This window comes from Poecile atricapillus, chromosome 5 (genome assembly GCF_030490865.1).
Source record: "Poecile atricapillus isolate bPoeAtr1 chromosome 5, bPoeAtr1.hap1, whole genome shotgun sequence".
NCBI lineage: Eukaryota > Metazoa > Chordata > Aves > Passeriformes > Paridae > Poecile > Poecile atricapillus.
In genome coordinates, this window is record NC_081253.1 from 31165587 (window position 1) to 31453944 (window position 288358).

The 288358-nt window shown below is 37.5% G+C and overlaps 1 protein-coding gene across 4 annotated transcripts; it reads right to left on the reverse strand.

Moving 5' to 3' along the window:
- Positions 1–8302: 8302 nt before the first annotated feature.
- Positions 8303–154311, reverse strand: GULP1 (GULP PTB domain containing engulfment adaptor 1). Of its 4 annotated transcripts, XM_058839713.1 has the most exons (14): positions 154226–154289; positions 152111–152190; positions 134844–134897; positions 85342–85430; positions 72427–72488; positions 49253–49324; positions 39965–40063; positions 37620–37757; positions 36118–36234; positions 35674–35766; positions 26347–26571; positions 23415–23553; positions 17006–17100; positions 8303–10396 (listed from the first exon to the last, which is right to left on the reverse strand). In XM_058839713.1, the coding sequence occupies exons 4-14, from the start codon at positions 85367–85369 to the stop codon at positions 10325–10327; spliced, it is 1140 nt and encodes a 379-aa protein (XP_058695696.1). In that variant the 5' UTR covers positions 85370–85430; positions 134844–134897; positions 152111–152190; positions 154226–154289; the 3' UTR covers positions 8303–10324. The 4 variants fall into 4 exon arrangements, with proteins under 4 accessions (XP_058695696.1, XP_058695695.1, XP_058695698.1 ...); XM_058839712.1 differs by lacking the exon at positions 152111–152190 and having other exon boundaries at positions 154226–154311; XM_058839715.1 differs by lacking the exons at positions 26347–26571; positions 152111–152190 and having other exon boundaries at positions 154226–154311.
- Positions 154312–288358: the final 134047 nt, after the last annotated feature.

Below are 288358 nucleotides of genomic sequence, written 5' to 3' on the forward strand. Positions count from 1 at the left end.
CACAGAATGCGGTTCAGTGCTTCTCTGGCAGCTGCTGAAAACGCTGACACAAGATGGAAAGCGACTGAACAACAGAATTGTACAGCTTTCCCTCCTGCCTTTCCCTGCACTGTCCTCAGCTGCAAGTCTTTCCTGTGCCTCTCCCTATTAATTACACTAACAGGCTGCTAATGTGACAGCTTGTCATTTCTGTCCCCATCCCAACCTTCTCTCCAGCCAGCCTCTGTGCTTGCACTTTGCCCAGCCACACTGTCCAGACACCAGCTCCAGCCACAACTTCCAGGGAGCTGACAAAGCTGTTGGAACGTGAGCTGGCCCGGCTCAAGGCCTGGCAGTCTGTGCAGGGACAGGTGACATCCCTGTGGCACACATGGCCCTTTTCTCCACAGAGACAGCGCTGACTGAAGAGTGTTTTACCCTCAGCAGAGGTCAGGAGAGCCCCTGGGCACACCACAAAGACTCACAAGAAAAGCTGCTTATACCTAATGCAGCTGAAGAGAAAAGAAGATTGTGCAAAGGCCTGGACCACAAAAACCGTCTGAGAACTGCTTGCACGGGATCCTGAGTGACCTGGAGTTACCAGGAATTGCGACTGCCATGACAGAGGCAGTGGCCCATGCAGAAATTAATTCATCAGTCAGTGCTGGGGATTAAACTGGAAGCTTTACAGTCTGCTTGGATGGTGGCCTTACCCTGAGTCAATACATAAATTTGGAGGAGGCACCGCTGTTGGTAATTTTTCTGGAATTCTTAGGACATGGCATATGGGCCTTCAGCAATCCACAGGATTATCAGGAATACTGGTCATGAAGAATTGTGTGGGTGGCAGAGCTGGGATGGTGGAGGCAGCCAAGTCTGTGGGGCAGCAATTCACTTTTCCATGTGTATTCAATTGGCCATAGCCACAGACTGGTCCTGAGACAGCCCTGTGGAAAGCAGGAGTACATTTGGCTCGGCCTCAAGCAGCATCTCCTCAGCAAATGAACTGCTGAGGACCATGATGGCAGCCACACAAAGAAAGTCCTTCCAGACAGACTTTAATGGGAAGCTGGGACTGATTCATTGGAAGTATCTAGTCTGCCTTTCATGAGGTTAAAACTCTCAAACAAGGCTTCAAACAAGTCCTACAGCAATGCTGTTTGGAAACTTGGTTTCCCTCTCAGCAGACACTCCACAGGAACCAATTTAAGCTTGAGGGGGAAAAAAAACCCAACCCAACTAAGGCCTATCAAATGGGATTCAGGACAGGATTTCCTTTAAATCCTTTAAGTTTCCTTTAAATTTCCTTTAAGTCCTGTAAACTCTGTTCAAGAGCCCAGATTAATGAATGTGGCTGTGACTATGTAAATATGATTCTGGTGTGGGCACAGGGACTGCTGGGGTGAGGAAGAGGAGAGCTGAAAGAGAAGAGAGGAATCCAGAGCAGTGGAACAATATAATAAATAACACTATAATAAAAAGATGCAATTTATACATAAAATCTTATTTCTGTCTAAATCTCACTATGAACATAAAGGAATGGCCTGACATCCAATGACACCAAGAGACTGAAAAAGATACGGAAGCATTTTTCTGTTTCTATCTCAACATACCTACTGTGGTACAAAAACTGGGAAATATCCAACATAGCAGTACAACTGGAAGGTAACCAGTTTCCCTTAACAAAACTGCTTTGGAAAGGCAGTTTATAGAAGACAATCTCAGGGCAGCATGCAAGAATTTTAGCAAGAAATTATTTTTATAAAATAAAGATATGGCACTGTTTGCCTGCTTTCTAAATTTGGCAAAGGTTTTCTACCATGTACTTATGCACTAATGGGACAAAAACTGTAACACCAGAATAAAAACAAGTCACTAGCTTGTTGGATAAAAAAGGTAGACTACAGGATTGTACCAACATAACCCTTAAAAAAGTGTTTGAGGCATTACTACATCTTGAATTTTCTCCCCTTTGCTCAGGTCTTAGTATGCACAGAACTTGTTTCCCTGGGTGCCCACAGGAACAAACTCCCCACAAACTCCTGCTGTGCTCTCCTGGCAGTCCTCAAGTGGTGCTTTCCAGGAGTGTAACCTTAGATCAGCTCCAGTCAGAGCTCAAGTCCTGTGATGCTGTTGCATAAGGTGGGGGTGGGAAAAAGCACAGCTGTAAGGAAACAGGGAGCTGTAGATCACAAACTAATCCAGCATTCCTGGAAAACAGCAGGCTTCTTGGGGCCAACCACAGGAGATTTTTTTTTAAAAACTTTTCTTGGAGGCTTATTTGCCCTTTGAAACACCAACATGCAATTTGTGATTCCCAGGAGGAAGGCTGGAGGTTAGGTTTTAAGAAAAAAAACCTTGCCACTATTTCTAAGCAGAAATGGCAGAACGTTGAGATATACACCCACTACATCTTTCACAGCTTTCCAGACAGTTCTCTAGGAAGACTGAAATTGTGGAAAAATAAAAATGAATTCATAAAACCTAAGCAATTATAAGAAAGATAAGTAGTATTCAAACAAATAGAATCTAGAATACTCTATGGGCTTGCAAATAAGAGCTTACATTTATAAAACATAGGGATGATGCATTTTTTTACATTTCATTAAACTCTCTCTTGCTTATTGTTTTGTTGCTTTTTAATCAAATTTGGGGAGTCAGAATGTGTCCCTATTTAATATAAATTCTGCCAGAATGTATTTGAAGGTACCTTTTACCATGGGTTTCCCCTCAGGCTGAGAAAAAGCAAGTTTTAAATGTTCTCTGTTTTGTAACGGCTGAGAGAGGGGCCAATGTCTGGAGCACGTTCAATGTCTGTCTGCACCCATTTGCCTTGTGCTTGAAATCCTGATGGAGATTGACTTGACATCTCCACAAACTCTGTCAGCTCTGTTAATCTGTATTCCTGTTCAGCAGCAGCTGCAGGGTCTGGAGCATGTCCCCACTCAGCCCCCCAAACTGCCCTCTCCTGACTCCAGGGGGACCTTTGGAAGCATCAGCCTCTGCAAGGAAAGCTTGCAGTGTCCCTGTTCTGCATGTGTGCAGCATTCCCACTCCAGTGTGAAGAGATCAATGAGCAAATACCATTTGAAATATTGTAAACAGCTTGTCCACACATTTTATCTGAAAAATGAAAGCCATCTGCAGCACAGTAGTTTTAGGCCCTTGATAGATATTGCTCAGTAGCATTTTCTGCATCAGCTATACATTCACCAATGGTCTAAAAATAGCTTTTCAGAGCAGTTAAGCATCATGTGAATGCTTTCTGTGGTCTGTGTCATGCAAATTCAGGTTTTTCCTGCTGATAAACTCACACTAACTTTCTCATTTTATATATATTTTATATATTTTCTTACTGCTTCCCTGAACCTTTTCTCACTGTAACAGTTTGCTTATGAGCACACAGCAAGATTCAGGATGCCCCCTGCACTGGAATCAAATATTGCTTGTGTGGGATTTTTTCCCCTTTGGCATTCAACCCTTTAGCCAGGGAGGTCTGTGAGAGACTGAATCAGTGGTCCTGAGAAAACAAATTTCTATTTTCCTAAGTTTCAAGTAAATTCATTATGGCTCTATGACTCATGTAGCTTTAATGGCCTTAGTGGTTTATTTATTAGAGTGCCAAGAGGCAATTTATCTTGTTTACTTAGCTCTGTAGTCACATGTTTCAGACATTTAAATAAGATTCCATTCTTTTAAAATACCTACTTTTAAAAGGGCTAATAAATAGTAAAATCTATGAGATTATACTACTCCAAATTTCATACATCAGACCTTTGCCATGTTAGCACAGCATGCAACTGTGATGACACAGATCACAGCCTTGTCCAGCCTTTTTACATCAAATATTACAGCAATCTACAGGTTCTATCAAAATACACACAGTGAGTGCTAAAAATCCTTCACACCCTGGGGGACAGATTTCAGTACAGACTCACTAAAACCCTAGAGATATGAAAACAGACATACAATTTGAAAAGTCAACATTAACACTTTTCATCAGGAGACACTCTGACTCAAAATCTGGAAAGTGTTTTAATTTTTTTTGTTAATTTATTTTTTTTTTCTTCTCAGCAGCAGTATGGCAGATCATCATCTAAGCTACATAAATACAGCCTGACTCATGGGTGCAGTCACACAAGCAATCCCACAGAGCATTTCCATGCTCCTGTACAATCACTCACTCACTCACTCACCTAAAAAACTCTTACCTTTATTGCCAAGTGCAGTTGCTTATTTTGCATCCCAGATTTATCAATCACAAATTATATGAGATCATGTCACTATTTTACAGAGTTGAAGAGTTTTATAAACTTAGATTTATTCTGGCTTTTTCATAACTTATAAGGTTGCAAAAATGGGGGGAACCCATTCTTGCATTATTTACACTGCAGGTGACTTGAATCTGCCATTATGGTGGCTCTCCTACAAAAACAATAGCAAAGTATGGAAATGAGTGATAATGTTCTAACATACTCTAAACATTAATGACAAAGAGAAAAAAATCTCAGATTTTTAATCTATCCAGGCCCCTCAAGTAGGTGCCGCTGCTTCCCCCCCACCAAGAACCATATTACCTTTAGAGCCTTATCCTATTGCAGTGCACAGACTAAGGATCTTCTGTCTTTTCACTGTCAAAGATTGCTTTATTTGAAAACAATGAAGCTCCTTTAAAAAAAACCCAAAATACAAGAACACCAAAATATTTAAAATGGGCAATAATTATCCAAAGCAAACCAGATGCCTAGAGAACTCATTCAGTTCTTTTCAGTGAAACATGCTCTAAATATTTCAATTCTAATATGGTGCAGAAGCTTCAAAAAGCATCTTGTGTTTACTGAATAAAATGCTTACAGAATAAAATAATAAAAGAAATAAAACTTGCCACAATTTAAATGTCACACATGGTAGAACCAGAGGTAGCTTTTAGAAGTACTCAAGTTGAACAGAATTTCTGAGTTTCTTTTTGGTCAGAGAAGCTTGTGTGTAGCATGAAGTTGCAAAGCAAACAGAATGGATAAAAATTCTAAAGGGTCTATTTTTAAACTCCTCTTTTGGGAAAGTTTTCATAAGGAGATTAATTTATATAAAGGTTTCATTAACAGGCATTTAGAAAACATGGATAACTATGATCCCTTCCAATTAATATTAGAATAAAGGCAATTAGCTAAAGAACTTTGTCATGGCTTAGAACAGCTTCCTTCTGGAAGCCTTTGTCAGATTCACAACCAGGTTTTAATAAGGTACAAACTAGCAGAAATTAGGATAATTGCATGGAAACTGGAGCTTGCAGCAGGCAGCATCATGGCCAAGGCTCACTGTGATTACCTACTCTGTGTGAGGCAATATTCATTGCTTCTGGCACACTCCAACAACTCCAAGAGCAGTTCTTGGGGACTGCAGACATGGCAAATCTGCTCTTGGCAGCCCTCGTGCCACCCTGAGATAGGCAGAGAAAGTGATGGGGCATAACGAGGGAAGTTCTCACATCAGTTAAGTTCCACAAAAAACTGCAGCGTGACTGAACTGCCTAATGCTGGCACAAGATGATATTTTGTTCTCTTTTGATTTTCTTCTAGACTTCCTTCCTAATCTGTTTCTGCTACTTCTTAATGTTTATTGTCATGCATCAGCTCTGCTGAAATAAACAGTGGAAAATGTGAGGGCAAAAAAAAAAAAGAAAAAAGGAGTCTAAAGGCTGAAATCTGCTGACTTTGGTTACTGTCATTCATACAAAACTTAAAATAAGTTCAGTCCATTCCAGAATCCACTTTAGGAGACTTAACCTGCAGGGTTTATTATCCCCAACAATATAGAAATTAAATTCTTGGGAAATTTCTTAAAAACAAAAATTAATTACATATTCATATGTTTGGAAAGCTTTACCTCATCATACACATAAATTACATATTCACTCCACAAATTCCACCACGTCTTGTACTTGCAGAAAGTGTTTTGGTCTGATGAATAAATAAATGTGCAGTTTCTTTATGCACCACCACTGGCTGAATGCCAAAGCATCCCAGGAAGGCAGCAGGTATTACAAATATCAGACTTTCCCTCAGACAAAACACTGCCTTACCCTTCTGAAATAACTGAACAAACCCAGATATTTAAAATCCTGGTCTCCATTTCATTTATGACAACTGCTCACCAGTACTTTTCACCAGCTCACAGCGCAACTCATGCCTCAGTCTCTCATTAAGAATTTGTCTAAAAAAGAAAGGGGGGAAAAGCTGGCTAATGAAGTACCAAAGCTCACCTAACACCTAACAGTAGGCATTTTCAGTCGCATTTTAGAACATATGGACAATTATTCTGAGGGTTTTTACGTGTGACTTCTGCATCTTCTAATTTTAAAAAGCAACAAAACCCCACAGTGTGAAAATAAGGAAACTGAGAGCTTGCCTGCAATTCTTAACACATCTCCTGTCTTGAGAGGGTGTCCAAAGGGTGACAATCTCTAGTGACAAATGAGATACAGGGCAGACAGGGGCTCTGTGTGTTTAAGGAGACATTTCTCAGGCAGTGAGAGTCTCCTCCATTGCAGAAGGGACTCTTTTTGTGAAGCAGAGTTGCTTGGTGAGAATGAGACCATACTTAATTCCACAAATTGAAAATTAATCATCATAATGAAGTCTCAGAGGCAGCCCCATTCCTTGGCACACTCAATCACCTCTGGGATTACACAACCACACTTCTGCAAGTGAGAGAATTTCTCCTTCTTTTCTTCCTTTCCGTCTCTGAAGCCAGAATGGAATATAATTCCTTTCACCACATGAAGGATTTGGTCTTTACCAATTTGAGAAATTTGATCAGTTTTATCAGTTTTTTTAAATTTGGTTTTATCAGTTATGTTTAGCACAAATCCCATGTCACATGGAAGGGCAAGAGCCACTTGCAGACCCGTTGGAAGTAAAGATGAGTTAGGCCAAAAACATCCTGTGATGATGCTCAGTGATTTATCAAAGGTTAAAAAATGAAAACATAAACTCACCATATTTCAGCTGTTTGACTTCAAAATTCTAACCTAAGCAGCTCATTTACTCAGGTATACCACAGTAGGCAGCCAGGAAGAAAAACCAGTTCATATCAAAGGAAAAAAAGGAACATAAAGCAAAGAATCCTGCTTCTAGGTGCTAATATAGCTTGGTATGACAGGCCAGGACAGTTGCTGAGCAGCCAAGTGGAACCAGAATCTACTATTAAATGTCCAGAAGTGATAGAGCCACAGTTAGCATGGCCAGCAGAGTGATCACAGATTAAAGAAGAAAAAAACAGGAATGGAAAGAAAAGGCATCCAAAAGAAAGGAAAAAGTGTTGACAAAACAGGGAGCATGAAGCTGCATTGGTATTTTATTTTTGTTGCAAGGCAAATTAACAAGTAAAAAGAAGTCTTATTCCTGACTCATTAACACCATATCTCTAACCCAGTAGATGGTGTGACTTTCTCTCTGTACCAAGACAACTGCTCCAAGCAACAGTGCACAGTGAGCAGCAGCAGCAGCAGCAGCATTACCCCACTCCCTGAGCAGAGGCAGAGCGATTGCTGGGGCTCCTCTGCTGCTCCCCAGCAGTATTCTCAGCTCAGCAGGGTGCAGATGTGGCACAAGGTGGTGTTGCTCTGCCTGTGACAGAACACTGACAGCAGCAGGGAGGGACAGCTCGTGTTTACAGCTCACAGGAGATGATGATGAGTGCTCCTTACCTGCCAGCCCTGCCAGCACCAATTCCCATGGATGTTCAAGCCCCATTCCCACAAATCCAAGTGCTTAGATGAGTTCTGAGCATTAGCTTGGAGAGCAGTTTTACAAGGGAAGAAATTACCAGATGGGTTAAGATCACTTTTCTCAAAAGGACTGATGCCATCTGCAGCAGCCTGTGCCATTAAAACACCTGGGTTATAGAGATTGCTTTCTAAGGCTCAGGAAAACTTCATTTATATCCTTCCCTCCTTAAAAAGTCAGCCAGCAGCCAAGCATAGAGAGCAGAGAAGTATGGGTGGAAAAAAAGGCAGAAAGAAAAGTCAATTAAATCCAGGAAGCACTGCAGAGAGTTACTCCCTAATTGTCAGCATTATACAGCTGCATGTAGAACAAGATTCTTCTCTGCTGATTGTAGATTAGCCCAAATTCAGTAATAAAAGGGATTGGAGTCATTCTACCCATCTGAGATCATCAATCATCTGATCCTTTCCAAAGGTGACTTTTGACCTGTTCCAGCACTAAACCCTCCTTTGTGGCAGATCCAGCCCAATATTTAAGTGTCTCCCCACCCAACCTTCCATCTGGGCATTTCAGTGAATGAACACTGTGTTCTAGGATGCAATTTATTTAAAAACATTTATTTTAGGCAAAATTAAACAGACATTTGAGATTACATAGAAATACAGTTTCCAATTGGATCACATAAAAATTAAAAATGCACTGTTGTGTTGATTGAAGTATTTAAGTATTTTTGTATGTACTGACCAGGTATATAAGATTTAACCATGCCATTTGCAGTCAACTATCATAAAAATCAGTAACGAAAAAGGTTTCTTAAAATGTGCAAATATTATCTTAGTGTTACCATTGATAATAAATGACCACTAAATAGATGCTTATTATGTAAAGCTTTTTAAAGTACAATAAAAATACAAATTCTATTTGTTAAAAAAGGCCATTGCTATGGCTACTAAACATCCTCATTATACAAATTCAAAAATACTATATGACAAACAAAATTATAAAGACTTTTCTTTATGAAACATATACTATTCTATTTGTTAGTGATTTCATATATTTTTATATATATATATTTCTCTATAATACTCTATATGAATGATGAACTCAGAATAAGAGACAGGAAGACAAATGTAATGTAGGATGTTAAGGCCCCAGTTCAGCAAGGTACCTGAGGATGTGTCAAACCCAGCAAAGGAATAGTCCCATTCTTTTCCTGGACTCCAAAAGTACATGCACAAGTACTTTGTTGAACAAGGCATAAAGATATATGTGATAAAATTGAAAAATGTGGTTTTGGTGTAAAGTGTGACTGTTAAGGACAAAACCATAAGTGTCACCAAAAAAAACCTCTCATAAAAAAAAAAATAATCTGAAAATTTTTGGGGTGGGGTTTTTTCCACATTTGTATGTTTTGAAGGGAAAATCCTAGAAGTTTGAAAGTTTTTGAATTGAACTCAAGATAGTAATTTTCTGAGATAGGTTTAAAATGGTGTTTTATTGCTTATGAGAAAGATTAATGAAGAATATGCATAGACATGTCAGCATTCATTTCACCAGCAGCTGAGAATTTTGGTGTGCAGGTATTTCTGTAACATGAACAACCAGTGGGTACAAAGGACTTACTTATAGTCAATTCTTTGCAGAAAGCCTCAAAATTAAAGACATGGAACACTAAAGAAGAGAGTAAAAGAATTATACTCAACAGAGCCTGGTTCTAAACACTCAGGTGTTGAAAGTAATTACAGAACTGAGCCTGCTTATGAACAAAATTACACAAGTTCCTAAGTAAATGCAATACCATAATCTTCCTTTTAAGTTATGGCTAGCATGTAAAGGATTCCAAGGTACTTACTTTACACTTCAGCTATAAAATATCAAAACAAAGAGTAGTTGCCTTGCCATTCTGCAGTTTAGCAGTTCTTCTAGGCTCATTAAGCACTAATTAGCAGACTAACAACTTTGTTAGTTTCAAAAAACATGAATGAAGGACCTAAAATCTGGATTGTATAAACCAATGACAACGTATGTACAGGATAGTAACCACACACAGAGATGGAAATCAATCACACTGCATCCAGATTTACTTTTGAAGCATATAGTTATGGTTAGTATTTTATGCTTTTTTCACTGCAAATTGAAATTTTTGTAGTAGATAATTTTTGTAGTAGATATTAATAATTTTACTGTTTGAATATTAAATAATGTCTTAAAAGCATAATTTCAAAAAGCATAATTTGAAATGCCAGGTAAAATATTATGTAGAATTCATGCCTGGACATTTGCAGAGAGAGACAGAGACAGAGACACAGAGAGGTATGTGTGACCTTGCTGAAGAACTTCTCCAAGCTAATAGTCATAAAGCATAGTAAACTCGGGCCAAAATGTGACAGAAAGAAACACAACAGCGTAATTTAATCCATAATTCATAAACAAATACAACTTTTTACATTTGTACAGGGAAAGACTGGAAGTAAGTTGGATTTTTACAGAAGCAAGCCTCACGAGAGTTTACATGTTCAAAAAAAGCAATTTTTTGGCACATGGATAGTATCTGTGAGTACGTGTTCAGAAATAAAAAAAACCCACTGTGGAGGAACTTCACATTGACTTTCTTGGCATCAGCACCTGCTGTCTAGTGGGTCAAGACAGAATACTGTGCCTTCAAGAGTTAATCCCATTTTGAACCCCTCCTGCAACAAAACAAGACATCATTAGTAAAGAGCCAAGTGAGTTCTGGAGGATTATGCTCCTTGTAAAAACATTTAAATCCAAGCATATTTTTAGTCAGACAAACTGCTTCAGTACTTCAGCCTGAATTCACAAACATTTACATTATTTGGTCAGCCACTTTTTAATAAGTCTTAGTGGTTAACTCAACATACAACAGCATAGCTACAGTGTGCACACAACGTGAAGAAAATACTATAGAATAAAAATATTGAATATTCTTGTACATAGGTCGACAGAAATCCAAACAAGTTTGACTTGCACCATGTTGTCCCGGAGTAAAATTCAAGAACATTCATATTGAAAAATACAGGTATGACATGGACATTGTTACTGATACAAAATGTCTCCAATGTTCTGTGGTGCCTAAGCCTGACAAAATATGCTGACTACCCCACCTCAGGGGGCTGCTCTGAATTCCTCCCAGTACACTTAAATTGACAGGGCTTTACTGCCCACTGCCATCTGAGCTTCATGAAAAAGGCACATAAAATCATACTTGCTCTACTGCAAATGAAAAAACTGTGCATTTTAAAGGCATGTAACTCAGTAAAAAAACAAAACAGAGGGGTATTTTGAAAGTGCAATGAGTTGCTTTAAAAGTTCAGACCACGATTCCTGAGTTTACTCATATTCATTTTATTAGTAGAAACACAAAAAAGATTATAAGCTGGATGCTACCACCTCCTCTATGGAAAAGAAATCCATTCTAGAAATACTTTTTTTTTTGTACGCTTTTATAATGCTTGGCTTGCTAAAGGTGCTTAGTTCACACCTGTCCTAAAGTAACAACTGCACTTTTAATACAGGCAAAATACTCTTATTTTCATTTCTCTTTTTACATTAAGAGAAGCTGAATAATTGTGGCTTTACCACCAAAAGTCATCTTGGAGTCAAGAAAATTTCAGTCTCTTGGGTGAAAGTACTTTGAAGGTTTAAGCAATTGGAAACGGGGCTCTGACTAGAAGTGCTATGACAACATCGACTCCAGTGGCAGCTCTGTTCAGTGAGAGAGTGCTGATTGTGTGCTATGAAATCAATAACAGGTCCTTTCATCAAGAAAATATCTTGTAAACAAGATAAATCTCTTTGTAAAACCATCTGTGTGGGGATTAGACACAACCTCAAGTCTTTCCCTCACATGCAGAGCAGTACCTCAAGAATGCACGTTTTGGTTTAGAAGGTAAATCCTGTGTCAAACCAGCTTAATTCAAACAAATTCAAGTCACACGTTAGCATTTGAAAAGTGTATGAATATCTAATAACCCTGCCAGCTACTGCTATCAGAATAATGTGGAGAAACAGAACAAACCTCCTGGCAATAGCTATTAAATGGGCTGAGAATTTCCAAGTAAAAGCTGTATTTTCCTAAAGGCAGATCCATACCATGATATGCTGAGCAAGTAGCAGCACTGTGGTGGAAACACTCCCCAGCTGAGTTACCCAGTTTGTTCTGACTGGGTGACACAACAAGGCTCACTAGTGTTATTTAAGATTTTTCATTATTTTTTTTTTTAAATCTGCATTTTCCAAAGGATTAAAAGGAAGTACATTCAATGCAGAAGATTGTTCAAGCAAACAGTAGCTGAAATTCCAAGTGAAACTCATCCTGTTACAGACAGTGTTCATTTACCCAAAGGGTAAATTAATTCATGTAACTGCAGTCAGAGGACTGCTTACCCAGAAGGAAAATTCAGAGAAACTAGCTCTAGTGTCTAACCTGTTACATTTTAAACCCTGCAGTTACAGTGTGCCTAGGATGTTCAACTTCTGAAGTATCTGAAGGCTCCTTCCAGTTTTGAGCTTGTAAAGGGATACAGCAACAAAGAATTGCTGTTGGTGCTTCAAGCTGGGGATGCTCCATGAGCTCCAGCAGCAGAACATCACCAACACTGGTTTGACAAGGACAGAGACCTTACATTCAAAGGAATCTAAAATCTAGATTTTTTTTTCTCTTGGATATTTAAGCAGAGGACATGAAGTCCACAGGAGTATAAACAGAGGAATTGTTTTGTCTAAATCAATATTCCTAAAAAATAATTGCAGCCCTCAAAAGGGAAAAAATTAATCAGAATATCTCCATCCAGAAGACTTCCTGGCACAGTGATGAAGGCACAGACTTCAGATCTCCCACAGCTGTCACTATTGCTAAGCCCTCAGGTTCAGCAACATAACTCCAAATTCTTAGTTAATTTTTGGAATCTCCAAAACTATACTTTGGCAAACACATAATTAAAAAACCAAATCCAATCAGCTGCAGTCAAGCAAGCACAGGAAGGCTGTAGGAGCAGATTCTCCTTTCCATGCAGAGCAGAACTGTTGTTGATGCAGGCAGTAGTTCTCCCAGTGGTGCAGAACACTGAGTGCCATGTGTGCTTTTAGGACTGCAGTTCATATCTACACCTGAGCTGCACGGGGCTCCCCAGTGCTCTGCTTCCCAGGGGAAGCTGCTCCCTGATCATTTCACAACAGCACACACCAGCTTTTAACTCCACAGCTGTAATAGTAATGAAATCAGTTGCAATGACACAGATTACAAATTATGATTTTTTTTTCCCCCCTAATAAACTTGACTAATGTGTTAGGCAATTCTTTTTAATGACATATAGAGTCAGCTTCTTGGTAAACATTATAGTTTATATCTATCTATATAAAATACATCACTAATTTTAATATACAGCACTTAAAATATTTTGCCTTGTGAAATTCAGACCCTTCAGCTTTTAATAATGTGTTTTCTTAGCATAACTCTGTCTGTTCATTAAAACCCAGGTGTGCTATGGCTTCCTGTACTTCAAAGGTTCAGGAAACAGAAACTCTTCATGCATTCAGAAAAATCTCTCTGATTTGCTGATTTTCAGGGAATGCTGAAAAAGGCCACCCCATGGCACTGGCCAGGAGAGGGAACAAGAAGGGCTATGAAGTGTGCATCTACATTGTGCCTTGTTTTCCTGTGTTCATAACCTCCTCAAGGAGCTTTTTTACTTTAGAGGCATTTTAACACAAGGACTGAGTGGTTTAGTTACCTATTAAGTAATGGTATTGTACTAAGGGATGTGATTGATGCCTTTAAGAGAGGAGCAAAGCTTGTTTTCACTCAAAACAGCTCAGAAACAATCCCTCTTCCAAAACCAGCCTTTTTTTTTGGTGTCAGGGATAAAAAGATGTGAGCTATTCTGGTTAAAACCAGTAAGCAGTACAGCACAAAGAACTTGCACTTTATCAGGAGATAAATTTGCCAAAGTCAGCCTTATGGCTCAGAAGCTAAATCACTTATCACTTCACAGTGACTTCCCTCAATGAGCTTAAGTCAGCACAAACCCAATGAAGCAATGACAAATTTACATATCTCTGAGAAGAGTATTTAGAGGGCTGAGCATAACTTATTTCAGATGGAAAGATGTCAGCCTACTGACTGCTTCAGGGCATGCAGGGAGAATGGCTTGCAGCTCCTGGAAGCTTTCTGATATTAACTACCTTGAGATTTTAATAAATTATAGCAACTGCTGCTGGTATGATTCATGATCCAGGGAAACTTCTCCTCACTGCAAGATTTCTGGGAAAGTAGACATTCATTTTATTAATGTCTGGATACAGTCAAAATAAAGATGAAAATATGTTTCAGCATAAGGGTGCAGGGAAACAGGAGGTTGGACAGTCATCAGAGAGAGGCCTGAGCTGTAAAAGTCACATCTCAGCACATGTTTGAGTTTTAAGCTCTCCAAAAAGATCAGCAGAGATTGGACTGAGAAATGGAATAGAAAGCTTAACTGTGAAATTTGGATCCTCACTGAAGTTTAAAAATATGAGTGTTCCCCTAGAGGCCAGGGAACTTTATCTGATCTCAGGAAGTTCAGAATGCAGGATGCAAAGGAAAAGCACCCACTACTCAAGAGTTTATTCTCCAGTGCCTCTTCTGTGCTGTGCTCTCCTCTCCCACTTTGTTCCCAAATCACCTCCAGCACAAGGCTAGATCAGGACAGCTTTTCTGCACATGGGGGGTGTGTGCTGAGGCACCTCACATGTTCCACACAAGAAACAGGGTTAGAGAGTCTGGACTGGGCTGCTCCCATCAGGCTGACACAGCTCTGCCTGCCATCCTCACTGCAGGGAGAGCTGGATTCAACAGCCCATGGAGGAAGTTTTTACTTGGAACTATTTGCCAGGTGTCTGCAAAAAACTTACCTTTACAGATTTAATGGAATACATAATTACTGAAACCCGGGCTGTACTTCCATAATGCAAAGATGACAGATTCATTCACTTTGCATTTCAGAAAAGAAGAGAGGCTCACATTTCTCTTCCATGTTTCTCATGGATTGGATTTCCAGAGCATGTTACATGTTCTGTGCTCCCACCTTCCTCACAGGCTGTGTCTAACAGCTGTTGACACTAGCACAGCTGCTTCTGCTCCTTGAAAAGTTTTAAATCATTATGTCCAAACAAAGACTTACTCTCAAATGTGACTGTAATAACACAATCTCTGTACTAAAGGTTTTGCTTAAACCATTTCACTAGTGACAATCTGATAATGACAACTGGAGATTTCACAAGTACACACGGAAAACAAACAGCAGTGAAAACAAAGGCCGAGTATTAGCACCTGGCAAGACAGAGTAAAGAAAATGACCATCAGCTGTTCCTAAATTAGAGATTATAGGCCCCTAAAAATGAAAATGGCTCTGACTCAGAGTACAATAAATAAAACATAAATCCTAAAATATTTAAACATTATCAAATATACATAAAAATAGAAACACAAGACAAACACATGCACATTTCAACTGTAAATGCTTTAAATACCATTAGTAAAATATGAAATACCAACCATCGCTGACGCTGTGCACCCAGGAAAGCACAAGAAGATAAAAGAGACATTAGGAAAAACATGTTTCAATCTGTACTTTGCACCAACCACGCAGAAAAAATCACTGCACACAGTCTTTGCTTTGGCTCAAGTTAAAATATGGGGCTTTTAAAATCCATTCGGGTGTACACTTGTTCTCAGCTGGATCATACATGGCAAGTTTTGTGCCTACATAAAGGCCCACTAATTAATTTTTAGTGAATAGCTGATATGCTAGGGGGGAGTGCCTTTGCAACAGGACACAGGAACACCCTAATGCTTGGAGGTTTTGATTGGTTGTCTCCTTTTTTTTTAGATCAGGAGAGTACAAACGATGGGAGATTTTAATTTCATGACTTCAAACATCTTTGATAAAGACATTTACTATTCCATTCCCTGATGTTCTATGAGTTGACAGCACTCTGTAGTGTACTAGCCAAGCAATTCCAAATATTGTCAGAACATTACCTGTAATAGGAACTCAGTATGTGACATTTAAATATTGACATACCATTATTAGTGGTAACCACAGTTGCTATGATCTAAAACAATGGAAATGCTGGTAATATATCAATGGGAGGTGCTGTAAGATTTGGGGTTTGTGTTCAAGGGCTTGGTAACAACATTACAGCATTCACAAATCGCAAACATGATGTTGGAATTGCAAAGAAGACAGTTTTGGCTTTTAGCTGCTCTTTGAAATTATGTGGGGGACCAGGAAGCTAAATTTCTTCCTACACTGTGAGTAGAGTTTGTCAGTGGAACCATGCTGAACTGGCATGGAAAAGAAAATGTTTCAGGAAAATGAAATGGTATTTAAATCTTTTATAAAGCCATTTTTAAAAGCCTCTGCTGCTCTCTAGGCAGGAGAGAAGGAGCCCCGAGAATGGACTTTGTGGGCTCCTAAGAGACAAGAGAGCTGGAAACCCTGGGAACGCTTTCTGCTGAGGAGCCAGGATCCTAGAAATTCAACTTTCCATTGTTTCCAGCCTTTTCTTTTGCTGGCAGGCTGCTTACAAAACAGTGGAGATAAGCAAGCTTGCAAGGAACTAGAAGTTTTGCAAGTCTGACGGCAGAGCATCATTTGTTCCAAAACTTGAGGACTTTCTCCTAGAATCCTTTCACAATTGGGTCAATAACTGAATGGACAATGTTGAGTGTTTCAGAATCAACAAACATTTTGAAATAAAAACACAACAGTTCATAATTCTTGAATCAGTTCTCAAGAGTTGAATTGCCCCAGGGCTCCAGAGAGCTGTTTTTAAAGGCAACAGAAAATTGCCATGGCCCCAGAAGCACCTAAGTCTGTCTGATGCTGTGAGAAACCAAAGTGATGCCACTGAGGGAAAGAGGAGGGTACACTGGGATGGTGGAGACTGCTGCAGCTCAAGATCAAGGGATCTGGAGGGCTCTTGACTCAGCTCTTTTTTTCAGCTCTCTCAGACCCTTCCCAGGCAATGGTTCCCAAGCCATTTTGGTTACACTGCTGAGAAACCCTCCATTAGTGCAGCCAACTATTGTATTGCATTGGTACCAGGTGGGGCTCTGGAGGCAAACCCAAACTCCAGCTCAGAGATCAGAGATAAACTTACAAAAGGAATGGTCAGAAATAGGGGTTTGTCTGTGCATTAGTGTGTGCATTGTGGAACATGTTTCCAGAATGTGGTAAGAATTTATTTCAAGAAAAGACATGCAGCCATCTAAACCCGCATAAATCAGTAGTTACCTGCATCTCATCTAGTTTGGACTGAATGTCTGGAGGGAAATCTCCTGCTCCACAGCTAAAAGGGTCAAAAGGTTCTGCTCCAAAAAGGTCTCTCTCTGCAACAACAGAAAAGCGAGTCACTGGGAGAACAGATATGGGCTACAACAGCGTTCTGAAAAAGCCACCTTACATCTCCTGAGCTGAGTAACAGCACCACCAGATACACCACTCATGAACCACAACTTTTAACATCCCAGTTTGAAAGCCAAGTCTTGGGCAGTCTTCCAGACTTCAATACTGAAATATTTTTCCAAGAACACCACTGAACTTCTATTTAAGCCTCTCTTTGTGTTCCTTTGATGCTTGTGCCTTCTAGAGATCCGATGAGAAGCTGCTGCTATTTGAAGAGGGCATCATACACTGATGGGTGCTCTGGAGTCTGTGTGCACAAGGAGTTTCAAAAATGAAGAGGAAGCAACTGGACATGAGCTGCCAAATTTCATCTCCACATGATGTCAACAACAAATTACCAACCCACTAATCTCTATGTCCACTGTCTGCAATTCCTCAGGTTAAGGATGTTTTTGTGAGACAAGCAAATACTCAGGCAAGGCAAGGCCTTTGTTTGATACAATTCCTCAATTAGCAGTAATTAAAACTAAAAATCATGTGAGTTTTAAAATCTTGGATAAGACCACAAAATAAAAACAAAAAAACAGGACCATGAATTGCCAGTTACGCTAAAATGTCACTAAATTTGGGTGAATAAATAGGATGATTGCAAATTTCCCTTTCTCAATACCAAAAGTTTCTCAGTTTTTCTTAACTGCAGCATGCATTCCAGAGGTCAAAAGGAGGGGGATGTTTCTTTTTTCATCTGGGCAAGAAGAAACACCTCCAATACAATTAGGTTCTTTTTTCATATTAGACCAGTACAGTTCTTCATATCTGCCTGCACAAATACTTTTTTTATTTTTTTCAGGTTTTGGGTTTTTTTTCCCTCCTTAGTAATGTATTTTTCTTTCCTATGGTTAAAGGTTCCAACTCTAGCCACTTTTCCCATCTCATACTGGATTAAACTACAGAAGTTAAAAAAAGAATTTTGCTAACCCAACCCAACTCCACTGATTGCAGAATTTAAATAATCAAGTTTCTACAGTCTTGTCATTGGTGAAGAAAAAAACCAGAACCATTAGGAGATATCCTCTCTCCTAATTTCCATGTCTGCCTAGCAAGAAACCTGACAAGGATTCTACCTGCCTCAAAATAATTTGAGTTTTAGAGCATGACAATAAGGGAGGGCAATAACCCTGAAGGGATTGAACAGTTAAACACAAAATTCACCCTGAACACCTGAGGTCTGGGTGACAATTAACTGCTGGACCCAACCCTTCCCCATCGCAGTGCTCCCAGTCCCATTATCCTTGGAGCATCACTTGCCTACAGCTGCACAGATGGTTTGATTTTGGCATCCTCAGAGGCAGAATTTTACACCTGTGCTCTCCAGGCTCTTCAACAGTTATTGCATGTATCAGTCTGTCAGGGCTTTGCCCTTATCAATTAGGTGTTATCAGGCTGCACACCAGGCATTTTAAATAACTGGCAACTACCATCATTTGCTCCCATGATAAAGTACAGAAATTCCCATCACAAAGTACAGAAACTTGAGCAGAATTTGATTGATTACATATTTCAAAAACTGTGACTAAACAGCTACAAACTGTCACATGGGACCAGGAGATGGCTTGGAAAAGACAGCCTTATTCCAAGAGCCCACTTGAGCCAAGAAGAAATCCAGTCTTTCCTGGCAGAGGCAGACCACCTGCGTGCAAGAGAGACTTCAACCCGGATAATCTAATGTAAAAATTAGGTTCTCCCTCATCCTTTGCCTCTTTCACAGCCAAAATGGGTCTGCTCCAGTATAACCAGTGTCCTGAAATGCTCTGATGCTCCTAGCAAATAACCTTCAGATGTGTAGCAGCTTTGACTTGCAATCTAAGCTCTACTGGGCAAAAATTGATTCTACTTTGTAACCCTCAACTGTCTATGGTTCTTTATGCAGGTCCATTTTCTTTCTTTTTACATTTAAAAGGAGCTGACAGCTTTCTCTGTGGTCTGACAATTGAAAGCAGACAGTTCCAACACCAAGGCTTAGCAAACATTCTATGAATGTATTTAGGAAAAAAATGGTGAAGGACAAAACTCCTGTGCTTAATTTGTACCGAATTATGACTTATGACTACTTTTAAAAGCAAATATTTTGTACACTATTGTGGCTACTATCTCATTCATGCCTTGTTATTGGGCTTTTATTAATGAAAGCACTTTTGAGCTCGTTAGCAGGAGAACAGCAGAAGTTTTAACTCCTTTAATGCCACTTCTTCCTTTAATGTGAAAGATTTTTGAATTTATACTGTATACAAGGCAGAATTTCAAACCAATCAGTGTGATCTGTTCCAAGTGACAACAACTTGCTTACAAGCCTAGTAAACCCTGCACAGAATCAAACTCAAACTAGAGAAGCATCACCTAGGTGGACCTCTGTGGAAAGCTATTACTTGGGGAACTATCACTATCCTAACTTGCTATCCATTTCAGCTGAACAAATCCACAGAACAGCTGCTTTTCTCCATTTAAAGATTGAGTGTTGTAAGCCAGACTTCACTGCTAAGAGTCAGGGAGGGATAAAGTTCCATGGAATATTTTCAATAGCACTGTCAGTATTTGCCTTGGGAACAAAAGCTGAAGAACATGTGTAAAATGGAGAAATACAAAGATTTTATCCCTGCAGAGCTGCACTATTGCATGGGATATCCGTGAGCTTATCCACCAGTGTTCACCCCACTCATGATGGAGGGGGGGCTCCTTTTTAGCACAGATGGGATAAATTGGTAACTTTTTATTTCAGGCCAGAGTATTTGCATGAAAATTAGCTCTAACCAGAATATCTTGCCTGGTACACTCCCCCAAATTACTGTAGCATAGACAGGCATTTCTTTCTCCAATAGACAGCAACCAGGAAGCCTTTGAAAATGATCCTTTCAAATGGTACAAATAATTTCCTCTCCCTTTCTCATTCCTTTCTGAATGGAAATAAATTCACAGGCTGTAAAGTTGACCCACAAATTCAAAAGCCATGAAATGTTGATGTTTTAGATCCTCAGCTCAAACCACAGGATAACATGAACAAGTAATAAATTCTGGGATCTGACATCCAGGAGAACATACACATAATACTGGAGAATAGCGACCTGCAGTCTATGATCAATTCAAAATTAGCAATTACTAAGCAAAAATACAAATAGTTGGCTTTTCTGCTGCACTTGACATCCCAATCTCTACCTCAGCTCTCATCCAGGCACACAGCTATGCTGACATACACTTTGTCCAGATGGAGCAGCTGTGATGACAAAAATGAATCACACTGAGAGACAAGCACACAAAGAAATGTTTGGAATAAACTGAGAGGGAAATCCAGAAAGCCTTTCCTTTAGCTGCAGGCTACTCCATATTTTTTTCTTTGGAAGCAAATACAGCCATTATTCTGACAAAATACTCTCAAATATCTGTAGAAAAAGAGCACCTTGGAGCAGATTTGTGACCTTGTGACCTTGGATTTTTCATAATGTATTTGTGTGAAATAAATATTGAACAACTCAATAGAGAATAGTCCTCTTCAGTTCTTTTCTGAGATATGAAAATAATGCTGTGCCAACGAGAAACATAAGTAATTCCTCCTTTAATTAAATTAATAATTTAACTCTGACCATTCAGATAGCTTAAATGGCTTGGAAATAGCTGTCTTTCAAAAAAAAAACAACAACAAAAACCAAAAAATACCCCAAACAACAACAACAACAAAACAACCAAAAAAACCCAAGCAGCCACTGTTGCTCTCCTCTAGTATTAAAAAGCTGGGTTTCTTAATCCACATGCCATGAGCTTGGTAAAGCCAGAGATACCATTTATCATCCCCAAATTATTTTCTCTGGCAAATTACCACAGGAAGAACTGGTAAGCAAAATTCTAACTCTGGGCACTGCTCTTTATGGGAAGCTGAACTGTCATCCTGGTGCCAGTAATTACCCATGGAACTCGGTCCTGGAGGAATGCAAAGTGCTTGCTATTGTTGCAGGTTTCCTACAAGTCTCCATGCCTTTCTGGGGCACTGTTATTTTTGGCTGTTTTTTCAAATGTCCAGTGGTCAATTAAGATGAACTTTGGCTTTTAAAAGCACGTTTTGCTTGAGCAGCACAAGCTCCCTGGGTAACAAGCCCCACTAAGGCAAAAGGAATAAATGAGGTGATACTAACAAATATATGGTAAACCCTCAACTTTCTTCTCTACTACTGAATATCAAAAGGGTAAAAGTTACAAAATTACAAAATCCAACAAAATCACCCTGTAATTTCACCAAACCATCTCTGCTTGAGTGAAGCGAAAAAGAAAGTAGAGATAGGAACAGGAGAAGATGATCTCAGAAAATGGAGACTCCAAACTTTGGCTGCTCTTGGTTGCCAGCTGTCTGACTTGTACTGGAGAAAGAAATGCCAGCTTGCTGGTACTGACAGCAGTGACACCACAAAGCAATGCATTATTGCCCATTGATACAGTAATGGGACATTGCACAGCCTTATAGGAGCTGAACCTTCTCATCTGGGACAGTAAGGTCCTTCTCTGATGATAAAATATTCCTCTCCTGTTTCAATGACACTCTGAAATATACCAAAAAGCATTAATAGCTGAATAACACGGTAATTTTTAACACAGAAAGTACCACGACACAGACTGAAAGAGCAGGGATCAAAAGTACAGAGAACATGATGGGCTTTGTAATCTCTCCCTGAAGTGGCATCTCTGAACAGCATCATCTCAACTGAAGGCAAATCAGTGAAGTGCAAAAGCAGTAACAACTTTAAAAAATAAATATCACTGTTAATAACCAGCTCTTTTTTTTTTTTTTAATATTACAAAACCCACCGCCTGAACAATTACAAATCCCATATAGCTGGAATTTTCAAGATCCCTCAAGACTGAGTGCTGACTCCCACAAGATTTCTATTCAACTGAGCCACAATCTCAATGGAACTGAGGTAGGACAATAGGTAAAAAATAAAATCTTGACCTATAATTCAATTCAAATTGCCATTCTTGAAGCTGTATATGCACATTTAGATCTATTTTATGGTATTCCTGTAGTTTCAGAGAAGCAATCTTTCAATTATTTATTACAAAGGCATAAAATCTCTCAATAGAGCAGTTCTCTTCTAATATTCTATTAGAATATTCTAATATTATTTTAAATTATATGAAAATAGTTAATACTGACTATACTTGATAGATGTAAAATTCTGTTAGTATACCTTTTGAGATTCCCACAGAAATTCATTAATTATTCAAAAATATTCTCTTTTAAAAGAACAGGGTTCTTTATTGTATTAGAGTCTCAACATTTACTTTCTCTTTAGAAGGTGACAGACATTCTGAGCAATGGAACCAAACAGTGCATCAGACGTGGGGAGGGAAGACTTTCACTGATTTAAGTTATAAAATGCATTTTTTGTGCACAGCTCCCATTCATAGCTGAAAATTCTACATCCTTTGAGGCATGCCCTGAAACAGCACAATCTCCTCAAATGTGTTCCATGTGGTGGCAGTAATGTTAATGTCCCTTATCCACTCTAAATCAGACATCAGGAACAGAAGATACAAACACAGACTGCTGTTTCCACAACCTCTAACATCACTTGTGAATGCCCCAATCTCCTCTCCCTCAAGGGACTTCCAAAGCTTTTAAAAAGACTTTCTGGACTCCAAAAAGATCTCTAGTGAAGTCAAGAACCTTACCCTATATTCTTTCAAGCCTTTGCAAAATAAAATTGCTGTTGTTAACCTTTTGAAGATCTTTTAGGAGTGGTTGACAGATCTGGAGAGGTTCATCAACGACAGAATTACAAAATTGTGCATGATATGAAAAGCAGTATTGAAAACAGCATTCTAAGTCTCCTTGAGGGGTTTCTTTGGCTCTCCCTTGAGCATCACCATCACCATACTTACTCCACCTGCTGCCTTCCCCAGAAATGCAGGCTCTAGGTGCTAGAACCGTGGGCTTGACAAGGAAAGAACTAACAGGAAGGGAAAGTATTCCTTGAAGTACAGAAAAGAGACTGTAAAAGAAAAGCCAAGTTAAAATCCCCAACCCAACTCCTTCCAAGTGTATATGTCATAGTTTCACAGTAAGTTTGTTTATAATGCAACTTGGCAGCAACATCAAGGACTTTGGGAAGATGGTATAAAGATGAAACGGCATTAGTGAATGTGATTTACCAAAACTGTATTTGGCTTTTCATGCAAAACGTACGTAAAACTTTAAAGATGCTTTATTAAAAAATAATGTAAGCAAAAGTAGGTCAGTTGTTACAAAACTTACTGATCTCTGTAGATCTACTGGGTACTGGAGGAGGCTGTGTACCATTGCGAGTAGGTGTTGATGACTGAGGGGATATGGGAGAAAAGGGAACCATATCAAAGATGTCAGTGGAGGGTGATTTAGGTGTCACACTGCCTGCCTACAATAAGGACAATAAATATTAGGGCAATGTTTCACATGAAAAAGATCACAATACTGAATTCTTCAGCATGCAGATAAGAGTCACATTTTGAAAATAAAGTTAAAAACAACCATCAGCATGCAAACCCCAGCTCCTGACACCAAGCAAATGGCATTTGCAATACAGACTCTTGACACATGCTAACATAACCCAGTACAAAAGCAGCATTGTAATTTTTCCATTTTCAGTCAAAAATGTATCACAGTTACACCTGAGAAAGCTGTGACAAGCAGTTCTCTCTTGCAAAGGTATGAGCACAGACACCTTCATGAGACCCAGCTGAGGTAATATGGCACCAACAATGTGCTCTGCTCTGGAGAGCACAGAACCAAGTTAAAAGATACAATCCCAGGATTTTTGGTTTACTGATTCTTCTTTACATGATCTCTTTTTTGGTAGCTTAGAGAAACTGGTATGATCAAAGCTTTAAATGTGTTTTTCTATAAGCAATAATCTAGACACGTGATATACTGAATGTATCCAAAATAAACCTGTTGTCCTTGAAGGTAAAACTGAAGAGATTTCATTCAGAAGGCCCAGGAATTTGGAAGAGTTCAAAAAAATACTGGGCAAGCAAGAAACCCCAAAACCACCAATTACTCCAGTTCCACAATCATATTTGATTTTGAATGGTTCACTCCTCCTGCCACCAGTCCACTACTCCAGGGCACAAGCGAGGCACAGTCAAGTCAAAATATACTGAACACTAAAGACAGAGGATGAAATAGATTAAAACTGAGACTGAAGAGCTGAAGGCAAAACTAGTTTGCATGTTCATGTTATTGCTGAGACAATACAGAAAGCCCCCCACCCTGTGAATTAGAAAGGCTAGCCAGGCACAGCAAAAGCCTGCAGCTTTGAAAGAAGATTCAGTTTGCCCAAACTATCCACACAGAAATTTTGAAGCACCAGTTAAATTAGTCACATGGATCATTTTATTCAGAATACACAAATATGATGACCTGGCAAGCAGATAGTCCTTAGCACTGCTTGTCCATGAGAGTCCCAAGGGTAAACCCTTCGTTTGGAATGCTGCTTTTTCAGAGCCTGTGCTGCAGACCTGCAGCTGCCCTGGGACAGCTCATGTCACAGATTCCTAAGCCTAGAGGAAGCCCTGAACCACCCCTATTTCTCTCTGGAGGCTCTCTGCAGTGGCTGCTGAGAAGCAATATTGATCCACAGCTTTCCTCTGAATGCACTGTTAAAAGAGGAAAAAACACAAAGCTCTCAAGTCCTACATTTCCTATTTCTTGGAGGTTATGTGATTCTTAGGGGTTTTGAAGTCGTATTTTAAATTTGGATTAATATTTTAAAATTGGATTACGAAAGATCTATCACTCTCTTCACTATCTAAAAGATCCTGGGATGTTTCTTCCCAGATATACAGAAGCATAGCGAATGGAAAAAAATCTACATTTAACATGCTGTTTTATTTTTTCGCCTTTTTTAAAAAATATTCTCTCAGTCATTGCTATTCCCAAGCATGACCATAGATTAATTAACTTCATAGAAGAACCAGTTTTCAAGATTTTAACACATCCAGGGCTCTTACTGTCCTCAACTTGAGTTACTATTGGGATTCCTAAAATAATGTGTTATGAAAAGATTTGAGTGCAGAGTTTAGACACCACAGGCTCCTGTCAGTGTCCATGGACCTTGCATTAACCCTGCAGAGAACCAGGGTAATCTGAGTCTGGCAGATCCCTGGATGTCATCTGCTCCCACTCAAAGCAGGGCAATGGATGTGCTGGACCCAAAATAAACATTATAATAACGAATCACACTCCTTCCTTCATCCTAAACCTGCTCTGATTCTAGACAGGCTTTTATCAGGAAGGTGGGATCAGCTTTAGGGCATAAATAAATGCTTACATCAACACCCATGGATAATCCTAGAATGTCTTGGAGATCATATGTGCTAATGGAGAATCCTATTATTTGCCAAATGTTTATGGCTAACAACTCTTACATTTAGTTATAAATGCGCCTTTTAGGCAAAAAAAGAAACCCCAAACTTTAGACTAATTTCCCAGTTACATTCCATTTTGTTGAATTCCCTTACTGGCCATTTTGATTCTACTGATATTGTTTAATTAAAACTGTAAGTGAATTAAGAAATGTGTATTTTGAATACATGAGAGCACAAAAAGCATTTATATTTAGTGTACACATGCAGAAAGCCAGGATGGTCGCTAAATAAAGCCAAATATTACTTGCAAATGGAAGAAAAGTTGAGAGTATAAGCACATGAATATGAAAAAGCAGGCAATATGCCCATTTCATATTTGAGAATAATTTTCAACCTTCATTTTGCACAGTTTTTATAAAGTATGCTAAAAGTTATTTAATGGTTCATTGCTTTTCTATTAATTCTTAGGGGGAAGAAGCCCTTGAAGTAGGGCCTTTAGAATTGTTTTGAATCGCTGTTCTTCATATAAAAAAAAATTAACAAAAGATTGACAGATAACAGAGATCATTAATTAATAGACTAATTTAAACATGTTGGAAAAATAAGAATTTATGTTTTGGGGATTGCAGAGAAAAAGCTCTGTAGAAATAAGAGTAATTCTTCACAAATTCCATATTTTAAGAGTACCCCTAGAGAACCTAAGATTCATCCACCCTATCCTTTAGCCACTGTACAAAATGCACATTTTTAATACAAGTTAATACACAACAGAGAACAAAAGAAGGCCAAAAAATAAAAAAATAAAAAACAAAACTGGAAAAGCTTTGGCACAGCAAGATTACACGAGGTCTTGGGCAGCTGTATTCACTGGCAGGCTTTGGAAGACCACTTTTGGAAGGTGGTGGTATTAACAATCCAGGTGGTAGTCTAGAGTCAGGAGAACTCCTAGGAGTAAGCGTAATGGAAGAGATATCTAAACAAGGAGGTGAATCCTCATTGTTACACCAGAAAAAAGTAGAGGGTCTTTGAAACATATGTTCATCATTATCACACTTTATGTGCAGCAGCTGAAAAGGAATCACAGAAAGAGAAAACATTTCTGAGGAACAGAACGTGGTAATGTCAGGGAAAGAAGAAAAAAAGAAACACATTTCATATTTCAAAAATGCTTGTCAGCAACTTGCTGTTCAGTGCTATAGTTACAAGATACAGAACTTGAAAATACTTCAAAACAAAATATTAGAATATGCCACGTTAAGACACAACCCTGTACCAACTGGAACAAAGACAACTTGATCCTTGACCATGACACCAAATAAAATGAAGTGAGACATCATTCCAATAGTGTATGTGAGATGCTAAGAAATGTCTAAATCCAACAAGGTACCAGCAATCTCTCACATCTGCACTTGTAAATTAGCATGGAGGCAAAAGTCTGGGGAGAAGAATTACTGTGCTGGTTAATGCACTGGTCAGGCTTTTCTCTAACTAACTGAGGAAAAAACTACCATATCCCATCAATGCTGAAAGAACAGCTCATTATTCAACTAAAATCTTCAGAAGACAGATTAATCTTTGGATCTTAACAGAAAGGATTGCACACTTGTGGAGAAAGTTCTTGGCCACAGCCAAGAGTTCCACACAGAGAAGCAGGAATGGCTGGAGGTGTCCTGCCCAAATCTCTGTGACTGGCCCAGGCTGAGACAGTGGCAGATGAGTGCAACAAGAATTCTGAAGCTTGCTTTTGCTCCCTTTGTAGTGTTACACAATGGATATACCATGATTATTTCATTAGAAGTTTGCATAACTTAGTAGAGCAGGATTCAATCAATTATTTTTAAACCATTTTTTTCAGTGTTATGTAGGAAAACCCCCACATTTCAAATCCTTTTAAAGTGAGTCTCAGCTTCCTCCTTCACTTTACAGATTAACCTGCATAAGGGTACAGTTGACTAAATGTAGTAACAATGCCATACTTGAGAGTATCAAAACAATCCACAAAATTCCCTACTCAAAATTTGCAATTCAGCATTAAAGAAAAAAAAAAAAAAAAAAAAAAAAAAAAAATTTATCCCAATTTCAAAAATTTCCATACTGGAATTGTGAAATGGAGCATTTGGAATGATAATCAATAAAAAAGAAATAAAAAAACCTACAGGAGAGAATTTTGATTATTATTTCAAGAGTATCACCAGACTACAGGTGGAAGAGTTGTGGTGCTACTGTGCATTACTGCCATGGAATCTGTGCTGCTATACATAACTATGGGAAAAAAACAGCCCTCAGAATAATAAATGCTCAAAAAGACTAAATACAGTGTCATTAAGAAAGCCAAATACTCTCCTGAAATGCAAAACAGCAAAGGATAAGTAGTTTTCCTAAGAAGGCGTGGATGTCACATGAAAATGACACAGAAAGCAGCAAAATGCACAAAAGGACACCAAGCAGCAAAGCTATGAGGATGATGAACATGTATCAAATCCAGGCAATGGAAAAATTCAGTACAAAAGCAGAATATACAGCCCTGGTCATCTGAGCCCTGAACTGGAGCAGCCACAGGTCTCACCATTGACACTCACCAGACACAACAAACACCGTGCGAGCTTCTTACAATCGTTTTGGGAATGCACCTGCTCAGGAAACCAATTTTCCCCAGGAATTCTTCATTTGCAGAGCAGCACAGAAGCCATCAGGTGCTGGGAGTGCTGCTCTGCACCTCATGCCATGTCCCAGAAGGACCTGTGAGGCTCATGGGCTTCCTGCTCACAGCCCTCTGGATCCAAGCAGCCCACCACAGGGGCAGCAGGGTGAATAGCAGCAGATGCACAAAGTGCAGGGGGAAAAAGGAACAGACCCTCACTCTAAAGAATAAAACCTGAAAGGGTGTAGCTTCTGAAATTTAATACTCTTACACAAAATTATAAAGGAAGAAAATATAGCAAAAATAATGAAATTGTCATGTCATTTAACAACTGTATTTTGTCTGAGGTTCCCACTCAGACCTGTAGTAACAGTGGCATTGATACAATATGTTCCAATTTGGGCCTCATTCCATCAACATAAGAAAACAAAAAGAATACTTCATGATACTTCATGAAATTATCATACTAGTTTAGTGGATTTGGTCTCTTTTATGATTAGATGTAGCTATGGGCCAGCAGAGGATTTATTTTTGACTCTACTGAGAATGGTGCTGAAGATGCACTCTTGTGCTGCATCATACTAGAAAATGTAATGTGACTGAGGATTTATTAATCAGGAAATCACTTCAAAATTGTTTCTTTTTACAATTCTCTAGACACTGATTGCAGTCTCTGTGTCATACCCACATAGCAATCACCTAAGTGTGAATTAGAATAAATTAGGAAATGGTTTTGTTCCTCAGAACTTTCAAATTGATAATATACAGAACCACCACAGCAGGTAACTGCAGTGATGTTCCAGGGAATGGGGAGAGACCTTCAATGAAAATTATGCATTTAATAAAAGAACCTGCTCATTTCCTGAGATTTGGGACTACTAAGAACACTCACTAATTCATAAAATATTGTATAAATATTAGCAGTTTCATTAATTAACTGCTACATCTTCAGTTCATTTAGTAATTTTTCAGTGACATGAAAAAGCATAAGCAATTTCAAATTAACTTTGTTTAGCATCATAAATGTAACAGAATTTTATACCCTAATGAAGAAGTGCTCAAACAACTGAATACAGAATATTATAAACCTAAAAAAGCTAAAGATAGGCAAAAAAAAAAACCCAGCAAAAATGTGCACTTTCACATTTTGGTGGAAACAGGAAACAAGTGAGATGCATAAAAACATTCCAAAATGGTTTTTGAAATCTGAATACAGTTCCAGTGTCTATCCTGGGGATCTCCCATGAGTGTGGTCACTGGGGCAGGTGGCCTATGCTCCTAGGTCACAACAAAACCTTGGAGGAAAGGTCTGATCAATCAGTATCTTTAATGCTCTGCTTGGAACTGGAGGGGTTTTGCAGCACCTCCATGTAGGAGTATGGACTCCACAATTTTTTGGTAAAACTTATGGTGCATGGAAGAACACTGATCCTTCTGGGGCTGCTTCTCCCAATTCCTCCTCCTGCTGCCCTTCAGTTCTGCTTTGCCCCCATTTCAGTGTTCTCAGGGAAGCCTTCTGGCCAGCACTGGTGATGGAAACAGCAGCAAGTGTGACACGATGTGAAGCCACTCTCCAGGGCTGCACTGAGCCCTGGAGCTGCAGCTACTCACAGCAGCAGCACCCAAAGCCTCCCTGCGCTACAAACTGGAGCAGGGTCCCCACAGGCAAACGAGGAGATGAGAATCCAACAGTCCTCACATAATCAACACCAAATGCAAAAAAGACCAGCGATTAAAGCATTGCCAAACCACTAAAACAGATGAGAAGTAAACAACAGATAGACAAGTCACAGAAACTTCAGCAGTGCATGCAAAGGAGTGAGACAAAGGAAACATTCCATGCCAACATTTCCCATGGCACATGGAAGCACAGCTCCAGAGGCAAACTAAGGAAACACAGTTTGGGGTTGCATGTCCTCGACAGAGCCACTCAGGACACCAAAAAAAATGATAGTTCCTGTTGCATAACACTTCTGCACTGGCAAACACGGTCATCTGAGGGACCAGCTTTTCAAAGTTCTAGGAAAACTGCTCAAAACCATTGACCCAAATGCAGAAAAAATGATCACTAAGCAGTTTATTATTTACTGAATGTCCTGAGCAAATGTAAATCTAATTAGCTACAATATCCTGAGAGAAAAAAACTGAAGATTGATAATTTGATGTTCAACTTTCACAATATATTTTATGCAAAAGTATTTCATTATACAATCCAGTTTTCTCTCTTTTATTTCCAGCTATGATCTCATTGCCTTAATGGTGTCTTTTATAGGTTCAGAAAGAAATTTTATTTTTCCCATAGAGTTTATGAACTGACAGAAAAAGCACCTAAATTAGATTGATGTTGATTTGGCCATATGGCTAGATTTAGAGCAGCTACAGAAAAAATCTTCATAGTGATGCTAATAAGCAAGCAAGGAGAGAATCCTGATGGCAATTGTATCCCTCAAAAGCAGAACTTGATTGCTGTCAATGCTTTTCATCCTTTTACACATTCCAAGAATGCAAAGGGTAGGTAATTGCATTATTCACACATGTATTTTGCACCCATTTCACTGTCAGTGTTATTTTAAAATATGTTGTCAAATAAGCCTTTAGTTGGCCCGCAAAAAAAAACTGCAATACAAGCAAGAATCATCAGAAAAGTAGTTTTAGATTGAATTTCCCTTTGTACATTCCAAAGAAACCTTTAACTTGCACTACTTATGGACTGAGAAAAGTAATCACTAAATTTTTTAATTATTACTACTTTCAATTTGCATATGGAAGTGTATGGGGGTTTTTTGTTGCTTTTTTTTTTTTTTCAATAGAGCAACCAAAGACTCACAATAAACTCCCAAGTACTGCAATTCACTATTATTACTGAAAACATAATTTAATTGAAAAAATTAGTTACAGATATTTCAACTGGAAAAATGTTCTCCTTTATGAAATTACCAACTCAAAGTATTTTTGATTCTGTGCTTGAAATGAAGCTTTAAGCTTACAATTCACTGCTTGCATTTTACTACTCTTAGACCATGCATGGATTTTTGGATAAGTCATCCAAAAATGTACATATTTTAATGTGAAGGATCAGCAAATGAAGGTGTTTTTGTATATGTTTTGCAAAGAAAGTGTTCAACACTACCACCCAAGAATTCAATATGTGAACACAGGGCCAACTCCTTTTAGAGAAGTAAATCTGTCAGCAAAGCCACATATTGCAGTCCAGCCTGGCACATTCACATAGTTTGTGAAACTACAGAAAAAATGTTTTAAAGACATTTTGGAAGTAAGAGAGAATCTGAATTTTAAATCTTGATAGTATTACATGGATCCTGAGCAAATGGTTTTATTTCATATTTAGCTACAAACCTATTTTCAGTGACAATGGGAAGTTAGAAAAGTTTCTTTCAAATGACAGCCTGGATGTATCTACTTAGAACTGAAACATGTTGAAACAATTTTTTATTTTTTTTTAATGTGCAGTGAACCAGATGCTTAAAACCATACACATACTAAGTTATCCATCCAGTTTAAAGATGCTCTCACATTCTATTTTCTTTTGATATTGAAGTGAAAACAGGAAATATAATCTGGTCCTGCTTGTGGGTAAATGATCTGGGAATCAGAAGACTGAGCTGTCAAAGAGAAGAATTGGCTTGTTTTAAAGAAAAAAAACAAAACCAAAAAAACCTCCCAAACCACACAAACAAACAACAAGGGTCAGTGATATAATAAAAAAAAAAACTTGCTGCACTTCAAATTTCCCAAAGAGTTTTCTCCCTTCTTCATTTCATTAAAAACTAACGGGAAGACTAATGTGTCTAGAATGATGAAAGACACCGAAATCAATGCACCTCAGAAACAGGAATAAGGAAATTCTATAGACTGGCACTGCATGCAAAAGGTACTGTGGCTTCCCAGTTACTGCCAGGTGGGAAAGGCATTCTGTGCTGGAATCTTAACATGTAAATCCTGACAGTGACAGTGACTGTGACTGTGTGTCACACTGCAGCTGCAATAAATTCTGAAAGCCCCTGTCTCCTCTCCTGGGGATGGAAAACAGCCTCCCACTGCCAGCCTGACACTCTGCCTGCTCAGACCCCCCTGGCTTCACTGGGATGGGCTTTTAGGAGGGGAGGACACAGCCCAGAGTGATGTCAATGTTCCTGTTTGTGCACTGCCAGCACAGGCTCCTGCAGCACCCCCTGCTCTGGGAAGGAGAGGAAAAAACTCTTCAAAACTGTTGAAACTGTTCAATCAGTTGCTTCTGGGGCTGCTGCAGTCCCACATCAGCTGCTGACTGCAGGCACTGCTGTGGCCATGCACTGATCACAGCAGCAAGGGCTCAGCCAACAGCCTGTACAGCAGGGAAGGCACCTGAGCTCACCTGCAAACGCTGAGAGGGCACAGACAGCACGCAAACAAACAAATAGAAAAAGGAAAGCACAAGGAATGGAAATCCAAGGTAATGGTTAAGCACAAACAACAAAGAAACAACTTTTAAGCATCTGTAGCTGGCTTCTGAAATTGAATATTTCTTTACAAACTGCTGTGATGCCCGTTAAAGGCACATGTTCTCTTATCACATCAGGTGTCAAGGATCAAGGCTTAAACTTTCCATTGACCACTGAACAATCCCTTGCCTAGACCTCAGCACAGGAGCTGGACTGCCAGATAAGGAGCTCCAGCCGTAAAAGATTAAAAAAATATAAATTAATCAGAATTCTTATTATGTCTTAGAAAATCTTATGGAATCTCTGCATAATTCAACAGTGTGATATGAAAAATGCAAGAAAACTTAAAACTTATAGTTCAATAAATCTGTTCTAAATCACAAGAACGATTATCTTACGTTCACAGCATATAATACCAGGACTATCTGCATGGAAGGAAGCTTTCCTCCATCCACCCAAAAGTGCTTAGAAAGGGGCTCAAACAAGGGATTATTTCCCATGTTGGATATTCAGCATCATTCAAACTATTTGATTTCAGAAAATACTATCAGCAGATGTGCAAAGTTTACTCTGACAAAATAATCACCATATAGATCTGTTACTTTAATTTTGAAGGCAGAGCAGCAGCAGTACAGATATTTTTAGTTTAAATTCAGCAAAATCTCCAATTAATTAGTTTAAAACTAAAGTGACATTTTTCATTACAGAAATTATGTGGAAATAGGGGAAATAAATTTTTGCACCACTTCTTTTTTTTTCTGATAGGAATTGAGACTTTGCAGAATCATACTTGAAATTATAGTTTATTTGAATTAAAAATGTAAAAACTTGATTGTAAATGATAGCAGGCAATCAATTGTCTTATGAATTGTTTGTAATTTTGTTCCTGCATACATATTTGTTGCTCACGTAGTGAAAAAGGTGTCATCACATTTAATACTATTCCAGGCACTATTATTGGTTGATAATCCTTTTAATGAACTCAAACTGCCCTAAAAATATTTATGCTTCTTTTTCTGAAGCCACTTGACAACCTCACCAGTCCATTCCTTCATTCATTCTCAGCCCAACACTTGCATTGACATGGAGTTATTCCTGCACCAGCACACTTGAGAGCTCTGATTTCATCTCCACAAGATCTGGTTTAGAAAGGACTGCCTGAAAGCTGCCTCTTGGGAAGGTGCCAAAGTCCATAGTGCTTGGTGGGAACGGCTGTGGGCCTGGAGTTGAGAAAGACATTTTCCTAAAAATGCGCTTGGTGTTGCTTGGTTGGTTTGTTGGTTTTGTTTTGTTTCGATTTTTGGCTGCACAAGTGATGGAAGAATCCTGTAAAAGGAAAGGAGCTTAATCCAAACAGGATCCAATTAGCTGAGGCTGTTGAGGACCATGCTCAGGGATGAGCCAGCATCTCCAAGAGTACAGAGAGCTCCATCCTCTGGGCATCCTGCTCCAACACTCATCCATTTATAGAAATCTTTCGTGTCAGAATGGATGCAGATGTTCAACAGGCTCTAAGGTGGCTCTTACTGTAATTTTAATAATTTGTGACAGGAAATGTTTGGGGGTTTCATTTTAAAGATTAAGGAGTAAATAGGGCAATAAAATAAAAGTGCAAATTAATAGCCAACAGTGATTATTGAAATTAATTAATTAATATCAATAATTATCAATATTCCTTAGTTTTGTTGCACCACAAGTGCTATTTAAGTGATATGCTTATTCACTGTACCAGTAGTAATTAACAACAAAACACCATTTGGGAGAGAGTTTATTGGCAAATTAAAATATTTAGATCTTTACTCTTTAATATGGAAAGCAACATTATTGTCTTAAAAGACACAATAAATCACAAAGTACTGGATATTTTTTGGGCATTATTAATAATTTTCTTCAATTTTTTTGCTTAATGAAGTGACAGAGTTCTTTAATTTAAATGAAAGAAAATTGATTGCAATGGATTTAAGAGCCTAGCATTCAAATATACATTTAGTTATTATATTCATAAATAAATACAAACTGCCATCCCAATTGAGGAAAATAAAAGAACTGACTAACTGGATATTTAATCTAGCATTAAAATTGATTACCTATCACTGAATGCTTCATAAGTGAGAAGATATTAATAATTTAAAATATTCAGTGTGGTGGTTACACAGTATTTATAATTTATGGTGCTCTCTCCTCTAAGTAGATTTCAGTAAGATGAAATGGCAGCCTATCACAGGAACAATCATCTATTCAACACAAAGAGTGTAAAGACACTACTGAGAAACTGTCAGCACCACTGCAAATATGTTTTTATACTGCCCACATTTTTGATCATCCATTTTAGGGGAAATGGTGCACATTCAGAGCAGGAACAAGGCAATCTGAAATCACAGCTGAAAAGCAGTTCCTCTTGTTCTAAGTTTTTGCCAGATATACATTAAGAAATTGGATTTATTTTCACAGCTGCCTAAAGCTGTGCAGATGGGACACACTTGTAAGAAGAGGGGAGTCATTGGGACCAGTCTGCAGTGCAACCTACATTTTTGAAGGTCCTCCCTGGGTGTCAGGAAGTGCCAGCCAGCAATTCAAACAAGCTTCTGTCCTGATCATCTACAGGAACCGCAGAGCAGCTGGAATTTCCAGCGAGGAACCCACCCTTGCTCCTCTTTCCCTAGCACCCAGCATTAGTTCCCAAGACCTAACGAGTCCTTGGCAGGCAGATTGTCGGTCACAGGTGAGCGTGTGCTTGTGACAAAGTTGTGAGGAGCTCCCAGGCAGCATTTAGCAACCAGATCCTTGCAGTGCAGAATGGATTTTCACCCTCAGCTGGCACATTGAGATCTCTGCTCAAGTGAGCATTTACTGTCCTAGGCAGCAACAAATAGGTATGGGAGAGGCAGAACTGGAGAGACTGCAATCTGCACCGCTGCTGGCTCCTCCAGTGTCACTGTTAGCTCAACACTGCCCTTCAACAGACGTGTTACTTGATCACTGCATGTTAATGGCAATCTCTGGGAGCAGCAGGGATGCTCAAAATGATCAAAAAGTGATTAGAAATGCCAGTGACTTCAGACACAAGAGTTATGTCATGTACTTACTGGAGACGCGTGTACTTGTGTTATTCTTAACTGGTTTTCCAAATCTTGAACTTTATTTTTCAGTTCTGCATTTTCAGTTTCTAATTCTTGAATCTACAAAGCAAGTGGTTATTCAACAGCTGTTGGGATAGTCATGGATTTCAACAATAGCATCCACTGAGCATAAGTTTCATCAGAGGTCTGGTGATTTAGAATCAAGGTTTAACTCCTTATCTGACTATAAAACATATTTAAATTTCAGTATCCTTCATATTTTAACCTTGCTTTTTTAGTGTCCTTGCAGAACAGCAAAACATAAAATATTTCTTAACACTTTTTCTTCAGTTTTTTTTTTCTTTTAACCTTAGCAATCTGAGAAATTATGCTTCCATAAAAAGCAGATAATACAAATACAGCGGCACATACTTTTATCTCTTAAAAAGAACAACGTAGTTCAGAACTTACTCTTTTCTGTAAACCTGCAATTTGTTTCCTTGTTTCAACATCTTTTCCTCCGGATTCCAGAAATTTCCTGTAAGCTAAGTCAAATGCTTGACCAATTGTTAAAGTTATCTCTTCCGCCTTTACATAAAACATAAGACCGAAATTAGTAAATTCAGAATATTTGCTGGAGCTCCTTTCATTTCAGAAGATCACAAAATACTTTATACCATGTATCATATCCAAAGGCTTTGCCCCATCCACTATGAAGCCAACACTACAAAGGAGCATGAGGAGCATGAAAAGCACCCCTCAGCAAAATACCTTGGCAAAACGTTATGAAGGAATGCAAAAGTACTTTGGGGTATTTGAAAAAAGTGCCAGGACACTTTTACTTTGGAGTATTGAAAGAAAGGAGATTGGACAGTACAAATTATGTCTTCAACTTCCATAAACACAGATACCATACTGCAGAATGGCTTTTCCTGATGATTTCTGAAGCAAATACAGCCTGTTCAGTCATTAAAGTCTCTTAGATTTAATTTAAATAATGTTTTCATGTCAATGGATATTTTGACCCCTATTGATTTTAAATCTGGATTTCAACACTTATTTTGGTGAGTACTATAAAAGCTCACTCAGAATACTGCAGACAAGTATTTATCTGCCCAATTATTTCCAATTACATACATCCAGAAAAAAAAATCCACAGAAACTGCATTTGTATGTGCAAAGTATACTAATTTACTACTTCTGTGCTGATTTATATCCTACGTTATGATGTGTTTATACAGTCAATGCAGTATATCTGTGTCAAAAATGATAGGGGTAAAATAAATCTACAGGCAGCTGATGGAGGACACCAAGGTTTCAGAAACAAATGATACCAAAGCAGGACCAATAAAAGGTAAACTTATGGGTACACCACTTGCTTAGAACATGAGCAGAGAAAGTAAATACAGTAAGGAATAACTGTTCTGTCTCAGACACCAGAGAATGTCAGTGCTTGGTGCAATGAGTTCTCTGGGAGTGCTTTGTGGTGTTAAACTTCAGAGATGTGAAAGGGGCGGACAAAGAAGGGAGAACCTTGCTGTGATAAAATAGTAAGAAACCCCAAAACAACAAACACACAAAAACCCCAATACTAAAACCAGAGACAGACACATCAGCAGAAAAGCCTGCAAGGGTATCTCAGCCCCAGAACTGCAGTAATCTTTGCAAACAGCTGTGCAAACAGCTCAAGCCTGGTGGGATGGAGCCTGTTCTTCAAGAGTATTTTGCAGATGCTTCCCCAATGATGCTGAGCTCAGCAGTAAGAGAAATTATCCCAGAAAACCACCTCAGATAACTGAAGAGACTCTTTCTCAATTTACTGCATCTAAGTTGCAACACACCATACTGGCATGAAAAATTGAGTCCCAGTTAAAAGGGAGGCTGTCTCTTCTTAACCATTCCCACCTCGTTTCAAGGCTGACCCATCAGCAGCACAGTGACCTCGAGCCCTGCAGAGCGTCCCGTGTACTTACACACTTTTCACTGTCAAACACATAGCACAGGTGCTTATTTGATTCTGAGTCTTTGCATATGAAAGTAAATATTCTCTTGTCAGTTTTGTCATCAGCACAAAAGGATATCCTGTGGAGCTGGCAGTTGTGCTGGACCTCCTGCAAACAAACAGAAAGGTAATTTTTAAGAAATTGCCGCACTCACTTAGGATAAAGATACACAAAGGGAAGCTCTGGATTTCCTTATAAGAGCAGGCAAGCTGCAGTAATGTTTTTGAATGTATCTTATTGTACATGAGAGCACCCAAAAAATGAACCTAAAATGTAACAGAAGTTAGCAAACTCATCTCCTAAAAAAACACTCCTGTTTTTACTGAATGTAAACAGGAAGTTATTATTTGGACAGCATTTATCTGGAAGTGTTTATTTGGACAGTAATTTCTGTTCTAGAAAATTGATTTCTGTTGCCTTGCATCCCTCTGCAATTTATTTAGGGCCTGATTATGTAAAATAATCTGTTCTTTATCCAGGTGAACACATGTTTAAATTTCATCATCTCCCAAGGTTTGTTAAAATGGATTTACTGAAATGAGTCCTTACTTTGCTACATTAAATATAGAGAACAGAAATAAAATGACTTTGCTAACCAAATAAAGAGAAATAAATCTGACATATAAAATGTCATGCAAATACTTGTTTCCTTGAGGTGTCACATAAGCAGCTTCTAAGCATTATTATTTGCATATTTTTGCTACTGTTTAATTTTCCATTAAAAAGCAAGTTCCAGCAATTTACAAAGTTGCAGTGGCAATTCTCTTCAGCTGGGAGAGCTTGACAAGACTGAAATAAACTATCTCAACTATTTTTTTTTTGTTGTTTTTCTTCAAGAAGTCTCTTCTTGGTATTTTATTTTATTTTATTTGGCTTATTACATGGGAAAGCGGTATTTGTTTTAAAGGAAAATATGTCGCTTAGATGTGAACTATTATCTATTAAAAAAGAAAATCTCTGCAGCACTGGGGTTCCCAGCTTGCTGTAAGCCCATAAACAAGGCCATGCACACAACCACATAGCCAAAAAATGCACCCTATGGGCAATCTTTTCCCCTTACCCCAAGTGAGTTCATTTTCTCAGTCTTTACAGCTGTTCTGGGTATTCTGTTTCTCCCATGTCCCAAATCTCTCTCCTGTGGTAGCTCCTTAACACACACAAATAATAACATGTGCTTGCCCTATGAGCACTATGAGGCTTACAGAGCCTTATAATTATTTTATATCATTTAAGGACAGAACCAGTTTTAGTTTTCTATAGCCCTATTTTTGAGTGCCAAGCACAGAATCAGGTCCTGATATATGAGCTGACCTGTTGTTCCTACTGCCATTAATAGTCACTATGTGACTAAAACTCAGTATTCCTCTTTAACATTCTGAAGTGCTTTGTTTCAAAAACACACTGCAAAAAGGACTTTAATTAGTCCTGATAACATGAAATTGAATTTCCTAAAGCATTTATAAACTGTGAGAAAAAGAAGGAAAACTCAATTGAAATTTACATGCAGCTACAAGAACCTAAGTGGGGGAGATAAAAAGACTGCTCACAGATGATTACTACTTGAGTTGTAATAACAACATTGCTAAGAGATTAGAATGTTCCTACTCTCCCAGGAACATATATCCCACAGCTTTCTGTTAATCTCTGCAGGAAGGCTAAGATCCTTTGGCATTTCAATCTGTTATTTTAAAACAGTTTTTGCCAGGATATGGCATTTAGCACCCCCATCTGCCCTACGGCATAAGGAAGATGCAAAAACTCCAATTAAAGCTGACAGGGATATTTCTTGTCCCTTCTGCTTTTGTATGAACTGTTGAGTTCTGGTTGTATAAAGAGTATGATGCAAAAATGGGCTGCAAGCACCTCTAGCTTTGAACTACAGCTACCATTTGAGGAAAGACACTGCTACTGCCTGAATGCATCAATTAATCCACAATTAAGAAGCAGGAACAAAAGAATTTTCCAAATTCAATATTCAACATATATATGGAAAGGTTTTTATCATATGCAGTGTTAACATTTATTTGGATAATTGCTTTCATCTTCCTCCAACTTTAAAAGTCCTGCTGTGAGAGGATTAAAAAAATTGAATACCACATTAGGTACAGTGTGCCTTCAGGACTATCATGTACCTTCCTGGAAAGATGTCACCCAGGTGTTGTAACAAAACATGATATTTTAGAAGATTTTTTTTTCCATCAACAGAATGGATTTTGTTATAATACCTTAAAAAATACAAAACAATGAAAATCTTGAAACCAGTGAAACAAATATTTACTAGCTTAGCATGAAAAAGCCCCATGTATGTCTCTTACCTTTGTCTTTGGATCTAGAATTTTTACACCATAGATTGAGATTTGTAGCTCAACTTTGGGTGTCTTTTGGCCTTCAGATTTCTTGATATGTCTTGCAAACTGAAACATGAAAAACACAACAGCAATCATATTAATAGCAAGTTCATTTATTTTATCAATTCTCATTTTCTCTCAACTCTCTCCACCTGAAGTTGTTTCCTTCCTTCTTCAATAAGCTTCTCATAAACAACATCAAGAGTCAATTCCATTCTTGGACAATTCCAAGAGTCTCAGTTGGGCAAAGACCAGCATTTCTAATTGCACACTACAGAATGTTCTTAAAATTCAGGAAGAAGTATTTTAAAATTACTTATTATGTTCCCCTGAAACTTTTATCTGCTTTCTATGCACTTAATTGAAGCTTTAGCATGAGATTTCTCTGAGAGCAGCAGAATCATGAACACTTTCAGTTTAGCAGCAGCCTGGTTGTTGAGTGGGGAAGATCAGTGTGTTTTCCACACCCCACTGTTTCTAAACTCACATCCACACTCGTGCATGGAGGATACTTCCAGATGTTTAAGATATTCCATATCCTGTTTTAAACAGTTTGGGTTTCAAACAGGGTCAGTTTGAAAGCACTACAGCTGTTAACACCTAAGAAGTACTCAATCTATTTTATTCTCAGCATTCATCTGCCTGCAGCCCACTAGATGATGGCTACACAGCAATTTATATGGCTGGGCTGGGTACTATGTCCTGTCCAATATATTTTCCATCCTTTTCTATCTCCTTTTCTAGACTTACCTCCCTCTCTTTCTCCTCTGAACATTGCCTATGAAATCAGTACAGTATCTCAAATTTGCTCCTTTCAAGACAGTTAAGAAGTGCCCTAAATTTGAGTACCTTTCTTAGCAAATACACGTGATTGCTCCATGTTTTGCTCTATTACCAGAGCAGAATGTTGCCCTTTTACTCTCAAGTCTTTGATAGCCTGCAATGATATTTTCAAATGCTTAAATAAGGATGATGATCCACTGAAGGCCAGAAGTCGAAGCCTCTGCTTCAAAGATCTATGTTTGAACACATTATCCTCAACATTCCCATTCAAGAATGAGCTGGGGCAGTACAAACACTCTGTGTCAGAAGTCAGTGTGGACAGTGGCTTTTAGTGCCATCACTAATCGAGGGTGTCACCAAGGGTGCTGTCCTGTGCAGACCTGGAAGACACGAGCCTGAATTGCCTTGTGATCGTGAAGTGCTCGGCTGTAGTCAACTGACACCTCTCCCACAAATCCTTAAAAATTCTGATTAATTATTCATTTGAGTGATAGTGCAGGGTTTGGATTTTTGCTCTGATCTTTTTCCAACTAGTACTTGGAAAATCTTCTCATAGCACAAGTGATTTACACAATATGACTGTCAATCTCTTTTAGTTGATTTTGCTTATGGGCAGCTTTATTCATGGCAAATGATTAAATCGTCTGGAGATCCTCCCTAAAAACACAGAATGAATCTGGTTTTTTCCTTCCTCCCAATTTTATTCCTCATTTTGAAGGCATACTTATTGGACTTTTAATGGCTAAACATTAATTAATAATTAATCCTATTAATTTCACACGGTAACAGGACTTACCCAGACACTTCATAACTGATTAATGCACCCCAATAGCTGATCAGTATCACACACTTGGTAAAATAAACAGCATCCTCCCACCCCAAAACCCCCAATAACTAACCCCCATCTAAAGCACTCTGTGCCATTCTCAAAAACAACTCCTAAATATAAATACCTATTTTTCATTTCAACATCTAAAACTGCTACTGTCACTGGCCAAATATTTTATAGAGGTTCATACAGGATGATTTACTAGTGAAAACCACCTAGCTGAGAGTCAAGAAAATATAATTTCTAGTTCTGCCTCTTCAGCAGAATTTATATGGCATGTATATGCCTCTTGCAACACATCCTTTTCCCATCTGTCTATTTAACTTCAAGCCCATATCTTGCTATATACACTTTTAATACACATTAATCCTTGTATTTTTATTAAGGTTTGCCATTCCATATGCATTTTTAATTTTTTAAAAAAACATTTTATAGAAAATAAGATTTTAAAAATCACAATTGCTGTTTTACAGCATTTTGGCCAATGACATCTGTTGACTTTAAAAGACAATAGAAATTCATTACAGAGAAAAAAATTTTATTTAATAAAAATCACTCACTAAACCACACAAAAACTGTCCTAAATTTTATACTGCAAATTTAGCCTTCTAAACTTGTGCTTAAAGAGGAAAAATATAGGGCAACCATTGTTTTATCAGCACAGATTATTTTTTTCCAAAATGAATATAAAACTTAAAGTGTCTTTAGATAATTTTTAGATCATGCATTTATTCATTAGCTGCACTCTGCCAGCTTTCCTCTCTGATTTGAAATTTCCTGAGACCCCTTCACTGGGTGGGACTTTGAGGACAAGTGTGATCCCTTTTCTCAGTACTCTGCACTTTGCCAGGTTAAATGGAATGACTACAAAATCCAGAGATCACCCAGACAGTCTGGACATCTCAATTCCCAACATACTCGATGGTGCCCAGAGAGACAGCCATGGAACAGATAACCCCAGGACACAACTCAGCCTGACACAGCCTGGAGCTTGAGCAAATCCTTTTGGAAATGTCCCTTTGCAAACCAGCCATGCACGAGTATTTCTGTGCAGTAGAGAAAGCACAAACAATATTTGATTTTAGTGCATTAAAGTCATGGTATGTGTTGAGAATGATGATGGAATGCTTGATTTTCCAACAGCAATCATCTCAGAGTCTCAAACAACAGTTACAATGTGAAAAAGTTGTAGTTTTTAAAGAAAGTAAGTTTTAAGGAGAAAGGTTTTAAAGTAAGTGATGTGAATAACTTGCACAACTTTTAGAACAGCTGGCCAAAGCTTGCTCCAAGTAGTCAAGACTTACAGCACTGAGGAAGTTCCAGAAGGCAGTTCTGAGCCAATTCTAAAAAAAGGGTGAACAAACTGACCCTACCACGTCGCCACTCTCAAAAAGCAGAAATCCAGTTCAAGAACTAGAGAATTCAAGTGAGATTAAATTAATGATGATCAATATTTTATAAAAAATGCAGCTTGTCTCCAAGTAGACAAAGCATCTGCATTTCGTATGCCATTATATTTAAGAAAGTGAAGCAATAGAAAGAAAGTATGAGTTAAGTTAGTTACATTAGTCTCCAGATGTAGTTATAAACAGGAAATTGTCATTGGGAAGATATGTTTCTAATGTATTCCAGCAGGGTTTATTTCTTAAGCATGACATTATTGAACAATGACCAGGAGAAAAATAATTACTGATAAAATCTGCAGGCAGAAAAAATAAGAGAGGAAAAAAAGGGGAAGAAACTAATGATCTGAAACCTAAAATTGTTACAGAGGAAGCTTGCAGACCACAAAGACTGATGAAGGGGCAAATAACAGAGAGAACCCTCATCAACCCAACAGAGCCCATTGTTTTCCCACAAGCAAGCCTGCGAATCCCACACGTGGTAACAAACTTTGCTTCTTGGGAGACTTCCCTGTGAGGATGGAAGAATGAAGTCTTGATAACCTGGTAGGATTTCCACTAACTGAGGACCTTCTCATGAAACCTAATCTGGGAAGGAATTTCGAAGAGATCCTTGAGATGACAACAATCGCTGCACTGGATCAGCTGCTTGTGAGAAAACACTCAAATGTTATCTGCTGAGGGCTTTAAATGCAGAAGGATGTTGACAAAACGGAGAAAAAATTCACAGGATATTTACCAAAGTTAGCAGAGGGCTGGAAAACCCACTTTAAGAAGCTCCATAAAATCAAAACCAGGCCAATGGTGAAAGAAACCAGTCACAAAAGAGCCCATTCCACACAGACATCCAGACAAATGAGCTTTTCAATCAAAGGTTTTCTGGGTAAAGTGAACTGCACACAAAGATGAATTCAGAAAATCTGTGGCAGTTCCCTTCTTCGCATTTTTCCTGCCCACTGTCCTGTGCAATAACAGATAGCACACAGATACTGATCAGCAATTTTTCTTATATCTGACATTCTCCAGAATGCCACATTCAGCCACCTCCCAAACTTGTGTGGGGTTTGAACAGCACATCCCATCACTGGGTCGGGTATCAGGAATTTTCTCTTTTATTAATTTCTAGTTGTTCCTTCTACCTAAGGGACTATTCTAACCCCAAGGGACCTCTGGACCTGGGAGATGTCAAACATTGTATTTTCCTATCAGCACACATTTGAAACCAAGAAATATTTGTATCTCACACAGTAACAAGATTATTTAAGAGGGTAAAAATCTGCAGCCTCCCATTGGCATCAAAATGGAAAATGATATAAAATTATAATGAATCACAGCATGGCTTGGGAAAAGACACAATGGGCCAAATTCTTAAACTGTTAGTTTATACATATAATGTTCTCAGGCACGAACCTCAGGTTTGGTCCAGCTCAGTGGGATGGGCTAGTTTGTGTTCATCTGCTTGAGAATTAACATTAGATTTTCATGGCATTTTTAGTAAAAGGAGCAGATACAAATAAACCTATTTTCTACAAATTAATTTAGCTTCAAAAATAAAAACAACAAAAAACACCCATATATTTTGTAATTTATCATAGCAGCAGGGGAAATTGCATACTCTAGGAGTCTTATTAAAATTAAATTTGATGTGTTCATGCATCAATTCTTAGCAAACCACAACCAGTAAAGACGCCATGAGGAAAAAAACAATCATGTTTTCAAGACAGCCAGGAACTGGAGCTAAAGAATTAATTGTTAAGACTAATTATCTCTATATATCTATAAATCAATTTAAGCCATACAATCAAAACAAAACTATGTGCTTCTCTTTAATATTTACACCTCCCTGCACAATTCAAGATTTAATTAAAAATACCTGAGACATCAAAAGGGAGATGTTCCTGCAATTTGGGTGCTAAATCTTCATCCCAGGGAAGAGAGGTTCAGCTCTTTCATTTAATACAGGTGATCAATGCCAAATCAGACATTGCACTTTAAAAGAGCCCTGGTTTAGGGCAGGGTCACTGGATAAGTTGGGAAACAGCTTTGTAACCTGTCTTGGAGAAGTTGCTTTTCTCCTTTTTTCCATTAGAACATCCATTATAAGGAAACATTTCTGAAAAAAACCCCAACAGGCCCCATTTTTTTGCAGTGCTTTTGTGTCATCCAATTGGTCGTGTTATGGTCCAAACTCTCATGGAGGTTTGATGTGGGCATAATGAAACCACAGCCTCTGAAAAATACCTGGCAAGAGGAAGAAAAGGGTGAAAAGGCCACTGATATGCAAAATTCAATCTCTCAATAATCATCTGGGCAGGGAAAAAGCCATCCAGAAGTGTGCATCTATGGAACAGGTTGTATTTTATTTTCCAGACACACACTGGACTGAGAGGAAGGATATTATCCACATCTATGACCCACAGTGTAGAAGACTGTGCAGTCTTTTTTTCCATCTCTCACTTCCTGACAGATTTTTTGTGTTTTATTTGGGGGTGGACTGCTTTGTTGTTGCTGTTCTGAGACCTTTTGATTATTTTGTGTGGTGGCATGGAGTTCTGGGTGTTTGTTGGGGTTTTTTGGGGGTTTTTTTTTGTTTTTCCCTGGTTGGTTAGTTGGTTTTGATTGATTTTTTTTTTTGGGGGGGGGGGGGGGGGGCAGGGTTTAATTTTTTTGTTTTTTGAGAGGCAAGATAAACAGATATTTTCTTATTCAGCTCTTCCCATCTGACTTGCTTTGGTCTTCAGGATGTCCTTGACCGGTCCTGAACCACAAATTCCGCTTTCTGCAGTACTTTAAAGAGAACAGTCATGGCTGGAAGGCTTGGCTGCAAACCTCTTTATCCCAATATTAAAAGCTTCTCTGTACTCCACCCTCCTCTGTCCTTTCAACAACAAATGAAACTGAGCTTTAACATGGAAGGGAGCTCAGAAAAATATCCATAATATGGTTATTTAAGGGCAGCAGCAGGACAGCATCTCTGCGTGTGTGAAGTGTGTGAACTGGTGTCTTCACTTTGTGTATCCTTAGAGGTCAAGGACATGATGAAAAATATTTCAAGTGGTTTCAAAGTGATTCATTCTATTAGCATTTTGTCTGGTCATCTCCAGATCTTACAGAGGAAAAGAGGAAGAAGAAAAGGATAATGAACTGAAAGCTGGGTAAGTGAACAGCCATAAGTCTGGCTCTCACAAAAACGTCCCTTGGCAGACTGTGGAAGAAACAGACCAAAATTCAGGTGTTTATTCTGGTTTCTCCCTAACACTCCTCCATGCAGCTTTCTAACCACTGCTCTGGTTATGTTGCTCCTTCCATCTGTCATGCTGCTCTTTCTACCTGTTCCCACCTCTGGAAATCTTTCTAATGCTTGATAAGAAGGATCAAATTCATTCCTACAGTCTGATCAAGAAGTTAAAAACTTCATTAATCAAGGAAAGTAATCATTTCACTTAAAAAATAAAGTGTTATTGACAACATGTAGACAAGTATTTGAGTACTGTAGGCATGTTTGGATACAGCATCTGGGTGCCATGTGCTTTAGTTTTTGTATCATTCTAGAAATAAGTTTGACTAGAAAACTTGAAGGAAAATATGGTTTGTAATAAATTATGATAGTAGTTCACCTTACCTTACAAATAAATAAATGCATTGTAAAACATTAGTGTTCAACTTGCTTCTTTTTTCCTGCAGTACAGCTCCAAGCACTTGGAAAACACAAAGGGAAATGCTACCTAGATAAAGCCACTGGAGAATTCTCTAGAAAAATCAAAAATAGTTGCTTGGAGAAAACTGTCTTCTAATTGCAACTGTCCCAGAAAAATTGTCAAGAAAATATAAGAGACATGTTTGGGATAAAAGTACAATGAAGCATCAGAAAAAAGTTCGTCCAAGATATTTTATGTTTCTGTAGAACATCAGCTCCATCTGCTGGGAAAAATAAGTTTGTGGAACAGCAGCTGCAGTTTCTGTGCTGGGCAACCCAAATTTTTGTGCTGAGTTAAGGGCTTTAGATTTAGAGAAGTAAACAGTTGTATATCAAATCTTGACTCTGACAGTTTGGTGACACAAGGGCTTAAGAAAAATGTTTTCTGGTGGCCGTGTTTCGTGGTCTGGAAACTGGAAGCACGTGACTTCAAAAGCTTATTAGAGTGATGAATGCCACTGCTAAAAATAGTTCTCAACATCAAGAAAGTGTCATTTGTTTTTCTGCTAGGTATTAATTTTAATTTAAAACAAATTATGATTAATCACATCGCAATTAAAAGCAAATCTAGATTAAAAAATATAAATATGGCATCAGAAGCTACATGCCTTCTAAAAACTCTTTTACCCCTAAACCACTTTATATTTCTTCAATATTTCTTTCTATATGACATTAGTTTTTTCAAGCTGTTCTAATTGTTGAAAAATTTTCAATTAGCATTTTCAAAAAACAAACTACAGATGTGTGCTTAATCAAAAAGTCCAGTACCTCTAGGCATCTCTTCAAAGACTACAGATGCATAACCTAAGTCTGTCTTCAAATGAGTATTCAATTAATTGGGGATTGTTTCAAACATAAAAGTCTTTTCATTGCTCTCTGAATTCTGTTCCAAGATTTTTCAAGTCCTTCCAAAAGTCATCTTTATTTACTTGGGAAGTTCTCTAATAAACTGGTGATTATGTAAGATCACATGCAATACTTGGTATCTTAGCTCCAATATTCCAGACTTGAAGAAAGTAATGTGATTCTGGTAGCAATTATTCAGACTTCTATCTCCAAGGTGGTTTACTTAGGGAATGTATGTAGAAAGTTAGAGCAGGTATCTACACACTCCAGTGACACCATAAACATACACACAACACTTCTGAGAACAGTTATTTGAAATCCTTTTTGGACCAGCTCTCAGAGGAAACCATTTCCACATGTGAAATCATAGAATTCAACCCACCCAAAGCCTCCAGTGATCAGGGAGAGCTGAGGCCAGCCTGAGTTTCCACCAGTGAGCCAGAGACACTCAGCATTTGGTTTATTCAGGAGTCCAATAAAACACCATTAAAACAGGTGCAAAGCTGCTGCATAGCAAGAGAGCACTGTGACAGATTTCTGCACAGAACTAACTTTGCTTGGGGTATTGGAATTTTATAAAGACAAACTACACAAGGTGCACACAAACCCACATATTTTGTTTCCACTGACAGAATGCTGCAATGTTTAAAAAAAGGGTCAAACTTAGCCTAAAACACATGAAAACAGCTAGGCAATGACTAACTGCAGCACAATAAAGTCTTTTTGGCACAAAACAGTAAGAATCAACTAAATGAATCTTTAAAGGCAGCTGTACTATTTTGATAGAATGAAAACAACAGCAAAGAATGTGTTTCAATACCTTAATAAGATTACTGATCCATCTTCTAAAGATGGCTTTCTCAAGGGAAAACTGAGCCTTAAAAGCTGAGCTACATGAGTAGTCTCTGTTTCCTTCCTGCATTTTTTTTAGTATGGTAATAACACAATCAATTCTTTCAATATTGACTCCCTGTATTTCCTGCCCATTTCCAAGGAACTTGTTTATATGAATAATAAAAACTCTGGGAAAAAAAAAAAAAGTTATGAAAAATGCAATAGTAGAGAGAAAGATTTCTACATCTAACTAAAGTGAAGGGCCACTAGCTCAGAGCAGCTAAGCATGAAGCAGTGCAATTCCACAGGAACAAGGCAGAGGAGTGGAGTGGAGCAATCAGCATTCCCTGCCCCAGCTCACAGTGTCTGAAGAGCTCTGAGCTCACCAGCTCTCACTCAGCAGTCAAGGTAAAGCCACATTAACTCAAAACAACCCTCAACAAGGCATTGCACTCAGATATTTTTAGTTGTCCACCAACTTGGTGCCCAAGCACACGTAACCAAGAGGAAACTGCAAAAGCCTGATTCTTTCAGCCATAGCTGGGGATGGCAGCTAAAACAAATTCTTGCTACCTCAGCTTGTATTAATGAAGCCCTAAACCAGCCTGAAGAAGAAGCATTACCCATTGAAGTACATTAACTTTTATAAATATTTCTGAATAATTATATAATCTGTAAGACAACTAAATATTGTACACAGCAGAGCACCTGAATATACAGATATAAGGAAGAACACACTAAAGAGATTAATAAAAGCAACTACTTCTAGAGCCAGTAAATTCACCTAGAAAACCTACAAAGTGTCTGAGTTGTGAAAAGAGGTTAAGAGTACATTCCATTTATGTTTCATTCAAAATTCTTACCTTTAATTTTCTAACAGCATCTCTTACAACTTCTGTGCCTTTGGGCTGCTCCACTTCTGTACTGCCTAGAAACTGAAAATATTGTAATTTGTGAGCAGTAAGTTATGCATTTAAAGGCCTAATCAACTTGAGTAATCTCATTTTCTAATTATTTTCTAACAGCATTTTAGAAAGGCAATTGTTTCAGTAGCTGATAAATAAAAAAACTTCACATAGCTATTTTTAATCCAGAAAATATCAAGAATTAAATTTTATATTAATATTAGCATTTTCAAAATTGACTTTAAAAACACATCCTATAGAAATCTGTAAATTAGAGATTCAAGCACTTTTTTCCAGAGGAAAATTACCACTTTGGTAATAACTCTTATTAGAAAATAATGAAAAAATGCAAACCAAATACAGATGGAAGATACCTCCCATGAATCAACACGAGCCAGTCATTTGGACTATGTCACTAAAACATTCATACAAGATGTAAGATAAATTAAAAGAACTGATTTTCCTCTCAGAGCTGCTTGGTATAGTAACTTCACAGATTTACTGGAACTAGGCTCCAGCTTATGTAAAACACGAGTCATAGTCAAATAGTTTCTATTACAATTCATATTTTTACCACGTAAGGTTTTAATGAAAACCAAACACATGTTGTTCCATATATAAAGCATAATATTGCAAAGGGACCTTAATTCTTTATTTGTACTCCGAAATGCTTTTATTTTCTCCACAGTCACACTTGCCTTCTACTGCACTGTTACAAAAGGTATGATAATCCTTCCTGAAACCCACCTATGTAATACACCAATTGATTTTTTACTGCCCAGTTTTCACACTGAAGTACGGTTAAGTCACACCATGTACATGTACGTGCTAAAATAGTGCTAGGGAAAAAACCTCTCCCTTTTTTCCCAAAGTACATTTTTCTGTGTACCATGACACACAGAGGCATGTACAATTTTTAAATACTAGTTATTTTGAAAGGAATTTTAATTTGCTAAGATACAGACAATTTAAACAGAGTAACTCTGAAGTTTTCAGTTCTATTAAACCTTCCAAACATGTTTAGTGTAGTCAGTGTGCTCAAGGTACTCCTGCAAAGAAACTGCAGCTCCACCAATAATGAAGCCTCATTAGACATTTGCTACTGACTCTGAAATACGACGTGCCACCTTGAAAACAATGGTGTGTAAATCAAAACACCATATGCACATCTACTGTCAGTATTCTCAAAGGCTCTGCTATTGATTTGATGTCTTTCACACAACATCTCTGATGACTTTAGACCAAGGGGGTGATCTTGCCTGGAAAAGTGATAGCTGCACAAAATGCATGTAGAGAAGGAAGAATGATTCTTGAACATGATGGATACTGCACGTGGCAGAGACAGAAAAGGAATGATGAGGGAATATTTGTAAGGAAAAAAAAACCCAAACCAGTAGGTAAGATGAGATGAGAGTGTATGAGGAAGGTTGAAACACCAACATAGATATCTGTACATAAGCACACGCCACATGTGGCAGAATACAAGAGGCAGAATTGTTGTAAGTTTGTGAGCAACTCAAGGTATGTGATACACAGAGCAGAAACCCTGCAGAAACACAGGAAACAAGAGCTGCAGGTGTGAACAAGGCTCAGTGAGCAGAGAGCAGGTCACTGCTGCCCATGGAGAAGCTGCCAGCTGAGACAGATGCTTCATCCATGGCTGTTTCCTGATCCTTGTGCTGTTTTCAAACTGGCAGTACCAGCATCAGTGTAAGCAGCCCAGTATTTCTCAATACAGATTTGGGGCCAAGCCTCGGGTGGAACTGGGTCATACACAAAGAGAGATGCCCCACGTTATGATGCCTTGCCTTCAGCTGCTTCTCCAGAAGAGCACAGGGCTGCCCTATATTTTTTATTTACCTACTTCCATCCAGATGACTGAGCTCAGATAAAGCTAAGAAAGAAACAGTCACTTCCCCATAGCTCTCCTCCCAGCTCTCTCCTCTGCTTCACAGTCCAAGAAGGACGAAGGCATTCTTTGCTGTATTCAGTAAATCCCAGCAGCACACCAATCTTTCCACAAACAGTACCTTCCACAAATACAGTTTTCCCAGAGGCTTGTACCTCATGCTAATTCACATTACTGCCTCAGAAAATGTAAGCATCAAATTAAGCTTCTGCCACAGTTGGGGAATCTGTTAAATGTCACTGAATTTTAAAGCTTATAGTAATGTTCCCCAAACCAGAAATTACCATTTATGATCAAGGAGGGGAGGGAGAAGTAGACTTCTAAACAGAAAGATAAACTGCTCAAAGCACTTTAAAAGACTGACAAAACCTGAAGAAAAACTCTTTGTGTTTGCTCAGTAAGTTATGAAAGAAATAAACAACCAAGACTCAGAGAATATAGAAACACCATGAGCGTTATTATCAGCATTTATGGAATATAACCCACCAAAATTCCTTAAGTCATTCACTCTCTTCCAGATAAGTGTTACTTTTGACATTAAGCATCACCACTGAAATTTCTATTGCTCTCAGCAGTTTTGAACTGGATGTGGAATTCAAGCTTGTGCATAATAAACTATTAAGCATAGAAAAATATAGTAAAACATGTTTAAGCCAGATATACAAAGATTTGTAGCTTAAGTGCTAATACCATGAAAAATGACAAGGCTATAGAATGGATTACACTGTTTGTATCTATTTCTAACTCTTTTAATTGCAACTGTACTTTTTTTTTAAATTCAGGTGTGTTCAAATTGCTTACGTATTTCATGCTTGACCTCCCTTCTTAATTTCTTGGTAGGAATACTAAAAAGAAAACCAGCAATTAAGGGGAGATATTCTGAATATTTGCATTAATTGGACTGTTCTGTTTGGGAAAAAATTTAGATGGGATTTCACACCAAGACAGATTTGTAACAAAAGAATGACTATGCAATAAAGGCTTAACAAACAGCTAATGTTTTAATGGGAGGCTTTTTATTGCTTGCTTTTTCATCTGCTCTGTACCTTTTCCATCTCATCTATCATCATTTTCTGTTTAATATTAGGTACCAATTACTGTGGTATTACTCATGATAGTTAAGCTAAGCAAACAGATGTATTTGCAAAGCTGGGGCTTCAGCTGCCAAGGTCACCGTGCCATTTGTACAACCCCTGGCACAGCAGACACACTGGCTTCTAGGGGAAGCCACTAACACCATCCTCATGGAATGGGAAGGGGGCCACTCCATCATGGTCTTTTCAGCAGATTTTCCTCATCAAATCTCGTACAAACACAGAAAATAAATATTTATTATATCAGGAAGTTGGTCCAGCTGTGGCATGAATAATACAATTATTCAGCATTTTGTTGTTTCTGCAACAAAAATTTCAAAGCATAGGGGGTAAATGTGAAACCGCCCATTCAAGCCTAGGCTCCTTTAGAGTGCAGTACTGATCCAGAGTTTTAGATGGGAACTTGGCAAGTCAGTGTTTGTTTTCAGCATTTGAGGTTCCCTTCTGCAACTCAACTCATGCAGAACAGCCAGCATATGAAACCTAAGTGTTTCCTGAGAGCAAACTAACACAGCTCCTACACTTCACTGGATAAGAGGAAACAGAAAATAACAGTTCCCCTTTAGATCATTCACTATTAATCCTAAATCATCCATTAAATGCTTAAGTGTTCTTTACATAAGTAATACGTTCAAATACATAATACAGCTGAAAAATGTTTACATATGACTGCTACATCTATTTACTGTCTGCAACTAGCAAAAGGATTACTCTTGAGGTTGATGTACTCCATGCATAATATGCCTATTCAAACAGACACGATACATAATTTAGGCATGCTGCTAGACTCCAATATTTATGTGTTGTTTAGTATCAAGGATAAGTTCATCATGATCATACTGAATTTTCATTGGATACTTTAAAAGGTTGAAAGAAGATGACATTTAATATTTTGTATAACATAAAGCAAGCTAAGACAATTTTCTTTACCACACATTCTTCACTGCAGTCTGACACTCTTCCAAACATATTTCCTACAAAACTGACCAGCAGTTATTATCCTAATATATTACTAATTCTCATTTCACTTGCAGCTGTCTGCAATCAGAAGTAAGTCTTATGAGACCAACAGATCCTATCAGTCAGAACCATTTAAGTGTTCCTTTAATGTACAGTGATGTTTGCCATGAAGAAAGTGATCTGTTGGCCAGCCACATACAAGACAAACACCTCAGATCAAACTGTTTCTAATCTAATATTAGCAGACAACCAGATGTCCAACACTCCACCACATGCAAAGATTTGCAAGATAATGCAGCTGCAAAGAATTAACAGACACTATTTCAACATATTAAATCAACAGAGGTTTTATCACTGACAGCAACTGAGAGAAAATTCAGCCCTGTAATGGCCAGGAGGGCTGTCTTACACAACAAACAATCAGACAGACCCTTTGTGGGGAATACCTTTGTCAGAATGTAGGTGACATTTCCCTAGTCATTAACATGAACAAGACTTTTTTTGGTCCAATTCCATTGTGAAATTATTAAAAATTGCTTTTAAGTTTTTAACTTTTTTCAAAGTTGTACTTTGGCTGGAGATATTAAAATAAAAGGTAAATAATCTTTTACTTTGCTGGCTCAAGAAAAAGGTACTTCAAATGTAAGACAACTTCAGGTGTCCAGAATCCCTTTCATTTCTGACAAGTCTGCTGCTGTTCTGATATGGCCACCAGGTCTTAGGAAGGCCAGGTGAGTTGTTAAGGTTAGCAGTGTGCTTTTTTTCCATGACATTAGCAGGAAACTCTCCAGTAATTCTCCCCCTGGCAGCTTAGATTTTGACCCTCAACATTTTATTGGCTTTACACACAAAGCAGGTGCTTTTCTTCAAAGGTTGGGGGGGGGGGGGGGGAAATCTACCAATGCTTAGGAAAAGTTAGCTACCAGACTTAAAAAAAAAATAAAATAATAAACTTGAGTCTTGATTAAGAAATAGTTTTAGGTGCACTTCTGAATAGTTAATGTAGACTTCCACTCTTCCAGTAGAGAGCAGTGTAGGATATTTTAATAATAAAACAACATCTGTTTCCCTTTGTCATCACATTTCAATCTTAAAAAAAAAAACAACCCAGTCTTTAACAGGGCCAAATTTATTTTTTACTCTGAAATTCCTGAATATTAAAGGTTCTCTTTTATGCAGACTTAAATACAATTATATGAAAACAGTACTTACTAAACTCATACAATGAAGAAAGGAAAATACAACCGATGCAAAATTACTGGATATCTGCTGCCAGCTTTTGACAAATTAGCTCCTTCAACCTCCTCAGTTCTACAGGGATGCTGATTTACTGATGAAAGGAAGACAAATGGATCCACATGGTGAGAACACCAGAACAATGGTGTATAAAACAAGAAGGAAAGAGAAGTGGGACCAGTTTTGTACAAATGTCTAAGCTGTTAACCACTCCATAAGCCCAGGCAGAGTTTTTGCTCAGCCTTGCACATGTGAGCCTTCTCCATCACTCAAACAGCAGAAGGGCAACAGGGACCATAAAACAAACAATACTTTGTATTTTGGGTTCCTTGTCTTTCCCCACCCCACAGTCCAGTTCCTCATCTGCAGCAGCTTCTTTGGTTTTCTATAAATATATGTTTTTGCCAGAGCACATAAATGTTTGGATTTTTCCCCTTTGGAAAGCACTTTCCTAGTGCCACCTTAAAAACAACTCCCAGCCATGATTGCCACTCAAATGAGAGCAGAAATCCAATTCACCACACAGGAGTATGAAGCAGCAAAGTGGCACAGACATCAGCACATTCCCTGAACATCCCCTGCTTGTCTGACATCTAATGTTCTGCACAAACGGTGGCCCTGACACAGGAAAGAAATTCTAGGTATTTTTGGAGGTAGCGTTCAAGTACTACTGGCAAAGAAGAAAGATGAATGCACAATTAAAAACATCCAAAAAAAAGAAAAGGGTTATCTAATGGAAATAAAATATAACCAGGTATTACATCCATCAATATAAAACATTTACAGTAATTAAGATATGAAGAAAGAAAAATCTATTTTATAAGTCATTGAAATATTTGGGGAGAAGAAAGCAAACCTCACAGAAAGGATCATAAAATAATTAGTTTCAAAAAGCCTCACTGGCTTAATTTGTACTTTCTTCTATTCTCTACAAGTGCAGTAATTAAGATCTCTCCACCATCAAATGTACAAGAAGTTATTTCAGTCTTTCAGTCTGTATCTACTAATCAGTAATAAAGAACATTATTTAATAACTAAAGCTCAACATATCTTTGAACAGCTGACAGACAGAGACCACAGACATTTCCCTGGAGTAGTGCACCTCACTTGGATGTGGCTCCTGCCCAAATGTCTGGAAACAGGAATCCCTAGGAATATTCTGGCAAAGGTACCTGAGAAACTGAGGACTTGTGGCAGCCCAAATCCTGCCCACACCTGTCTTCAAACACATGTTCAGATATAGTGAGAAATTATTGAGCCTCTGACTGGAAGAAATCTGACATGTGGGCCAAGTCAGCTGAATCCAGTTTGGTATAACCTTAAAGGCCAAAGAATAGAATAATTACACAAGGTCACACTCCTCCTCAAGTGCCACTGCAGCCAGAAGGGAAAGTGGCACTCAAAAAGAGGAATACAATCAGAATATACATTTTTTTACAAAACTAGCTTGTTCGTAAGGAGAACTTCAGAAGACTTCAGGACACACTTGGTAAATAATCAAAACTTAAATCTTCTCCGGTGTGGTCACATACTAAAGGGGCTGTCAACAAGGTTAAAATAAAAAACCAAATCAAACTGCAACATAGCTATCAAAGCTCTGCATCTAATTCTAAAGATAAAATAATGCTAATACAGCTAGGACCAATACCAGGGAGATAAGAGCAGGCTGGAATACAGAAATCGAGTAGGAAAGGTAACACAGGTGTCTTGTCAAGACTGTCACTGCAGACAACACCAGTTGTACAAGAGAAAACAGCCAGCATCTCTTCAGCACTTCAGAGGCACTTCTCAAACTGAGCCATGCCCTGAAGGGCTGCCAGACTGAACCTGGAGATTAGAGAGGCACTGGGGGTGGTGTACCCTGACCTCTCATTGCACACACCACCACCACCAGCCACCCTGTGGCTACTCAGACTCCAGGCACAGGCTGAGAGCAGCACAGCCACCCCACACTGACTCCCACCTTAGGCACTGGCAAGGAGAGAACATTTCCTGCCTCTGCTCCACACACTTGTTAGCTGGAGCTGACTGTTCACTCCAGCTCTGAGTGACAAGGCAGCAGCAGGAGGGTGACAGGGATACATCTCAGGGATAGTCCAACTTGGAGTAAAAAAGGCCAGCAAGCTCAAGTCACTTTTAGAACATTCCTTTAAAACTTTAATGTATGGGAAAAGTGCTTAAAAAGGGAACACTTTGCCAGTGCACAAATGGCAGTGATGCTAATACTAGCAGTACATCATGCTGAAGGCCTGTTTTCCTTTTAATCCCATGTGCACTTCCCATAGCTGATAAATAAAAACCAAGGATAACTTTGGCATGTAATAAACAGAGGCAGGAGAAAATGGCAGTGAGGGAAAATTCATCAGTGGAAAACAATTTCTCATCATCCTGGCTATGACTGGGTCACACAGGTTTTTTTTGATAGCATTCTTTCCTCATGTGTGTTGCAGTGTTCTTCAGCCTGCACATGCAACAAACCTGTGCTCAGAGGCTGGACAAAATGAAGGCATAAATTAAAGAATGATGCATTTCCAAAATGTATCTATTTTGCTTAAATTTGGACATACTCTGTATTTCCAGTTTTGGCTTTTTACACATGTGAAAAGGTTATTTTTTTTTAGTAGGAGAAACTGTCAGATCCTTTTACTGCAGCAGCAGATGTCTGTGAGTAACCCAAAGGCACCATCCTCAAGTTATTAGTGCTCTTTTACTTCAATCCACACACTATTGACACACCAAACAACAGAATCAAATCACTGTCTTCTGTTTCTCTGCCTCTACTCATCAACCCTGCAGAGCCTTCTGTAGCACAGCTGGATACTGCCTGAAAGTTTAAGGATAACAACCAGGAGAAAACCCATCAAATGAGCATAGTATTGACTAATGTGATCTAGCTTGACCCCACATGTGGCCTGAATTGTTTCTGACTTGTGTAGAAAATGACTGAGCTATCCAACCACAGATGCTCAATAACATCCTTGCCAGCTCCTGCAACCCTCTCTTGTTACTCTCATATTATTGTAGATTCCATTTAGTTTGTGACCTCCAAGAATTAAGAACTGGCAGCTCTAAACTGACTGGTCAGTCTTAAAATACAGCACATCTTTCGCTCTGTAAGAATTTTCACTGCTGAACCAATATTCAGTGAAGGTGGGCACAAGAACTACTCTGTATCAAGAAAAGACAAACATACCTAATTATCTAACCTAATATTCCTTTAGAAAGGATATTCAAATGTGGAAAGCCTTTGATACTCACTGAAGACTCATCTCACTTCTTGAATGTCTCAATTTAGAAAAAATTATATTCCTGATTGGATTGTTGCCAGTAAAAAAAAATAAAAAAAATATTTAATTTACCTTCACTGAAGAAAGTCACCTAAAATAATTTATGTTCACTATTTTATACATCAAATTCTCAAGTTCAGAAGTAAATAATAACAGTGTGGACAGATTTTTCAGCTTTACAAGTTCATAATTAGACTTAGTTCTGCACCGCAGCAATTCAATTTAACTCAAGCATCATTCCTTCCTGAAAACTGTAAAGTCAAAGTAGGCCCTTAAATGTACTAAAACACTGTTTTTCATTAACTCTTAAATATTTTCAAATATCTTGATGTAACAAATTTGATACCATTTGCTGCTTTTTTCTGTTTCCATGAACCAGATGCCAATGCAGCAATTTAATTTACCTTAAACATAAGACCCAAAAATTGCAACAACTCCAGCACTCATTGTACATATGTGAAATGTAGTGTTAGAAACTTCATAACACAGAGGCCACTTTGCTTCCCTTCCCCCTTAACCTCTGCAGATAGCAGTCACCAACCCTGGCCATTCAGTAGGAACTGCACTGCACTGCTGTATGAGAAAACCTTTGCTACTACTTGTGTAAAGCCACTACTCTACCCAAGCTGACATTAAAGATCATCTTCAGCACTCCCAAATGTGAAAGGACAGATTTCCACATCCACAGGCTCCACAAAAAACACACACCTGTCTGGTAAAATGCTACAATTAAAGGAACAGCAAGATGAAGTGCTGGTATTCTCACAGCAACTCGAACAGCCAGCGTAAGCCATCCAAAGCTGCTGTCCTGCTTTGACAATTTGGCCCTGCTGAATTAACACTCTGGTTTTCATAACCCCACTGTTCCTTTGAATGCAGCACCTACTGGTTGGCTCTGTATTAGCATCCTGAAACTAAGTTTTTTACAAAATACAGCAAGCTGAAGCTTGAACTCTGTTAAGCTCCAGCTGTCCTGCTGACTTTTTTCTTGTTGCACATACTAGGTCTATCTCCCCACAAAAGAGTGGAAACTGAACTGTGAAGAAAAGCCCTTATGAAAAACCAAGATATGTTGTCAAGCATTTGATAACAAAAGCTGTCTTAATTCAGTAAAATGACAAAACCACTCTGCTCTACCAATAAGGTGAAGTTTTCTAGACCTGGGAGCATTTTGATGCACTCAGAAGTTTTGGGGTGCACCTCTGAGCCAGGGGAGCAAACAGGCCATGACGCCACTGAGAGCAGCCGCTCCTTCCAAGAGATGTTTCCCAGATGAGTTCATTGTTAGGAAGGGCTCTGAGCACAGGCTTCAGATTCTTTCTTCCATAACAACACGTACAAGAGCAGCCAGGAGTTTCCATGTGCCAGTTCAAGGTGGGATTGTGCAATCTTGAGCATTCAGCTTGTAGTAACTGAAGCTGGACACAAAATTCTTCCTCTCTTCAATGTAAATAAATTCTACAAGTTCTGGAAGAAATTGTGATGGATTTATATACATATATATATGTGTTAATAAATTCAAATTTAGAAGCATTGAAGTTCTTCTTTTTACCAGAAAACACTAACAATATCTTATAAAAGCACAGATTGAATTCCACAGACATCTCCCATTTTGTGGTTAAAGTTTATTTTGATCTAATTTATAGCTCCCTTGTCCTTGACTAACATAATACTGAACTTGTACTATCACACTTTTGCCATGGCAACATGCAATGACATTATAAACACAGAAACAGGAATTCCCTGTGGGACAAAAAACAGAAGTCACAGTTAGGAACAAAATCCTCATTCCAACACAAATAGCCTCAGTAATAGGAACAAATAACTATTGTCCCTGACTCTGAGTTTATTAAAGACCTTTTCCAGTTTAATGTGAAATAAGAAATGGCCTATTTTAAGGACACTGCATTGCTTCTGAATCAGGACTTTTAATACTGCAAGGCTTTCTGCACCGTAATTAGAATAAATGACTCCTGATTTAATTCTTGATTCAGAGAATCGATGTGCTGTCAAACAGAGGACAAGCAGCACACCAGAAAAGAGCCATTCTGAAGAAAGAGCCATGAATGTGTGCAGCTAATGCTGTAGCAGCTTGGAAGTATAGTACAAATTTTGGTAGGCTTTTCAAGGAACCCAAAGTTTGAACAGAGTCTCAATTTTTTTTTATTTTATTTTTTTTTAAGCTATCACTACCAGAGAAGATCATCTGCTCTTTAAAATCTGCTTTCATAACTACTTTGTGTGTAGTAAATAATTTATACATACATTCTGTGGGCAAGATAATAGACACCATGGGACAAATACAGGTGCTGAGGAGTATTAAAGGATAGGAACACGAAATATGAAATAATTTTGTTGTTTTTGTTGTTTCTTCATTGGTTGGTTGTTTCTTTTCCTAAACTGTGTATTTCCTATACTGAGAACCACTTAATTTGTAAAGAAAGAATAAGCCTAATGCTTTATTAGTAATGTAACTTCAGTGGGAAAATATGTTGAGTCAGTATGCAAAGTGTAATCCACAATCACATGGATGATGAATATGGAAGCAGATGAATAATCTAAATTACATACTGTATTCACAGCAATTAGTATTAGCATTTTGATAAAAGAAAGTGTCTGTGTTCAACTAAAAAGGCATTTTTTTTCTTTGCTCTTAGAAATTAATTCCTAAGCTACCCTACATTTACTTATTTAAAACTGTTGGTAATTTTATAGAAACGACACATATAGACTTCTCTCTCAGTTGCTATATTAAAAGAATACCCTCAGAAATTTTCAGAGAATATTTAACTGGGATAGCCAAGTCAAAATCAAATTAGTTACTTGTGGAAGGAGCTAATTCTACAGAGAGAGAAGGTCCATGCAGCAGATAAATACACAGGGGACAAAGCAGAGCAGTAGCTATGCTCTTAAAATTGCAATGTGTTTGAAGTTCTGACAAAATATCTTTAAGTGGGTATCTTGGAATAAAAGAAAAACGACAGGGCAACCTGCACTGGTTCTGGTTGCTTTGATTATTTGGACTAAACAGGGGCAATAGCAACAAGACAGCACAGCTGGGAGGCAAACTGGAAAAGCAAATGAAGAGCAGGGGCTGCAGAGGAAATGGCTCTTCAACCACAGCAGCTCAACAGCGTTTTCCTCTCCTGTGGGCTCATGACCACAGCACAAGGTAAGCTGTTCAAGGATTTTTTGGGAATTGCATTCAAGATTTTTATGGGAAAACACAAACATGTAGGAAATCTTCCTTTCCAAGGCTGGGAATGTACCCTTAACATACCTCTGTCTTATTGTCTGTGAATGTGCTGCTGCACAGAACACAAACCCTACTCTAAATCCCTCTTCAATTCCTGCACGGATTCTGGAAGGAAGTACAACTCCAGCAATGGGCCTCAACAAGAAAAGCACTTCTTATTGGTTTAGCTGTGCTGGATCTTCCACTTTTCCTCCAGGGAATTGGAGGTGTCTTCTCTGAGATGATTTCTGTTTTATGAGCCTGTCTATATTCTCTCTTGTTCATCTGTTTTTTAGAAAAAAGATTTCCCTTCTTTATACATAATCTCCCATAAAAGACAGCTATAAAATAGATGTGATTACCATAATTCAACGCCTGGCCTTCAGGCACTTGAAGAATATCCATAACAGAGTTTTTTTCAAAATCTGGCTAGGATGAGAGTAATTTATTTTAAAAAAATATCTGGAACAGAAATAACTGTCTCTTTATGTTATCATTTAACAAATGTGCAGAGCACTACTGAAACACAGGAAATATTTTTCCCACTGAACAGTACACATTAGAAAACTGAATTTTCTTACTAGAATGATTATTTTAGCAAAATGCAAAAATATTTCAACCTGACAACATCAGATATGAAATGAAACCACCATTATCATGACCTCAGATACACCAGCAGGTGAGATGAACATCTTGGATGAAGCGTTTAAGAGAACATAACTGAGATGCAAAGTAATCTGTGAATTATTTGACAATGGCAATTAATCCAACAAAAATATTAGCTTTCACTTCTTACTTCATAAAATATGTTTTCCAAAAAAAGACTTCAATCTGGTGTTCAAATGGTGAAATTAATCTAGCCTAGATCATTATAGTGGTACTCATATCATTCTGTATTTAAAAATCCTTCACATAAGGATTTGGAGTCTTCCCTAAATAGCAACCTAATCCTTTCCACTAAGAGAGCATGTATTGAGAAGACATTTAATCTTGAGCTCAAGGCATGAAAGCAGGGTTCAAAATTTGGGGTCTGATTTGAGAACAGAGATTTGGGGCAGATATGTGGAAAACCTTCAGTATTACCTCAGTTCCTTATCTTTAAGCTGAGGATAATAAGTCACCCATTTTTTATCTGCATTATCATTTAATGATCCCAAGTGAGAAGAAAGCTCATGAGAGAAGTCCAAGGTCCTCTGTTGCCTTCTTATTTTGAGCTTTGATCTATGACTATTTGCATCAAGGTAGCACCTACAGCCTATCTCTCATTATTCTAGAGGCTGTACAAACATCAAAAAGATAGCCTTTAGCTTCAAAGAATTTATGATCTAATGAACTGTGATAAATTGCAGTAACCCCTTGGAAATGCACAGCACAGTTTCAGTTTGTACCTCTGAGTGTTATTGATGAATCAATATTAAACATCGACCCTATTCTTCCTCTTAGACATCAAACAGCAAACACTAACACAAATAAAAAAGCTATAACCACTAGAAAATTAACAGTTATACAGCAGACAGAGTGCTTCAGCAGATTTCAAAGATAAAAAAAAGCATGTGAAGATGTCCCACCTTCCCACCTGCCTCTCTTCAAAATCCAAAATTTAATCCCCAAACCCACACCTAGTTTTAAAGATTTGAAATCTTAATTTAAGATTCAAGCATTAAGTATGCACATGCAATTTTGGGGAATGCTTTTTCATTTTGAGAATGTGTTTGCCTTTAAGAGCTTCAGGTCCTCAATGCCTCATAAAGTGCAAGTTGGGATATGGCCTCTAAATTCTGACTTAACAAGACCTATACATTCCTGATTTGAATGCATTTTTCCACAATAAACCTGTACTCATGAGCAAACTAGATTTCCATCCCATCCAATCTTTTAACTCTAATTAACATGATTTGTTGAGTTACTTATCTGTCCTCCTAGTTTCTCCCTACTCAGAAGCATCGGGAGCTACAGCATTAGTACAAGACAGGGTTTAAGAACCTTTCTAGCTCATGCTTCATGTTATCTTTTCCTTCAAACACAACCCTTGGTTCCACACAATTCAAAGATTTAATGGATGTCCTTGTTTCTACATTTTCCCTATTTTCAGTAATACTACAGCAACACACTGAAAAATAACTTCTAAAACAATAGGACCTGCCCTGTTTTGATTTTATTTCAAGATTCAGAATGAAGAGAATATTAGTTATGAAAACACAGAAGAAAAAAAATGAAAGTTTAGACCAAGGTAACCCATTATTCCCTTTTAGTGGCACATAATAATTCCAAGTGAAAATGCAAAACATTTCAACAAAGTTTACAAACTACTTAATGCAAATATTTTTCCTCTGCTATGTTCCAAACCAGAAATTATTAGTTCCTCTATTAAGTTACACCTATCATTCTCATATTCAAAGTTCAAAATGCTTTTTAAAACAGGCCAAGATTGGTTTTACTCTTTCTGAACCAGACTAATCTGAAGGAGGTATTTCTGAGAGAAATATTCATTGCAGTCCAGGATCCACAGCTGACTAGTGTACATTACTATTTTATTAAAGTTAATAAAATCAGAGACTGCAGCTGGTGGTTTGTCTGAAGGTTTGTTGAGGATGAATCCTCATGGAGATCAGCATATGTGAAACTTTTTCTGAATGGTGAACAGCCTGGCTGTTGGACAGACTCCTGTAGTCTTGGTTTCGTTTTTAAAATGGTATCTCCTTATAGAATTTTCTGTCAAAAATCTTGTACCATTCCCTTATTTTCTATAAACCAGCTCTGTTTCCAGTCTATATAAGACTGAAATTAAATATAATCTCAGGGAAATAAGAAAGAGTAATTCATCTGCAAGCTGATTTAATTTAAAGCAAACCAATCTATAAAGAGCTGTGGGCCACCTAGCCCACGAGGACAATAATCCAGATGTTTGAACCCTACAGCCTATTAAATTCCAGTGTCAGGCATGCAACTCACTTGCTACTTGACAGTGCAGAGGCTGAAAGGGCTTCTTACAGAAACCTCACATTCCCACAGCTGACAGCTCTCATGGAAATAGAGCTGCACAGGGAATCCCGGAGGATATGCTAATGAGGCTAATTGGCAGTTTCAAGCAGACTTAGGGAGAGGCAAGGGAATAAATATGAGCAACAGAGAAGGAACAGAGAGGGATGTGGAGGGCTGAGTACATCTTTGTTGACCCTGAGGTCTTTGCACACTCTTTTTTGCTTTGTTAATTCTGACTGGACAGACCTCTGAGCTTTATTCGTTTGTCTTGAGCAGGCAAATCACACACTGCTCCTTAGTGAGTGCCTGCTCTCATCCAGGGCTGAGGAACTCATGACTGAATATCACACACTAGAAGACGTTCACAGACAGAAGATTAAAACCCAAATACTGACTTGGTCTTTCTCTGAAGAATAGGAAAATGACATTGTAAAAGCTGCTATGAAGCTTCTAATGATTTTGTGACTTTTGTCTCGACAATCCCATTGCTCGCCTCTTTTGAGACAATACCAGGGAAGGCCAGTGATGCAACAGTTCAAAACACACTTTTAAACTTACAGTTCTGGGTATCTTTAGAAATAGGCTTCAGATGCTGCATTCAATACTAACTCATAGAATCATTTAGGTTGAAAAGGGCCTCTAAGATCATTACATGCAACTGCTAACCCAGCACTACCAAACTCACTGCTAAACCATGTCCTAACTGCTACATCCACATGTGTTTTGAACATTTTCAGGGCTGCTGATTCCACCACTTCCCTGGACAGCCTGTTCCAGTGCCTGACCACCCTTTCAGTGAAGAAAGCTTCCCTAATATCTACTGTAAACTTCCCCTGGCACAACTTCAGGACAATTCCCCTTGTCCTGTCACTTGTTACCTTAGAAAAGACAGCAACCCCCGCCTGTCTACAACCTGTAGAGAGCAATCAGGTCTTCCCTCAACCTCATTTTGTCCAGGTTAAAATCTGGGGAGCATCTGGGGCTCCCTCAGCAGCTCCTCATAGGACTCGTGCTCTAAATGCAACATTATGAAGAATTGCTGTTGAGAGTTGCTATTACTACCATAGAAAAACCTCCACTTGCCTTTTCTATAAAAACAAATATATTCTACTTTCAGAACTTTTTGGATTGATACTTGAATACATGGCTGTTCATTCCAACAAACAGTTCTTCTACACAGAGAATCACAATTTAGAAGAATATTCTACTAATCATGATCTACATAAAGAATAATAATTTATACAACAAAAATAATCTAAAGAATGGACCTAGTACAGGTTGGGTCTCAGGTGCTATGTTGTTCACCGATGTACTCAGTTAACCCCACCATCCACATAAATCTTCCATGCCAGAGAAATCAACACCACAGAATCCCCTGATGTGGATATTCAAACTCAACCAAAACAATACACATATTTAGGAAACCAAATATTGTAGTAAAAGGTTGCAAAAAGCTTTGAGCCAGGAAGAAGTTTACCATGCATGTATAAATTATGTGACCCATAATCCAGAAGTCATATAAATTCCAGGAGTTTCATGCCCCAGCCCTTCTGTAGCTAAGACAAAATAGAACAATAATTTCAGTAAAATAAAACACGAGGCTTAAAATTACACCTAGGCTAAATTCTTCCCCATATCTAAGCAAAGTAAGAAACATGGCAATACCTATGCTCCAGAAACTTGAGAATCCTAGTTCCTAATGCTGAGCACAGCCCTCTGTCACCAAGAGACCAGCTCTGTATAAGCAGCAACATTCAGCAGCTCCCTGTACAGGCACCCCAACAGGGAAACTCTTCAGGCCCTGCAGGGTGAATAAGGCCTTGTAGTTTAATTGTTTCCCTTGAGCTGCAATCACACTTGGAAGCTTGAAGTAAACCTGACTTCCATGTGGAAGGCTGCAAGACCAACTGCTATGGTAGTTGAAGCTTCTTAGTAAGACACCAACATCATCTTTCCTCTTAAAGCCAGGGCCAAGCAGTTAGACTGCAGAATTCCCAAAAGCATTCCTGCCTCCCTGAACAGCATCCAGCTACAGCTGGCAGAGATACAGAAGGAGGGTGTGGAAGTGGGACATGGGACAGGCAACAGAGGAGGAATACAGATATATTTTCCAGGCATGCAGGGATGAATTTAGAAAAGCCAAACCTCAGCTGGGGTTGAAAGTGGTGAGGAATGTGATGGAGAAGATGATGGTCAGGAAAAATGGAGCTGCATTTGTTCAGCCTGAAGCTGATGAGTCTGGAGTACACACATGGATTTGTAAGCATGGCTTAGAGTCACAAGCTGCAAAAAATTACAACTAGAAATAAGGAAAAAGAAGTCAGAATGGCAGGGAATATGTCCTGGAACTGGCTGCTGAGAAGCTCTGAATCTCTGCCCTTAATGGCATTTAAGGCTCAATTGCATAAGGCTCTGTTTTGTACCACCTGGCTTTGAAATAATTTCTCAGATGGGAATCAACTGGATCATCTCCAGAGGTCTGTTCCAACCTATATTACACTGGATTCTTCCATTTCAATTCCCAAAGCAAATCCTAATCCAAATGCAGGACAGCCAAGGGACAACTCCAACATTCAAGGATACATAGGACATTCCATCTTCCTAAAACTGAGGTGCTTCAAAGTCCAACAATGAGCTAAATCTTTTGCAGGTGTGTCATTTCATTCCAGATTATAGTTGTTAGAAATTACATCAATGTGCAAAATAACTGATTTTAGAACTTTCTACCAAAAGACATTATCTAAAGCTCTTAAGCTGTTTAAAAATAATTTTTCCCTGATGAGAGAAGTGAAAATTAGACTGCTCAGAGATGATGAAAAAGACCATAATTAAGCAGCCAGGGTCCTAAATAAATGGATGTGATGGTAATTTATGTGAGAGAAACAAACTGTTCAGACACAAAGCTCAGGATAGGAAATATTTTAGGGCTGTGGTAGATTCCACATCAGCTTCAATGTAGACAAGGAGCTTTGTCTCCATCTTGCTTTATGACATTTTTAACATCTTACTGCATTACTGAGAGAAGGCCTCCAATTACTCCTCAGATCCTGTGCTGAATGCCATTAATAGGTATGAACTATTTGTTATTCCTGACAAAAAACTCCAGCTCCCATAACTTACTTGTGTTGCAAATATTTCACAGTTGGACTGAAGCAACGTCACACAGGACTCAGAAATTTCAAGGAAAATGGAGCTTATGAAAAGCCCAAAGGATGACAAGCAGAGCCTTAAAGAAGATGACAGCCCTGGAGATCAAGAACTACTGATTTGTCCTTCAGCTGGACTTTATAAAGTATTGACAAACATGACCACTGCTTTTTATCTCACTTCCTCAGTTAAATTAACTCTTGTAATTTTTTTTGTTTTTAACTGGGACCTACCACTAATATTTCACTGAAACACACAGGCCCTATTGGTTCCTTTTCCAGAAAAAGGAAAGAAATGAAACATTATCCATTATACTAAACTGCCTTGCATTACTATACACAAATGGATTTTAAGGAAGAAACACTGGAATTGCTCATAAATTTGATTCATTTCTTGAAGGAGATCCTCTTCTGGAGGGTAAGAACAATCAAACCAAGTCTGTTGAGAGTACCTGTTGCAGACTTTATATATTTTATATTTCATTTACATGTTTATTGATCTTTGGTATAATGAGCCCCAAACTTAATGACTGTAATGTATCAGAAATAACTAAGAAGTTCAAATTTGCATTCCCTTGTAAAATTACAATTTTCTGCTTTCCTATCTCATTTGGGTATTTCCACAATACTAATTTTTCCTGTGCTTAAACACTAAATTAATTATGATCACATGCAAGACATTTTGGTACTCTAAAGAAAATTAATTGGTATTAAGTCGTTAATCCTAATTATAATAAATTTAAAGTACGAAAATTCATTATTTCTCATAATTTCTCTTCTACTGCAGTAGTTTCTAATTTTCAACATTTTTGTGCTCTGTTTAAAATATCTTGCTATATCTAACTTCACCGTATATCTTAAATATACTTTTTAATAGCGTGCCTTGTAACTGTGCTGACTTGGGAAAGCTACGTATAATTTGCCATTTGACATTTTTTCATTACTTTTAATGACACAGTCATGATCATTCTGCTGTAATGCTGACTGGATAAAAAAAAAAAAGAATTTCTATAGCAACAGCAAAAAAAAAATAAATTGTAGTACAAGTGCAGTTTACGCCACAAAAATGTGGCTTTGATAGTACTGTACAATAATGATAGCAAAATGCAGATATTCCAAAGGCAGAACTGCACCAAGAGCCCTGCTACCGTAGTGATATCATTTGACCTATGTCCAAAATGCCTGCTCCACAAGAGTATTATTTGCCACTCCTTGATGATAAAAAATACATGGAATAAGAAATGATGTATAGTTGAGAATCTTAAACTGTACATCTTCCTACAGTGATGACTAATTAATAGTTTTGGGTACAGCCAAGGGAGGTCTTTTATTACAGACTCACAGAATCATTTGGGTTGGAAAAGACCTCGCAGATCATAAAGTGTGACCATTATTAAATTCCTTTTTTTGCATTGCTCATTTAACTCTAAGCTTTCAAATTGAAATTGCATCAAGAATCAAATCTGCAGCTGACAATATAAAAACTTTGAAAGTGAGTGTGATGCAAGCATTAGGCCAGGGGCTGTGTGAGCACCAGGGAGCCGTGACATCTCTTGGTGACACATCCTCCCAAGGGTTTAACATGCCATCACCTGGCATGGAAAAGAGCAGCCCCTCTGCCTCGTCACCTTAAGGTCAGAGCCACTGACCCTCTGCCTTGCCAGCAGCCAACATAAACACCACACTGGCAAAGCACAACCTCTCGTTCACAAACTGGAAAGCTGCGCATGTGGAAGTTTGGTGTAAGCCAAAAAATAAGCAAGTGACTCTAAAGGGGATTGCAGACACAGTTGCTGCAGAGACACAGTAAACATCCTTGGTTGGGGCAGCTTTTGATCAGCAAAAAAAGGCACCACTCAGATGATTACAACCACCAGGCCTTTTTTATAGGCTGCAGTCTTATTCCATTATAAAGTCAGATTTTGATCACTTCTGCAGAAAGGAAGCTGGTCTCAAATCAAGAGAATTACCTTAAGGGCAAAAGAGAGCTTTTTTCTTTACAGTACAGAAAATAACACAAACATCTCTTAATTAAGGACCATTGAGAAAAAATTGACAGAGAAGATATTTGGAGTTGCCTTAGAATTTTATATCTGGGTGATATCAAAACTGCCATGCCACCAAATCAAACTGAGTCTCCATATTTGATACTGTATTATAAAAATTCTAAGATATCTTTCTGGGAGGGAAAAAAGTGCGTGACCAATATACTTTCTTTTGTAGTGACACAGTTAAAAAAAAATATAGGACCATGAACTGATGTCAAAATTCTGGCTTCATTAAACCAAGGTTGCATATCCAGAGTATGCTGAAGTGTGAGGAATCTTTATCAGTGCCTTCTGGTAGACCAAGACATCAGTAAGAAAAGAAAAACAAAAAAAGGACCCAAGAAAAAACACTAAACAAACACAAAAAAAGGACAGTTCATTGGTTTACACTGTGCAAACCACGTCAAAATCAGCAAATTTCAAAACAGCAAAGCAGGAGCGGGTTTGTTGGAAAGGAGAGAGAAATTCAGGATACCTTTATAGTTAAGGGCTTCCTTAGCAGACTCATGGCTCCTGGATTTTACTTCCAGAAGAAACAACTCAGCTCATGTTATCTTGCAAAGAGGATTACAGCCATAATATACCCTGAGGGTGCATGTTCTAAGAGATAACACATTACTAATTCTCTGTTAAAAAGTCCTCTCCAATTGGCAGAGAAAAAAGGCCAGTTGTCCATATTGCAGCGTTCTTTTAATCTCCAGTTAACTTTGCTAGCATTTTTGTTTTAATAACAGTCAACTCATGAACTGCTTTTTATCAACAAGCTGTCTTAGGAATCAACAAAATCTCATCTTTCCCAGTAAACTCTTCCCGTGTTCTGATCATCTCAAATTAGTGTCAGAGAAATTATCTTTGTGACTTATAAAGAACAGAAGCCACTTTTCCATCCACAGTAATCTGCATCCAAAAAACTATGGAGTAGAATACAGCTCACTTGTTCATGGACAAATAACCTCTCTGGTATTACTTTCCATCAGACTGGTTTGATTTTCTGAACATGTCATTCTTCACTCATGTGATTACTTTTTGAAATAAATCAGATCAAGTGTTGTCTTTTCTTCCCAACAAACATGGAAGATACATGAACTGACTGTTAGAGAATTGGAGGTGGAACAATGTGGGCAAAAATCAATGAGTCTTGTTCAATACTTGTGTTATGAAGGTTTTCTGAAGCTTTTAATCATTATTTCACAACATAGTTACAAGTTATGAATTCAGTGAGACATTTCACTTAGAAACAAAAATGCTGCAAACCCCAAATAGGGTAGATAGATACATACTTTCCTCTTAAAGAGGAAAATACTGCAAAACTTAGTAAGAATGATATTTGAGAACTGAGGCAGAAATATCATCATCTAGATTTATTAATGTTATGCCTGCATATGCCAGCTAACTTCATAAAAGCTGTGCAAATTTATTCCAGGTGTCAACAAACAAACAGGGTAGGGAATCCCAAACCCTTTACACTCCAGTTACAGAGCAGAGCAATTTTTTGCTTGCTTTGAATCAAATAACTGATAGTTCTAAATAAGAATTTTCTAATGAGATCCAAATGAAAAAAAGGGGTTAACATTCTTTAAAAAAACTGCAAAAAAACAAAAAAACAAAACCAAAAGAAACCCCCAACATATGTGGTATTTAAATTTCAGTCTCTGCAAATGTTCTGACAGACCTTAGAGGCCACCAGCACAAAGGTGGAGGAGGCCCTGGAATAAACAACAAACAGGAGTAAAACTGGAGAAGATACTTAGGCACGTATCAGCCTAAATAAGTGGAAGGACATTTTGGACCAAGAGTCTTCTTAACAAGGCTGAGAGCAGACTTCCTTTAGATTGGAATTCTCCATTCTTTTCTCCTGCTCTAGAAGTGGCTGATGCTGTTGGTTCTACAGTTACCAGCACCTTAGCACCATTTTCTGTATTCTAATTCTTTTTCTGCGCAGCTGCACTGACACCTACTCACCAGATCTGCCCTTAAGCAAGACAATGAAACGTGAAAGATGAAGGAGATTTCTTTTTTCTCTCAAATACCAGAAATGAACAGCCATTGTTCAGTGCTTTGAAAAAACTCAGCTTCAGCTTGCTCTTAAAACAGATGGCACAGTCACCAAGGCAAGTAATCCTCCCTCTCAAGAAGTGTAACATAAAGCCAAGGTGTCTGGCAAGGCTATTCAGTTAAATGGGAATACATCCTTTGGACAAGAATTCAGTTGGAGAACACACACAATAAAAACACATTCAAAACCTGGCAAGTGTTAGAACGAGACTCCACTTCCCACTACAAACACTTGCTCACTGTGTGGCAACACTGAGCAAAAGAAAATTGCAAATACAAATGCAGGGAACACTCATATAGGAACCTGAGTCCTGGCCTGTGAAACAAATATTTTTATCTAGATCTATAATAAGAAATATAATTTTTTATATTAATAATTTTCACACTGATGTTTTATTAAGACTATTTTAAGGAAGTTTTTTATATTAAGAAATACCAATCATGAGAGAATGTTATCCAGAACATCCCACAATAGAATTTTATTGAATTATACTCTCAGTTTGAGCAAGTAATTGCAGATTACTCAGTTTACTGTGAGTTATGCTGATGGCTGCATATTCTCTCCTCCTTTTAGCAAACTATCTTCTAAGCTGGTATTTAGCTAAGTATTTAGGAACCTTTAGGTTCTCAGGTACTTAGGCAAGATGCATTTCCTGTCAAGGGAAGTCATTAGACAAATTGAAGCATTAGTTATATAAACTTATCTCACTGTAATTGGGATAAGAAAATAAAAACAAGGACTTTGGCTTTACTGTGCAAAAATGCCATTATTGCTCCACCACATTTCCTGAGTATTTGACATTTCAATATATCCAGTAGAAAGGGTTGTTATTCATTGCCTTTGATATCCTTCAAAAGAAGTTTGTGCCATTAATTTTAATAATATTGTAAGCATGCAGCCTGATGTTAAATTCCCTTGCACTCAGAATTTCCATCCATTTAAAAAACCATCATCAAGCAGAGAAGGAACACTAGCTTGCTTTCTAGTAAACCATAGTTCAGAGCAAGAATCTACTGGCCATTAAAAACAGAACATTTTCACCTGCAAAACAGACATTTACTAAGCTTGTCTTCGTTATTTCATCTGGCAAATCTGTCTCTGCTGTTTCCAAGCTAAAAACGAGATAGAATGTGCTGTGTTCTAAAGGTATGAGGAGAAAATAACTTCAGATGTTCTTACCTTTGCATTATAGGGAATATAATGCTTTGATAAGGCTTCAGGAGTGTGCATCCATGTTTTGTCTACAGAAAAGCAAAATAAAAGAAGCACTGAATAGGTTATTCCAAGCACTGAATATTCAGTTGTTAAGTATAACAGTATCTCTGTGGAAAAGTTCAACAATCATCCTCTTACTCAAAAAATTAGCTATCTGAAGTAGATAGAGGGGCTGGAGGGAAATATCTCACACCTTCCCAAACACTTGGAAGAAAGAACCTGCTTCATTCTGTTGGGCACAATTTCTGTTTTAACCAATTTGGGTTTCCCATAAGAACTACAACTCCTCCCCCCAAATGTATTAATTGGTCTGAGGTTGTTTGCTGTTTCTGCCCCAGATCAGTATTTTCTGCATCCTGCTGTTAAAAGCATCTCGTGCATCTAATGATGTTTTTTGTTGAATTATGTGCTTTTCCTGATGAATTATCAAGACATTAAAGGGACAAACAAAAAATTATCCAAGCTATAACTGACAGAAGAAAGCCCTTATCTTTATTAAAGAAAAAGGATATGCATTAGATTCCTAAGTTTTAGATCTGATTTATAAGTTCAGACCACCTGTAATTTTTCCATCCATATGCTAGACAAATTTGCATATTCACCTTTAACTTTCCCATTACAAGACTGTCTTGTTCTCTTACTTTTCCTGCTGCATAAACATAATTCTGTAATTATTTGTCAAATACATCTTCTCATATTTTAATGGTCTTTTAAAACGTTCTACACAATTTAAGATGCAATTCAAAATGTTAAGAAAAAGCTTCTTTTTATTACAATCTTAGAAACAAATTTTCAAAGTTTACTCATTTGAGAGCATTTAAGAAAACAAAAATGTTCCAAAATACTAATCTGCATTACCACACATTTGAAAGAGTTTGTAGCTATAATTATTATTTTATATGACATATATTGAACATTTAGCAGTATTTTCTAACTTGAGACTATCCTGGTTTAAATGAGCATGAATTAAAGTCACAAATCTGTAACTTTATTGAGTTAAGTAACAGAAAAACAGCTTAAAGCTAAATTCTACCCTTGGATATTCACAATTCCCTTTGCCTTTTATGGGAAGTTGCAGTTACAGTAATTACTAACTTTTTTGTTAGTTACACTTAAGAACAATAAAATTCTGTTCACTCAAACTGTTGAAGAGCAAAAGCTGTGACATTGATTGACACTAAAGCAGTAATTAAATATTTTAGATTATGCAGAAGCAAGAAAACCGTTAAACAAGATATTCACCAGTCACCACAGTAACAGGATCAGAACTACAAAGATGGGAGAATTCTTTTTTCCCTAAGTAAATTTCATTCTAGATGGCAGTAATGTTCAGCTCCATTACTGAAGAGTGATATTATCACTTCTTAATTAAGGAAGAATGATTTTTCCATTCAGCAGCCCCCAGGGGGATGATTAAAGTGGCTCTTCCTTTTAACTGTGGCTTGTGATTGGACTGCTGAAACCAAGAAATCATTTCCCAGAATATTTTAACACCTGAAACCTGATCTCTAACATAAAATCAAAGGCTGATGTTATCCAAAAATGCAAAATAACCATCCCAGTGAACTTTTAGGCCTGGTAGAATAGGGGCTGTCAGCCCAGGAGATAACCTGAGGTCCAGCCCAGCAGCTGTCACTGGGCTGGCTGGCAAGGCAAGGCACGGGGGAGCTGGCACTCAGGACAGGACTGCTCAGTGCCCCAGCCTGCTCTGTGAGCACCTGCACAGGGCCAATTTCAGCTCCTCCAGGTGCAGCCACATTATTCAGACCAGGGCTTAATTTACCCATTTTCTTCATATCACCTTTTACTAGCTTCATCTTTATACATTAAATATAGACAATATTTTAGTATTATATATTTATAATATATATAATTATTATACCTTATAAAATAAATCATACACATTATATAATATATAAATATTATCTATTCATAATATATAATTATGTAAAATATTATATATTTGTATTAAATATATACAATACTGTCATATTTATACATTTATAAAGGAAAATCTAGTAAAAACAGAACATTGAACCTCTTAAGGAAATTGCAGTAGTTCTCCACGTACTTTATGCCTAGTACCACCACAAACAGGTGACAGAGCTGCAGCTTCTAAACCAATTTTACAAGCAGACATGTGGCTAGACAGGTACCATCAAAACTAACTATTCCTTGCAAATGTTTCTTCCTCCCTTCTACCCATCAGGGCAAATTCAAATCTGAAAAAAGTGTTTGAGAGTCAAGTGTGAAATTCAGCATCAGGTCATCTTTCCAATTTTATTATCGTGTACGAAGCTTTACTTAAAATGTTTTTGTGAAATCATCAAGTTGCCTACCAGCCTCCAACAGTAATGAAGCAGAGATTCCAGCAAGGAATAACACTGCTAGGCAAGTGTTGCTCTAACTGTTGGTACCCCAAATTGGGAGGGATATTGGGAAATATGGGCAGGTGATCTCAGCTCCAAGCGAATTTTTCCTCCTGTGAAATCAGGAACTTAGTGGGGTACCAAAAGACACCTGATCCCAGGAGTCTTGTGCTGTTGGTTAAAATAATCCAACATTCAGATGTAGATCCACAGACACTGTGCCACAGCTACTGAAGATTTCCACTGATGATGGAAGTCCATTTCTCAGAGGCAAGGAATAATTACAGAGTGGTGGTACTTTGGAAAGACCTCTTAATGCTAAACTAAATCAATACAAGGCAAACTCAGGCTAAGAGCAAAGACGTGCAAAAAATCATGCATTTGGGGTAGGTTTTTTACCAGCATCTCCCTCTGAATTGTAAGGTCTGATTTTGAACTTACACCACCCTCAGAGGCTGTTTGAAATACTGCTTAGAATTTGTTTGATTTCACAGCAGTTGAGAAAGGCCAAATTTCAGACATTTTTCATGCAATAAACCACAAAAACACGAGAAAAGGAAACCTATAAAAGAAGTAGTAGTCAAATATCTGATGTAGATATGTCTTGTGGTTTGCATGATCCCTCACCTAATTTAATTTTTAAAGATTTTTCACAGCTTAAAGCTTAATTATTCATTCTGAAGCAACAGGCAAAATAGGAAGCCCTCCAGTGAAAATCACAGTTTGTATTATTTTATTAGTTACACAGCAGCAAGAATTCTGGACAATTCCCAGCTAAATAAAACAGTAGGTTCTAAAGAAAGGACCAAAAGCCCAGATAAAACCAAACTTGACAACCACATGCATCTAATGTTAACAGTAATAAAAAATGAAAGGACTCATGCTGTCACACTGGGTGAAAACCACAGTTATTTTAGATAATTATTACAATCTAGATTGCCTTAGAGTTTATATAAAGTTAAAAAAAACACTCAGTTGTTTTTTTCAGAATTATGAGGTTTCAGGAATTCGGATTTTGAGCCATTCAGAACCCAATAAAACCTATGCTTAACTGAGGTACAAGAAATTCAAAGAAGCCTGGGTATGTGGTGGTTTTGCCACACTCACTGGTACTGTGTGGAAGAAGAGGTGCAAAAAGGGTCACAACTGTGATTTCAAGGGCACAGGGTAAACCACAGCCGTGATTAACCAGATTGGCAATCCTGTGTGGAGCCTCTCTGTCGCCCTGAAAACTCAGCTTTTGAGCTTGCTAACATAGTTTTCTAAAGACTTTCCCAGGGCAGTAACTGTAAACATAGATATGTGTACATTCTTTCTGTTACACGTCTTGTGATGGGCATCTCTCACGGCCAGTGCAGTGAGAAAGTGTTATTCTGACCATCCAATCCCTGGCTGTGGTCAGAAGCCTATAAATCCTGGGAGGAAAAATAAACTCTCTTCTTTTCACCACACCTCAACCTGTGTCCGTGTGATCTGTTCATCTTCAGTGGTAACACCTCTCCACCCCACCTCAGCACGTGAACAGTGTGCTCAGTGTGTGGCACAGGCACAGAGAGCCCCTGGAGCAGCAGCACTGCAGCCTATCCAGTTTTTCAGGGAATTTGACTTGGTTGAGAGTGACTCTGGTTTTGTTCCCTGCCAGCACACACCAGTCTGTTAAGAGAAAATTGCATCAAGTTACCACTGGGAGACCCAAGGGTCTGATTTGCAAAGGTGGAGGTGGGAGCTGGGATTCCATGGGCAGAGGATTAATGCTGCTCAGAATTGCACCTTCTCTCCTTTCTAACCCGCCTGAACCACACCAGCCCCTTCCATTAAAAAGGGGAGGTGGATTTCCAATGTGCATTTCCCAGCTGGGTCCCACGTGTGAGCCACGGCAGAGCCGGGCCAGAGGGACAAATGTGTGCTGACAAATCACACAGCGAAGGCAATCGACTCTGGGACTTCATCAAGGACCCTGAACAACTGTGCTGCACTCAGGGGAAGATGACATTGGGTTAGATAACAGCACAGCTGACCATTTATCTACCGAAAAGGAAAGAGCTAACAGTGCCAAGAAATTGTTCTCCCTTTGAGATTAATTTCCCTGTGTATTACTGCCCAAAGAGATTGTGGAATGGCTTATTCACAGTGCAGCTTTAGTTAACTGCCTCCCTAAACCCCACTGTCATTATTAATTCATTAACATTAAGTAACATTAATTAACTAATGTTTCTAAAGTGTTTATCAAAGCATACTAGACCTAGTGGCCATTCATTTAATATGATGAACAGAGAAAGACTCTGATTTTAACTTTTTATTTTCTAGTGCTACAGTGGAAATACAGTAATTTCTAAAAGGTAGGAACTAAAGCCTTTATTTTTTATTAGATCAATATTGTTTCACATCGATGGGTGCTTTTATTGCTAACAGAAGAAATCCTGGAACTGTCTTTTCTTCTTGTTTTACAAAACTTTGTATGAAAAAAATATTTTTTGTGACAAGCAGCCTAATAAGAGTCTCCTGAAAAAGATATCATCCTAAGAGATCCATAATACATCTAGGTATTACTGCTTCAGGAACAGCTTACTTGCTTCAGTGTATGTACATAAGTACTCTCATTATTCCTAGATTACCTATTTTTCTGTAAAGAATGAAAACCTTCACAACAGAACACGAAAGAACTGTCACCTTGTTAAATAATTTCCTTTTTTCTGACTGCAGTAGAAAGCTGGCAGGTGCTCACAAAGCCTCCCTTATGCTGGTCAGACAGCAAGGTAGAAACTGTCTCCTTGACCACTGCAGGTAACACATGAATAGATAAGCTGAGGCCTGAGACTAAATGCTTGGCACCAGATTTTTTATAAGAATGTAATATTGAAATATTACTAACAAAAAATGTACCTATATTATTGCATTGTTCAGCTGCAGCGTTTGTTCCAGTCACCTTCTAGAGCAATGACTGAGTAAAGTCTGGGTGTCTGACAGTAATTTATTGAAGTTATTAACAGGTTGCTATGACTAAGAAAATGAAATTATGAGTCAGAGCCTTCCCTAGAAACATATAGAGAAAAATTCCCATCTTACACATAGCTCAAAAACAGTTACTTTTGCTATATTTTCTTTTTTTTTCTCCCCCAAACATAAGATATGCTTTGGATGCATATTTAGTCTTTGCCAAGAGAAGAGCCGTATCTCCCTAGAACAGAGTGAGCTTGGCAGAATGCTTTGCCTGTGTCCTTCTCCCCTAATATTTAGGACCTTGTAAATGGTTTTAAACAGCTGATTGCTATAATTGCAAAATGGTGTCATGGAATGATGGGTTGGCACAGTTACAAAATGAAAATAAGCCTAATATTTGCATTTCCTTCAACAATAACATCTGCTGCATAGCCTACACATTTTATACTATTTTTTTGAGGTATGGATACTAAAATGTGAGTTTTGACAATAAAGGAAAATAGGATGAAAGTTTTAGTGCAACTGACCAATGATTAGCAAATCTGGGCTTTTGCATTTTTGATTTGTTGATGTTAAGAACTTTTTAAAAGTTCATATTCCTAAACCAAAGGGGAAAAAACCAAGAAAAAGAAATCTGTTAACCCATACCTCATACGTCTTCTACTTACAACAAGAGCTCCACTGTCCTTGATAAAAGCTTCTATTTGAAGTCAAAAAAGAGATTACTGGCATAGCAACTCCATATTTCACTTTTGTAGTCTTGTTGTAAAAGAGTTCAGTGAACAATTCCAGTATTACTATAAATAAATTTGGAGGAGTATCAATTAAACTTGTGAAAAATGTTTGAAAAGCAAGCTTTTGAAGAATTTCTTGCTGTTAAAGAACATTATGTAAATAGGTCAAAACAAAGAAAAAGAAGCATAAATTACAATCTTAATATACAATTAAAATAGAATTTTAATTTTCTGATTCCAGAACACTGAAATAATATGATATAGAGCTTCCTTTAAAATTCAGACTGGAAGAAGAAAGTAGTTTGAGCAATCAATGAGAGCAACTAAAATATGCACATCTATAGCTTCCTCTTGCTTATGTACCTAAGGTACATCCTTTTATGTGCCAGAAGGATTTGTTTTCACAAAGTGAGTGATCTATTTTGGATGCTCCCTGCAATTCTCCAACAGTTTTATAGAACAAATTCTTATAAAATCAAGTAGCCATTGTGATTCCTATCAAGGTCTGGTTGTTTTATTTAATTTATTTCACACAGGAAAAGATATTTCGCCTTTAACTAGATACTCATCCAGTTATGTCAGAGTCTACCTGTGTAAGTCAAGCATTTAGGCTGTGGCTGTGTAAATTTTAATAGGGTAGAAGCCAAAAAGCTTCAGCCTCCTTCCATGCTGTTCCCATTGCAAATTTAGTATTTGTGCCTATGGTTCAGCAGCATACATGCCTTCTGGAAAGGAGCTCCTGAGGCTTTGGAGAAGTAACAAATAGTTATTGTTGTAAATGTCACTGTTAACCTGCCTAGAATATTCCTTACAGCAGGCAAGAGATAAGATCAGTTCTGCAATACCTTTCTGAAGATAAGGCAGATAAAATAAGCAACAGGAAATTATCCTCCTATTCTTATGGGACCAGAAAGAAAAGAAAAATCAGGCTTAACTGCACAGAGCCAAGAATCCATCAGAGAAGTTTCCAAAGCACATCCTCATCCGTATATGCCTCCTCTGAAGACATACTGTAACCTTTCTTTTCCCTAAACAATTAGAGCTGTCCCTTCTGCTTTCAGAACGTGATATAATACCATAAATATGTGTCTAGGTGCATACATGTGTCTACAAACACACACAAAGTGTCAGACTAAGCATGTTCCTGTCCCAGCAAGGGAAGACCACTGGGTCTTTGCCAAATGAAGGTGGAAAACCTGCAGGTCTCCTTGCTGGTGCTCCCATAGCCTAAGAAGAATCATAATACAAACAATACTTCAAAAAACAGAGCCAGAAATCAATATAAAAAAGGGACTTGGCCACTGAATATTTGTTTTCCACATGACCTAACATTTAGAAAGACAAGGAACAGTAATTGGAATACATCTCTTCCTTATGGAGGTGTTATAAAACTATTAAATTATTTTTTGTGTCAAGACAAGCTGAATACAGAAATATTTGTTATAACAAAAAAAAGCACACTCTTTTCCTCCCACCCTTCACTCCTGAAAAAAATTTTGTTCAAGAAAATCTTACAAACATCAAGCAGCAGCTTTTTTTGCTGTAGTAGGGCAGAAGTGGAAATTTAGACCTAGGTTTGGTATGTTGGGTTGTTGGGTTTTGGGTTTTTTTTCTTTCTCCCCTGTAAGGTGAATGCTTTCATGAAATAACAAAGTGCAACCACAAGAATATCTGAAGACCACAGTGGGGGAGCCTGTGGCTACTTATATTCTTTTAAAACTATGTGAGTATATCCTCTTTATGTTTTTTACCATACTCTTCATGTGGAAATCCAGCACACAATAGGCCATTTGTTTAAAATCAGTGATGTGAAATAGACTCTGACAGAAGGAAAGTATTTACTACAGGATTACACTTATCCCCAACACTCTTTTGGGCCTTCACCTACTGTCTTCTCATCATGAAATAAAATATAAAACAAAATATTTTTCATCTCTGGAATGCAGCATGTGTTTATAATAAAAATAAAGATCATATTATAGCCAGTCCATTCACATAAAAAAGCATCCTAAAACTTTTGATTGCAGTTTTTTATATGTCAGCCCCTGCCCACTAAATGCACTTTCATAAATAAGACTCATAAAAAGCCATTACACAGAAATGTTATTGCTGAAACTTATGATTTAAAACAGGTCATTACTTCAATATATTCTATTTAGCATTCTAAAGACCATCTACATCTAAGGAGCTGGTAACTGGCAGCAATTATCCACCTTATTAACTGCTATCATATGGAAAAAAACCTCAGAAAATTTAGATTTCCACATACATTGAACTTCATGTCATAAGAAAACTAAGGCTGACATTCTTGATGGGATGAAGGAGAACCATTGGGGAACAATAAAGAAAAAAATTAATTCAACTGCTACAACCTGCCCACCCTCACCCATTTCAGCTGCTGTAATTCAATAGACATATATCTCTACATTTTTTAGCACTATTTTGTCACTCAAACAGCTTCAATCTTTTGCTCACAGTGGATTTGAATTACAGTCATTCCTTATTTAAATATGTCTCAGTCTCACATTTCTGATGAGGGAAAAGCCAGAAAATACTAGTTATTTTTGCCTATTTATATGTGCAAGTTCTTACACTAATATCTTTTAATAGAAGGATGCAGTAAAATGTGCCAAATTCATTTATATGAGGCAAATCCATTCACTAAAAAAAAATGAACAAAACAAAGCCCCCATGGTTAATATTTTCTATTTTGTTTATGTGAATAAATACCATGACAAAATAAAGTCTAAGAACAAGTAAGTAATTTAGTTTAGATACAAACATACTAAGAATGAGAAAAATTTACATAACAATATAGCATTTAGAGAGATCTCTTACAGGAGAATTACATTAATATCCCTAAGCTACTTAAAAGAGGGACTGAATTTATCAAGATGCAAACATATTTCAAATTGAACAGACTTCCATCTGCACTACAGAATTTTTGCACTACAGCATTTCAAAGTGAGCATGCTACCATGTGTGACTTTAAAGGAATTTTTTAAAGGAAAAATTGAAAATTAAGAGTAAAGAAGACTCTTCAAAACCCCTTCCCCAAAACTGGATTACATACAAAAGCAAGCTTCCTATAGTGTGATAGATATGAAAACATTTTCCCAAGTTTTGTCATAACAACAAAACAGCAAGAACATACATATTGTTCATCAATTTGGTTTTGTAGGAGAAGGAAAGAGATCTTTAAAGAAAATATAATTATCTTTTCACCATAATTTACTGCAGTCATTGATCAGCGAATGGAAAACAGAATGCTTGCTTTTCTACAGCTTGCAGAGTCATATAGTGTTTCTGCAAATGAGAATTTTCTCCGGAACACAGCTATTTGTTAGTCCAACCAAACTACTGAAGTCAAGAGAGACACTATGTTGCTTTGAATGGCTTTTTTTTTTCCATATTTAAACACACAACTTGAAACACCAAGTGCTGATATCAGCTTTAAGCCCAAAATGATCCTTTTAGTCAACATTAGTGCCTACTGTTTGTTTCCCTGTTATACAAGCTCATGAGTAACAGAAGAGAACAGATACCACAACCTGGACTGCTGAAATATTCCATTTATTTATCTTTACCGGTGTAAGTACTTTCTGAAAGAAACTGAATTTGTTTAAAATTCACATTTTCTTGTATTTTTCATTGTTACTGTTAGGATGAAAGATGAACAGCTCATTTTTTTTCAATTTGAAATTTAAGCATATCAATTAAGCCTTCAACCAAAATGACTATCAGACAAGTACAAATAATTCCAACTGAAAATACAAGCAATCTCACCAGTTCTGGTTTGTACTAAATCTTGGGCAGTCAGACAGGCAATGGCTGTACCACCTTTTTAAGGCCAGAGCACTCAGCATAACTTGTCAGCTGAAGTGGCTATTTCATGTCTAAACCATGACCCTCAAAAATAGACTTACACTGAGTATTGGCTGCAGATATGATACCTGTAGTAAAATACTGTGCCTTAAAATGAAGTACTGGTAATGCTGAAAGTGGAGATGTGTGCTCTCAAGAGCACTGCTCTGATTTATGCCAAAGCTGATGTTCCCATAACATATTGCCTCCATAAACACTCATGCCACACATCTTATCTGTGGGAAACTTTTGCCTGTAAAGGATCAGGATTAATTTTTGAAAGTGCTCACTTTCTGTCTTAGCAACTCACGTTTCATGGCAATTTATTTGCAAAAGGACAGGTTGTTATCCAGCCTCCAACAGAAGAAAAAGGGTGGGGAAAAGTAAAGAAAGCTTGCTTTTAGTGCTTCTTTTCTTGCTTTGTGTACCAATATCTGCAAATTAAATGATTTCATGAACATTTAGAAGAAAAATTTTGTTGCTTGAATCAGGTGATGGCATGAGAACAGAGCTGATCAGCACAAAGAGCAGACCCAGCCATTCTAGTGCCCAGTTTGCCCAGTTCAAAAAGATGGGAGCTATGGCATGAGCAGCCACCTGCTCTATATGCATCCTGTTAAAGGACTCAGAGAGGCTGATCATCACAATGAACATTAGGGAATGTTTATTCTGGAAATCTGCCCAATTCAGATATAATCTCTGGCTATTATCAAAGTATCACCTACACTTATTTAAATTCCCCTCAATCCTATGGATTTAAGGCTATTGTTTTTGTAGCTTCAAGGTAACAGATGGTGCAAACTTGTAATTCACAGAAATCCTACCAGCACAGCCAGCTGGAAACTGGTTTGGGTTTAGGAAGAACTGCTTGGGAAGCCACAGAAGTCACACAGGTAATGCTTCAAACTATCTACACTCTTATGGAGAGAAGAAACCCACAAATAACCCATCAAGAACTGGAAGTAACTGTATGTATGAGACCTGTGGGAGAAAAATCAAATAGTATAAAGGAAATTCAACAACTGAAGCCATTTTAAATTCAGTTATTATGCATGAACACCGATAGAGCCGAGTTCTTCTGAACTTCAATTTGCATTAAAAATATGTAATTTTCACTTAATCTTGACAATTGCTTAACTGAAACTTGGTTTTTTTCAAAGGGTATGAGAATGGAAATGTCACGAGTGTTATTGTGAGTAAAATAAATGAATAACAGCATTGAATTCCTCTGTCTCCTCAGGTTCTGAATCATTATTAGGAATCCACAGGAATTGCACTTCATTGTGCCTGACAGCTTTTATAGGATACTTTTTTCTTGTTGAGGTAAAATTAACTGAAAAACAAAGCAAATGTCTTTGAATACAATGGAATTCCAATAATTTAAGTAATGACTTAGTAATAAATTAGTAAGAATTTTTTTATGAAGAAATGAAAACAGAGAGAAGTTAATTGAGACCCCTCAAATGAGCCAGGAAACTGAGGATACAACTTCACAATGTGATGATAAAGGCAAGATGCAGAAACTGCCAAGGGCAATATGAAATAGTGACAGAGTATTTTAGCACTCTGAGTTCAAGTCAAAACTCTGAGAAAATATGCAATAAAACACAACTGGTCTGTTTCTGAAACATGGCAGGCTGAGCTTCAAACATTATCAGGAGTCATTAGGAAAAAAAAAAAAAAGGAGAATAATTACATGGTCTCCTAGACAAAACAATCTACAATCCGCAAGTTTCCTTCTCAGTTGTGATAAATCAATCCCCAATTAAAGAATAATGAAATTGTTTCTCAAATGATCTGGAAGAAGCCTGGCAACACTATCAAGCATCTGGAAGGTACAGACCTGTTGACAGCAATGTTACAATTACCTACAAGAGGAAATATGGAAGTTCTAAAGAAGAGCACATGCTTTGGGTTTAAGCTTATTTCCTCCTGCTGTCGGGGTATTAAAAGATCTTTCATCCTATTTTGCAGCCTTTATAAGTGTGATTCCTTTTGTGATCACTTGCTGATATTCTGGACTGCTTCTCTTACCTTGATTCATCTGGCTTTAACCAACAAATGCACTGGACACACAAAGATGCAATGATGCTGTCATTTCATCTTGGCCTGAGTACTCAGATTCCTTTTATTTCCAGGTTCAATATTAATACCAAAGCAGAATTTTTTCTTATAAAAACCAAATATTAACCCCATTAACCTCAGTCCCACTGAGGTTACGCCTACTTATTCATGCAATAACTGCACGTGCCACACTTAAGGACCCTTAGAAGAAAACATGGAAAATAAAGAAATGAGATCTACTTTGAGATTTTCTGCCTTACAAACAAATGGGGGAAACAGCAACAAAGCTGTCAGGAAAAGAAGCTTCATCCCTAATGCTCCTTCTGAAGACTTATGTTTAAACAGTCCATGAAAAGAGAATAAGCAAGCCACAGGAGCAACATATATAACTCTGAATATTTAGAGCTTTGATATCCTTTTGGAAAGCACACCATTTCAGATTGCTACAAATCCAGAATAGCTTCAGCTAGAAATACCCTGCTGCATGAGATATTTCAAGTATATTAAACACAATTTGAAAAAACAGCTTCTCCAAGAATAAGACCCCAATATATATAAAGAAAAGCCACTGACTCTTTGAAGATCTAAAACCCTCCAGCACCTCCTTTGGTGTGTGCAGGCAAAAAAAGAAAACAGAATGTGTATTTTATGTTTATGTATTTATATGTGTGCATGTACACACATCCTGCAATAAAAAATATATGAAATTCAACTTCAGCCTTAGAATGCAGAAGCTCTGTAACTACCAATCAAGAATGCTTTGCTCTGTACATCTCCTAGAAGGCTGCTCATTTTTATCAAGATAATTCAGTGCAATGATTAAGTGTTTCCTTGTAAATTTCTTAATATGCTAAAGAATTTTTACAGGGCATATATGGAGACAAAGAAATAGAAGCTAAATTGCTTACCTTTCTTCCTGCTAAAAGCACGATTCATCTTGAAAAACCTACCCAGTCAATGATGCTTCTGGGTTTGTTTTTGTCCTCCCCACTTTAACCTGCAGAACACATATAAGAAAACAGAAAATTCCATTATTATAGTTGAAGTTCCAATTATCTTCATATTGAGGACACTGCAAATGACCTTAAGAATTCTGAAATAATTCTGAGAAAACAGGGATGTGCTTTGCTGAGGAAAAAAAATCAGCATTGAGAAGACCTATGTTCAAAACACCCATTGGTGCTTCATACCAAAAGACATTTTAAGGTTCCTTTCAGCTGTTCTCCTGAAGAGTTCAGAGGCACGGAGCAGGTGGCATTAATATACATGAAGACAAATACCGCAAACAAATAAGTTGGAAAGCAAGCTTTAAAATGAATGCTGACTACAAGACTCCATAAAAACACTCAGTTCACATTTGCACTGCCTTGTTTTGTGTCATTTAGGCTGTCAGATTATTTCAAGCTAGGCTTTCATCTTCACATGAGCTTGACACTGGGGAAAGAAAGTAAAAATCACAATATAGAGACTCTTCTTCACTCAGCGTCTCAATACAGATAAAATTGCTTTCTATCAATGCTACCACATCATTATTCCATTTTCTTCAGATCGTAATTTCTGTATTTTCTTCCCTTGAAAACATGGATCCACTCTTAAATTCTTATTTAATTTTTGATTCACAATACTATTCTTTAATTTTATTATTTACCAACATTAAAAAACCCAATAAAATCCACTACACCCAAAGCTATTCACCACCATCCCATTCTGCACTACAGAGCTTCTAGAAACACACGTAAAGATATTCCCATTACTACTTTTCATTCTGTTCAGACCTTCCAAACAAAAGTTGCATCAGACCTTTCTCTTTCTCTTTCTCCGCTCTCCACACAGTCCAGTCAAAGGAAAAGAAAAAAAAAGAGGGGTAGTAAAAAAAGAAAATCAAAACACTTTGCTATCAGATGATTTTTTTAATCAACTAGAACAGTATTTTTGCTTTGAATAAAAACAAAACTTATGCCAGTACTTCAAATGTCAGCTTTAAGATGAGAAATTCATTTATGATACTTTATGCAGCTCATGAATGCTTCCTGTGGTGCTTACCTTTCTTTTTCAAGTAAGTTCAATACCAATTAAAGCAAATTGGATTGAAGCATTATCCAAATTTCCATGTAAATATTGGGTATTTTTCAGGTTGGGACACATGGGAGATTACAGCTAGGGGAAAAAAAAGACCCACTAAAAAAAACCCAAACAAAACAACAAAACCTCAGTTTTATTTTCCACTAATCACTGATGCAAAGGACTTCACACAGTCCTTTGAGAATGAAGGAGCAATCTCTGTTTAATGGTTTAAATAAACTTACACAGCACCATGGACATAAAAACAACATTTGTTCCTTAAAGCACAGGTACCAGATCACTGTTTTACAGATTTTACTGAGCATTTAAGGAGGGAGGGCACAGCACAATAAGCACAGACAGGAATTATCCATGTATTTCCATGCCATGATTTCGATACAAAGCCCAGAGAGTGCATTTGGTGCCCAGCAGTTCAGCAAGGCTGGGGAAACCTCACCCACCCCCAGAGCATCCCCTGCCCGCACTATCAGCAGCACCACACGGAAAGCTGGGCATGTACAGTGGGCAGGGAAACCAAAAAACACCCAAGAGGATGCTCAAGTTCTAGGAATGGTTTCAGCAGCATCCCTGGAAAATGCAGTGACATTAATGGGGGAATTCCAACACTCATCAGTGTCCCCAAAAGCTGAGAATGCACAAGCAGCTCTCCTGGCAGGGCAGGCACCTTGTGGGGCTTTCACCAGTGTAAGTGAGGACAATCAACTCAGTTGAAATAAAGTAATAAGGAGGAATATTAGAATTTCATCTTTTTAAACAACTGCAAGTGTGTTTAACTTACAGGTTTAACATAGAAACCTATTAGATATGTTTAGGATATATAAGCAATAGCACAACTTTGTTCAGGATGTTCATCCTCAAGAATTATCACAGTCAGTTTTGAGTAAAAAACTTCCCTTCCCCTCTAAGATATCTCTGGCACACAGCACCAGACCAAACACTTTAGTTCTCCTCCATGATGGGACCATAACAAGTCCTTTTCAGAATGCCTTTTGTGTATTGTTGTCCTCATCCAAGAGACTGCTAAGGAACATATTTGAGATGGTTACTGCATAAAGCATCTTCTAAATAGAAGCTCTGCAGGCACATCACAGGGCAGCTGGCTGGCCACATTTCTAGAGATCACCATTCAAGTATTTTGTTTAAAACACAGGGTAACTAAGTGTATGTTTCTTTCTCATGAGCAAGGATATATTACCACTGATGTAACCTATGATAATAAAAGCCAAAATTTATTGACTACTTAGCTAAAAATGGGCAGTATTTCCAAAACTATGTTCATAATTTCAGTTCCAACAAAACATTAGAAGAACAAAACACAGATGTGGTTTAGGCAACAAACAATATCAAAACACTTAATCAGTGTACTTCCACTTCACACAGAAAATGTTATTAAACAGGCAAACAGAATTAGCTACATACAACCACATTTACAATTCCCTCAAACTGATATGAACATCATCAACCTCTCAGACACTCAAGAAGCAGATGATTAAATGCTACATAAAATTCTGCTATTTACAAAAGACCAAGCCAAACAGCACAAGGTTAATTTCAATCTCCTCAGTGGGGCTTGGGGCACAAGGGTAATTATCAGACTGTTGTACACAGCGCTGCTAAGTTTTCAATCAGAAAAGCAAAGTTATGTTTAGACATATCCTGCAATATCTTTGTTCATAATATTCCAATGACAAAGAATAAAACTCTTAGGAGCAAGGAAGCTGTTCTCTGGTAATGGAAGGTACACAGGTTTTTGGCAAAAAACAATTGAGTTTCTGACAAATCTCATTATACAAAACCACAGGAACAGAGCAGTCTTTAAAAGTTTTGTAAAGAGCCCAAAGGAAGGCAAGTAAAAGAATCCCTTTCTGATGCAGGGACCCCTGTGCACAAAGGCAGAGTCCTCCCTAAAAACCACTTGACTTTCTAGGGTAAAGCTGTTGTTAACAATCAGAGGCATTAGGGAATAGGAATGTAGACCAAGCCATTCCATTACTCATCACTCAGGAAGACACACCTAGGTAAAAAATGTTTCTCCACCTTACTCCAAAGAAGAGTTTTCTTCAGCTTTGTCCAGAAACCAAACCCTACTGGGAAATAGAAAACCTACACAGGATTTCACAAAACAGTTAACTGAAAAAGTGTGGAGTTCTGACAGGTACAAACTACAGAAAATCTGGGTAATATCAGGTTATTTCCTTCAGGACAGAGATAAAAGAAACAAAAAGAAAAGAAAGAGAGAAAGGGCTTAGAAAATAATTTTATTGCACTAAAATTTTTCAGTGACAGATGAACACCCTGAGCAGGAGACGTGACACCCACAGTTTGAACACTGACATGGGCATATGTCGTGGGCAGGTGAGTGTTTAAACTGTCATATCAAATTTTAAGCAGTCACAGAGAAAGCAAACACCATTTCCTTTTTTCTCCACTGCCATTAACCCCTTGGTTTGCATGGTGAGGTCTTGTCACAGCAAGGAGGAAAGTGCAGAATGGCAAGGGGTGCATGGAAACAAGTGGCCTTGGCGACCGTGGTGCTGGCAGGTATTTGGACTGGGGAATGCAAGGGTGACAGAGATTACTGAGTAATTCCTTTTTAACACTGACACTCATGTTGGTGACTGTCTCCTGCCTTATGCAGCAAAGGCAGTGAACAATGAAGTGGAGTGGCAGACTTCCAGCTGCCAGCACAAGCAGCCCTCGCTGCCTGCTGAAACAACACTGAACTTCCACACAGGCGCCTTCACACGCCTGCAGGCTCCTGCAGAATGCTGGGGTTTGATATGTTTTCTAAATTTAGAGCTGTCTCAGACAAGCCAAGAGAACACACTTAGGAAGGGAAAGAAACAAGCCATGAATGTAACTCATCTCCTTTGTCTCTTATTTCCTCTTAGAAATATTCCTGAGGACTTATTTGGAGTTTCCCTCCCAGTCAGTCCCTGTGAATGGCACGGTTTATAACAACTACGTAGTCTGAATCTTTGATTTTATACCTCTTTTTCATTCCACAAAAAATTACAACAAAACCTCCCTAAAAAGTTCAACTTCTACCCATCCACTCCCCATAATAAAAAATACAAGTCCAATCTGTCCCTTCCCTTGCACACACATACAGTTTCCCTACAAAGGCAAATTTCGCTCCGGAACACATGCAGATTCGTCTCTTCCCCATCTCAGATCCCAGCCTTTAAAGCAAATTGGGTAACATTCCTTAAAGAATGAAGCACAAAATGTCTTAAAGCCTGTTTCAAAAGGGCTGCAGCAGACAGGAATGTGTGATTCATTGACTTGAAATGAAACTTAAGCTTATAAAGTTATTTCTGAAGGAAAGATGAGAAACTGGAATATAATAACAGCTTTGTAAATATTTTTCTGATTTAGACCAAAACTCCATGAAAATATTGCCTTAGTATGGCATGGGGCATAAGAGAGAAAAAAATTATGATAATAAATACAAGACTGCCTTAGGTAATACACAAACCCAAGTAAACATCTTAATATTAGGAGGCACTTTGCCTTCCTTTTGTATGAAGGTAACTACAACACTAACTTGCCAAAACCTTTTTTCCTCTGAAATAGTAAAATAATTTAAAAATGACACCTCAATGAACATATTTAGGTGCCAACCCAAACATGCACTGTCATGCTAGGAAAGCAGCACATTCAATCATGGTTATGAAAACACATATGCTTTTTATGTTTATAAACATAATACAACAGTCTGTAGGACTGTAAGCCACAAGAGCATTTAAATAGAATTTAGCACTACAAAAACATTCAGGAAAAATAACTCAAAACTAACACAGCTCCATGGGCTTCACCAAAATTGAAAATCTTTCTGTCAACTGAAGTTCTTAGCCTATGCTTGTGCTTTACAATTCACAGAAGCACAAATGGAGTATAAAGGAAAACATTCAGTCACTGGAAAACTTTATTTTTATGGTTTTATTCATCACCACATTTTCAAAAACATTCATTAGCCAGAGCCATACTTTCCTCCTGAAGGTGAATCTGTAGAAATACAAAATTACTTCTTGCAGTTTTTCAACTTTGCAGAGGATGGGGCAGGGCAAACACGTAAAGAGCTGGTCTTCCATCTAGAATTCCCATCTTGCCACCAAAGCAGGCACTGCTGCTGAGATGACAGTATTCCCAAAGGGACAGAGCCCAAACCTGCACATCCTCAGGCCTGCAGCCAGGGCACCAGGTGAGTGAAGAGCCCAGAGGTGGCACTGCAGCTCACCTGGTGTCAGTGAAGAGAAGACAGAAATGAACTGGGCAAACACCAAAACAGCTGGAAGCCACAGCCCTAAAAAAAAGACTTCACCTTCCAATACACTGCTTTTCCTTCTGTGAATGGAATGGGCAGGAACATCCCAATCTGAAGGCTAAAGACCTTCCTGTGGTCTGACAGATCACCCTGCTCTCCCCAAGCTCTTGAAACCACCAGGAAGGCACAAGAGTCACACATGCCCTGTATTTTTCTTCCCCTCTCTCAAGCAGTATAAGCCTAGTACTGTTGTGACAAGTGCTTTCCAGCCCACAGCAACAAGTTTTTCAGACTACAGGTAAAGCATTCTCATACAGTAGATCTGCCAAGAAGTATTTGCAGGAACCAAGGACAAGCAGACAGTAGTGTTTTGCTATAAATATCAATATCAAAGAGGCCAGGAAGCAGAAAATCTATATGAAACTCATGCATTTCATAGCAGTTTTCACAAACTTTTCTAGGTGATTTTTTACTTCTCCATTTCCTAAAATAATCTGTGCCTTTCAATAGGAAAAAAATGAAAATAGAGATGGGTAAACAGGTGACTAGGGGATATCACTCAGACAGCTGACAGCAAAAACAATTCCTTGGGCAAGGTTATCACTAACTTTTGTTTTACAGCAAGAAGAAATATAAACACCAATAAGTATAACAAGAATAAACCACAGTACTGAAATAGAACAATGAAGAAAATGTGTTTAAAATTGTTCCAAGCACCAATAAATCCTCAGACAAGTTGATAATGGAACAACCTTCAAAAACCACAGGCAAACAGAAAATGTACTTGTTCCACAAAAATAGTTCTCTAGATGTCGTTTAAAGTATTAGGAACAATGTAATTTAAAAAAAAAATATTGCACTTCTCAGCATATTTACTTGTAAGCAATTATTTTTTATTATGTTTAATTATGCTGATACATATTAGTGGATTACATGACTCATTGAACAAACTGAAGTTTATACTGTCCAAACAAAAGGAGTCGTTTCAAGCACAAGAGCATCCTCTTCTGCAGAAACTGGTTCTATTATTTGCTTCATTATGACAAAATAATCACAAGATATGAGGAGCTTTCTTTTTCCAGTCCACAAGCACCAGTGAGTCAAACATTAATGATTTCAGTCTTGTCAGCCTAATTCTTACTCCACTGTACAAGAACTTACAAATGTCAGATGCTCAGAGCTAGTAGAAAGGTTTTATGTTCTCTCCCAAAGAGCTCAGACACGTTCATCTGCTTCCAAAGGACAGACAGATGGCAAACATCCTGCAGACAAGAGTATTCTGTATTTCACATCCCATTAGCCATTTGATCAACTAGATAGAATCAAAACAAGATTTCTGCCTGTCCCACTACCTTTAGATGGATGATGGAGCACCTGGGGAGCTTGGTGAATATTCTGTTTTTAACAGCAACAGAGTTCATCGCTGGGGTTTTCCAAAGACAGGTTAAACACAGAACAGCTCTTAGCAATAAACCAGTTCTGGTGGAAGGGATAACTGGACACCTGAGCTTTTCATTTACAGGAGGAGCAATTTTTCAGAATTTCACACACAGTCCTTTCTTGAATAGATAGATACAGTCAAAATAAGGTATTTTCTGACATGGAGTGTGGTTACTTCTATGCTGGCATCACTGTTTCTCCTCTGGAAGAGTGGATTGCCCTACAGCAATCTGGAGAACTTATTTAATTAATTACTGTCAGATGATTTTCAAATCCTCCCTTGTATTTTCTTTAAGGGGGAGGGAATGTATTTGAAACTTTCAGGTCTCAAAACAGCAGCAAATTTTTGTTAACCTTCTGAATTTTTTCCAGTTACATTTACTGCATTCATTGCATTTTCATAATCACATTGTAAAAAGTGCCGCTGACAGAAAAGGCAGAGACCAAAAGACTCATTAGGTATTCTGAAGGTAAATCTCCAAACAAAGCACATCAATTTTAGAAATAGGTTTAGATCCACTTAAGAGTAAAACCTCATCATATTTAGCAGATATGTTATGGAGATTTTAACAAAAGGCATAATTTTTCTCCTCTACCAAAGTATACTTGGCCAATCCTGAAAAGTGCATCAGACATAGCATTGTGCACATATGCTCAACAGGTCCCAGAAGACCACTTCATGTGCTTCCCTCAATGTGCATTAACCTTAATTGAAGTTCAAAGGCTGATTACTGATGCTCCAAAGACGATTAAGAAGAAATGAAAACCCCAGATATCTATTTAGACAAAAGCAACCAATAAAATTCTGGGTAGCTACTAGGGAACAAGCTGCAAGAGAAGAATGCTCCCTACACATGCTCCTGTATTTTCATTACTCCTGTACAGCACAAACTAGATATATTTTTTGCTACAGTCCCTCTCAAAGCTCAGTCCAATTTATTATAAATGCAAAATGAAAAATGTAATCAACTTTTCCTCAAGGGATCTGAACTATGACATTCCAAATGGTTTCCTAAGTCTCTGAAATCAGTTTGGGTTTTTTCTTCTAATTGTAAAAGCTTTTGGCCTTTTGTTTTTATTGGGGTATGTTTTTTAAAGTAAAAGATCGATACAAAATTAGCAAAGATCATCCTCTTATGGAAATGCAGGACTTAGAGTCCAAACGAGTTTATACTTTAATTTGGGGTCCCTTGTCCCATAGCTGTCTCTCAAAGGAGAACCAGAAGCTTGTATAAACTCTAAGCATACAGATTGCTATGCAGGCTATATATGTTGGCTTTCTTGTCTCTTACAGTCCAATTCCTACCAGCATTTAGCTCCAATGCTAATGGTTATATGGAAAAAATCACTATCATAAAAATTTCCAATAATTTATTTTCTCATAATCAATTTATTCACATATTACATACTTCTGAAGCAATGACATACAAAAGTGTCATTCACTTAACAAAGACTTAAAATCCGTGATCCTGAACACAATCCCTTAATATTAAAATCAATAGATTTCTCATTAATATTAATGCATTCAGATTCCTTGCTTTAACTGGCCAGCCTCAAGAACAGTATTAAGTTTTATTTATATAGATCAGTTGGACTTTATTAAGTGATTTCAACAATTTTCAAAATTGAGAAAAGTTGGCAATATCCACTTTCTCACTTGTACTAAATGAATCTCAGAGGGAGTATCTTGAAAACAAGATTATATTGGGTTTTAGGCTTTATCATGTTACATTCCCTTAGCTTATCTGAACAGTTTGAAGAATCCAGCCATTTTGGTAAGGTTGTGGTATGAAGTTAAAAGCACAGATATGGAAAGTGACATAAAATCATGGGAACCAAAATCATATTTATGACAAATTAATCTCCTCATCTATGTCTTTCAAATCCAGTGTATATTCAGATAGTTCATTATCGTGTCTATTCAGGAGAAACATTCAGGTTTTGCACACCATTACAGTCACTACTAATCTTATTTCAAGATTTTGGCAAGTGATCCATCCTAGAGGAAGTTATTGGAAAGTACTGAAATACAGACTAACACATAAGAGAGTTTCTAAGCTAACAAGTGCTAGCTGTACCTTCTATTACAGTTGGGACTAAAGAGAACATGCAAGTTATTAAAAACATGAGAGATCACCAGCTTGAAACACTGATCACATCACACACACAATGGTACTGGCTGCTGTGGACTGGGACAGTTCCAGCGTAGTTGGAACATGCTGCAAGCCATGTTCACAGTTTTTTCATCTTCACATAGTTTAAAACCCTCAGTGAGGCAACTTCAATATTTGGTAATGAAAGACTGCCTTGTCCCACCCTGCACAAGCATATTAAACCACTACACACAGCAACTCTGTCCTCAGGCAGGCACCAGTCTGGGCTGAACCTCCAGAACCAGAGGAGAGAAGGAAATAGAGAATCATCCTCCAAAGTATTGGGAGATAATTTAGTCAACTAGTAATATACCATTATGTTATATTCCATAACTTAATGACTAGATGTAAAAGAAGAGGGATATGAAAAGTAGGCACTAACACCTGTCATGTTGTCAAAGAAATTTTTAAGCTATCCTCTTGAAACCTGGGGGGAGTGGGAACACAAGGAGAAAAGGGGAAAAAAAAACCAAAACAACACAAAACAAAATCACAAAACACCAAACTTCAAAGTTTGGAAGTACAACGTTTAAAAAAATGGAAATGGACCCTTGCCACAGTTTCATATTGAACAGCTTAAATGCCTGTGCCAGGCATTTCTTTTCGCTTTTTTTTTGTCTACAGTTCTGAGATACCAATTCTGGTCTATGGCTCTGGGTACAGTGACTAGATTTGCAAACACTGAAGCAAAACTATTATCATTTCACAGCATCTCAGTCCTCGAATAAACTTAAACTTCACTACCAAGGTTTCAAGAACTCAGCGTATGAATTCACAGTGTATCAAACGTGACCCCTTTTGAGTGAGATTTTGAAATCTATTTGTGCAGGTGAAGACTGCAGGCTAACTGAACTCAAACTCTGTTCATTCTTCTTTAACATCTGTCCCTACCAGTCAGCACGAGGCACCTGAGCACCCAGAGGTGCCTGACTGCCTTGGAAAGCACAGCTCGCAGTGCCGACAGCTGCTCTCCTGCATGAACAGACAGCTCCACCAGCACTCACTGACTCCTGATACCCCTGGAACACACAGCAGCAGGACCTTCTCCTACAGTTATCAACACTCTGTTCCAGGGGGCAAACCACAGAACACAAAGTGCACTCATGCACTTGAGAAAATGCTTTTTCCAAAAGCCAGACAAAGGAATCAGCTGTTAAAACAAAAGTAGGAACATCAGTGTGAAACTACAGCCTGTATCCCACAATTACACTAAACCAAACACTCATCTGCCCTGCTCCTTCCCCAACAACATACTGATTTTATGAGCAGCATTGCTGATTTTAGGAATCATAAATAACTGTTCAGATCCCTTAAGTTAGTTCCAGGACAATCACATGCAAATACTACTGGCAGTCGCCAAAGAAAATTAAATTACTTGATGTTTTGGATTCATATACAAACACACCTTCATGAACATTGCGTCAATACTGCTTTTCCAAGAGTCTGTAACGTTGCTATACAGTCAGAGAACGACAATTCAAGAGAGCAAACTGTGCATTTCTACTGGTGTTTACATAATTCACAGTTCATTTAAAAAGAAATAGCTAGGACTACTGAAAAAAACTAAGCTTGTGTGAAATTACCATCCTAAACAGCTTGCTTCTACTTCAGTTGCAAATTTTTTTTTTGTAAAAAATGAGCACAAAGCAAATTACTGAGAAATGCAGAAACATATGAAGATTTCTTTAACAGGGAATAGTCATTACTAGCCAGTGTTATAATTATCCTGCTCAAACACATTGCAACTTTAGCTTTAGTTTTCCACATCCATCTAAAACCCATTCTGTTTTAATAGAAAATGTATGCAAGAAAACTCAAGCAAAGTTCATTCTTCTTTCAAAATTGCTTTACTGCATAGACACATAAATAGATGTGCACACTCCACTGTCTCCTGCAGGTGGACAAAAAGGACTGCTACTGAATTCTTACATCTTGGACTCTGTTCATAAAAGAAAAAAAAGGAGGCAGCCAAAGAACAGCAGCATCGAGACCACCTGAGAAAAACCTTTCTTGAAGAAACAATGTAAATGCCGATGTGGACTGCAACACAGATTTCTACATATAAAGAAAAAAACATGAAGAAGAAATATGGGGAGGGAAAAGATGAAAATTACAGTGACTAATTAGCAGTTTCCTTGCAAACTGAAAGCATAAAGCATTATTTAAGCTAGGAGAGAAAATTACATGTGAAAATACATGCCTTGATAAACTGAAAAGAAACTGAAGAGGAAGCAATGTTGGAAGCTGGGAGTACTGGAGCCATGAAGTACTACAGTGTATTTGTGGACAGAAATTCCCCATCTCTCTGCCAAACCTCTGCTACTTTTTTGTCACTTTGTTTACCACTATGACTTGCTGTGCCTTCCTTAACAGAAGCAAGTATTCCATCTTTCAAATGGTCCTAGCTTACCATCAGAGATGAAATTAATCTGTTGGATATTGAGGGCAGCTCATATTCCCTCATGTTGTTCTGTGACCAAGGGATAGGTCACTCATGCAAGGTCCTGGACAAATTATACTCTTATTTTTCATTTAAGAAATTTGAAACCCAGAGATTGTCCTCCAAATGCCTGGAATAAAAGGAGGAACAATTCACCACTATACCTTTGGTTCTGTGTGTTGTTAATGCTGTCATTGGTGTTTGTTTGCTTTATTACACATACTAGTAAAGAACTGTCACTCCTATCCCCATATCTTTGCCTGAGAGTCCCTTAATTTCAAAATGATAATAGTATGGAAGGGAGGGTGTCTGTATTTTCCATTCCAAGGGAGGATCCTGCCTTTCTTAGCAGATACTTGTCTTTCAAACTAAGACAGGGGGCTTGGGGGTCTTTTTTGTACATAGCTGTAATTCCAGGACTGTGTCCAAGGTTTCCAGCACTGAATATTCATTCACATGAAAGCAAATCTTTGCTTTGTTCAGGGTCATGAACAACCTCACTTGTGACATTTACATCTATTGATCTGCCTGTTTCTTACTTACAATACTTACTTACAATACTCCCTTACAATATGTTGATCAAAATCATAAATTGATATTTCATTGCATTAGAAGATCTGTATTTTTCATCTCCAAGTCAAAATATTTTGGTATTTTTACTTATACAAACAGTCATCCTTTGATACTTGTTTTTACTTATCTGTATTGAGATAGTTTCAAATTGGTACATTTTCAAAGCTCAAAAAGTCAGTAACCAAATCCTATAGAATTTCCTTGATGATAAATGGGAAGTTGCTGGTAGACATTGCTACCTCCCCTTATGGAAAAAGTTAATTTTGAGAACTATCTTTATTCAATAGACTGCTAACCAGAGATCTGTGCCTCTTCATCAGCAAGAGTTAATAAGCTGCATTTCTGCTGTTGAAAAGATACCTACCCAGCAGCATGGAAATGTGAGCACAAAGGATGACCGTGAGTACAGTCCAAGGTGTATAAGAAGAGTTTGGTGATATTGGCAAATAAAAAGTCAGTCTTACCATGTTATCAGTCAGGGATATTTTTACAAGCAATGTGATCCACTCTCCAAAGCAAAGAAATAAAAAAATATAGACTTGCCTTTAAATTTGTAACAAATTACCACTTTGACTCAAGGTTAAAATTCTATGTTTTATCTTGTACCTGTCAATAAGCCATTATCTGTGCAATTAAGATGGCTTATCTGAATAACAGAAATTCTCTAAATTGCAGTAAATCATTTCTGTAAGGTGAATAGCAATTGACTTACTAGAAAATCACCTGGCTTAGCTATCAGTTCTTAAATATCCATAGAGCTGCCATTATCACAATATTTGACACCTTCTTTAATCACATAATAAAGGCTTGCCACCTTCATAGCTCACTTTCTTTTTATAGATGGGAGGGCAGAGACACAGAGAATGATGTTCAGGAGAAGACATTTCTGCCTCCATTTAGCACTCAAGGATAAAACACTGGAGAGACCATATTTATACATATATATGTATATATATATATACATGCATGTATAAAAATGCAGAAGCAGGTGCTGGGAAGCCAACACCTGGAAACACACTCTGGGTTTTGAGTGAATGTCCACAAAGTAAAACAATCAAGATGTGTAGAAGAATATCCAGAGGCATGTTTTAATTTTTATCTCGTCAGTGGAGGGGAGGAATAAATGGAGTTTTAAGACTGGCAGTTTTAGATGAACACTTGTTCAGGGATCTCTTGGAACGTTGTGTGAATAACAATTCAAACACACAGTGCCTTAGTGAGGGAAAATTGCAAAAGCACTGAGCCATGCCATTTATTTAAAGGTGGCAGAGAACTCTTCAGAGATCTCTGTAACAGAACAGCCACCCTTTGGGCTGTCACCTCACCCCCAGCTGCTGCCACCACTGCCAGAGCCACAGGAGCACTCTGGCACAAATGCTTTTCAAAAGAGTCTTGCATATTCATGTCCAGTATGGCTGAGCAAACACGTGATAATGGACATGCCAGAGAGTTACTGTCAGAGCAATAAGTCTGCAAAAAGCACTAAATTCACCCAGGAAAACAAAACCTTCTCAAAGAACAAGGGATGCAGGCAGACTGAGGAAGAGGGCCTGTGACAGAATCCCTGCTTGCCACCACAGAGCCACGAACCTCACAGCAGAAGCTAAAAGTTTAAAATTAAATACCACTAGTCTTAATGTTGCTAAGTTTTAAATATTTTTTTTTTCAAAATGCTTTTATTATAGGTGTGACAAACTTCAGAGAGACACTTCAATATTTTTTCCAAAAAATGCCCTAGTGTAAAAAACAGTAACACAGGAAGCCTTTATTTTTTGTTATTCTGCATCATTGAAACATGACTTATTTGGGTATTCAGGTCTGATACCCTTTAATTTTTAAATTTTTTTCTTTTAACAGACCAAAACTTTAATGTTCCTGCCAAAGTAGATTTTTGGTTAAATTTAGAAATATTAAAATTACATTAATTTAGATTTCTCCTTTGGTAGGGTTTTTCATCTTCATCTCAAATCCCATAATTACTTAAAAATGCAAAATATAGATGTTTTAAAGAGTATATATGCTTAGAGAGTCAATTAAGTAAATTTTTATTCACCTCTAAATCATTTATCAGGTTTTCAAGTTGTCAAAGTAGAGTTACTCTCAAAACACCAACAAAACATGTTAGATCACACTGTTTTCCAAACATTTGCAAGGCTAGCTGGCCTTTGTATTTCCACTCCAGGAGCAGGTGAAAGTATCCCAAATACCAAAAAAGTTACTAAAAATCAGAAAATAAGGTTGCAGAACATTGGAAACATCAGTCCTGATAGATCTTGGCCTTTGATTATGCTTTGAGGAGCTCCAGTCCTGCCACTCCTGCAGTACAAAAATGTTAAAGCTGAGCATGAAGCAGCAACTTCCTACAAAAAGGAAGTAACCCAAAGGAGAGCAAGGGCACTTTACTGCTTCAGTGCTTATCTTAATAGAAACCTTTTTTAAATTTAGTTAGGATACTCCTGTCTGTAAAAGAATAAAACAGCCTTGAACCTTTATTGACATAATAAATGTGTAAATTTCTCAGTTCTGGGAGTAAATTACATGTAGTGATTTATAAATACAAAACCAAATACATAAACAATGGGAGAATAAATAAAAGATTAATTACAAGACAGTACCTTCAGCAAGACAAATTACAAGAATATTATGTGTTTTCATACCAAACAGAGATATGAAATGTAATTATTTCCCTCTCTGAAGAGCAGCAAAAAAAAGACTGCAGTTCATCTTTTTCTCCTGAAGGACAGGAAAAAATACAACCTCTTCTATACTTGTTATGAATCTTAACTGTGGGGAGAGAGATCTTAAAAATAAAGTAATTTAAAAATGAAAAGAACAAGTGGCAACAGATTTCATTTGGAAGTTGAGAATGAATTTTTCAATTTCACATATCATTTAACCAGTGTCAGACAAAAAAAAAAAAAAAAAAAAGACCTGATAAATTGTATCTGCAGAGCAAAGCCACTGAGCTGCTGACCACAGGTGGATTGGCTTGGACATGATTCAGAAATATGGACGAGACTTGCAGTTAAAAGCCAGATTGAGGGTTAGCTAGAGGGCAGCTGTGTAACTTCTCTGTCTACATCTCTACTACAAAAAGTAACACACACTACAGAGCTGTCTCACAAACCCATTGGAGGTGGCCTCTGGTACTTTGATTCATCTGTTCACTCCTAGAGAAAAGCAGAGCTCTATAAATGCAGAAAGTGAAAGCCACTGTGTATTTCTAAGGAGCAAAGAATAAAACAAGTAGTTTTGAGGAGCAGTACCAATAGCAGAATGGAATTAACCCAAGAAAGCACTGAAAGAGAGACCAGGCACATGATGGCATTTCTTCCAAATACCCTTCCAACAGTATTTGTGGTTTGGGGAGGGCAGCTGGGAAGAAAGACAAATACAGGAACAGAATCCATCAGATTTTTATTTGTTTGCTTTTTTAATCACCGATTTCCTGTGTTCAGGCTATTGACAACCTTTTTTGGCAACCACTTCAGACACACTTACCTCCACCTGGAATTGGTCATGGCTGGGACATCATTTCATTCCTTGTGTCCTGTGAAACACCAACTGGGCTATTCTGCCCAGTAATTATTCTGCTGTAATTTGATTACAGTAAATTGTAAAGATGCAGCAGGACATCCAAAAACTTTATCAACTGCAGCATGGAGTTTCCCTGGCTGCTGAAACTTCTGGATTACCAAGGACATCCAGATATTGATGAAGCCCTTTCTTCCATAGGAGACGCCTCTGTTCTTATGATTATTTAAGTTAAAAGGGATAGTTAGAATTATATCTCCAATGTACCTTAAACTAAAGGGTAGTTATACTTTGACCTTACATATTATGCCAAAAGGCACTGCAATCCACACATTTATTTTAATAATACACCAAAAAGTTGGAGATAAAAATATTTTAAAATGATATAACTGCTTAACTTGAAGAGATGCTAAAGCCTAATGAACTAAAAATAGCAATAATGCAACCTAGACGCAGGTTAAAAAAAAATATATATATATATAATTGCCTATAAAGAAGAAATTAATTAGAGATGTGGCAGAATCTTCACCCCACCCCCAAAACTTGCTAAAGTTTAATGGCTCTGTGGAATGGAGTGACTCTCCCAAACAGCAGGATGCCTGTACAAAAGGTGACAGTGAGAAGCTCAAGGTAAAGCACTGAAGCAGACCTGGAAGACATTTTACATTCTGAATCATTTGGCTGCAGCCTTGCCTGGCTCCTTGCCCACACCACAGGCAATAAAGGAACCAAGACAAAGCAGTGCTAAAACCAGTCTGGCGGTTGGGGAGGCAGAGATCCAGCAGCACACAGACAGCAGGGATGGGGGCAGCTCAGCACACACTGCAAAGCAGAGGAACAGAGCTTTCCACAAGCAGGTCAAGGTTAACAGGATGGAGCACACAGGTTTTTACAGGTGCACTGAAATTCCTGTCCCCTAGAAACAGAATCCACTTTTGAATCAAAAACATCACACACAACAAAAACAGAAGGCCAAAATCCAGTCATGCAAACACCTTGCAGTTAAGACTGGATTTCACAATGGTTTTTGTAGGCTTAAAGATCTACAGGAAAGACTTTCAGAATCCAGACTGTGTAAATAACAACTCTGCCCACCTACTTAAACATCATCTTCATATATTTTGCTTAAACTCAGAACACTGTTCACATTCCCTACACAAATGTTTTTAAGTGCTTTAAAGGAAAAATATCTTTTGAATGTACATACTTACTAGTTATATGCTTAGTTATGCTTATTACTGCTTATTCAAACATACTACTTCATGTTTTTCCTGAGTTGTAAGAAGCCCACAGGGATCATTTAGTCCAGCTTCTGGCCCTGCATGGAACAGCCCCAAGAATTTCACCATGCATCTCAGATAATTGTCCAAAAACACTTCTGGAACTCATGCTTGGTGCTGTGACTGCTTCCCTGATGAGCCTGTTCCAGTGCCCAAGTACCCTCTGGGGGAAAACCATATCCAACCATGACCTGTAATTTTAGTTATCACCCTATGAGAGGGAAAGTTTTGTACAGTTTTGACTCAATCACATTAAAGTACAGCTACTTAAAAATCCCAACAATCTAGATTATAGCTTCTGTTTCTTTAAAAACTTTGCTAATGCACTTAAATTACTCACCACCTCAGAGGCTGAAAACCATTTTGCAGAGCCACAGCCATTCAAACACTGCAGATCTGATGTTACTCTACCATTAGTCACGTAAATAGTTTCACATTTGATTTAACACACTCTTGGAGCAGTTGTGCTCCTCGCTGCCTTCTGTCCAAACATTTACTCCTACTCATACTGCCCCTCTGCACTGACACAAACAGTTCCTGTATGAAAACTGTGCAGGAAAAAAAGCAAAAAAAGCCCTGAAAAAAACTCTGTTGAAGTTTTCTCCAATCATATGCTACAAAAAGTAAGGTCTGACTGTAATCCCTGAAAAGCAGCAGGGCAGTCTCTGCCACCTTCTGCCCTGCCGTGTGCTGAGATACTGAACTGGAAATCCCAGCCTCTGTGTACATCAGAAATCTTGCAGTAAATAACCATCTCTTCTTGGGTGTGATGACAGTCACACTTCAGTCCACAGACAGGTTGTGCCAAAACAGTCAGAAAAGACACGAATTCAACTCATTTATGCTCAATTTGCTGCCTCTAGAGGCATTGTGAGACATCAGCTCTGCTCGACAAAGCCATTTAGATGCTATAGCAGAGACAAATTCCCTGTACCTTAAAAACTGTTTAAAGTAACTGAAGGCAGTTCTGCACTGAACTTACACAAAATGTAGAACACCAGTATGTGCAAAAGTCAATTCATTAGCTTGCTCTAATGAAGATATTTTTATTACACCCATTATTATTGGAATAGGCCATTAAAACAAATCCAAATACGGAGTCTGGGCAAACAAATATTACAACAACTCTTATTAAACAAAACTTTCCCAATGAAACGTTAAAAGGCAGTTTTGCTCTAAGTGAAACTGCTTTCTTAATCTTCTTTGAACTTTTAACTTCACTTGCCTGTTGAAAAAAAAACGCAAGGGGCATTACATGTTCCACTGGCCTCTCCTGCAGGTCTCTAGAGTGCTTAACACAAACAGTAATTTATGGTATTACACTCTTGGACTACAAGTACCTCAAATTCCACTTCAGGGTATTAGGCCAACTGCTGTTTAAATTATGTGTAAACTAGCTGAATCATGACCCTCCACTGGAAAAGTCTGCCTTATAGATCATGTCCTTAGGGAGTTGAATGCTGTAATGACAAGTTACCACTGTGCTAATCAAGGATCAGAAAACAAAGTTACAATTAACTAAAGAGAGGCGCTGAAAAAACAAATCAATAGTGCTACCCAGCTGAACCAGGTCATGCATGCCAGAACCTCCTACTGTTTACTACTGCAGTACATGACTCCTACAGTAAAAATAAACTCTAACCCTCTGCAAAATCACAGTTATTGAAAGATGTCTTTTTATTCCACTACAGTGAATTCAGAACTTGTTCATAATTTTGAATTTTTTAGATCCCATCACTGTCAACACCTGATTTTGAAAATGTCAGTGATTAACCTTGGCCATAAAGGTTTCTGTAGTGTTGGTCTGTGCATTTTTATGTAATTTCTGCTCTAACTTTACTTTGATACATGCTTTATTCACTCAATAAATGATGGACACCAGAAGTACATACACCTTTAAAAGCCCAAGGACTCAATTTTTTAGAAATAAAGCCTTTATTCATAACACCAGATTGTCTTTAAAATCCAGAATTCCACACGCTACATAAGCCTGCTGCAAATCAACAGAAGAATTTGTATCTAAGAATCTTATACAAATCTGTTTCAAATAAGTCTATATTTACAAAATTATTCTCTGTGCTTTGGACTGGTAATGAGTCCTATCAACAACAGTTTCTGCAAATGGGTCAGGCTTTGCCCCTCCCTGTGGAAAGACAGACCCATCAGGAAATCCTGAGTGCAGAGCTAGAAGGCAAATCCAGAACATCCATGGGAAAGATGTTGAGTTGCTGTTGTCAGAAAGAATGAACAACCAAGTGATAAACATACACACTGACTTCCTGAAAACCAGCAGTACCTGAAGCCATTCTACAAGATAATGCCACAGCAATAATTCCGAATCCAAGGAACTTTTACTCGAAATACAGCATTTGCACACCCTCTGCACCATGGTGCACCAGAGGTCAGGAAGGAGCTGCACCTGAGTGATCTGTTGGGAGGAGCAGAGAAGTCAGGGGAGTGCTGTGCAGAGGCTGAAATATCACTGCCAGAGCCATCCTGGGGCCTGACAAAGACAACCTTTGGGAAAGCCAGCAGCATTCACAGAATCAGCCTCAGCCAACCTCAGCTCTACACTTTCTCCCAGGAACTTCAATGGGGTTGGGAAGTTATAGTCAAATTAATCACTTGCTCTAGAGCACGTTGCAGCAGCTGAAAGAAGCCAGCCAAAAGAGTTTTTGTTAACCACTAGACTGCTCAACAAATGCTTTTGCTTATCCCTGCTCAAGATCAGTAAAAGTTTGATACATTGTTTAACTCATCTTCCTTTCGCAAAGCTCAACAAACATTCCATTTTCCATGGGCTCCTATTCCCTACCCACACTTAGAAATCTTTTAAAGCATTTAAAGTTTTTCACATCTGTATTACAACAGGTTTTATAAATGAACTCTTATACACCATAATGCTGTAGAACCCCGAGTTTTGCTGGTTTTTTTTCCCAGTAAATCAATGGAAACTCCCAGCTGCTGCCTGGTCTTTCCCTAGGCAAGGCTTTCACTCTAAACTGCAGAGGAGCGAAGCAAGGAGACTGCAGCTCCAGTGGGCTGCAGCAGTGTCTGCAGTCTAAGCCCTGAGCTGTGGACAAGGGAGGGACATAAAAAAAAGAGGGGGAAAAGGAAAAGCCAGTTTGTAAGTGTCCTGCCTGCAAACATTATTCTCTCATTCAGCAGTAGGGTTACTGAAACACAGATGCTTAGACTGGGAGAGCTTTGGGTCAACAACTCAGTTCTGATATAGACTCAGTGGGCCTCGTGTCAGGGGTGCTGTTTAGTAGGGGAAAAACCAAGAGCATCACTCTAACCCCTGAAGTATATAAACCTTTGGCTTTCTTACAGGCACTCCATATGGAAAAGAAAACAAAAAGTCTAGCTTGAGTCATTCACTCCCATCTTAAAAAACCTCAATGACAAAAAAATTAAAATATTTGCTTAATCCTTTTCTGCAAAACACTGCAGAGCAACAGTTTCACCAGCTTACCCTTCTGCATTCCAATTTCTTGCCAAGGTACAGAGCAGACACTAATTCTCATGTGGAATAGATCACTCATTTGCCAACATTTTGGAACCTTTGTTACTGCTGCTTTATAGTTTCTGATATAGCAGAAGAAAAAGAAGTAATGACAGATATAAGCTCTGAACTGGAGTATTATCAAAGCACAGTAATTGTTTTCTCATTTTAAGAAATGTAATGCCAACAGCTCAATGGAAATATATTTCATGTAATTTAATACAGTTCTGCTGGAAAGGTGTAAATCAAACTAAAGTGCTGTGAGCAACAGATCTGTATTTTCAAATAGGAATTCTGATACATATATTCCACCATAATTTCCTCATCCACATCTGCCCTATACCAACAAAATAACCACTTAACACATAGAGCAGTGGCCTGGTCACTTTTTAAATTAATTCCACTAAATATGAAGCGCACAAGACATGCAGAATTAGACAAGAACTCTTGGTCCTTTATGGAAAACTGATTGGCAGTCTCATAATTATTAAAAGGGAAAAATAAAAAATAGAATACTGCACTCCCACAGATTGTAAGAAATGTGTCTGTAGAAATGATACCACATCTTGTTTCAGTATAAGGAAGTTCAATCCCCTCTAGTGCAGAACTAAGAACTTCAAAATACGCTCTTTACTTAATGTTTGAATAAGCCATCCTAGTTTGAATCTTGATATTTTTGTTGATTCAGTCTGAGCTATTTAGTTGTAATATTTCCCTCAATTCTCTTAGATCTCTTAACTTTCAAGTATCGAGACATCAAGACCTAGAACTTTACCTAATCAGCAAGGGAATATTATTTCCCTTATCCATGAAATGAATGAATGACTATATCCTCTATATAATCTTTTGCTGCCTTAGTGTAAAAACTATTTTTGTGAGGAATATGAATTTATCCTATTTATTTTCCTTCACTTCTTATTTCTCTACTTCATTCTTCTTCCCCTGACATGGCTGCTTTTTTTCCCCCTTCACCTTAAGAAAAACACCAGAAAACTAAATTATGCAGTCCTTCCCCACCTTGTACTATTTTCTCTATTAATCACCACAGGGTTTTTTTCATTAGTTCTGAACTGAGTTTCACCAAAATCAATGCAATTAATTATGTTTTCCCTTTTTCCTGTATCATTAGTCAAGCTGGCAAGTAAAACCAGGTGACACCAATGCCTCTAGCACATTATTTAACAATTTCCTACAATATGATAGACCTTTTTTTCTTTTTTTGCAGTCAGTTTTTACTAAGAAGACAAAGTTGATGCATTCAAGGATTTCCAAATATTTTTTTAACCACAAATTGGAGAAGCATGAATATCCAAAGCTTTCCAGCTACAGCACAGAGCCCACCAAAAATAATACAACCTGATACCTACACCAGTACAATGGATGAACAGGTGATAAAATTTGAAAGTACCCAATTCTTTATCAAACGTGCAATTCTTGCCATTAGATCATCTTTTCATCTTCACAGAAACACAAGAAGAAATAGATATAAACTTATGTTTTATAACATAAGTAACAAACCTTATAGTCTGAACTATAATTTTATTTTAATTTTGGCATCTTTAAGACTTTATCATCACACATGCACTTGGTATCTATGAAAGGGAAATTCTGGTTTTCATTGTGGTCTTAATTCAGTAAGAGAGTAAAGACAATGGTAAACTTTAACCTCTGAAGCCTCATGATCAGATATTACTCAAATCTAGACCTATGCTCTTACCTCAAGTTTATCTGAGGCAAAGGCACTTTTTGTTGATTCAAGAAGCAGAAGAGCATTGGAGGCAAAAAGGCTTCAGGATATTGCACCAGGTGCTTCATTATTCCATTTATGCTACCAGGGACAAAAGTCAGAGCTACCAAACACAATTTACTATCTTTGAATCCTAATATCCCAAATAATTTCACCTAGCAAGTTGCTGATAGTCCCAGTTATCTGGGCACTTGCCTCACCAAACCAGTGGTCAAGACCCCAAAAGTATAGCTGATAATACAGTTTACTATCAGAACATAAACCAAGTGCTGAAACATCAGAAAGCTTCCCTAACAGGCTCTACACTGCCCCACAATGTTGTAATTTCACTGCCTTGTTATTCTGCCAAACAAAACATGTGTCAGTTTTAGTAATTACACAATGCATTACACTTGCCTATTTCACTTGCTTTCTATCATGCCTTCATTGGGATACCAAGATAATAAATGCTGAAGGTCATTTGTCTAAGAGAATGTGTTCTGGAGCTACAAGATACTTTTTCCCTTGATGTGAAATGTATCCTGTACCATTTCATCATCATGACAGCACTGAACTCAGCACACAAATGCTGCATTCTCATTCTGATATTCTAACACTCAAATTTTTCTACTAAAAAAGGCGCAAAAGACAGAGAAGAGTGGCAATTTCATTCAGCTTTTTCATTAATGTATTTTTGTTTCTAAGCTATATCTGTCTTTTTAAGAGTTCTGTATTCCAGGCAGAAGATAAAATCATTAACTATTCCACACATAATGACTTTGTGACTCTACTTGAGACTACAGCTGAGGACCTCCTGGTCCCCTGAAGACAGCAGAAGCTCTAAATTCTCAGCCTCCCCCTCTGCAAATTTGGGTTTTACAGACAGCATCCGCTCTAACATTTTCTTGTCAACTGACACAGGATCTGACCCAGAAGACAAGTCTGAAACACATATTTAAGTGTCATTCACACCTAGATTGACACCTCACTCATGAGATTCAAAGGCTGTTTAATTGAAAAAAAAGGGTAAACATTTTTACTTGGTTCTCCCAGGTTGGTTTTTTTTTGTTGTTGTTGTTTGTTTTTTTTTGTAACTATATGGTAACAGCATTCCAACTGTGCTTTTCATATTAAAGCAGAACAAGAGAAAAGGTCATAGGATGCTCTGGAAGGCAACACTCATTAATGCAGCGTTCAAGGTTAGATCAAAAGGAGCAGTGGAACTGGGATTACACTGACTCAAATGGCTCTACTCCTTTTTGCTTATTTGCTGTTCACCCCATAGTGCCTGAAGCTGTTGACACAGCTGCCTGCCAGCAAAATGTATTTAAAAACTCCTTCATATTGTACTGTTCACAGTCACTGTAACCAATATTTCAGGAATTGTATTTATAGAGCAGCTGTCAGCAAAAGGACTTGGATGTGCAGCAGAAAGTTACAGCAATTCACTGTTTATATTCAAGGCACAGACATTGCAGAAACCATACACAGAGAGGTTCTTCAACTGAATTATCAGAGAAAGACAGGGAAGCACCTTGGCTGTGTTTTGTTCTCATACGGTTGCCAAAAAGCTGTCTTTATCAAAACCAGTATTTTCTCACTTATAGATATCCAAAGCAATCCTGCACAGGTTCAGTAATACCCACATCATAAAATAACAAGAAACTCAGCTTTCAGAATACATTTCAAACTGTACAAGTCCAGGATGTAATGTAACTTCTTCCTGAATGCTCCATTTTTCCTCTTCCTTAAAGAGGGGGAGGATGACTCTTTATAATTATAGCTTCATAGAAGCTATGGCAGTTTTAGAAGACAACAAACAGCATTTACAGAAGGCTATAAAATCTGTGAGGTACAGTATGCTTGACATCATCTCAGAGCACAATGTTCCAGATCATTTCAACTTGTCTTTTTGAAAACTCTGGTTGAATAACTACACTTGTCCTAGCGGACTTACACAGCACATCTGGGGCAAATACACTTCATTTGATTATGCCATTAAAAAAAAAATATAAAAATTCCAAACCATAAATCCACAGGAAAGTTTCCACAGTCCTCCACAGCCACAGCTAAGCAAGCAGTTTTTCCTAAACTCCCTTTTCCAAATTTATTTACCCCATCCTTGTCTATCTTCTTCAGTTCATAGATGAATTCCCTATTGAAATCTTACAGAATTTAAATGTGATTAATAATCTCCTCTTTGTTCTGCAAAGTATTTAACCTTCTTCTTTTGCAAGGTGATAAAAATAATTGTTATAAATACTCTGGTTCAACAGACCTAAGAGACCCTGCTTTTCTACAGATGAGAATAAAAGCCTTGTACATCTCAGGAACGTGGTATCTATGTATTTCACATTACAACTGGATTTACTTACATACCCACAGAGTAATGCTGACAACACAGTTTCAAAAAAAAAAATTAAAAATTGGACTTGCAGTGTAATGTGAAAAAATCCTGGAAAATTAAAAATAAAGCTAATATGTAAAGGCCTAAAGAAAATTCTACAACTGGTGATAGAAGAGAGAAAGCAAAGCTGTACTCAAAGGAATTAAACCACTCTGCAATATAAATGATAGAGTAGCCCCATAAAACAATGAGCTAGAGCAGATTATGGAAGGAAGCAGCCAGAATATCAATTAGATGTCAGAAACTGTATCCAAGTCAAAAAGAAATCTCATGACAAGTCTGAGGGTTGTCTAAACAACTTGTTGCCCACACAATCTTTAAATACTGTATGCAACGTGGTGGCAAGAGCTTTCAGTGAAATAAAAGACAGTAGACCAACTGGTGAAAAAAAACAACCAAACAAAATCCACTAAGACAAACTATTTTCTTAAGGTTAATTCAGGGAGCAGGAAGTTAGAGTGCTTCTCAAGGGAAACTAGCTATGACTTCTTACAGCTCAAAACTACATTGTCCTCTATACAAAGACTATGGGGGAAAGAAAATAAAGTTCCCAAATTAGACATAGTAATTTCTCACACTTTAGGTAATAAAGTATTTGCAAAGCTGAGACTAAAGATGCAGTCACTCTTACACAGGGAAGCAACATCCAAATAGAATATTGCTGAATTCCTCTGCATAAGAGACATTTCTGCCAGGGATATTCTGAAGGTCTCCAGGACTAGAGAAACAAACAATACACACAGGCCTATCCCAGGATGCTGGCACTCCATTTTATTCTGACAGTTACACAGATTTTGGGTTTCTCCCCAGGTATTCAGGCAGTGCATCACCACTGGCAGGTCAGCAGCTGTGGGACTCCAGAGATCATTCCTTTGTACTCCCCTGCTGATACTGGGAAGGAGCACAGGGCACTTTAGTCAGCTTGCAAAAGTCACTGGCTAATGTGAATTACTCTGCTCACACAGACAGGACAGCTCTGTGTGACTGACGAGCCTCCACTGCCGTGACCAGGGTTGAATTAACTTCCACAATGAACAAAACACTCAGTGAACCCATCTTACTCTCAGACAATTCATTTCATATTTTATTTCTCTTGGTAACATCATTAAAATTTTTTCTGCTCGTTCTATTCTGACTCTCACTAAAAAATAACAATGTAGAGAAATTACATGCTGCAAGAGTTCTGGACAGCAGAATTTTTCATAAAAACATGAAAGAACAGCAAAGTGTAAAATGCAGATTTGAGAGTTAAGATAAAGTACTACACTTCTTATGTGAACATTACATGTCATCTGTGCTTGAGACATGAAGAATGGAAAGGGTATGAGCATATCAAGCTTAAATAAGCAAAACTCTCCTGGAAATATTGGAAAGAGACTCAAAGGAGTTTTCAGCTACTGGTAGTTGGTATTTAATTAAAAGCACAAATTAAATAGGGAAACTGACAAACTGGATTATGTTCAGCTGTAAGTACTATGTACAAATACAAATCTTTCATTACTATACCTCATTTATTAAATTTCTTGAGAAATGTTTACAAGGAATTGAATCAAACAAGAACTCTGTGCAGAGTTCTGCCAGAACAACCAACACACACCTCCTGGCCTTACAATGGACAGCAAGCTCAGAGCTCATTATCTAAGAAATGATCAAGAAGGAAAGTTCTTCCTCCACAGCCAGTCTTTGCACACATACAGAGCCCTTATTCTCATGTAAACCAATCTGCAGATATACATCTATTTGAGACAGCTGTTTACAAACAAAGGCAAAAGCTTGTCTCAGTGCATTTTAATGGGTATTACAAAAGATGCCACAGAACCAAGAAAAATCCCCTGGCCAGATAATATTTATATTCTGCTAGAAAACAGCAGGATGTGAAATTTTAAAATGTCTATGGTATCTGTAAAACAAAACAAAATTGTGGACTGTTGGATCATTTTTATCCATGAGGAGGTTTTAAAAAAGCTTTTTTGATCCATGCCCACCCACATGCCAGCTCCAAAACATCTGTGAGATGAAATAATTTCAAGCAGATCATGACAGCCTTGTGAGATTGAAAGAACAGCGATAAATCTGCACTCTAAAAAAACACAGAAGGCAGTGAATTACTTTATGTCTTTAGGAATGGAGTGTGTGCACATGCAAACACACATTCCTGTGTGTATACATGCAGAGTGTACACAATTACTCTGTGTTGTGTACTTCAGGCTGGATCTTGGCAGTACTGTTTCCAGGAGAGCCACAAAAGCAGGCAAGCAATCTTTCCTTGAGCTAGTCTATTTCCTGACTCCCAGTTGGAGAGGGACTGCGACAGGGGGAACAATGCGAGGCTCAGAAGCAGTTGTTATGCAGTCAAGAAACACAAACTTCTCAATTTAGAAGCTGGGATTCAGAACTCCTTCCTCAGTAGAATTTATAACATAATTACAGTATTGCTTGCAGCTCCAAATGACTCATGCAGGACCATTTTGGAAAAATACCTCTGTCTCCCAGAGCAGCTTTTCCCCCTAAAACTGCTGTGCACTGTGCTGAATTTATTCCCACAGGGCACCTCCTCATTGTAAAAAAAACGTTTTCATTGCGAGCCTGGGCACTGCAGGATTTACCATTTGGCAAGGATGGTTTCCTCATACAGCTGCTGTAGCCTGGCAAGTTCCTGGCACTGTTTGCATTCCCCTGAAGTATTCCTCCTGCACATGGACTGCAGAATTCATGCAGGCAGCTGAAGTCAGCCCAGAATGTGCCACATTCACCATGCAAAACAGCAGCCCAGTCCCTGCAGCAGGAAACACCAGTGGCGCCATGAGGAGACACTATAAATCCATCCCTCTGACCAGGAAATTTGGTGTAGTGATAGGAAAGTTGCGTAAGTATAAACCAGGAGTCAAACTTTTAAGAGGAGCTATTACATATTTAATGGGAAGTTTCATGAAACACCACAAACAAATTTCATTTGGAGATGAAAATCACAAAAAAGCCTCAAACACCACTCTAGTTGTACCAAGAGAGATTTCAGTGTGTACTCCAGACATTATTTGTTACATCAGTAAATAAAGAAGACAGCGATTATAAACATTGTCTGAAGACACATGTAGAGCTGGAAATGGAGCTAGTGGAGACAGGGCAGGAGAAGAGTAGACACAAATCATGCAGGAAGTGTGTGGGGAGGGAATGTCAAGTACATGACTTTACTAAATTGATTCCTTCCTACTCCACAAAGCACTAGGAAACATTCTTTTAGATTTCAAAAAGGACAGTTTAGTGCTTGGTATCTTAAGTAAACAAAGCTGAGAGTTAAGTGAAGAACATCCAAAAATTACCAGCTTGCTCAACTGTCATGCAAATAGAAATACAAAGCTGTGGCTGGACTCAACTACTTAACTCTCACACTAATTACTCACTCCTCCATGGTTTTCAGGCTTTACTGAAGCCTAAATCACTGTACATAAATTACAACTGTTTTAAAATAGCAAACACAAGCGTCATCATGTACCTAATTTCTTTTTTATTTGACTTCAAAACATCTGCACCTTGGAGGCAATCTTATGTCCAATCTCACAGCCCTCCTCAGGCCTAAAAACATATTTCAAGGCATCACACAGACTACACCTGAACATTTCAGGAAGCATAAACTTTGTTCTATGACTTACGACACTTTCATTATTTAAAGCCCTTGAAAAGCTAGGGAAGGGATTGATCCCTGCTCCTCACTCCCAGGGGAACAGCTACATGACTGTATTTAAGCAACTGGACACACTAATTTTTCAGTGCAGGTTCTCTAAATGTAGTATTCCCATGAAACCAAACCTGGAATTCGAGCCTCTCTTTGTAAGCCTGCCACCTGCTTGCCTTGAGTTGATTTAAGGAAGCACAGCGTTTTTTCCTCCTGTTGAGATGGCAATTTTGATTTAAACGTTCTGACAGGTTACGCATTCGGGGCCAGTTTTAAAGAAAAACATTGTTTTTATCTGGTGATAAAAGTTTGATTATGTTTGTGCTTCTAAGAAATTATTTTAAAAAGGCCAAGGTGCAGATGACAGTCTGCCTACATCCTACAGCCCACAGCTGCATAAAACAGAGTAACTTCAGCATCACAGTCTTTGAAACATGATTAATGATGATTTAATCTTTCCACAAATGGCTATAGAAAAAAAAAAACCAAAAAACAAACAGAACCATTATGCCTGGAAAATAAATTGTCCAACAAAAATACTGTAGCCTAAGTCATTTTCTAAATGGACATATTACTTCCCAGCAATAAAATACACTTGCTCTATATCCAGACAGAAAATAGTAAGCAAATGCATTTAGCATCAAAATATAATTTTGTTTAACTTTTCAGTCCTGGGTTTACTTAGGAAAAGAACCCAAACAATCTGAAGTTTTCCAATCAATAAATAAAAGATTAAGATCTCTAAATTATACATAACTCAACCCCAGCTAACTGATATCTCTTATCACAATATTGATAGTGAACCTGTATTGATTCACAGTTGCATTTGGAGCAGCTGATAGTGCCATCACTTCATTTGAGAAAATACATTCAATACAGAAATCATCCCAAGGATAAAAACGGATAAAATTTATCTTTTATGATGCATTAGATGTTGCTACTTTAATTGGTGCTATCAAACCTCATGAATAAAAGTGATGTCAACACTCAGTAACAGTCATGATTATAGATCAAAAATGCCTTGTTAAAACTAGAAAATTTTGCACGTTGACACTCAACCAACTGCAAAGGACTGGCAGGGTTCAGAGATGAGCCCCTGCCATCTGCACATGAATATGTATCAAGGCTTCATCTGATCAGTAACAAACAACTTACAGTCATTACAACAACCATAAAGAGCAGCACGTAAAGAAAGACTAAGGGAGTTATTTCAGTCTACAGGATTCCTGTATGAGATACAGTGACACCTTCAGAATGTGCAGGCACTCCAGCAGCACATCACTTCTAATCAAGCCTTTGAACAAATAAATTCTAATCAGGATGGACAGGTTGAGACAAGCAGCTGCCAACATGAAAGATTAACAATAGTGCATATGTCTGAAGGTAAAAAACCCATCTAAAGTTGTAATCTGATCTATTATCTTTTCCTAAAATCTGAATTTTTTCATGATTCAAACTGGAGAACGATTCTCTTGGTAATTTGAGATCATATAGTGAACATCAGTGCCAGGTACTCCTCATAGAAAGCCTTCACCTGAGTTTTCAGAATGTCTCATGCAGTAAGTTCTTCCCATGGCCGAGTCTCTGCTGTAATATTCTATCCCTTTAGATTTTACTGAAACACTAGGTTTATTGCTATTTCCCTATACTTGAAAACACTGTTGGTTATATTACTTTTGCCATCCTGTAAGGGTCTAAAGCACACCTTTGCACAGCTCTTTAGCCACAGCCTAAATTTCCCTAATACTTTAGAGAACCTCAGCTGAGATTGGAATCACACAGAACCCCTCTCCCACAATTCTGAACTGCTCCTGTAGATCAAGGCACAGTGGGCAGCATCTAATTTCCCAACCTCTATTATATTACTCCATGTTATGTCCATGTAATAACACAAAATTGATAGGTAAGAGAAGGAAAAAATTCACAAGTAACTAAGTGGAATCACAAAGAAAATGAAACTCAAGTAAACGGGCAAAAAGCATCAGGTATCTAGTAAATAATAAATTACTCTGGAAAACAATGGTGTTTTCTCTACAACGATCAAGGCTTTTAAAGACTCTCAGTTGCTCCTCTCTTGGCTCCACTTCACGTGTAGACACAATATTATTATTATATACCCTTGGCTCTATCCTCACTGCCCTTGATTTCAAGCATGGAAGACCCAACTAAGAGCAGGACATGAACCACAATTGCCCTTGCAGATGGAAGCAATGCAAGGAATGAGGGTCATGGGCTTCACTTAAAATCTCAGGGTTATGCCAATATCACAAAAAAATCACAGAGAATTCGATGCCCATCTTAAGGAAGTTTGCTTTGGTCAAGGCATGAATAAGTAAGACTTCACCACCCAGCCTCATCCTGGGTATTTCATCCCGTTTTTCAGAATAGTCCAGAAAAGAAAAGAGCAAAAGTGCAAAACTACAAGTTTCACAGCACAATGCATGGAACACTGTAGCTGCAACATTTCTGGCATGCATGGCAGCTCCTCAAATTGCCCTGGCCATAGAGACGTTCTCTTTTATGAAAAACCCTAATTGCCATTAGACACAGGTGGTGAATTACAGTTACCTGACAAACAATGAAACACCTGCTGTTTCAACTAAGAAACATTTTGGCATTCATTTGTATGAGGTAGTATGGGAGAGAAGGTTATCTATAGAAAATGAAATTTCTATCTTGAATTATGTTCTAAATGTCAGTAAGAATTGACAAAGAGGTGAAGGAGGCAATACAAAAACCAACACTACCAAACTACAAACCTACAATTAATGATCAATCACTAAAATACACTATATGGAAATAATGTGTGCTTCACTGAATATTTTAAACTAAAACAAAGGTATTTCCTAGATACTTACAGAATGGAAAAAGTCCTTTACAAAGAATTTAAAACAATTATCTTTTTAGGAGTATTTTGGATGGGTTTCTCAACCATATCATCAGATAGAGATTTTTAACAAGCTTAATATATCTAACGTGGGTAAGTTCAGTTTTCATCTAAATTTTTAAAAGCTCTCTCAGATTTTTATTTGCCAAATGCATTCCCACCACAAGACCAGTAATCAGTGACCTAAAAGCCAGATATTCTCCAACTTTGTTTTGCAAATCACATTACATAAAGCAAAGATAAGCCTTAGTCATAGTGAAAAAATGTATTAGATGGATAAAACACTTTCAGATAAGAGGCTCAAAAATTATCCCTGAACCAAAGCTATTAATAGGATTAACTTTAAACATCTCCCACAAACAAAAGTTTCAAGCAAAGTCAAGTCTAGATGCTACACACAGGAAGTTCTATATAACATTCTTTCAATGTTGAACACATTTAAGTAAGGATGCTGTGGGCAATCTGAGTGCAGATACTTGGCAATGCAGACTAAAGGAGAGTTTCACTACATGCCATGCATCACTCTTATACAAGGACTCACCACGAGAGTAAGCAACCCCCATGAGTTCCTGTGGAGGAAGAGGCATCCTGTAGTATTTGTGTGTATCTGGGAGGCTGTTTTCAGATACCACGAAGATTACATGAAAATGCTTCTCTCCTCTTCTTGAACTCCTCCACTGCAGTAATGACCTGTAAGAAAGCAGCACAGCTCTCCTGCCACCACAGCTGCATTGCACATGGACATTCTCTATTTTGCATGAACCCACCTGCACTGAAGTGAGCCATCTCCAGTCAGGCACAGGAGTACACTTTATCTTACCCTAGTTCCAAATGAATACCTAATATATCCTGTTGAAACACAATATTTGGCTTTGCCACAATTTAGATGCAGTGATCCCTGCAATGGCCAAGGTCATTCATCACTGTAAATGCATTCAGCCTCACCTGGCCTAGAAGCAGGAATATGCACACTAAGTTAATTAGGAGAGAAAATAAAGTACACATTAAACATCTCCCTTCCACACTAAAGCTTGTTTTGATCTTTTAAAATGTATGAGTATTATCTTCACAGAAATTAAGAGTTCTTACTGTTTATATTCTTCAGTAAATTTATCTGCCTGAAATATCATCCTGGTTCTAGAGCTCATTTTATGGCCAGTAACTGATCTCCTACTCCCTTCCTACTCAAAACTATTTTAATCACCTGTAACATTTCCATCCTTTGTTTGCCTGGTTAAAACCTCTGTCTGTTGAGATAGCAGCAATCAGCTTGTACTGACTGGGTGATGGGAAATCAATACATACAACAATCCACAGGTTCTGGAGTGAACCTTGCAGTATGTGCTCTGCACCAGACTGCCATTGCTGGCTTTGGAGAGCATATTATTCCAGATGAATACCACTACAGTGGAGCTCTGGTGAGGTTATGCTTGGCTAACACTTAACTGAATTAAGGAATATTACTTCTAAATGCTGTCCAAACACAATTCTGTTATAAAAAAGGTCCAAATTTTGTACTGGCTGTACAGGGGGACAAATAGACTCAAAAGCTGCATTGTGACTCCATAGCCTTCTGTGGAATAATGTTAATAATAACTTCAGCCCATCAACTTCTTCTTGCCAGGTTAGGGTTTGAATCGATCCCTTCTTTCCCAATGAGATGAAGTTTATCAAAAAAAGAGTTAACGGACATTCCTCTTCACGTGCACGTTACAGGGGTGTCTACTTCAAAAACAGGTTCAACCCTGTAACCGTTCACTTTCCCATAAATATTACAGAACAGTGAAATTTGGGCAGTTCCATTTTGCTTTTCTTAAGTCTGTTGCTAGATATTCCTTTATATTCTTTCAGATGTGCATTGCTTTTTCATGCCTAGAGGCAAAATGTAATAGTACACATCACAAAAAAAAAAAGAAAAACTGATACAGTGATAACTCAGGTTGTGTTACAGAACTGTAGCCTTGCTAACATTTCCTAAATTTCAGTTAGACAAAATATTGAATTCACTTTCACAAAGACTGGTATTTCACACACATAACAAGCAAAAGCACAACTGCCAAGTGGGAAAATCCCATCTTGAGTTCTGAAGCTTCCTGAAAGCACGTGTACACCAAGTAATATACTCCAAACCAGGAGCAGATGGAGCTCCTCTACTTTTCAGACATTAGTTTGAATCCCCAAGATCCAGGTGTTCCAACCCTAGCACTCTGAGCACAGGGAGGGCTGGTGAGGTGATGGTCATACAGGCACTGGAATCAAACAGTGAAGCCCCATACGAGCCCAGCTCCAGGGCATAACAAGCAAACCAGTTCCAGACCCAGCACAAGTTCCCTCCAATATGCCTGCAAAAATTCCATCTGATCTCAATTCTATCTTCTCTGGCTGTGTGCAGTTCTGCAGGAAATAACCACATAAAAACAAACAAACAAACAAACAAAAAAAACCCAAAAACCAGCAAATCCTATATTTTCCCATTTCAAATTAGAAGCAACCTACACCTTCAGTGGACAGAGCAAATGTTTCCATGTTCAAAACTTCCAGGAATAAAACTATAATTTATTCTTGCCACAGAGAGGAAAAACATGGATAGCATGTTTTAATATGTTGTGAGGTGATTGCATGTATTCACATAGTCTGACAGTAAACAGATGTTTCTCTGCAGAAGCCTGGACTACAAGTGTATGAAAAACCAAAAATGCTGAAAGAATGCAGCTGACCTTCTCTTAGGGCACAGTAATGACCACACAGTCACATCCAAGAAAAACGTAGCCCAACTGCAGAAACATTAAGATACACTTGGGGAAAAACCAGGATACGAGATACTTAGTAAAGACTAGCAAAATATGGAAACAGCATTCTATAACAGTGAAGTCTTTGATGAAGAAAACTTCAGAGTCCAATAGTACATTTTTCATTTGTTTTACTTTACTGGCTATTAAGTCACACTTCCCACAGTAGGGAAGAGGGTATGCCAGCAGAAACAGAACTGCAAAAACTACAGAAGGCGTACCTAAACATTCATGAGACTGATATGGGACCCTAAATAAGGCTCCCCTGCCCTCATTTCCCCAGGCTGCTTTCTATAATGTAGCTTTTAAAATTTAAAAGCATAAACACCCACACCCAAGCCTGTTACAACCAAGATAACTTCCTACAGAGCTCCTAACAAAGAACAAGCCCTTAGCAAGGCTGTTGGGTGAACAAAGGAATGACTCTGATGTACTACAGTAAGGTGGAACTAGACATGAAAACCTCTTGCCAGCTCCTCAAAGCCTCTGCAGGCTATCAGTTTCCCTAAGTGAGAAATGCCCTAGATGTCATCTGAAATCATTAAAAAACACAGTTTTAAGCTCCCCTGACAGGTAACTGGGGTGTGGGAGGAAGATGATAGAAGCCTTTCCCTCTAGCCAAGTATAATCTGAATCCTGCTTCTAATGCACTGCAGCCCAAGAGATAATTTTTTTCCTATTAACAACTCTCAAGGTGACTGACATATACATGTCGATAATCATTAAAAAGTTATCTTAATTTGAAAAACACTTTTCATTCGGTATATCTGTAGGATGAAATGATCACAGCTTTACCAATTAGAGGCCGCATGTCAAAATGGGTTTTCTATAACCAGAGTTGTAAAGAGAGCAGAATCCCAAGGATACCCTTGTGTATCAAATCTATACCACTACCACAAATAATCGTAATAAAATAGGCTTTGTTGACTATGAAAACATTAAAAAACATGAACAGATTTATGGCAAGAAACATTGACTTTGTGATCCAATGAACTTACAAGGAGATGTGAGAACTGCTGTTGCTGTGAACATTCAATTTCCATAAGGGATACCAGTTAGATCAAGCATTGACTTTTATTGTGCTGGAAAAGCTGGAATTTTAGCACAAAGCTGTTCTGCATGGCAAGCTTCTGAAGGCAATCTTCCTGTATTATACATGAAGTTCTTTTTCAGTACAGCCATTCTGAGCAGGGTTTTGAAGATCAAGGGGTTTTTAGTTAGCTCCTTTCTTCTACTGCCCATGTGATCAAACTGCCTCTCCCTTCCCATGGCTGCTACAGCAACTGTGAAAAAAAGATGTAGCAATAACATAAAGTCCCTAAATATATTTTTTTTGCCTTCTTTCTCGACACCTGCCAGGACTGCAACATCTAATCTTGGCATTTACAATACAGTATTTTCCAAGCTTCCCTTTTTGGTAAGGTATTTGCTATCTAAGCCTTCTAGACATCCTGGCTCACATATCAAAAAACTTCTAAAACTGCTACAATCCCATTTCTCTCCTCTCCTATTTTTGCAAAAATATCCCTGTACAAACCAGAAAAACCCAAGTTTTGGAGTTTTTCCTGGAGCTCGCATACTTTATCTTTTTAGAGTGATAGAATTTTTGGAGCCTCATTTGAAAGATAATTAAATTGACTGAAAATGACAAGCCAAGTGGTAAATAAATCAAATAAATTCCAGTGTATTTCAAAAGTTAAGTCAGGTATGACCCTCTCAATTTTGTATCAGCAAAACCTCTGAATTCAGACAGGTTCAGTTCAAACTTACACTTACATAAAATATGGGACACTAATAGGTATCACATGATTTCTAGTAACTATTTGTTTCAAAAATCCCACTAAGTTTCCGAGTCAATTCTAAGACGTTGCATACTTCCCCCTGCATTGTCCTACAGAGACACGGTATGTATTTCACAAATCAAGTACAAACTGTTCATTTTTCACAGTGCATAGAACTGGAAAAAAATATATGACTTCTTTGATTTTTAATTAAAAGCTGAACAGCCACTACAGTACCACTGTTCTCTCACAATTCAGCTATTCACTAGATTTCCTACCCAATGGAATTACATTCAATTTGCATTATTGTGCTCAATTTCCTTTAGAAAAGTTCTTTTCCTATATCAGCCTCTCATTTCTCTAGAAGCAACACACCATTTAACTATGTATGTAACCAGCAAAACTTCAGAGCCACTTCCCCTGTTCTACATCAATAATTTAACAGGAACAAAAAAAAATAAAAAAAATCATATTATGCCTTGGAATAAAAAGACATTTTTTTTTTCCAAAGTTAGCACTATACAACATACAGCTAGGACATCTATTAACCAATTATTTCAACTGTGTGCTAGAATGTTGAACAGATGTCCACTAACCCCTTAAGCAGTCAATTTAAATCTCTTTGCCAAATCAAACAGTACTGATGTTTGGCAACTGTATCAATACCATTACAATAACAATTCCCCCTATGTATTCAATATGCATGCATACAGACTTTCCAACTTGGACACTGATAAAAACTCAGGGTTTTTCCATGTTCCAAATTTTCAATCATTCAAAAAAGTGTCTGAATAAATATATAGGGGTGAAATGTCCATCAAGTTTCCTTAAGGACAGAATAAATCTTTGATCCAAGTTGTCCTTGGCTTACACATCACTAAGAAAGTAACTCTGTGTTCTACTTCATTCTTACCTTCTCCCTCAGTAAAGAATAAAGGAGAAAATTAGTCCACACACAGGACATTCCAAAGAATACGGATCTGATTAAATTCTTAAAATTTCTAACTCTTGACATGGGTGTATTCCACGATAACTACAGCCTTTGTTGTCCAAATCCTCCAGCACTTGAGTCCACTGCTCCTACTTAAATGCTGTGTGATGCTCTCCTAGAACTCCAAGCTGGGCTGGGCTGGAACTGAATTTGTTGTACAAGTTACCAAAAACAATTCAGGGATTGCTAAACCTAAAAATCTAAGTTTCATCAAAGCATGTGTTAGAATAAGTCAGCTGAGAAAAGAGAATCCACTGTGAGTGATCCAAAAAAAGAGCTTTTTTCCTGCACACTGGTTCTCTGCCAGTGAATCCTTTTGGGCTCAGCAGGTTTGTCAGTCTGTAGACTAATTTAGCTGCTTCTCGTCCTTATGGAGTGTGGAGTCACTGGGGCTTTTCTCTTCACTACTCCTTCTGTCACTTCATGGGAGCTGTGCCTTTCTGCAGCACTTGCCAGGTGTCCTGTTGTGTCTGGGAACTCCTCTCCAAAAGCAGACTCCTGTGCCCCAAGAAAAGGAGCTGCCTCCCTTCTCCCACTTGGTACCTGTGATCCACACTCTCTTGACAAGGATTGCAGGCAAAGTGAAACAATAATGTAAAATGGAGAGAAAGTAGTCTGTCAAGTCTGCAGCCACTATGCCAGCCTTCTCAGTTCTGCTGTTAAATCCCAACTACAGGGATTTAAACACTACCTCTGATACTACATCAAAATCCACACAGTGGTGAATGAAACGGACCACTACACAAAAAACTGATGGGATATTCTATCCCCTCAATCTCCTAGGTCCTTTTTAAAGATCATAACTGAGTTGTCAACCTTACAATAATGAGAAGAGTCCACAACATGTTGAATTCAGTGCTACGGAGCGTTGTGCTAGGAGTCCAACTCAATGCATTGGTGAAGGCACCAAAATATTTCTGAGTACAGCTTGAAACCATAAATAATAAATAGATAAACTATCAGTAAGTTAAAGGCCAAACCTTGTTTCTAATATGGCTTATTACAACAAGCAAAAGGAAAACTGAATCTGTCACAAGCCTAAGAAATGGCTCTTTTCTAAAACACTACCACAGGAGGTTACTGAGTTTTGAACAACATGAAAAATCAAGAAGCACAAATCAATGAGAAGCTGCCTATTAAAGATATTTCCTAAGAAGGAAGAAGCTTCTGCAATGCCAATAAGTGACCAGTGTTCTGGGAGCTTATCTCTGGACCCTTAGATCAAAACCACACCTTAAAAAAAAACAGTAAGTGAAGGAGACTGTTCTAGATGGAACAGCCAGCAACACATCAGAATGCTAAGCTAGGAAGCAAGAGCATTTCTAAATTTCATGACAAAAATTACCTGATGCACCTGTCACAGGCCATTAAATTTCATCTAGGAAGGATTTCTACCTTTGAAAAGCTATAGCAAAAATTTACATTTTCAATTTCAATGTCTCAATGGATGGCTACAATGTTTTCCCAAATGGTAGCTTGTCCAAAAGATGAATCATCTTCATTGTCAAAAACATATGCCTTACCTCCAAAGTCAGTTATTAAGCATCTGTTTTAGTGATTGATGCTTGTTATGTGTCTCCTTCCAAATGAACACAAGCATTGCTACCTGCTGGTTTCCTATATACTAAAGGCATCTGTAAGTGCTCTTTCTGAAAATCATTAAGTCTCTAATTGCCAATCTTCTACACATTTTTATGGCTCTTTTTTACAGTCATACAACTGTATGGTCTCAAGAACTTTTGTAAACAGACATCATGGTCATGGCTGTATTTTAAAATCAAACTTGGTTAAGATGGAGACAAAGCAAAGATCACCTGCTCCATTTCCCCTCATTTTTTCTCCCATCCTTCACCATCTCTCGCTAACACAGAACAACGATGCACCTCCAGCTGAAACTCACAGGTGTCACAGAGGGCAGTCTCCTTACAGATCCATTATTTCAGACATCAGTGACTGACAAGACCTCAAAACTGAAATTCAGAGAGATACGAGCATACCCAGAACACATCAGAGTACCTCACGTTCATTTATGTGGACTTGAAAAAGCCCCAGATCATCTGATGGACAGAAAACAACACAATTGCTCACAAACACAGGTTAAGAAATAGTTGGCCTGAGACTTCTGGAACAGGAACAGGTATCTTCTGCATGTCATCACAGTCAGGGGTACCATCTGCTGTAACTCACCTGTTTCATTTAACACCTCTTACGTCAGGCTGACAGAAACAGAAACTGTATTTTGAGAGAAACAAGCTGTGCATTAAATATGTAAAGTTCATTGGCTTCCAATGTTGTCAAACATGCCATAATATGCTGTCAGACACAAAGTGGCTGTAGTACCTGCTTAAGAGAAAATCCTCATTCCTTTTATATCAGAAAACCACTTCCACTTCTCTGGTTAAAAAACAAGAAGAACATTTTGGAATACATACTTCCTTTTTTACATATTTTTTTGGCAGAACACAAAGATCTTGCAACTAAACAGCATGAAACATACCACCTAGGAGACTACAAATAAAAATTTCCTTAATGGAAGCAGTTGCCAGGATTCATTCACCTGGATGATGCTGGACCCTATTAAACTTCCTTCAAGCAAATCACAGAAGATCATGTATCTTATCAAATCAAAACCACACATACTGTGACTGCAACCTTCAGGCTGCTACTTTCTTTGAACAGCAGGGATAGTGCTAATCCTAATGAACCATGGAAGTGCATTAAGCCTATAGCAGCACTCCTTTGCTTCTCCTCTCCTTCCACTATTCCCAGTTCTTTCCCAGAACATCTTGAAAGAGATAAAAGCTCCTAGGTTTGGAAGCACAAAGATTATCAGATTGTAAAAGCCTCAGAAGAGTATTTCCATGGCTGTTATTAAAGTCTTAGTGTACATCAAGGGGAAGAATGAGAAGAATGGGAAGATGAGCCTGAAAAATTGTGATACAGGGATCTTGAAATAAACTTTGTGCCACATGGAGCTGTTCCACTTTGCATTGACACCCTGTATGTTTTCAGCTCCAACTTGGCCTCTAGCAACTCTAACCACACGAAACAACCTTTTGACTAAACCTTTAACCTGTGAAAAAATTCAAGAAGAGACAAACTGGATTTGTGCCTTTTTTTTTTTTTTCTTTTTTTACTTTACTACCACCTCTGCAATTTCATGTTTCATAATGAATGAAGTTTTTATGATGCTGAGTACACAGCCTTGAGAAAGAAAGGAACTGCTTTACATGTGTCCCCTTAATTGTTTCTAATAGGAGTATTTCCCAATACAGCAGCATGGGGTTTCTAAGTGCATGTTGGGCAAGCCCTTTTTGTACTATTAAGTTCCTGACAAACCACGTCTACAAAATTTATATAATAAGGTACCCTTGAAATTTTAATTCTGCCTTCTCTTTATTACAATGAAAAGAAAAAGCTTGTCCTTTATTTCCGTAAGTTTGATTATCTCCATCAGCTGTGAAAGGGAAGACAAGAAGTTTGGGAGACTCAGATGTCAAATTTAAATGCCCTTAACTACTGCAGTTACAGCAAGACTTATTTAGCAATTACTCTGATAAGAGAAGATCAGTAAAATAAACAGATTCATTCATGTTCCTGCTATCATTCCTACTACTACATGAGGAGAGATGTATGATAAGGAACAGAAATAAAGCACTAAGTGCTGTCTCCTCCAGGTGTAGCCAACCCCCAGAAAACACATCAGCAATATAATATACATACCAAGTTAGCATGGTTATTTGGAAGATTAATATTTTTTCAGCTTCTCCTGAGTCTTCTTTATACACTTGGAAGGAAAACAAAACAAGCCACCTTTTTTAATGCCATCCTTAGCAAAATTGTTCCAGGCATCACTGTGTGTGGGTGATCAGGATCCATGCTGTGCAGCAGCAGTCTCCTGTTCCCTTGCCTTGCCCAAGTCTGCAACTTTTCTACCTGGGATAGATTGGAACCCTGTCAGAAATTAACTTTTTTTTCCATAGAAGTAGAAATAATGGGGGATTCCTGTTCAGAAAAAGTCAGAATAAAGCACTATATTGCCTTTTTATGTTGCATGTCAGTATGTTTTTACCACTCTACTTATTGTACAGCAGGACAAGTGTCCCTCTCCACAATAGGCAAGGATGACCAATCACCCACTCTCTGTTAGCAAGGCAACTTTTTAAAGTCTCAAAAAAGAAATCTGTAAAAAGCCATCCTATTCTTTCCTTACAACCATCCAGGAAGATTCACAATGAAGACTGGTTAAAAAAATTGGCACTTTACCATGAAAAAAAACAGCTTGGGGCTGTCACATTCTGAATGCAGACACACAGTCACATCCAGGAAAAATGCCAGCCATACCAAGACACCACAGAAGATGACTAAGAAGTATTTCCAAACAATATTCATGCTTCTTACTTGAGTCAGATCTAATATCTAAAGCAACAGAAACATCTGCAGAAAGCATCAGGTACAAACAAAGGCAAAATGAAAGAGTTATTTTCATAATCCTTAGCTAATTTTTGGCTAAGTCACTACTTGGTAGATATTAGTAGCCAGCATTCCCTGAATGTATAAAAATGAGGAAGTATTGGTAAAGCAAAGCACACTAAACAATGGTATGGCAATGCTATGTGCACTAGCAAACTGTGTGCCCTATGCCACTCCATTGCTTCATTGGGTAATAAAATGTTGTGTTAACTGCTTGATTAAAAATATTATCACAATATTAGCACAAAGTCAGTCAAAGTCTGGAGCATCAATCTACCAAAAGGTATAGTTATGAAAATACTGTGGGGACATTCCATATTCCTCTCTCCATGCATTGGGTTTGCTACCTCTTCAAAAATCGGAGAGAAATTCGAAAGTGTCTTGTAAACTGAAATCAAGCAGAAATTATGTATCCCATCATCCATCTGTTGCTCTAGCTCTCACTTACAATTTAACAGTATGACTATGTCTTCCACACAAGGAAAGAAAGAAGCAAGATTTTGCCAGAAGTCACCCTAAACTGGATGGATAAATTTCAGCTAATACATCACCCTGAACATTTTAGATTTCTACTTTTTAAATTTTAAGAGAGAACACAATAGTTTGCATATAAAACACTCATATATTCATTATTTCTACAGCCTGAGGGATCTGACATCCATATTGCAAGCAATCAATTTGTTTGTTCCACAATTTATTTCCCATAAATCAAAAGTTTAGAGTTGATAACCTCACACCACAGGCACACCAGATTTACCACAAAATGCATTTCATACCCACATTATATTTCTGATCTCCCCAAAAAGACTGCTTATTTAGTTACTTTAAAATTTCTAATATGTCCTTCTGTTCAACATATTTCTAATGTGAACAACAACCAAGGCCCCAGTAAATAAGGCTGCCAGTTCCCAATTAGGAGTACATGGTTTTAGCATTCTTTCAATTAAATCACACCAGAGTATTCCATCATTAACTGGATGTCCTGACAAACTGTACGGGCAACACCTTACACTGGCACTGTGTTAAACAGGCCCTTGGAGGTTGAGTGGTGCTCTCCAAAGTCTGCTGATCACAACTATTTGAGAAGGGAAAAACCCCTTCTGGATGCAAACAGCCTGGTCTTACACAGGCTTTTATCAGGCCACAATTACAACAGGATACAATTACCTTGCAACCAGGTTTTAGCTGCTCTCATAACATTAAGATACAGAGCATGAAAAGAAGCAGGAATGCATCTGCAAATTCAGAACAGGATCTAAAAAACCCCTTCTTCCTAGGACCATAGAAGTATTTAACTCCTAAACTCAAATACTTTATAAAGTGGAACAAGGAATTTGAGGCAGATTCCCACCCTGTACTGAACTAATGGACAACAAGTTAAGAACCATATTCAGTTTCTTTGAATTCAAACTGTAAGGGAAGTTCATTCTACAAGAATACAATTCACCTTCCTGGCTGGTCTGGAAGTCTAAATGAGGTTCACCTACTTCACCTGAATACTTTATTAAGCCACTGCTAAGCTGAAAACATTCTTAGGAAAACTGCACAGAGTGCACATGTCTATCAAGATATGAAAATCTATGTTGTGAAAAATATGTTTTCAAATACTGGATAATAAAACTTTTATTACAGTAAAGATAAAAACTTTAGATTTATAATTACTGTGTCAATACAGTCCTGTAAAACGGAACTACAGCTTTGTGATTAACAAATCAATTCAAGCATCAGAGACGATAATTGGTAAACACAAGGAGTTTCAGACACGCTAAAAGTACTTATTGTCAAGATGCTGCTGCTTAGTGAATACTATCTCACAAAACCTATTTGTGAAGTCTATTGAATAATGCACTATTTGGTTGTAGAGAGAAGTTATCAAAACCTAACCTAACCCTTTAAATAGAAGTAAGTACAGCACTTAACAAGCAGTTCAAAGATTAGAACCGCTGTATTCACAGAGCAACACATAACCAGTGCTAGTGAGTGAATCTCACAGGCCTATCTCTTAGGGGAAAAATCCACATTTTACAATGGTTTAGGACTTTGTTGCACATGTAGATACTTTATCATTATTAGACTTTCCATATAAAAATTCTGTCATTCATCTTCTCAAACTCCAGCATCAGACAAAAGCAGCTGTTCAAAGTTCAGATCTCTTTGAGAACCAGCTCTGAAATTTGCAGGGGTAAATTCAGTATTTGGATATTTCCCAGGAAGCCTTTCCTCCAGCAGTACTCCAGACATCATTCTTCTTTTACCAAATCAGCAGTAAATATGACAACATAAGCTCTCCAAGAGCTATAAATGTTGCATACCAAATTAGACATGTGTCTTTTCCAGCTATTATCCTATATGAATCTACTTTCACTCCACTATGGATTGTCCTCTCAAATCTCACCTCCACAACTCCTTGACCATTTCTTTGGGAGACACATGATTCTCTGTCCCAGGTAGCTGTCAATTTGCTCTGCAGAAAAGTGGGAGGCCAATATTTTAACACCTGCTCAGCTGAAATGTGTTTTTTTACCCTATATTCTTAACTGCATGTGCAGCAGTTAAATAGAGATAATTTTTTAGATATTAGAGAAATGTACTATATTTGAGTATGAAAATGTATTTCATTATTAACTGTGTTTTAAGATATTTCTGAACTGAGAAAGAGATGATAATATTAGAAAAATATTAGAATTACTAAATATGACAACTACGAAAAAGTTACTAAACCCCACCCACTAGAGAACTAAAAGCAAATCACTTGCTGCTTGTCAGGCATAACCTGCCAAGCTATTAGCTCTCATTTTGAAGGCTTGCTTTTGCTCAATGGCTGACCTGCACATTGCAGAGCCTTAGCATAAGAAATGGCTTTTAGGCTCAGCTGCTTTCTAAGTGCAATCCATCATCAGAAAAAAGAGATTATTCCCTTTATAGTCGGCTACTTTGCCAAATTCTTCTGGCTCTGTTCCTTCAGTCACACCCACGGCACCCTGGGGAAAAGCAAACCCTAGCTCTCTATCACTCTGTTCTTGCTGAAGTGTGGAATGAAAAGCAATTAGCGTTTGATGCCATTTATGAGGAAACTGAGGCGGAAAGACAGCTCTATCATTTACCAGCCCCGCTCCCTGCACCAGCCAGCAGCTCACAGGGGCACACACAGGCAGGCTGGGAATTTAGACTGGAGAGGGGGGTGGAGCTGGGAATATCCCATGGTTTGCATAACAGAGCCATAAACAAACCCACATGCAGCAAGGGGCCCTTTCGAGGCCCTTCTAAAAATACATGTACACACACATTGTCACTGATGCAAAACACCGTAAGAGTCATCACTTATTGAAGCAGAAGATGGTCCAGGAAGGTTTCCAGTAAGGCATCCTCCCCACAGTTTGTTTATACTCAAGAATTATAAACAAGATTCCCTTTCAAATCAAAACATCCTCTCCTTCATTCACAGTACAATGAATACATTGCAGAACAGATTTATCTGCAATGCAAAACAAACCCCAGATGCCTCCAAAGGTGGCCTTTGCCTGCCCATTATGCCCAAAAGACTCTGCAAAGGGGTGTGCCAGGTTAAGCTTTCACCCACAGTGTCCTGTGAGCACAGTTCACTGCAGAGCTACAAAATCACCAACACAGCACGTTTTTGCACCCCAGTCAACAGGCATTAAAACATAGATGCACCCCAAGGGTTCTAGTTCCTATCCCTCCAAGAAAAAGGGAGAACAAGAAAGAGGTCAGGACTATCAGCCTATTATTCAAATCCAGGCCAGAAAATTGGACTTTCAGAATAGCCTTTGCCTTTCCTAACTGGACATGTAAGAGGGTGAGGAGGAAGATTACAATCATCACTTCTCTGTTCATGGTCTATGTACAAAAGAGTGCAGTCACCTTCTGAGGAAATGCACAGACAGCTGGGCTTAGTTCTTCTCTCCTTCCTTTGAATTCCAACTTCCTTCTTGTAGCCACCAGCATGGAAACACTTTCACAGTAAATTAAGGATGACAAGATCTCTTTGGGTCTCTGCCGTTTCACTGCAATCTGAGTAATACACACCATTAACCTGTTTAGTGAAAACCCAGCAAGAGAAACTTGAAAATATTACCCATAAACTGAACAATCTTTCAAAATGGTCTATCACTGGAAACACAAATCTGAACTTCTGTTTCTCTGCTGAAAAATATATGCCCAAACCACATTCCAAAGACATTTCCAACTTAAAATGTTACTACTCTTTCCTGCCACATTTAAACCTACTGTGGCAGCAGAAAGGATTCTCAAGACCCTGACAAAACACGCTTTGAAACCTAAAGCTGTCACTAAAAATGCGATGTCCTCTACTTCACAGTCAAATAGCAAAAAGCAACTAAAGCAGCGCTGTGGGTTTGGGTTTTTTGAGGGAGGAAAAGATGGCACTTCATCCCTCCTAATACCCTAAGTAAGGTGTTTTAAGCACCAAATATCTTATCTGAAAGTCAGGCATTGGACAAGAAATCAGCTGGTATACATCCTAGCATGGCCCATCAGCCTCCCCTGCTCACTGATAAATGAGAGGGAACACCCCAAGCTCCACCAGCCCTAAACCAGCAGCTGTCACTACCAAGGCTGGGCTTGCACTTGCAGGAGGAGCTCAAGGCACTGAAGAACTCCTGTGCAGCTGCTCTGAGAGCCACTTTTCTCCAAGCAGCAGGCACAATCAGCACCAAAAAGCTGCAGCCAGGGCAAACAAGCAGCACTGGACTGTCCCTTTCAGACAAGAGTCCCCAGATTTGACCCCAAACCTTCACCTTGTCTACAACTAGGGCCACTTTGTGACCAATAATGTCCTCTTTTCCACTGCACAAAGGATGGTAGCACCAGATCACTACATCCTGGGTTCCTTAATTCCTATCCTTTCTTACAATGAGAAGTTCATCAGCTCCCACACAAAGTGGACCTTCCTTTGCCCAGTGCCTTCCTGACACCTGTGTGGCTCCACCAGCAGTGGCCTTGTGTTTTCCTCCTTTAGCCATGGTGCAACATTGACTGGAACACCACAAAGAGCTTTCTCCTCCCCACAACAGGGGATGTCCTGTGCATCTTGTGAATCCTGACTCAAATCAGAGTGAGGAAAATTACTCCATCTCCTCCTTAATCCCGGGCAAACTGCTTCCCTGGTATCTGTGCTGCAGTTTTTGGCAATTCCAGGTAGTAAAGAGGAAGTAAACAAGCTGAGGGGAAGCAAATCTCAAATGTAATAAAGGAGGGGATGTTGTCTTATCTGCCTGGTTGTTGCTAACTAGGAACCAATGTTCAATCCAGCCAGTTTTGACATTTTTTTTTTCCTATCAGGAGGAGCTATTTCATTTAGAGAAAACTAGCTGTCTTTGCATTGATGACAAACTGCAAGAATAAAGTTATGTTAAATTAAGAAGTTTGTACACAGAGATGACATTAACATTTTTGACAAAAATTCCTATATTCAAACCCTTCTCCAAGCTGACCAGACTCTATGTTAATTTAATTGTTTTCAAATAATTAAATTCCACATTAAGTGTGGCTAATCTATGCTGTTTCAGCCTAATTACTATATCGGTTCTAAAAGTTGGTGGCTTTTTTCCCCCCAAAAGAGATTAAAATGGAATTTACTGTTTAACATTTTGAGTCTCTAGTTGTCTGTTAGGTCTACTGAATGAAACCTTGTAGCACAGTAATATGGATACAGCAGAAAATTCAAGGCTGTCAGTCCTGCTCTTCCTGCATTTATTCTGCATTTTGTTTGTTATGCTAATTGAGGCTGTTAGCTAATGGCTTCAGTACACTGCTAGTAATTTGTGGTTTTCCTTTGTAAAAACGAAACTACATTGGTTTTCCTTTGTAAAAATGAAATTAAATTGCCCCTAAATCTAAAGGAAGGACATCCATATAAACAGAGGTTTATCAATACTCATCTTCCCTGTGCTAAGAAATACTGCTTACTCCAAACAATTCAAAAATCATCAGGAGCTGGCATTCTTTAAGCTAGTCAGAGGTTGTCCTTAAAGATGCTTTAGTACATGTAGACATCCCAAAGGATGAACATAACTCATGCAAAACTACATCGGTTACAGTGAAGGCTTCTCTTATGGTGAGAACATCTGGATCTGTAGAAGGGACTGGAAACTTCCTTTTTCATCCCATATAGGCTCCACTGTTTTTTTCTCTCACCTTAGATAAGTGCAAGCACCACTTTGTAAAAGGAAAAAATAAAAATCACAGAGCTTGCCTTTTTATAAACTTAAGTAACAGATTTTTTTCCTTTTCAATTTCAACCTAATAAGCATCCAGTATTGCTGTGTAAATTAACAGTAAAGACAGATGGGTAGCAGGGAAGACAACGAAGTCTTGCATTAATCCCACAGGTGAGGTTAAAGATGGCAAGACAGAGCTCCAGATTAATGCCACATACAGTACATTAGCCTACCCCTATGGAACCATAAGATCACATCAGCACACCAGGCTTTGTTCAAGAAATAAATAAATAAACCAACAATTCACAAGGCAGTTTTTCATTAGATATTTGGCATGCTAATAAGAGTAATCAGGGAATATAGATATAAACAATAGCTTTCTATTCATTCTGTCCCAATAAATAAGACCCTGGAAGAGTGCTCACTGTAACTAAATGTATCTAACAATTTTCACAGTGCAAGTACTAAAATTTGAGGCTTTATTCCTAGGCAGAAAGGCAAAAGCCAGAAAAAAAAGGCAAGTAAGTGAAGCTTACACAGACTCTTACACAAAGAGTGACTGTCCCATGTGACAAGCACCAGCAGAAAGAGCCCATTTATATTTCTCTGTCTCCAACAATCACAGCTGAAATGTATCTTTAGGAGCCTGATCTCAAGTTTAGAAGACTTCCAGTATATTGCTGATTCTGCAGAATTCATATTTCTGGATTCTTTCTCATGTCTCCCAATTTATGCCACAGAGCAACATAATCTGATGCCTGGGAACACCAGGGCAAGGGCTGAAGACACACCAAATTCTTCCTTGAAACACCACCTCTTTATTTACAAGATTTATCTATGTTAAAAATAAGCCCCCAAAAAAGGGAAAAAAACCAACAAAACACTAAAATCCCAAATAAATCCAAAACAACTTGCAAAACCCCAGCAACCTGTTTCCATAGATCTTTCATTAAGCTAAGAGGCCACAGCTCACAGTTTGTGGCAGAAAATCAGACCATCTAGCTATTTCTGATCTATTTCAGAAATATTTTAATCAAGAAACTTCAGCATCAGCTATGATGTTTTACAGGTGCCAGAACATTATCACTTGTTACACAGTGTAACTCCCCACTCTGAGAGAACAGTCCATGCTGTTTAATACTGCCCATGACAGGGTATGTGAGTACCTCATCCTCTCACCCCACACTCCTTAATTTAATCCCATGCCCTGGATCAAAAATGCAATTATATTCTTCTAACATAAACCATATATATCATAATTCTGCTTCCTCTTAAGAGAAAATAATTAAAAATGTTTGTAAGGAAGTCAGATAATAAAAATATCACAGTTTTACGGTAAGTCTTGCTATGACTTCAGGAACAAATCCCTACCTAGCTTCTTGGCTATCTTCAGCACAAACTTGTTTGTCAAGTTCTAAAAGGGATTACCCCTTTCCAACTCACCAGAACACAGCCTGCAATTTACATCAGTAAGCCAAATCCTACAGCAAATCTTAACCCCAGAGTCCTACTAATTTCAAAATCCATCTGACCTGGTCAGTGATACTGGCTCCTAGTACCAGAATGCAACAACTTAAATGGAAATTAAATGAACAGAACAAATTCAACAGAAGGTCACGAGTGCAACGTTTAAATGACTACACTTCCCCAATAAAGTGACCCAGTGAAAAAGCAGATTGGTGTTCTCTCAAAGCAATGATGACAACCTCACTCTGAAGACACGTCACCTAAAGCACTGACAACTACATCTGCACGTTCTGTGATCTAACCCAGTGGAGCATTGAAATAAAAGTAAAGCAACAGATAAAATAATCAGCCTGTGGAAGTGAGATAAATAATGGTCAAGAAAAGGCACATCAAGGAACCATGAATTAGTAATAAAAGTTGACATAGGTCTGAAGATATGTGCTAGATAGAAAGATTTTAACCACACTCATCTAGTGTTAGCTTTCACTATTCCATAATTATTATTGTTTCATGTACCCTGCAGTGACAACATTCAGATGGCAAAAGGACTATAGATGTTTACAGATTTTCCCCTGTGTAAACAGCACACTAAAATCTGTGATATTTCTGTTCCAACAACAAATAGAAATTAACTCTATTTATATCAGATCACCACTATAAAGGATTTGCTGTTTGTGTTAGTAAGCACATTTATGTGATCAAATGTAGATATAGAGTAAACCAAAAAAGGTTATTACTGAACCTGATCTAGTGGTTCCCTCCTCTCCACGTGTCTTGCATCTCACCTCAAAGGAATCTGTCAGAAAATTCAGAAATCACAATCATTAGATCAAACTCTTAGTACTCATAAAATGATTTTATATCTTCAATCTATACTTGCATATATTGCTAATACTTTGGACATCAAGTTTACCTGGTCTAATAATTTTTCAGACATGAACCAAGAGATGATTTGAGATACAGATGAACCTTTTTAAACACACAGAGGAAAAATTTGACAGTGCCAAGGACTAATCAACTCCCAAAGGTTGAACACATGTAAGAATTTTGGGGACACGTGTTCTCTGGGATACATATCCACTACAACTGTCCCAACAATTTCCAAAGCTCCTATGAGCTCTTATGACAAATCACTTAAGTGCATTTGCGTAATTTTACCATGTCTAGTACAGAGGCTTTCTGTATAAAAAAGGCACAAAGCTTTGAATAATCTCATCAACTGCACTTCTCCCCAAATATTAAAGATTAAAATATAACTTTTCATAAGTAGATGCATTTCCTCTGAAATTATCAAATGTGGAGAAATAAAAGAGAAAAGACAATTTTCAGTGTCTGGGAGAGGTCCATGTTTAAAAAAATGTAGCAACATCCCCAGAGAAACTAAAAGCTTTCCAGTGCAAAAAGTGATGTGTTCATCACAGCACTGTGGGCACAGAAAAGCTCAGCAGTCCTTGCCCTACAGGCTCATGCACCTGGGATAAGGTCCACAGGTCATTTTTCACCCTTGTCACAGGAATTTGTACTCTGCCACCTGAACTCAACATCCAAGAGAAACCCTTGATCTTTTTCACCACTAGGAAAAATCAGTATTTCTGGGATCCAGCCAATGAAGTCATGCAAAGGCATAACAGTGACAGTTAATTACTTGCTAATCATGCTTTGGCTTCAGAATGAATGCCACCAGAAGTACTTCATTTAGTCTTTTCATTGATATTAGACAATTACAAAAATGTAATGCAAACAATTCCAGACAGAAGACTGAGACTGTCTCTGACAAATACTTGAAAAAAAGCTTTTTTTTTTTTTGTCTGCAGCTTGCAGGGATCATTCCACAAACCCCACACTGTTCAGATCTGATGTGCAACTGAAAAAGAAATACGGAATTTGAGAGAAGCCATATGGCAAAAGTTAAATATTTTGGTGTCAAAATACCCATCATAGCTTAATTCAAACTTATCACTTTTGAGACATGAGATCCAGAGACTGGTCAGAACTGTACAATTTTTCCACCAATTTTTATCACCAAGGGTCAATGAATTATTTCTCCTTGACAAGCGTGTGACATTTTGAAGTTTCCTTTCACCACAGAGCTCTCTGTAGTTTCAGAAGAGACAAAGAGACTGCATATTGCCTTTATACACATAGTTAGGCAATCAGAAAACATTCCAAATCATTTCAGAATTAATAAGACAAGCTTTATGTAAGCATCAGCATAATTTTATCTCCAGACTCACTTATGCTTAAAGAGTTCGAATATACTCAATATAAAACATGAAACATTTAAATCCCAGTTGACAACGACCTTGTGTTAAATTATTAAGGACCAGCAGAATAGCTGGTGTCCAGGAGCAGGGGTTAGAACTGGATATGCTACCAAACACATGTGGATGGATCATTACTGTGCCATAAGTAATGATCACTGCCGTACACTGGGCCTCCACAACACTGCCTGTCATCAATATCTATTAGCACAAGGCTGCAATATAAACATTTATAAAGCAGACACAATACACCAGCTAAACCACTAATGCATGTAATTGCTAACACAGAGCCATATGCTGAAAATTCATCTCTCTTTACATTTAACCTGGGCAAATCAGACAACTGTCTAGCCCACAGTCTTCCAAAATTGCTTATTGAATAGAAAATTGTAATCAGCTGCCAGTTCAGTTGTTTTTACAATATTCTACATAAAACAAATGAGGTCTGTTGCCCTGACTTGTGAAAGAGCTCTAATAAATGCCAATTATAAGAGCAATTAGGGGATCAAATCTGACATCACAGGTTTCTCTATAAGATATTAGCTCAATGACTTTTTTATAAGCTGATTAGTCATGGACTCTGAACAAGAAACAGATGATCCAAAAACAATGATTCTGCAAAAGTGTGTGTTGTCAAACCCTTAAGGGCAATAACCCCAGTTTTCCAATGGGAATTGTATCTGTGACTGTAAACTCCTTCAACTAAATATAGTATAAATATATAACAATAACAATCTAAATTATGAACAAGAACACATGAAGTATTCCAAGCATGATCAGCTTCTCTAAAGTTCTTACAAACCCTGAATTTACCAATATTTCCTTTGGCACAAGCCATGCTGTTAATCAAATATGAGATAAATCTGCAGGAATTGCACAACAGGAAGAAAGAAGGAATTCCACCATAATATAGTGAACTTGCCTTTTCCTAAAGGAACAGAGGACATAGCAGGAAGTGGGTGCTTCAGTTGAACATTCCTGTCACAAAAAGGTAAGCCCAGCCACCAGCACAGTCCAGGACAAGAAAAGTAATTTGATTTTCTGAAAACCTAAGTCCTCTGTTGTAAAACAGCAAAATGTTGCCTATATGATCATAATTGGGATTCCTTTACATGTGTAAATAATGACAGTATGTGATTGTGCAATGACACTTTTTCTGTGGGCTTTTGCCTTGTTCAGTACACGAAACAGATGCACTTCACCAAATGAACATCTTTTCTGACAGTCCTCAGCAAAGCCTGGTGCATTATTTGCCAAAAACTCCTCAAGGTGCAGCCTGAAGCCAGAGGACACCCAAGAGACAGCTCTCAGGCAGCTCTCACCAGAGCACTTTATGGTCCACAAACTTGAGTGTACCTCAAAAATCATGTTGTCCTTATTTTAGATCTAGTCAGTGTGGCTACTTAATACAACAGAATTGGGAGTTCCAATCTGAAATGATCAGCAAGCATTTTGCTGGCTCTTCTAGTGAGAGGCTTAAACTCAGCTATGCTCAAACTGATTTGCTGCAGGTGAAGTAAAACCTGGCAGAAACTACAGAAACAACCTGCTAAGGAAACATGTGCAAGTCCTCAGGTGTTATTTCCTAAAGAGCTATAAAATGTGGAGTATTTTATGATCAAAGCAGGCTGCCCTTGATTTCAGATATGAGAGTCAGCACTTGCTCAAATCACAGCCAAGAGCTAGAAGCAGTTATTCCTAATATCAGCAAAAAGCTTCCTACAGCACCTTGACCACTATCAATTAGGAAAAACAGGGTGGGGTTGGGAATCACATTCCCCAGAATGATATTTGACTGGTTAAGTTCCATTTCAGGGTCTGGAGAGGGAAATAAGTTTTCAAGGAAGAAGTTCTGTCTTTCTATCATATGCAAGATAAACCTTTTGTGTTTATGTCTGGGAGCACACTGACCTACACATGTACACAGACCTTGGAAAAAGACACCACCCCGCAAAGCAGCCACAGCAAATCTTTACTCAAAAAAAAAAACTCCTCAAACAGGGGCAGCCTAAAGCAAACCAGGCAACACAAGTTTTACATCAAGTCACAGCTTTCCTCAGCCAAACATACAGGCATAACCCTTTTTCCTCATTAAAATTACAACCTAGTTGATATGAAAATTAACCTAAAGGTCTCTCTCAACATGCTTCTCCAAATAATTTATGACTAAGTTACTCCACATATCTAACAACACAACAAATATGCTATGACACAAGTGCTAGAAAATCGAATAAAACTCTAGCAAATAACACTGTCAAGAAGCTACAAAAAGATTCTGACCACGCTCATGTACTAACAACCGATGTACAGATGGCCACATACTGCCCAGAAATACACATGGAATGAGCAGAGAGGCAGCAATGTATGGGCACAGCATGGAAACTGGATATTTCCATGGGTTGCCTTTCAACACCCCATTTGGGACTGATGCCATGAAACACACATGACCTCTGAAACCTCACACTGTTTACAGCCATGTCTCAAACACCCTCGCACTCCTGAACTGCCTCAAGACTGAAGCATGCTGACATGACTCTGGAGGTAAACACAGCATTTCTGGAATGGAGCTGCTCCTGCTTTGCTTAAACCAGAAGCTGATGTGTTCAGTTCTGTCTGCGCTCTGGTGTGCAAGTTCATAAGCTCAAGTATGGGACTGGACATTTTTTCTTCATTTAGAAGACTCTTCATAGATTCACAAAAATTGTCACTGTATGCCATTTTTATTTTTCCCCATTTCTTTACTCCTGTTGAAGTAAAGGAGTATGTTGGTAACCATATGATACTGCTGCACTGTCAGAGTTCAACAAACAGAACCAGACATAAGCACATAAAAAGAAGCACTGTATGCTCTATTGAAAAATCTTGCAGGGACTTACAGATACTAATTTCATCAGAAGACTTTTGCAGAGTGTAACTATATATTCACCAACAACTAATTCAAGAAACAATAAAAAAAACCCAAATTACATTGGCTTTGCTACTTCACAAACCAAAATCTTCATTAGACACACCCATGCACAGCTACATTTACAAAACTACCAACTGCTCAGATTTATCTTAATGAAGGCAGCTCCTTAAATGAATCACAACCACTTCATGACCTGTCAGTCTGTGATTGTGACTGGACGTAGTGACATACTTGCTAGGTTGCATGGAATTATATTTCTGTTACACCTGGATCATATAGAATAGGACTGCAAATTCCATATCTATTAAAACCAAGGCTGCTTTTTGGGGACTGAATGTTTTTACTGAAGTTTACAAATATGACAAGTAAAATAGACTATTTATTATAACTAACAAATAATTTTTTTAAGTAACTGGGATCAAGTATTCTGACAATATCAAGTAGAAATACTGAAATGTAAGTAAGAATAGACATTTTACATAAATTTTTGACTTTAATACACAATTCAGCTAGGCACACCGATAAAAGTTAGCTAGAGCCCAAACACTAAACTATGTGCTCATGTAGGATATAATATGCAGAGAGACTTAAGAATATTTTCTGTTTTCAAGCAATAAATATAAATTCAAGCTGTGTCAACAATATAACCAATGGACTAAACAGATGTAGATAGGCGAAGCTTAAAGCAAAAACCTTTACTTCTCTGCCACAAATATTCCAGTTTGCATCATGAGAACATCTAATTTGTTCACTTGTGCAGTTTGAGCCAGGAGCTGTCTTTAAATCCTTGTTTCACCACAAGGAAATTTTCTACCATATTCTTTGCATTTTCATTCCAGTGCTCTGTACAAGCCCATATATTCTCCTTTCACAGATATCACCACATTCAGTGTACATTTTAGGGGTGGAAAAGGACATTGATGACACTATTATTTCAAAGTCCAGGACATCAACCAACCAACAAAAACCTCCCCCAAAACTATAATTATTGCTATGACAGTAGTGACAGATTGCTTTGGGTTTTTGGTTTTTTTTGTGTTGGATGGTTGTTTCCTCTTTCTACTTGAAAAATGGAGAAAAACATATTTTAAGCATATTGGCCCTAATAGTTACCATAAATCTCCAAAAAGACTTGCTGAAACTTGAGATATCATCACTTCACATCCAAGAGTCCTACTTGGTCTTTAGATCAGCAATGTATTTCAGCTAAAATGATACATAGCGTTTCCTTCAGGACATTTGTGTTTCTCATCACAGAAGAGAACAATAATAGGAAAAGCCTCCTTTGTAAAACATATTAAGTATCAAAAAAAATCACAAGAGGCTAAAAATGTCCCATCCATGACATCATTGCAATGCAGCAGATGAAAGGAAAACAATTTTGAACAGGACTCTTCATCCAGAGAAGAACACCAGATCATATTTAAAGCCAGGACGTCTTGGTACATCTTTATCACCTATCATTTACATCATAAATGGAAATCTGAGTATGTGGAGAATCACAACATGGGCAGAGGAAAAGAGTATTTGTGAAACACCACAGAGATGGAAATTGCATCCTCAGGGTCTGAGTCAGACCTATCCCCTGTTTTCTTCTGAGCAATTCCCGATGGGAATCAGGCACAAAGAACAAATGTGGAGATACACTTTCAGACTTCCAACCCTTGCTTTCATCAATTAAGTTACCACTAACTTCTGTGAATGAACTGGGAGATGCAGATAGACACACACACATTCAGTTTCAAAAATGTGGTGGAGAAACAGGGGTATAAAAGGAATAAGGGAGAATATACATTAAAAAAAAAAAACCAAAACAGCTGAAACAGGTAATTGAAAAACACAAGAAATCAAAATATAATGTTTTAAATTTTTATCCAATTAAAATGAATCATAAGAAAAAAAAATCTCTGCAAGCATGGACAAAATTCACAAACATCAAACAAAAAGCAGCAGAATTACTGCATAGAAAAGGTACCAATCAAATAAGCACAGCTGATGAAGCAACCCAGTGAACAACAAGATCCTAAAATTCTTTCATGTAATAAGAGTAACCTTCAAAGCCTCTAGATAGACCTTACTACATAGCTGCTTGCAAAAGGAGAACAGAGAGAGGCAGCACACAAGATTTTCTCCTTTAGTTTTTGGTTTCATTTGAGAGCACCAAAGCATGCCAAGCCATAAAAACCCCCAAAAATAAATACAAAAAAAAACCCTAGCAAGTCTGAATCTTGTGCAGATAGAGGAAGAGGTCATTTAGAATATTGCTGAACCAAGAATATTGAAATGACATCTGAACACAACCAAACTATGCAGTTTCAAAGCTGTCCAGACTTCTGAAGGAATATTTGTAAGACGAAAAATTGGCTGCAGATCTTGGGAGCATATGGAATGCATAGAGACCACCTACAGCAAACCGAGAATTCCATAGAAAAACACGTGAGCTATTTGATTGATAGCCTATTCCCAAAAAACCTGGAACACTGAAGAGACATGGGCAAAACAAGGAAATTTATGTATACTGTACATATATTGGAAGTGACATGCCAATTCTGCTGAAACACTACTGAGTAAAGGAGTGTCTCCTGAAAAAGCAGACTGAAGGGGGCTAAAACAAAAGTTTCAAGAAAATAGAATGTGATAAAATGTGATAGAAATAGAAGATAAATAAAAGAGATGACTGAACTGCATATGTATGATAAAGAATTCACAATAAAATTCAATGTATAGGTGCAATGTTGTGCACCTATAAGGTCACTCTAAAAGTGCTGGAAAGGTTGCATCCATTGTAAAAGGGCTTAATGGATTAATCTTCATGACCAAGGGGAAAAAAAAATATCAGAGGTTTTATTACAGGTAACTGTCACTAAAACTCAGCAGATTTAGGTGATTGAGCAAGAATTCACTGTTTCAACCACATCATCCTCCAGTCAGCTGCATGTATCCTACAGGGACAGTGACATCAATTTCTCTTTTCAAACAATTCATGAGATTTTGTGAAATGCATGAAAATTTTATTGGAGGACTCCAACAAGTTCCAAAATCATTGCCAGGGGGAGAGGCAAAAGGAAAAATGGGACCATTGTGCTGCAGCCCAGTTCCACCAGAGACTAGCTCAAAAAAACACCAGCTGAAATGGTCTGCCTTCTTTTTGAAGATCAGTCCCTTTAACACCTGAATCCTCCTCTCTTCCAGCACCAGCAGCATCATTAACTGTAAAAAGACCTTCCAAAAGGCAATTAAGTTCTGGATGTTGTTCCACACTATGATAAACCTTACGAAAGTGGAGATTCAAAGGCAAAATTCTATCTTCAGCAATAGCATATTTTAAATGGTGGTGAGCATGGGACAACAGCCACTGGACAAGACAGAGCTGCCACACTGTTTGCTGCAACTTCTGCTTCTTTTCTGTTATTAATTAATAGATAAGCTGAGCTCTGGTGTGTTCAAAAGTCAATACATTTCCTCATTTTTAAAGAGAGGTGAGAACCAAAAAAAAAGCTTTTCTGGTTTGTTTGGTTTGGGTTTTTTTGCTAGATCTCAAAAGAAACAAAACAAACCTTCCTAATACATGTACATAGAAACCTGAATTCAGGACAAAGCTAAATAAACTGGATATACATGGGTTTAGTAAGAACAATCTTTCTGCACTACAGCGCTGTCGATCCTCATTTATTAAAGTGGGGTTCCTTGAAGAGCATAAAAGTACATGAGTGAAGGCCAGATAGAGACTATGTCCACATGGATAAATCTGTTCTGGTCAGATCAGCAATGAACTACTCTGCAAGCACTGAGGAAACCAGAGTATGATGAACCAATGCCTGGGTTTTATATCTGCTTGGAAAAGCAACTGTGTGCTCCACACACAGTCAGACTGAACATGTCTAAATTAACTTGTTCCTCCCGCTTCCCAGAGTTCTTGGTCATACTTGATCCAGTTCCCAATGTCTTACCAAAAATACCTGAGCCAGTACCCCATGAAAAGTGCACTAGACAGGAAAAGGGTGGTGACATATGGAGAAATGCTTCAACCACCATCTCAGGAGCATCATTTCACTAAAATGACTTCCAGAACTACAGGGTGAACATCTAAACACCCTGAGAAGTCAAACAGACATGAGCAGGATTCCTACCTCCATACAAAACAGAACTAATAACCATATAATCTCTATCATTCACAATGCAATTTTTCACATTTCAACTCTCACACTAGCCAGTACTTCACCATGTATACCAGTTTTCCTAATACCCACATGTCAGGGCAGACTCAAATAATTGACACATTTCCAGACAAGTGACAAGATAGGAGGGAGCAGAAAACACTCTTCCCACCCTTCACCCTTCCCCAGCGTCAGAAGCTCAGAGTAGAGTTAATAAGTTGCTTTCTCCAGACATGCTACAAATGTATTTGAGCTGCAACATCTCTTTGAAGATCTTAGGCTGTAAAATGTTCCCAGCTATATTGTGAAACACGAATTTCAGAAATCTGTCAAGATATGTCAAGATTACACCAAGTTTGTCAGCTAAGAAGAAATACACTTGATTCTACCTTAGACAAACACTGCCTGGGACTTATATTTGTGTCATGTTTTCCAAAAAGCAGCTGTAATAATACAAAATTGAATAATGCTGTCTGGGGGGAAAAGAAGTATTTAGACCATAAACAAACAGGATCAAATTACCCAGAAGTACACATGCCTTGCAGCACAAGAAACACCAGAGCAAATAACATACATAAATATTCTTCAAAAGCATCTGGTAAATTCACCATAATGAATTCAAAATATTCAAGCAATTATTTCCAGCCAATCACTTATTTCTTTCAGAACTGAGATCTTTAGCATTTTATTATGTTCTTTACTGTCAAGGCATATTTATTCCGCAGTTTGACTATTTTTTTCCTTCTACCATTTGGCTAAGCAACCAAGTAACTTATTCAGTAACTTCCAGACCACCTTGCAAATGGAATTGATTTGAATTAAATAGCTACAGATTATTTCAGTGGTTAAGTAGTCACGGGTATGGCAGCAACATAACACATCTCAAATATAGTCCACTAATCCGATCAAGTATGCTTTTACTTATCTTTCACTAAACATCTATTTTATGGTCCATTTCTTCATACCTTCTAATCACAGCTCAGTTACAATGTCAAAAAACCTGAAATCCCAAACTGAAAAGCACACAGAGTCACAACAAAGATAATTTTATGAGTAAGAGGTACATAAGGGACTGCTGTGGAATCATTAGTGTTTACAACTATAAGCATATTTACTGCTTTCCATCCTTTACAGGACAGATTTGTTACAGTTGAAAGCTTTCCCTTCAGGGCCTTTTAGAGAAGCACATATATCCCACAGATATGCCATAACCCATAAAGTCATCTCAGTAAGGCACAACACAACTGTTCTCCTGGGGTTTGTTGAGAGTACAAGGGCAAGATGAGAAAAGGGACAAGAAAAAAGGAAGGAAAAGGTGTGCATGCAGGAGAGGGAAACTATACCTCTAGTTTAGAGCTGAAAGGATTTACATTCATCTAAACCAGAAGTCTTTCCCATTCCCCACCTTTTGCTTGCTCAGATTTTGTTTATTTTTCTGACTCATTACTCAAAAATTTCCTAGATCCTAATCAAGTCTAACAATGCTTCAGAGGAAACACAACTCCAAAATGGGAAGGGGGAGAAAGTTTTATTTAGGAATCCTTCATAAGCCATTAAATTATAAAAACTCAGGATATCCTCCAGGAATGGTAAGAAAAATGCTACATAATAAAGTACAATATCCTTAAGTCATCAAAACATGACTTGGCTCTGAATTCTGGATGTCAAAAGTTTAGATGATGATTGTTCATTCTTGTATGGCACTTCTGTTTGAAGATTCTTCCAGGAGGAGAGTTTGAAATGAATTTAAGATTCAAGCCAAAAGTATCACAGATGAGGAAATCCTGAAACATATCAGTGGTCAGCAAAGATATCTGGACACACAAAGTATATGAATCACACAGAGTCTCCCCAAAAAGCCTCTGTTGTCAGAAAGCCTCCAGAAGAAGCACCTTTCTACTCCATTTTAAATTATCACCTTGGCTGACACCAGGCTACACATGATGCACTTCATCAAGAGCCTCACCTATGAGCACTTGAAAATTATTCACTTTACCCACACAATACCACCTCTCATTTGTATTAGCTCTACTTCATTTTCTTATCTGGCTTTGAATAAAAAACAAATTGCAATACAAGCAAGTGATGTTGCATCTGTATTTATAGGGACTACATTTCCTTCTGTCTTTGGAGATTTAAAAGTAAAGACTAAGTCATTGCTTTATTTATGAAATCTGAGAGTTTAAAAGACACACTAGACTAACATAATAAAGAAATTCAGATAAAGAAAGATATTTTGTAAATGCATTCTAGCTCAACAAAGTAACATTTGCTCTTAAGATATCCTTTATCCTATTAGATTCGACCTTGGGAAAAAGAAGGCTAAGTAAGACTGCAAACTGTTCACTAAAGCATGTCAGTCTTTTCTGAGTCTGAGGCTGGGTTTAGAATTCATGGTGCAAATTGTACATTTTGAAAACAAAGACTGAAAGCTATCAGTTATACAGGAAACAAGTTAAATATGTGTATTAGCATGTACATGTGAGGCTTGCCATCTAATACTAAATGCCCATGTAGAATAATCTTATTTCTTAATTATCTATTTTAATTAGATAGCTACATGAAGCAGGGTGCCATGACATTATATTATGGCTAAGTACTCACACCCTCTCCTCAGAAAAACCAACAACAGAAGCGAAAATCTAAGCAGAGTGACAATTTTACATCTACTGCTGTGGATAGTGACCAGCATTTCCACTTTTGTGCAAGACTGGAGAAATAAACACCATACAGAACAGCAGGCATTAAAGCAGTTCCTCAAAAGTACAGCACGCTATCCTTGCCTACCTTGACACAAATCCTTCCTTGCAGCAGCACTGTCACTTGTGCAGTTAAATCATTTTTGCATTGCCAATCAGTACCAAAGCCAAGCAAACACCTGCTTGTTTCTAAGAGAACTAATCAACAGTGCTGTCAACTGCACTTCAGTTTCCTGACAGATCATTGCAACACCCACATAGGCTCTGCTCTCTCTGAGCTTTCCACACTGGCAGATTCACAGTGGCCGTAGCCACCAGCTGTCTCATGCCATCCCAGTCAAAACCAGTAAAAAAAGAGCCATGTAGCTGTCCTGACAGCTGGGGATATTACCCATGCAAGAACATCATTCAGTGCAGCATGGCTGAAATGCCAGCTAATGATTTGGATTCAGGAATTACCCTTCATATCAGAGAAAATTACTAATACAAAACCAGTCTAACAGCTTAATAGCTACATTCAATACCCTCGGCCATAAAACATGGGGATTGGAACCAAGACCACTGGGAGATGTACTTAACTTTGAAAGAAAAACAATAAATAGCTCATATGCTCTTCTAGATTATCACATTTGCTGTTAATGGCAGAGTGCTTGTGACAAACACATGGGATTGCTAGTCAGGATGGCCAGGTTAAAGCACAGCTTGCAGATTCTGCTGTCTCAGTGCAAAAGCAATAGGCCCTGAGAGAACTAAGGCTGGGAACTGAAGTTCCCAAGTGCCCTCTCCAAGACCGGCTGGTTTCTAAAGTACAATTTCAAACCCTTAGGGACTAAACAGAGTCACAGAATGGGATGGGAGGGAAGATGGAGAATCATTTTTACAAGCTGGATTGTTTCTAGGTAAGTTCCTTTGGTCTCCAAAGAAACCTAATATGCTTTTAAAAGAATAAAAAGTAGAATTAGCAGTGGGGAGCCCCACTGAAGTAGAAGGACCAAAAGCAATTTAACAAGAATTTTAACCACTAGCATATTAACAATTTTAACTGGCTGTGTAAGAAAATGTTACTTTACATGTCCCTTTCCCAGCCAGGGGCATTGGCCCAGCCCCTCTCTTACCTTACCACCCACTTGCACAAAAACATGTGCAAAGACAAAACCAACCCATCACCAGGAAAAAACAGCTACCAACTCTGATTACAAGAAAATGTACAAAGCACTGCATTGGTAGCTACACATGAGCTGTTTCATCCAGTTTCTCTCTTTCAAGAATATTAACATTATACACACTGATGGACCTGTTCAGATGTGTTGACATACTGCATTTCACACCATAAAACACAGCAAAAGCAAACAATTAAGTGCAATTACTATATGACACAGAAAGATTAGGGAATTAGTACCAGCTCCAGCTGCACAATTTGTTGGAAAAGTATTTCTTCCATCCTAAACCCATTTGCGCAACATGATAAATTGAATATTAATGCAACATGTAACTTACAAAATTAGTAATGTAATTTTTAGGCTGCTTGAATCAAGAAAAAGACTGTCCTTATCTCAGACATTAAAGACCTTTGTGTTTACAAATCCACAGTAGGCTCTGCTTTAGAGCTTACACATGTGAAACAGATTAAGGGGCACCATGGTGGGGGTTAATGTCTCAAACTTGCTGCTGGCTACGTCGTCAGTCCCCTGCTGCTATTTTCCATCCCAAGTAAAGATTCAGCATCATTTAACATATACACTTCAGCTCTCACTTTTTGCTTTGTTTTAACAACTCTTCACGCATTAATCTTAACTACAGTTATTCTAAAACAGGTATTGACATGGGCATACAATATCCTGTAACATGAAATCACTGTTTAGCTTTAAACCCAAGCATCCACTGCTTTGGAAATGATGGTTCTGCACTTTATCAATTAGGAAGCAGACAAAAGAGAAAAGCTATCAGCTACCATTTTCAGCTGTGGGGCAAGTATCACAAGAGACTTTTTCTTGAAGACCCAAGTCCTAAAATTTGGAGTTTGTGTGAAAAAAGAAGTTTTCAATACAAAATAAAGATCTATATACCTGTATAAAGAAAAAGCTTTAAAGAAGGAAAACAATACTAAATGCTCACAAGGAGCCTACAGTATTTTAAATCTCATTATTTTTATGATTTTTTTTTAGGGAACCTGAGTCATGATCTCTGAATGCACTCAGCTGCCAGCACAGCGTGTAGGAAGAAAGCATTAGAGACTGCACATATCTGCACAGCAAGGCACTTGGAAGGATGGCCTGGACAAACGTTAAAAAATAGGTTTGAGGACATAAAAAACTTTCTTAAACAACTCCTAGTGTAACTGGCATGCAAAGATGATTGCTGTTCCAAACAACATTTTGAGATGGGACAGCAGGAAAAATAATCTATTTTACTGGGAACAGAGTTCTTTATCTAGGCTCATTACCTCACTTCAGTAATATGTTCCAGAAGATTTCACAACAGATTAAGAACAAAATGCTGCTGTTTCAAGAGATACCTTCTTTAAAAGATGTACAAACACAGATACACACCCTAAAAAAAGGCTCTTAATCTGACAAAAGAGAAAATATATTCATTAATATCAGGACTACCTTTGTACACAGGAAAACCAATAATTACGTTGGGCAGCAGATATCAATTGCCAGCACTAGCACAGAAGAGACCTTCCAAAGCTGTGCCAGCCCAGTCTGCAGCCGGGAAGAAACCAGCTCTCCCCTGCCACAAGGAGAATTGCAAGACCAAAGGGAGAATGGGAAACCACCTCCCTTCCAGACATCTTTCCCCACAGCAGGAGCAACCTCATCCCAGCCTTTTGCCTAGTGGAAAACAATTATGACTTTCCCTAGACTGCTGAGATCTCTGAAGAAGCCTTTAAGGGCTGCAGGGATTTAGAGAAGATCACTTGGAAAGTTTAAGCACAATGTTTAAGTGCCTAACGTCCCATTCTGCCTAGGAGGACCTGAAGGTCTGACATTTGCATGTGAAAGAACAAAAATGGAAACAGAATAGAGTATTAAATTTCACAACAGGTACTAGTCAGGATTCTGCTTTGCACACTGTGGTACTGCTGCATTTTGCCTTTGGTCAAGAATTTTCCCCATTAAAACTGGGAGGGATGGAGAGAGCAGAGGAAGAATTGAAAAAAAAAAAAAAAAAAATCACATTAAAGATCTTTAAATGTTCCAGAGAACTCAACAATCCTCAAAAAACTATTCCATTCTATCTGAGAAGAATGAGGAGGAATTTGCATGCAGTTTTACTGCTTTTATGGTATTTTGGGAATTGTGAGAAGATTGAAGAGATTAGGCTTCTGTATCCATATCTATTCCCAAGTACTGGAGTACCCACATACCCCTCTCCACAAAGCAATAAAGCAAGCTAGAAACAGCCATCACAACACTTTTGAATGCCAAAAGATTTGCCTTAGAAGTACCATATTTTTTAACATAAAATGTTATTTACTTGCTTTGCTCAGGATATCTCTACAGCATAGGAATAACCAGATTACCTAAACAATTTCCATAGATTATCGTTCCAATTTCTGGTGACCAAAAAAAATAAAACCCTCACCTGAGTTCTATCAACAGAGCCAGCTGCAGTCTCCTATCAGTGCATTATTAAGAGACTTGTTTATCAAGTTATATTTGTACACACCATTGCTAGGCAAGGGTGTTGATCAGGTATTGCTGACAGAATACACAGAAAAACATCTGGCTGCACAAATGTTGCTGAATCAAGTCCAAGTTATATAGTAAATGGAGAAAACACAGCTCAGTTCTCAGAAAAAAAACAGAATATGCAAGCTTAGGGTGCAACATAAAATAAATGCAGTAGTAACCAAGTGGTTATATTAATAAGATTAATATCTTCAGACTCTGGAATTAAAATGACAGAATTTCTTAATGGCTGCCCTTCAAAACAGAAAAGAATAATGCAGAAATTAAAGAAATCCAGTGCCTTAATCTAAGAGGCTTTCCAATACTTTTTGCCAAATTATCAATTATCTGTGTGAAACTGTAGGTGTTACAGCCTGAGTTCTGCTTCTTGCCTCAGTGAAAAGTACTTAGATGGCTGTCAGAAACCCAGGTGATGTCTGTTCTACAAATATACTTGTTTCCTTCAGTTACAAAATTCCACATTCTCTGTCTTTGCCTGATATGTAATTACATATCAGAAATGTAAGTCACTTCAGCCTGATGAAACAATCATATTTCAATTTGGAGCGCCCTCTTAGCGTGGTGATAAGAACATCTGCTTAAACTGGCAGAGGAGAGGAGGAATGAAAGTGGAATTTCTTTCCTGGGAATTCATGATGTGTTTTCAGCTGGATAAATTCTCTACTGGAATCCTGGATAAAATCCGTGGTAACATCACTTTGGACTCTTGATGTTCAGTTTAGTGTAACAAACGTTCTTTGAAACCATACAGCAAGAGGGGGCCTTAAGGGAGGACCGTCTGATTATTATGTGCAGTGGAGCTGCAGCCTAGGTTTAAAGACGCATTTTAAATGCATTAAAATGCTTAAGATAAAACATTTTTAAGACTTAAGAGCTACAACCAACCATTCCCACAGTCGTTCAGGTGCCCCTGGGCAAACAGAGTTGCACAAACAAAGTCCACAGCTACAAATCAGACTGAAAGGGTGGGCAGTGATGCCACTACAGCATTCAGGTCTGTGCCCAGAGGACAGACCACAAAATGAAGATAATTGAGTAAACTTACCTCCTTCTTCCTCCCAGCCCTAACCAACACAGGCCATGACTGTAAAACCCAGATCAAGGCTACCCATTCTGTGGTAATAGCTGGCCATCCCACTACAGCAAATGCCCAGAACAGCTTGATGAAGCATGTAAAGTCACAGGGAATGTTCAGTGGAGCACTGGCAGTGAGGTAGAAAATCTATCTGCATGAACAAAGCCAACAATCTGATCTCAGGGATTCAGGAGATACTAGGAGGGAAATTACTTCCCAAGATATTGACAGATATATCTGCATGCATAGTTACATTTTGAAGGTAAGAGAAGCAAAGAGAACATTGTTATTAGCTATGCAGAGGCACTGTGTGTTCTAACAGGGGCGGTATTGTTTGCTCTTTTCTGGATTACAACCTGAGTCTCTAAAGGAGCTTATCCCTTCAAAAATCAGATTACAGTAAGGCAAAAAAGGCGATGGGGAAAATGTTTATTTGTGCCCAATTAGCATATTCTTATGCAACAACTCTATTAAGTCATGAACTAGTGATTTTTTTGCCTCATCTCAAGCGCTGCTGTATTTGTAACTGTACTTGGAACACAGGCTCATCTTCTGCCATGCATTCCACCATTGATAATAACTGAAAATTCTAAGGGACCTGCAGTTCCTTCAAACAGAAACTGGTGGACTTTTCAGCTCTCGGTGTTTTACTTGTTCTCTTGAAAAAAAATGACAGAATTAGAATCCTGACACAAGCCACACTAGGTATGACCAAAATTAAGTGAAAATGTAGCTTCCTTCTGTTCTCTTTCAAGCTGTGTCAGTTCTCCAGTTCAAACTGAAGCTAACCTTTAATAATTCAGCTGGTAGTTCTAATTATGTTCTTATGACATGTTTAAGCAATACACTCTTGAGGGACTATCTCAAGAGAAAAATTAATTCTGTAACTGTAATACAAATTCCATTTTTTTGTGTTTGACCTCTCAAGTGCTTCATGTTAGTCTCCTGATTATGACTTTCAGAGCATCCAGCAATGTTTACAAACATCGTACATTACAAACAATGTTTACAGACTAATATTGAACCACAAAATGTAACCTTGTCTACAGGCAATAGACTAGCAAATTATAATGAGCTTTGAAAGGAAATTCTGAAATGCCACTGAATGGCATCTGAAATTGGGTGAGTGTTTTGCAGAACAGTACACTGAACTCTAGAAAAACCCTCAGAAATGGTAAAAAGTTGTTTCCAAAGACTAAGGAGGCAGAACAAACCAGTAGTTTGCATATCTCCTCTCGCTTTCCACTGCTGTTACATCTTCTCCCTTGCTGGTCCTCCAGTAGCAGGAGATTTCCTATGAGATTTAAAATGCTTCACAGTTCACTGTTGCAATAATTTTAATTTCTGTACTCATCACTCACAAGACACACCCAATCACGTCATCCTAACCTCTCAGGCAACAAGAGTTGTACTTGTTTCTGCTTATTTACAGTTCCCTTTTGTTGATATTTCTTTGAATATCAATTCCTTTCCCCCCTGTTGATATTCAGGCACTGTAGCTCTGCTGGAAGTATAAACCAAAGTTCTCCCTTGCATCCTTCAACACCGTGCCATAACACCAGGCTTTTAATCCCTAAATCACTCTCTTTATTCAAGCCATTCATGTAAACATATGCCTTTAATGAGATCTATAATCACTAACGCGTTCATACACTTAAAATGAGACCCAGAAAAGTGTATGGCTAATAATCATGAAATTATTTCCCTCCTGTTTTGTCATTTCTTTCTCTAAGTTCATGTGGATAATCTCCAAATACTTTAAGTTGTACCTGACATACTACTGCCAAGTATGACAAATCAGCCAAGTAAACCCATAACTATGAGGCAAAACTTACTGTTCATTATGAAATGACCATAAAAATAGAAACTTGACCTTCAAAAAGATGTATTGTTTTCCTTTCTGATGATTTGTTTTGTCTTATCTTGACTGACATCCTAAGTAGCTCTGAAGTACTGCTTATCCTACAACAACTGAAAGGTACCACTCATGTTACGTGTTCATCTAACATAAAGGGGAAGAAAATCACAGAAAATAATTTCTAAAAGGAGAGGTATTTTTATAATACACAAACAAAGATGCTTATTTATATTTACACTGAATAAACCAAATAAATTGCTGTAATATTTTATGTGAATCTCTGCACATTCAAAGCACCTTCATAATCACCTTCATTTATGCCTTGCTTTCCAGATCATTAGGGGGGATCTTTTTAGTTACGATAACTTTTTCTTTCCATAAAGATGACTTTTTAAGAACTTGCAACTGCAATGGAACTGTAGGAATGGAAAAGTTTAAAAGTTACATTCTATTCAAATTAGAAATCTAATAAGTGTCTTAAATTCAAAAAAAGACCCCAGAAATCAATTTCTTCGGCAGGGTGTCAATTCCTTTGTATGAAGAATACAATTAACCTTTATGTGCCTTAGATTGACTCTAGGTGCCCCCTAATAAATGAGAAGGACAGCAAAATTAAATAAACAACATACTTTTGCACGTTCCTCCGACAGTCATACAACTTTTAGACCCTCTTCAACTGAGAATTTCTCCCTCAATCTCCTTCCCTGACTCCAAGAACCTGCAGTTCTTGTTCAGATTTCTCTCTGTTCGCATGATGATCCACTAAACTCTTCCAGCACTCCACCCTCCCGACACACGCGGAGTTAAAATTAACTTGGTGGTTTGGGTTTGGTTACGAGCCGAAGATCCTCCCTTGTACAACTGAGCGCTCAGCAGCCCCAGCGGCGAGCTCGGCTGCCGCCCAGCACCGCCGGGCTGCCACGGCGGAGCCTCACGAGGAAAACAAAACCTCGTCTCGGATAAAGGCTTTACTGTACTTACAACGGGCAAAAAACCCAACCCCGAATGAAAGGCATCTCATTATTCGCAGCTGTTTGAAATTGAAAAAGCCCTGCCCGGGTGTCCGAGACGGGGTCCGTGCGGGTGCCGGAGCAGCCGCTGTCCCCGGTGCGGGGAGCGCGGATCCCCCGGGAGCGGCGCGGCCGCGCAGGTGAGGCGGGACCCGCGGGAGGGAGCGAGGAGCTGCCCCGGCGCCAGCCCCGCTCCGCTCGCCCCGCCGAAGAACCGCGCTCCCCGCGCCGAGCTCCGCCCGCCCCTGCCAAGTTGCCCGCCGACGGCAGAGCGGGGCGGCCGAGCCCGGGGCAGCGCTGCCGCCGCGGCGATCAACAGGCGCTCAGACCCCCGTCCCTCCGTCCCTCCCTCCCTCCGTGCCCCGGCCGCCCCTCTGCGCCGCGGGGCAGGCGCTGCCGCGGGACAGGGGCTGTCCCGGCGCGGGGCCCCGCGGTGCCGCCGGGCGCGGAGCGCCGCGTACCTGCCGGGGATGGAGCAGCCCGTCCCGCCGCCTCTCCGCGCCGCTCCCGGCGCCCGCTCCGGCCACGGCCGCCCCGAAAGTTTCCTGACGTCAGCGCGGGCGGGCGGGCGCGGACCCCGCCTGCTGCCGGGCTCGCCGCCGCCGGGCCGGGCCGGGCCGCCGCCGCTGCTCCCGGGCTCCCCCTGCCTCCCGCCGGCACAGCCAGGGCTGCGAGACGCAACAGCCAGCGGGGAGAGAAGGCGTGAAGAGTAGGCAGCAGTCGAGAAAGTGAGGAACGAAATTCAGTCGCTCTGCGTTCCTCAAGGAAGCGTCTCCTAAGGAAAAGATAGTAAACACACATGCATTGGTCTCGGTTAAAGCTGCGATTAATTTTGTAGGGTGCAACATCACGCTGACTTCGGAGAATGTCTGTGGCATGCGCTCCCCATTAAAATGTGCTTTAGAAACACCAGAACGCTGTAACCAATACATGACAGTCATGGTACGTGCAAATTACGGACAAAGCATTTCCCGTTGAAAGGCAAGGAATTCGTCTCTCACATATTTCTTTTATTCCTGGTGGGCTTCTGCCACGATAGTGCCAATAATAGGGCATGTAGTGTCTGTGGAAAGGCAGGAAACTCATCTATTACTCCTCCCTCATTATTTTTTCTTAACAGCACATGAAAGATGCATTTGGTGTTAATCAGTAGACAAACCTCGAGAATGGCCATTTAGAGAGCGGAATAAAACATGTCACTGAAGTCAAAGCAAAGGTGCTTTGTCTGCAGCAGGTGTATTCTTGTTTTAAAGACAAGATGGAAAACGTTTCACAGTGGCAATTGATGGTCCAGAGTGGAAAAATCATGACAGAAAAAAAGGGTAGAAGACAGGAGCAGGCAGCTTTTTAAATCAGTAAGCTCTAGATAATTGCATAAATATGAAATAAGTAAAAATTTAATTAGCGTGGCTGCCTTTTCCATTCATGACTAAAACAAAAACCAAAACCAATCAAACTCCAAAACAGATATCCAAAACCCCAGTAAATTAGTAGTTTGTCTGCTCTAGACATCAAAACTTTCCATTAGTTTAGTCTCTCAAACTGATGAAAACTGTCTCAAAACTGAAATTTTCCATCAGTTTAGTCTCTCAAGTAAAGGAAACAAATGCTAACTTTTCACATGGTTTCAGAGTTATTTGTAAACTTTACTATGAAACTAACAAGCTAAATTCCAAAATATAAATAGAAAAGGAATTCTGAGAAAGAAGGAAAATGGAAAACACTTGGGGAAATTTAATGAACTTTATATTCTAAATAACATCAAATCCAGGAATTGTTTTCAGCTACTGTTTTCATCTAATAAATCTTAAATACATTAGGTGGAGGGGAAAAAAACAAACAAGAAAATGATACCCCTACTAAACCTGTCTACTGCAACATTAAGACTGTTGAAGGAAAATCTGAGGAATCTCAGCAAAACACATTTCATTCACAGATGACGCATGATTAGCCAACAAAAATAAACTTTTTTGTGACTGTTGTTGTTACTGACAGCTATTCCCACACACCTTTCCGCAGCATCTTGTTGGAGCTGACAGCTGCATTGCATGCATCTCCTCAGCCATTTGTCCCTGTCAAAAACAGTGACAGGGAGGATGGGAAGAGAGATAATCTAGGAATTGTATGAAATCATTGAAGAAAAGCAGAAGTAAACTACTATCCAGAACCTGATTTTTTTTTGAGTTTCTGAAAGGTACAGACACTAACTCATCTAGCACAAGTTTCAAGCTTAAAATTGTGATGAAACACTTAGGCTTCAATTGCTTGTTTTTCATGTTTGTGTGGCTGTTTTTTAAAGCATCAAGGCCCTTCATGTAGTGCTTCCTTAAGCAAAACTGCAGCTCATTTCAGTGTCAGGAAGCATCTTTATCTATTTGGCATTCCATAACATACTTCCCAAGTTGGTCTTTGGTTCAGATCATAAACAAGTGCTCAGCCTTGTTCAGTAAGTGTACCAATTTTAGTTTGATTAGACAAGCTCAGCTGTCATCTGCAAAGCAGAGCATACTCTAGACAGAGAGAAAACATTTTGCCTATTGAAATACATGCTATTAGTTTTTCAAAGGTGATGCAGAAAGCAAGTAAAATTAAGGGAACTTTAATTTTTTTTCTGCTACCATAGCAGACTATACACTGGAGGAAGTTAAAAATAAATTCTTATGCAGGAATTTTTTTTTTTTTACTTACTGAGTATTCTGAAGTAAAGTATGTTTGATGAAGTCAGGGTAGATTTTTTCTAAAATAAAGTTATACCATTTTAAATGCAATAAAATTACATGTATAGAATACATTCGTCAGGAAAGGACATTTTTCAAAATCCCTTCTGCATGATTTTTTTTTTAAAGAAAGTGAGACATTTTATAACACAAGAGAAAAATACTCAGTACATAGGAAGCTTTCTAGTTCTTCTGTGATATATTTTTGACATAATCTGTACTGAAATGCTTAAATAAAAGGAATGTAGAGCAAGCCTATTTTCAACTTAAATTTGCTGCATAGTATTTGAAGGGAAGAGAAGAAAATGTGACATCTTTCTTCTATGGTCAGTTTTTTTTCCCATCAACAGTGGTAACCTCAGGGTGGAATGAGGACATTATTTGAGAGGAAAAGTAGAGCAAAAAATATTTGAACTCTCTCATCAATACCTATTGCTCTTAGTTTTTAATTTGTGTGGTCCATCAAGCAAAGATCTGAGAGCAGAAAGAACCAAATCCTGCCTTGGTCAGTAGATCCCCCACAATCCAAGCAGGCAAATTCAGGTCATTACCAAGACTATCATACTTGTATGTTGCAGAGAAGTTGAGCAAAGAACTGGGCACACAAGAAATGAAAATAGGATACTCAGGGAGAAAAAAATGTCTTACAGAAACACACGGAACAGTCTGGGTTGGAAAGGACTCTAAAGATCATCCAGTTCCAATCCCCTGCCATGAGCAGAGACCTTACGCTCGGCCAGTGTGCTCAAAGCCCCATCCAGACCAGCCTTGGACACTTTCAGGGCTGCAGCACCCACAGTTTCTCTGGGTAATCTATTCCAGTCCCTCAGAATTTCCTCCCAGTATCTTGTCAACACCTGCCCCTTTCAGCTGGGAGCCATACTCCTGTGTCCTGTCACTACATGCCCTTATGAAATGTCCCTCTCCACTTTCAGGCTTGCACCCTGGCTCCTACAGGAATGGTCTGGGTTTGTTGTTCTCCTGAGGCTGTAAATGTCAGTCATGTAAGCAGATGGTGATGGCTGGGTGGAGATCATAGAGGACAAGCAAAAACAATAGAATCACAAGTCTTTTAGACCTGTAGCTATCTGATATCAAAGAGTAAATACCAGTCACTTAGTCTGATTTGTTGGAAAATAGTTACTAGAGATAACAGAGATTAAAGAATTGCATCAATTACAAAGCCTGAGAAGTTTCCCACTCGTCTGAGTACTGTCTCACCTCTCACAGACCAACAACTACATAACATTACTCTGCAAGGACCTGAAACAAGAAACCAAAACAAGCCTAGTTCCATCCTTCTTATGAAGGAACAATGCCACAGAAATTATTCCCCATTTTCTATTTAATGTATAGCTCCTTTAACGTTGTTATGGTAGTACAATGTACATCTCCATTTAAAATTTTCCTCACCTTGCCAGAAGAACTGTAAATTGCCATATTGTAAACAGATATTAAAAACCAAAACTGATCTTAATGATCTTAGACTATAACAACAACAAGCTTCTGTATTTCAGCAAGGGGAAAGGCATCATTAGCACTGTGATCATTATGGGCATCACAGATGGCAAAGGCCAGAAGGACCTGAGTAGCCTGCCAATTATTTGCCTTATCTATAGACTTAACCAAGCACATAACAAGGCTACTCTTGGTCAGATCATCAGAGCAGATGCTAGTCTCTTTAAGGCATCTGTACAGCATCATATTACCTGAATCTTCACTTTGGTTTGAAAAAAATAAAACCTCTTTTGGGAGAGGTTTTATGACAGAGGTTTATATACATTAGAAGGTATGACATGGAGACAGGAAAGAGGGAAAAACATGAGTAGATGTCTAGTCTAGCTTTATATCTGGGAATGTAATCATGTTTCAAAGATGTGATGAGTTATTCACTCAAAACCACAATATTTCTCATGGTTCTCTTATGTTCCCATTTATTAAAAGATTCTTGCCAGATATTTGATAGTTTTTTTCTGCTTGTTTTGCTGTTACTCTTTTTTCCCATATTTGTAAAGCTTCAAGAGCAGAAAGATCTATTACATTACTTTGATTTGGTAGGTGCCATAGGCTACACAATTTTAACCAGATGTCTCAGCCATTGAGTTGTTAGAGTCCATTCAGGGCCTGAGGAAACCAGTACTAAATGGATGAGAAAAACAAGCTGCTGACAGTGCTCTAGTGTGGGTGGTGGTGACTGATTTACTGTTGCTCATTGCAAACCTGAGCTGGTTATCACTGTGTAATAACAAGATATATAAAAAAGGTCCTTTATGTCATAGCTGCCAGAGTTTTCATCCCAAAGGCTGTCAGACTATCCCTGAAGCTTTTTCTGGGAGTATGTGACATTAAAACTATTGTAGTCACCCCTACAAAATATTCCCAAAATAGAAAAGCAATATTCTGTGTAGAATTTCTTACAGACTAATGCTGCTTATAAACCTCCCATCAAAAAGCTGAGAGAAACAGAGACATTGGGCACTTCATTCTAAAGTTTTGAGAAAAAAAGAAGCAATTGACAATTTTCATTAGAAACTAAAAGCTAACATATAGTATTCCTTGCAGAGAACAAGAGTAGGAAATGCTTATTTTGTTTGGGTTTTTTCCTGAGCCAGTCATCTTCTGAAGTGTGGTAGAAAATCTGCTTCTGAAAATATCTGAGTGGTCTAAGTTGCTTAGTCTATGACAAAAGCCTAGAACACTAAGAAGGCCTAAGAAACTAACCTTGCCACTAGCTTATGACAGAAACAATCAAAGAAACCATTTTCACATGTACCTAAGTTTTTTAAAAATATTTATAGTATTTGAAAAAATATTGCAACAAAAATTTACTCAATGGTGTGCAAAACCAAGAAAAAATTCAAGTTTCTTCCCACAGAACTCACAAGGATTTTTTCCTGTGGACTTAAAAGGGAGTAATATATTAATAAAATATCCATACAAGAGTGAAACCTCAAAATAGAATGCTTTTGCTTTCAGGCCTTCTAATTGACAGAATGTCGGAAGGAGATCTGGAAGACTCTCTATAAGCCCCTGACATAAACACTACAGCATCTACCAACAGGTAAATTGGGAAAGGAAATCTTCAAAGTTTAGTAAAATAGCCTAGGCCAGGCCGTACAAAACATAAACATTATTTGTGGTTTTTAATCAAGACCAAATCAATATTTTATATATGCATGTGATAATCCAAAATCCCTTTCTTTTCCTTATGTAATGCTTCATTCTACTTTACTGAAGACTGGATATGGATATGGAGGCGTATGAAGTTAAGGCTGAGTTTATTTATTCAAATTAGATACAAATCACAGCCTTGGTGATGGACAATAGAAGTGCTGCATGCATTTAATATGCACATTAAAAACCTTTGGATTATTTTTCATGTAGACCTGAAAAGTTAGAAGAAACAAAATTAGGTAATACTTTTAAAAGGCTGGGGGAAGTATATGAAAGCTGAACCTAACACTGCCAGAAGAAATAAAGCCCTGATATATATCGTGTTTTTGTGGTCTGTAGGAGAAAGAATAAACATCCAATTAGAGCTACCTTGTAGCTGACAGTTTGGAGTGTAATGAATTATCAGCATTATTTATGTGCTGCAGAAATGAACCTGCTTCCTTTGTAGTCAGCTGTACCATCATTTTTAAGCCCACTGCTCTCATCATTTGTCATAAGTACTAGCCAAAATCATGATGTTTCCTGCTTACTTATTTTTCACAGAAAACACATTAGTCACAAAAGTTTAGCACTGTAAATATTTTTATGTATGCTCTCTGTTCTGGAATATATCTGTCTAGAAAGAGAGACTGCCTCTAGTCTCTTCCAGTGAGTGTCATCTAAGAATCCTCAGTAAATTTCAGACAATGAATTTGTCTTTTTAGGTAAAACAACATAAGAAAGCATCACTTTGGAGTTTGGGATTGCTAACTGCCAGATTCTGGTATAGACTTCCCAGCATAAACAGGTACCTTCAAGCAAGGAGAACAGAACATCAAACCTTTTAGTGGAAAGTAACCCCTCTGAGCTAGCATCTGCAAATAGAGACTTGGAACAGGCATGCTCAGATATTTGAATCAACTTCATGTTCTCCTCTAGGCTGCTTAGGTACTCTTCCTGAATTCCTGGAGTGAGCAATGAACAGAATCATTCCTTAGTTTCTAACTGATACATGTGATTTACGAACGCATTCATAAGCCTTGTTTGCTTTCACCAGGCATAAATTCACGTTTCCATAACTATCAGACCATGAAAGCTTTGTGCTATTCTCTGCTAAACATTTCAAACCCATACTTTCTTTCAATTTTCTTGGTAGGTATCTCACATAATTTTTCCTGTGTTTGTCCTTTAATAGTAATCCTTCTTTTTTATGCTTTAAATAAAAAGTATCTGAGCCTCTAGACAGCTTGTAAATGGACTTTAATATTGCAAGCAAAATTCAGCTCTTGTCTAAAAGGTAATAGAGCATTCTATAAAACAGAGTAAAGGGTGTGAAGAGCTTGTGCAATCCAGAAAACACTAAAACATACTTGCAAAACAATCTCTGACTTGTACTAAGCTGAACTCTCTCTGTATTGTTTGTCTTGGAATTTTTATTCTTGCAGAACTACACTGTGGTATTTCTTGCCCCTGCCTTCAGTAATGGACAAGGCAATCCCTCGGTCATTACCATCCATGTGCCACAAGTGGAGGTTAAAAAATGCCTTCCCTTTACCAGATGCAGTTAGCATTTAATTCGAGGTCTGCTGATGACAATGATCTTCAGATGCTTTTAATTAAAACAAAGAATGATAATTTAAAGGAGTAAACACTTCCCAGAATTGGGCCGTATGTGAGACTATATCTGAAAGGTCTATTGCTTAAAACTAATCTGAAATTGTTCAGGCAAAAAGGCCAGCTGAGCTTTCAAAAGAAATGCCAAGGAGAGTATATTTAAGTTTATATTACACTGAGTGCAATATTTTCAGGTAAAGTTCAAAAATTGCTGTTGATGAAGGAGCATTTTAATGCTGTGATAAAAACTTGTTCAAGATGAACCCAAACTCCATCCAGAACTCCTATGTCCCCCTAGTGACTATTTAACATTCAGCACGCCTCAGAGTGGAGTCTAAGCATCCCTTTGAAAGCAGTAACTGTCCTAATTTTTAAAGGTTTATGTTATTATTGTGTTACTTTTAAAAAAGTCATGGGTGCTTATCTGTTGAATAAAGAGCAGAGGGCTCACAGAGCTACAGAAGTGCAACATGTGGCTGGGCAAAAAAAGAGCTGTCTATTATAACCATCCAAAAACCAACAGGGATGTACTGTTCTTGGTGCTGCACCTTGTAGCTGCCCTTCACCTAAGGAAATGAAGGGAAAAAAAAACCTGTCTTTGATTTTATAATGACATTAGTAATCAGTCATTAGGCTTCTGCAATAAGTTATTTTTCCAACCACCCACTTCTTGCTAGGTAAAGCACAGGGAATAAATTAATTTTTGCACGCTAATGGTTCCCACTATCAGCTCAGCAACTGATCCTTAGAGCTGGGTAACAAACATGTGCTTTCACACTCCCACACAGGTGGGTAGAGTGGCTCTCTACTCTTCACTGCTCATTTCAATACCTGCCTCTGGGTAGCCAATCCCACCCATGTCAATAAGCAAGTAAACAACATATTTGTTCCACCAAACAAAAGATAGACTCAGTAACAAAACTAGGAATAAAGTTCATAAAGAGAACAGCAAAATGTCCATCAACCTCCTTTCCTATCTTTCACTCATTCTTTTCTAAAGAATGTCTTTGCTGTAGAAACAAAGCAGACAATTCAGCATATTTTATCTTACTTTGCTCTCTTTTCAGAGTCTTTCAGCTCTTGATATTCAAGAAAAACTAATGTACCCATATGGCAAGTAATTTTAGGTTAGGATGCAGCCAATATTAGCAACACAAAGCAGCAATGCCCCTGAAAAACCTCCTACCATCCCACTACAATCTCTTCTCTACCTTAACAAAGCCAAAGGATGTCTGCTAGGACAATACAATCCTGCTCACAAATGCCATCAGACAAAATAAACAGCCCTGAAAGTGTATTTTCTCCTAGCTTCCTCTAATCATTGATCTCTCTGCTTCTGCCTCTAACTTATTCCAAATAATTCCTGTTGTATCAATGCTTCTAAGTTTTTTTTTCCTTTTTTGTTTTTTTTTTCCTGTTTTTTTTTTTCTTTTCATATCCTAGTTTTGCTTATTGTTCAGCTGAAACCAGTGCTGGTTATTTCCACTTCAGTTTTTTTCCTGGCATAAGTTTTTTCTTACTTATTTTTCTTTTATTGTCCTATTACAAATCATTAAATGTTGACCTTTGGTTAGTGCTTTCTGATACCTTGTTTGCTTGGGGATCCCCTCTGTCTTGTGTTTGCACAACAACCCAACCCAACTTCTCAGCATCTGACACTGACTAGATCTGAGCTCTGAGAGGAGATCACAGCACCAGAGCATCTCATGTGTGGTCAGATGACAATAAGTGATCAGACCAATTGTTGATTGTTCCCCAGGACCTCTTTATTCCAAGCAGAGACATGTGCACCTGCTTCTCTGTTTGCTGGAGAAGCCTAACACTTGCTCAACATCATTAAAGTGTCAATAAGAACAGCTCAGCTGGTTCTGAAGTTAAATTTGCCAGCTCACTCATGCCATTTTACAGGTGTCCAAATTCCTGCTGAGTTTCTACCTCTGGATATCAGACCTCGTGTTCTCTGCTAAAAGCATGAAACACTGATCTGTTTTTCTTTTCTTTCTGTCTGAAGGGCACAAGATTTTGAGGGAGTTTTAGACTGAATATTAGTGAAAGGCTCTTCCCTGAGACAGTGGTTGGGCACTGGACAGGTTTCCCAGGGAAGTGGTCACAGCCCCACACTTGACAGAGTTCCAGAAACTTTTGGGCAACGTTCTCAGGTAAATGGTGGCATTATTGAAGCATCCTGTACAGGGAGAGAAGCTGGATTTTGGTGATCCTTTGTGTCTGTTCCAAGCCAGGATATTCTATGATTCTGCAATTCCAAGATGGAGGCCTCTTTTAAAATTTAAACTACAACAGAAGAGAGCTGCAACCACTTGGCAACCAACATACCAAGTAGTAAACATACAGCACAGATTAAATATTGCTATGAGATGAATGCCAAATGCATGGTTTCAGCAAACATCTGCCTTTAATCTATATTGCCCATTAGCTGGAAGTATTGCATGCTTGGGATTAGTTATTGTAAATAATACTGAAACACATTCAACATGGATACGTTTCCTCGGTATTAATGTGAGAACTGAAAGGAAACAAAAACCAGAAAAACTCCCCCATTAAAAGCTGCTTGGCTGAAATTTAAGATTTGCACAGAGGATCGAAGAAAACTATTCAATTCCTAGGATAATTCCTGATTGCAAAAAGTATTTTATAGTTATTCACCCTTAAAAACTTGCTTTCTCTCCTTTTCTTCTGCTGAGCTATTTGTGTGGCCTCTTTACAAGTTTAGATACACATTTTGTAGGTTAAAAGGAGCACCTTAGAAGTACGAGGGCTCATTTTTTCTTTTTCAACTTACCTATTTAAGAGCAGGGTCTTAAAAATGACTGATTGGGACAACTAGAGAGAGCAAACTAGGAGAGAGAGGAAAGAGATTAAGATTTCAGGAGCTGTTTAAATCAGCTGTAGGTTGACAGAAGTCATATGTTGCAATCACACTGTACGGTGGAATATTTATTTACCTCTTCCATGTAAATCAAATTACTCCAGTTTTAGCTTTGCCCTTGATCTGATATCACCCTTTGTTTAAACAGATGCCTAAGGAATGCAGGGTTGGCTTCTCTATATGAAATGCAAATGAACAAATTTCTTGATATTAGCTGCAAAGTCAAGGATGGAAGTTATCCATTCAAATGAGGGGGACAAGGGGTTTTTAAGTTATTATTTTTAGGTTTAAAACCATAAATTCAGCTACGAACAAATCACTTTCTACCACTTTCTGCCTTTGTTCTTTTCAAACAAAGATCTTTTCTAATCATTAATGTGACATTTCGGAGGATTTAATTAGATCTTTTCTCCTTAGAAATACTGTTTCTCAATATACACCCACAGTCAGTCATACTTATTTTAGAGAACTCATAGCATATAAATTATATTTTTAAAGCAAATTTTAGCATTCTTTATTATCTTCTTTGAAATCTAGCAAGCATACATTTACTTCAGAAGAATGATTCAGCATCTCCAAAGAGATAAAGTTCCAAAGAAAATTTTTGGACTTCAATAGTAAATCTCTTTCTCATATTGAATGCAAATTGAGATAAGAATTAATAGCATTTTGTGTATATAACTTTTCAGTTCTGCAGAAGTACAGCAAGAGTTAACTAGCCAGTTAACCAGACAGATTAATCCAAGGGTTAACTCATGTAGGTATTTGAGATTTTTAAACTCAAACTGAAACTGAAAAAATACATCCAGAACTGAGGAAGCAGTAAACAAAACAGCAACAAAAATCAAAATCCTTGCTCTTGCTGAAATTGGAGCAGAAATATCCTTTTCTTTTAGCTACTTGTTGCCATGTCTGGTTGTGCTCTTGCAGTCTGAAATCTGGTTGTGCCATATGGCAGCAACTCGGGTAAAGGAAGCCTCTTGCACAGCTGACAGCAAAAGACTGAAATAACACTGCCAGCAATAAATGGAGTCTAGCAAACACACATATCCATGAGCTTAGGGTGTAGAGAAAGGAATTTTAGGAAAATCTGTATATAAAAATAGAGAGTAGAGGGGACTCTGAAAAAAGAGTTAAGAGGAAACAATGAGAACAGAAGTAACAGATGAGCCAAAGAGAAAAGACAAAACAGATTGGATTTACAAGGACACACTTTACCTATGGTTTATACATTGATTGCTATCAGAGATCACTAGAGGAAAGATCTCAACATCAGCAGCAAAATAAGTTGATGTTTGCCTCCCTGACAATTTTAACCCATCTCATTGAAAGGAGTGGTGTATTTGAGATGAGGGTACCAGTATCAGTCTACCTTCACTATTTTCCATGTACTAGTCTTGCCTTTTATGCCATACCCAACCCTGTCCTAAGCCAACTTCTGGAACTGGGTAGTGAAGACCACTTAACATTTACCCTTCAATTTCATCATTGCTTCCCATTCTTGTTTCTCATACATTACGCAGTATGACTTTTTGAAATCACTACCTAAAAATATAATAAAGGAGAGCAAGAGAAGAAATATTGTAGGTTAGTGTGATTTTCATAATAAAAATAAAAAATCATAGCAGTGTTTGTGAACTTGAATTTAGGAACTATCACGTATCACTGCATCTGTCTCTTGGACATCATGGATCTTGTTACACCACACAATGCCAAAGAAGATGCAATTGTTCAAAGATTATGCATTTAAAATGTACATCCATAAAGGCACAGCTATTTTTGCCATCTTATTGCAGTTTTATTGTTTTGGGGACATCTTCTGTGTCAATACAACTGGGAGGGTTCTTGTGCCATTTTATTAAAGAGGATGGTTGATGAGTGTCTCCTTTTTGAAATCAACACCAGCTGGATTTCATGTCCTACTTGCAATGCATAAAGACTATGTGTTCAGCATTTGAGTAGAAGGACACAGAGGTTCTGTTGTCTATTTATTTTTCTAATGTGGCAAAGAGAAAAAACATTATAAAAAAAATAACAGGAGAAAAAGGGAACATGAGAAACAGAGGAGCTTTAAAGTTTCAAGTTTGAACAAAGTAACATCAACAGCAGTCAAAAATACTGCTTAAATCTGTGTATTCATTTCCAAAAAAATCTTTCCACATTTAACTGAAGTCTAGCAAAACAGACACAAAGTGTCCAGAATCACAAGTTTAAACAGCTGTTTTCAGAAAGAGGAGATTTACTTTACTGCAAAAATATTTTTGTTTTAGGAAAGGAAAAATTTCAGACTAAAAAAGACCACAGTTGCAAGTCAGCAGTTTAAGTTACAATTACTTTGATGTCCTTGGTTAGGAAACATTAATAAAAATATCTAGAAGGAAATAAGTAGCTTGTATGGATACCCATGGGTGGATATCTTTCCAAAGATCTTTCCAAACTACCTTGTTCTGTCAAACAAAGCCAATCTTTCAGTCAGCTCTATTGAAAGGACATGATGAGAACCAAAGTAGGAGCATAAAAAAATGCCCCAAAATCTCAGATTTGTGTTAGAAACAGGAGCCTGAAAAAATATCTATTTCATCCCCGAATTGTAAGGTGTACATTTAGAACAGAAAATAAGAGATATCTCTAAATTATTTTATGAAAACAAATTATCACTGTTTTATTTTTCCCTTTATATCTTTGCTTGCATTAAACCATCAGACCTAGCAATGTGTTATCATCTATGCAAGGATATTCCTGGTCAGGAAAAACTTCCAATGGCAAGAAGGCATTATTTTCCCCTTCTTTAATTCTTAATACATACAAAAGCAGAGGAAAGGGAGTAAGAGACACTTGGTAGAAGAAATAAAAACTCAGGTTTCATATAATTAGAATAATTTGAAATGATTGGAGGTTGATTGGCTCAGTTGCATTAGGTTTTTAATTAAACTTGCTGCGTAATACTAATTACCTCTAAGAGTTGGGAGAGTTTAGTGCTGTAGAAAGCTGACCTTTCAGACCAAATCTGATTTAAGAGTACAGGTTGCAGTAAATTGACTAATATTTTATCACATTATGTTAGGAATTTGTTATTGACTAGGACAAAGTGTACTCCTGGATGTGTATTTTCACCACAACTCTGAGTTTGATTTTGTGTTATGTAATAAATTTTAAATAATGAGACTGTCATTCAGAGCAATGTCCAATAGTGGGGCAGCAGAACAAACTGGAAAGGAAAAAAATAATTAGGAAAATCAAATGTGGGCACACTGAGGAGTAAAGTTCTTTGGATCTTCAGTTGTATGTATTGAAAGCACTACAGATTAGATAAGGGCAAGCTAAAAACATCTGGCAGTTATCTCTGAACATGTGTGGGATTGTCCACAGGAAAAATCAAAAAAACCTTTTTTGCATTTCATTTAAGATTACAGCTAAAAGAGTCCAGTGACATTTCAAATAATATTAAAAAACCAGGTATATCAGTGGAATAAAATGATGAATTTTACTTCTTTATAAAATCTAGTGATCAATATATGCTAATGGAAAAAGGGGTTTTTGGCACTTAAAAAACCATCAAGAAAGCAGCATTAAAAAAAAAATACATAAATTATACCCAGTTCAAATACTGCAAGATTAGGTTAATGCATAAGAACTTTGGCCCTTAATTTTGTTGGCAGCAGTACTGAATACTAAAATTAATATTTTTAAGATACTGATTGGACTTCATTCCTCATTCTAGATGTGTCTGCAGACTGAAAACACAACATCCCTGCTCTCCAGTCCTGTGAAAGGTAAAGAATATAAATAACACTATTTAAAAAACATTTAGGACTAAATATAACCTCAAGTAAACACTCTAGACTGTTTACAGAGAGATTCACCTATTACATAGTAAACAATTTTTTGTGAAAATAAAAAATCTCATCAGTATTTCCACAACACAGCTGATCATTTTGTGATATTTTATTATTAAAGGTTCCTTAAACTACACTTTTCTCTTTACATGGTTGTATTTGAGTGGCTTGACTATTAAAACAGATAAATTGTGTTACAAAATTCAAATCAGGCAAAAATGTGCTTTAAGGTTGGTCCATGGGGAAAATATGTCCCCAGAAAAGTCTCTCTGTCCTGGGAACAGGTGAAAATCAGTGCCTTTACTCATACTGAATTCTACTGTATCAGCTCAGAGTGCAAAAAGCCTTAAAACACATCAAAATCCCAAAGCACAGATGAGGTTGTGACCCTTTTCATTACATGATTGCAGAACAGCCTGGATATTCCTTGCAAGCCAATTGCACCGTGTATAAACTCTAATTTGAATTACACTTCCACCACTGTGAAACTGATTAAAGTCACATTTAACTTGAAGAGAGCTGTGTGCTGTGATTTTACACACAAACTGCATTCACTAGTAGGAATTCCTTAGATGCCTTCCTAAGTTCCCCAAATTCCATGCAATAAAAATTCTATGCATTAATTTTAGATCATCGTTGCACTGGTTGCAAAACATATCTTAATATTTCATTGTTTGAATTATTCACTTCCTATTGTCTTAGTCTTAAAATAGATTACTTTCCTACAGCTCAAATTACATTCACCAGTCACATTTGTATAGCTTCCAAACAACAAGAAATAAGGAATGAGAAGGAAAGTTTGCACATTCCAATATTCAGCAAAAAGATTGAGTATTTTTCAGAAATGCAGAATTACACACTACTTTTACCACGGAAAAATATGTCCCACATTAATCTTAATGTGATGATGCCCAATGAGTCAGACAATTTTTGATAATTTCTTAGATCAACATCTGTCAACCAAATGAACGCCAAAAAGTCGAAGTCCTACTACCAGTCACTTCCCAAATGTACACAGAAAATGTTATCAGGAGTTAAAATACTGAGTCCTCTCTTATCTGAACCCTTTCCAAGCCCATGTAGCATATTTTGAAGCTAGGGGCAGTTGTTACAGCACTTTCACTACAGGAAATCCTCAGAGAAAGTCAAGTACAGTGAGGTTCAGATGAACTCCAGCAGCAGTTCAGAGGGATGATGGGGTGGTACAAAGCAAGTAGAAAATAAGGAAATTGGATTATGTGCTCGGTGAACCTGCCTGTAGATATACTTCACAGCCTTCGCTGAGCTGTTTGATGAGCCTTCAGCAGGCAAAGTTCAGATTCTCTTTTGTGCTGGCAATCTCCCTCAAGCCTGCAGGATCACAGTTACTCTAGAAAACCACTTGATTAAATGAAACACATTGACATGGTTGTTCAAGGAGGTACCATCTCTCAGCTGCTAATCAATTAAAAGTTGGCACAATTCTTTCATTACAAATTCACAGCAAAGAAGTAACAGGGATTTTTAAAGTAATTGCTAAGTTACAGTTGTACCTTGCTGTGCATTAACCTCATTATCCTCTTAGGAGTAGTTTTAGGCACATGACACCACAAGAGAGTTCCCCTGCCTCTTTAATTTATCTCCCCACATCTCTAATCTGATAATAGCAAAATAACCTCCATCAATCAGGCATGATACAGCAGTAAGTAACTGGTGTCTGGCTAATGTGATTTTTCTACATCACTAAGTCCTAAATGGGGAGAAAAATTTTCTGCCAGCCCACAAGTGGAGAAAAAAGGATATGGTAGTTCAATACAGGGACTGATTCTACGCATTTTAAAACAATTTATCAATTGATGTATGTTGTACTGTCATGGAATAACCTAAATTATGTTAGTTATTCATGGTTGGAACTATTGCTTATAATACTGCATCCTGTTGTTGCAAACAAGATTTGGAGCCAGTAAAATTATTTTTCCCCTCAAATATTGTGGACTTGTCCCTTTTGAAACAAGTATTACACTTGTTCAGATCTCTGTTCTGTACACTTGTTCTGTACCCAGTAAAAGAGGAAAGCAAATGTCCAACAGCAAAGGAAAAGAAAGCAAACAAGAAATGTCTTTTCTGAAGAAATTTGCTGGAAAAAGCAGCATGATTTATTGATTTTTGTAAAGACATTCCGAGAAAATATTCATGCCCTATAGCATTCCCTGATATATCAAATTGTGATTTGATTTCTTCCCCCTACTTTGTTTGGCATATTTGGCTAAATTTGACTTCAAAAAGTAGAGGCTACTAGAGAGCAGAGATAGAATAGCTCTGCTTCAGTGCAAAACCAAACTAAATACAGACAATTCTTTCTGGGTACGGGCAAGAGCCCTGCTCAGATTTCTGAAATTGATTCTTTATAACATGAAAAAAACCAGAGATGGGAGTAATTATTTTTAGATTTTTAAATGAGTTATGCAAAGTATCTAGGAATATGCCAATATTTTTTATTATTGTCTTATTATTAAACTTGCAAAAATCCAATCCCAAACTCTTCTGCTCTCCAGGTTATTTTCTTGACAGGAATAATCCAAATCAAGACAATCAAGAGACGAGAGGAAAGTACTAAGAGAACTGGGCAACGTTAGTCAAACTGCCTTTGTGTTGTGCTTCTAACAGAATCTTGTGATTTTTCAGGGTATCAGAGTACATCAAAATATCACATAAGCAACACACAGATCAGGAGAATCTAATGGACTGGGGGAAGGAAAGAAAGTACAGCAAATGATGGAGAGAATAACGTATCTTCCCTAATGCAGATTTTTTCTTACAGAAATAATCACTTTTCCTTTTGTTTCTTGAAAAAATTCATACATATGATATGAATAAAGCACACCTGTCTTTGATAACTCTTTGTTGGAAGGAAATGACAGAATTTCAATAATAGAAAAGATCTGCTACCAGCACCATAATGGATTCAGAAATTTCTAAATTCACTTTAGCCCAAATTTTTCAGGCCATGAAATATTCTAGTTATTCCAGTCAAAAAAGACAGTTTAGTTGCATGGTTGCAGGGTCCTCCTGGGACACTTTATTACATGGATATCTTTTTTAGCAGAAAAGTGTGGGAGAATTTGGAAATTGGTGTTGTCCTTCCTGAAGCAAAATGTCTCTTCAAAGAGCTTATTCCTTTTCCTTTAGAATCCAGATGATAAACATCACTCATGTTTGCTCTTCTGGATTATTCCCTAGCATCCACTCCTTGTTATCACTGGCAAAGGTCTCAAAAACTTCTATAAAAAATGGTTTCTAATAAGTCTGGTCATGCAAACACTTTAAAGCAGCATCTCTATAAACCTGCAGAATGTAGCCCTATAGAAATTACTTCTAGTGTGGTAATTTAATCATGTACAGCATAAAGCACTGGTATTTTACAGTGGTAAAAATCCATTCAAGATGTAAGGTAAAGCCTTGAGAAGATTGATCAAACTGCCATGTAAAAACTGTGCCATTATGTGGGACTGACATTTTTATATACACAGGGAGAAAAGTCACATTCATTCATATATTTTGCAAATATTTCATATTGATTCATATTTATTTCAATATATTAGCCCCAGAATGAATTTTATAAACCAAATCTTTTAGCTTAATATGTCAGGCTGCACTTACAATTTCTATGTGCCTTGGCCCTGTGGTTTTGTTTTTTAGAAAACTGAAAAATCTACAAAGTTCTGTTGCATTTATCCTATACTAGGAAAAAAAAGACAACCTTTGAGCAAGTAACCAAAAAATGAAACCACCAAATCTCATTGAGGGGCTGTTTTTTTTTGCTAGTCTTACTCTGAAAATTAAAATGTTACAGGATTTTTATTTGTAGAATATCATACCCTTCCTAAATGTCTCAGATGAGAAGAAACTTCTGGAGAAACATAAAAGACAAATCAATAAATACCTGCTCTCCTGGTTAGCGTGGATGGCAATCCTTTGTCATAGACTATCCAGCTACAGATTCTACCTGATGCCAGGAAAAAAAGTGAAGCATCCTTTTCCTTCTTACAACACACGCTTATTATAATAGGCAATAGGTGTTAGAGGATATCTGCATTAAAATTGTTTCTTGCCAGTTCCAAATGCATTAGAAGAATTATTTATAATTAACAATCAGAAGGAGGCAAATATTAGAAAATTGAGAAAGCTGAAATTAAAACCTTCAGTCCTAGAAGTCAATAGACCTTGCATTCAGTCCTCAGGGAGATGTATGACAAAGATGCATAAACATTTGTGGATTAGAACAATTTGCAAGCTATTTGGACTATTTTGTCTTTCTGTATAGAAATGTTTTTCTTTAGACCTATATCAGAAACTGAAAAAAAAAGTTTTTTTCATCTGAAGTTTAATTAATGATCAGAGTAGCTGGAATAGCAATTAGCACTGTTGAGAGGGAGACAAAGCATGAGAAATACAGAGCAGTGCCTTTCTACAAAGCAATAAGAAAAGTTTTTCAGAACCTCAGGTCTATCCAATTCTCGAACTTCTAAACTACAATGTCCTCCATTCCATTATTTTTCACCTGTATATGCAGCTCTTACATGGAAGTAAGAATACAAAGCTCTTTCCTATATTTGTTTTGTTCCTACAAAAGTGAAAATCCCTTTTCCTTCTTAAACTGTTACCATATTTTGTTTCAGGGTAAAAGTATAAATTTTCCATCTTTCTTGTTAAAAGGCCATAGAATTCACCCCAAACTGGGGAAAAAACCCAAATCCTCAAAACATTCTCTAATACTTCCATAAAAGATATAAATCTACACCATTTTAAATGCAAAATATTAACTGCATGGCAGCTTCTCTACATTTCAGTTTTCAATTAGTTTTTTTTATTAGCTTAGTGCAAGGTTGTACTACAAGCCCATTACAAAAGTAAAATCCTTTTCCACTTCAATCTGCTTTGTTGACTGCTACAGATCATTGCAAAGAAGCCAAGGAATGCAAAGCAATTAAGTTAATTTTTCTATTTAAATTAGCTTTAGAAAACAGCTTTGGATATAATTACCTTATTGTTTTACCTTAAGTTTTTAAGGCATAAAACCCTAGGCTTTTAAAGAGGAAAAAGCCTTGTAAGCAAAAGTGCTTAAATAGCATTTTGAATGCCATATCATGAAGTCAAGGAAATTCAAATGGAAAGATTCAGATTTTTAAACCATGAACACCCAATATGAACACCTCAGCAGACTTTTTACTAGAAGAATGACCATCTCCAAAGATCCCCAGACTACAGGGTAACACTGCTAAATGCAAAATATTCCACTCCACAGAGATATCTAGTAAGACAAGGTCTGTCCTGAGAGAGTAATTTCTTGCTCTTGCAAGCTCAATATAACATTCGTGGCATTTTGTCTCATTCCTTTTGTTCATGTCAGATGAAATAGCCATCAGAACAACAGATATTCATAACACAAAAATACCATAGACTAACTGAGGAAACATTACTTACACTGCCTGAGACACTGTGAGGGCCACGCTACTTCTCTTTGAGTATCTGAAATGCTGGACTGTAGTTCTGTATAGCCAAGAATAATTAACTTGCTAAGTAGAAAAACATTTCATCATCTCCAGAAGATAGCTAGAAATACGAATAAACAAAGGACCCTTTTCAGCCATTGTCTTTCCAGTGTAGCTCCTTGCTTCCAGCTTTTGTTTCAATTAACTGACTGAGCTGCAAACACCAGCTAAGTGCCCTCAGGTTCATCCTGTTTTTTAGAGTCCTGCCCAGCAGTTGATCCTCTGCCTGAGCTGCAGCTCACCAGTCAAACCCTGCTTTCAGCCTTTCTACCCCAACACCGCCTCAGGGCTTCTCTCCTAACACACTTCACACCACTCCTGTGCCAGGGATTTACCTGAGAGCACACACAGCTATTTTCATCAATCACAACAGTGTAAAATCAGCTGTTAGAGATGTTCTTGTGGGGATATGGGTGCTATAGGAAGAGTACTGTTGCTACTATTAGCACTACAAAATTATCAAGCATTGTAACATCTTTCTGATACAAGCTTTGAAAAGTAAATATGTGAGGTGTTACTTGGCAAAGAAATATCATTGAAATCTTAGTGTACATTCATGTTGTGATACCTGACCAGACTGAAAATGGGGTAATAGAATCCACTTAGGGCTTGCCTGACAGAGGCTATGCAACTCCTGAACTTGCTGCTGCAGCATCTGCAGGGGAATTGGAGAGGTACTGCAGGCTCAAGGTAGAAAGACACAGCACTTCCAGAATGAGCCACCCACAAGAAGGGCACATCATCAAAGCAGATTTTATCATTAAATACTGTATCAAAATACTTCATTTGTCACAGTTCCTTTACTGTCTTTAACTAGGCCTTACAGTAGCGCTTTAATTTCTGTATTTCTGAAAAGAGAAGGTCCTATTAAGGCCTTAAAGTTAAGTAAAAAAAAGTAAGACCAAATTTCCTAGCTCAAAATGAAATTGAAAACAAAACAAAACAAAAAATCTATCCAAAAACATGGATGATGTTTTCTTTTAACAAACCCCTTGAAAAAAATAATGTCCTGTAACCTGCTAATTTTCATATGAAATCAATATTTGAAGACAGAGCTGTGACAAATAATGCATCAGCTATTATCTATCTGTCACTATTTAACAAAAATTATCAATTTTGCATATTTCTAGTCTAAAAAGCTTCCTTCATGTACCATCAAAAGTATTTCTAACAGGAAGGTTAGATTCCACAGTCAATAATCAACAGCTCATTGTGGTTTCCCTGATCCACCTGTGAGGTTGCATGGGCATGACATGCTTGAAGCTTTATCAAACAGAAGTATCAAAGAACTAGTCTGATTTTTAATGTCAGGAGTGTCTCAGAATATAAAGTTAAAAAAATAACCCACAGCTCCCCTCCTGCTATCATTTAGCATTCAGAAGAGTACCTGAAGTTCCTACAGTAGTGAATCTTTTGCAGAAAAACTGGCTTCATCAAGTAGCTATGGAAAAGAAGACAATAAACATGTATTTGAGATTCAAGCTGGGCCAATGAAGTAAGTTGTCCCTTTTTTATCCTGAGAGGCAATTAGATAAGAACTACATGTATCAAAGTTCTTTATTGTAACCTATCCTTCAATGAGTATAAGCTTTAGTACATATCAGGTAAGACTATTTTAATTTCAATGCTTTCCAGAGCATAAGAACACATTTCAGTATCTTGTAAAGGAAGTAAAAGCTGCACTGAGTCCCCTCATCAAAAGTGGTTTGTTAGTCCTTAAAAACTGCTTGTCCCATGGGCACATTCCCTCTGCCTAACAACCCACAACAAAGAACAGGAAAACTTACCTTCCATAAATTACATTTAACTTTATTGCAAATATTACTGTCTTTTCTATCCATATTATATTATTTTTCCATCTCTTCCAGGAGATATCTAAAGCCTCACCTTTTGCAGTCTAGATTTTCCAATGGAAAGCTGTCATAACCTCTGTCTGTACCTGTGGACTTGATGTGGGGAAAATAACCTGCTAGTGAAAGGCAGTAATTGCTTTTTCCACACGGTTTGTGGAGCCTTTAGATACCAGGTCAAAAAATCTGTTCCCCACATGTGTTTATTTAGAAATACCAAGATAAAATGTTGTTTATACATAAAAAATTATTAAGCGAGGGGTAAGAACGAGAGTGCTCCCTCAGGAAGGGCAAGGCGACCCCTGAGGGAAAACTAAGCATGGGTGTCCACCTCAGCTGCCATGGCCATTTCCCACAGTGGGCAGGGGAGGAAAGAAGATCTCACCAGCCATCAGGGGTCCCTGGGGCTGCAATGCGGCCAAAAGCAGCGCCAAGGGCAGCACCCAGCCAGGGACATCACCAGGACCATGACCCAGGCCCTCAGAAACAGGATAGACCCTGTCCCCAGCCAGGGACATCACAGGGACCATGACCCAGGCCCTCAGAAACAGGATAGACCCTGTCCCCAGCCAGGGACATCACCAGGACCATGACCCAGGCCCTCAGAAACAGGATAGACCCTGTCCCCAGCCAGGGACATCACAGGGACCATGACCCAGGCCCTCAGAAGAAGGGTAGGTCCTGTCCCCAGCCAGGGACATCACAGGGACCATGACCCAGGCCCTCAGAAGAAGGGTAGGTCCTGTCCTCAGCCAGGGACATCACAAGGACCATGACCCAGGCCCTCAGAAGAAGGGTAGGTCCTGTCCTCAGCCAGGGACATCACAAGGACCATGACCCAGGCCCTCAGAAACAGGATAGACCCTGTTCCCAGCCAGGGACATCACAGGGACAATGACCCAGGCCCTCAGAAACAGGATACACCCTGTCCCCAGCCAGGGATATCACCAGGACCATGACCCAGGCCCTCAGAAGAAGGGTAGGCCCTGTCCCCATCCTTGGTTTAAACTGAGCTGTGTGCAGAAGGCCCTGGTGAGGCTCCTCAGGGTCCTCAACATGCTCTGCTCCAGCCTTTGGAATTCCTTCCCAAGCCTCTATTCCCTTCCCAAGTGCCCTGTGTTTATTCCATTGCATCGTGCCTGTGGGTACTTTGCTGGAAATGCTGCTGCACCCCTTCAGCGTGCGGGCAGTCAAGTCTTTGTAGACATGAGTGGCTTTAGAATGGGGTGGTTCTTTTTCTGTAAGCTGCTTTGTTGTCTACTCTTTCTTTGAATATATTTTTGCAATGTGCTTTATTGTTATGAGTATCACAGTATTTTCAGTACATCAGTCCATAGTTCTATGGGTATGTGAAAAGTACTTGTAAAAGTATAACTTTGAGTTTGTTTTTGCAGTGCCTTAAGTACGTGTGATTGTTTCCACATGAGGTGCTAGCTTTGTTCTCCCAACACAGGTAAATTTCCTGCTATTAAACATGCTTTATGGCAACTGAAATACACCAGCTTTTTAGTTTTTCTGCGTTTTGAACAACTTAAGGTTTATATTTGCTATTTGATCTTATTTTCAGTTAAAGTTAATTCATGTTTTTTTGAAACAAGAGGGAGGATTTTTTTTGGGGTTTTGTTTTGTTTCATCTTTTTTTGCCTTTGGATTTTTTGTGGTATTGGTTTGTTTATTTGTGGGTTTTGTTTGGATTTGTTTGTGGGTTTTTTTTATTTTTTCTTACCATTTAATTTCTGTAGAGGAATTTGGTCATTGGAATATATTGTTTCACTTCTGATGAGGCTACTGCTATCACTAGGAAATTGACAGTTGATTATAATAAAAACAGAAGAACCTTTTTCTAGTTTATAAAATAATCACAAAAATTCACCAGCAGATTATATATAATACCATATATATGGTCTTTGAAGTAAGATACCTACGTTGCTTTTGTAGCTGGAAAATCTCATTAAAGCCTATGTCTAATATTTAATAAATGTATTCACCTGCTCTATTAGACAAATGGTATGTTCCTTCTTTTCAATGGCTTTGAAAGCTGAATTATCAAAAATGTTGAAGAAGCAATGACAAAGACTGTTGTTTTTGTGCCTCTAGGAGTAAAGCCACATGGAACTTTCAGGTTTAATTCCTGATTAAGGTTCAGAAACAGATTGGAGCACTAAAACACTTTGAACAGGACTTAGACACAAGCACATACAAAGCTTTTTTAGGCTATATCCAAGTAAGAACATAATGCAACAGTATGATTTAACTCTGGCATTTCTGTGCTGACTGCTGGGAACTATAACCACATCTCTACCCACAGCTGTGACCACAGAGTTTGAGCTGGATTAGCAGCTAAAATACTTACCAGGTGACTCACTGGAACTGCTGCAGAGCTGCCCTACAGCTGATGTTTAATTCCTTCAGCAATATCTAGGGGTTTAGTGCTATTTGAATATTCGTGCAAATGTGCTCACATGTGCTGTAGTTACGCTTCATTTGGCTGTGCAGATACATCTCTTTGGAGGGGCATGCTCCTCTCAGAGCAGGAGGGAAAGGCAGATGTTCCTGTTGTGGTGATCTGAGATGGAGCATTGTTACAAATCTGCCTGACATAGCTTTGTGTCTTGGTTTTGTCAAATCTGCCTTGAATCAAAGGCCTCACTAACAGAGTCCCGTTGGGAAAGATATGGGGCATAGTCCAAAGCTCCCTGTCAAAAGTCCTGCAGCCTTGTACTTCAGGTGATTTTCACAGGCCTAAACCTAATCTTGTTCTGAACAGACACAAAGACAGCTTGGCTCCTCTCAAACTCTTAGCTTAAGCTACATAGTGTTTGCTTTGAGCAGTTCTCCGACTAAACCTGGATTTATCAAATCCAGTGGGAAATACCAGTGCAGAAAGCATAAAATATGTCACCACTGACAAATCACTCCCAGTTTATCCACTGAGGAGTTTGTCAAAATCCCTTGGAGAAAGCCTTTCAAAATGTACTTATATTCTTGCTAGCTAGAGAAAATGTGGTGATAGCTACACTGAAGTAATTAGTGCCTTCAGGTAAGACATTATCTAGCTGTGCCAAAATGTGCAGGTTAGCTAGTTATTCACAGCTGCAAGGAATCATATCAACTTGAACTAAGAGGGCTGGAGGCTGGGGTGGTGGATGCAGGTCTTGGGTATAGCAGCAGTGAAATAATAGAATAATTTATGAATGGCTGAGGTGATGGTGTTAAAACCATGGGAAATACTGGTGAAAAAGAGGTAGAATTTGCACTTTATAAAAATGGTGAATATCTTCTTCTGCCTCTTACGTTATTAATGGGAAAGCTTCATGTCCTGATTATACTATCATTTCTTCTGTGTTTGACAAGGAAGAAAATTAAATATTTCTTATAATTAAAGTTTTAACTCAGGAAAAAACACATTTCTTGGTGTTACATGACCTAAGCAAATGCCTGAGAATGAAGTTGTAACTGTGAACAGCTCCTTTCTAAGGAGGCAAAAGGCACAGGAAAATGCATGACTTTAACAATATTTATTTAATTACTAGATTTATGACAAACTTTTAGACCTTTCGAGACTTCTTGTGCTACCTAAATAATTGTTCTCACTGTCTAAATATAATAAAGGTATATGGTGCAGGAAGAGTTCTACCTGGTATAATGATTCTACAACTTAATTAGCCTTACCCAAATACAAGTAGATTATTCATTAGTCTTTCCATGTCTTTCTGTATTAACTGCACAGTCTTTTCCCCAAAAATCCCCTACATACCCATGTAAAGTATTATTACCTTGTTAAAAAGTAAAATAGAGCTACAAAGTATACAATGTAACTTTTTATTGATTATTACAGTAGAATTAAAGGTTTGGTCAGGAACACAATCCCTCACATGAACAAAAAAGTCTGCCTGCTGTTAAATATCTAAAATCTCAAAAACTATATGTATAAACTGGTGGAATTGCTGAGTATTTTAAGATGTGTGCAGATAAGGATCCAGTGAGCAGACTCATGCATTGATTTGCTTCATTAAGGAGTTTTAAAACTAATTGAGGATTCTCCAGCCTTACCATGCAAAAGCTTGCTGGTATATCTTGGTTATTCATCTTTGAACTAAAATTACTTAAACTTTGCTGTGGTTGGATTATAAATGAGAATACTTGAAATCCTAGAAGCTCCTGAGAGTTGCATTAAATAATTTCATTTGACTTCTTTTAGGTTAAATTGGTAGCCTTGTAGCTAAAGAAAAGTCAGATAATTAGAAAGAAAATAATAAAAAAAAAACCAACCATATTTATTTTCCATGCTGACAGTTCAAATTCCAACTTGGGGATCACATTTCCTTGCTGTTACACTTTTCAAAGGAGCTAGACATAATAGTGCCCCTTGCCAATCTTTCTTAGTTTGCTCTTTCCTTGTGCAAGGTCTCGCCTCATGAATTTGTGATTGGAAAATTGGTCTCTTTCCATTATTACTGTTCTCTGGGTTGCTGCTAATGCTGCTGACCAAACACATTTTTTTAACTTCTACATTATCTACAATAATCCTTCCTTTCATAACTTGTAATACCTTATGGTTTTAGCTGTCAGTTTTATCTGTTTGTAGCTTTAAACTTTCTCATCCCAAGAAATTCTGCTTATTCATTATTTATCTGTACATATAACTTTCATAAAGTAGCTGTGGAGTGCTGAAGTATCAACCTTGATGGGGACAGAGCTGGTGCTCTGAGGATGTCTGCAGGAAGAGGAGGGTTTGAGTGATTAGCTGTCCTCTTTGGCCTCCTATGAAGCAGCTGTAAATTTTCAAATTTCTGTGGAGCATGCTGTAGTAGCTGTTGATTTGTGCATTAATAACAAACATTTAAAATAGGGAAAGAAAGGATGGTCTTAGATTTTTGTGTATTTTTGTGATTTCTAAACCGTCTGTTTATACTTTCAGACTTAGCTTTGAGTCCTACTTCTCCTATACACCTTATTTTAAAATTCTGTATAGACAAAAATTATTTGGAGAATTGAGTATTCTTAGTACCATACTTCTAGATTTTGTTTATAAGTATCCTGAAGCAAACTGTGTTGCAAAAGAAATAAATTGTACAAGAAGAAAATCATAATTCTGATTGATCCTGGACCATTTGGGTGATCTGTGGTGTTTCCATTTGTGTTTCATTTTAAGATTGAGTCATTAGTGAAGGCTGACCTGGCTGAAGAAATGCAGCCAAAAAAGGCATGAAGGCTAAGGCAATAGTGTAAAACACTTTTTTCATGCAAACACAGGCATTACAGAGTAATACAAAGAGTAAAGCTTGCATTGGTCTCCTTCTCTCTGAATTATTTTGTATTATAATTTCATATTGCTTTCAGAGGTAATTGTTTCTGGTTTATGTACATCTGAATTTTACTTGAGAGCCAAAGTGTTATAGCCTAGGCATGTGTATAGATATTTCTAGTACCTAGGCCTGGCTTTTGACAGGAAGGTGGCATTCAAATTAATAAAGGAAGTCTAGCTGTGAAATGTGAAAAATGAAAGACTTATACAAAAGTGTTTTTTTAAAGTTATAAAATATATAAATGAAAGATGTCTGTGATGGGGAGTCTTGGATCTCAAATGACCCATTTATCCCAATCTTAATGAATTATGTAAATTACAAGAAGAGATTCAGCAATATATCTCAGTTGGTAAAACTGAGCAAGATCAGAGCTCCTGCACTTACCCAGGGTTTGGTAGTTAAAAGAATAGTCACAACTCTGAAACAACGGGGACTGATGGCAGACTGGATGTAATTGCACTTAACCATAGCTAAGAGTTTTATACACTATCATACAAAAGACTCATCTGTGGGGTTAATCAATACTGCACAGGGTACAATGAATAAAGTATTAATGAGAACACCAAAGACAAATGATACTTATGTGATGTGGAAACAATTTGAGAGGGATATTAAACTTGTGATACTTCTAGTATTGTTGATGAAAACATTCGTAACAATATCTTAACCCACTGATTGCTTAGGGGTTTGTCATTGGAATTGTACTATCAAAAAATAATTATCTGTAGGGTAATTATTTTTTTTAAATTAATAGTCTTGCACATGAATATGTTTGATAAGGGTGAAGGGATTGTCATTTTTGTTTAATTTTGGTTCAGGACAGAAGACTACAGCTGTATCCTATTTCTGTTCATGGTGAACATGTTTTTTACTGCTGTAGAAGAAATCTGTAAATAATTATGAAGGAAAATATCTTGTAGTTTGGGTAAAGATTTTTTTAAACCCTTTTGGTACTATTTCAATGTGAAAATCTTTTTTCACATTGAAATGCAGAAATGCAACTTACTGGAGTGTCAAAAGTAGTCATTATTGCTTGTTGATTGTGTTAAAATTAACAGAGGAATAATCAGTTCAGTCACAAGAAATATCTATTTTCAGATATTCATGGTTGTGCTTTCTTACAATATTTTCTAGCTCAGACCAATAAGAAGAATGAGGTGTTTTCAAGTAGAAATTCAGCCTCCCGTTGAGGGAAACTCTCGGGCTGTATTTGGGTTTTATTGGGTGCTGCATGTTTTGCAGGGAAATGTAACTTAAAACACAAGTTAGGAACACGTCCATTTTTGTGAGCAGTCCTTGTGGGCTGCTAGTCCACAGGCAGTATTGCCAACATGTAAGGGTCTGGAGATTGTTTAATGCTTTATTTTTCCAAATGGAAGTCAAAATGAATTATGATGAGCCTCTGGTCTAATGTCTGCATTTCATGGGTTCAGTGCATGTAGATAATGTTTTCCTCTGGGGGAACACAATGGAAATTATGGTAGAGTACGGTAAATTTTTAAAGAGTCAAAGATGCATGTCGAGCTCTAAAAAATTTTTTTAAAAAGGCCTTAGCAATGGAGAGACTCTAATTGTGGGAGGGGTAGATGTTGCAGCTGTGTTATGGAGCATTTGATAATGTCTGGAAGAAAAGCAAAACTAAATTTTGTTCAAATTAAATTTACATGCACATAAGGTTTGTCTTAAAGTCTGCTTTGTTATGGGTAGAAAGAAATCTGCTAAGGCTCTTTTATAAAGTGGTATGGATAGCAAGTAGGAATATACCAAAGAATTGGCTCTGTATTTTGCTGAATAATCTGTGCTGGTTCAAAAGAATTTGTGATCATCAGCAGAGGCAGAGTTTCTGACACATTGTGGAGGACAGGTAAGGGAATGGTGGTGATTGGATGACAAAATGAGAGTCATGGACTATTATGTATAGGCCTTATATGAAGAAAATAGTTCATCAATAACCCTGTTATACAGCACCCCCAACATCCTTTCTTTGCTTCTTGTGGTTTTTCTTGCTTCCCTGAAATTGCTTTGCTAGGTGTTCTAATCAAAGCAGGTACAATTGTTTTTGTGCCGAATACTGAATGATTACTGGAGCATAAAGGTTCAGGGGCATGAAGCTGTGAAGGGGGTGTGTATATGGCTGCTAATACTCAATTTTGCCATATTCTAATTCGGGGAGGGGGCACAGGTGGGGAAGTAGGTGCAAGCAGAAGAGTTTGGTTCTTGCTTCAGCAGAATTACTGAATTATTAAATTAAACAATTAATATCCTGGAAGACCAGGTACTGTCTTGCTAGTAATTTGCCCAGAAGGGAAACAGAATTTTCAGCTAGAGCTTTGTTTAAATGGGCTCAGATTCTGTGCTTGTTGACACTTATTTCCATGTGGCTGAAACAATATGTACCTTTTTAGTTATGCTCACAGGGGACAGCTGAGTTCATTGTCCTGTAAAGGCTGAGTGACACACGAGCACTGCAGGGACAACTAGTCAGTCTTTCTTACCTGTCATATGCAGCAGGGTCTGTAATGGTGAGAGTGAAGCCTCTAAAACTCAGTAGCTGAGCACACTGGAAGCGAATCCAATTGGTTCATTTGAGCTTCAGGACAGACAGATGGGGAGCAGGAGCTTGTCCTCTCTTACAGAGCAAGAGGGAATTGCTGATAATGGAAGGTAAAATAGTGTGAGGATGAAGGATGTTGGGTAAAAACTTGCAATCTGAACAGTCTTGAACAGAAGACCCTTGTTTTGTGCGCATGGGACCAAAAAATTAAGCCATGAAAAAAATTCAGCTTGGAAGCTCTTGACAGAACAGTCCTTGCACACTGAGCTACAGAAATAGCATGGAAGGGCTTAGAAGCTGTTAGAGAAGCTGTTAGAGTAGCTCTGTGTTGGTGTTATTCTGAGCTTTAAAAACAAATCTGCTTAATGCTTGTTTTGCTTCAACTGAAATTGGAGGAAAGACCTGTGGAGCAGGGTCTGTGTGACTCACGGAGCTTTCAGCTGGAAATTTAGTCACAATAAATTAATTTCACAATTAAGTGTGATGTTAACTACTGTAACTCGTGCTAGCTGGCAACAAAGGTTCAGTGCTTTCAAGAAAGCCAAGGATTATTATGCAAGGTGAAAACTCTGAGTCTGGAAGAAAGCTACTAGTAAGGTCTGTCTGAAAGCTTAATCACCGGATTTAATATATAGCCACATGCTTCAAAATTATTTCAGTGAACTGCCTGGTCAGTTTTGAAGAAATATCTTCTTGTAGAACTGCAAATTAAGGGATGTCTTAATCTTTTACTCAAATTATGAGTGCAGCAGATGAGCGAAAGTGTTCTTTTGAACTTTTGCATTAATTATTATGCTGAATGATAGATAAGATATTCACTAGAAGATGTAGACTCCTGCCAGTTCCAGGTTTGTGAAAATGGAAACTTAATGACAGGGAATTGGGTTTTAAGTAACATACATTAAGGTCATTAACTTCTCCGGGCACGCACAGAAATGTAATCAGACATATCCTTGCCTTCAAATTCAAGGCTGCAAGCCTAGAAACTATTTATCCCTCTATTCTGCCCCAAATATAGCAACAAGTTTAAAATTTGTCACTTCTTAATGCAGAAATGAGATGAAATGGAGCCGGTTGTCCAGTTAGATGATACATTTTTGAGACTGATAGGAATAGTGCCACTGAAATGCTGAATCTGTGGAACTCTGGTATACAAACATTTAGACCCAGCAAATATTCCTATGGGCTCGATTAACTGCATAAAGAATCTGAGTGAAATGTGACCTTGAGATGACTCAAAGTACTTATTAAATGGCATAATTTTACTCAAACGGGTTCAGATAACAATTACTTGTCGTCTGACTTTTAAAGGTAAGTTTGTACTTACTGGACTTTGCAGACAGAGTCATAGAAGACAGAACTAAGAATAGGGAAAAAATGAAATGTGGTGCTGGGAGCTGTTAAATGAGCTCCAAAGTGAAATCTCCTAATAGGTTCTGTTATTTTGAGAGACTAAACAAATTATGTAGAAACTCACATCAGACATGATTCTATTGTAAATGTATATGTTAAGCTTCAGGGATCCTCAAAAATCCGTTTAGTCTGAAACTGATTCCACCATTTCCAAAGTAATTCTGCCCAATTTCCATGGATTTTTTCCAACAGAAAAGTGGAATATAAACTAGATATGTATTCTTGTTATTTCAATAGCCTTGGCCATTTTTTTCCTTTTATACCCACTGCTTTTTCCTTGAAATTGGATCTTCATAGCAGAGTAAAGTAAAATCTAACAGTAATATCTAATTTGATATGGACTACTACAGTGTTTTTAAGTTCAGATATGTCTACAAGATTTCAGTGAGCCCTGAGTTTACCTGCTTGATTGTCCTAAGGTTAGTACTAGGTTAAGTTCATTTTCCAAGGCCTTGTTTCTTCATTTTCAACATTAAAATCTTTCATATTACACTGGGAATCAGAGTAATGTGGTTTTTCCTGTTCCTTGCCTCTGGGCTTGCTGGATAGAACAGTCCAGATAGGGGTGAATTGTACCCTGGAGTTCGTCCATCAAGAGTTAAGGGCTCTCTGGCAACTTCAGGATAGGAGTAGGCAGAAACAATTTGTCTGTCTCTTTCTGCCCTCCAAGGAAGGGGGAGGGAAACTTTCTGGCATCCAGGTTTTCTCTCTGCAGCAGACTTGGCACATCATTTATTTGCCCTCAGTTGATGTTTGAAAGGTTTCCTTTGCAGAATGGGTCTGGAAGCTTTTCTTCCCTTCAAAGCTTAGACTTTATAAATGCTAATGATTCTTATGTGAGAGAAGGGGTTACTATGTCCTGCTCCTTCTCCTTCCCAATGTGCCAGTGAGAAAGTAAGCCACTTATTATTCTTTGAATTCGCTTCCTGAAGATTTGCTTGATAAGGATTTTCCAATCTTAACTCATTTGATTAGCTGCAATAAGTTCAGCTCCCCATTCTTTTCCTTTCCTGGAGCAGTCACAAAGGAATACAAGCAGTGTGTTGTGGGAAAAGTACACTTTTTCTTTAAAAAAGCCCTACATACAAAGCTACCTTTTCATGTGATTAGAGAAACTCATTCTTAGCTCATTTATTGCACCAATTGACATGATTAGTTCACAAAAAATTTGTGCATGGTCAAGATGAATATTATGAATTTAGTGCTCAAAAACATTCAGAAGAACCAAAGGTCTGCAGAGATCCTGAAAATTCAGGAAAAAAAAAGCTTTTCGAGTTAAATGCATCTGAATAATATTCTATTGGAATAATACCTTTGGGATGGCTTATTATACAGCTGTAGTTGATAGCTCACATTTTTAGAGTTTAGACTGTACTTTTGCTCAATGAAAAACTTAATTTTATTCTTTTTATTTTGCATCCAATTTACAAAGTTAGAGACTTTCAGACTATTGCATAGAATATGGTAAAATAGATCCAAAAGCCTTCCATTCTCAAAAAAAACACAGGCTGAAGCTAGCAATTACTACAAATGCTTTGAAGTTGATGCTCAGTGCTTTGTTCTTGTTGTAAGAAACAATACTGTGCAAGATATGGATGAATATTAAAGGTAATGGGTGAAAAGTAATAAAAAATGCGAAAGTAATGAATTTGATTCAACAAATGAGTGTTTGTAAGTGGCCTTTGATCAGTCCCACATGGCCTGAGTGCCAGGTAGGCATCTGACACAGTGAGAACCTTGAAGCAGTTCCAAAGAAATGCTCTGGCAGTGGGTTGGGCATGAGGAGGCTCTGTTGGGGAGTTTGGAGAAGGGTATTTCAAACCCTCTGAGTGTATTTAATCTTGTACCTTTTAACACAAGCTGAACTGATGGTGAAGAGCAGTATATAGGTCAGTATTAATTCCAGGTCAGCCCTCTGGAATTGGTATTTTAGTTGTTCAGGTTAAGAAGTGGGCAATGAGTGCCAACTTTTAACATCTTGGAAAGTGAAACAGCATTTTAAGCTGTGGGGTTTTCCTCTCTCTTAAAAGGGAGAATAAAACAATGTTTCCCAGTAGTGTGTTTCCCATAGAGATATGGAATCTATAGTAAATGCAGAGGTAGACATTTAGTAAAACTTCATGGGATCTGAACTTGGCTCAGTTTGTTTGGTTTCATGTTTCCTCAAACTGATTTATGAACTAATGGCACAGGGTGTATTAAGATTTTGTTTTACCAAATTGGTATCTCCATTGCACAGTTGGTAAAATGCAGAATGATCATGAAGAGCCCTCTATTTTCAATTCCATACTTAGAGCAAACACTCAAAATGTAGTCATTTTTTCACTGTAAAATGAGAGGGTGTTTTTACGATCTAGTTCAAACATCTAGTATAATAATTTCAATTTTACCTTCATGTTTGTTTGTTTCTTTAAAGAAAGCTTTCACTGATATTTTGGACAGCCAGTGCTGCCAGCAGAATTGCTTGCTAACATATTTAAGAAAATTATGTCAAGAGTGGTGAGAAATTCATGCCACACTTACATAAGATGTGTTAGCATAAGTGATGTAGAATTTGCTAGTAATAAAAACCTTGAATAAACCCACTTATTTACAGTATGTTTGTAATCTTGTTTCACACTATTTACTCTTCCCAGAAGTGGAATATTAAGCCAGTTAAGCCTTACCAGAAGAAGATGTCATAACTTCAAAACAGAACAAGCACCAAATTTTTGGTGAAAGTTATTGTTTTATATATATTCAAAATAAACACTCTGTAACAGTGCAGTAAATCGGTGAACACTTGCCAGTTCCTTCCTGCCTGAAAATTGGAAAGCAAAAATCTCACACAATAGGGAGAAATTTTGTTTTTACATACCGAAATGTTACAGAATCTCTGGAACCAAGTATTGTAAAAGTAGAAGCAGCTATGTGTGAGCACTCAAAGCAAGTAGAGTTAGAACTTAAATGTGGGGCTATTGATTCTGAGTCCTGAGAGGTTTGTTCCATTCTTAATTATTTATCTGCATGCATATCTAAAGAGTAGGTATAAATTAGAAAATCCCATTTGTGTAAGGGGGGCTGGATTGGGGTGTTTTTGTTGTGGTTTTATTTTTATTTAATTCCATGGTGGTAAATGGAAGAAAAGGGGTGTGCAATTTTCTGATTTTTTATTTTTTCTTTTTCCCTTTCTTTTTATTTCCTTTTTTTTTTTTTTTTTTTTTTTTTTTTCTGGTGAATAATCTGATCTAGAAAATAAGATGTCCGAACACTTGATATCGTTTGCTCAATCTCCTGCTTTCTTCTCATGCCATCTTTTCAGATTATGATGCTCATAAAATTAGGAAAACCATATTTAATCTGTGGAACAGGGAACAAAGCCTCATAAGCAAAAATAGTCTAATTACAGACTGAGATTAGCTTTTGATTGCTTAATGTGTGATTTATTTCTTTATTTTGCAATTCAGACGGTGATGGAACATTCTTGTGATATCAGTGGAAATATGAGTTCTTCTGTATTATAATATTTGTGATATCTTGAACGTCTCAGAGGTACTTGTTTTAGAAGACTTCAAATTAATTTTCTTTTATCAAAATCAAGACAACAGTTTTAAACTTAAAACCTGAACCCTTTCAGCAGTAGCTTTTGTTTTCTTTACTCTCCATCAATGTTCATAACCAGGTCTGACTATTGGGTACCTTCTGGAATGAATGAAAATGGGTTGGGTTCAGATTTCTTAAACAAGTTAGTTTCTGCAGAGAGGCTCATTACCGTCTGAATTAAAATATGGATTTCTATTTCAAGGTGTGTTTTAGGAATCTCCTGGATTGCTTTAGCAGGAATGCCAGTCTTGTGGCAGAGATTGCTTTGGAGAAAGGCTTGGCTCTTGTATCAATTCCAACAGGTAGCTAAGCTACTCTGATCCTGTTTCCTGCCTGCAGAGAGATGATAATTCTTCCTTTCCTCCCTGTCTACAGTCAGCTCTTTGAAGAAAAGAACAGGAGAGCATTATGTGAAGGGAATAGTGTGGAAGATAAGAGTGTTTGTAATACAGATGCTACACAAATTTTGCTTGTGGTGTACTTTCACATAGCAATAAGTTGTAATCACTTTCATGTGCAAAAAAGGAAGCCTTGCAGCATGAAAGAAATGAAATATTATGCATTCTCATAGTCCCAAACTCATTTTACAGCTGTGTTCTGGAGGCTTACCTTATAGAGATCACATTTTGCAACAAGTTAATTATTTAAATACTATGTAGAAAATGATTATTTAAGACTTAAGGCTCTAAAATAAAGTACTTTAGATTGCTTAAAAATCAGTCAGATCTTCAATTGTGATTTATAGCTTCTTAAATAACTTGTTCAAATCTCATTAAGATGAACAAGTACAAAAGAAGCAGTCTTGGGGAAAAAAAATATACATGATTTTAAGGGAATATATTGAGTGAAAATTTCCTTCTAGGTTTAAGCCTAGAGACTAGAGAGTCAGAAATTGCTTTTCAGTGTAAATAACTCTTGTAAATGAAACTAAATTTTTTATTAGGATTGACGCAATAGTCATCCTGATGAAAACAGGATTACACTCATGGTATTAGTAAGAAAAAACTTTACACTGTGTATGGGGAAAAATATTTTAATTTTGAAGAGCTATCTTTGGGCATCAGATGCTGGCCCACATTTATGGCAGGTAACATTAGCTGTTGTCATGGGCTGTTGGTTGTTAAGGATGGAGGAGTGGCTTGAGTCAGACAAAAAGCACTGGTGAGGATAAAAAAGAGAACAATTTTCAAAAGAGAAGCAGAAAGGTTACCTTTTTTCACATCTTTTTTCTCCTCCCTTGCATTGTTCATCAGAAGGAATAGCTGCCTCAACTCAAACAGAACAGCAAAGCACCAGACCCTGAAATAAATCCCTTGTCATCTATGATGATTAATTTCTTTAAATGCAACTGTAAAATACATTGCTTGATTTCCTAAAAGCTGTAGTGTCTTAACAATAGTTACATGTGCAGTATCTTTATTTCTTTAGCAATAAGAGACATCATGGAAATAAATCTGCTCCTGCTGCTGAAGAGAGCAGAGAACCCACTTGCTTGTTCCTTGAATTATCCCAGTTCTAGAGAGACTTGGACACTGCTGGCTGGTTTTGTTCTAACCTCTTATTTAATGGCTCGATCCATAAAAGAACTTTTAGATGCTTCATGATCCAGTAGGTCACATTATCTAGTCAGTCTTTCTCTGGTTATATCAAAATTTTATCTTAGAATTTTTTCATTTGTTTGTGGGGGTTTAGTAGTTTTCTTCTTAGACAGGAATACTTGAAAACTCAGAATCTGATATTTTGTATAAGAAATGCACTGTCTTTATAAATTCCATATCTCTCTTTCAAAAATTAAACTATAAATAAGCCTTTATTTTTTCTAGATTGGTTCTGATTAGAAGTTATCAAACACTGCTCATTTTGAGCTTGTTGCTTCCTAAGTTATCACAGTAAGTGACTTTGATTACATCATGATGATTATAAAGAATTCTCTGTGAAGTAATTTCTGTTTAATTGTAGATTCTTTGCAATCAGGATTGGTTTAGATTTCCTTACTGGAATGAGAAGGACAATGAATTTGACCCCAATTTCCTGTTCGGTTGGCATCATGCTGTTCAAGGAGAAAATGCTTATCACTTAATCAGAACGGTTTCATAAACCTAGCAGTTTTGTGATATTGCAAAAATTGTCTTAAAAGGTGTTGTAAATTCTCCTTCAAGCATATTCTTTCCAGAGTAAATAATTAAAATGTAAATTATGTATCCTTTTTGAACAGAAACCTATTACCTTCTGTAATGACAATTTTTGTGTGTTATGGAATCACACCTTTAACAAAAGACAATCTCAGTCTGACTGGAGATCAGAAGTAACCTTGTAATCAAGAATTCTCAGAAGATGCAATTCATTCATTAAATCTGTGCTCTATGGCAGGTCACCAGAGTGGGTAGTGTCCCCTAGCTTACTGAAATATTAAATCAGTAGCTGAACTTTTGACCCATCTCTGCAATTAAGTATACTAATAACGTTTTACAATAAAATTCTGGTGTAGATGTGATTCTTGGATGGAGTGCATGTCAGTTCAAATTTTATTTCTTCAGAAACATAATTTGTGATACAGACCGAACCCTCTGAGTGACAACAGAGTGACCAGTGCTCAAATAACTATTTTCTTAATATTTTAGATGAAAAATTGCAAAATGCTCTCTGTCCTGACCAACAGCCTATTTCTAGGTCCCTCCTTATTACAAGACCAAACTAAGTGAGAGAGACAGAAAATTTCTGATCTCTAAGTTTAGATACAGGTTTCTGAAAGTCTTGTGGATCCCTCCCAGCTATTAAAAAGAAAAAAAAATATAAATTATTACTGCCCCCCCCAAATTTAGGATTGTAGTTGTATCACTTTTCCAGAATAATAAGATTTGAAGTTATAATGTGCACATGAGTAGTATAGGCTCAAAATGCTGTTACAGCAGTCTTTCAGCGGTTTTTTTTTGTGCTCAGGCACTTCAAAATTGGTTTCAAGAGAGCCCTGTGGAAATGAAATTACTTTCTTGTTTCATTCTATGTATCCTGCTGTGGTGCTGATAGTTGCAGTCAAGCACCATGATTTTAAATATCATGGATCATTGAAACATAACTTTTTCTCATTTTAATTATATATAATAAACATATTATATTGATGGTAACCCACTTCTCAGGTTGGTTATGATATTTATTCATGAGACAGGAGCAGTAACGGCTGCCTTGTTTGTCACAAGTGATGCACTGTTTGTCATGCAACAGCTCTGCCTTTAACAACTGAACACCAGCCTTCCTAGAGAATTTGATAGAGTAATTATAAATTGCAGGGGGAAGGAGTCAAAACTAATTTCTGACTGTTTGGCTTTGTTTATTTAGTGTTAATGTGATATTGCTGCATTTCAGTTGATCTTGGTGCATGTACATTTTGGATACTAGAGGTAAACTTAGGAAAGGCACTCTCATGAAACCTTTTTTCATGCAAAATTTTCAATATTTATAAGGAAGAATAGGAAATCCAAGCATTCAGTGCTTGTTTTCAGTTGAGACATGCTTTGAGGATACTAGTTTGTATTCACAAAGGAAATTTTTTTATTGTGTGCATCACAGAGCAAGTTTGTTTTAGTCTGCTCTTGACAAATTAATGTTTGTTTTAAAGGAAAGATTCTTGCAGGAAGTTAGTGGCTCTACCAGTAATGAATCTGGAAACAAATGAAACCTCTCTAGACTTGAGGTCTTATTGGATTTTTACTGACTCAAAGAGAGGAAGGAATGTCTAGGAAACATAACCTTTCCTTGACTTTGAAAGAGGCTAAATAATTGTCTACCATTATGTGTAATTCAAAAGCTGTTCAGTAGTTTCATATTACATTTAAATCATAGCCTGACATCAGAAATTTCAAAAACTACATGAATTACTATTACCTTAAGTTTTTTCCAAAACTTTTAAGCCCTGAATTTTAGTTCATTATTTAATAACATAAATTTTTTGGATTTAATAAAACATCTAACTTCATCCCTTGGTAATCTAGTAATCAGAAAAGGACCTTTGGTTATGCTTAATTTAGGACTTCACTTGGTGAGATTAAAATTAATTAACAGAGCTTAAAATTAAAGAATTCAGTAAAACTGTTCTTTTCAAGTAAAATAATGACTCCTTTGGTTGGTTTTAGGGACTTATTCTTCCTCCTACTACAGCTTTGATACATATATATATATTTTCCATATGATGTAACATCTTCTATATGTTATAGATACTTATTTTACTTTAAGACTTATACAAATAATGCAATGCAGATAAAGCTGTGTAACTGGTTTCCAGTACTTCAATCTGTATTAGAATTTACTAATGACTTTCCAAAATTTATTTACTGACTACACTGTGTTTTTGTGTATAGTGATGGTAAAACATGATCATTCATACATTTTTATCCTGCTGTGGGTAGGATATATATTAAATCAACAGATGTTCAGTAGAAAGATTTTTCAAAGAAACAAAGGAAGTACTGGAAATAATGGATCTGTCTAAATCTGATAAGGCTTTTTGTAGGTTGTGGTGGGTTTGGGGGTTTTTTGTGTTTGCTTGTTTAGGGCTTTTTGTCACTTTTCTTTAAAAAATAACCCATTTGAACAACAGTGAGTTTTTCCAGTTATATGTTCAAATTCTTGTATGCAAGTCTGTGCCTTTAGGGTAATGAGCAAGGCATGACTAATTTCTAGCAATTTGGTCTCTGGACCATGTCCTGGAGGACCAAAATAGTCACATGAAAATGTTGATTTTAATCAGCCTCTCCATTGCCTGATGTTTCAATTACAGCAAGTCTTAGCTTAGCACTCTGACTCCTGTCAGACTTCATCTGTATTATTTTTGTAAGCTTGCCAACAATTTCCAATTCTGCTCTTTCTTAAAAACTTCAACCCACAGATGCATGGCCCCAAACACAAGCCTTCCTGCAAAGCCAGTGAAGAACTAATTACAGCTGACTCTTTGTTCATTGCTATTCAGTGTGATTGGGCACAAGAAGTAACCTCTGTGGGCATCACTGAAGCCTGTACATGTGAGCATGCTGAAACTGGGTGACTTCTGTCACTCTGCATGTATCACATATTGTACTACTTCCTCAAGCCAAACTCAGTGGCTGTGGAGCAGAAGTATGAAACTAGCTTAATTTATGTGTGGGGGGAGGAAGTTGTTGTTTTTTATTAATATCTATTTAAATTATGTTACATTGAATTTTCAAATATATGACCTACAGAGAATTAGAAACTCCATTGTGGACAGTTTCCTGGAATTTGCTAGATTGAAAGCCCTTGTGTATTGACAGACTTTGCCTGAAATACATCTTGTCAAGAGGAAGGATTTCACTGTGGTGCTTACTGTGAAGTGATTTCCAGATGACTTAGCCAGAAGCTCTGGGCTTTTCAGCTCCATGTAGGAGGTCTGTGTGCAAAGGAAAGGAAAAAAATAATGGCCATTTTTGATAAGGTTTGACAAAGCTGTTCTGAAACGTTAGTTCAGAACTTGATGCCGTAAACATCCATATCTATCCCCACCTGTGTCCTCTGAAATAACATCAACATGATGGCTGGGGTTGTCCAATGCAGTTTTAAAGAAATCACTTTTTACAGTGCTGGGTTAACAGTGATATATGAAAGCTGTAAAAAGTGTGAGAAACCAAGGTAAAACAGCATCATAGAAATATCAATGGTACAACAAACAGATCATGCCCCTTGGCTGAGTGACCTCGGTCAGATATTGTTCATTATTTACCGATAATGCCAGTTGCTGTTATGTCTGAAGGAACAGTTTGGAAAGTGCATCTCTTTGGTGGCAATTGTGTCAGAATTTCTAGAAGAGACCTAAAACCTCTCAAGTAATTGAGTTGCTCAGACTTTTTCCTATCTGCTATGTGATAGTAAGCGACAGCTCATTGCTTGGCATTTTTTTGTTCCATCTTAAAGTATTCTAAGTCATCGCACATTGTTAGTTTTCCTCTTAAATATTTTCTTGTATCTCTATAGATATAGATGAACACAGACAATAATTTGTAATCTATTTATCTTGGTATCTTGTCTGCATATTAACAAGGTAATCTTCAGTTGTCCTTACTTTAATTTAGTCTTACTTGTTTGGCTCTGTTCCTTCAGAAATACATCTCATGATATTGCATTCAAATATGAGAATGATGAATGGTTTTGATGCCAGGTGACTTGGTTAGGTTACCCAGTTCTGGGTAGTCAGAAAACAGGGTGACAATAACCAAGTCAAGTGGCCAGGATGAGATGACAGTAGCGTGACGATAGAGGGTCCCCATGTTGCGAAATCTCTTGGCACTGACAGCTGGATGAAAATATCATAACTGTTTGGCACTTCTGCAGACTGTCCTGTGGTGACTTCTTCAATTCATAGCTTTATCAGGGTTCTCCTCTCCTTAAATATCTGTTTAAACTAATTTTCTAGCTCCAGCTTGTACTTATGTGATCTGGATTTTAGATTTAGAGGTTTTGAGTATCTGCAACGATTTGATTTCTAATGCTGGGCTTGTAAAGTGTCTATGATTATTTATGTTTTTATAATTATTCTCTAACTCCCAAACATATATTTAGACTATACTTCAGAGTACACTGACAGTTTTATATATCTGCATTTAAGATAAACAGATGTTTTCCTTGCTAGTACTTGAGGCTGTAATGAAAAAACCAACTTCACAAATGGGAGTAGAGCTTCTTTTTCTGCACTGTCAGAGTCTGCATGCAGACCTAGGGATGGTACACGGACCAGAAAACAGGGTTCTATTGAGGTTCTTCTGAGATTTCTCCCTGGTTACACATGACTGAAAGGACTCCCACCCACCTGTTCATGACATTTAACATCTCCAGATGAATCCTTCACCATTGTTGTGATGGAGGGAGCAGCCTTATGGAAGGAAACAAAAATCAGAGATTTGGGGACATGTGGTGCATCTCCCTCTCCAACATTCTTTTTATGTTCTTTGCTGTCCCTTTGGTTTTTGCCATTTTTTCTCACTTTCTCCCAATATTTTAACCTCCTCTCCAAAGACAGGAATGGAAGCTTTATCATTCTCAGAGGAGAAAGTGAACTAATGAGTCATTAAAAGAAAAAATTTGCTTTCTGCCCAACTTCAGGTGCAGTTGTCTCCCACAGATGGCTCTCAAAGTAAATTGTTCTTAATGCTGGAAGACAGATGGCTTTCTGAATCATCCAAAAGAAATCTTATATCTGGAATTATTTTTTCTTCTTCCTAGGTCTTTAGTTTTTCATCCCCTGCCAGTGAAAACATTTAGGATAATGATTATTGTTATAATGTCATACAAAACTAAGTAGGCCTATGCTCTCATTATGTCTTTCAGAATGGAGAGGGAAAAGGCAAAGAAATGAGCTTCCCCCTTGATGAGTTTTCTTTCATGTTACTGTTTTGTGTATCAGCTATACTTGATACCTCATTCTAGCATCAAATTCTGTCTCATGTCAATATGGTGTTGTACAATCTGCCAGTTCAGATAATTGATCCAGGTCTGTCAAGGAGTATTCTCTTCAAATACATTGTTTAAATGTTGCACAGACAGAATAAACTTCTCTTGGCTTTGGAAAGGGTAGTAAGCAGTCTTCAAGTTAAAAGTCACCATGTGGATTTATGGAGCAGAGTATTTACAAAATGAGTTTTCTACCATATGCCATACTGCAATTCTTATGTGTTAATTTATTTCTGCTACTGGAAGCATTTTCTTTTTCAGATTTTCCCCCCCCCCCCTCAAAAACTTATGGAAGATTGAGTAAACTGGTTTTGAAGACATTAATCCCTTGAATAAAGCTTGGTTTGGTCAAAATTTCACCAGAAGTTGAAAACTTGCAAAAGATGCAGGGGAGGAGGAGAATGTGGTCTGAACACCAAGCGTTCTTGTAAAAGAGCTGTTCGAGGTAGTAGGTAGTTGGTACACAGTTATTTAATGAGCTCTGTTTTGACGTCCTCATTGCTCTGTTAGAATAACTAACATTTTTCTCTCCAACAGTTTCATAATTTTACATAGAATCTGCATGCTGAAGTTTTTTATTATGAATCAAGTTTAGTACTGAAAAATCAAAAGAACTGTGATGAAACGTGATAAAATGTGGACTAGGTTTTTAGCATGACAATTACACCTGTTACACCTAGATTTAGGAAAATACCCACAAAACACTGTGACTTAGCTGTTTTTTCTTTAGTCTTGCCACCTGCAACATATTATTTCCAGTCCTGCCTGAAGCACTTTGAGATTGCTTTATTTGTTAAAAACTGGCAATGTGCTAAAGCAGTCCTTTCTGTTAAGTGTGCCATTAATTACTAACTTACATTAATTAAAGTAAATGCAATCATGAGGGCAAGCTGGCAGTGTTAAAGTTAATGACCCAAGACATTATTACTTAGCACAACTTTGAAGTTCATTCAAGCGATTTCAAACTGTAGGAATTAGATTGAGCTATGCGGTCATAAAATTCTAGAAGCCATGATTTTAGCCTTTGTGTGAGACTTCTGATGGATCTCTTGTCAGCTTGAATAGTTTAAGGGTGGAGAAAATTGCCCAATACTGGTGTTTTTGCAAAGACTTGAATATGAAAGAATGTACATGCTCAGAATTTATATAAACATGCAAAGTTTGTGCTCTGATGAAGGCAAAAGCCCAAAATCCACTGAACCCATTATGTAAAGTGCTGCATCACCTCTAGGAAGCCACTGTTCTCACCTGAGATGTCAGCAGCAAACTTAATATGAAACAAAGGCTGTGAGTTAATACCAAAAAGAGGACAGAGAAGAAATAAAGTTGCGGTTGTAGAGCGTGTAGGCCTGAATTAAAGATTATTTGAAATAATGTCTTCTCAACCTCCATTTACTTCAGGCTTTGGAACTCCACTCAGTTATACCAGTCTGAGTTCCACTGTGACATCTGAATTCACATTTTCTATGGTGTTTGACAATTTATTGCAGATGACTTTAGATTATTGGAACACAACTCTTTGAAACAGTGGAGTTGTGCAATGGAGACTGGAGAATCTGTCTGGTTCATTTATGAGCATGTTTTGTGATTTAAATGGCTATTCACTGATATCCTATCCAGGTGGGGTTTTTTGGGCTGCTTCTAAGGATTTTGGTCTTAAACTGTTCTTGATGCATTTAAATAAGTGCTAAAGGTGCGATTATAAGGAGACCTATTAAAGGATCTGTTTAGCAGCCTCTTCTGAAGCTTCTGTTTGTTTTGGGCACTATGGCTCATATTTGAAATTAACAGCATAAACAAGACAGTACTGACTGAAGTCATAACAGCAAGAAATGGTAACAAAGTAATTACTAATAAAGTTATGCAAACAAGATAGAGTTGCTGGGACTAGAACAGACTCTTGAATCAGGAGTGGTGTTTCTCTGGCTGTGGGTGAATACAGTCAGTCCCCTGAGCTGGTGGATGAGGTCCTGCTCACTTTGATGTCTCAGCTCACTTTCCTCAGTGAAAAGTACTGAATTTGATCTTTGTTAGTAAAACAATCTTGAAAAAAATCTATACTTTCACCTTTTGTACTTAATGTTTAAATTACATAAATGAGGGAGATAAAAAGGCTTATGCTGACAGAGGTGTGTAAGGATTAATTTTCATTGCTCTAATGTGTTACAAATTCTGCTATTATTAAAGAGAAGGAAAGTAATTGTGAGCATTTATTTATGAAGGGAGGAATGGGGAATTGAACTAATAGATTGTAAGAATTTCTATGCTTATACTAATATGCAATATTGCAGTGCTTTCTGTAGTCTAAATCTTGGCTCAAAACTGCTCAATCTGAGTCTGATTTCCTTTGTCCTTAATAAATTATTAAGGATTAAAAGGAGAACCAACAACATGACTATCCTATGGAAAGGAAGTGAGCAGAACCTTATATCTGATGTTTTTATGGAAAACCATTGCTGTCCCAACCCTAGAAAATGTTAGACACTACACCCTTTCCTGTAAGAGCAGCACACTTAAACCCTGTGTTGTAGGAACATGACAGCACCCGTGGTGAGAATTCTGAAGAATTATAAAGGAATCTTCTGTGGTAGCTGGTACTGGAAAGCAACTTTGGAGGGGGACAAAATTGCCCTTTTCTACAAAAATACTGCCAGATATCTCTTTCATGACTATTCTGGGTATGTTTACAGTGTTGCCACAAAACTTGCCTGGGCTTTTAGTGTGCCTTCTTTAGGCTGTAATTCTTTTTCGAGGCTGCTTTCCTCCAAGGATCTATTACTTTCAAACTGTCTATCTTGGCTTAAACATTTCTTTTAAGGTTCAAATATCTATCAGAGAGCAGAATAACTCAATGTGACACATTTGCCCAAAGCACTCAGTAAGAAATCCTGTAAATGATTATACATGTCTTGCCACTTCTTCAGGAAGCAATGAGGGAAATAAGTGCATCCTTGCTGAGGACACATTGCTCAGACTTCCTGCCAGCAGATGAAAAATCTGACGTATGCAGCGCATAAAGCAGCGCTGAAATGACAGCGATCTGATGAGCTGCAGTGTGGTAAATAGCTACCCCATCAGAGATACTGGAGGGAGAAGGCAACAAGAACGCCAAAATATACTTATTTACAGCAAGAATGGGCAAAGGAAGGAGAGAAGTGGTGAAAAGAAATGGAGCTGTGTTGTCAGAGCATGAACTAGACAAAGCTTTGGTGGTCCTTGGCCTGTATTCCTATGCAACTGCAACCCTGCAGTAAAACACTTCTGCAATTCAGGGGCCTAAATATAGACATGTTCATGGTGAGATTGATTTCACAGGACACTGCAGATGTCTAAACAAAGCATATGGGAGACTGAAGCCATTCTGAAGGATTTTGTTCTTTCTACTGGCAAGTGCACAAGGCAAGGAATGTGAAGAACCAGAACTTTGTTCTGATAGATGTGCCAATAAAGAACGGATTTTCACTGCTGCTCTGTAGATTAAAAGACATTTCCTTAAAGTTCAGAAATTTCTGTCATGCTTTGGGAAGGGATGAATGCCAGGGAGTGTTCTTACATTTCTATGTTCCCTGCTGTTTTTCCCAGAAAATAGAATAATGTGACCAATACAGTCTTGTTATCTCAGTTAAAAAAACAACAACATTAAAAAAAAAAACAAAACAAAAACAAACCAAATAAAAAACCCCCCAAAAAACCCCAAAACAAAACAAAACAAAAAAACCCAAACAAAACCAATAAAACCCCAACCAAAAAAAAAAAAAAACAAACAAAAAACCAAAAACCCCTAAACCCAAACCCACAAAATATTAAGAAATAGCTCAAATATAATGATTTATTAGTGTAACAATCCCATTTGTTTTTGATACTTGGTAGTCTTACAGACACAAGATGTATTTTTTCCAACATGTATATCAATGACCTTTGGGTGGACTTATGTATCTCCTCAGAAGCAATGATGATGTAGTACCACAAGTACTGAAATCTGTGCCTGTTCTGAAGCCTCACTGGTTAATACTAACCAGCATCTCAGAAAGTAAATAGAATTTCAGAAATACCACTATTTGCTGTGACTGTGTCTGGTTATTTGAGTGCAGTGGTATCTGTGTTGCAGCTGTGTTTGTAGCACAAACTGCTTCAATGAGAAACAGAAATCTGCTGCGTCTATTTCTGCTTCATGTGTTCCAGCCATAGCTACAGAGCTGCTCATTCTACATGGCAGAAGGACTTGCTGTGATACTCTAAACACAGCCTGCAAGAATTAGGGAGATGTAGGTGTGGAGTCTGTTTTTTTTCTTAATCTTGTCATTTATTTCTTTTACTTTGTAGCGTGTGTGTGTCTGTAATACAGAAATAGATGACTGTTATCCAGAAAGGAAGAAATCAAGCACTTGGCTTTGTATTTAAGTTGTTTGAGGCATGTCTCCTTTTATTTCTGTTTATGCCTTTCTAGTCATAGAGATTCCAGAGTTAGTAGGTTTTATGAAAGCTGTGTGGAGTTTGTTTCAAGCAATGTGATTAACTGAAATGTCTGGGGGCATCAAACCATTATGTGGAAGAACTGGTGTAAGTTCTTAGTAAAGTGTGTAAGTGCAGAAGTTTAGTTGTATTTTTAAACAACTTTCTAGTTTTCTCCTTTCCACACTGAGGACCCTGTCTGTCTGTCTCTCTCTCCTACTCTGTATTTGAATTCTTAATGTTCAAGGCAAATTCTCAAATTTCCTCTGGAGGGGAATGTTATACCAGTGTTAAAAAAACCCCAGAAATCTAAGCAATAAACCAATCACAACCTACCCATGCCAAGAAACCTTAGAGTGGACAATAATAATGTGGTGGTGCTCTAAGGGAAAGAAAAAAGAAAAAGAAATGAAGTGCACCAAACTAAAAGAAAAACAACAAACAAAACAAAATCCACCAAAACTCAAACAAGACCCAACGAAAGACGTTGGAATGTTTAATTTCTGTGTTGGCCATTACATTGTTATTTTACAATGTTTAATGAATTTAAACCTTCCTACCCTCTGGAATTTAACCAGGTGCTTTAGGGATACTGTCGCTGTTCAGAATGTAATGGGAGCCTGTATTTGGGACTTAAAAGTCAATGATGCTGGTTGAAGATACACAGCTAATTTTGCGTTGACATTCAGGACCAGATTTGTTGGCCCAAATCTGCATCTGTTCAGATGAATCCCCTAACCAAACTAAAATACCAGGGTAGCATGGCAGGAAATTACTGTGTGCATGAATATTTTATCTTTAACATTTTAACAGCTTTGTTCTTATGACTATATTACTCATGACTTTTACACTAATAGAACAGTAGGAAGACTTATGCTGCAAGTTAAGACTGTATATATAATGTGGAATTTATTGTGTTGCGTGTATTTTTTAAGAAAGAAAATGTGCTGCACTTCTCTTGCTTCCCTCTATGAACTAATATGTATCTAAATATAGGATTATGCTGGGGTCTTCTGTGTGAGAAGAGAGCACCAAAATCTCCATGCAAAACAGCATTTTAATGAGTACTTCAAGTTCTAATAGGAAGTGATATTGCTCTAAAGATAATTACCCAGGTATTTGGGAGTTAAAGACCTCTTAGGTCTTAAGACCTAAGAAAGGTATATAATTCAAATCACTCACTATTCAATTATTAAAGGAGGCAAACACTGGTGGCTAGAGTTTGGAATGATATCTCTTCTAAATTGCTGAGGAATTCCTTAGCCAAGTAAAAGAATAAATTAATTTGTTCTTCTGCTGATTTGTTAAATTGAAAAATAGGGAAATTCATTATTGTTCTAACTAATGTTGGCCTTTTTTAATGTGATAAGTAGGCAAGCATCACATAGACTTAGATCTAGTTGGTAATAACACTGTTAAATCTTGGTCCTGCTTTTCAGTTTTTTGCTAAACTTCTCATCACTGGTTACATTTCTTGATCCTTTCTGAGTAGGGGAGCATTCTTTTCAAAGCAACTGAGCCAGTTTCTGCTCCGCTCAGCTCTGTCACAAGGATTCTGACAGTAAATTAGGAGACAGTCCTTTTTATTGGGACAAATATTCAAGCAATGGCTAAATCAGTTTTGTTAATAATGAAGCACTGTAAACTCTACCTGAAGATCTCTAAGTTCATGTATTATTTTTGTATTCATAGAGGGAAAGATATCCAATACTAGCCCTATTTAATCAGTGCTTTCAAGGCTATGTGTGAGTAAACCTGATTCTTGATTCTCTAGAGTTTTGTCAAGAATCTTTCAGGGGAATTGACTATAACTCCACAAGTAGGTTGTACCCTGTCTTTTTCAAAGACTGCAGGTGGGTTTAAAGTGACAGTTCTTGTCTTCACAGGTTAACATATATTTGAAGATGAAAGAGTTGACTTGCAAAATCCTTGTTGCAAATTTAGAAAGATGTTGAGAATTAAATGGATTATGATATTGTATTAATATTTATAAGCAGTTTTAGAAGTCAAAAACTTCAGTTGTGTAGGAGGCTTTTCTACAACATGGTATGTCATGTTTAAATATACAGGTTTTTGTATCAAGAAACCCGTTGCTTGTTTCTATCTGTGCTGTGGTTTGAGCTGCTTTAACAGATCAGAACAGGGCTAGTAGCTTTACAGACTTTGATATTATCTTAATTATCAGCTTTTAATATGCAATCTACTCCTTTAATTAGCTCAGCATACAGAAAAATTTGATGAGTTCTGTTTTGTTTTATGCTGCCCCGGAAAATAGGTGGTAGTGGCTGGGTGGGTGATGTAAGGTTTCTGCTCCTTTTCAAAAAAGTTGGCTGGAGAAGCCAAGTTAGCTCTTTGAGAAATCTACTTGAATGACTTTATTCTTGTAAGGCGTGCAGGATTTCCAGTTTAAGCATAGGTGAAGGTCTGCTGAATTATGCTGTCTTTGCTCCATGTAACCCTATATTATGATTTCTAAGGGAGTGCTAAGGTAATTTATGAAGAACTTAGGAACTGAGCTGAATCACTCCCTGTGTGCTTTTATTGAATAGCCTATAGCATTCTTTTTGCTGCAGCTCTACAGAATAATTTCCAGTGCTTTTTAAACTCTTCTGATTTTTTCTCTTGTCTGTTCCTTGGGCATTTAATGTCCTCTAATTGACTCTCAAAAAAATCACAGCTTCTTTCCTATTTTGAAACACTTTTATCTGTAATTCTTTTACTTATCTAAGTGTTCATAATTTTCAGAGGAAAGAGTTCCTGAATTGCTTCTCATGGAATGACTTAGTCAAAATTGTTAATTAAATTCTTAATTCACTAGAGACTAATGTTAAGAAAAGATGAGTTGCTGTGTCTTCAGGTCGAGTATGCACTCCAAACTCTGTAACTTCCCTTTATTTCATTACTGCAGCTATAGATACAGATATCTCTGCAGGAACAGAAAACCCTCTCTGGGAGGAGGTGACATAGATTTAGTCTGACCCACACTGTCTTTTCTTTCTGAAGTACTGCTTGAAGGTCACTGTGAGGTAGTCAATAATTAATAACAGCAGTGTGCTGGGCAACTAGACCTGATTACCCTTGATATACCTTCTACATCAATGTTCCTGACTCCCAGGATATGCTCCCGTGTGGGTCTTGGACAGGAGTGGGGAGGGAAGGAGCTGTTCTCTGACTACTTTTTTCTTGTTTGATTTTTGAGAATTTCCAGAATCTGCACTTCACTAGCAGCCCTGTATTGAAATTATGCTGCTTAGGAGACCAGAGAGGAAGAGATCAAAGGCTCCACCTCAGATTTTTGACTACTGCTTTCTCTCAGTTTCTCTCCAAAAATTCTTGTCAATCCTATAAAGCAATCTGAATATTAATTTCCATGAAACTACAAATTAAACTCTTAGTCCCAAAATTTTTAGTATTTCTGGAGATATCCACTAAGAATGAATACCAAGATTTGATGGACCTCAAGTAAAAATGTGTGGGGGAAACTACAAAGGACTGTGAATTAGTGTATACAAAACTGTGTAGCACAGTTTGTGTCTATTTATACACTATTTCATAAAACAAGCAAATAAATTGAGGGGATAATTAGATGCTATACAGATTGAATGTAATTGCTTAACTTCTAAAACATTTCTAGTAACCCCTGCTACTTCACAACTGTATATTCTCATTTTAACTCGGATATAAACTTATTTGTAAACCACCTCCTCAGAATATTTGGAAGAAAACAATCAGATTTCTCATGAATTTGAAGTCTTTATCAAACTTCAGAATTTTCAGATTACCTTGCAATGGCAGCAAGTGACAGACAAGCAGAGAGTTCTTAAGTATCCATGTTTTACCATAAACTTTTCATACTTGCATCTGCATGTTTTTGTACAATGTCCTCATCAAATATGAGACTTTAAAAAGTTAATAGGTGTTGTGTCTTAAAAGCTAATCAATCTAATAGATGTGGAATATAAATGTGTCTAAATATTCTGCACTTGCATTCTTGGGAAATTGCCACTTCTTTTCTTTCATAGAGAATATGTCACTCTCAGTTCTCTCTCTCTCAGTTTATTTCTACTCCCACCCACAAACATTTTTGTTCTCTACAGTCAAGAACAATGTGAATTAGTACACAAGAACAAAACCCTGAAAAACATTTTTTAATGTTGTTCTTGTACTGTATTCCTGTACTTCTAAGCTCTTTAATTCAACAGGGGAGGGTGTTTCAAAGCATGCTTTTTCATATCATCCCTAACTTTTATACTTCTTTCTGTGACTGTTGGAGTATGAATTAAGATTTTTTGCTTGCAATATGGTAACAGAGAAATTCTGAGTCAAATATTTATAAGTTTATTGCTCAGTATTGCAGAGCCTACATCTAAATACAATGTCACATAAATAGCAGAATCCTGGCCTGGGTGCTTGAAAGATTGAAAAATGTTGGGAAGATTTCTTTATGAATTTCTTTCTCATCAGGAATATTTTTTTTTATTTTTTTTATTTTTAGCATCCTGGGGGCTGCCAAAAAGCCATATTTCTTTTACTTTCTGATTGTGTACCTTCAAGAATAGACACGAGTCAAGCTTTAGCTTCTGTTGCTAAGTGTTCTTTCCATGGTCCAAGGTGTCCTAGGCTGACACTGAGTCCACTGACACCTCCTGAAGTGAACACCTAACTCCTGAAATTACAAGAGGCCTTCTGGAATGCTTCTGAGTAGAGGGTGAACAGACATTTGAACTTGAGTTCAATTTTGAATCAACTCTATAAATTAGGCTACAAGAGTGCCACTTCTCAGATGTAGTTGTAGCCATTCCTCTGAGTCTAGCTTCTCCTTCCTCTGAGGTTTGCTAGAAAACCAAGGTAATACTGAAAATTTTATTCATTTGTTTTAGTTTCTGGAATATTTACTATTATCAAACATTAGAGAAAAGCTTAGATCTCTCACTGTGAGATTTCTGATATGATATTCAGCCTTCCTGGCTTGAATATTGCATGTCTGCTTAATGTTGGCACTGCCTTGAAAGTGGCTGCACGAATCAGTAGAGAGCTGAGTGATTGTTTTCACTCCTGAAGTGTCACATTTTGTGTTACTGTTCAGTAGCATGCTTTACCTTACTGCAGGTTTATACATTTAAAGAGAAACTTGTCAACATGATCTATGTCCCGTTGGTGTGTAGGCAGCGAAGCAAGTGCAGGTGGGTGGCTGCTGTATGAGAAACCTTGTCCACCCTAATTCAACAAGCCCTGGATAGCCAAAATACCTTCTGGATTCATGTTCTGCAAATTTCTTTTTCCTCAGTTCTAAAGTGACTAAATTCATAAAACAGTAACAAGTGTAATCTAGTGACTAATATATTTCTGTAAAATATAAATCAAGAAACTGTTTTTTTCTGAAGCTCGAATAAAAAGCAGTGGACTTTTTGGAGGCAAAAGCCCCTCATTTTCAGGAAAACCAAATTTCCTTGGATTGTCTGCTGTTATTTACTATCTGGGTTTGGAAAGTGAATCTTTTAGGAATGTGAATCACAGGAATTGTTCTGACATGGTACTCTGTTTCTTTCTCTACCTTCCATGTTTAATACATTACTGACTCTGACCATGAATAACTTTTTCCTGAGGAGAGATGAAAAATTTGAAGCAAAACTTAAATTTCCAGAAAAGTAAACTGTATTCTATTTTGTCTCTTAAGTATAATTTTGTTCCATAACTTATATCTGCACACAAGACTGGAACACACTGTCTATCGCCCACTTCTAAAGTTCTTAAATTGGTTCTTGTTGTCCTGAAAAAAGTTCTTGCTACTTTCTATCATGTTATTTTTTAATTTTTCCACCATATTATTTTTTATTTTTCCCACCATGTTTTTTTTTTTTTAGTTTTCCCCTCGAGTTTTATATTATTTATTATTTTATATTTTATATTTATTTTATTATCAACCTTGCCTTCAAGACATTCACAAAGACTGACACCTGTGATCTTTCCTGTTATATCTTTGTGCTACACTTTGTTCAATACATTACAGAGTCTCTACAAGAGTGCTGAATACCCTTTGGAGCTGGAACACATACCTGAAGAATTTATTTGCCATAAATGCTTTCTGAAAGCTTTTAACCTAACAATTCAGTGAGAATCAATGTGATGCAGAAATATAAGCATCCTCTGTTAAAGAAAATTCAAGTATTATTTCCAAGTCCACAGTCTAATTCTTTTACAGAGTTCTGTGCTATGATGCCCTCATAAAGCAATGAACATGTTAGCCTATGTGTCTCTATTGGACACTGAGGGTTTTCTGACAGGCATCAGTCACTTCAAATATCATCTATTCACAAATACAGGATATTGCTTTGGCAATGTGTTCAAAGTGCTATAGATTCATTATTTTATCAGTGCCATAATAGATTCTTTTGCTGTGAATTAACTTCAAAATACTTGGATTCTTCTTCACGTTTGGACTGGGATTATAGATCAGGCAGAAGGAATAATAAATTCCTTCTACAGCTAACAGATATTAAGCACCTCACAAGCAACAAAGTTTACTTGAGGCACTCAAGAACTCATGGAATTAACCTTAAATCCCCTGTTTGATGTATATCATAATATACTCTTCCAATAACTGATAATATTCCATTAATTATTTAAACATAAAGTCTTACTGCTGGTTACACACTGTCAATCTGTCTCCCAAACTGTAATTCCTGCCATGGTAATGTTATTTCTGTGTAATTCAGATTAAAAACTTGGTGCATATAGCAAAAACTGAGTAATTCACAACTGGGGAGGCTTTAACAGAACAGGCAGTTTTTGTGCCACTGGTGGTATGGTACCTTGGGGTACTGTGCCAATTAGAATGGAAAAATATAATTGAAAAAGAGTTTGAAAATCTGTTGTAACTGCTTTGTCAGTTCTGCTTAAACTTTCTCTGGGAAGCATTAAATTGCATTACAAGACTGCCTGTGCAGTCACATTCCTCTAATCTGGCTCTTGGATGCAATCTCTCCACTTCATTAATAGCTCCCTACCAATTTTGCAGCCTGTGAGCCATGAGTAGCTGTACACTGCTGATGTTCAACAAACTCAATGTATGAATACTTTAAACTAATTTGGCACACTTATGAACAATTTAAATAAGTGCTATTAAATAAACTACCAGAATGCCTCCGTTTAGAGTTTCAGAATACCTTTATTATTGCTGTGCAATGACTTTTTTGGAATACCAGAACAATTTTTCTACAGCCTGTTATTTTTTTAGCTTAATATTTCTCATGTAGAACATACACAGCCTGAGTTGTTCAAATCAAAAACCTCCTCTGAGGCTGACTTTAAGGTTTACTAAATCAAATAAATAAAATTTGGTGTGTGTGTAATAAAAGAAAATTTAGTAAAAAAGCTTTTGGCTTCCTGCTTTAAGATGTAGCTCCTCTTGCCAACATTTTCCAGACTCAGGAAATTCTTCTCTGCATTACTCTGATTCCTAATTGACTTCAGGGCTTGCACATCAGACCAATACACACTTGGAGAACTGAGATCCAGCATTGCTTTCTAAAGCTGCCTATTGCTCAACCTCCTGCATAGTGCATGCTTCAGTAAGAACACTTCCAAAATGTGTTTGTAGTTAAGAATGTCCTTACAGGATTGGGAATTTCCTATCTGTCCAGCTGGAAGCTTTGCCAGCAGCTAATATCTTAAAGATATGAAAAGGTTATAAAATATTACTGAAATTTGCTGAAAGGATCTTACTCATCCATTAGGCACGTTAAGGCAAATAATGGATTTAATTTTTCAAGTGAACAAATTATAGCAAAGTAATGCTAGTGCTGAGACCTGCACTAATTGAAGCAACTAGTTTATCTTGGTGCCTTCATAACCTTGATGTTGCAAGGTAATTCAAAGGTCTTTGGAATGTTTTTTAGGAGAAAAGGGTACATTGTTGCTGGTGGCTGGCAGAAGGTTTATGTAAAAGATTAGAACAACCTCTCATCTTTTCTGTTTGTAGCTGAGTTGTTATTTATACTTTATAATATTTACTACAAAATTTAAAAAACCCTTGAATTTTAATTGTATGCTTGCACATATCATGATTTTTTTTCCTCCTTTAAAAATTTGTTTGTTCTGTATGTGAAGCAGAATTATTTTCTGACTGACCATGTGCTCGTGTGACAGCAGCGCCCATCTGTGGGATGCCCTTGTGAGGAGCTGCCCAAATTGAGATCCCTGGGCAAGGACGTTGCTGCCTGGCACCAGCTGAACTGCAGAACTCCAGGATCAAGTACTGAAGCACCAAGCACACTTCTGCCATGCTGCCATGGGGAAGGCAGGGAAGGGCTGGCACAGGGATGGAGCAGATCCAGAAGGGTTTGCTGTGCTGCAGCTGTGGCAGCACAAAGGGAAGCCCTTGCATGTGCAAACTCCTGTGCTCCTCCCAGCAGCACTGCTGGCTGGCATCTGCTTCAATAATGCATCTTTCCTCTTGCTGGGGTCACCCCTGAGGATTTGTGACTGGACTGAAACTGAAAAAGGAAAGGGAATGGCAGAGTTTCCCTTGCTCCCAAATCCTCCAACATGGGCAGAGGAAAAAAATACTTTATGTTTTACCCCTAAATTATTTGCTTGATTATTTATTGTCTGGAATTGTTTTATTTTTCCTCTAAGATCTACTTGCTTTCCTTTTCTCTTTTTCTTTCTGTTTTCCTCACCCCAACAGAAACAGCAAACAATTATCCCTTTTCCCACTGCTATGTGAGTGTGGCAAAAATGAGAGGTAACTTCCTGGCTACCCTATTTTCAGGGTTTCAGGCTGAGAACTACAGAGTGAGGTAATTTGAGGATTAAATGTAGGAAGAGTCTGCCGTGAAGTTAACACCATCCAAGGTGGCACTAAAAGTGAAACATGGCCTAGATTTCCTGGGGACTAAAATCGATATGATGTATCTTTGCAGCTGGATGCCAGAGGAGGCTGCTTTTCATGCTCAGCCTATTTCACAGACGACAGTGTGTTACTTTTCTTCCATAAAGATGGACTTAATGTGAGCTAACTTGTGCCTTTTCTAGCAAAACAAAGTAAAACATTTATGCTACCACAAGAATGTTCTGGCAGGAAAACATTAGCACAAATAAGGTACATTTTTTCAACTTAAAATCCTGGATATTTTGCAAAGTACCAAGTGGAGCTTTCAGAGGCAGCTTGGATAGGAGCAGCCAAGCCTCTTGCCATTTTTAGCACTTATTTAGATATATTTTACCAGAGTTCAAGCCCTTATTACTCATATGTGAGTCCATTCTATCTTAACTAGAGGATAAGTAAAATTGCTTTATATGGCATTGATGTTCTAGCAGCTTTTCTCTGTTTAAGTCTTCATATAATATCAGCTAATACTGAACCTCAGCTTCTGTTTCTCTTCGGGGGCTGCTGATTATGACATTTATTTGAATGAATTTATTCCTGATTAAATAAATTACATTTTTGCTTCAAGACTTCATAAATTTCTGTGATCACAGTTAAAATGGCCCAAGCCCTGATTTATCTGTCAGACATTTTATAAGTGAGTTAAATTTTTGGCACTGTATTACATCCCAAATTGCTGTTGCTGCCTAAACTGACATTACAGCAAGAGTTACAACAGGTTTTCTACTTACTGTTTTACTCCATTTAGCAGTAGAGAAACATCAATGTAGACAATTGTCTTCTTTTATTTCTGTGGTTTTTCCTTTCTTTTTCCTGTGCTGCTTTGTGGAGTAGTCAGAAATCCTTCTCAATATTTACCTTCAGAACCTTTCTTAGGACTTGATCCTCTTGTGGTGCCTAGAGATACCATGTAATGTTATACATGTTAGAATAATCCAGCAAACTTGGGATTTTTTAACAGTTGTGGGCTTACTGAGAATGTTACAAACCCCTTAACCTTTACAGATTCTGAAGAACTAATTCTATCAGATTTGAAACAAAACAACAACAAAAGCCCTGTTGTTCTGATGACAAGAGTCTGCCTTTTGACTAGCAAATATACAGCTCCAAGTACAAGAAGCAAATTTGATGGGGGAAAAAATAGTAAAAAAGCTGTCAACACTGCTTTTGTGGCTACTGTGAGCAACTTAACTCAGGGACCTTTGTCTTCTTCCCTGTTAGTGTTGATCATGTAAAATATTAGTGTCACAAAGTGTGCAGAAGAGGTGAGTGTACAGATTTTACAACATTAACACTGGCACAATCCGTGCTTAAGAGGCTTTGTTAGGAATGGGAAAGCTGTACACTTCTCTTTGAGTTTCTGGGAGATTTAAGCTAATTCCTCTGGACCAGTTGTAAGCACCATATGGGGCTGAAGGAGTTAAGGCTTAGGGCTATTTTTAGGCAATTACAATTAAAAGGGATTAAGCAGTTGCCTAAAGAAGAGCCCTCAATTTTCTTTGCATGTCTATATGATTTTATTCTTTGTTTTTTTGTTTGTTTTTTAAAAATAATGACAATATTAAGAGCCAAGTCCACCTTCTGTCACCTATGGATTCTAATATAAGTAAGATCAGAGAAAGTGGATTTAATTGGAAAATACTTCCATGCTGCTAACTGTGCTATAAATGACAGCAGAAGGTTGATGTTAGGAATAGTTTTGTGCTGTAGATAAAAGGAATTACCGATTACTGGATAAGCAGATAACAATGAAGGCTGGTTCAGACACATAATGCTTAATCTTCTGTCACATTGACAATTTTCAGACCAACTACTGCTTTGCTTAGCAAAGCATACATTTACAGTGGTAGATATTCCAAATGAGGAATGTGATGGTTACTGGGGGGGAAGAAAAAGGCTGCTTTTCTCTTTAAATTATCTTTTTAGCCGATTAAAATAACCCTCTGATCTCTAGTTTGATATTTAATTTTTTGAAGTCTGTGAAAGTATTCACCACCTGATGTACCCATCTAAACACATTATTTCTTTATTGCTGCCAACTGTGGCAATCATAGTTTAGAGAAATAAGGACACTGACAGAGTTTGTTCTCTCCCGTTAACTCTTAAATAATTAACTTTATAATTGTGTTCACTTAAGAATCACAGGAAAATGCCCTAAAATGTAGTGCATTTCAGAACATTGTCTCCATCAATGATGGCTGTGTCTATCAAAGCAGATACACAGCAGTGATAGGAGTTGGTCAGGGGCTTGGTGTGACCTGACCGGGGTTACAGTCACCAGAGATGCTATGGGGAATTATCTGAGGAGGAAATAGTCATTTATACCTAGATGGTATCAGCCTCCACAGCCATCCTGCAGCTCCTCTCTGACCTGCAGGGACACAACAACAAGCACACAGCTGCCATCTAAGCCATCTCCAAGCCAGACAAAAGAGTGACAGGGGCTGGCACTGTACAGATGGTAATAACTTCTATTTACAGAGACGTCTGCAGTAAACAATGAATTTCCATGGATTCTGGGAAACATTTTTTTCTTAAATGAGAAATATATTTCACTGAACATACTATGAGTCTGTTTTCTCCTGCTTTCAATCTACTTGGTGGATAAACATCAAATAGCCTCCTAAAGTATTTGAAAACATGCCTGAAGCAGGTTCAGATCTTATCATGTCTCTAATGGTTGCATTTTATTGGAAGCTTTGTGGACAGTCAGATAAGGGAAGCTTATGAATGTGAATTTCCATGGTATCACAGTACAAAATACCCCATAATATAGAAAAATTGGAGTGAATATTTTAACTCTAGTTTAACAACTCCATGTTTTGTTTAATTTGGACAGGTTTTCATATGGCTACTAACCTGTAGGACCTGTGAATTTTAGCATTTGTTGTGTCTAACACTAATTATTTGCTGCTTGTGAAAAACTTTTTAGCTAAGTTTTCCTACTTAGATCACTACTTACAGTAGTACTATTAGATGCATAGCAAAGCCATATTAAATACAAGGTATATATTTGTAAAACATCATAGTGAAGAATAAAAGTCTTACTACCTGCAAAGTAAAAAATTATATTAGCAATTCAAACTTATCACCTCAGCATGTTTTACTCTAATACAAACCCATTAAAACATTGAACCCAGTGAGATCACTGCTGGTCTAAATATACTTTGAGTTAATCCTTATTCATTTCAGTGAAACTAGGTATTTTATCTAGTACTTATTTAACTGAAAGTAATTTTCCTTGTCTTTCCAATATTATTGAAAAGACTTTTTGAAGTATGATCCCATTTAAAGAAGAAAAATTCAAGGCTATTTTTAATAGAGAATGTGAAAGCAAGCTGTCAGGTGTATTCAGTGGTATAGAGAGAGCTGATGCTTTCTGTGTATGGGGCAAATATGCCTCAGGTCTGACCAAAATGAATAAATTATCAAGCCAAAATGCTATCTTCCTGTGAAATTAACATAAGACATTTATTTGTCATTATTATTTTTTACTTTTCTTACATTGTGTGTCACTCAGCAATTAAAAGGTGTTGTTGAAAAGTAGAAGAATCTTGCTGACTCAACAGAAACTTTTCCACTTTTTCCATTTTCCCCAAGAGTGGGTCACAGCTGGAGTTGTACCTGTAATAACTTCTGAATCAAACAGTTCAGCCAGTTAAATCTCAGTAGAAACTTCAAATTTTGCACTGGTATTCCAGATTTTCTCATTGGCAATTATAGTAAAATAGGACTTGGGCAAAAAAAAAATTGTAAATCCTATGACATGGTTCTAGGTGAATGATAAATTGTCATGAACACTCTTTGGATCCTATTATATGTAAACCATGAGAAAGTCCTAAATGCTCCAGAAAGGACAGGTCTCTAAATCAGGTTTGAGCACAATAATTCTCATTTCTTTCAATGCAACTTCCTGCACACTCAGGTGCTTATTGTCCTGTTTTAGAGATTAAAGTCATTGCCTCTGATTTCAGGATTAAAAAACCCCTAACAAACAGAAGGTTTAAATAAATCCTTAGAATAAGTCTATAGCACTGCAACTAAAGTCTTAGCTGCCTGGTGTTCTAATTTGGTCAGGATATAGCAGACAGCATTGACATCTTTGGTGTGTGCACAGGATGTGTGAATTGCTTTGGGGTTAATCTGTAGTTCATGACCAGCCTTGTTTCAACTCTGCTTCACAACTTCAACAAAAAGCTTTAGCCACGTATGATTCAGACCCTTGTCACCCTTATGGCCAATGCCGTGTTGTAAAAATTAAGGTCTTTAGAAAGCCAGGGGTAAGTTAACTGAGAGGTTATTTTTGCTGTAGATTTGGTATTTTTCTTGTTCAGCTGAGGGGAGATGCAGTTTCAAACTACAATCTTCAATTTTGGAGTTGCCTTAATATAGGTCATCTATTGTTTGAATTTAAAAATGGGACCATACACAAAGTACCACTAAATTGTGTATTGTTGCAAAACATAATGTTTCCCTTATTGATGAGGCTTGTCTTCAACCCTGAGGTAGCTTTGTTGTGTTGCTGAGTAGCCCTGGAATTGCCATGCTCAGCTTGGGAAGCATGGGGAGGGAATAAACCATGTAATCTGTGTGCTACACTACAGTTTTGATTGGAATGGGATGTAAATTCCTGCAGTATCTTGGATGTGTCCCTGTGTTAAGGACTGTATATGCATCTTTGCACTGCTTTGGAGGCATGTCTGGTGAAACTCCTCTCTCTGATGCTGTATTGAAGAAAATCATGTCTGAAGCTTGTGGTCAGAGGAATTAATTTCTAAGTACTGCTGGCTAGAGAGAGAAATAGTATAAGCATTTATTTTTCCATTTGTATTTGACAATTATAGCCCTGTTGTTACCTCAAATTGCTGCTTATTCTTTCTTTTTCTTAGTTATCTGAGAAGGACACTTAAAACTTGGAATCCCCTACAACTTTTGTGTGAATATTGAAATGGAAGTAATTAAACTGCACTTATGAGTGCACTTGACCCTGATGTGTTCAAAAAACCCTGTAAAAGTTAAGTGGGAAATCGAATATAGCTACTGTGTTAATTTCTGCAGTTTGTAGGAATTGAATGGCATAATAGAAATTATTCTTCATTTTTGCTCCATGGAAAGATTTCATCTAACAGACATCCTGTCAAAATACCCACTGGAAAAGAAAATTCCTGAGAATGCTGAATCTCTTGGAGAGATCAAACCTTTTTCTGTCTTCTCACAAGCATTTCCAGGAATTGAATAATGCTGCGTAACACAGGCTGATCTATTCCTCTTACCTAGAGATCACGATACTTTTAAATACTTTTTCTGACCTGGTGGCCCACAAAGTGTCTGTGCTTTCTTCACTGTTAATAGAATTAGCCAATATAAAGAGGTGTTGAGATTATTTTGTTGGGTTTTTTTTTTTCGGTCAGTAGGGGAGATGAATAAAAAAAGCAAGATTTTATTTTGGTCTAAAATTGATGTACATCAGGAATGCATTTTTAAATGCTAGTTTTACTGTTGTGCAGTTAATTAAAAAAGACCAGAAAGTTGTTTTCAGCATAGATGACTATTGTGAAATCTGGAAGAATTTAGATGTCTCTTGCTAGCATTCAATTTTTTTGTTTTGACAAATTTCGTAGTGTCTAAACCATAAACTTTCACGTGTATGTTATGGTTACATGGTGTTTTCTTTTTCCTAACCCATCTCTGCTCTTGATCAGAAATTCAAACTGTTTCAAATATAATATCAGTTTGTATAATCAATAAATAAAAAGCATTATTTAGGACTAGATTGATATGGTGTAGCCAAAAGGTCATTGACAGATTTGCAGGAGCTTAAAAAAGCTGAATTATAGTCTCAACTGAAGTGGTTGAAGTAGGAATGGTTATGCTAGGAAATGAATGTTATAGTTTTTTTGTGTGCTATGGGATATACTTATGTCTATATATTCCCTGCAATTTAAATAAAGAGAGGGAAATATGAAGCTGCGTTTCCAGCAGTCCTGGGTGAAATTTTGATCTCTGACACCTTGCAGGGAAGTGCCTTTGTAGTAGGGTACTCCTCAGGTAGCAGAAGGGTGAAGTAAGAGACTTTGAGGATGAAAACTTCCACAAATATTTGGACAAAGATTGCACTAAAGATCAAACCATTATCTAGCAAGCCTCTTTACATGTGAGCTTTTGTAGGGAGCTTTTTCTAACTGTGATCTCACTTCCCCAAAGCAAAACCATTTGCTAATTCCGTTTACCTCCATGCCTATTTTATTTCAAAGACAGTCCCTCAAAGATTTTCTCACAGCTGGTCTTAAAGGAAACATAGTATTATTTATGTTTTTTACTGAGAAGAAAATAGTTATGTTGCATACATGGTTCAATGTGTGAATAATTTCTCAGGGAAAGTGCATATTTTTCTGATCAAAGACTTGAGTCTTCTGTAAATAATCAAAGAAGTTTTATGGAAGTGTTTTCATCATTGATGTTTGACATTCTACCTAAATGTTTCACACAGATTGTACTATTTATGTTGGAGTTTTTGATTTATGCTCTGACATAAGAACAGGGATTTCAGTTTCCTATATTTTAATCATTTACATGAATATGCATTTGTCCATTTACAGTACATTAATAAAGATGCTTAAGGCTCCTGTGTGAATATATCTAGCAGAAAAAGTAAGGCAGAGAAATTGTGGACAGGTATATTAGGATGGTTAAATCACAAGTACTGGCATACTGTTATGCATAATACTGTTATGCAGAATGGTTGATCTTGTGAGATGTGATCTGCAAATTTCACTAAGATTGATTTTCTGAGCAAAAATTGCCTTATGTAAGACCAATGGCCTTAAGTCTGGTTAGCAGTAAATATCATATATATGAATATTAGTTATGACTGCTTGATGAAATCTAGTTAGATTGGTGGATTCCTAACAGAAAAATGTATGTCAGTACAAAACCACAAGCACAATTGGAAAAGAAAGACCATGTCCTTGATTGTTTTGATGTTAACAATACCCTCTGCACATGGCATATTGGGACATCAGCACAGGATGTAATTCTGCCTCAGTGAAGTGTGGTTTGTGTACACATTTCTGTGATGGTTTTTCTCTGTTTGCTTTACAATTCCTTATTCAGTGGAATTAGAATAAAGTTTATTCTTTATGCAATAATTCATCCTTTTAGGTGACCAACATGAACAGAGGGCCTGTGGGATAAAATGAAAGGGAAGCACGGTGTTGTGAAGATGTGTATACTGTTGACTTAGATTTGTTAGGCTCCAAGAGCATGTAGTAGTTTTCTGCTAGAGAAACCTCCTTGATTAATGCTGTTTGAGGCTCTTGAAGTGTAACCTTTGCTGGGTTCCAAAAACAGACCTTGAAAGGTAGACTTCATAGCGTATAGGTGTGGATGTTTTGATGCCAAAAAAGCAGCTTAATACATATTGTCTCTTTATGTATTTATTTTAAAAAACTGCCTATACCTTACTGGACAAAGATATATATATATATAAACTGATATTGACCGTACATTTTAACTTTTAATATTTTTTTATTTTCCCTTTTCCTCCTCTCCTCAGTCTGTGTGTGATCATTGCCAATGACTGCTGAAATATAACATCTCTGTGATGAATAAACTAAAAGAACCTAACCTGATGTTGAGGTAACTGACTGGATTAGCAAGAGTTTAAAAAAACTCAAAACCCTAAAAGTTATATTGCAGGTGTATCTTATCAAGCTGCTCCTTTTTAGCTGTTTCCCTTTCAGGGCATTAAATGAGTTTTGGGCAGTGTTTTTTAAAGTTTATCTCCTGTTTTGACTTTCTGATGCCTTTTTCCACAGACTTGACCCAGCTGTGTTTGAAGTGTTTGGGATTGTTGGACTGCTGTTCTTCAGGCAGAAGCAGACCTACAACAATTGTATTTCCAGGTGCTGGTATGAAATAAATGAAGCTGGGTTGCTACCCCAGTCTCAGCAAAGAGATTTGAATACCTCATGACAGTGACTGATGGAACTTTGCAATCCTAGTTAATTTTTGAACAAAATAGTAAATAAAAATGTCTTCCAGAATAATGCTGGGTTCCCAAAATCCTAGTTTAGGAATTTTGGAGAATAAATAGGATTTCTTTAGCTTAAAACCTATACAATTTTTATTGCAAACCTGCTTCCTTGAAAATATTTGGGAAATCTTAACTTAATATACAGGAATATTGAAGTTTCTGTGTAAATGAAATATGAAGCCTTTTAATTTATTACTCATAAAACCACTGTGGCAATGACAGTAAAATCTGTAGTTTGGAGCTAGGATCAAACAGAAGAGAGGAAGAACAGATATTAATGCACCAAAAAATTAGTTCCCTGTGATTCTATTCCCTGAGTGGTTAATATGAAGCTGAGGAAGATGAAGTACAATAGGAATGACTTGACTGCCACTTTCAAAGCAATATATAAATACATGAAAGAAAGGAGGTTGTTTCTGTTTGTGCTTGAGCACATTTCCCTGTAGGGAGATATGTCAGATGTTATGGAAATAAAAAGCAGTTTCTTTGGCATGTTGTATATTGATTGCTCTGGATGGACAGTGATCTCTGAATTGATCTGATGTTCTGTCACACTTCATGCCCTGTCTTTTGCCTTAATGCAGTTGTGATAAGTGGAAATATTACTTGAAATATTTTATATCTCAGATAGTAAGAAAAAATGTTTAATCAGACTAGTTGTCAGTCAGTGCTTTTAGTGCAAGCTCACACAGGCAGTGTGAATGTGCTAATTTAAGCATTAGGGAACTTCTGTCTGATCATACTGTATGTGTCTAGGCCATGTGTTTTTACTGTGAGGTATAAAAAACATAATACTCACTCTGTCTAAACTTCTGTGCTTAGCTGAATTTGTAGTCTGTCTCAAGTTTTCTTCAATGAATAGAAATACATTCAATTTCATATTTCCCAATATCTACTCTATGTAAAAAAAGATTAATTAGAAACACCATAAAAAAAAAAAAAGTCAGATGAAAATATTTTCATTTTTGTTTCTGCAATGATTTCAGGACATTTTCATTGAGTAGTTTGATTTCTTTTACTTATTTCAGTTAAAAAACAGTGATGGGCTTATAGGTCCAGGACTATATTCCTGTGTGATGTGTTCTGTAGCTCTGTGGAATGTTTTCCTGCCTTCATATCACTGACTCTACTTCAAATGCCTTTTCTTCTTACAAAAGAAAGGACAGAAGTCTTTCTTTTACCAAACATGCTTAGAAATTCTAGAAAAACCATACTGGAAAGACAAAATTAACTTGGAAAGGTTATTTTCCAGTTGATGGTGAAGCCTAACACTAAACAGTGGGTAGTAGCTATGTAGGTGCTGGAACACAGACTGCACTGTACAAAGTGTTGGCAGATGCTGCTTTCAGAATATTTGGTGGTTTTCCTTAAACACAAAATGCACTACCTGCCAATTCTTTGGAGCAGACTGTATGTTTATTGCAAAATGCCTCGTTATCTCATGGAAAAACTGTAATCTGGTTTTCTGTAAAGTAAGGGGAATCCAGTTGCAAGAAGTTCTTATATGAAGAGTTAATTTCACATGATTTTGATATTATGGCAAGAGTGCAACTCAGTTGGAAATAGTCTGTGTAACACCCGGTCTCTTGGAAGCTCTCCCATCTTTGGGGAGCGAAGGCATGTTTGATTTCATGGAAGAAAATATTTTCCTCCTTCCATCTCTTGAACTTAAGCAGGCATTTAACATTTTTTCCTGCTGACCTGTTTATATCAATGACTGGTTTGTTCAAAAAATGCAAAAGAAAGCTTCTAATGATTACTTCAGGATGTACCTTGTAAATGCAAAATGGATCACTCATTTCCTCTCCTTGGAATGCTGTTCAGTCTCTGGTGTGTTCTGGGTTTATTGCAGGCCATTTTCTTTTCAGATAAAATTTTTCCCAAGGCAGTTAAGAACCATAACTTATATTAGTTGTTATGTTTCTTCCTTTCTTTTGGGAAGAAGGTTGTTAGAGGCTCAGCAGCTACAAAAATACTCCAACATTCCAGCTTCTTTTATTTCTTAATTTAAAGAAAAACTTGTAGGCTTTTGAAGAAAGATCTTTATATCTTCCATTCTTTATGATGACAGGGATTGGGATTTCTTTCCCCTGCACCAGAGCCTCTCTCCTGTCACACCAATCGCAAACAACAAATGTGAGTGGTGCAAGGAGCACCAGCTTGAAGAAATATCCAATACTGCTTTCTCAGAACTTGTAAAATCTAACCAAATTTCCATTTTGCACACAATTTTCTAGTCTTTCAATGATGTCTTATGTTGTGTCAGATTTCTCTATAAAAATTTAAGTTTGATTTTTTCACTGAATTTAGGTATTTGACAGAGGTTTTATTTTGCATCATTTCGCAAAAAAACACAAAAAATTTCAACTGTCAAAATCTAAGTTGATGCTTAAATATTTTTGGTTATCTTCTGCAATGCAAAACATATATTATAGTCTGTCACTAGAATTTCTTTGGGTTTTTCTTTAATGTTGTTTATCGAGTCAGGCTATGCCTCTCTTTTGCAGCTATAAATCAGAATAGTAAATGGAAGAGAATGGGATCCAGGACCTCTGAATCCCAATCTGATAGTTCTGGCCTTAGGCAAGTCAAAGTCACTTAAATTGTGTCTCAGATTCCCATAAAATGAGATAACATGTATCTTGCTCATCAGAGTATTGTATGAATCGATTTGCACTTCTAAGATTTTGCAGAACGCTTCACGTTGCGGCATTTCACTCAACCTCCCGCTGCACTCCCCACCCCCTGCTAATTTCTGGTTTTGCACTGGCCAAAAGAGACACGATGAAGAGAAAGAAGTAATTCTAATTAATAATCAGAAAGATCAAAGTAAAAATGAATATAAAGTTTCCACTTAGAGCAATATTGTCACGGGAATACAAATCCACAAGTCAAGAAAATTGCCTGGGGTCATTTTTATCCTATGGTCCCTTGTCAGGAATCTGCCAGGGAAAGGAGATGTGTGTTGGAATCTAGCAGACATTGTGGAAGGTGTGAGAGCAGCAGGCTCGCTGTGCCCTGTGCTGTACCAACTGCGTAACACTCGTGTCCTTTTTGAGCCAGTAGATGTTGTGGCTCCTAAAGGTTAATTTTATCCCTTTTCTGCAATATGTCCTCTGCTATAGGAGTTGTGTTTGCACAACCCTGTTTGTGCTACTGAAAGGGCAGCTGGAGTGTGTTGAAGACACAGTGCAGGGAATCTGCTGGCTCCAATGGCAGGTTTTGAATGATGCCATAGCACTTTCACTGCATTTTTCTTAAATTTAAATTGTCTGGCTCTATGTTTACCTGTCTGGAACTCAGCACAAATTCTAGATGATTTGGGAAGGACTCATGAATCATTTAATTATCTTTTGTGAGCCAGACCAATGAGGAGCACAGGCTGGACCATCTTATGTAGGCAACTATGGCTGCAGATGCAATTGGAGCCAAACCCTGTTATCCCTCTAGTGTAGATGGAGCAAATGCCATCAGAACATCCCAAATACTAATCAGGCAAAATAACACTTCTGTAGGGAAATTGTCTATATCAGAAATTCTGATGAAGTCGAAACCTGCTGAGCAGTATATGTGATTTGAATTGAACAGGTGCAGCTTCATCAGTGAAACTTGGAAATGCAGACCAAGACAAAGCCTTAATCTGACTATCAGTTTTCAGAAAATACTCCCTGTGTGTATATTTTAAATGCTAATTTTAATCAGTGTAAGAGACATCTAAACTAGTCATGGAACTGCAGTCCTCTTGAGAGCAATAGGATTTACAGTGTAGCCTGTTGTCTGATGAGCCTCGTCATATTAAGAAATGTTTAAATGGGAAAGTATTGTATTTTGGCAGCTTGTGACATTGAAAAATATTGCCAGCTGTTTCTCTGGATTTAAAATACTAAAAACTGTAAGTTTCTTTACATTTGGACATTTGCTGCTAGTGAAACCCTTGTTTGCATGTGACACTCTATGTTCAGGGCACTAATGCAACTCCTGCTCAGATAAAGGTAAGAAAATCTGGGAGTGGGAATAGGACAGGAGTGTAAGGAAAGCAACAGAACAGTTGTGTGCCATTATACCATATATATATTATATTATACCATATGGGAGACAGCAGTGTGCTACAGGAGAACAGCAAATGGCATTGTTTCCTGTGATGTGTGTGAAGAAAGCTTCCTCTTTATGTGCCATCATTTTTATCTGCCTGTAATTGTTGTCAGCTGTCCACATGGATTTATTTATTACCTTAGAAAATATCACTCTGATCTGAATGATATTGCTGGTTTTTTGTGTGGTTGATTTTTTTGTTGTTGTTTTGTTGTTTTTTGTATTCTCAAACAGGTAAATTGTAAGAGTGCCCAGAAATACAATATACAAAGTGGTGCTGTTTATTCTTTCTTCCAATCCATAAAATGTCTCTTAAATTAGCATTACAAAATGATGTTAGAATCTATAGTCATGGACAAATTAATTCTGAGCAAACCCCTGCAGGCCTTGATAGCAGTGTCACTGCACTATTCTTATGCTATAGAAGTGATACAGTTCAGAGCTCCAAAGCCTCCCAGAGATGGTTCTGTGTCGTCAGCTCTTTGAGTGATGGATATATAACACTCTGTGGTTTTTCTGGTAAGGGCTGTGTGGTTTAAATATCCAACAATCTTCTGAGATTTGATCAGGAAAAGCTGTTTTGAAAATGTTTGTTAGGAATAGGGACAGCTGAAAAACAAAAAAATTAAAAAGTGAGAAAAGGTGAATAAATTTAGGAAGGATAGAATGATTGAAAATGAAGACCTGTTTGACAATTTTAAAAGTCCTCTGTGACTGAAGAAACTCTGGAGATAATATAATTCAATTGAGCAAGAAATCATCATGAAATCATGCCAACACTTAATTAGTGGTGAGATCAGTGTCTCTTCTAAGGGAAATCAGACAAAAATTGAATAGTGATAGTTAAGGAGACATTTTGACTAGTTTTTGTTTTGAACTTAGATTTTATGTATGTGAAAATACACTGCATTGGCAGAAAAAGGCATCAAAAGCAAAAATATTTTCATTTTAAAAATGAAATTTGTCTTTCACAACTTTGGTTATGTGTGGAAGTTTAAAATGAAATCAAAATTAATATTAAAGAAGTGCAGAAAAAGCAAGCTGAATGATAAATAACATTACAAGAGTCCTACTGGATCTATTTTGCTCAATATCCATTCTCTGACAAGGACCAGCAACAGAAGTTTGGAGATGAGGTGGGAGGAGAAAAACATAAAATAATTTCCAGTTTTTCTGGAGGGAACTTTTGTAGATTTCAAAGATTTGTGGTTCAAGAACTTCCTGCTTTGGAGTTAGTCACTGCTTTATAGGAGAGTAATAGCTAGATGCTCTGGAATCTGAGTTTGTACATTACTGTAAATTGGTTCAGATGGGTTTTGTTAGATCAATTCCTGACTAGTAAAGGCTCAGTGCACAAGCATATGTGTGAATTAACCTTTCCATTTGCAAAATGGCACACTCTTAGAGAGAAAAACAGGAGAGAGAGAGAGAGAATTTTAATTGCTTTTTTGCCCCCAGAACTAACACTCCTTTCAAAATTCCTTGAGACAAAAGTATTCCTTACAGGAATGAGTAATAGCTTACCAGATGAACATGGTCTGTATTTACTGCTTAGAAAGATGATGTTTGATAGACTTGATTTCATTTGTTTGAAAACTTAAACTTTATTCAGTCTTGGTGTAGATTAACCAAATGATCAGGAAATATTAAATATTTAAATTGAGAACATTATAAGATCATCGTGGGAAATTATCCAGGAATAAAATAATGGAGGGGAAGCTTGAACACAATTAAAAACTAGTAGAATCCAAGAGGTTTTCTTCATTAAAAAGCATTCCTCAGTCAACATTTTGTAATCTTTTCAACATCTTTTTGCAGAGCAGAGTGTGCTGGGGAAGTTCAGTGGTGCTGGGGATATTGGGATGCTTAGCAGATGGTGTTTAGTATAGTGTTCTTATTAGCTAGGTCTTAGTATTGAAACTGTTTCCATTTTAAGTAATGCAAAGAAATAGTATAAAAGGTATAACAATTAGTAATTCCAAATATTGAATTCATAATTCCATATAATAATTGTCTGAAAAAGGGAACTATATGTATATTTGCATGTTTTATGAAAAAGTTACACATTGGAGAAGAAATAATTTTATTGATTTTGTAACAAACAACTTCTGAGGATATTTTTCTAGGTCTCATACTGTATTTCTTAAAAAGAACCCAAACGGTGTGATCAGTCCCAAGGATAGTTACTAACACTATTGTTTCTTTGTTAAGTTTATTTATCTGTTGTGATTGCCCTGTGCCTTAATATTTTGTATGCCAGACTGCTGCTCTGCACTCTTGGATGTACGTGAAAGAGGGGAGTACATGCTGAGTACATTTCTTAATAATTCTGAATAATTGGTGCTCATTTATTAAGCAGGCACTGCCACAATTGATACCCAAGGGATGAGGAATGAGCTTCATGGGTGATGGGTGAATGCTTAGTACTGCGAAATGAAAATGTTTAATTCATGTCTATTACTTTTCCATTTACTTACATGAGAACCAGCATAAAATAGAGCTGAAAAGTTACTCAGTTTGGATTGCCTATGAACAGCTTTATTCTGGGATTAATTACCTCAATTGCCTGCAGTTTTCCCTTCCCAATTTTATTGACACTGACTGGAGAATACTGTGATTTGGTTTCAGTTATATACAGGAGTTAATCAGCACAAGTGCTCTTAAGATCAGGCACTTTGTCTCGATGTAGGATACATGATTATTCACTTTGATGTGATGTTAATCTTCATCTCATCTTTGCCCCTTCCGAAAATAGTATGCAGGAGGATGCACTTTTTTCAGTGAGATGTTTGCTGTACTTTTGTTTTCCTTTTCCTGTTCTAGTTTTGTCCTTCCTTCTCAGGTTCTAGGCCATTTCCTAGGTACTTTTTTTTCTGCAACATCTAGAAAATTTGGATAACTTGTCACATAGTCAAAATTTCATCATTATGTCTTTTGGGTTCTGTGTTCTATGGCATAGCTTTGTGTTCGGCCTAAGAGAACAATTCTTTTTTTCAAGTTTCATTTTTACTATCAGTTTTTTTCTAGAAACACAGGGTGCTTTGCCTTTATCACTCTGATATTGATTATTCCATGAGCTTTAATGATATACTTAGTAATGCATTATGTGCTCTAAAGTACTGAACGTGTGTCAAGAATATAAAATAAAACTGATTCTTATTAGTTACTCAGCTTTTCCATCCCAAATAAGCGTGGAAATTTCTTGTAATTTCTTCAAATGCACAAATAGCTTAAAGTTATAGGTCTTTTTCTGAAGTTATGGGCAAATAAAGCCTCCTAAATCATACATGTGTCTTCTATGGCATTAAGACTGTATTCTGGGTAAATTTCATTTGTGCTGGCTGACTTCAATAAGCATTCTTTTAATTTGAAAAAGCTGAGTAAAACATTGAGGAACACCTTGAAACATGAAGTACATCAGCACTGCTTCAAAGAATTTCACCATGTGCTTGTATTTTTGGCTTCTGCAAGGGTTAATAGCAGTAATTGTTTGTAGGTTCTCTGGGTTGTTCTCTGATTGATCCCCATAATGGGGTTGCTGATTTATGTAATATCTGTACTGAGAAGCATTTTATTGACTTATTTTCGATGTAACCTAACACTTTCCCAGCTACCTTCATGAAATCACACCTGCAGCACAAGAGTTGTGTGCCTCATTGCCAGCACAGCACGTGTGGATCAGCAGGTACCAGTGCTGGACCCATTCCCATTACTACAGAAAGTCTGCTGTGATCAAGCTGTCATCCTCACACTCAATGAAACTTGCTCTAGAGTCACTATCACTGCATCATTTCTAATCCTTATGGTTTCAGCACTGCAGCACGATCATGTGGCAGGTAAACAAAGGCTTGGAGCAAGTACAGAGACACAGGAGATACCTGGCTCTGTCATAATTCTTTCATGTTGCAACACCTATTGTCAAAATGTTAATAAAAAGGTTACTTCAGGTATATTCACATGTATTTATCTTGTTCCTTAACAATTTGGCGTATTTTAGGTTTTTTTACAGAAAAAAAATCAACTTCGAATGTACCAGCAGTAATGTTGCTTTACAAATTACCTCCTTCAGCCACGACTTCATTTTATTCCTGGTTTAGTTTCACCTCATGTGGAAAAATTGGATTTAAACTCTGAAAATGCTGCTGTCATTTTCTCACTTCTCAGTCACATTCAGATTGATGTTTTCAGGTTGATGTGACTGGAATGGGCCTGTTGAAAGTGGCTTGTTTTGTGTCATCTTAACTCCATTTCAGCCTTCATCTGTGTGATTCCCCAATTTTTGAAACTGTTCATGCCATTTTCATAATGCTTCCACCTTTTTTCACTTAACAATGAGAACCTTGACATAAAAAGAAGGTTGATCATCTGTAATGGCTGAAAATGTGATTGTTTTTTTCCTTTGTAGAAACTAAAAAAAAAAAAAAGAAAAAAAAAAGACAGAGTTTTTAAGCAGTTGTTTAACTCATTGTATTGAAAGGTACTAATATTGGCTCCTGCATTTCTACTGAGGGAAGAACAGGGGGGCTGTACATAAATATCTCAAACAATTTTGGGGCAGGAACTCAGCTTTTAGACCCTACAGTTTTGATTGCAACAGCAGGAGTGGTTTCATCACATACTGAGAACTGTTAAGTGCCATGGTTTGGATGAACCTTTGCCTGTTGCTGCTTGTGCCTGCTTTTGGCTGTCTGTCTCTTCCCATCCCTTCAGCATTGCTGCAGTTCTCAAATCTTTAATTACAGCAAATATTCATCCTCTTAAAGCTGCCTGGAAAGTATGAAAGAGGAATTACTTAGTGAATTTTCTCTTTTCCCAGGAGGTGTGGTACCAGCAGGTCTATTTTGTTTGCAGTGACAGAGTTGGTGCAGCTCCCCTTGAGCTGTTCTCCATCAGCAGAGGCAGGCAGTCCTTGGGACCTGAGCTTGCAGGGAGAGAGTTTTACCAGTTGGTTGGAGTCTGGAATTTTTATTGGTTGGAACAGGTTGTGTTGAGCTGCCTCTAATTCAACTGCTGCAACTCAGAGGTCTAAACATTTAAAACATTTTCTAAAGAAGCTGTACGTTTTAAGAATATAGGAAAATCCATAAGGAAGAACCTCTAGTCAGAGAAGTTTGAAGATAAAATGGGAAGAAATTGAATGTGGACCTTTAACACTCATGAGAAATACAGGAAATGCATCATTAAACTATAAAGAGATGAGCTGTGCAAAGATGAAAGCCATAAAAACACTCTGTGGCAAGAGAAACAACAGAAAAGTAATAGGTGCATGGTCTGACTGTCAGAGGTGCTCAGCACTTCCATCAGTCACTGTCAGAAAGCTCTGCAGCTCCTTGGCACATCCAAAGCTTCCAGAGGCATTAAAAGATGGACACAATTTTGGTCCTAATTTAAAAAAAAAAATAAATGTGCAAAAATAGTACCAAGTCAGGTGTCTTGCTGTCTGCTGCATATAAAATGCCTGGCACGTTGCAACATGAAGTCTGCAACATGTGTACCTCCAGTGCGTACAGATTTAAGAGAACAATTTGTTCCTTTGACAAGTTTACCACATAAAACATCATTGTTTGGGAATGAGCATCATCAGACTTCTCATAAAGACAGGAAAAGCAAAATCAGAAACAGGTTTAAGCAAAGAAAAAAAATGAAAGAATTTCCCTCAGTTTACAGGGCTGAAGGAGGAAAGATGGGGTCAGCAAACAGCACAGGCATATTGGTAGATTTTTCTTACTTATAAAAAAAGTTGTTTTTCACTGCAAAAACAACTTTTCAGGGCATCAGTAATAAAACTGAGAAATGCAGTGAAAGTAAAATATTTTATATCATTGAAGAATAAAAAAGCTATTAAGAAATGTATGTGCAAGGAAGATATTAATTTTACCACTAGTACCTCAAGACAGATTATTCCATTTTCTCCCATTTCTGGGAACAGTACAAAAAAAGAAAGACACAGGACTTCTTTGATGTAAATGAAAAATGAGTTAAGAAGATGAATAAAATAAGTTGTAATTCATATAACTGCTGTAGACTATTCAATATAGCATTTGTATCAGAAGTGCAGCAAATAGCTGTGTGGAATTTTGTTACTCATTTCAGCTGTATAAGTCAAAATATTATTTAAACCTTACTTCTGTGAGAAGCTTAATGTCTTTCTCCAATATATAGAATGTCTTTGGAGACATTGTACAACTTGAACTGAGCTCAGAATGACTAAGAGGTTAGTATTCAAATAAATAGAGGAGTCATTCATCAGTAGAATCCATTATCTAAGATCTCATAAACTGGAGGAAGAGAAAAGTATCAGGACTGATCATAGGGATCAGACTTTAGAAATATCCTTGTCCAGCTTCATGCAGAGCAGCTCTGGCAGCTGCAGGGCTCAGGCTCTGGGAGCCTCAGGTATCTTTTTCCAGAAGATGATCAGAGCTATCTAACAAGGGAAAGAATGGAAATGAAGGGAAATACCTTCATGTCTGCATGCCCTGATCTGCAGATAAACACTGAAATCTCTGGGTTACAGAAAAAGTGTTTATAGGAAGACAATGGAATACACTGAAGTAGAAAATAGGCATTATGAAGGCATTTATTTTTTCAGTCAGCTTGAGCTGATAATGGAAATGTTCATGTAATATTAATCAGGATATTAGATTCTGCTATTACACTAGAAATGCACATTTGAGGAATGAGTTTATTTTCTTAAATGTAACTGTCATTGATGAATAACTAAAGGTCTTTTTTAAATAGAAGAAAAAACCCATTAAATCCATTACTTTTGAAAATAGATATTTTTTCACTGCCTTTCCATGATAGCTTTTAAGTTTCTACAGTAACTTAATAGGAAAATTTGGCTTTTAAAGATGTGACAAATCAGAATGGGATTTCATGCTTGTTCTATTGCTGGTAGTTATTGTTCCAGTACAGCAATTTCAGCACTCATTTTAATCATTGTAGACATATGGAAAAAAAAAAATTAGAGGAAATGGATAGGGTTGCATGTCATCCATGTTTTAATTCTCACGTCTGCAGGTCCAGATTTGCACTTAAAATTTTATTTGAATGAAATTGTTTCCAATTGTTCTAATGTATTCAGCTGTTTTTCCGTGGTCATAAGGTTACTGATGTGATGTTTTATAATGATATGTTGTACTTGTCTACCAAAATTAGGATTAGAAAGGCTGAGTAGTTCCCTTCTATTCAAATCAGTTTGGTTTGACAGGTCCATAATTACTGTCTGTTTACAAACAGTTGAAACTTTACCTAATGAAGTTAAATTTTCTAGTTTTTATGACTGGAACAGTCAGTGCATGTTAAGTCTTTGGAAGGCAACGTTAGACAAAATGAGGTTGGTTATGACTGAATTTATTTTCAAGTCTTGTTTATCCAGCTGAAATGTTCTTTTTAGCTGATGTCATAGCACAATCTCAGGTACAGAACAAAAGCTAGCCTGTCAGAAATTTTGATATGAAACTGCTTAGGCCTAGCTTAGTGAATCTTCCCAAAGTTCATACTATTTACTAATACACATTCCATATTTTATATAGTATTTTGCTTAAGGACCGTTTTCAGCAAAAATTAGCCTCATGTGTATGTATACCCTGCACAATCAATTGGTTGCAAGTGTGATTGCCCATGAAAAAGAAATGCAGTCAATATTTGCAAAATGTTTGAATTTAAGTCGATTTAGACTTAACCACCTGCAATTTCCCAGCTATACTGCCTTCCTCTGAAAAGGAGGTAAGCTGTGTGCTTAAAGTCAACTTGCATTTCTTGGAAATGCTTAATGCTGTTAGTAAATCTCATCATGTAAATGCTTTGCTGTCTTGAGAATATTTTGGCTGCTGGTGTCTCTCTAGAGCTGGGTACTACTGCATATATTTATCCTAGTATTTAACCTGCTGCATATTTGTTTTCTAGGCTAAATCTCCTTCCCCTGTGAGCACATGCACTCTACCAACAGCAGTGTCAGTGGGAGAACACGCCTTGCTCCTGTTTTAGCAGGCAGTCCCCTGTAGAAGGCTGCTAACCTAGATCTGCCAGCTTGGACTCTTCATCTCCTTCCTCCAGGCAAAAGAACCCAGTTTAAAGTCAACCTAGTTTTAAGTTGTAAACAGCAGGTCTTTGCTCCCATTTCACCTTGACTGAATCACTTTTAGGATGCTATTAGTGATGCTTGCACATAGAGAGATTTCCCTTTGAGCTTTAGAAATTACTTTCTTCAGAGCAAGTGGGAGCAAGCACTACCTGTTTTAAGTCTTTCAGTGAATGTCTTGCAGGAAAAGGAAATTTAGGTAAGGCTGTGACACAATCTCATGTCTGTCATGTTTTAACTACTCCCTACTGACACCAATGGGAAGCTCTTCCCAGACCTTAATGTCATAATCTTGCTTTAAAACAAACACACAGTCCCTGAGTCCAAGCACACATTAAATGTTAATATGCTGATAAATAGGAGCCTATGATTATCTTGCTAAAAGCTATTCATAGACAAATAAGATGTGTTAAAAACATCACAGTTTTATTGCACTCAGATGACTAGAACAGCTCCTAATAGTGTTTCTGCAGAGATAAAACACAAAACAGAATTATTATACCTTATGTGTCCATAAATTTGTATGACAAAAATTGTCCCCAACAGCAGGTATAATGAAAAAAACATTCTTCTTTACATCCAGAAGAATGTAAAGACTATTTATTACTTCAGCAGACTAAGCATAGATTTTGATGTGGCTTATTACCATTTGTTTTATATTGGTGAAGACAGTGCAAGGGGGCTCAGGAGAGCAGTATAAATAATGTGTGATGGCCTGGGAAGATGAAATGGAGAAGAAATACTTTACAGCATAGCTTTGTCTATAGGGGAGTTTGGACAAATACCATTGATTACAAAATTATATTGAATGGCTTTTGAAAATGCATAAAATTGGACAAGTCTGAAAGAATTTTGAGTTGCTGGTGGAGGTTTTGCATGTTTAACTTACAGTTTTTGTCACAAGCATATCTGTCATTTGTCCCATTGACAGGAGTCAATTATTCGAAACCAGAAGATTTATAGCCATGAACAAAAAATTAATTACACACTTTATAACTCATGTGCATCACTATTGACTGAGCTGGCTTTCCTGTAGCCTGATAAAATTAGATGATGAAGTGGGTTTTCATGGTGTGTAGCACTGTGATTCACCTAATTACCAGTGTTGTTCTAGTGGACAATAAACATGCAGCTCTCTTCCTCAAACACTGTACCAGGGAGTAGTTAGTTGGCTTTATTGCTAGGGTCAGCCTGTGTGATGGAGAGCTGATTTGTGCAACATTCTAACTTTTCCATTGAATTTTACTGCCCAAAACCCAGGGCTGTGACTTTCACTGAAGACATAGAAGAGGTGGGTGGAAAATTAATCCACAGAAATCCCTCCATAGAACCATGCTGTATTATGTATTCAAACGCTACTTGAATAGGATTTTATTCATGTTGTATCACTTGGAATAAAGCTCTTTGGACAGACAACTGTGTATTTATAGCATGCATGAATTTAAATCAGTTTTGCTTTATCTTGCCCATAGTATCATGGGTATGAAGTTTGAAACATGGAAAAGCAGTAAAGCTCATAATGGTGAAGCAGCCCTGCCAGCCGTTCTTGTTTCTTATACAAAGAAAGCAAAAATACTATTGTCACTTGGTAATTTCAGTCTGGGGTAACTGCAAGCAGATGCTAATTTAAATGACACTGATATAATCACAAGACCCAATAAAATTGGATTCTGACATTGTAATTGAAGTAGATAAGGCACTGAGAGCTCTATGCAGTGGAAGAGAATTATGATATGAAGCACAGGAGGGGATCTTTCTCTTACTATAAAGACCCATAATACAATAATTTTTTGCTGTGCAACTACAAACCTGAGTCAGGGTAGACTTGGCCTCTCTATAAACAAAAATGCTGCAGGAATGTGATAACCTTGCAGAATATCATAATAATAGGGATCTAGATGTGTGTGTGTATAAAGAATTTTAAGTGGTTAATATTTTTTTCTTTGCTATTTAAACACATATAGAAGTCAGTTTAACCAGTGAAAAAAGCTGCTGAAAAGCATTGCTATCTTTTTCCTAGGCTTCTGTTGCAAGTATAAATTGCAGTATAAAGATCTGAAGGCTGGTGTTGCAATACCAAATCTGACATTTCTTCTAAACAAAGATCACCTTACACTTCTGGGCCACTATAAATTCCACAACAGAAGGAAAGAAAAGACACTTAACTGTGAAGCTCAGTACTTATGTTTTCATCAATAATGCCATTTTGATTACATAAAATACCAGAATTGTTGCTTAGGTTTTGGACAGGTGCCATCCATGCTGCTTGTCAACACTGGCAAAACTACTCAGGCAGAGCTGGGGCTGGTAAAGAGCTTTTAAAGCACTTTAAATCAAAAGTTCAATTTTGCAGTATTTCAGATGCTCTGATTTTAATATATATATATATTTAAGCTCTGATTTAAATATATTTATATGTCCTTACCCAAATATATTACAAGTTACAAATGCAAGCAAATAGCTGGTATTATTTCAGTAGCTGCCAACCCACAACTGTTTTCTCAATTTTCATTGAGAAAATTTGGATTGAAATGAAATCAAGGTCATACCATATACTGTTAATGTTTACAAACAGAGCCTATTTTGACCCTTTTTTTCAATCTATTGGAAGATTTTTTGTTTCATTAGTTAAACCAAACTTTGCAGAGTTCTGTCTGTAGATTTTATGTTCAGGTTCTGCCAATAATTATTTGTTAATCTATGCAGAGATACTGAAGTTATGACACACATGTATCAGGATGACAAAAATTCATTAGCCTTTATTATAGCCAAAGCTGAACCTCTGAAGTGATAATTTAAACTGTTGTTTAAAATGCTACCAAAATTGAGATTATGCCTGAGGAGAATTCCAATACAGCCTGCTTTTTTTGTTCACTGCTAGTAATTTACAGACTCCTGAGATTCCCTTTCTCTGTTTCCCTTTATGTATGATTTGCAGCTATACTTGAAACAGAAGCCTAATATTTATAATGTACATATATATAATATTATATAATATCATAATTTATACTTGCAACAGAAGCTTAGTATTCTCCAATGTCAAATTTTAAGGTGAGGAGACTGGAAAAGGTAATTTTTATGCAACTCATCTATATCTGCCCCCTGTGTTCCTGGCCTTTTTGCACCAAGTTGTTTTAAATTTTTTCTTCTCTGTTTATTTCCTGCTGTATATGTGACTGTACTAAATCTTATGGTGATGAACTTGCATAATACAACATCTGTTCTAAAGTAATAAGAATTCTGAAAAATAATCTTAATTTATTAATAGGAATTTCAATCAAAATATATTTGGTTAAGCGTGCTCTAAAAAAAAAAGCTGGAATATAATTTTATATTTTCTTTCCTGTACAAATATTTAAATTATATATGTTTGCTTGTGTATTGATGTTTGTGCTATGATTTAAATAATGTAAAGTGGTTGCCTAACTAAAGCTTTCTCTAGCTGTCATCATGAGAATTCTCCCTAAAATGAGCTAATGCCTCTTGTGACGGTAATTTGAGGCAATATTTATTAAAAAATGAAAATAATTTTAAAATTATGTCAGTTAAAACCTCCAAATAATGGAATTATGTGTCCTTCTATCATCACTCATCCTCTTCTATTCCACAGTCCCACTGCAGTACAGGTGTAATACTCTGCCACCGGCCCTATCTTGAAAGGAAACATTGAACATCTGTTTGAAAGGTGATCTGTTGAGAATGAAACCCCACCAACCAAAAAAAAAAAACCCTAAACAATTTCCCTTACCCTCATCTCCACTGCATGGAACCACTCTGTGCTCTGAAGAGACCTGGTTTCCACGCTGTGACATCCTGATGCCATCAGTTTTCATTGAGGGTTTCTTAATGCAATTGGGGTTTCTTAAATTGCAGTGGCTGGGAGAGTAACCCGTGCCAGTTTAGAAATGGTTGTTAAATGCCATTTTACAGTTCCTGTTCTCAACATTTTGCAAAATCCCACTGAGATTAATTAGTGCGAGGGATAAGGAAGGGCAGAGAAGATTTACAAAGCTTCCAGCACTGCATTCAGTATTAATGGCTAAAAGTATTGTGTTCCCCACAAGGGGAATTGATGTGATTTGTCTGAACATTCGGTGTTTGTAACGTTTCTGGGTTGTTTTCTGCAGGAATTAGGCTCTTGCTTGAACAGACAGTAAATACCTGATGCAAGTGTCAGGGTGGGTTTGTCAGCTTAGAGTTGTTAATATAAGTGTGTAAGTAATCCAGCACCCTACAGAATCATTCCTCTCCGGTTCTTTCCCTCAGCTGCAGTTCTCCTTCAGGTACTGTGATCTTTAGGAGGAAAAAAGTCCTTTTTCCTCTCCTTTCAGAGACCAATGCAGGTATATGATTAATCCTACTCCTGGAAGGTACCTTGCATGGTTTAAAAGTACAAGACAATACAAATAGAATATCTAATTATTCTGGTATGACAAACTCAGTATATGTTATTCCAGCAGATGGGTTCTTATCCTTCGTTTTAACGTGTAGTTAGTGATGCAGGTTAAGAGCTCTGGCATATTGGCAGTGGAGGCCATCAGTATTTTGGGTGTTTTTTAAAAAGATCAGTAGATTTTTCCACACTGAGCTTCAAGACTGTTGGAGCCCTAGGTCTGTGCCATGGAAGCTCTTGCATCACTTGTGAACATTGCTGCACTCTTCATTAATGAGGTTAATTTCTGGGATTCTGCCTGAAGTTCAGCATGTGTTGAAATGTGTCACCAAAGCCTTTTGCTGTTACATTGACCCCTCAAAGTTTCTGCAGAACTCAAACCACCACCAGGCTTGAGAGGAACAGTTAAGCTTTTGTTGGTATTGTCACTGAATAATATTGGAATTTAGAACAAAAGCTTTCATTTTTTTAACCTGATTTCCATGGCATGAGCTGTGCCATGACACAGCCTTTTCACCAGCTGGGGGTTTCGGGGCCAGTATTTATTCTTTTGTAGTTACTAATTGCCCTATTATTAACTAGACATTGTGTGCACCTTTGTTCCACTGGCCCTCTTTTGATCAATAAATGTGTTCTGTTGCTTTTTCTTGCTCATCTAAAGACTTTCTGAATCTGTTCTTTGCGCGGCTTTGACTACAGCAGCCAGGATGATTTGTTTGTTTCTTCATTTTTGAAATTGGAAAGACTTCTTGTAACTCAGAGGTAGAGGGAAAACAAAAAAAAAGCCAAACCAGTGCCCAAAAAGTCATTGATTATATGCTGGATTTTGAAAGCAGTGCTTTTTGTTGATACACTTCTATTTTTCTCTCAAAGATCACAAAGGGTGTCCATTTGGTTTCTTGAAGCTGGGTAGGTTGTCTTCCTTTCCATGCCTTTGCTCATACAAATAAGATGTCTGGTGTAAGTAGAATAAAATATTCACTCTTAACTAAAGTTTTTACCTACAGTTTGGGCTATACAATACAATAGTCTTGATTATATGTCATTATGTCCTTGCTTTATGCTTATGTATTAATGGTGATCTGTGTTAATTTCTTGAACTTTAACATGAGAATTTTGAATTTTGATTCCAGTTTGTTTGTTTGTTTGTTTGTTCACTTTTCCTTGTACTGCCCTGCCCTTGTAATATCCCATAGGGACAAGGTAAAAATGTCAAATGAATTCTGTTCTTGCTGCTAACGTATCATGAGGCGTATAATCGCATTCCAGGTGCTGTTTAAAATCTGACAGGGATAAATTTAAGTTGGTGGTACAGTATAATAACAACAGAACTAGACAGATGTTAAACAAATACAGTGAAGAAAGTTTCAGAGACTGCTCTGAATAGCAGCAAGGTTTTGCCAGTTTCCTTTATTGTACTCCTTACTATGTTTCTAGCATTCATTTGAAACTTTCCGAGTTTGGGCCCAGTGAGACTCAGCCACACAAGGCATGAGCATGAGACTGTCCCCAGCACCTAAACTCAGCCAGTGAACACAGCCTGCACACGGAACTCACTGACAGAGCTGCTCTGTGGATGCTGATACGGCAACATCTGTGCACTTTGCTTTCACAGCACCTCCAACAAAGCCTGTGCTGATGTGTCCTTTATGTCCATCCTCTGCCTTTAGTCATTCAGCTGGCATTGCTACTGATGACTGGGCCATTAAAGTGAATTATTGGTGTAGATTCAGCATAAAGCAAATGTTTTAATAATTTTGCAATTAAGTGTTTCATGTCAGTTTTGTCATGCTTTCACCAGATAAATGTTATGCTTTAACATTGTGGTCTACTATGATCTACAAATTTTTGCAAACTATCCAGAATAAATATCTGCTTCAGATGTTAAGACTTGTTTTATGTAAGGAGAAATACTGAAATTCTTGAAAGTAAGCAGAACCTGAACAAAATAGACAAGAGCTTTCCTTAAATTTAAATACTTCTAAAAGTTAAAATGCAGTTCTTGAAAGTAAGCAGAACCTGAACAAAATAGACAAGAGCTTTCCTTAAATTTTAATACTTCTAAAAGTGAAAATGCTTTGTTATGGCTTTAATGTGAAAGATTTGGTTTAAAACATAGTTATGATACAAGGGTGCTGTGAATAGAGACTGTAAATACAAAGAGAGTATTTGGTTGGGAGCACAGACCTGTGACCTTCAGCAAGAGCTGAAAATGATTTGTTCTCTGCCTCAGAAAGGGCTCCTGTGCCACACCTCAGTGTCTGGCTGGACAACACCAGGGACCCCCTGCACTGTTTGCTATTTCTGTCTAATAAGATGATATTAAGAGCTATAAAACGAGATATTTCATGGTGACTTGCTCCAGGCAGTACACTGGGTGACAATTAAAATTCCCTGGCAGAAGGCAGGGACTGTGGTGTGTGGTCAGTCACCACAGAGGGAAGTACTGAGTTAAGAGTGTTACCAGTTCTTTTCTTGCTCATTTGAGGGGTTATAACAGAAACTGTTTCCCCTCTGAGATGTTTTTCTGGCTTTTTCCGAAGAAAAAGGCATCTCCCCTCCTCGTCCCCCCCCCAAATCTTGCTTTAGATTTAATTGTAAATTTTACTGCTAGGGTACTCCAGCCATTTTAACACTCTCAACCTCAATCTCAATGTGTCACAGCAGCACCAAATTATTTTGTCAGTTTGTATTTTAATGAGAGCTAGGATATAGCTGAAATTGGAATTAGCTGCTGTAGTTCATGGCATTCAATTTTCCTAGTCCCTGCCTCATCAAAATATTCACCAAGCTGCTTCTTTCAAACTTGCACTTTACTACTTAGAGCATTTATATGAATAGCACTGTAGCTATTTCAGGGATGAACAGAATTTATAACTTCTGTGGAGGAGGATGCTTCATCACTCATTTTAAATTCACTTAGGGACAGCAGCACCATGAAGTTCTTTCTGTCCTCTATTGTGAAACAAAGTGGAACTTGTAGCCACCTGATTTGATTGAACAGCTCATTTTTCTTTCTCCCATGCTCTTACTACCACTACTGTATTTCTCCCTCCTCCTCATTCCTGTTTTGCTAATTCTGTTACTTTTTTCTTTGTGTTTTTCTGCCCTGGAGCCTTGAGCTACCCTGCAGAGCTGGTTCAAAAGCTGTCAATTCAGCAAAGCAAAAAAGCACAAGGCAAGCTAGATCCAGTTGTTAATTACAGGATGAGTTGTCAGGATTTGTGAACTCCAGCAGATGATGAAAGAGAAAATCATACTTAAAATCGAGGTAGAAGCTAGAATATTCCAAGTAAATGTTCTGTATTTAAGAAACAGGAGTCCAGAAATAGATACCAAAACAAGTTGGGAGACTCCATGTTCCACATTTTTCTTTGTTTCCTTTATTCTCAAAGCCTGAAATCCCTGCTCTGTAGAGTTAGCTGATAGTTATCTATACACGCAGGATTTCTTTCTGAATCACTGGACATGCACAAACAATGGGGTTTTTCAAATATCCAAAATGTTTTTTTTTACTCTGAAGTTTATTTCATTAACATTGATGATATTACATTGTTAAACAGATATTTAAGAGTGTATTTATAGAAAAAAATAAATGTATTATAATATTGAATCTTCATTACATTTAATACTTAATTTTATGAACCATCTTAGGTATGATCTATAGAATGAACTGCATCAGAACAATATAAAATTATTCATTTTTTAAATAAATCAATCAATCTTTTTTAAATTTTATTTTTTTTGCATGTAATGGTTGGAAAATTTTGAGTTGGTGGTTTTTTCAGTATTTGGGAAATTTAAAGGTGTGACACTGGCTCAGAAGGTGTTTTTCAATTTCACAGTGATAAAATAAGAGGAATCTTCTCGCTGAATGGCTACTGGTAAATCACAGCAACCTTTGCATAGAAATCTGCTTTCTTCTGAGACATTTTTCTAATCTTTGGTAATGTCCTCCCTTGGGATAATATGTTGCTACTTCAGTAGTTCCACAGAAGTATAAGCCATGGCAAATAGAGTTCTGTGATTATTTTATGTGCTTGTGGGTTAGCTTACAGCAGTGCAATCCATTCTGGGAAAAGGACAGTGTGCAACTATAAATCGAGACTGAATTAATCCACAGCTCTTTTCTGTTGTGCTTTATTTTCTGAGTAAATAGTGAAACAAGTGAAAACCAGATTGTTTTCATCATAACTGTGAAATAGATTTGCTTTATGGTCAAAATCGCTTTAGTCTGAATTTTTCTTTTCCATTTTGCGTTGGATGAGGCAGAAAAGAAGCAGCTGTGGCCTGTTTGGGACAGGGGTCCCAGCCACGTGTAAACTGTGTACATAGAGGCACACAGAGCCAGCACTGGCGTGTGTCTGGCATGTCACACTTGAAATGTGTCTGTGCATTGCAAACAACCATGTGTGTGGAAGATGGGGCAAAAGGGATCACTGGGGTTCTGAGAATATCCAGGTACCTGGTACAGCTGCATCTTTTTTGGGGGTTGCTCTGCTGTGTGGAGCCCAGGTCAGCCCCCAAGCCAAGTCAGAGTTCCAAAGTGCTATGTCAGTCTTTCCCTTTGAGCTGGGGAGGTGATATCCTGTGATAGGCTATCTAGCAGCTATAATAGACTGCTTTAAAACATCTGTCACAGCAGTCTTATTTGGAAAAATAAAAATTTCCTGTGTGTAAGACCGTCGCAAGATTACAATAGAAGTCTCTTTTTTTTTTGTGTACTGCACGCTTTGCAATTTGCAAAAAAAGCTTCCTATTAAGTGTCTGTGAACAGCATGCCATTAACAAAAATGAAGCTTATAATTAAATAGAATGGTTAAGCCTTTTCTTCTCCGAGTCTCTGAGACTGGGTGTAATGGCACAGTGCTGCCTTTCAAAAGTTGCAGCGCCTCTTACTAAAGAATAAACTGATTTGCTGTGCTGATTTTGGCTGAAATTGAGTTATTTTTCTTCACAGTAGTCGGTGTGGGGCTGTGGCTTGCAGTTGTGCTGGCAGCAGTTTAGATGATGCAGTGATGTTTCAGTTATTGCTGAGCAGGGATTGCACAGTCAAGGCCCTTTCTGCTCTTCACCCCATGCTTCCAGAAGGCTGGAAGTGCACATGGAGCTGAGAGGGGACACAGCTGGACAGCTGTCCCAGCTGACCCAAGGGATATCCCAGCCCAGATGGCTTCATGCCCAGTGTGTAACATGGGGGAGGTCAGTGGGGAACGTGGGCTGATGCCTGGGGACTGGCTGAGCATCACTCAGCTGGCGCTGAGCATTCGCTTTTATTTGCATCCCTTGCCTTTCTTGGATTTTATTTCTGTCTTAGTGTTTTTTTTTTTTTCCTTTTCATTATAATTCATTGTTTTAGGGTTTTGGGTTTTTTTTTTCTTACTTATTGTTTAAATTATTAAACTGTTCTTATCTCAGCCCTTGAGTTTTCTTGCTTTTACCCATTTAATTCTTTCCCCAACCCTGCCAGGACAGTGAGTGAGCAGCTGTGTGGGGCTTGGTTGCTGGCTGGGGGTAAACCATGACACTTGGAATTAGTGATTCTACCTTAGATTTGTCATACTTGATCCTTTGACTGTAGGCAAATTTTCAAACCAGCTTCTAACTGAGGTAATTAGAATGATTACAGTTCACTGAACTGCAACTGCAATTTTATATAAGGATACAGCTATAAAAATTTCCCTAGAATAATTTTATTAATGATAATTTGATATCTATATAAAACTTCCTTTCTTATAAAGAAGGAAGTAAAATAGACTGCGGTGCTTTCACCAAATAAATCAATATAACTGTAGTTATAAATAATGACAGTTAATCTATTAAGTGTTAATTCATTACCTGTGCTTGAATTTAAGTTTGTGAAAATGTTTGTGATTGTACATTTGCAATTACAGACTAAACCTAAGGTACTGCCTTTATAAAAAGAGAAATCCATTGTTTCTTAAAATTCTGCCTGCTGTAGAAATTTTTTTAATTTGGCCATGGCAGCTGAGAAATGAACGTCTCCTTCAGAAAGAAACAATGTTCAGCAAATGACCTTCATCATTAGTCATCCATATCTGTTTGGCACTGTCGATTGCCAAAAGATAAATAATTTCCTGAGTGAAAAGATGGGTAAAATGAGATTAACATTTGCCCCTTCTCAAGTCACTTAATGTGAGCTGCCTCCTCCACAAACTGAAAAGTGTCTGGGAACCCAGTGAACATTTGATTCCAGAAAACCTGGAGCTTCTGTGCTGTGAAGTTCCTATCTGCAATTCAGTCCTTTGGGTTTCCAAATGAGCATCAACAACAATCAATTCTTCTGAAGATCATTATGATGAGCCCTGCAAAATGCTGTTTGAAAAGGGAATATGTGCTGCTAAGAGTTATCATCTGGTTTCAGTGCAAACTGTCACTTCCAGATTTTCTTTCCCTTGATTTTGTAAGGCATAGAAGATCTGTCACCTTCAGAATCAGGGGAGGAGTGATACTATTGAAGCCTTAGAACTCTTTACCAGTGACAACAAAATCTTACACATTTAGAACAAAACACTCTAATGTTTTCTGAGGTGAAATTAAATACCTTTTTCTTATTCCTATTCAGAGTAAAATAGAAACAATAACTGCACAATACACAGAAATTACCTGGGATGCTCTATGAGAAGTCACACAAGTAGCTGGGTTTCTTTGCTGCCTTCTAGGCATTTCTAGAAGGAGTGGAAGTATCAGAGGAATAAGTTATTTTTATAGCTGTTTGCCTGTGGGAGACTGAATCCTGTGAGGTCATGAGGTAAAAGACTTGGAAAGTAATAAATAACTTTAAAAGTTATTTTGCATCCTGGTCAAAAATTAGGGAAATCTATTTCCTTTAAATTTCATAATATGTAGTAAAAAACACAAAACAAATTATCCTGATGTTAGGAGGAGAGATTTGTGCTTGTTTTTTGTTTTTTTTTTAATGAGTAAAGTTATTGGGGTTTTTTTTTTAGGGACTGTGTCCTGGACTGTGGCTTTCAATATTAGGCCACAGTACTTCTCTTTGCTTAAAATTCCTGTGCAATTCATAGAGGTTTTTTTAGTGCCTTCTGTTATAATAGATTTGATTCAAAACTCACTGGAATTACTTTTCATTGATGTAATTTGTTTAACTATGGAGTCAGAATTACTTAGGCTAGAAGTCAAAGTAATGAATGAGCCTAAATCTTTTTCAATCTTTCTGAATGTTGCTGAATTCTATGGAGGAAGAATTTTAAATGGCTTATTGTCTTTACAGTAAAGTTCATGTTTTATGCCTTTATCTGGCTGGAATTCTGATTTTTGTTCAATAAATCACTTTCAATAAAAAATATTTTTAGCTTGAACCAATTTGGACTACAAATAAAAAGAACATTTCTCTGTTTTAAGAGTAGGGGAAACGGCCTTTGCTTGATAAACTAACTTGATAAACACACTTAAGGAAACGTGTGGATCTCTCTATAACCTTCAGATGTCTAGTGGCAGAACTCCAGTACGTCTGTAGATTATGCCCAGCCCCAAAATCTTCCATTCATTCACCTTCATGCAGAAGGTAGAAGACATGAGGCAAAAGGAAGCATAACTGTACAGGACAAACAGCCTTTTTTTTTTAACTGGAGCCCCAAAATGCCATTCAATAACACAAAATTCAGTTGGAACCATCCTGAACTGTGCCCCATTGCAGTTGTGATGCATCCAGTGCCAGCTTTTCCACTCCAGCCCAGCTGAGTACACACTGGAAGATGAAAAAGCCCAAAGTTTACCCAGGAAAAGAAATATGTAGAACTGCTTTCTATTTTACACCTTTAGAGTAAAGATGAAATGGGGCAGAAAAGACAGGTACTCTACCACAACCTGAAAGCAAAACAGTGAGAGGTGATCCAGAGGAAACTGGCATATGAAACATGGTTTCATTTATTGCACTTTCTGATCCAAGTCTTAGTTTCTCCTTATTTGTAGCCCTATGAAAGCTTCAACCCAGGTAACAGAATGGAGACATAATGCTGAATTTCCACCTGCTGCCTGTGCACTGTCAGTGGTGGTTAGAAATAGCTGCAGCCCTGCAAGGTGTGAGTGCTTTCTCTGCCCACAGAGCCCAAGGTGGCTGGCACAGATGGCAGAGAGCCTGACAGGACAGTCCCCACCGTGGCAGATCAGCTGTGAGAGCCTTGGTTTCATTTACACCATGTAATTACTTTTGATTCATGCAGGTACTGATTTGCATGTATTATGCAGGCTGATAGAAAGTCAGGGTCTCTCCATTGCCTGAAGCAGGCTCCCAGTGCACGTTGCTGCACTTTGCACCAAAAGGAAAACCAGCAGCAGGAGGGATGGTCCATGGGGACAAGGCTGGGAAGCCTCAGTGTTGCTCCTGGCACAGAAAGGTGACTCCAGCCTCACTGACACTGCTGAAGTGTCTCTAGCCTGACTGGAGTCTGGATCAGCAGCACTCTGGGGCTGCTGTGCTCTTCTACAGAGTGCAGGGCACATGAGTGAACATTTTAGTGATGAAAACTCCAACCCTTTCTTTCCTTAGCCAATTTTGATAGAACAAGGTGTCTGGGCTTCATTTCCCCCTTATGAGGCAGAGGTTCAACACCCAACTCGTCCTTTCCTTTATTTAGTGTACTTTTTCCTTTCATGACTTGGACTGCCCTTTGGGATATGCAGATGCTGGCAGAAAAATCAATTATACAGATCAGTGGTGTTCTACTTAAAACTTATATTTGTCTTTGTAAGATCTGCTGACTTCTGCTTTTGTGATGCTTTCAGAATCTTCCTTTTCTCTCTGTGGCTGCTCCAAATCAATGGTGAAATGGGCAGAGTACGGGTTTATAGTCCTATTGACTTTGTTCTTTTACAAGATATCTTTACTCTGAATGCAAACTCTTGCTCCTACAATATAATTTGGATCATGAAATCCTTTCAATTTTTTTCTTGTTCTTGAGCCAGCAGTCATTTTCTTGGGTACTCTCTTTGAAAGTTTTCCTGAATGGAAAGTCACAGACTCTCAGTGGGAGACACATTTTAAAGGTAATGCAAAGCAAGTGCAATGCTGACTTTACCAGTAAGTAACCTCAGAAAAATATATTCCTTAGGTTTGCCATTGAATTTGGCCATTGAATAAATGGCAAAGAATAGTATTAGCTCTCCAGCACTGACAAATTTAGTCTTTCCAGATTAGAAAGTTATTCTGAAGGATTTGTAGTCATATTTTTTCTTATTCTGATAATATATATTTTCTATTTTCTTGCTTCATTAATTTATTCCAATTTATCCCCTCCTAAGGCACTTTCTGTAATCTTCTCCTAATATAGATTTACATGCTGCAGGTTTTATGGATAGCTATCAAGTCACAGTTTTGCTGTCACATAAACAAACAATATTATTTCAGTTAAGACCTTAATTAGCCTCTCCCTAATTTTCTTTGTTTTATTATCCAAGTCCAGTTTGCCTCTGTCCTTCTTTCAGTGGTGTGCAGGGATTACAAAACAGTCTAAGAGTTGGAAGCTCACACAAGCTGCAGATGTTTCCCCAGATTTATTTTGACTGGGTCTGATCTGTGTCCTGAGTGTTGCTCAAGTGGCAAAGAGATATTCAGCTTTGAAAAGAAGTTTGAGATTCCTTTTTGATCACTTCCATGGTACATGAATGCACATGGAATTTTTATATTTTATAAATATATAAAATTATATGCTATTAAAATATGGCAAATCCTGGAGATGAGAAAATGCTGACCTGCTCACTCATAAAAATAATTATAAAAACATATTTCTAGCCATTAATGTATTCTCTAACTTTTCTCTGTACTTCTAGGTAAAAGATTTTGCCTGTAAATATACTCCATAGATGCTATTCTGCTTTTAGAAAAGACAGCTATCATGCTTATGCATGGTGTAGGACCAGCTGAAACATAAACAACATCATTATCTCATTATCAATATCATTATTGGACATTAATTATGAGTCAAGAATTATGTTTAACTGAACTTCAATTCACTCAACACAAAATTACAAAATGAGAGGTGTACAGACTTCATCTCACTCACATGTTAGAAACCATTGGATAGCTCGATATTGTCATGTAGGGTGAAAAGATTTCTTAACAGAAGTGAAAACTCATCAGAATAACAATAAAAAAGTTGATTTATCAGTTTGACATCTGGCCCATGTTTTGTTTTATGATGCACTTAATTAGATCTCCTATTGCTGTAAATCTTCCTTGTAACAATATGTGTAATTTGTTCAAAGTAGTTCACAAATTTATTAATGTGTCCTGTTCAGCTGCCTCTCTGGATCAGTCATAGCAGAGAAATCTGTGACTTTGTCTAAAGTAATTATTTAGCTTAAAATCAATTTCACTGAACAAGCTGGGAATATAATTGCAAAGAGAAATACTTATAAATGATCTGTCAGCAGAGGACTTGGAGTGGTGCTGTACGAGTCCCAGAGATGAAGAAGCAGCCTCCTGAGCCCGAGCCAGTTCTGCCCTCAGCCTCCTGACTCCAGCCTAAAACAATTATTGATGGACCTTGACTGCATTTCACATTGGGAAAGGAAATTTAATTGAGGCAAAGGTGAAACCTGTCCAAATGGACAGTTATGCTCGAGGTAGATAATATTTCTAAATGAAGGGTTCTAAAGACTCCTTTTCATAAGCAGCTTGTGATCTCTTGGTGTTTATGTATAAACAGCAATGTTGGTGTGCTGAATCACTTTATTTCTATCTAGCATTAATCAGCAAGAAAAATCCAATAAAATTAATTGTCTTGACCTTTCCTATTGCTCCTAAAATTTCTTCTTGACACATTTTACAATTAGGACTGCCTTCAACATTTGTTTATTGAGGATATTTCAAGGTCTCTGTACCTATGATTAGTGCATTAATTTTGATTTTAAACATTATGAGACAATCTTGTTTGGACCATAGGTGAGCTCCCTCCAATTGTTGCTGTATTTTGTGACTAATGACATTACAATGATACTGTCAGAAATAAACTCTACAGATCTTTTGAATAAAAAGACAAGAGGAACTTTTGTATAAGTTTAAGCACTTTATACTCTTTCAGTTTAATTGCTGCCTGAAGAGCTAACTTGGTGTTTGAAATTTCTCTTGCAGAAATAAGTAGCAAAAATTGGCCAAAGATTTGGGATCCATCTGTGGATTTCACATAAGAGAAACAGAGTATCTCTGGGTCTAATAAACCCCTACTCTGTGATTAGGAAAATACAGAAATCTTACAATATGTAGAGGGTGTGGGAAGAGTGTTTTCACTTTTTAACAGAAAATCTGAATAAATCTGAGAATTCTTAGCTTGCAGCTTGGAAGAAGGCTTCACATGCCCTGAAAACAGAAGACTAAACTGATGACAATCTCAGGAAATAAAGAGGGAAAGGCAGATTTTTCTGGTAAAAATGAGAAAATTAAATTAATTTGGTAAAAATATTACCATTTACCTGCAGCAGAAATTCAACAGCAGTGACATTTTCCAAAAAAAAAGCATATATTCAAAGAGCTTCTCAGAGTTCAGAGGAGGTGACAGTAATTTTCTGGGGGAGGGAAAAAGAGACTATTGATTAGACTTTGATTTTTTTTAAAACTAATTTAATTTCAAACATTTCTTTGTCACAGTTTCTCACCTTTCTGTAAAGAGAAGTTGGCATGAAATACTTTATTGCAGTAAATCTTCTTACCAAAGAAGTGCTAGATTGTCATATTAGCTTACTGGAAATGTTCCTGTTTGGATTCTAGAAAAAAATATATTATCATTTATACATTATATATTAATATAAAATTTTAAAAAAATTGAGTTTATTTTAGGACTTAACTGCCAATACTAAATATTATATCATGCTATAATAAGAGGGTAAAGGTCAAGTTTTTGAAATAACTTGAACATGCATTGCTCAAATTAAACAAGAACTTTGTGTTCAGCAGGACGAAGTGGAACAAGCAAACCCCTCTTGATGTGTGCTCGGGGTCTCTGCTGGTCACTTGCTACTGAATTCAGACTCTGTGCACTTCTGCATGGAATTCTTTCCTACTGAAAGCTAAATTCCACCCAAACCAGCAAATGTGCTGTCCATATGCTCAAAGATGATTTGATGCTGAAAGGAGAAAAGCCCAACAAATAAAAAGATTCTGTGATGAATCTTGTGAGAGCAGGAGATTTTCTAAGGCATTTCCACAGATCAGTTGTAACACTTCAATAACAATCCAACTTGGAGTCACACTGGTTACCATGAAACCTCTCATGTTCTCAGTAAACAAAGGGAACAAGATAAATCCTCTTAATTAACAACACACAGTCCACATACAGTCAGGATTTCCAAGAGTGAGTAAGGACTTGAAGTCTTTTATAGTGGATGAGAAATAAATTAAACAGTTATTTATCAATAATCAGATTTTTTTTTTCACATTTCTCAGGTCGCATATTGAAAATTAAACATGCCCCATTTTATTCCTGGTTAATGAAAATGTTGAACTGCTAATTCCTTGCAGCTTACTGTATCTACTCCTCTCAAACTGCATAACACCAACACAAGCCTATTCTGTTAATTAAATTTTTTTTGCCATGTAATGGATCTGTTAAACTTAATTTGTCAGCTAGATCTTTGAAATATCTCCTTAGATCCAATTCAATGTACACCAGTTTTTGGACTACTAAAAAAAAAAAAAAAACAACACTCCAAACCAAAAAACCTGAACATAACCATTTTGCTTTATTCTACTAAAATTCTCTTGGTGAATTAGTGATTGTCAAACATGCCTGTGTCCAAAATTCTTTGCAAATTGATGCACTTGGAAGTGCAAATATTTACTTATAAAGGAGTGGGGGGTTTGAATATTGTTCTAAATCAGACATTGCCCACTTACTGAAAATTCCCACTCTATTCATGGAAGTGTAACATAAGCAGGAAGAGGAGAATTCCATCCACCTTCCTGCTCTGAGATAATTTTCCTCAATATTGTCTCTAGAAAAACTAATATTATGAATTCTGTAGAAGTGAGGAATTTCTGTTTTCTCTAGAGAGCAGTAAATTATGTACATGTCATAATTAGCAGCATTAGGATGTTGCATTATTTATAAGGATAGAAACACTTCCAGCAACTTGACATCCAGGTGTTATATGTGGTGCTATGGATAAGCATAGTTATGTAATTGTTAAATCCCCAAGGGAAGGCGTGACTCACATTGTCTGAGTCAGTCTGGAGGGGTAAATTGCTACAAATATTTGCCAGTTAAAGGAAAATGTTAAATCAGAAGATAATTCATAATTAAAATAACATTTTTATGAGGAAATATTAGAAGAAAGATAGGAAAAACCTAGTTATCAACCCACTGCAAAGATGTCTTGATAAACACACATGCTTTGAAAATCAGCCTTGCATTAGATTCTGCTTGTAGACTGGAGTGTTGGGTACTCATTCAGGAGGATGATTTTCATTTCTGTGGATGACTGAGATTTCCAGCAGACCTGGTTAGCTTAGATATTTGACTAACTTGAAGTTGATCTGAGAGATGAGTTTTCAGTCAAACCCCAGCTGGTGTGGGGAATGGGATACCAGGAAAATCTTCAGAGTGTGCGTTTGTATATATATATATATATCTATACACACATATATATATATATATATATATATATACACACCTCCCCCACATATATAATTAATTAAAGTTGAGGTAGGAATTTGAACAAAGACCACCTGCTGACATTCACAAAGTAGCAGCATGCTTGCTCATTATTTTCCCTTAATATGACTGTGTTACCTTTCAGTATTGAAAAATACAGTTCAGTTTTGAAGATGCACTTTCAAATTGGTGTTACTTGAAGTGTAAGTAAATGCTTGTAAAACAAAATGGGAGAATTATATTTTGCCACAGCTTGTACAGGCTGCTCTAAGCCATGAAATAATTGTTAATTAAAAGTTACTACTTTAGAGTAAAGAGTATAATCTTTCCAATCAGATTCTTGTGATACCTACAAACATAAAGCATTTTTTATAAGCTGAGTCTTTTTGCTACTAAGACTCTCTTTGCAGGAATTTAATTTTGAGTTGCAAAGTTTAACTTCTGCTTGGAGGAGGTTCGCCCTTTCCCCATTGCTCAGCAAAATGAACAAGCAAATTCCTTCACTTGGTTTTGAATTTAGTCAGGGAGACAGAGCAAAGCAGTATTGGAACAAGATACCCAGATGTTGAGTAGCATCATCATCACATTATTACCCAATAGGAAAACATGAGGCAAAGGGAAGGAGAGAGGTTGGGTACAAATGCATTCATTAATTGGGGACTATCATATCCCATTAATATGGGACTAATCATACTTGTTTATCCATAGCACTGTAGACTACAAATTATTTTTTCTAGGGCATGTGGCAGGCAATTTTAAAATCAATAAAAGAATACAAAGACTTCTGCAGCTGAAACTGCAACCATACCTTGGGTTACTGCTGTAGGCAAGCAATATTTCAGTCTAAAGAGCCAAAGTTATTTATAACATTTCACACCCCTAGCACTGTTTTAATATCTTCTTTGTTGTCCCTGAGGTATTTAAGCTCCTCTGTTAGGGAGTTGCTCTGTGTTCTATTATTTCAAGACTATTTGCATCCAGGATTCATGAGTGCAGTGATAATTATGGTTGGCACTGGGAGGTATTACACTGGGAACTAAGGTGCTTAGCTCAGCCTCACTTTAGCCAAAATGTTTACCAGGGATAACCCAGCTGTCCTTTATAGCAGCCTCCTGAACCTTTGAGTAGTCAGACCTGAAGATTGAGTTTAATTCTTAGTGGTTTCAGTATCCTGAAGTGCTGACACCTGGAGCTCCCTTCTCTTTATTCATTCTGCAAGGCTGAGTTCTCACAATGTTTTTAGGAGCCCTCGCTATGGAACAGAATGAGATGGCATAATTTTTACAGCTGTGAAGTCAACAGTTCAGTGGACCCTCTCAAATGAAATCAGAATCTGTTTTGACATTTTTTCCTTAATAATGCTGGCCTTTTAGCTGAACTATCTAATCTCTCTACTACCATAGGAGTAAAATAGCTCAGCTTGTGTTGTTTACTGAAATGCAGAAATAAATAGATTGAGGGGGAGCATCGATGGATATTTATCTGCAGATATGTGAAACCCTGCTAGTTAACAGAGAGAAGAAACCACTTGGAAACAGGCATTTTCAAGGGTAGGACAACCAAATAAAATCTGTTAATTGTGGCTGTTAGGCTGAGATTTTAGTGACTCATGTCATCTCCCAAATCTGTGCTTTGTGCTTTCCAATGCTGATGCCTCTGGTGGATGGCTGAGATTTTATTTAGGGCCATCAGTTTTTGTTTGGACAGAGAATTGGTACATGCCATTTCTGAGCTCAGAAATCAGAATTTACTATGCTTTCAGTTTTATATAGTAGAGTGAGATGGGAAAAATAGAGCACCTGTAATGTTTCTTTGGTTCTTGAGCCACTGACCTAGATTATGTGACTGAAGCAGACAAATATGTTCAGTTTCTTGCCAGGCAGCCCACAGTGCATGAAATATCAGATTAGCTGGTTCACTGAAATGAAAAAGTCTTGAAGAAAAAAAGGGGAGAAGTCTGGCCACAAAACTCAAATTAACAAAGATTTGAATATTAAACAAAAAAAAAAAAGTATAATTAGAGCAATTTAAGTTTTACCTGTCAAAGATATCTATTGATGCTTTTTAGAAGATCCTATTTTTATTTTTATTGATGGTTTTGTTCAGAAGATCCTGTTTATGCCATCTATATGCCTAAAATAGGCATTATTCATGTATTTTCAGATTATGATCTCTACACATGATTTCTTGCAATTTTTTTTTTTATCCTGAATTATTTGACTTTTATGTCTCTTTGGTCATTCTTTATCTCCCACTTGTCTAAAGTATTTTTTTTTTTCACAGTTTTGTTGAGTCTGTAAAAGTTTTCCACAGATTCCATTGAAATACAGCTGAACTTTGCAGGCAGTTGAGGCTTAGAGACACCAATAAGATTGTTGAAGAAATCTTGTCTGGTTGCCACATTTTACATCTAAATTCATTATTGTTGTGATGTAACTTATTTAGAAACAATCTGTACAGGTCATGGACTGCCCTATAAATACCAGTGACAGCTGAAAAGCCCTTGGTGTAACAAAATTTCTGTTTTCTACTCTCAGGTGAATGTAAATTCTAAAGTCTTTGTATTTTCTCAAAGTTCACACAGAAAACATCCATGTCACTAAACTGTCAAGCTGTGCATTCCATCATGGCTATGTGCAGGCTACATTTCACTGACTGTGGTTGTTATTAAGGTGTCATAGTCTAAAGCAGTTAATCAGGTGCAGAAGTTGATGCAGCCCATTGAAAATGATGATAGAAAGGTGTGCACACAGCAGTGCTGGGCAGGTTTCCCTATGGAAAAACACTTTGAAATAAAACACCTCTCCAAAGATTCCTCTTTGCCTTCCTAGGAATGGAAATGAAGATGTGAAAGCTGCTGGGCTCCACTCTGTACAAGGTGCATTCGTGGAAAAAATAGGATGTCTAGCAAGAAATGGAGTACATTTATAATTGCCAGGCTATTAGTCCAGCAAAGAGCAAACTTCCCTCTGCCTCTTGTGATTGACTTATGGCTGGGAGAGCAGAGGCTCTGCTCTGGGTGTTTATCTGCAGTAATAAGCAGTGGAATTAGTTCTCTGGGTTGGCTGAAGTCCTGCTGTCTTCTCAGCAGCTGGCAAACACAGTGAAATCAATCTTGCATCTTTCACAACTTCTGGATTCAATTTAGGAAATAAATACAAAAAATGATCAGCATTTTTCTAGCAGATGAAGACTGAAATATACAGTTATCATTAAGCAACTTCAATAAGAAACAAGGGTAAAGCCAGGGCAAATAGATCACAAATTTATGCATGCCAGTCTTTGCATCAAAAGCAGAGTTAGCCTGAAGGTTCTATTTGTTCATCCTTTTTAAATCTTCAATGCAGAAGGGCTTCCTCCAAGAGATCCCTGTATCTATTTCATTTGGGCTCTAAATAGTCTGCTTATAGAGTTTGCACCACTCCAAGTCTTATCTTGGCCCCTACTGATTTTGGAGTTTCAGGAGAGAGTAACTCTTTGAGTGATGGGCCTATGAAGCTGCTGCATTTTGGTAGCTCTGAGGGGTAGGCTGGGAAGTTGGGTTTTCACCTCTCTGCACTACCATTATTTTATTTTGCAGAACTATTTGCTTCTTCTTGCACAGAGAGACTGATATCTACCAATTCTTCTGGCCCAGGCTGGAGCTCACTATAAAGACGATTTCATGAGACTGGGCATGGATTTGGGTTATTGGCAGACAGAGTAATCCAACCTGTTAACTTTTACATTTTCTACGGTGATATTTCCCAGTTTCTTTCACATCACCTCTCTACTGGCACAGAGCAGTGCTGCACCCCTGGGACTGCCTGCCAGGACCTCCTTTCTGAACCATATCTCCGGCTGCTGCTGGAAATTTTTATTTCACAAAATATTTCTCTATGCTCTAGCTAATTCTTTTCAAGGTCAAACATCTTATTGCCCAATTTAGGGTGTATAGAATAGCTATGGTATTGGTCTGAGGGCAGAAACATTCTAAGTGGTGTTTTTGTTATCTCTCTCCTCTGATTCTGTGTCCTTTTATTGCCCTTCTGTGGTCTGAGCACATTATGTTCCATCTTATTTGTAGCAGGTGGATGTGATTTTGTTTTTCCAATTAAACAAAACTTTAATGAGTATAGTACATTTATCTAAATAGAAATAAAAATCTATAGCTCCTACTCAGCTTTTAAAAAGTTTTGTCAAACTAATCTGACTAAAAGTGCTTTCACACCAAGTCCTTTATGTGGATTAGAGATTATTGATGTTTTGTTTCTTGTGTGCAGTACATGTAATGTGATATTCTGTCAGTGAGGTTTAGGTGGTCTTTGTACAATGTACCTTTTTATGTCCTTGAGCTTTATCAAGTTTCTTCTCTTGAGTATCTAATGTGACAGGCAATTCAAGGGACTCATGCAGTTTGTGCCTCAATTTCCTGTACTGCTGTTTTAATTACATTACCAATAGCACAGGCTATTCTTTGAAATTTCCCAGATTTTGGTTCTCTTGCTCTGTTTGCCTGGGTGTGCCTAAACAGCAACACCTGGGTCACAACCACATCTGCTCCTTCCCAAGTCAACAAATTTTTCATCTGTACTCAGTGATGCTGTGTTTTCCAAATAGCCTGATTCACTCCTAAGGCAACCAGGACACTCTGCAGGGAAGCACAAGAAGTTTTTCAGGGAGGTTAAATAGTGCTGTTTGTCCTTGTGGCCTCATTTGAATCCACAGTAGCAGTGCCTTTGTCATTAGTGCAGAAAGGAGCAAAGCAATCCTGTCCCGTTATTAAACACGCCAGGAAGTCAATGTGCCAGGTACTGCCTGTGCAGGAATGTCACCACGAGGAGAAGGAGCCAGAGCTCCTGGGTGCCACTGCAGAATACCAATGTTTTCCCCTGTCCCACTTAGGGCCTTATGGGACAGTCTTTTAAGTTACTTAAGTAATTGTTAACACGGTTGCTAGGAGATAAAATGTGTTAGATCACTCCAAGAAATGTTTTTAATTAAATCCAAAGAGGCTATGGGATAACCCTTATGTTACCAGAGACTTTTTATCAAGGGGAATTGGCAAAAATTTAACCCAGTCCTGTATGATCAGTGAAAAGTATTGGTTCCTGTTAAAGACCATGGATGTTATGGAGGTTCCAGAATAAACAGTGTTAGTGTTACAGTCTACACTGATCAATTTATTCTGCTTTTGACTTTGGCCAGAATAAATTTATTACCTAATTTTACAGTGGAACTTACTGCTTTTGTAAAATATTCTTGTATTTAGGTGTGTAAAAAGTAGTAAAGATGCAGTTGAACCTGGTTATTCCTTTGTTAGCTTTGTGCTGCCTGGGGACTTCATCAGTTGAGTGCAAAGCATTTTATGAAGAACTCTGGCTCACTGACCTCAGTGAGGAAGGAGTTTTATCCCCTGCCTTTAGAGGAAGTCTCTCTTTGATGAGAGTGAGGAACAAGGATCAAATCCAAGCAGAGTGAGTAGTTTTCTATGCTCTCTCTGTTAGACAAATAGAAACCTTTTGTTTTTCTCTACATTGTGTGTTTTGCACCAGTTGGAGTCTATAATTAATCTTAATTAAACTGTAAATTTAGGGAGTTCCACTGAGATCAGTTGTCATTGAGAAAGAAATATGAATTGAAGCTTCAATTTTGACTAAATTTTAATAAGGGTTTACATTTCTTTAAATGTTTAATTAATAGCAATTATCAGACTTCTCCAAGAAGCATTTTAAACCAATAAAGGACAATGTTATAGTAGAGCTGAATTTGAATCATGTTGTAAAGCATGAAAATGTACAAGATTCCCCATTTTAAAAGACTTTTCAAACATGACTATTGTGCAATTAGCTTGTAAATGTTTCACTATTTATGGTTCCAAACTGAACTTCAGTGATTTCTATTAAAAGGCTAGTTCTGTCAAACACATGCTGAATTAGATTTCTTTTGATATTTCAAAAAGCTCATTGTCTTTAGGGTGATAGATTCTAGTGCTATTTATTAATCTATTCTATAAATTTCTATATTTTTGGAATCAAACCTAAGAGTTTAGCTATCAAAATTCTTTTTAAAATATTTGATTTATGCTAAGGTATAGCATTAGGGGGTGATTGTTTGGGTTTCTTTGCTGTTATGCCACCAACTTTTCTTTTTTCAAAAGATCTGTCAAGGCTGGAAACAGCGGTTTCGGTTTCCATGCAGATTATTTATCTCAGCTGCAAGCCCAAAGTGCAAGAAAGGAAAGTTTCCAGATTCGAACAGGAAGAATTGCCTATTCTCAGCTGTGTGAATTTGTATAACAACTGCTCTTTTGCTTAGCACCTTGAGGGAGAATATATTGAGTTCTGATTCTGCTTTCTATATCAAGCCTGTGCTTTGATGATTAAATAGATTAGGTAAGATACTCATTTAATTATACACTGTCCATATGTACAGCATCAGTATGTAATTCCTGGGTGAATGAAGCAGCTCTTTCAATCTAATACTTTGGTTTTAAGGTTATAAATGTCATTGTCTCACTAAGTTTTCTCCCAGCTATAAGGCTGCTGTGCAAAGGATACCATTGATATATGTCACCCTGAAAACTCAGCTTTTGAGCTTGCTGACATGGTTTTCTAAAGACTTTCCCAGGACAGTAACTGTAAACATAGATATGTGTACATTCTTTCTGTTACACGTCCTGTGATGGGCATCTCTCATGGCCAGTGCAGTGAGAAAGTGTTATCCTGACCACCCAATCCCTGTCTGTGGTCAGAAGCCTATAAATCCTGGGAGGAAAAATAAACTCTGCTCTTCTTTTCACCACACCTCGAGCTGTGTCTGTGTGATCTATTCATCTTCAGCAGTAGCAGATATATGATACTCTTAATTTACCAGTAGGATTGCTCCTTATAGTAGGCACTGAAAAGAAGTTATGGAAAGTGCTGTGAGGAGTATTAAATGGTGCAAAATAGCCTAATGAGGGTAAGGCTGTGTACAGAACACAGAGCAATGGTTCCCTCCTCGGGAGCCAGACAGGGCCTGGAAAAGCCCTGCTGGAGGGCAGTTAGGGATGGGCAAGAGAGCACTTGCATTTGGGGAAGGGCTGGGGGCAGCATGAGCCCTGAGCCAGCCCATCCACAGCTGCTCCTCTGCAGGGCTGCCAGGGCTGGGGGCGATGCTGCCTCGCTGCCTGCTCTGACATTTGCAGCCTTATCTCAGCTCTGCAGCTGAATGAAAGCCCCGTGAAACCATTGATCTGCTTCTTTTGAATTCAGTGGACCCCAGATTGGGATCATAAGGAGAGAAGATGAAAGAATGAAAATAATGAAAAATTTCTATACATTTCTATACATTTTATATTTCTAAATGAAATAATTCTATACATTAGAATCTTTGGCTGCTGGATTATGAGGAATGGGATGAATTGATGGGGAAACTCCCACTGACTCAGTGCACATTATTTTTCATCTTGCTTCAAAGATAGAATGTATTTGCTACCTATAAATTCAATATCTGACATTATGAAATCCAGTTAGTTGACTGTATTTAAAAGCAGGTTTGGATGTAAATCTCTTTTTTTAAAGTCTGTTGTTGTGACTAGATCAAGTATTTCAAATTTTGTTTCAGTTTTTGAGTCTGCAAAGTGAGAAAGTACTTTGCTGGCATGTTCTTGTTGTGGTTACCTAAGAAACTTTCATAGAGTTGGAAGCCTGGAACCTTTTTCTGAGTGCCAGGGGCCCCCAGGAGTATCAGTCAGCAGCTTTCAGAGTCAGTGGTCAGCCTGAGCAGTCCATCACTGCAGAGGAGAACACACTGCTGAGAAAACAATGATAGGTAAAATGAGAGACTCCATCTGGGCCAAACTGAATACCAAATGAAAAATTTTCCAATTAGACTGTTTCAAGTAATAGAAATAAATTAGAAAATCAAAGAACAGAATTTTCCATAATTCCTAAAATAATTTAAAACTACAAGCACAGTCTATGATGGGTATGATTAGAAAGAAAAAAATATGAAATGTCTGTTTACAGAATTCACTAGGTCTAAATGTCTGAAATGGAAAATATCACATGGAAAACTTAAAAATATATTGCAAGTCAGCTCTGCAGCTTGAACTAAAAATGAGTTCTTTGCTTAGAAAGAAATATTTTTCCCCCTCTAACTATGTGGGGAATTGAAAGAAAATGGATCTCCCCTTATGGGGAAAAACCCCCAAGGTTACTTTCTTTAATTGCAAGTCAACAGGTGAAGGAAATTAATGCCCATGGACCAAAAATATGCTTTTCAATGCATTGGGTTCTTTTTACCAGGTTTGCTGACTTTTTAATATAGAGCATAGCAGGAAGTTCACACTTGTTCCTATCCTGAACATTCTCGTAGAGAAACTGATATCAGACTAGGAGGAGAACTCTGGATATCTGGCTTGATTACCACACAAACTTTTTCTAAAATGGTTAACAAGCACTTGATGGAAAATATCTGACTTTTATTCTTTCCTATGAACAGTTAATAGCCTATCATGATGTTGGTTGTTGCTTCTGATAAGAATCCTTAGTTTTCAGCTAGTGTTGAAAGAAACTCTCCCACATTTCCTTCACTTGGAGCCCTAATGTGGGTCACAGCTGTTTGAGATAAAGGCACAGCAGATAACAATGCTGTGACAGGATTTGGAACTATTGAAATGTAGTGACTGAATCTAAAACTGTAAAACTGAACTGCAAAGTCTTCTTTATTATTGTCACTTTGTCCTGTGCTTTCTAGGTGAAGAACTTGCATGGCTTCTTGTGTCCTGTAGAGTTGCACAAGATTTAGTGGCAATACTTCAGTCTCATCTTTTCATCAAGTTCACCTTTCCATTTATATGTTATTTTCTAAAAGTTTTTGTGTTTGAAGGTTTACTAAAGCCAGTATAAAGCATAGTGATGTGTGCTACATAAAGCATATTTTAATAAGAAAGGGAAAAAAAAATTTCGTGTTTTCCAGTGGCTGTCATGCAGTCAATTCTCATCTTTTTCATTTAGTCTGACATATTTACATATGTACTATAATCTCCCAAGAAATAGAAATATAGAATAGATTAAATCAAATGCAAATAATTATATTTATTTTAATTAACCTAATTAATTAATTCTATTTATATTAACTGCCTATGTTGAGAATGGCAATAACTGAGGTTCCTGGCAAAGGATCTTTGGAAGTTCATGTCTGGGTGAAGAAAGTGAAATTAAATTCTCAAATAGTACATATAAATTTATACATATAAATATGCATGTATATATAAGATATTAGTAAGGTGCCTATACCAATATTTGACAGCATTCTGGGAGGAAAATCTGATAATAAATCTCATTAAATGATGTGATATACCTGTAATATAATAGGATAGTTTAAATTCTCCTGGTATCAGTTCTTTTAAGTACATTTCTTTTAAATACAGTATTTCTGTGCCATGCAAGTAGTTTTCCTTTAGAACACAAATTGGAATACTCTCTGCTGTTCAAATTAATTGTCATATTAGTATCAATAATATTAGATTGAGCTTCCATAACTCTTTCAAACTGAAGAATTTCAGTCTCATTGCTGTCTTATTCCCCAGACTTAGTCACACTCCTAAACCTTTGAAGAAATATGAAAATAACATTGACTCCAAGAAGTTAGAAGAAATTGGTTGGTAAGCTGATAGATTTTCAATTATCTTTCATTAGAAGGTCTTAAAACTAGCATATTTTTAGTAGAACAAGAGAAAGTTTCAGAATTCTGAAATGCAAGTCTTTTTATTTGTCATTGGCAATAAAGGGTAAATAAATCCTGCTCCAAATGTCTGCCTTAAACAGAGACTCCTAAAGCCTGTCTTCACTGCCTAATGTCCCAAAATACCATTATCTGTCTCTAGCCCCACAATTTAGTGAGGTAAAGCTGCTTAAGGGGTGTTACATCTGGAGATTTTTGTTGCATGTCTTTTGCATCAAAAGTTTAAAGGATTTGCAGAAGCTGCATATTGAGCCCCTTGTCTCCTCTTGTGACCAGCTGCCCTGAAGTGCTCATGAAACATGAGTGAGTCTGCAGCTGGATCTTAGCAGTTACAAGATGATCTCTAGCAACACAAATAAAATGATATTTTATGGTTACTCCAGGCGTGAACCTGAAGAACATAATTGGCATATACAAATGATTTCTGCACGTTCAAATGCTTTCAGAGAAAATGTTACAGCTATTTTAGTAGAAAAGCATTATTTTGCCATTGTGACTGCTTAATAATTAACATCAGGATTGTATTAAACAGTTACTAATGCTTTGAGGTTTTTGAGTTCAGATATGTTCGTGTGTTAGGGGACTGCTGTGTGTTTGCCATCTCTCAGGGATCCATCTGAATAGATGACATGACCAATCCATTGAAAGCTTGGTTTCAAAGCCCTGTGTAAAACCTCTGTCAGGGCTGTCAAACAATGATGAGGAAGAAAGAGCAATTTCAGCAGTATCTAAAGCTTTAAATGATAGGCTTTTGTCCAGTTACAAATGTTGGCAGTGGTCTGTGGTTCTAGTCAGTATGTCTAAAAGGAGATGAATATACCCTCAAGGGCAACCTTGTAAATACCTGTTATTTAGAAGTAGATTAAATTGGAATCTCCCCCTGTCTTATTGCTCATATTTCCCCATCCCACAAGTAATTTGCAGCTATTCATACACACTCAGAGTCTAGGCTGGTGCTAGAATTTGGTGTTGCATGATTAAAGTGACAAAGTAACAGTGGGAATCAGAACAATGTTTTTTAGAGTGTCATCTCTCTGAATTAGGGTGGTGTTTTTGTGTAGCCTGAAGGGGTGTGGAGAGGCAGGGCTGGAGCGTGGGAGAGAATAGGGTTTCTTAAAAGCACTGCATACTGCAGATACCAAATTGTATCTTAGCAGCAGTGATATCTTAGAAAAAGGCTTTTTTCTGTTTCTATACATGCTGCATGCACATGACTGTACTTGCATATTAATTTTGTTTTAATTTAATTTGGGGATAATTTTATTTCATTCTAAGCACAGGTGAATTGAAAACACCATTAAGCTATGTTTATTTCAGCTTATGATTATTTTTTTTTTAAATACTTTGGGGAGAAAAAGCCTGTATATTAAAATTGGAACAAAGTTATGTATGTAAAGGTTTTATACAAATAACCAATTTCTGAAAGAGATGGAATTTGTTAAGTATAAATTTTACATCCAAATCATTAATAATTTCTAAATTTTTAAACCTTAATCAGATAACAGAGAAAACAGTCAAATACTGAATTATGAGAGAGAGCTGCCAAAAAATACCAGAAATCTAGTTCAGCACAGAAACAACAAAAAATATTCAGAGTGATTTTATTATACCTATTTACCACAGACTCTTTCTACTGCAGACTTTCAAGCAGTTAACCTTGAATTTATCCTTTAATGTGATCATACAATTAAATCTATCTCACAAATGTGTTGCCCTATAGATCATTTCTGATCTAGCAATGCTGTTTCTGCTTTCATGATGATAAATTGAGTGAAATAGTAAGGCTTTTATTCATTAATTCTTTGTCTTGTTCTGTATTGATATGATTTTGGACAAATGAGTGTTATCTGCACATCACTGCAGAAAATACTCAAATGTCAAATATAAACAATGTGTAATAGTCTAAACGTTTTATTTCAAATAATATCCAAGCTAACCCTATGGAATCTTATTCAGTTTATAGACTGTCTTGGAATTTCCAGTAATATTTTCTGCTATTTTTTCCCTGACTTTCCCCATCATATACTCATTTATGAATGCAAGGTTGGAGTGTTTTAAGCTACGGATGGCTGGTGTATGGCTAACAGTGTTTAATAACACTTGTGAGAATGACTAAACATTGGCTGAAAATATTTCTCTGCACTGTAACTGCAGTGAAATTGCTGTGCTGAGAAAATTGCTGTTGAATCAGAATGCTGTTCAAGTAAATAGAATAATTTGTTTCATTCATTAGGGTCACTAGACAAATTAGCTGCAGCTTTTCCTACAGACTAACACTACTCCATTAAATGAGGAAGAGTGGCAAATGCAGAGAAGTGTTGATGGAACAAGGAAATGATTTGAAATATTAATTCTGTGGAAGCCTCTGTCAATATTCTTTGCAGATGAAATTATCCTAGCACCATGATAAATTCTCAGCTGTAACAAATACAACCAGTCTCTTATGTCCATCTGCACATTTTTATCTTCCCTGAGTCCTTCCAATTCTTATGAAAATCAGCAAGGAGCTAAAATATAACAATTTCTTAACTAAACAATTTTAAAGATGGGTGCTTAAATCTGACATTTAGCTGCTGGGTGACCTTGTTGCCACAGATTGCTGCAGGACAGACAGGAGCCTGCACTCCGAGTGTGTCACCACTGGAAGCTGTAACACCTGCAGAAGCTCCTGCCAGGAGCCATCAGATGATTGCAAGAACTTTCAGTGGTCATGGTCCAAGGCTAGAACAAAAGCCTTTCACCCCTAAACTGCCTAACTTGAGAAGTACTTGAGAAAGACTGCTAAACTAGCTTCTGTTTCTCTTATTTAAATAAAGATATTGTGTATCTTTATTTATTTATTGATCATCCTGATCACATTAGTAGAGTTGATAATTTTACTTGTTCATTAGTCTTATGAATCATCATATACAATCCTTTTTTTCTGCTTTCTTTATCTCAAAACCATTTTGTTCTATTTGGATGATCTATAGATGTGCTATTGATTATTAAATATGACCTACCCCCAGCCCTCTCAATTTTCCTCTTTTATGGTTTTAGGTACAGATTTCACAGCCATGATTTGCTATGGTGGCTTATGAAAAATGAAATAAAGTCTTAACCCCCTTCCCATGTTTAAATGCTGAAATGTATTTCTGGTGAGAAATCATCCCCTCCAGATGAGCAGATATGTCAGACTGGTGGAACAATGTCCTCATGGGATAATTTCTGCATGGAAGTTTTCAGAAAGCACTGTGAGAATACTCCTTTTTCTTATAGTTCTTGAGGATGTTTCTTAGTTCTTTTATTCTGTTAGAAGGCTATAAACTAGATGTGATCAGAATATTTATTGATGTAAACATTTAATTCTAATTCTAAGTCCATCCATATTTAAGTCAGCAGGCTGAAGCATCAGCATTTTGATGCTTTTCACAGGTGAGAGCAAACATATCCAACAGCTGTCTCTCTATAACTAATATTCTTTAATAGCCAAGCACCCAGACATCTGTTTTAGGTGGTGGCAGGCTTTGTATAAACCTATCCAGTTCACATTGTTTTGTCTGGGGGCACAAAACTGCTCACAGGACAGAGAAGCACAGGGTGAACTCCTTCCCAAATGTGTCCCTGGCATTCTGCAAATGACAGCCCTCCCCAGCCTGCCCCCTAAAAGTGTCTTTCTTTAAGTCCTAGGGAGATTTTACTACTATCAAGAGATTTACTACTATATTTCTCCTCATATTCTAAAGCCACAATGTTTTAAGAACAAGTTTAAAATTCAGTATATTTACCCAATAAAAATAATTTGTTTTAGTTTTAAATACCCTGGAAAACTATGAGCACTGAGTTTTTCTCCACACCTCTTTTACATTAGCATTCAGAGTTAATGTTTTTGTCTAACACTCCTGAAGTGTAACTGCATAACTGCAGTGTACCAGTAATGAACTTTACCTACCTGAACTGTGAGTGTTTAACTTTCAACTTTCCCTTTTATGTACAGATGATGAAAACTTTTTTCAGTGACAGCTGTTACAACTTGCCAGGGATGCATTAGTTTACATAATAATTCTATGCATTTTGAAACACTGATAACACACAGAATTTTATCTGCTGGACATATTCACTTGGCATTTTCCTGCTTTTCCTGCAGTCAGACTTGAGGCCTGACTGTTTTATTGACTATTTTACCAGGTCTAGTGTTTTATCCACTTCTGCCTCTGTTTAATCCTGGCACTGGAGCAGCTCAGTTTTGTAAGATAGACACAATTCAGCTAAGGAAGATGTCATTGCCCAAAGACAATGAATTTTTTTTTATCTGAAACGTAAATTTGTGGTGAAGTATTTTGGTACAAGAAATAGGGCTGGCTTTTTCTGATACATGATTAAATTTGGCAATATATACTGCATTCAGTAGTGTCTCTAAGTAGGTACAGCTGAGCACTTCAGGGTTTTCTGTTCTCTATGTAATGCAAAGAGCAAAAAATGGAGGCAAGGAGCCCCTCAGCCTCTGAAACTTTAGAAATCAGGTTTGGTCCCTTGAAACTAAACTATATTGTTGGTTATGTTTTGATTGCAGAAGTGGGGTAGAAAAGAATTCATCAGGAATGTTTCCTGTGATGGAAACATCTTAACAGCATGGTACCCTATTTTTGATTTCCCTTTTCTTGTTGTATTTGGTAGTGGACAGAGAAAGTGGTCTGAGTCAACATCTGAAGACAGACACAGTTAGCAAAATAAATCAGAATTACTCTAATGAGGTGTTGAAATGAAATGCTGGAATGTGCTGCTGTTATCAAGTTTAATAAAGGTGTCAGAAGCAAAATTCACATATTAAGCCATAAATCCCAAGATAATTCTGTTCACTTCAGTTTAGATTCCACAAGAAAATACAACAGGAACCCCTAAAGCAATGCACCTTTATCAGTCTGTATCATGTTTTTATTTCCAGATTGTCTTTGTTCCAAAGGGAGGTATTTTTTGAAACAAGCATGGTGGACAGAAATAAAGCATGAATGGCTCTGGGGATTCATAACTGAGCAGTCAATAAAGATTTTGGTGCTACTTCATTGAAATGAATGTATCTTTGCTAGGGGGTGCAGACAGAGTGATTTTCTTGCTTGATTTCACACCTGTGATGAGGAATGGAAACCCCTCAGTGCTGAGTCCTGCAAGTTACTATTTAAGAATAATATAAAATGAAGGATTTCAGCTCTGATTCTCTTGGACTAAAGGCAGAGTTCTACACAGGTTTGCATCTCAAAAAGAGCTTTTAAACTACTCAGACACTTTTTTCAGGGGAAAAAGAAGTAATTGTTACCCTTGCTGATAATTTTTAAAACCCAACCCTGGTTTTCTGTTTACACCTAAAACAGTTCAGAGAAAGTATTTTCAGGCTCTTTCAGTTCTCTGTAATTGTTATTCACTCTCTAATCTCTTTAGTACCCTGGAGCACAGTCTGCTTTCTATTTGTTCCAAAAGGTGAATATCTTCATCCTCAAACTGTTCCATTGTTAGAAGTGGAACTGTGTGGAATCAATTCATTTCAATGTGACTAATGAATCACACTGGGTTCCTGTCCTATGAGCTGCAGTTATTTTACTCTAAACTAAGCAATAGTTTCCTGAATTCACCTGGCATCTTTCATCAGAGAAAGTCATACTATCAGTTGGTAACTAACATCTCTTTTTTAACTTTAGGCTTGGTTAGTCTAATCTAGACAACTATTTTTTTTATATATATTATACATATTTAACTATTTATTATTATATATTATTTATGTAATATATATATATAGTGCTATTTAGCTATTTATGCTTCAGGTAATATTTGCTGGATTTCGGTGAAAATGTTCAAGTTCCTTCAGGACACAATCCTGGTAACTCAAATTGGGATTCCTGAAACTGGTAGACAGTTTGGAAAGTATTCATTCAGTTCTCATCTAACTGATTTCCTCAGTGAAGGGGAAATATTAAACCATACTTAAGTTCTGTGCCTAAATATGTTTCATAATCTTCTATCAGAAAGTAATTAAAATTCAATTCCCTTAAACAGTCAGGCCACTTAAGGAAATGTATTCAATCATGGAATCGACAGCACAGTTTTTTTGGATAATAAATGTGCTAAATGGGCACTTGGCATCTCTACTATTCTTCAGTCATAAATGAATTTTATACTGTCATTGCTTCAGCAGCAATTTAGGATTGAACTGTTGCCATGCAGTCTATATTATGATATTTATTGAATCAAAACACACTGAGTCACTGGAGTTGTCCTTAACACCTCAGTGAGTGAGACCAGAATTTAGAAATATTTGAGTCTGATACAAATCTTGCTTTATCTATTCTGCTGATACATGTCAGCCAGACGAGAAGGAACCCTTACAGAATTCAGCAGGGTGAGTAATCTTTGATTAGATAAGGGCTGATATCAGAGTATCAAGATAGCTGAGTTTTTAATGCTTTTACATATGACTGCAGACTTTGATTAGCTTTCTAGCCAATCAGTGCCACAGGACATCCTGTCCCTATTACCATAGCACACAAATGTTTATTATTAATCTCTTTTCACTTACATGCTTTGAAAAGGACGAGGTCACGCACTCCTGATTTTTCTTCCTTATTGAGAGAATAGTTTTTGAAGAGTTGGCAGAATTGTGTAGTTGTACTTATATCTTCACCAACTTGTGCTTGAAAGCACCTAATAAAGTAACTAAACTATGAAATAATGTCAGCTGCTCTCAAGAACACGTGACAAGAACTTCCCAAGGGCAAGGAGTGAACAGCATCTCAGGATCAGCGGTGTCATTTCAAATGAAGTCAGGGTATTTCCCTCCTATTTCCATGTAAGATCAATTACAGTGACCTGCTTCTTGATATCAGTGAACAATGATATATCTGTTTAGCTACAAAATGTTGGGTTTATATTAGAAGAAATGAAAACCCAAAAGTAACCACCAACATGAATTTGAAGCCCCAGTTAAAATGGTGATTTACTGCAGATATTCCAAGGTTTAACTCAGTCTCCTGTGGATGCAGACAATAGCAAGTTAAGTGTTACCATTTGTCAGCTGAATTTGTATCATTATGCCAAAGTTAATATGTAGGGAGAGTCGATTTGTCCTTACTGCTGCTCTAGCAGCCTTTCAGGGAGATTGACCTGCTAGAGAAAACCTGGGATCAGTAAACAGCCCATAGGAAATTCTCCATTTATGTTGTTTTGGTTCTTGGACAACAGATACATTTTCAGTAGGAACTTAAAATCCCATTTTACGAAGGTCTTGGGCTTACTATGAAACTTTCTTTCAAAAAAATAAAAATCTTACCTCTCTGACATTCCTGCCTTGTGTGATTTAGAATATTATTTAACAAACGTATCCAATCCATTTCACCTTAATCTGGCACCTCTTGTGCCAGATGCATGGGGCAGGGAACTGTGGCCTAGGCCATGTCGAAGGTTTTGCTTTTTTCCCCTAGGAAATGGCCACAGAGTGATCAAAGGGGCCTTTGGAGAATGATTTGATGTATTCACACTGTTACTATTTCAAAAATGGGTAATATGTGTAGTGCAGGAGATAATGGTGGGGAGAATAGGGCAGAGTCACTACTCTGAATTTGCTGCTCTAGTTATGATCAATTGTTATATCCTGTGCTTTGCTTGCTGCTTTAGCACAGGTCTGGTGTTTTGTACAGCAATATGCACAAGTGAGTGAAGTATGCTGGCATTTAGCAGGATAAAATTCCTGATGGCTTCCCCTGCTGCTGTCCATGTCAGGATCAGCTGTGCTGAGATGTGGATTTTCTTTATTTTGTGGCATTTTTTCCTTCTTTTGTTTCATAGATGACTTATCTTATGATATTCATTGTCATACTAGAACAGCTGGATTTTTTTTTCTCATGTGTAGCTAAATGTATTTGATAGTAAGGATAAGAACTGTAAATGGATCTTAATGTTTAATTACATAAATATTTAATTATTAAAAAACTCCAGAAAATCAAAACAACCAAAAACTTAGTTTTTTTTTAAATTTGGAGGGGGGCAGGGGAGAGATGCTCTTGAAACTGTATTCTCTTAAAAGTTTTGGGAAGAGTTTGGACGGTCAAAATACGATTGTGGAAAGTCTTGTGAGATTTTGTGAAAATTAGATTTGTGTTTTATTTGCCTGTGGTATGGTTTCAGCCCTTATAAAAATAAAACCCTTTAATTTCTCTGTAAGTGCTTGTTTGTTTTTCAAAGCTAAATCCTTCTCTGCCTGTGATGGACAAAAATTTGTATTACCTTTCAATTTCAGTCATTATAATAATTTCATTTTACTTGTTTCCATTATTTACTTTTTTCCTAACTTCCTAAATCAACAAGAACAAGCTGGCAGCCCTGCAGTTGTATGACAGTGCCATACAGAAGGGACTTGCAGTTTTAGGATGTAACAAATCATTTAAATTCTTGTCATTTGCATGATGGTCTCCAGAAATTTGGATATGGCATCATGAGAAGGCAAAATAACAGTGTAATATCAGCTGGCTGTGAATGCTTGGAAAAGACAGTGAATACATTTCCAAAGGATTCAAAATCATGGCCTAAGGGCAGTCCAATACATACCTATCCTGAACATGTTTGCTTCTGGTTAACATAAAAATAGAACTGCTGTGTTTGGAGCAGCTTTGATAAAAGTGCTGTGCAGTGTTTGAACTGCAGTGAACACAGTGATTCATCCTTGTAGGATTAGGCTCATGTGATGTAACAAGAAATGGACCAACATTTCTTACAATTTACTGTATTCTTAAGTGTCAGGAATCAAATGTGTTTCAACACAGTAAACAAAAAGGAAGCAGAGAAACTAGTCACATAAAAAATGTGGTTTCATAAGCCCATGACAAACTGCCATTCATATTTAAAAAACAAGGAATTTGGGTCACGAGGTTTTGCTTCTCCCTACAGCCAGGGGTGTGTGAATGGAAATTGTTGACTGGAAAAAATCTAAAGCATATACAGTGATGTGAATAAAATTTATTACAAGTTATCTCCCTGTATTACCATAAAGTCTGTCCTTGAAGCAGCCTGATGCCTTTGGTCACTGTCATGCCTTACATTGAAAAATGCAAGATTAAATTTAAGGATAACAACAAGGAACACAGTAAGGACAAAGAATCTGCAGCTATTCTTGTGCAGTAGCATACTTGAAATACATTAATAAATCCTGGCTTAGTCTTAAAACTGTGTTTCAGGCTTTTCATTAAAAAAAAAATTCTCTAGTTCACCATATATTTCTATAACCCTTTTTCCTGTGGTGAGGAATTCCACAGGCTAGCTCTGTTTTGTGAACCCTTCTTTCCAGCTGATCTGGATGTGTCTTGGTGGTGTTTCATTGAATGATCCATTGATTCAATTACAGTTAAAGCCAATTTCTCTTAGCTCCTATTTTGCCCTTTCGGTACAGTCTTCATGGGTTACTGCAGGAATTCCAAGTGGCAATGCTGTTTGTGAACTGAAACTGTAAAGAAAATTGAAAGAAACCTAAATTCTAATTAATTTAACTTAAATAAACAAACAAAAGTCTTCAACAATTAAAATTATTTTAAACATATGGTACTTTTTGGTTTGTGAGAATAGGAAGAAGCATAAAATAAAGTAGATACCCATTTGGATCTACCTCAGTCCTCCTTGTACCTCATTAATCATGTTGTGAGCACACTGTTGTATGCGTGAGAATAAATCCCTGACTGCCATGCCATCCAGCTCCCAGCCCTGGCATGGAATGTGGGCTTTGTGAGCAGTAAGAGCCACATCTATAATAAAGTGCTTGCATTCCCATATCTGCACCAGAGGACTAATGCAAACTTTTATGTGGTATTTGTGGGATTACAATGAGAAAAATTGCTGTTGTTTTTTTTTTTTACAGTTTCTGGGTATTTAAAACCATGATAGCATCCTGAAGAATTTAATGTGGTGGTTTCATTTGATCTCATTTTGTTTAAAATTTATTTTCTGTGTATCTTGGAACATCCTGGGTTGGAAAGAAGCCACAAGAGTCATGGAGTCCAGCTCCTGGCCCTGCACAGGACACCCAGGGATGGCACCCTGTGCCTGAGAGCACTGCCCAAACATTTGTGGAGCTCTGCCAGGCTTGGTGCTGTGGCCACTTCCCTGGGCAGCCAGTCCAGTGCCCAAACCCCTCTGGGTGAAGAACCTTTTCCAATAACCCACCTAAACCTCCCTCATGTAGGGAGACCACAGAAGGTTTTCTTTTTTCTGAGCTTTCTACTATTAAATGCCTATGAAATAGGAAAAATTAGATCTAGATTTATTCCTACGTGGCAAATTAATTTTTCTAATTCCAGATAGCAGTTTGGGCAATAAAAAAAATACAAAATTTATTTTCAAACAGTTCTGGAGTCTCAAGTGACTGAAAATGGAAAAAAATGAGGAATTGGGAAGGATCCATTTCTCAAGCTCTTCATGCTGTAGCTCATATATTGTAACATTATTTATGATTATGTAGTTTTAAGGTTTTTAGAAAATTGTTGAATTTTTTTTCCACAAGATTTTCAATTCTGAAGGGCTTTCCCTCTAGACAAGTCTTTCATAAGTGAAGGTCCCAGTTTAGCTTTGTAATCAGACGTAGGGAATTAACCAGGTTTTAGTTCCGCAGTAAAATGCAGCTCAAAGGACTGTTAGTGTCAGGATGTGATAAAAACCCTTGGCATTCAGTGGTCTGAGGCTTAAGAAGGAATGCTATGAAGACCTGATTTCTGTGGTGGTTTTATAATCAGAAACAGAAATGAAAATTAGTGATGAAGAATGCTTGGCTCAGTCATCTAAACTAAATTCCCAAAGGTGAAATTTCCCTGTAGATGACAGCTTAGGAACAAAAGAACCAGTAGGATTTCAATGGCTAATTTGGAGAGGCTGAGCATAATCAATTTGGCTGTAGAAGTAGCCAGGAGGAAAAAGGATGCTCCTTGATGCTGACAGTCAGTGAGACAAAAATGCAATGTTATACAAGTACTACTATAAAGAATGATCAGAAAATAAAAAACTTTTGTCTGTTGGGAGAAAGGAACAAATGTGAGAATCATCCTCACTCCTTCTCTTGAGGCCTGTTTGAGAGCTTGAGGCTGAATGTTTGCTCCTGTATGAGAGGCCCCCAAATGAGGGAGGAGGCTGTATGAAAATAATAAACCCTCCAACCTGAGAGGGAGAGAAACATGGAGAACTCCTCGCTTTTCTCTGTGTTATCTGTTTTTCTTATCAACTCCGACTTGCTTTAGTGGGAGACGAGAGGAGAGGAGAGAAGGCACAATAGGAGAAATAGAAAGCATCAAGTGTTATTAATTTTCTCTCTTTAGAAACAAAGATAAAGATGCAAAGTTGGATTTGAGTGACTTGAGCTAACAACATTTGTATTTTCCATTGTTTTTTAGCAGTAGAGGTGTAACTTGAAAAAAGGTGTTTGGAGCTTTTCAGCCATTATCTCCAAAGGGAGGGGACTGGTTTTCCATGATAAATTTGAATCATATTTCCTAAGCACCATGGAAAATTCTAAATACTGGATATTATTTTAAAATATAATAAGTATAATAGATAATATTTAAATTATAATAAATAAAATAGATATATTTATAAAAATAATAAATTAAATCAAGAGCCTAATCCAAAATTCCCTGGATGCAGAGGAAAGGATCTCATTCTCCTCATTAGTCACTGGATCAGACTTGGTTCTCACTGAAGAAATATAAAACTTCCCAGCCATATCTTTTACTGAAATAAGCTGAAGATTTATTTACCTCTTCTTAAAACTGGTTGCTTTCAGACAGCCAGGTGTTGTAAATATTCATGCTGGAATAAATTTGCTTGTCAGGGGTATTTAGTGCAAATGATCCTTGCACTTGAAAAAATGTCTTGTCTTTTTCTACCCAAGAGCTCTGGTGAGATTTTGATGGGTCCTGTAGAAAGAGATAGACTGTTCTAAATAGTTGATTTATCAGGATCCTCGACCTTCCTGTCATCCTCTGTGGCTCACATTATCTTTGGATATTGAAGCAAATAGAATCATTTCTTCGAAGCGCTGTGCAATTTCACTCTCATAACCTGTGAAAAAGACACCAGATGTTACTGAGGTCCCAGACTTCCCATCTCTGCTTTGAACTTATCTCCCTCCCACATGGTTATTAAACTTTGGTTACAGCAACAACAGCTTCTTTTGGATGACAGTGACAGTGTTGTCTGAAGCTCTTAAATTCTGGTTTAAAATGCCATCTAAACCAGTTAAATGGGCAGCACATCAAAGCATGTCAGGAGCTGTAAAGGAAAGGCTGCTGCCTTTTAAGGCGAAATGATAGCAAGATTAGCATATTTATAAGCACAAATATTTAGAGGACAGGATTTTGTCCTCTAATATAGCCCTGGAATAACTTTTTATTCTTTGTCATTCAAAACTGTAAAAAACATTAGCAAAATCTCCAAATAGAGCAGCCTTAGGGGGTCTGATGATCACCCAGAGTGTGGCTGTTTTTTGAGGCAGGCTCATGTTTCCATGCTGGGATATTGCACACAGCGCTGCTGAGGTCGTGTGTCTCCTTTCACATATTTACAATTGTCATTTCAGAAATCCCAAAATCCCCTGAAGGTTTCTAAGCATTTCATTTTTTTTTCCCCTGCTCAACACAATTTCTCATTAGTGAATTATTATAGGTTAGGAATCCATACAGGTTTTTGATTGTAGGAAGTTGTTCCAGAAAAAAAGTTGTCATATATACTTATATGACTTAAAGAAATCTCAGTAATTTTACTTGCTTTTGTTCAAGAAATGGATTTTCAGGAAAGCAGTTACCATTGCTATAATTGCTAACAAAAGAAGAGATAGTGAATTAATTCTCTTGTCAATTCCTAGGTCTTTTCAATGGCTGTCATAAAATAATAACTTTTGTTGTTCTTACTTTGTCATACTTTTCAGAAAAGCAGAAAAACTTGCCGTGTTCTTATTCTTGAAGAGGGAAATTTACATTTTGGCTGGGCAAAATACTTTGGCTAAACAGGGAAATCTTTAAATAAATCAAACATTTCAGTTTTTGATTGCCCACAAAGAGCAGAATCCCCCCTTTTTTAGTTAGATAGCAATTAAAGATATAAAAGAAGTCAGAGTTTTTTTAAAAAAGTAGAAGTGACTTCTGAGCTGTTTAATATGTTAAAAGGGATGAGGAAATCAGGAGGGGACTTACTCATGAAATCCCAGTGGTTTTGAATGCCATCTCCACAGATCATGGCAGCACGGCCTTTGGCACCTTCATTACCTCCTAAAATCAGTGGTACGGTCCATCAAACTTGGAGACCTGATAAAAATATTGCTGGCCTTGAATCTTAACAGGGCTCCTTCAATCAGAAGTATTCTTATGGCTTGCACTAACACCCTGCCCAGGTTCCTTTGGACAGGAATTGATTTTGTGTTCCCAAAGAAGCATTTTCTGTAGTGAGATTTCCATGCTGAACTGGGAAGACAGATTTATGTACTGAGAACTTGAAATGGTTAAAGGGGAAACAACTAGTAAAAAGCTTTTGTCCATCCCCTGCCATCTGGGCAGTGATCACCAGCTATCTGTTTCAGCTTTTTTTCTAAGTTGATCATCTAAAACACACAACAGAAAACAGCAAAACAAAATCAATTTTAAAAAAGGGGTTACATTTGCTCCCTGTGTCTGTGTGTATGACTGCAGGACAAGTCATATTACAGAAAGTCAATTTTTTTATTCTTTTTAAGAGGCTGCCAAAAGGCAGTACACCCTCACTTTTGAATTTTTAATTTTATATCCATATACAAATAAAAGAATTGTGTGTCTCTAGCAGGTTTATAAACTATAACAAACTAAAGGCTTTGCATGTGCAGCCTAAACTGTTAAATACACAAGTACCAGATGACTTTATTCCATGTAGTCCTTTATGGTCTAACAGTCAAGAACAGTTTCTCGTTCCAATCTTCTTTTATTGGTGCCATGAAAACTACCCTGGGACACTGCTGAATATTTTAGGGCTTGAGCAAAAGGGTAAAGTGTGGTCAGCCCAGCTGTAGAAACTGGTCAGTCATATCTTGCAGATAATGATTCTCAGCTGCTTCTATTTAGTTCCAGCCTTCTAAAGCCAAACCTCCATCACTTGCAGTGATTTGAACTCATATCAGATGGTGGGTGAGAAATACCTTTTGGTGTTCCTTTGTGTTTCTCTGAAAAAAAAAAAAAAAGACACATCAAAACAACAGCAAACAAAAACAATGAAAAGAACTTTAATTCTTCAGAGTATCCTTCACAGAAATGTAAACAAAATAAAAGGTTAAAGATTTCTTTGACAGTATAAAAGAATATAAGCACAAACTCAGGGTTCTGGAAACAAGCAGAAGTTTTTTTTTCCCAAAAACTGGCTGGTGGATCAGGAGGAAATATACCTGCAAACACTTCTAAACGTGCTGTTAAAACCCAGCTTTATCTTGCCACTTGGTCAGAGTCATTCATGTCACAAATCAAAACAAACCTCTGCTGCAATATTGCAAAGAATTTGGCAACTCCTCTGTCATTTTACCTCCATTTTCTAATGCCCTTAGGGACAGACTACACAAAACATCAGAAAAATGCAATTGGTGTTGGACCATGTATGAAAATTCAGGAGAATTAGATATCAGAGAGCAAAGGCCATGGGTTTTCATCAATATTCTATACTCATGTTTCCTATTTCTTGCTAGAAATCGGCTAGAAATTATTCATATTCCAAATATTTCTATTAATTGATTGCATTGAAAAATCTTTTCAGCTGGGTGGCTGGAAAAGCACATTCCCTGTGTTTTTTTCATTATGAAAGCTTTCATTTCATCCTGTGACACTCCAGATGTGCGTGCCAATGATTTTCTATCTCACAGGGAAGAAAACAGCCAATAATAGATGAAACCACACTTTTTAATGTATTTTCTTTAAGATTAAAAATAAAAGATGGAACTAGAAAGAAAGAAGTAATTCATCTTCTGTCAAAAATATAAATGCAGGAAAAAAAAAAAAATATATATATATATCTCCATGATTTGGTATTATATCAAAGATGTATGCAGCACAAATGCATAATAGATAATAATGCATGCTCCACTGAAAAGTACTGTAGAAAACCTACATTTTCAGAAGTTTCCTATAATTCCAACAGCTTTTTACTGAAAAGTAGGGACCTGGAAAGCTTTTATGAACCAAGATGTTTACTATTGACATTATGAAAATTTCTTTTCACAGAACAAGTAATTTGCTTGAAAAACTTATATGTGAAACTCCTTCCTCTTGAGCTACTTTAAGGCAGAATGTAGCAAATTAAATTCAATAGGGAATAAAGGATAAAACAAGTGGTTTCTGTGTTCAAGATTGTTATAGTAACCTTATTGCTCCAAGGAGGATATAAAAAAAGTAATTGTCTTTCTATTGCAAAAACTCTTTCAATGTAAGTGCCTCATTTTGCTTGAGAGGCACAGCATTGGCTGTTCACCTCTGCATCCATTAACCACTTAAACACATTGAGGTGCTTTAAAAAATTTTACAATAAAATTTAGGCTTTTACTAGACATTGTTCATGACAGGTTGAAATAACCCTTTTTGTTCTCTATATATTTTCCTGTATTTCCAAGTTCTTGTCTTTTGTGATAGAAAAGAGGTCACTGTTCTTGTTGAAACAAAACAATAAAAATCAGAAGTTGAAACTGATAAAAATAAGTTTTACAAATCTTGACTATAAACTGTGTGAACATTAATGAGCATATCCTATTAAAAGAAAAAATCTAAACAAAAAGAAATGACATGATGGTAAGAGATTTAGACTGCCACTCTTTACCACGAGTTAAATCTCAAGTGGTTTATATGCTTCTTATCAGCATTTCTAATGTTTTTACCTTCAGTTATTGGACAATGTCATAGCAATTAGTAGAGCAGTAGTCTGCGTGAGTGCCTTGGTAATTCCTCCTGGCAACAGAAGGATTATAGATACATTCCAAATTTAATTTAGCTTTAATCCAATTATTCTCAATTTAGGATGGAATATCTGCATTGTGGAGGCACGAACAAACCGCAGTTTACCTGCCAGGGGAGCTGCTGTGTCTGACTGCAGCCACACTTGGGGCTGCTCCCAGAGGTGACCAGAGCACTGCTGCACTCTCTGTGCACAACAATCTGTGCCCAAGTGGCTTTCAGCTCTCCCTGCAAGCAAACCCAGCCTGCTGCTCCTGGGGCTGCCCTGCTGCACTTCACTCTGCTGCTCTGCTCACCCTTTCCATGGATGTGCTGCTTTACACAGCTTTCATCATATATGGCTTTGCTATGGAAAACAAATTTGTTGAAAGGGCAGTAGATGAGCTTGGCACTTCAAAGTAAAGTTTATTGACACTTGGGCATTTTTTCTCATTTCCTGATGTGCTTACAAGCAAAGCACTTGTGAGTCAGGCTGGCAGGTCTCTCAAATGCTCTTTTGCATTGCACTACTGCTACTGTTGGCTTCATGAAATCCTTTGTAAGAAAACTCCTTCTTTTCCCTCCTTTCTCAGAAAAATGGTACTGATGGAAGAGATGTGTAATTCTGATATCTTCATGTGCAATTAAATTCACATCTAAATATGAGCCAGTGTTACTCACTTTCCTACGTAATTTATAATTTGGAATATTTTGCACTTTGCTAGGGTAGAAAATGAAGTCAGAGGAGGTGATGGAGTAACAAAATTCATCAGAAATTCAGGCTAAAATAATACTAAATGCTGGGTTTTGAAAGCCACTGCTCACATTATTAAATATTACTGATCTTCTGAGTCTCTTCCTTCTTTAATTGCAAATGAAGCGATTTGGCTGTGAGAAGTTGTGTGGGTGCTTTGTGTGGGAGTGCTGACACAGCATCCACAGAGCCCTGTTTAATGTTTCCACTGAGACACTGAGCCTGCTCCTTGTTTTGTATGGGCTGTCAATACTCTCCCATTCCAGCTTGGAGCTGAACAGTTTGTTCCACCCAAGCTCTCCCTGCATTGTCAGACAGCGCTGGAAAAGCTGCTTTGACTTGGCACCAGGAGTTGTCACACAGGTGGATTAAGAGGTTGCCTTTTTCTGTCAGGAAGCTCTTCCTTGCTGCTGACAGCTGAGATGCTTTATGCTGAATCAAATATAACAGAAGCAGGATTCAGGGAGACCAAGGAAAAGCTCTGGACTGGGGCCAACATCAGCCCAATGATTCAGCATGGAGTTTATCAGACATGTATCATGTATGTTGTGTGTGCCCGAGTTTAAACAAACACTACTGCATGAATCAAGAATAGAATGTAGGTTATCAATTATCAAGATAATATAAACAAGATAAGCATGTATAAAACTCTAAGAAGCAAAAAATATCCAGTATCTACCAAAGGACCCTTTAATGTTTTTCTCTTTATGCTTTTTCTTTGACCTCATCTGTCCTGTAAGTCACTGCCTTTCATAAGAGGCAGTAGGATTCCTACTATAATCTATTGCACAGGTGCATGTGTGCTCAATAATGCTTTTGCTGAACTTGCTTTTCAACACAAACAAGGGATTGGCAAGGAGGGCTCTTTTTACTTAACAAGGATTAATGAGTTTTGATGTCTCTGATTGGGAATAGTGCAGATATAGATAGTTTATTCAGCTTACAGCATTCACTCTAAAATCAGAGAAGCACAGTCTGAGACATATCAACTCAGACTTGTATGTTCCCATCATATCTGTCATTTAATTATCCAGATTAATATTCAGCTTGTCAGCCACATTATCTGCCTAAGCACTCTGAAAATCAGCAGCTGTGGTCTGGTATGGCTAAAAGTAAAGCAAGTAGATTCTAGTATGAACTGAAAGCATCTGCCATTTAAGCATATTCTGGTGTTCAGCAATGCATGACCTGTCACCTTAGAGATGTAGGCTTTGTATTTTCATTATATGATAGTGATTTATTCTCCCTTCAACCCTCTTCAAATGTGTGCACCTAAGCAGAGGCTTGGAAATGTGAAAATATTAAGCCTTGGGCAGCTGGCACTTGGCAGAGAAAGATTGCATGGAAAAGTGTCAGTAAAGCATTGCACAGGTTCCTGGTCAGGAACTGAGAATCCCTGGGGAGCAAATCATTTAGAGAAGCACTGAGTTGCTTTCTCACAGGCTAAGCATTGATGTAATGAGTTCTGGGTCTCCTTTGCAGTTCTCTAGTCCTCATTTGGTTTTCTATCAACCTTTACTTTTAGTCTTCCTCCTACTCCACCCTCCACTTTACTCTTTTGATTGCATTTAACCTTTTCTAGTGTCTTTTTCACAATTTCTCAGACAGTCTTGTCCCTCTAGGATGAATAAGCCTTCCTTACCCTAGCAGCTGGTATCAGTGGAGTTCTTCAATCTAAGCAAAAGTACAATTTAGCTGGAAGATTGATGTAGCACTGGACAGGCAGAGTAAGTCCACTTAAATTGCAATAAGTAGATACCTCATAGCTAGAAGTAGGAAAGGGAATTTGTTATATGACAATTATGAACTCAGGCACTATGTAATAATGGCATAAGGCTTATTCAGTTCACTTTTCCATGAGATAAAAGGATGATGGGATTGATTATATTAGAATTTACTAACTGAAGAGAATTGGTTTGTTTTCTTCATATTTGAACTCAGATCAGTGGAGTACTGCATATGTTTGCTATTGGGTCAGAGAGGGGGAAGGCAAGGGACAAACCCCATAATTTCCTACTGCCTTAGGGGGAAAACATCTACAACTATTTGAAAAACTTTAGGTGCTGCTGAAGCTGTGCAAAGACATTTTTCTCTATTCAAAACCACTTCTGCTATCAGTATGTGACAGGAAGCTTTGTAGCACTTGGGTCATCAAAGTCAAACTGATTAAACACATATAACAAAAAAAAGTGAGAACATCTCTAATCTACGTCTGGAATCTCAAGAGAGGTTTCGAGGGACTTCTCAAGAAGTCTCCAATCCTCCAGTCTACTTTTCACAAATTCAGAAAAAAGATTGATTTATATAGGTCTCTTTGTGAAAATATAATCTGGCTTTACATGTGGGCAATTTACAATAAGATGGGATATGGAATCCTGTTTTCTCATGAGTGTAATGGGATCTTTGAAATGATCCCATTACACTCAATAGGAATCTTCCTGTTTCATGGAATAGAATGAATTCTCAGTTCTGATGAAATTTGTATCAAGTTCAAGCTTGTAGATATTTTGGTCTATATTTCAGTACCTCTCAGAGTTTTGTGAGAAAAAGACAGGGGGTGGTGAGATATGATTGAGGCTATTTCAGTTTTAGTTTGTAAAAGTTTATCTTACATTTTACATTTAATACGTTGATGGGCCTGTGTGGTCTGTACACAAAGAAGTTCTAATGTAAAATACCAAAACCAAACCAAACCAAACCACACAAACAAACAAACAAACAAAAAAAACACAACAAACCAACAAAACAAAACAAAACCCCAAATATTTTCATCCTTTCATTCCAAGGCAGATAGTTGTGAAATTTGGAGCTACTTCCACAATCACAGTTACAAACCCAGAGGGCTCAGTCAAACTACTTAAATTGCAGTGAGACTCATAGAATATGTATGGGTTTTTTCTGAGTATGAAAATCTCTGCTATCAGCATTTCATCTCATATTGGTTATTCTTTATACTAAAGAGCCTTTCTATTTCAGCTTGTAGTCTAGGTAAAGAAACTTGTCACAGCTGCTCTTAAATGATTCTGTTTGGATTTGTATTGTTTTGTTTGCCAAGAATTTGCATTGAAAAGAGCAAAAGAGTTGTGAAGACAACCCCTTATTTGGTCAGGTTTATTCATGCTGGTCCCTTGGGAGATTTCCTACCTTCTTAGCCAGATTCATTTTGTCAGGGGTCTCTGCACTGCCCCTATTCTGTCTTGAGCTGGTTGAGGACTTCACTGAGCTTTCCTCCAGGTTTAAACTGGCTCCTCTGCTGCCATTGAGCAATCCCATATGGAGCCTAATCCAAGTGTCTCATGTAGTTGGAGTCAAAGGGGTTTTGGATTCCTATTAGCTTTTGAAAAACTGATGATTTTTCATGCAAAATAATTTCAAAAAACATTTGGTTTACATGGCTAAGCACATGGATAAGATGTGGCTCATCTTTTCCAGAATGTCATTGTATACACCTAAGATACCCTGAAAATTCCATTCACAGAAAAAATATTTTTGGAGTGAATCTAACCCCTAGTATTCATCTCACTGAGAGAATATCTATTGTAAATAAGGCCAAACAGTGTAATTTTTCCTTCTTGTCAATAGACACCTTCTCATATTTTTCAATCCTTTGCCTTCCATGGAATACTTCAGAAGTTACATTACAAAAGCTGCTCTTTGCATGCCACGAGCACAAAGATTAACTTGAAAAAAATTTTGAAGGAACTTCATCTAGGCATCAGTTGAAGAGGTTTGGGGGATTTTTTTTTTTTTTATTTCTCAACTGAAAATTTAATAGTTTGCAACCTGAAATTGATTTCTTGTTTTTAAGATTTTGAAGTTCCCTATTTTACAAAGAAACTTCTTCCCTGGCCTGAAAATGTCTTTCCTGTTTAACTAAGTGGCTTAATGTGAGCTGGAAAAAAGAGGATGAATCTGAGGAACCATCCAGTGCCTTGGCATAAAAGTGTGAGGAAAAGCATTTAAACAATAAAAGTCTAATAATGAAAAATATTTGCATACTACACTTCTGCATGGCACTGTAAAAATGTAAAATTCTGTGTAATTGCTTTGATTTATTGATGAAATGAAAGCATTTGTATACTTTTGTAATAGCTCTAGCACTTTCTATAACAACCAATACATTTATAAACACATTGTTGGCAAAGCTGTTTTGGTCAACCAACCGTGTCTGAATTTATGTAATTTTTGAGACTTTATTTTAGTATGCACTTTAGAGTTTTCTGCATATAAAAAGCTCCTAATTTCTTTTAAATGGGACCTTGAGGAATTCAAGCCCAGGAACAAGTTTATTTAATGGCTTACTCAGTTGCTAACACACACTGGAAAGTAGATGATTTGCCTTCTTTTTTATGAGATGGGTTTCAGTTTCCTTTTGTGGAACTGAAGGTTTAAAAACTACCAAGTATCTACTCCCACAGAAGCGTAACCTCAGAAAAGGGAACTTGTTCAAGTGGGATAAATCCTGTATTCTGTACACACTGAGCAGACTTGCTTTGCCCAGTTTTCTCAATGGAACTGAGCAGATTGAAATCTGCTTTTCATTTCTCAGGTATTTTGTATTTATATTTGACAGGTTTAGCTGGGCATCCTGCTGGATGGCAGCTGGAGAGTTTTTTGCTCTGATTTTCCCAACAGCTCTTGACAAACTCACTCTAATCAAAGCTTTGGTCACAGCACAGAGAAAAGAGCCAACTCTTCAGTATCTTCTTTACCAGTGAGTTAAATTTAAACAGAAGTAAAAAAATAATCCCAAAATATTTTGGCATGAAAAAATGGAAACAATATTTCTATTTTGAGCACTTATTGACACAAATCTGATGGATACATTGGCTAGGTATTCCTGGTGATTTTTGGGGTTTTTTGGTAACTCCTTTTTGTAACATTTTACATCTTGTTTTTCCTATGTAATGTTAGTTGTAAAACATGACTCTGTATTTCTATATTTAATCTCATTGCTAACTCCTCCTGTGATGGAGAAAAACTCTTTCTTTCCTGACAGATCTCTTGTAGTAGAACTTACACATTTTTTTTTTTTTTTCCTCTTGAGAAATAGGTTGATGTCTACTAAAGCAAATTTACAAATCAGTTCTTCTTTGGTCTATGTTTTATGTTTTTTTTCTGGGGAATTGGGGTAGCAGGATGTAAACAAAAGTTTAAATATTATCTCCAAAGGCACTTTAACCTGGAGATTTAAATCAAAGCACACAGTCTGTAGCTTTAAAAGGTGTATTGGAATTGTGCTTTGACTCTTAGCTTGGCAAGATGTTATAAGCTTATCAGAGTTCAATCCAGGAAAAAAATATCCAGAGTCCCACATCTCTCACTTTAGATGTTTCAAAATGAGTCCTATTTCTTTTCACATAAAGGTTGAAATGGGAAAAGGATTGAATCTAGATGGAAAACTTGATTTAGACCATAAATTGAGTTTTATTTTTTGTTCCTCTCCCTCTGTTCAAGATCTTGAATGTTCAACTACATTTTCTACAAGAGGCTTTGATTGCTCTCTTTCAACACAGGTTAAAAAGAATGGTAGGGGAAATGGGATGTGATGTGTATGACAAATTATTTTAAAATGTGAAAAGCAGAAACCATTAGAAAATTCAGCCTAACTTGTCAGCTATCCTGTTAGAGAGGATAGAAGCTGGCTCCCAAAGCTGAGGATGATCTGGGGCTGGTGGCATGGCAGATGCAGGGGGACCTATCAGCTGCAGTGTGCCAGTACAAGTTGCTAATTCCAGGCAGATTAGTCTGAAGGGACAAACGGGCTGTGAAGTGCTAATTACACTCCAGGACAGCTGCTCACACTCACACAGCTTCAGCACGTTCCCCTTTGTGCCATGACTTTTTGCTGCTATATGCAAGTGTGGCTAAACCTTGTGACAGAACATTCCATTCAATCGCTGTTCAGTGTTATCTGACATGATGTCATCTGGTAGGATCACCTTTGGCCAAGTGAGAATTTGCTCTGCTGCTCAAGCCTCAAAATAAAAATTCATCCTGTGTATGTGCTGTACCTGCCAAACTCGCTCTTTAATCTGAGTTAATAGTCCCCTCATATTTAGCGCAGTAGCCATCCATTCCAGAGACACTGAAGCTATAGCCAAAAGGTAATGCACCTAAATTACATAATGATCATTTTTCAGTGTATGAAAATGACCTTAATGAAATGCAATGAGTAAGAAGTCTCCTGAACATAGTCTGTCCCACCCCAGCTTCTTGCCCAGTGCTCAGAGGATGGCACAGCACCCCAGGATGGGACCCCAAGGCTCCAGGAGTTTGCCCCAGGGAGCATCCTGGGAGCTCCCTGTGCATGGGTACAGAGGGGTTTGAAAGTCAGTGAGATCTCACCTCCACTCCAGCAGCAAGGAAATACCCCCACCTCTGGCACAACTCTTACTTCAAGGCTCATCTCCTTTCTTCCAAAGTAGGTGTTCTTGAACCCTGCTTTTGAAGAACATGCAGAAGGAGGAAGAGCAGAATATTTGGGATTAAAGCTCTGTTCCAGAGTGGAGGGGACTTGGCTCCTGTACATGCTAGTGGTGCTCAATCAAGCACCTCCTGGCCTCTGAGAGCGTGCTGAGTCCAAGGGTCTGAGCATTCTGCCTCAGTGTGGAGCTGGGGTAAAGAGGTGTTCTTTGTTTTCTTCATGCTTTTGTACCTCAAGAGCATTTCTTTCATATACATTACTTTAGAAATTGCTTTTAAAAATATGCTGAAGATAGCCTGAAGGCACTTGGCAGAGCCTTTAGCTTCATAATAAGTTATTTTCAAGACAAGAGATGATATTGCATGCTATTTTAATAAATGTCAGTGAGGGCAGAGCAATGTGACAGAGGGGCTCTCAAACTCTTCATGTGAATGCTTCACCCTATGGAAGTGTTGCTGTAGGATTCCTGATGATTTTCTGCACTCTGGAGGGATTTGCAGGCAGCTCTCTGGGGCTGAATATCTTTCCTGCCCCAGTTAGTATAAGCAAAAGCTTTCCTTAGTCATAATTATCATGTTCAGACCATAGTGTGACCATACTTGGAGCCTCTGATACAGTGAAATATGTTTTCATTGATAAATTGCCGAAAAAACTGAGCAGGTGGGTGGGCTCCAAACTCCTGTGTCAATAGGATTGATCTGACTAGAACAAAAAGAAACAGTAAACAGAGCTTTCCTTGGAGTGTTTAGATAGTATTTTGTAGCAGTCCTCCATTTGTTTTATGTATTTCAGGGTCAAGAACATTTAGCTCCTGTCTTCGTGGGCTCTTCTGCTTTTTGTGCAATGCCTGATGAAATGGTGCAATGGATATCACAAAATGATAAAAAGCACTAGGCATAGCAGAGCCTCAGACTCACTTAATAAATGGAACTGTGAATAATTAGAGCTTTATAAATGGTTTCTCAAGAAAAACAATTGTCAGAAGAATAAATGCAGGGAATCGCAGCAGAATATTCAAACGTGTGGTTTTAATTTCTTTAGATGTTATGATTAATAGAGTCAGTCCACAGAATCTGTTATATCTGTTCCTAGCCTGAAGAAAGCACAAGGCACCAGCATTGTCTGAAGCCATTTGAATTATGAGAACTGAGCTTCGCATTTTACAAGACAAATGAATTTTGCTTTTTAAATTGCTTTCAGTCTGAACTTGTTCTTGTGTTTAACCACTGGCTGCAGTGTCAGGGAAACAGGATACAGAGTTTGTTTCTAGAGTGACACAATGAATTTAGCAGAATTAGTCAGCAGTTTGATTTGGCATTTCAGTATTTATCACAAACTTGCAGCTTCCAGTGGTTTTCTCCACTTTTCTCCCCTTGTTTGGAAATTCTGGCCAGTTCCCATTGATAGAAATTTGAGTTCCAAAGGCTTTTATTTTTTCCATAATGTTTTGCTATTGATAGATAAAAATGAAAGGACCATTTCCTGAAATATTTTGTTTAATTTCTATTACTGAAAGGCTGAAGGGATTTTATTTAAACTCAAAAAATTACGAAGGGAACCAACATCTTCCCTATTCTACCATGAGGTATAATTTAGAGAAAGGTAAATACAATATGAACTTGTACAAGCTGAGGAGGAGCTTATTTATTTCTCTTCATTAAAATCAAGAAGATGCTTTGTTTATAGTCATATAGTTGATTCAGAGACTCAACTTCCTTCCTGATTAAATCACTGGGATTTGTCAAGTATTTGCAATTTCTTATCCAGCAGGTCTGTAATATTCAGAGCTGTACCAAAGTAATTAAAAATAAATATGTGTCTGAGGCTTAAGTGCTGCTATGTATACCTGAGTGCATGAACACTCACAAAGTGAAAAACAAGTTATAAAAAACATCCTTTACACAAAACTCTTGGTTATCTTGTACCAGTGTCAGTTTTATAAATATCATTTCTATAACTTCAATGAGAACGTGGAACATTCTATTATCAGAATGTATTCATCACTTACTCTGTACACAGAAGTTTTCCTCATCACTCAAAAAAACCCCAGTTTTAATAACTGGTAGCCTGTTCTTCTCAGTTGCAAAAAACCCAACATATTGTAAGGTGGGTACCTGATTGATTTCACTCTACAGTTTGCTGATCATTCTAAAATAAATGTGCACTTTGGGAAATGTGCTGGCTGTTTAATGCATTTGGAAATGATTATGAATTGCAGTTTATTCTCCTAAAAGAAACAAGCTTGTGTAATTCTGTTCAGATTAGAGTGGTCCTATACTCAGGAGTTTTACAGACATATTTTCTCAGTTTTAGTTTCCAAGCATTGCCTCTATTTATCCTTCCCTCAAAGTTTATGTGAGTTATGAATTCTGAAAAGAAAAATAATTTTCAGAAATGGTTTAGAAAAAACATAATTCCCTCTTCCAACTAGATAACTTCTGTTCCTCCCCATCTTCCTCCAGGACCATTTCTCTCATAAGCCTAATTTTCTGTTCTGACTTTGGCTGACTTATTCCTTGTGTTCCTGGCCCATGTGAACAAACAGACCCCCAAATACTGCCCAGCTCCAGTAAAGATGCTGGTCCTGATTGCCTCAGAGGTCAGCTTTTCTCCTTAGGTGACAGAGAGCCCACAGGGCTAAGCAGCCAAGTTTTGTGGCTGTACAAACAGGGACAGGAAAAGGGGCTGTGAAAGTCCAGGGTCTTCATTGAGAACACCGAGCTCTGTTCCCTTCTACATCCACCAAAAGCAGAGCAGCTCCTGTCTTTGGCACTGCCCTCCTGCCCACACCACTTCTTCCTTCCCACTAGGATTTCACACTGTTTTCAAAAGTCCAAATCATGGTTTGCATGTCTCCCTGCACTATTTAGTCATGGCATCAGTGTTTTTAGCGTGGTAAAACCAGCTAAAATGTTTTTAGCATCAAAACCAGGTGTAATTTCTGGCTACCACAATGCACACTTAGTCTGCTGAAAATTTAGAAAACCCCCAGAAAAGCAGCAGCAGGTAACAGAAGCCAGCAGCTCCTGGCTCAGGAGGAGAACCACAAAGGAGAAACTGCACCCTCTCCACCCTGCAGTGCCTTGCCCTAGCCCAGGGAGCTTTCAGTTGTTCCTGCTTTTTATTTATATTTTTTTCCTTTGTAACGCAGCTTGAATCCTTCTCTCTCCCCAGATGAGTTTTGAGACAGAGCTTTGAAAACCCTGCTTTTCCAGCTCTTTGGCACTGGGGGAACAGAACTCTCTGCCCTGGGGCTGGCTCTGTTCATCTGTCTCAGACCCCTAAGGCCGTGAAACCAAAAATTTCCTTACAAACATACTCTGTAAGGGGAATGCCCACATAGAGAACAGGAAAGAAATCTGGAGAAAAAAAAAAAAATTAATTTAGCCTAATGATTGCTGTTTATGTGAAAGGAAAGATCAATATTTGTTAAAGACACAGGCTCACAAATGTCTGGTGAGTAGCAAAAAAATCTTATATTTAGGACATTTGTACTTTTCTTGACCCTTCCCACAACAGTAGGTTTTCTAAACCCTTCTCTCTTCTTTACTTTTTTCTGAATAAAATTAAACTTATTTCATTTCCAAGATCTCAAGGCATTCCCAGGGCTGACTTTGTGCCTATATACAGAAAAAACTTTGGAATTAACACAGATGCATGAAACACTTCCTGTAATACAGGATCCCCTTATGCCAAACCAACACTCCTTTAAAACTCTGAAATATCCAGTTAAATAGCCTAATTATACCCAGTTCCTGTCTCAGCCTCGGGTCAAAACAGAAATATCATTGGTTTGGCCTTTCTCAAGATATTTAACATTCCTGTTTCTTGGACTCATGAAGCTTGATACTGGGTATCCAAATTAAACCTTAATTTGCCACCTTTAGGTTAAAGAAAACAGTTCTGAAAATGTTTGTAAGGCTTCTTTTAGTTTGTTTTCTCCATTATTCGAGAAATCTGTCTTCCCCTCTCTTCCAGAAAAAAATATTTTAAAGAGAAATATTTCTCTTTTTGGTATATTTCTCCACATTTTTATCATGCAGGGAAAGCTTATAAATTTTTATGAATGAATCCTCTAGTAAGGAATATCCAATATTTTTTCTGGTTGACTAAAATATATGAATCTGTGAGCTGTTTATTAGAGTCTAGTGTATGTTGAATGTGTGCCCAATAGGCTTTTTCTCAGCATTGTGTTTTTTGGAGCAGATGGAACTGTCTTCATTATCCCTGTAAAACAAACTTTCTTATAATGCATTTATATAAATCATTCTGTAATGTATACTTTAAGTTTTTCATAACATAGCTTTCTTAGTACAAATCAAACAGGGGTAAGATAGAAGTAGAATAATTTTCTTTAAAATAAAAAAAGACTTAGAATTTCAGTACTTTTTAGTATTTTGATTTGGAGGAAATTAGAAAGAGCGACCAATTCTTTTTTTGGTGTATCTGAAGCAAACACTGATTTTGCAGGGAGCTCTCTCTGTTAAGGTAGCAGTACTGTGTTGCCCTTCTCTTGAAAATGCTGAAGGTGTTCTGGTGAATTCTACCCTGTCATGGGGAAAATTTAATGCACTTGTCCACCCTGAGCCTTAAGAAACACTACAAGTGTCTTTTTGGCTCAGCGTGCCCAGTGGCAGATATATTTAAGGGTAGTACCTAAAACAGGTGCACTTTGAAAAAAAGAAATCTATTATTTTACCAAGAGCTGGTTAAAACTCCTCTGGAGTCAACAAAATTCTTCTGTCTAACTCAATGGGACAGCAAGGTCAGGCCTTCAAAGAATCATTTGAATTTCTTGTGTGCCCAGAAAAGCTCAGAGGGACCTTGTTCTGCTCAGTTAGGCTTAATGGGGGATGACTAACTCTCTTGTTTTGCAGCCAGACGTTTGCAGAGGACACACATTACAAAATGGAGCGTTGTAGTGGGATATGGGAGTTTCTGTGGAGCACATGATGCACTCCAGGACATTCCCAGAATGTGCACAGATATAATTGATGCTCTTTCTTTCATGGATCTCGTACTTGTGGCGTTGCCAGGGAGAGTTGGAATGTGTCTTTATTTCTGACCTTGCAGAATATGGGCAGGATAGAGAGAGGGAAATGGCAGGGTCAGAGCCCTGGGGACTCCTCTGTGGAAGAGCTGCTGAGGCGCTGTTTTCTCAGCGAGGTGAGAGAAAGCAATGGAGCAGCAAGGGCCAGAAGCAAGGCAAAAGCACTGCAGACTGTAGGATTGAAATCCTTCACTGCCTGACAGCATCTTTCCAGACCTGATTCTCAGGACAGAAAGTACTTTCAAGGAGAGCTTCCTTAGAAAAGAAGCTTTGATATCACTATAGATAACTTCTACTGAGATCGCTTCTGACATGAATTGCTGTTGGCTTTTCTTTCTCCATAAAAGCAGGTTTTCTTTTTTTTTTTCCATATTGCTTAAGAGCAAAATGCTTCTTTGGGGGATTCAGCTAATGCTGGTACTAAGAGCACACCATATGGCAGTTCCATCACAGTTTACATTCCCTCCTACAGTTGTCTCAGAAGAGATATTTTAAAAATTCAGTATTGTGCTGTTATTCATCCCAAACAGCATTTTATTGTATTGTCATGATAGTTTAAAAGAAGATGTGTGCTGTCTTATAATTAATGAAGAATCAAATTAATTTTTTAGCAGCACAGCAGTAAGAATCTTTCCACAGACTTCAAAGTACTCACAAACAATTCCTCATTTCATTACTAGTTAATGGTACTAGTTTTACCATACTAAACCTAATGAGCAATAAGCAGCAGAGAATTGAAATTTTTATAAAGAAGTAGATCCAAGCCATCTGGTTCCTCATCCTGAGAGAAAATGAGCATAGAGGAGTCCTGAAAATTCCTTATCCACAGAGCACATGAAAGCATGGACTTTTCATCTTCTAGAGGCATGAAAGAGAGTTCAGAGGTTTTATAATGAAAAACCTTTCAAATAATTACAGCTTCTATGTATACTAAATGATTACAAAATATTTTGCACATAAATGAATCTCTTGTGAATGCACTGTTTACTTCAAATCTCCTTGATGGAAATATTGATATCTTGAGGTTTAAATGCCCACTCTTGTGCTGCAGCCTTATCATTCACAGGGGAGTCTAATGGAACCCAAACCCTGACCTCTTATTTAAAGAATCCACCACAGAATTAACAGAAGTCAGCAGAACTTACACACAAGAACCTTTACCCTGTAGACAAACTTGCTCTTCATATGTCACACACAGAGAAATGTATGTTTCATTAATTTAACACAATAGTTTTCAAAGACATGAACTTATAGTGCTTTATTGACCATAAAGCTTGGTTTCTATATCTCAAGGGGGTAAATCTATGATTTATTTTTATCTCACTCGGTTCCCATTGTTCCTAAAATATGTGGTTCTTTTGTGGGTATTTTTTTCCTTGAATATCACTCTTGGATATGATACATAAACAAAAGCTATCTAAATTAAAACAAAGTCTGTTCTGAGATATGTATGGCTTCATGCATCCCTCTGAAATCAGGAATATATACTTACAAACTCTGTACTAAGCTTTAAATTAAATATAAATGCTTTAGAGGAACTAGGAATAGCTGCTTTATGTAAAAATCAGAAAGTCCATGATGTAGATTATTTGTTTACAGAGCAATTAAAATTAAAAATTGGTAAAGCACGTATATGGACAGAACTTAAATCATAGGGAGTGATCACATTTAGAAAGTTGATTTCTCTCATTTTTGTGTTATCTATACTTGGTTGTTTGCAGAAAACCTTCCTGAAATCTCTCTTCATTCAAATACTTCTCCTGAAAAGAAATATTTCTGTAAAGTCTTGGCTGATGCTAATGGATGGGTTATACAAACTGGCTAGGGAGGAAAAAGGGTTGGAAATTTATTTGCTAAAAATATTTTCAGGATTGAGACCTATATTGGTGATATTATGATCTTTTTTTATATGCTGGTCTTTGCACATGTATCAATGACCAGAACCAAAACAAAACTTTAGAGTAAACTACACTCTTCAGAGCAAGGCCAAAGCATGACCTGCTGCTATTCCATTTTTCAATTAGAATTCCACATACAGGGTTAATTCATCATTGCACACTGGTTTCCTAATTTTAAAATGATGTGGGGAGAGGAGGGCAGAATTGGATGTTAAACAGAATTGGGGGTATTTTTTTTGACAGTTACGTACTTTCATCTTGAAGCCTTTTCAAGTGATCTTTCAGTTCTTCTGCCTCTGATCTTGAATCTAGATTTGAGTAGTAGACTATTAATACATAACATTTGCAATAGTTGTGTCCAAACTTTTGCATCAAATTCATGTTAATATTATTCATTTATATATCTGCCCTTGAGGCTGTATCATGAGAGATCCATATGAGTCACTGAAGCACTTCTCAAAGTATTTTTCAGATTGATGTTGAAATTAATTAGCAATTAATAATGAGATCTCAATTCCAAGATTTCAAGCAGCAGAAAAGAATGAATTTCACAGCTACAGAATTTTATAAACACAGAAACCTCATTGTTTCCACAGTGACGTGGAAGGAGTTAGAGTAAAGCAATCTAAAAAGTAAGGACTTTTAGGCTAAAAGAAACAAAGGAAACCTGAAAAAATTGGCAGAATGTAAGAATGGTAGTAAAATAATTATGTAGAGCTTCAGTGTAACTTCATCCCACAAGAGTCCAAAATTTAGTAATGAAATAGGTGCTTAAACAGGAAAAAACTAAAAGAGAATAATATTAAACCAATGTACTGATTCATGTTATGCTTGTAAGCAGTAATTAAATTTGTATGAACAGCTTACTTGGGTATCATTATGTAATAAATAATGAATTTGTCTCCTTGGAATAACATGATGGTTTCTGGATACAACAGAATCCCCCTCCCTTGCATTCAGGGAAAATAAAATCCTCAGGGAGCCTCAGATCCAAACCATCCCAATCCACCATTTTTCATCAGGTGAGTCTGAAACCAATTAGGAATGACAGATATAATTGAATAATTAAATGTTTGCCTAGAAGTGTAAGGGTAGAATTACTGAAAACAAAGTTTATTCCTTTGTTTTAGAAGTGACTTGGGTAGGAATCTTGTAAAAGAAGTAATATATAAAGGAGTTGAGTTATATTTGAAATAACTCACAAATTTCAGTACAGCCTTCAGAGAATTGTAACAATCTTTTAAATTAGCAGAAGTTGTCTAAACTTTGAAAACATCATTGGGTTTTAAATTCTCCATCTGAGAGCACAGTGTTTATGTAACATTAAGAGGAGGACCAACCAACC

What these genes read in the sequence shown, in the direction of transcription:
- GULP1 (XM_058839712.1), bottom strand. Translation starts at nt 85,369, where the DNA reads ATGAATCGTGCTTTTAGCAGGAAGAAAG. An exon ending in ATGCTGTTAGAAAATTAAAG is followed by an intron (nt 40,064 to 49,252) that starts GTAAGAATTTTG and finishes TTCATGTTTCAG; the next exon opens with TTTGCAAGACATATCAAGAA. An exon ending in CAGTAGATCTACAGAGATCA is followed by an intron (nt 17,101 to 23,414) that starts GTAAGTTTTGTA and finishes CTGTTGTTGCAG; the next exon opens with AGAGAGACCTTTTTGGAGCA.